Source organism: Mustela putorius, unplaced genomic scaffold, assembly GCF_011764305.1.
Source record: "Mustela putorius furo isolate JIRA1106 unplaced genomic scaffold, ASM1176430v1.1 tig00000129_pilon_pilon_pilon, whole genome shotgun sequence".
Classification (NCBI taxonomy): Eukaryota; Metazoa; Chordata; class Mammalia; order Carnivora; family Mustelidae; genus Mustela; species Mustela putorius.
In genome coordinates this window covers 24,105,764-24,386,864 of record NW_025421290.1, presented here as the reverse complement: position 1 = coordinate 24,386,864, position 281,101 = coordinate 24,105,764, and the positions used below count along the sequence as shown (strand labels likewise).

The 281,101-nt window shown below is 51.3% G+C and overlaps 3 protein-coding genes across 16 annotated transcripts; 1 reads left to right on the top strand and 2 right to left on the bottom strand.

Moving 5' to 3' along the window:
* Positions 1-41,240: 41,240 nt before the first annotated feature.
* On the top strand, positions 41,241-116,686 carry DGLUCY (D-glutamate cyclase). Of its 3 annotated transcripts, XM_004739058.3 has the most exons (14): positions 41,361-41,492; positions 44,113-44,209; positions 73,194-73,322; positions 76,993-77,146; positions 78,903-79,101; positions 82,199-82,346; positions 83,471-83,593; positions 87,391-87,594; positions 92,288-92,548; positions 96,868-96,967; positions 100,582-100,730; positions 103,413-103,532; positions 108,067-108,218; positions 112,990-116,686. In XM_004739058.3, the coding sequence occupies exons 3-14, from the start codon at positions 73,217-73,219 to the stop codon at positions 113,137-113,139; spliced, it is 1,866 nt and encodes a 621-aa protein (XP_004739115.1). In that variant the 5' UTR covers positions 41,361-41,492; positions 44,113-44,209; positions 73,194-73,216; the 3' UTR covers positions 113,140-116,686. The 3 variants fall into 3 exon arrangements, with proteins under 3 accessions (XP_044927184.1, XP_004739115.1, XP_004739116.1); XM_004739059.3 differs by lacking the exon at positions 44,113-44,209 and having other exon boundaries at positions 41,385-41,492; XM_045071249.1 differs by lacking the exons at positions 44,113-44,209; positions 76,993-77,146 and having other exon boundaries at positions 41,241-41,492.
* A 1,118-nt stretch (positions 116,687-117,804) lies between these two features.
* Positions 117,805-147,511, bottom strand: GPR68 (G protein-coupled receptor 68). 4 transcript variants are annotated; one of them, XM_013057602.2, is made up of 3 exons: positions 130,690-136,922; positions 128,614-128,895; positions 117,805-121,165 (listed from the first exon to the last, which is right to left on the bottom strand). In XM_013057602.2, exon 3 carries the CDS (start codon positions 121,034-121,036, stop codon positions 119,954-119,956), a length of 1,083 nt encoding a protein of 360 aa, XP_012913056.1. In that variant the 5' UTR covers positions 121,037-121,165; positions 128,614-128,895; positions 130,690-136,922; the 3' UTR covers positions 117,805-119,953. The 4 variants fall into 4 exon arrangements, with proteins under 4 accessions (XP_012913056.1, XP_004739113.1, XP_004739112.1 ...); XM_004739056.3 differs by lacking the exons at positions 128,614-128,895; positions 130,690-136,922 and adding an exon at positions 146,765-147,511; XM_004739055.3 differs by lacking the exons at positions 128,614-128,895; positions 130,690-136,922 and adding an exon at positions 137,280-137,487.
* A 3,614-nt stretch (positions 147,512-151,125) lies between these two features.
* On the bottom strand, positions 151,126-275,660 carry CCDC88C (coiled-coil domain containing 88C). 9 transcript variants are annotated; one of them, XR_006604137.1, is made up of 31 exons: positions 275,421-275,660; positions 274,564-274,664; positions 267,262-267,370; positions 224,833-224,902; positions 211,789-211,847; positions 211,072-211,155; positions 208,483-208,623; positions 208,027-208,211; positions 207,263-207,344; positions 206,742-206,900; positions 198,102-198,248; positions 197,316-197,460; positions 194,143-194,327; positions 190,334-190,471; positions 188,248-189,318; positions 185,883-186,010; positions 184,651-184,792; positions 183,654-183,842; positions 181,914-182,075; positions 180,225-180,502; positions 177,320-177,463; positions 174,895-175,081; positions 173,106-173,251; positions 171,548-171,637; positions 170,012-170,247; positions 165,031-165,219; positions 162,261-162,326; positions 158,997-159,125; positions 157,133-157,422; positions 156,540-156,687; positions 153,271-153,404 (listed from the first exon to the last, which is right to left on the bottom strand). XR_006604137.1 is itself a non-coding variant. In XM_045071213.1 (30 exons), the coding sequence occupies exons 1-30, from the start codon at positions 275,478-275,480 to the stop codon at positions 152,382-152,384; spliced, it is 6,135 nt and encodes a 2,044-aa protein (XP_044927148.1). In that variant the 5' UTR covers positions 275,481-275,660; the 3' UTR covers positions 151,126-152,381. The 9 variants fall into 9 exon arrangements, 8 of the variants coding, with proteins under 8 accessions (XP_044927148.1, XP_044927153.1, XP_044927157.1 ...); XM_045071213.1 differs by lacking the exon at positions 156,540-156,687 and having other exon boundaries at positions 151,126-153,404; XM_045071218.1 differs by lacking the exon at positions 156,540-156,687 and having other exon boundaries at positions 151,126-153,404; positions 158,997-159,065; positions 275,421-275,659.
* Positions 275,661-281,101: the final 5,441 nt, after the last annotated feature.

The following is a 281,101-nucleotide window of genomic DNA, read 5'->3' as shown; positions in this document are numbered from 1 at the left end:
AAGTTTATTCAGGAATTGCGGAGAATTACAACTTGGGATGCACAGGCTGGGCTAAAACCAGAGGCAAATCCAATAAACAAAGGAGAGAAATGATTTTTAATGGAGAAAGAGGAAGTTGGCAGGGGTTGTTTTGAAGGAAAGTTTGTTGGAGAAAAGCAAAAGTTCAGGGGAATGGTGGTTTCTCATTGGCTGAGTTGCATGGGTAGTCAGTTTCATATAGGAGAGGCAATGTACATCTTTCCCTGTTGGATCTGTAGCTAAGGATTCTTTCCTCTTGTCCGTTCACCTGCTGGAGTCTGTAATTGCCAATTTTCCCCCGTAATTGCTGTGGAATCGTAGCCCCCCCCCCTCCTAGCTCCTGACTCCACCTTGGTGAGGTTTCCTTTTTTTTATTTTTCCCAGAATTTATGGGGGCCCAATTTCTGGCAGTGGACTTGAGAATGGAAAAGGAGGAATATTAAAGATGGGCATTTGGATTTAATTCACATACAAGTGACTTTTTAAACAAAGCATGGATTAGGTCAAAGATCAGCAAACACTTTCTATAAAGAACCAAGCAATAAATTTTTTAGGCTTTGCAGGCCAAAAGGTCTCTTTCACAGCTACTCAACTCTACTGTTGCAGTGTAAAAGCAGCTGTAAATAATAAGTAAACTAATGGACATGGCTATGTTCCAATAAAGCTTTATTTATGGACGTTGCAATTAAATTTCACATAATTTTCATATGACAAAGTATATTCTTCTCCTTTTAATTCTTTTCAACCATTTAAAAATATAAAAGCCATTCTTAGCTCTTGGGCTATAGAAAAGCAGGCAGTAACCAGATTTGGCCTGCAGACCATAGTTTGCAGACTCCTAGATTAGACTGGATTAGACTGGAAGAGAAAGCAGAGAAGCCTTGACAGCCCCTCCAGGTTGCCTGAGCAACCTGGGCTTACCTGCCTGGAACATTTATCCCACTAAATCATGACTGCCTACTCATTTGCCTTTCTCCTGCACAAGGAGTGTGCTATCTGGAACCAGGGAAAGACTTCATGCAATTGTTCATTTGTTCACTCAACAACTTTTGCACCAGCTATATACCAAGTATTGTGAAAGACACAAGAAACACAGTGGAAGCAAAACAGATGTAATCCTTGCTCTCATAGAGCCTATGGTCTGGAATGGAAATAAATATTAAGTAATCACATACAGAAATGTAAACTTGCCATAGAAATTATGTTGTAAAGGAAAATAAAAGACTGTTACAATAAAGTATAATGGGGGGGCTGACTTAGTTTGGAGGAACTTGAAGGCCTTAATAAGGAAGTATTATTTAAGCTGATTCTTTAAAGATGAGTAGACTTTAACCAGGATGTGGCAAAAACTAGCCTAGTGCTCACCAATCTCATTTCCTCTTCCTGGACACACAGGAAAACAGTTTTTTCCCCCCCTTTGCAGTTAAGCAACGGTCATATGACTGTGATCTGGCCAATGGGGTATGGGCAGACATGATGTATGCCATTTCCAGGCCTGGCCAGAGAACCCTCTGCATAACCATTCATGCTTTCTTCTCTTCCCACAGCAACTACAAAGGTCATGTTTTGAATATGAGGGTACCACCTGAAGAAGAGCCACCCTGACCTACATCAGACTGTGATGTAAACCATAAATGAACCTGAGGCGTAAGCTACCAAGGTGTTGGGGTTGTTTGATACCAAAGCAAAGTATCACCTCCCCTGACTATCTCATAAGGGAATTGTTGGAAGGGGAAGGGGGAGAAAATTTTAGGATGAGGCAGATGCCAAGTCCTGAGGCAGGCAAAGAGTCTATGTGTTTTAGGGGTTGAGAGAAAGTCAGTGGGACCATAATGCAATGAGCAAGAGATGAAGTCAAGGAGGCAGAGACGCAATCATGAAGTATATGGAAGGCCTTATTAATATTTCTGGAGTTTTTACTGTGTGAAGTCCAAAGCAATGGAAAGAATATAAACAAGAGAATGATACAATGGAATATTATTTTCAAAAGGCCCCTGTGATTAGTGTTTGGAGACTAGGCTGGAAGAAGCAAGAGGGGATACAGGGAGACCAGTTGGGTGGTTATCACTGTAGTATGGGCAAAAGGGGACAGTGAATGCAGTAGATATGGTAAGGAATGGAATGTTTCTAGATATGTATTTTGGACATCATAAAGGACTGGATTTGCTGAGTGAGGAAAAAGGGGCGCCTAAAATGACACCGAGGATTTTTAGCATGAGCAACTAGGTGCTAGAGGAGGATGGAGGTATCATTTAATGAGAGGGGTGAGTTAAAGGAAGAGCACACTACCAGAGGGAAGATTTTTGAGACATCCAAGACAGTATTAAGTAGCTATGTGGCTATAAGAGTCTGGTATTTGAGGCCAGAGATAGGAATAAGATTGCCCGGGGCAAAAATGTACATAAGGAAGAAAGGAAAAGCCAAGGACTAAAGTCTAAGGAATTTCAGCACTGAGATATTGGAATGAGAAGGTAGGGCTGCAGGTACAGGAAGAAAACCCCGGAGTTTTGTGTCTCAGAAACTAAAGTGTCTCTAGAAGGAGGGAAGGGTCAGCTGAAGCCCATGCCCTGAGAGGTCACATAAGAGAAGGTCTGGAAAGATTCTGTGAATTTGCCAACTTGGGTGTCATTGGTGACAAGATCCAGAGTGGTTTTTGTGAAGCTAACAGGAGGTGAAGGGGTAGAAATAGTGTGTGTGGACATATTTTTCCAGGAATTTTCTCCCTGAAGAAATAGAGAAGGAAGGCCCTAGCTGGAGGGACCCAGGGAGGATTTTTGTGGTTTTTTTCTTTTTATTTTCAAAAGTTTTTTTAATTCCAGAAGAGTTGCGAAAGCCATACAGTTTCCCCATACCCTTCATTTAGCTCCCTCTAATATTAATATGTTACATACTATAGTTCAATCAATAACACTGAGAAATTAACATTTATAAAATATTACTAAATTATAGACTCCACCAATTTCACCAGTTTATCCATAAAAATGACTTAATCTTTTAATGGTTGAAAAAGAATTAGAAAGGGGTGCCTGGGTGGCTCAGTGGGTTAATCCTCTGCCTCCGGCTTGGGTCATGATCTCTGGGTCCTGGGATTGAGCCCCGCATCGGGCTCTCTGCTCGGCAGGGAGCCTGCTTCTGCCTCTCTCTCTGCCTGCCTCTCTGCCTACTTGTAATCTCTCTCTCTGTGTTAAATAAATAAAATCTTTAAAAAAAAAAAGAATTAGAAGGAGAATATTCTGTGACACATGAAAATTACATGAAATTTAAATTTCAGTGTCCATAAATAAAGTTTTATTAGAACACAGCCATGTCCTTTCTCTGTGCCTGTATCCAATTCAGGATCCTACATTACATGTAGTTGCCATGGCTATTTAGTTTCTCCAGTCCTTGGCAGTTCCTTAGTCTTTGCTTGTCTTTCATGACCTTAACCCTTCTGAAATGCAGCGGTCAAGTATTTTGAAGAATGCCCTTTCATTTGTGTTTGTCTGATGTTTTGTTATGATTAAATTTGAAGTAATGCATTTTTGGCAAGAGTAACAAAGGTGATGTGCTCGTAAATTCACCATATCGGGGGTAAAAGAAGTTTATATTCTTATTACTTGTGATCTTAACCTTGAAGATTTGGTTAAGGTTGCATTTGCCAGATTATTCTAAAGGTGTTATTTTTTCCATTGTAATTAATAAGTATTTGGGTAAGTGTGTGAGGTTACTTGTATACCATGCAAATACCTGGCTTCTGCTTAAACTTTCACCCACTAATTTTATCTTCCATTGGTGGATCTGGCCTATGGCAGTTGTATCACTGGGATAATCTACAGATGGTAATTTTCTATTTGACTCTCCTTTAAAACAAGAAATACTAGAACGTGTTTGAGTGGTTATGAGATAGGTGGATGGGGAGAGGTAGGAGAACCAAGGAAGAGAGTGTCTGAAAAAATGGATAGGGCTGGGGACCTGAGCTTACTGAGAAGTTTGCCTTTGAGCCTTTGATGGAAGGAGGTTCTTTACTGTGGCCAAAGAGAGGGAGGAGGGGCTGGAATTGGGCAGGGATTACTTTGTAGACATGGGGCTAACTTACTTGGTCATCTCATCTCAGTATCCCCAGCTTCTAGAATAGGGCCTGAACTTTGGGATGTTTATTAAGATTCCTCAAGTGATTGTTAGGTAGAACTCTAATGCAGAACCATCAGAGTAGAAGAAGATAAAAAAGAGCACACTGGAGTTTTGAAATAACAGCAACTCTTTATAGGTCGTGATGGTGCTCGATAGGGTAGGGAGAAAAATGACAGATCAGTGGTTGAACACACCCCTGAGGGAGGGACTTCGCTGAGAGCGATAGAGTGGATGGTTTGGCAACCAAGGAGGAAGAACTGTCGGAAGCACATGATGGTCGGGATGTAGCTGTTGGAATTAAGGAAACATCACTGTTCCCTGAGAGATGGACAAGTGGAGGGGGAAGACCTGTCCGTGAAGAGGCTGGGAAAGGGAAGGTGTCCAGGAGAGCATCAGATTCTGCTAAGGCCCAGAAGAGTAATAGAGGAAAAAGCTTGAAAATATGTTTTTTCCCCCCTTAGAAACTGCCTTTCACCAGGCTTGCTGGTTCCTGGTGCCAGAATGGGTGCCCCCAGTCCCCGCTCACCTCTTTATCTTGTGGACCTGTGACTACGGCACCATGCTATGACCTCCCTTGTCCTTAGCATGGGCGGAAGGGTCGAAGTAAAGTTGGGAAAGACCTTAATTAGTGTGCAGCATTAGGGCTTCATGATCTCATTATCCAAGCGGTGTGAGCAGGAAGCCCCTCACTTTTGGATTTAGAAGATTTTGGGAACACCAGAGGCTTACCCCATCTTGCCCGCCTCTAACTGACTCTATCAAAATACTTAGATATACACTCAGAGAAGAAAGGACTTCTTTCAGAGAAGTCAAATGTGACATGATCAACATCTTGAGTCTGTTTTTGACCTGGTCAGAATCTTTTCTGTGTGAGAGAGATCCAGTAAATGTAAGGGACTCACTGCAAGATACAGAGATGACAGGGGGTATAAGGTTCATACTCTCAGAAGACACCCCACCACCGCTGAAGTTGACATATGGCCACTTGTTCTCAGAAAGGATGTTGGGAAGGCGCACCCACACCTGGAGTCCGCAAACTGGAAGAAAAGTTCTGTGAGGGGGCAGTGGCATGAAGGCTGTTTCGCACTCTACCTTCTGGTATCCCAGATAGGAGCTTAGAGATCCTGGAATGTGGCAGACGCAGAGTGCTGGGCTGAGCTGGAAGATCTGGTCGGAACTCTGGCTGTGTGGACCTGTGCCAACTCGTGCAGGGAGAAACTTCAGAGGCATACACTCACAGATGTATCCAGTGAAAGATTGTAAAGATATTTTTACCCCCTACCTCCCCAGCAACTCCCCCACCCTCAAAACCTGCTAAAAGCCACAAAAAACAAAACAAAGCAAAAACACAGAAAAAGCCCCGTTTTTAATGAAACAAGGAAACTCTCAAAACCTCAAACCACAAACCATGAAGTTTGCCTGCCAAATGCTGTAAAATCGGTACTGAAATTGGTGAAATGCTGAGAGCCAACCTACACTGCCTCCAGCCTTGAGCAGGAAACACCTTTTCTTAGATGCTAGTGTCACAGTCCCAAGGGACTGAGTCACTGATCCTTGAATTAGAGTGGAGTTTCTCAAAGGCCAGGGGGCCTTGTATTTCAGGGGGAACAGGAAACAAACTTTAGGTGGTACACGGACATTTAATTACATCAGATAACATAATGAAAAAGTGATTCATTTAGAGTTTTCTTTCACTTGTGATTACATCAAGAAGAAAGTCTTGGTTTGGTGCCAAGAGTCTTTAACTTATTTCTAGTTTGTAGTAATTTCTCTTCTAACCAGGAATATGTGGCCCTCCAGCTCCACTTGCAGCAGACAACCGTATCTAGCTAAAACATACCATCATTGTTTTGTTTTTGTTGCATTTATAATTATCTCCTATTTATCACAAACGGTACTGGCTTTTCATTTCTGACAATGAGATGCCCTCTTTTTAAATAAGTAAAAATTAGGAAATGATTCAAAGAAGAACCTTGATTACAATAGAGATGATATACAGATGAAGCAAAATTGTAGAAGGGGTACTCAGATCACTGAAATTTAGATCTGTGTAATAAGATCCAAGGACCTCAGAGAAGAAACCGGGAGTGTTGTAGCAAGAACCAGGATAACAAGGAAGGTCAATGCCAAGGAGAAACCAGACGGATGCTCATTTTTTTCTATTGTCTGTGACATGGTCTCTATGCCAAAGGAGTCTTCTCGAGATGATAGGGTAAGGGATGGAGAAGTAATTGCTAGATTATAACCCAGAGAGTTTTAGACGGAGAGGGCTATGCTGGGAGCCTCAGTAATCTCTTTAGTGTCCAAACCTCAGAATCCAAGAGACATTCTCTCGTGGAGAAGAAATTAACAGATTTGGAAACACACCAAAGAAAGCTGCCAAGTGCCTCAACATTATTCTTCTACCCCTTTCATGAAATTCTTTGGTTTTTTGTTTGTTTGTTTGCTTGTTTACACCCCTTCCATGTGGTTCTTTAACAGAGAATGCTCTGAGGCACCTGGGTGGCCGTCAGATAAGCCTTCAACTCTTGGTTTCAGCTTAGGTCATGATCTCAGAGTCATGAGATAGAGCACCGTGTCAGGCTCTACATGCAGTGTGGAGTCTGCTTGAGATTCTCTCTCTCCATCTTCCTCTGTCTCATCCCCCTCTAAAGTAAATTTAAAAATCTTAAAAGAAGAAGAATGCCCCATCCCAGTGGGGAAACTACAAAATTACAGAAAAAAAAAATCTCAAAGAGGAGAGATTTCAGGGATACAAACAAAGAATTATGTAACAACAAAAGACGATGAAACTGAGTAGTAGAGCTCAAGAAAGTAAAGAGAAAAAAGCCCTTTGGAATCAACCAAATATGGGGGATCCTGGATGGTTTAGTCGGTTGAACCATCTGACTCTTGATTCTGGCTCAGGTCATGATCTCAGGGTCATGGAATCAAGCCTCATGTTGGGCTCTGTGCTCAGCTTGAAATCTGCTTGGGATTCTCTCTCTCCCTCTCCAGCTTGTGTACATTCTTTCTAATCAAGTAAATAAATAAATAAATAAACAAAATCTTAAAAAAAAAAAAACCAAAAATAGAATGAAGACTAGTAAAAGACATAATAAAACAATATTGAAAATAATAAGAAATATTATAAAATATACAAATGCAATAGTTATGGAAAATAAACAATGGAGACCCAAGACATGAGTAATTAACATGCTTGAAGAAGAACCTGGAACACAGGGAGCAGAAGGAACTTAAGTGAAATAAAGATTGAGTCAGCAGGTAGAAAGCATACACTGTGTCAAGGTAAAATTTGTTCAGAGTGATCAATAATAAAATACACCAGAAAAAAAATCAAAAGCCCCACCTAATATTAAATGACAATAAAGCAAGCTCTACGAACGTTAGGAGCATGGAGATTCTATGATTCATGAATTTTATATTCTGCCAAGTTGTCCATTAAGGACAAAAGCTATTGGCAGTCATTCTCAAACATGAAAGAACTCAGGGGTGCCACATTCTTGAAAAACGTCCTTTATACTGAAATCCAGTCAACCAAGGGATGAACCAAAAGAAATCAAAAGGAGAATTAGGGATTTTAAAAAAAATACTGAAGATGAGTTTTGAATCATTTTAAATATGGAATTAAGACTAAACAGCTGTGAAGTTTATCATTAAAGAACAAAATGTAAATACTGAAAAGGCTTACACTTTAAAAATAATTATATACCTAACAAAAATTGGGAAAAATTGGAGTGGAAGGAACTGGGAAGATGTACATTTACTCATCTTTAACGGCAGGGAAATAATCATTGCAGCTTTTTTTTTTTTAAGATTTTTATTTATTTGAGAGAGAGAGAGAGCATGCGTGAGCATGAAAGGGGCGAGGGGCAGAGGGAGAAGCTGGCTCCCTGATGAGCAGAGGGCTTGATGTGGGACTTGATCCTGGGACTCCAGGATCATGACCTGAGCCGAAGGCAGTTGCTTAACCAACTGAGCCACCCAGTTGCCCTCACTGCAGCTTTTTTAAGCAAACATGATTCCAACTTCTTCATGATTTTTTTTTTTTAAGATTTTATTTATCTATTTAACAGAGAGAGATCACAAGTAGGCACAGAGGCAGGCAGAGAGAGAGGAAGGGAAGCAGGCTCCCTGCTCCCAGAACCCTGGGATCATGACCTGAGCTGAAGGCAGAGGCTTTAACCCACTGAGCCGCCCAGGCGCACCTTCTTGATGATTTTTATACTAGCTTTTCTTATCTTCAAAGGGGATCTTGTAAGATTTTTTTGTGGTATAGAAACATTTAGCTCAAGTTCAGCAACTTCTATCTTACTTCTGTTTCTTTTTCTATAAGATTAATTTTAATCATATTACTTCAAAGCAATTTGCAGGGGCGCCTGTCTGACTTGGTCGAGTGTGTATGTGACTCTTGATCTCAGGCTGTGGGTTCGAGATTACCCACGTTGGGTGTAGAGATTACTTAAAAATAAAATCTGTTAAAAACAATAAAAGTTTTTGCAAAGTAAAATCCCACTGGTGTCTAGTGATCTTTTTGTTGGCATTGAATGCAGAAGGACCTGCGGAGATGATACTATTCTAAATGTTGATGCTGTTTCTGGTGTTTTTGGTGAGATTTGGGGCATGTTTTTTAAAACTTCCTCTATGTACTTTTCTATGTTATTTTTATCATAAAGCATAACAGTCACGGGGGCGCCTGGGTGGCTCAGTGGGTTAAAGCCTCTGCCTTCGGCTCAGGTCATGATCCCAGCGTCCTGGGATCGGGCCCCACATCGGGCTCTCTGCTCAGCAGGGAGCCTGCTTCCTCCTCTCTCTCTGCTTACTTGTAATCTCTGTCTGTCAAATAAATAAATAAAATCTTTAAAAAAAAAAAAACAGTCACGTTCTGTGTGGTAGAATAATAAAAATGGCCCTCGTGACCTTTGTCCTCGGGTGTTGCTCCTGTGATTACCTCATGTTCTACAGCAAAAGGACTTTACAGATATCATTAAGGTTACTAATTAGTTGACTTTGAGATTGGGATGATCTGGGGGGGCCCAAGCTAATCATACGAGCACTTGAAACGCTGAGAGTCTTCTCCAGCTGGCAGTCAAAGTCACCGAGATTACAAGTGTAAAAAGGCTTCCATTCAAGAGAGAGTTGCTGGTGTTGGCTTTAAAATGGAGAGGGCCCCATAGAAAGACCCTGAGAGCAGCCTCCTTTGTTAAAAACCAACAAGAACACAAGGCCCCCAGCCCTTCTACAAGGACCTAAATTCAGCCAACACCCTGAATGAACTAGGAAGTAGATGCTTTGCCACAGCCCCCAGACAGGAGTTCTGTCCGGCCTAGACCTCGGTTTCAACTTTGTGAAACCCTACACAGGGACCCCGTTTGATCTGACAGGTTCCAACCTACAAAACTGTGAAATACTAAATGGATGTTGTTTTAAGCTGCTTAAGTGTGCGCTCATTTGTTACACAGCAATAGAAAACTGAAAAAAAAAAAAAGTAGTAAACCTTTTTTTCTGCATGCTAGATACACAGAATCAAAATCATCATCGTCAACATCATCCTCCTGCCCCTGCCATCCTGACCCTGTTGCAAGTCGTTATTACTCTCCAGGCCGAGCTCAGAAACATCCCCAAATGTTCCCACATACCCTATGAGAAAATGGACAATTTTGCGTAACAGGTGGAAAACTCTAGTTTGGGATCAGATGTTCGTGGAGACTTGGAGTCAGATTATGCCTGTTGTACTACCTGACTTTTTAAACCAACCAACCAAACAAACAAACAAAGGTTCTAAGAGAGGACTAGAGAGAGAGAGAGGAAGGAGATGGGCTGGGCATGGGGGAGTCGTGAAGAGGACAGCAACATGGTGCGGAGCTGAATACACAAGCAGAATGAAAATACTCCTGCCCCACTTCCTCTTTTCCTCTTTCTCCCAGTCCTCGGAAATAATCATGTTGATCTCTTTTAGGTTTTTCTTTTTGGTGTGACCTCTATAGCTTTAAGTAATTTGCTTTTGTCACTGTTGATTGATTTGTTTTATATACCTTATCTAATGTCCTCCTTATGTGATAAATGTGGATTTCATGCATTTTCTCCAACACCCACTCTCCCCTTTATAAGGTTACATAACTTCGTTTTTCTATAGTTTTCCTGTGTTATGTTAATATACCTTGATTTCTTTTTCCATCATCTAAGGGCAGTTATCTCCCGACTGCTTACAAAAAAGATGAAGGTCACAGCAACCCTACACTCTCGTTTGTATCTGCATTTCAATCTCTGCCATATACAATTTTAAGGATAAAGAATATTTACATTCTCTTCTTGATAACTAACTCTCCCATAGACTGAGCACAAAAAAATGACAATCATTACCACATTTACATTGTTGTGGCTTTTTAAATATTGTGTTCTGAAGAGGCAAAAGGTTTGTCTTTTCATCCAATCAGGTATTCTGTGGAGTTTTTAAACCTTCTCCTCTGAGGCCCGCCATCCATCCCATAGCAGACATGATGGGATTTCCCTTGATGGTTTTCCTAGGTCAATTTCAGACTTCCTAAGATCCGTATCTTCCTACTTAGATTATGTCTCTGCTTTCCTATAGCACATTTTCAGGTATCTTCCTAAGAAATCGTGGGCGAGAAGTCAATTTTCTGAGCCCTGTTTGTCCCGAAAGATCTTTACTCTGCACTCATACTTGGATGATAGTTTGGCTGAGTATGACATTATAGATTGAAAATCCTTTTCCTATAGAATACAGAAGGGATTACACTTTGCCTTCTAGTATCTGGCATCGCCCTTAAGAAATCTGTTTTATTTTCATTCCTTTATAAAGGAACTTTTGTTTTTGGAAGTTTTCCAGTTGTTCTCTTTAACTTTGATGTTTCAAATCAGATTATGTGACTAAGTGGGTCTTTTTTCAAATTCTGTGTTTACCACTCAGTGGGCCCTTTCTGTCTAAAGATGTATGGGCTTCAGTCCTGGAATATTCCCCTGGTGTGTTTCTCTGCTACTGTCCTCTTCCTTTGTTTTCTCTGTTCTCTCTTTCTGAATCTACTATTAATTGGATATTGGGCCCCTTCAATTTATTTTATATATCTTCTTTCTTACCTTTTTATAATTTTAAAAAGATTTTATTTATTTATTTGATAGGGAAAGAGAGAGAGAGAAAGCACAAGTGGGAAGAAGGGTCCATGGAGAGGGAGAAGAAGACTTCCTGCTGAACAGGGAGCCTGAGGGGTACGGGGCTTGATCCCAGGACCCTGAGTTCATGACCTGAGCTCAATCCCAGGACCCTGAGTTCATGACCTGGGCCAAATCAGATGCTTACCCCACTAAGCCACACAGGCATCCCCCCCTTACCTTTTTAAAAATTTTCTGTCTTCCAGTTCTCCATTAAGAGAGAGTACTATAATTTAACATTCACACTTTTCTACTGATTCTTTACAACTTTAGTGGGTATATTTCCAGTTGAGAAGAACTCATCCTGTTTGTCCTTTGTCATCGCATTCTGTTCTTTTATGGATGAAATAGCTTTATGAGTCTTTCTGAATCTATTAATTGGAGCTTTTTAGTTCAATTTGCTTTAACTTGGGTTCTCTTCCTCAAATAATTGTTTCTTCCAAGATCTTTGTGTTTTCCCTGTTTACTTTTACTTCTGTTCATTTTATTGAGACATGACTGATTCACATCCCTGTATAAGTTTAAGGCATACAGTGTGATGATTTAGTTTACATATCCTGTCAAAAGATGACCATACTATTTTCAGCTAACATCCATTTTTTTCTGATCATTTTAGTTTCTCTCTTTTTATTATGGAGTCTTTTCCCGAAGTATCTGGAGTTCCTTCATTGTCCCTTCTTAATTAAGAGTGATGCTCCAGGGCAGCTGGGTGGTACATCAGTTGAGCATCTGACTCTTGGCTTCAGCTCAGGTAGTGATGTTGGGGTCTTGAAATCAGGCTCCATGTTGGGCTCCCCACTCAGCATGGAGCCTGCTTGAGGTTCTCTCTCCCTCTGCTTCATACTCTCTCTAAACAAACAAACAAAGTTAAAAGAAAGAAAAATTTAAAAAAGCAAAAAAAAAGAAAGAAAGAAAGCAATCCCAGGAGTGATTTGGTGCATGTCTAGCTTCTCTGCTCAGTGCTCAGACTCTGGTGACAAGGGGCAGTTTTTAGCCAGAGGCCTGCCTGGAAACTGGAAAATGGACCAGAAACCATTTAACATCATTGAGCCTGAGCTTCTGCCTCTATTAAACTGAGATCATAAAAATAGCTGTTTGTACTTCAGAGTATTGTTCCGAGAATCAAATGAGATAATGTGCAAAGTGGTGGTATTGTGATTGCAAACACACTCTCACCTCTGCTGGAGAAATTAAGCATGCATTTGGAGTATAGCAGGTGGGGGCAGGAAACAACCCTCAGAAATATCCCAAGGTTACGCTGTGATGAAATTTCCAGTCATTTCAGGGTTGATGTCATCCCATCTGATGCAATGGACTACGGTTTATTTTATTTAATTAAACTTCTTTAAATAATAAGACACCTGAAATAACAAGATACTTTGGAAAAGAAAGTGAGCCTATCATCGGAAGTCCTTGGAACACACTGACTTCCCACATCCAAATGACGACGTGCAAAGAGCATTTCTAGAACACATGCATTCTCTTAAGTTTTCAAGAGCTCTGTTTATGTGCTAGTCTCCTTCCTCCCAAAGAATCCCTTTTACAACTTTCAGTCTTTCCAGAAACGAACAGAGAATTGTGGTGTCATGGCCACACTGAGTTCTAAGTCAACCCAGCCATTAGGAGAGCAGGGACTTCTAAATTTCTTTTGGTTGGGAGATTATGTCCAAGACTCAAACGGTGTCTGCTCCATCATTCAGTTTCTTCTTTACTGTGTACAGTTCATACTGAAAGACACAAAGATTCAGGCACGAATATGTTCACTGAAGCAATTTTTATAAGTGCAAACCATTTGAAAATGACATATTTGCTTAACAACAGGAGAATGGTTAAATAAAACATTTTTATGATAAAGGATTAGGCAGCTATTCAAAGCATGTTACAATGGTTCCTGCCGGGGGGGTGGGGGGGGGTGGGAATGGTAGCAACACAGATGTAGCTCTGCTGGTTTGGTCCAAGGCAGGCTGGGAACATCCACTTCTGACCAGTACAATCTAGCTGAGACCACACGGAACCATGACTTTAAATAATGTAGCACAGCTGTGCAGTGCTGGCAAGTATCTGCAGCCTACAGACAGGTGAGGGCTGCACCTGTGAGAGGTGATGCTGTTCGCAGACACATCTGCAGCCTTCCAAGGGAAACGGATGCTACAGACCCTTCAATCTGTGTACACTTGCATCTGGGAAACACCCCAGAAGCCATTAGTAGTAGACATTTTCTGAGAAGGTTGCATGTGGGGACACTGCCGCCATCAGTGATGTCATCTGGAGTGAGAGGAGCCAGGTCACCAGGTCATGAGCTAAGAGGAGCTCGGCAGTGTCTATCAGCAGAAGCAGAGATCTGTATGCTTATTCTAAGCTGTTATTGAATCCAAAAGAAAGTTGCAATTAAGTCATTGCTGTTGTACTTGACCCTGGGATTTGTAATAGTTGGAGGGGAAGGGGTGTTACCTCAAGTCCAAGGGAATGGTTTGGATAAGCTCAACAAAAGACTGTTTTCAGAGGAGCTAGATAAGCCTTAGAGAGTGAGCATCCCAGGAGAAAAAGCAGCCCAGCCAGGCACAGAGAGATTTCCCTGATAAGAATGGCAGGGTCATTGGAGAAATAGGGTGGTTCTGATGTTAGTCTCTGGGCTGGGCCTTTGAGGCTTCCCCCGGCTCAGGCTCCAGTGATCTTTTCAAAGATTATTTATTTATTTATTTATTTGATAGAAAGAGACACAGCAAGAAAGGGAACACAAGCAGGAGGAGTGGGAGAGGGAGTTTCCCACTCCCCAAGCAGGGAGCCCAATGTGGGGTTCTATCCCAGGATGCTGGGATCATGACCTGAGCAGAAGCCAGACACTTAACAACTGAGCCACTCAGGTGCCCCTCCAGTGATCTTTTCTGTGCATTCTGCAGAGTGGGGGCTGGACATGGAAGAATTATTTTGCCAGAAACTCTTTAATATTGGGCCATAAGTAGGGGCGTTTGGGTGGCTCAGTGGGTTAAAGCCTCTGCCTTCAGCTCAGGTCATGGTCTCAGGGTCCTGGGATCGAGCCCCGCATTGGGCTCTCTGCTCAGCGGGGAGCCTGCTTCCCCCTGCTCTCTCTGCCTGCCTCTCTACTTGTGATCTCTCTCTGTCAAATAAATAAATAAAATCTTAAAAAAAATATTGGGCTATAAGTAGATAGCTCTTGTGCCCCTCAAACAGCGAACTATAGACAGGACAAGGCAACCTCCCTCCCAAGTCATCCCAGATCATCCACCATATTGCCCTGGCATCATGGTTGGAGTCTTGACCCAGGGCACCAGTAGAGTCCATGGTGACTTGGCTGGACCATGGTGGTGCCTAGAAGGTATGGGCTTGTAGGGGTGGGACCCCTAGAAGTCATGAGGGAGGCTTCAACAGGGACCAAGGGCCCTAAACAAGAAGGTGGGGATGAATACTAGGAAACCTGCTGACTCCATCTTTGCCCACAATATGTTGAGGCTTAAAAATCAGGTTACATACAGATGGGGAAACTGAGGCACTGAGAGGTTAAATCACCTCTTCAAAGGCTAAGAGCTGTCAAGTGACAGAACCCAGATTCAAACTCAAATCTTCTTGACTTCTGCTTGTTCTTCTGGACCACGAGGCCTTCCAGGAGAAACCAGAAATCATCGAAAGAACACCAGTAATCCAGTTGGATGGAAAAAGTCATCAGGGGAACAGCAGTGGTCAAAGCTGGAAAGATCCTTGGCACTGTCTTGTGGAAGAGCTTGCAGGAATTTGGGCAAAAGTGGCCCAAGGATGGGCCACATGTGGCCTGCGGACAGAATCTGCTCCTTGTTTGGGGGCCACGAGTTAAGAATGGTCTTTACAGGTGAACATTCACCATTGATCTGGTGAACTTTGAACCCCACTTAGGTGAAATATTACCCCATGGAAAATAATTCCATTCTTCTCATTGGTAGACCAATACGATAAAATATTCAATTATTATTATATTTTTGACTTTAATAAAAAGGTGTGGAAATTTGTTATCTGATTCTCTATATAATATCCTTGATTTTGCCTCTTGGCCTACGGCCTAAAATATTTACTATCTGGCCCTTTGCGGAAAAATATTGTCAACCTCTGGCATAACCAGTGATTGAAAAAAGTCGCAGAGTATAATTATGTGACTGCATACTCTATCACCAATAACAGGTTGGGGCGTGCGTATCCTATATGTGCATGTTATTTCATATTTATTGTGTACAACATTACTAATGTCTACCAACAGCACAGTCAGGGCTATAAATATAGTTAGACTAGCAAGTTAAATTGCCTGAGTTCAAATCCCAGACCTGACCCTAACTAGCTTTATGACATTAGAAAAAATTTCCTAGCCCTTGTGCTTCAGTTTCCTCTGAAAAATGGGGATTAAAATAGTATCTATTTTATTGGACTGTTGCAAAAATTAAATTAGGGAATACTTGTAAAGTGCTTAGAACATCCCTGAAACATAGTAAATGTTAAATAGGAATTATTAATAATGGAACAAACATCGTGTTATCATTTGTGCACAACAAATAAGAATTTAAGAGTCTGAAACTCTTCCAAGGGGAGACAGACATGGGAACGAGCATGTGCGATAGTGTCTTGGGGGTTCTTAAAAGAACCTAGGGGAGGTGAAAAGGGGTGAGAGGCTCAAGCCTACTGCGGAGGTGGGGAGGGAAAACCTCACAGGGATGGCCATGGTAGGGTTAAGTACTGAAAGCTGTGTGGGTGCGGGCTAGGGTTGGAGAAGGCATTCCAGGCAGGCAGCGCAATAAGACCAAAAACAAAAAGACACAACACAGCCCAGGAAGTCCTGGGGACTGCAAATGCCTGGAGTCATGAGGCTACACATGGGGAAGGGTAGGGGGGGGGGTCCCTTGCCAAGCCATGGGGCTATAGCAACTCCGAGGAGCTGGGAAATCACTGATGGTCAAGTAACAAATTTCTTTCGAACAACATCCTGCAAAACAGACCCTGTTTCCCCGGTCTTTCTGGTGCAGTACACATTGCCAGGCTTAAAAGAAAAGAGAAGCTATTTTGTTTTCGTTATTTTTAAAGGCAGTATCAACGTCAATAAAAGCTACTTTGGATGGTATGCTAGGGAGCAGTTAAATTGAATTTAATAACCTTGACCTTACATTTACTTTCAAGGGACTTGGCCGTCTGCTTTTATTCTGAAAACGGAAACTGGTGGTTTTAGAACCTAATTTTTCATGGTGAGGTTTCAGTGGGGGAGAACAAAGCAGTGCTCCCCCTTCCCACCCCAGCCGGTTTCCTCCTTAGAGTCCTTTTCTCTATCTTTTCTCCCATTTATTCACTGACTCGTCCATCTGCATTTCTGTGGACAAGCTTGTGCCTTTCTGTGAAAACGTTAGACCGACCTCAACAACTAGGATTAAGCAGTGGTTGTCAGAGAAGAAGACAGTCTTGTACCGGGAGGATGTGGCAGCCCCAAATGAGCAAGAACTAGACCACAAGGAAGATTTGGGATTGGGGACATTTTGGGGTTTTGGTTTGGGGTCTTTAAAATAATACATGTTTTCATGTATTATTTTCATGTACAGAAAACTGGAGAACACCGGGTAGTAATAAAGAAATGGGGGAAAGTAACTTTTCCCCAAACATGAGGAGCAACCTGTGCTACTGTTTGGGGAAACTTTCTCCTAATAATTTTATACTAAGCTTTTAAATTTTTTAAAAGATTTTATTTTTTTAGATGGTCTCTACACCCAACATGGGGCTCAACATCACAACCCGGAGATCAAAACTAACACGTTCCACTGACTAAAACAGACAGATGCCTAGGTTTTTTATTTTTTAACATACCTGGATATCATACGAATCATACAGTAGTAATCTCTGCCTTTTCTTTATCGTAACATTATATTACAATATGTTAGTTAAACTAACATGTCCAGGGTGCCTGGGTGGCTCAGTGGGTTAAGCCGCTGCCTTCGGCTCAGGTCATGATCTCAGGGTCCTGGGATCGAGTCCCACATCGGGCTCTCTGCTCAGCAGGGGGCCTGCTTCCCTTCCTCTCTCTCTCTGCCTGACTCTGCCTACTTGTGATCTCTGTCAAATAAATAAATAAAATCTTTAAAAAATAAAAAAATAAACTAACATGTCCATAAAATGTCACGTCAGGAAGATCTCTTTGTGAACATTTCTAATGGCTGTCTAATGGCTGAATTTCTAATGGCTGTCCATGATGTGGATATATATTAATAGCCTGAAAAATCACCAGCTAATAAACTTTGAAGTTTTGTAGAATATTTTATAACTCAAAAGAACGTTGTGGTGAAGAGGCTTCTGCAAAAAAAAAAGAAAAAAGAAAAAAATGCTCGCATTTCGTATTATTGCATTAGAATAGATTCAGAGAAGAGGTCTGAATGTTTTTTATGACTTTCAAAAGTTGTGGGAAAATATATAAAATGTTGTATGTATCATTATAACTGTTTGTAAGCCTGCTGTTCAATGGCTTAACTCCATTCACCATGCCGGGATAACATCACCACTATCTGTACCCAAAACATTTCATCATCTCCAATGTAAACTCCGTACTCATTATGCAATAACCCCAATTCCCCTTCCCCCACTGTTGGTAACCTCTACTCTACTTTTAGTCTTTATGAATTTTTCTCTTCTGGAGACTTTTTATAAGTAGAATTCCATGATAATCTCCCTTCTGTGACTGGCTTATTTCATTTTAGCATGGTGTTTTCAAGGACCATCCAACAAATTTTCATTCTGGGTTTTTGTTTTTGTTTTTTTTTGGCCAAGTGGTGTTCCATTTATGAATACACCACACATTTTGTTTATCCATTTATCTGTTGATATACATTTGGCTTGTTTCCCCCATGTACAATGCTTTTGTATACATTGGTGTACAGATGGTTTAGTACCAACCTTCAGTTCTTTTATATACCTGGAAATAGATGATTATATGTTTAATTTTTTAAGGAACCTCATACCATTTTATGGAGACCAAAACTGGAAATTACAAATAAGGTTTGTGTGTTATTTCAACAAAAGTGACTGGAAGAAACTCCTAGTAGCACAGACTCCAAGTCCTGGTTAGTCCATCAAAATTTGGTGAATGTTTACCCATTTATATGTTTTAAGTTAAAAGAAATGTTTAGAGAAGTTGTTGACATTTTTAATGGTTTCCCCCATTTTATCCAACCAGTCCCAAACTCATATGAAAAGCCTTCAACAATAAATATGAAACTGGTACAAAAGGGGGGGTCCTAGTGAAAATGTAGACATGTTTTAAGCTTTCAGAAAAGGATCCACAGATACATGAGTAGCTTTTTTGTACTTTGTGCAGTGTTCATTCTTCTGAAAAATATAAAAAAGTCCAAGGAAAAGATGGTTTATTTTTCATTCACTTATTCAAAAGCATTTGCTTAGAAAGTTCCAAGATGGATAAAGGCCTGCTCCCTGCTCTGCAAATGCCATGTCTACTAAGCCAAGGGAGATGTTCAAGAAGAAAACAGGAGGCATATCCCATAGTGATATAGTATTAACTTCCAAATGACTAAATAGAAATAAAGAGACATTCATAAACTAGAATAGTCCTAGAGGGCCTCAGGTCTGGGCCTACCTAACTTTTCCAAAGGTTGGAGGATTTTAGCTGATGTGTAACTTTCCTTTTGCTGTTGTAATACATTGCCACATATTATGTGGCTTAAAATGACACACGTTTATTATTTTATAGTTCCAGAAGTCAGAAGTCTGAGATAGGGCTTCTGGGCTCCAATCAAGATGTTGGCAAAGCTCTGTTCCTTCTGGATGCTCTCAGGTCACATCTGTTTCCTTGTCCTTTCCAGATGCCAAAGGCCATCTGCATTCTTGGCCCATGGTCCCTTCCTCTGGTCTTCAAAGACTATCTGTCCAAGCTTTATTCCTGTTGTTGCTTCTCCTCTCTTTTCTCTGACCCTCCTACCTCCTTCTTACAAGGACCTTGCGATTACATTGGGCCCACCCAGAAAATCAGGGATAAGCTCCCCATCTCAAGATTCGTAACTTAATCTCATCTTCAAAGTCCGCTTTAGACGAGGGAACGACGTGGTCACAGTTTACATCAATTAGATCGTGGACATCTTGGGGTTCCCTATTCAGCCTACCATAACTGGGTAGGATTTGGAAAAGCAGAGAAGAAGAAAACTGTGCTAGAAACAGCATGTCAAGGGCATCTGTCAGTTTGACTGCCAGCATGCAAGTATCCTTTCTTATTTGAGAGTAATTCCAAGAAGAAATGTGAGACAGGCAATCCTCTTCCCATAAAAGAGGTTCGTGACCCAGGTGTGGCCCTTGCGACGATCCCAGCCACGATTCTGACCAAACTGCTTTGCTTCTGAAAGATGCTCTTGGCCTTCCTTGCACTTTAGAGATCTTCTAAGAAACAGCCACATAGAACTTGTTACTGTGGTTACTTGAGAACCAAGTGTAACTCCTCACAACTTTCAGGAGGGGACATGTTTCCTTGGTCTCAGAATCAGCAAGACCCAACAATTCTTTTAAGCCTACATTTGACCTATTGAGGTTGTGATTCCTGTAATTCAACATTCTCTGGCCCTCAACGTGGAACGCTGGTATTCTGTGAGATTGAGGCCAGATCTTAAGGGTTTGACGGTGTCCATTAATCACCCATCTTCCCTCCTGTGTTGGAAACCAGTTTAAGGCAGACTTAAGGACTCCAGTGAAATTCATGTTAGACTCCATCATCCCCACAAAGTCTTTTGGTTAACTTTGTTGGAGATACAGGTGTGCATTTTTCATTCAGAAAGGTAGGCAGCCACTGTGTACCCTGCCCCTACTTTCAGCCCTAAGTCTGAACGTTGGGAACAACATAGGGGAGTCTCGTTTGTGGGCCTGCTCCCAGCACATTGACACCTCAGCCACACTGGGGGTTGTGGTCTGCCTCGTTCTTACAGAACAAAGAGAGAAAGACCCAGCGAAGATTGAGTCTCCGGATGTCCAGCCATGTTCGGGCAAGAACAGAAGGAGAAGGGGAATATGCTCCATGAAGTTCCTTTTGGGGAATGGAGATGTCTCCTTGCTTCCATGTTGACTTAAGAACAGGATACTAGCAATGTTCATTCTTCCAAAAAAATTGTTTTAATATATAAGAAATAGGTGTTCTAGCCCTGGAGCCCTTAATGTTCTGCTCCCAGATCTTCCCACAGCTCTCCGCTCAAGAATTGCCTTACCACCATCTCTCCACCTGCCGTGTTGTCTGCCCCGCATCGACCGCTGACCAGATGGTCTTGTCCATGTATTTACTTGCTTGTTTGCTGCCCATCTTCCTCCTTCTAGAATGCACATGCCGTGGAAATTGGGGGATTCCCTGTGCTGGACTTGGCCGAATGGCCAGTGTTGAGCACCATCTCAGGCACACAGTAGGATTCATAGGGCATGTGAGCCAGATGCTCTGAATCAAGACCCTGAGCTCCTGCTTGCCCCACATCTACTCAGTTCCATGCTTGAATGCTTCTCTCCTCCATCCCCCATCATGAGCCCCTCTCTTCCTCTCCATCCTCCCTAACACCAGCACAGATGTTCAGCCCTTAAGACAGCAGGAGGGGTTCTGTCTGCCCCCTCCTCCTCAGACTCTACCCCACCCTGCAACCAAGTGTTCCTTGGGCTTCCCCATTCACAAGCCCAACCTTCACCACCACTTCGTGCAAATCACTGTGCAAATCTGGTGACAGAGAGAGGCAACCCCGCCCCCCAGGTGGCTATGTGGGAATGGGAGGGGCGGAGTAAGGATGGGGATGTGAAGGCAAAGCTGTGCTTGCTTGCCCTCACTTTGCTTTTCTATACTTACAATATTTACTTTTTCTTTTTTAATCAAATGTTGTTAGGGGAGGGCCTGAGATTTTCGTGTTTATCAAGGAGGCCAGGGTGTGGTTTGTCCAGTTACGGGAGCTGTCGATCCGAGGTTATGAAACGTCAGCCCTCTGCCCTGCCTTCACCCACCGGCTGCTCCCTCCAAGATCTGTGCTGAGGAAACGCGTGCTTCTCTTCCTGGACCAGTTCAAAGGTCACGTCTGTGATGCCTGCCCACATGTTTTTCTTCTTCCTCAGCAGAACTAACTGCCCACTCCCTAAGCTCCACAGCACTGTGTCCACAGCTCTGAAGGGTAATTATTTTGTACGTGCTCTGTTTCCTCTCAGACCGGGCAGGACAGTGGGTGGCTTACTTAGCCAGCTCAGGCCGCCATTGCAAAACGCCATGGACCGAGGGGCTTTAACAACAGGATTTTATGTTCTCATAGTTCTGGGGGCTAGAAGTCTGAGATTCAGGGTGTTAGCGTGGTCAGGTTTAGGTAGGAACTCTCTTCCTGGCTTGTGGTGTCCACCTTCTTGCTGTGATCTTACACTGTAGAGAAAGAGAGAGTGCGCAAGCTGTGTGGGGTCTCTCCAAAGGGCACTAATCCCATCAGGCCAGGGTTCTACCCACATGAGCTCATCTAAACCTACTCCCAAAGCCCCATCTTCAATGGATGGGGTGGGGGTGGGAGGGCAGGGGAGTTTGTGCAAACATTCGGTCCATAACACTCAGTAAACATTTTTAAATAAAGAAAGAAGCTATGCTTCCTTAAATTCCCCTTGACTGAGGACCAGACTGACTCTAGCACGGACCCACCTTTCAAAGTCAGAGACCCAGAAGAAGTCTAGCAATTTGCTACAATGTTGATGTCAACTGATCTTGTCCCCTGGTTTCTTTGCCACAGATTGAGAAAGTCAGTCCCCGAAAAAGTTCCAGGGGACTCTATTCATGCCTTATTCATCTAGCCTGTGCCTAGAATCAAATATTGCTTACGAGATCATTTTGTCCATTCAGAAAAGATGTATTGGTCACCTACTGTGTGCCAGGAATTGTGTTGCCCTCCAGAAGCCCCCTGTCTGGTGGGGTTGACAGTAGGGCAGTATGGCGGCTGTGCTGTGAGACAGCCCGTCGGAGAAGCCACTAGCCCAGCCTGGGAATTGGAGGAGGTGTCTTAGAGAGGGGACATCTGAATGGGTTCTCTGAAGACAAGGAGGGGTTACGCAGGCAAAGGGCCAGGAGAAGATGTTCTAGGCAGAGAAAGCAAGCCGGAAGCCAGGCAGAACAGGGTCCCACTGGGAACTGCAAGTAATTACTGAAATTACTGAGAAGTTAGTATGTGCCAGCTAGTGCTGTTCCCAGCTCTGGGGTGTCAGCAAAGTAGAAAACTCTGCCCTCAAGGAATGTAAGGTAAAATATACTTGAAGGGGCACCAGTGCGGGGTCGGGGGGTGGGGAGGTAGTACCTTAAAAAAATAAGGTACGTGAAAAGTGAAATAAATAATTCATAGCATTGTGTTCAACCTCATCTTTTCAGGGGGTACAATTTTTTTTTTTAAGTAGGCTCTACACCCAATGTGGGGCTTGAATTCACAATCCCAAGATTAAGAATCACATGCTCTATTGACCGAACCAGCCGGGCGCCCCACCAGGGGGTACTTCATAAAATGACAGTTTATACTCTCTCTCTCTTTAAGTAAGCTCTATGCCCATGGGAGGCTTGAACTCCCAACCCTGAGATCAAGAGTCACAGGCTCTACCATCTGAGCCAGCCAGGTGTTCCAACAAAATAACAGTTTGAATGTGCTTTTGAGCCCCCATGCCAAAGTTTTGAGGATGCATTCCTCCCTTCTTTGGGGCACCTCTATAGTTCCCACAATCTCAGGGCTCTCAGTCCTAGTGACTCTGCCTCTTGGAGAGAAAATCAGAAAAGCTGAGGAGCCCTCAGGAGGGTTGTGTTTGACTCTGTTATTGCTGCTGCCGCCCACGGTGCCTCTGCTGACCTGTGGGAGTCTGGGGCGGAGCTCATCCGGGGCAGAAAGTGTCTCCAGGACGGAGATGTGGCCAGTAATCAGGCAGGGGGAAGGGAAAAGAGGTCTTCTTTCCATAGGGTCACCCTCAGCGGAGGATGCTATGGGCCACAGTGGACCTCAACCCCCAGTGCCTCCGGTCCTGTGAAGATGACAGACAGGCGTGCATGCACACACGCACACGCGCAAACACACACACAACTTCAGGGGCCAGGAACTCCCAACCTAAAGCCACATGCATTCTGGGATCCAGCATCTTTCCCTGGGAATCCCGCACTGGAGCAGGGAAGCCCCCCACCCCCTCCTGCTCTGGGACTTTCTGCAGGGACCATGAAGGAATAGGAGTCCTCTGTGGTATGTCAGTAACAGCCAAATAGCCAGAAAATTGCCACAGGGCTCATACAGTAAGTAAGTATTGGATGTTGACTGGCCGTATACGAAGAGGTTGTCCATTCTATACCCCTCTCCTTTCTCTGTGGTCTCTTGGTTCCCTGGAAAGCCCTGCAGCTCCCTGGCCCTCCTGACCACAGTGTGGCCTAAAGTCCCTTCTTTGGGACAGTTGTGCACTTGCAGCCGAGAAAGGCAGTGTATCTAGGATGACAGAAGCTGTCAAATGCACAATTCCAGAGCAGCTCTGTCTCGAAGACAGGACGAGGCTGCAGAGAGAAAAGGCACCAAAGCCTCAGAGTGGAGAAAAACAGAAAGGACGGACAGCGAGGGGTCACGTGGAGTGCAGGTCTCTGGTTCCCACTAGATCTGAACATCCTGTGGACCAGACCACAGAACCTCCCTCTGCCTAAGCTACTTTGTGTGCATTAGGTAAGTCTGTCCCTCCTAACTAGGATGACCAAGTAATGTGTTGTCCAAACCAGGACAGTTTGAGAATGAAAGAGGTCACTAGTAATGATTACTCGGGGTCAGTAGTTGTAACCTGAGCCAGTCCCGGGCAGACTCTCCCTATAACCGATGGATGCGGGGATGGGAGAGATCAATCTGTCCAGCATCGAGGTGCAGCGGGCGGGGCTGTGAACATGGAGGGGATGGCGGGGCCGTGAACATGGAGGGGATACCGGCCCGGGTAGGTATGGAGCTAGCAGCTGCCGAGCTGTGGCCAGCTAGCTTTTCCTCCCTCCCCTCTGCCCAGCCACACTGTCACTACAGCACACAGAAGAAAGCACCAGGTCCCAGCCTTGTTTCAAAACTGCATGGGTTCTTATGGGGATAACCCCACAGGTCGGGAACTGGACTGGTCCCCGTCCTAGCCGTGGAGCTCAGTAAAGATCACGTACTCTCCTCTGTGTACCCCAGTTTCCTCAACCCAGAAAAGGAGAGGGGAAGGAAATCTGTTGAATGGCAACAATGCTGTCCCCACGGGCTCTGCTCTCCTGTTGCAGACGTCACTGCCTTCTGAAATATCACCTGCCTGTGACTTTTCTCAGACCTCCCTCCCAGGTTACTTTAACCATGAGCAGCCCTCCGCATCTGAGCTGAGGAAGACAAGGAAGCAGTGTCTCCTCCTGCCTAGGCTCTGGGGAAAGTGAGTCCTACTTGGGAAACTAGGCACAAGCTTGTTGGTGGTAAGAAAGAGTCCACTGATGGCCATGGCGTACATGACCCAGCCCCTCCACCCCCGTCCCCCAAACTCCTCTGGTACAATTTGAGGAATCACACAGGTCAGCTCTCAGGACAAGCAGGAAAAAGGAGATATCCACAGCTTCTCTTAGAGCCAAGCTGTTTCCTCTATGCTGTCCTGGTCCGAATCCCAGGAAATGTACACCCCGAGGGTGGTGACAGCTCTGTCCCCCAAGGTCACTTAGGGGGAGCCGTCAGGGACTATCAAGTCTCAGCCCCAGAGGCTGCATTCCCCGAGGATAAATGAACCAGCACTCTGGCTTCTCGAAACGTCCCTCCCTCTTAGTCTTCTACCCTTTGCCCTCAGCAAGAGTGGGAGAAAGGTGTGGCCAGTGTGGACTTTGTCACGAGAAGGGCGGTTGCTTCTAGGAGTGTCTAGATGGGAAGATGTCTATGAAACCAGCATGGCAGACTTCCAGTCCAGTTGTCCATCCCCAGGGGCCTTTCCCTGAACCTTGAAAGAATGCAAAAAAGTTGTGGAAGCTAAGCAAAAGTCCACAGCCTGTCCGGGCAATTCAAATTTGCTGGTCTGGAGCAGAAGAGGGTTGCTACAGAGGCCAGACGACTCAGTTGCCACATAGGAGACCACTGCGAGTACAGACCCCTGTTTCATCCCTGGTGGAGGGTCTGTAACTATTGCAGCCTGGAAAAAAAAGGTCCCTGAGTTGCCCCAAACCCGGGCCTGGCTCCAGCCTCTCCTGCTCCAGCCAGGCTGAGTTGCCTGGGACACACCTTTCATTCAACCACTGACTGCACTAAAACTTTAGTCAGGGCTTTTGGCTACCCATCCGTCACCCTTGCCACTCTGGGGCTCTGACCTCTGTCCTCACTAGCATGGGGACTGACCATGTCTCCCAGATCAGTCTCCCTGGACTCCAGGTAAGCCCATACTCCTTACTCATTCTCCTCTCTTCCTGGCATAGAGCTCCCTGCCCTGTGCAAACTCTGCCTGTCCTTCAAACCAGACTCTTCCTTATAAGCCTTTCCTGAGCATTTTAGCCGCCACTAATCTCATTTACTATCCATGTGGCTAATGTAACCATTGGTTTTAATAGGGTTCAGGATAGGCGGCCCCAAGGTGTGCCTCTCTTGCATAATAATTATTTTGAATTAAAGTTACTTAGGAAACAGCCAGTGTAAAAAGGACACTCTGACCTTCCTCTGTCCCCCTAAAAGCCGTAAATAAATTTCCCAGGTGAAGTGTATTTCTCTGCCCTTGGAAGGCAGAAGGCATCCTTATTGCCAGAGATAGGGAATTCAGGGTCGAGAAGGTTGTACAAACACACTGGTTAACTTACTACACCAAACCCGAAGGTGTTGGTCTTGTCAACTCTTCACAAAATTATTGTTTGTCTAAAAGGTTTAGAAGCTGTCTGCTTGGGTCACTTTTTGGGGTCTCTTATCTTTGGGACCCCAGTACTGACAAATTACATTAAATTTGGTTGGTTGGGGTTTTTTCCTGTTAATTTCTCTCTCGTTGCAGGGAGTGTCTCAGCCAAGAACCTGGAAGGGTGAAGGGAAATGTCTTTTTTCCATCCCTGCAGTCTGGTGCAGACACATTTCCTAGTGCACTGGCCTGTGGATCTGGTCGTCTCAGTTTCAGAGCACGCAGGACAGAAGCTACCCTCGGCTCCTTCACATTCCTACTCCCCCACCATGGTGCTTAGGCGAGTACCAAACTTGTCGTTGGTGTTCGATCCGCTCCTGGGAATGGTTTACTCCCCAGACTGAGCAGAAACGCTTCCATTTCTTTTGGTGTCATCTAATCTTTTCAAAGTTGAAGATCCCCACCTGAGATGAGTGTTAATCTGAATGTTTGCTGGACTGAGGAAGCAGATGATGATGGAGGCTCTGGATGACTTAGCTTTTATTTATCTCAACAGCGATTACCCACGCGTGAGAGACAGTCACGCCTGTGTGCGCAGGAGACTAAGAGCAGCCACTGGGCACCGTAGAATGTTTGCTGCATGGTTCAGGAACTCTTTGCTATAAATGTGCAGCAGTGTACCTTCATGGTTCCCGGACTGGGAACCAGTGGGGGATGCATTCAACACGATGCCAGCAGGTATCGAACCCATGCATCTTCCTCTCTACTGCCAAACCCGATGGCATTTAAGCTATTTTGTAAAACAAGTGGACGGATACAACCCAAAGAGTGGTTAGGAGGAACTCATATACTCCTAATGATGGCATTAGTGATATTATTGAGTGCTGTTGGCTGGGTGATTTGGGTCACTTTGTTCTGTATGATTTAACCCTCGTAGGATGCTATGAGCCATCATTATTCCCAGGAGGAAACTGGGAGTGAGAGTCACCATAGAAATGGGGAAGGAGCCAAACTTTGTGTTCGGGTAGATAAGGTGCAGAATAGCAACAACAGATACGCAAAGTGTGGTCTATCCACACAATAGAATACTATTTAGCTGTTAAAAAAAGGAATGGAGGGCTGATTCATACTATGGTGTGGACAAACTTTTATTTTTTTTAAGATTTTATTTATTTATTTGACAGAGATCACAAGTAGGCAGAGAGGCAGGCAGAGAGAGAGGGAGAAAGCAGGCTCTCCGCCGAGCAGACAGCCCAATGCAGGACTTGATCCCAGGACCCTGAGATCATGACCTGAGCCGAAGGCAGAGGCTTAACCCACTGAGCCACCCAGACGCCCCCAGTGTGGACAAACTTCAAAGTAGCATGCTAAAGGAAGGAAGGCCAGACACAAAAGACCACATACCGTGTGACTCTATTTATATGAAATGTCCAGAATAGGTAAATCCAAAGGGAGACAAAGCAGATTAGCAGTTGCCGGGAGCTATGAGGAGGCGGGGGGGGGGGGGGGGGGGGGGGGGGGGGGGGGGGGGGGGGGGGGGGGGGGGGGGGGGGGGGGAGGGGGGTGACTGCTCAGTAGGTATGAGGCTTCCGTTTGGAGTGATGAAACATTCTGGAAGTAGCTAGAGCTAGTTAGTGCTTTCACAACACTGTGCATACTCTGAATGCCACGGAAGTGTACACTTTAAAAGTGGCAAATTTTATGTTATGTGCATTTTACCACAATTTACAACAGCAACAACAAAACATACCAAAATAGCAACAACCCATGTGGAAATGGGATCCCAGACACAGGACGACCTTTCAGAAAGAGCACTTGAGGAGCCTGTAGACACAAATGGGAGCGCTTTGGGGGTCACAAAATCAGTCAGTATCACTAAGAAATGAACCCACCCTTTTGCCCGAAGAGCCTTCAAGAGCCATGGCTGGGAGATGCTGTTTCCTGCTGAGCACAGGAGGCAGTGGGGCTGCTTCTCAGGATCCTCACAGGGCGCCCCCCTGCCTTCCAGCCTGATCTTGTTCTCACCACCCGCCACAACCAGGCAAGTGGCCCAGAAGAGTGTGCTCCTGCTACCTGTCTGCACGTGAAGGAAAGTAAACGTTCGATGCACTCCCTGTTCTTTCTTTTCCAAGGGAGTGATTTCCTCCTATTGGAGTCCAGCCTCTTAAAAAAAATATATATACACATAATTCAATTTCTTTTGTGGATTTCAAAAGAGTCTCTTTATTCAGTTCAGATATGTGGCAACAGCTGGAGAGCAGAGGCAAAGAACAAAGCCTTGCAATTATTTGTTGTATGGGATGGGAGGAAAAGAAGAAGACTGTGCGAAGAGCAGAAAGATGGCGGTGGAAGGAACGAGATGGAATGGAGAAACAGCCCAGATTTTTCCTCAAATTTGGGGACCCCTTCCTTCCTATATCTCTTCAGTGGTACTCTTCAATGGCCCACCCCACCCTTCTCAGTTCTCATCTAGTCCACCTTTTCCCCAAATACACCCTTTTTATAATCTAGAATGATTACTACTGGTCACCATCTCAATCCAAACCTCACATCTCCATTGCACGCAGGATCCAATCTCCTCTACCCAAAATAGCATCTTGCTGGCCTGAGCCACTTGACCCAAACCCATGTCACAAGAATCTTACATGTAGCCTCTGGGGGCCGTGGCGTAACTCAGAAGAATGTCAGGGACTTCAGGTACTACTGCTGGCTGGAGGTGGGCATTTATTTTGAGATAGTGAGGTCTTCATCATGGCCTCCAGTTATACTGCACAAGTGGCCACCTGAGCCAATGGAGTGAGGCACTCTTGAAAACTGGGGCGTGAGACCCTCTTTCCAATTCTCCTGGGGCCACCAAGTCAATGGTGGAGCCCAAACGCTTTGAGCTTCCTCAGAAATGTCTAAAGACTGACCACACCATGTTCTCCAGTGACACAGCTCTCCTTGGAAGTCTCTGAGTCTATAGTCACATCGGGCTGCTGCGGCAGTGCACAGCCCCCTAGCTTGCTTCTTCAAACCCCTCAACTGTCATGATTGCAACTCACATCTTCAGCGTGTGGCCAGCTCGAACAACAACTCAGCTCACCTCTATGAATTTTCCTCCTTGCTCCATCCCCAGGGAAGCCGGGTGGCCCACCGGGAGGTAGTCGGTCAGGCTCAATCAGGAGGCCATTTTGTCAAGCTTGCCCCGGGGATCCTGGGTAAATTACTGACTGGCAGAGGGCACGCAACCCATGACATACTCTCCAAGATGAACTCATACAATTTCTGGTTTCTGTGTCAGCTTTTTTTAAAAACTGCCTTAAATCTCTGAAGGCAGAAAGGAGATTAGTGGTTGCCTAAGACTGTGGGTGGGGAGGGGAGTTGGGGCTAAATGGGGAGTGTCTCCTAATAGGTACCAGGGTTTCTCGAGAGGGTGTTGAAAACGTTCTAAAGTTAATTGTGGTGACGGTTGCACAACTCTGAATGTACTGAAAAAACTGTGCACTTCGAACAGGTAACTTATATAAGCATATGAATTACAAATCTCAATAGAACTATTGTTGAAACAAATAGACTCATCTTTCCCTCCAAAGACAATTCAACATTGACAATCCCCTCTATGTAGACAGATTTACCCACCAATACCCTCACCCTATCTCTCTCTACTTAGCATTCAAGGACCAATTAGAGTCACCCCTTCCAAATTTTTTTTAAAGATTTTATTTATTTATTTGACAAACAGAGATCACAAGTAGGCAGAGAGACAGGCAGAGAAAGAGGGGGAAGCAGGGCTTCCCGCTGAGCACAGAGCCCAATGTGGGGCTCAAACCCCAGGACCCTGCGATGATGACCAGACCCGAAGGCAGAGACTTTAACCCACTGAGCCGCCCAGGTGCACCCCCTCCAAATAGTCTTATTATTCATTTGGTTCTTCTACCTTCTACTGTCACTGGTAGGCCCCAGTGTACTACAACATAGCTAACAACCAGCTCTGTAGGGGGCGGAAACTATCCCTCGGCCAATGTCAGGCTCTCTGTCTGATGGCTGAGGCAGACTTGGGAAGTGCCTAGCAGAGCGCCATTAGGAAACCCTTCTACCATATAGACATTAATAACTTCAGGATCATAGTAAAACATCAAAAGGTGGTTGAGAAGGCAGGACCTTTGAGTGCGTATCACCTTGGAGTGTTTCCATCATCTTTATGATGAGTTTTGAGTGTGTACCTTTAATTTACTTAGTTGTACATTTATATATCTTAATTTTAAATAATGGCTGCTTTTAACCATGGCTCACAAAATCCCTCAAAATTTAATAATTGGCTCCTACAAGCTTACATGAGCCAGCTCCAGCCTCTCATCTTTCCCATCCTGGTCGTGCTTGCCCTTTTGTGGAAAGACAACATTTCCTACAAGGCAGCCTGGACACTCCCAAGAACAGGGACAGTGCCTATCTTGTTGGTCATTGAATCATCTGTGGGGCTCGGTGGCTAGCAGCACGAGACAGGCTCAGGACATGCTTGTTGGCTGACAGCAAGGGGGCTGTCTTTGAACCACCGCAGCAATTAAAGCGTGCTCGCCAAATCAGAGGCTACTCAGCAGTGGAAAATAATGGAATAAGACAATAATTAATGCAAATGGGTCTTAAACCTATTCATTTTTTATAAGGTAAATCAAAGTGAAAGATGCACTGGACTCTCTGCATTTGGGGGTCTCTCTGCATTTGGGGGCTAATGTTAGAGGAAGATGAAGGAAGATGAGGAAGACCAGAGGAGTCTGTATGCAGGAAGCAGTTTGTTTTGTTTGTTTGTTTGTTTGTTTTAAAGATGTTATTTATTTGACAGAGATCATAAATAGGCAGAGAGAGAGGAAGGGAAGCAGGCTCCCCACTGAGCAGAGAGCCCAATGAGGGGCTCCATCCCAGGACCCTGAGATCATGACCCGAGCTGAAGGCAGAGGCTTTAATCCATTGAGCCACCCAGGAGCCCTGCAGGAAGTAGTTTTAAAAGAATTAAGGCAAAGAAACTGGCCTGCCTTCTGACCTACTAAAGAGAAGGAAAAAATTAAGCAGGGAGATGACTTGGCAGAGGACCAGTGTTTCCAAACTCTTTTTAACACGTGCCCTTCACTGATAGGCATCAAAATGCCCCCTTTTCCCCAGAGATTGTGATCTGTCCCCCTAGGAAATATAACCATTGCCTTTGGATGACAACCTCGCATACTCAGGACTCCTGGGTCTCCCCAGAAGCCCGGAGCGATTTGCAATTGTATTTAGGAAAGGGGAACATTTTTGGTGGCATTAGCTGTTTTTTCCAATGACCCCTCCCCATGCTCGCCACCACCCCTCCACCCCCCCACCCCACCCTGACTCCACCCCTACCCCCGCTCCTCCCAAGCCAGGAATCAGGACAGCCCAGGACTGGCAGACCCAACTGCTGGGTTCCCAGGCTGCGCCAGCCCTGGAAATTGCTGTCCCACCTTCACAGGTCCCCGCCCGGCCCCGCCCTGCCCCGCCCCGCTCCCTGGGCTCAGTTTCCCCACCGCCAGCTCTCCCATCTTTAACAAGAAAATTAGATGGTTCTAAAGTTTCTTCTCAGCTCTAACATTTCATGAGCCCAAGTTCAGTTTTCATCCTGACCTAGATTTTAAAGATAATGTACTTAAAATATTACAAAATGTGAAAGTGATCAGTTATCTCCTCCGCTTGGCAGTGTCATCGCTGGAAGTGCATTGGTGGGCGTGGGGGGGCTATTTTGGTGCCTGGATGCTCAGAAGAGGAGGAAGAGAGGGTGGAGAGATTACCAATTCAGTAACCTCCTCACGACTTCTGAGGCCAAGTCGATGCTTGTCTTGAATGCCTAATCCAAAGAGCTAGGAGTTGTGCAGGTGTGTTAGAAGAGTGATTAAAAATAGTTGCCGCTTTCCTTTAATGACTGCCTACTGAGGGCCGTGGACTTGACATGACTCTCTCTGATTTGCAAAACAAGCTCTCAAAGTGGGCAGTATGATCCCCGTTTTATATAAGTGAGCAGTGAAATAACTTGCCCAGGCTTCCCTCGTTGATGGAACCAGGATTCAAACTTGAGTGTGATGCCAGCCAACACCTGTCTTCTTCCACTCTGCTGGTGGCTATACAGTGCCGTCCCCAGAGCAGGGGCAGCAGCATCCCCTGGGAGCTTAGGTATGTAAATTCCCTAGGTCTGCTGAATCCAGAAGTCTGGGGCTGGGGCTGGGGCCCGGAAAGGCCTCCACGGGATTCTGATGGATGTAGGGTTTGAAAAGTCCTCTATGATGTTAAGCTGACCCTTGCCAGTAGCTTGGTTCAGCAGTCACACCGTGGAGATCCTCAGAAAGCCAACATTTCTGATGACCTTGCAGTGATGGGGGACATTTGAAAATCATCCATTACCTGGATAAGGGGTAACAGCCTAACACTTTAGGGATGTTCTAAAATGCCACAGAAATCCTAAAGTTGGTTTATTGAAGCATCATTGAGTCAAAGATAAACTGAGTCAAAGTCAGAATTAGCTGCCAGGGATCATTTTTCTAATTTGACTTCCTGGCTCAAAAAAAAGATGGGGTGGAGGGAAAGAACAGCGCTCCAGAATTCCGGGTGCTCTCTGAGAGAAAATGGATGGATTCCAGAAGGAGGTGATGGGATGAACTGAAATTACTCTCATTGGAATTAACTTTTGCCTCATGTCTAGAAGAGGACTTTCCTCTTTTTAAGACGAGTAGATCATAAGGTGTAGAATTTTGCATGTTGATTCCTACATGGAATGGTTGCTCAGACTCGCTGTTCCTCTCTCTGGAGCTGGGAACAGTAGGCTAAAGGAAGATGTCTTTGGAAGTGGGAGACAAACATGACTATGGAGGAGCAGGGGTGCCATTGGCAGAATAAGGAGGGTCAGTGGACTTTGGGTAAAGCTTGGTGGGCTCACAGGTGCACGCACAGAGGATAGAGTTGGAAGATGGTGGATGGGCTGGGAGATTTGTGCATCTACCCCCAGGGATGAGAGGGTGCTGCGGCCCCTGGTTCTTGATCTTGAAGGTGCACCTTTCCCTCCTGCTAAAGGAAGAACCACCAAATGTTGGGGCTTGGACGCCTGAGGGGAGCTGTGGCCAGTCACTCAAGTCTTCATGCACCTGCCCCACGCTGACGCCAGCCCAGATGAAGTTACTGGGAAAATCCTCACACCGCATCGGCTGGCTTCACTTCAGATTCCTGGTCTCAGACTGCAAATGGGCCATCAACACTACCTCTCCTCCTGTTGGCTTGCTTTGCTTCACTCTCATACAAGTATTGTGCCTTTTCCTCCCTCCTCCTGCCCACTCTCCATCCCAGCTTCTACTGCTGACCGAGGCCGCGTGTTTGGTCGGGAAAATAGAAACCAACAGATGGAAACTCCCTCCTTTTGCCACCATCAAGTGTACACATCTTCCTACATCTTCTTCAGCAACACCCTTCTCTTTCTTCTCTTACACTGGAGCAAGTGTTTCTACTCCTTCCAAAGGCAAATCCCTCAGCCCGTGGTCTGTGTCCTACTCCTTCTTGCTTATCCCAGAAAATCACATCTTCTCTCTCTCTCTCTCTCTCCTTCCTCAGCAAATTTTCACTCCACCTTGGATCATTGCCATCAATCTATAGATCTCTGCTGTGTCTCATATGTATATAGAGAGTTTTTAAACTTTCAAATATAAGAATAATAATATACATGTGTGAAGCCGAACTCACGTATGCACGTATGTATGTATGTGTACATATGCATATATATACATACACACAAAACTGCATATAACTTGTGAATATACACGACTCTTACAGACAACAAAGGTTATTCCCGTTGGCCCCGCCTCCCACCTCATTTCTGGCTCTTCCCCCTGTGTCCCCCATTCTCTCCTCTCGTCCCTCTAGCTTCTGTTCCTACCACTCCACAGAGCAGCATTTCTCAACCTGGTGCATTTTTGTCCCCCAGGAGAAATTTGGCAATGCCAGGAAATATTTTTGGTCGTCACGACTCAGGGGAGGGGTCTCCTGGCCCCTAGCAGGTGCAGTCTGGGGATGGGGCTTAACAAGCTACAGGGCACCAGACAGCCCCCCACCCCGGAGAATTATCTGGCCATGAACGTCAATAGTGCAGCCACTGAGAACCCCGCTTCAGAGACTGCTCTTGCCAAGGTTCCCAGGAGCTCCCATGATGCCAAGTCTAGCAACTATTTTCCACGCTCAACACACCAGGCCCCTCTCTCCTGGATTCTGTGACGCTTCTTTCTCTTGGTTTTCCACCTATGATTTGGGCCATACCATTGTACGTTCTTCTTCTGCCTGACACAGTCCTGGGCTTTCTTCTCATATTTCTCTTCCCCCCTGTTTTCCGAATTGGCCCATCCAGTGGCTTTCCATTATTCGCATGCGGGCTCTGGAGCCAGCCGGTCTGGCTCGGATGCCAGCTCTCAGCTTCCCAGCTGTGTGACCATAGTAACAATTTCTTCTCGGTTACTGGGCAGCCTTAGTCTCTTCTTCAGTAAAATGGGGATAATAATAGCACTTACTGCGCTGAGCTGTAATCACTGAAAGAGGAAAACCAAGTAAAACTCAAGAGTATAAATGCACATCAATTGTGATTGTTGGTATTTCTGACTCTGTGACATGAAAATCGCATGTCTTTTTTTCCTTTAGACCAGAGAGCTCAAAGACACTAAGGACTCACCAGATCAAATCAACACAGGGGTCAAGTTCAATCTGATTCCAAACAGAAGCACAGTTTGAGCATGAGATGTGTGCCAGGCACAGAACTCGGGCTAGGAATTCCTGCCCTGTAGGGCTGACTTGCACGGGGGACACAGGAAACACTCACAGAAAAGTACAACAAAGTGATAGCTAGGATAGGATGGGCGCCAATTACCGGAAGACCGCGGTTGTCAAACAGGATTCCGTGAAACCGATTGGTTGAAGGTAGGTCCTCAAACTCTTGAATTCCAATGTCTGTATTTTTTTCTATTGAGGTAGTGCTGACACATAACATTTTCATTGGAAATGCACAGTGCCATGATTCCATATTCAAATTCCTATTTCAACATATACGTTAAATTATTTTTTAAAACTGAGATGTTTTAGAGTTTTATTTATTTATTTATTTAATGTAATCTCTACACCCAACATGGGGCTTGAACTCATGACCCTGAGGTCAAGAGTCACATGCTCCACTGACTGCACCAGCCAGGCACCCCTCTTTCAAACCATTTTAAAATTGTAAAAAGAAGAACACACTCCTGGGCAAGTTGCGGGCTAAATTTCAAGATGGTAGAGAGCATCGACACATTGAGTTTTGTCTCAGGTTGACAGATTTTCGTCCCGACTGAGGAAGTGAGTGTTTCCTTCCATCTCTATTTCATAAAAGAAAATCTTCATCCATCTAGAGAAGAGTTGCAAGAGGAACTATTTTGCTTAACAGCTTTTTTGGCGTTATAGTTCATATACCATGCAATTCACGCATTTACAGTTTGAGGTTTTTTCTTTTAATAGTTATACTTTGCAACTGCTTACCTTGGCAAATCAGATTCTGCATAGACTGTACAAAGAAAATAGGGGCGCCTGGGTGAAACAGTCAGTTAGGCATCTGACTCTTGGTTTAGGCTCAGGCTGTGGTCTCAGGGTCATGATTTGGGAGCCCCACCTTGGGCTCGACACTGAGCGTGGGGTCCACTTAAGCTTCTTTCTCTCCCTCTCTCTCTGCCCCTCCCACTTATGCTCTCTCTCTCTCAAATAAATAAATAAATAATTAAAAAAAAAACACGCAATAACAAAGTAAAACGAGGGTGCTGTGGGGTGATGCCCACAAGTGTCCGTAATATCAATTTTCAGATTTTAATGTTCAAGTGAACCCAAAGATTTCTTTTTTTTTCAATATTTTTCAAGATTTTATTTATTTATTTGAGAAAGAGAGAGCATGAGAGCATGAGAAGGGGCAGGGTCAGAGGGAGAAGCAGACTTACCTGCCAAGCAGGGAGCCCGACGCGGGACTTGATCCCGGGACTCCAGGATCATGACCAGAGCCAAAGGCAGTTGCTTAACCAACTGAGCCACCCAGGCGCCCCTGAACCCAAATACTTCCAGCGGCTGCCTTTCTAAGTAATTACATAAAGCTGAATGTAGAACATGATTTCATACTAACTAAAAACCTTCGTGTATGTGCCTTATATGTTGAAGTTGCCCATAAGAGATAGACGAAGAGATTTAATTTAGCAAATATTAATCCAGTATGAGCCACAGACTGGGGCTCATTCCAGGTTTGGGGATTCAGCCATGAACAAACAGACACCAGGCCCTGCTCTCACGAAGCTTAGATTCTAGTGCAGTGACCGGAGAGAAATACATGACAGGATGCATCGGATGGTGAGACGTGCTAGGAAAAAACAAAGCAGGTCGTGAGGGGTCAGGAGCTGAGCAGGGGAGGGTGGGAGACGGGGAACAGGCCAGGGAGGGGTCATACTAGTGCAGGATCCGACCCCGTCTTCATGTGAAATTTTGGTATTTTGCTCATCATGAGTTTTCTTCCATTAATTTTCATTTTTCGTTTTGACTCAGGACTTTCCGTTACTGAGTTCTTCGGTGCCCTCTTAAATTTTACACCCTGGTTTCTACCCCAGAAGCAGGGTCTGTGTAAATATGATCACAGTCACGCAAGGAAGGCTAAGATGCCTGGCTAAGTCTTCAGACTTTACTCTGTGGTCTTTGGAAAGGGCACTGGAGGGTCTGGAACAAACAGACGACGTGACCAAAAATACCACCTGGGGGCTCTTGGTCTGCAAGTCGTGTGGAGAATGAGCGGAAATGACCAGCGTGCCGGGACCAGTTGGGGGAAATGTACTGTGAATTATCTGGGGATGCTGGAGCAGCAGGCAGTGGAAAGGAGGGCTGGTGGCCCCATGCCCTTCGTGTGTCTTTGCCTGCCCCTAAACCAGCCCCAGAAGTCAAGCAGCTGAGCAGACACAATGGATCCCGGCCTCTTGCCTCTTGCCTCTTGCCTCTTTCTGTTTTTCATATGGTTGATCTGTGCAAAACAGGAAATTCTGCCGTGACAATGGCTTTATTTGCGGCTGAGAAATGCAATTTCGAGAACTCTAAAAACCAGCGGCGCCTTGTGTAGCAGGTCAGCCATGGTTATGGAATCTCCTCCCTTTCCAACAGGGGTCGCGATCCCCCCCCCCGCCCCCGCTCTGCCAGCGAAATGAACTCAAGAGCTGCTCTGTCCCTAAGACAGGGGATGAGGTGACTTAGCCTTTCGGGAACTCCCAACTGCATGGGGCCCTGGCACCACAGAGGAGAGGGGCTGGGCTGAGGGCCAGGCAGGCCCTGTGAAGGCAGGGAGCTTTACAGGGAGAACGAGGCAGACAGGAATGTGCCGTGGGCCCCAAGGGTCCGGGCCTCCAGACCCTTCAGCAGCACCTTCTAGTCCCTGTTCAGTGGACTTGGAATTTCCGGCTCTGATTCCTCCTGGTGGACTCACTCCCTGGTCACTGTCTAAAATATACATGTGTGAGATTTGACATTCTTTTGCAGACTAGTCTTTTGGAATCAGAGTCCAGTTTGAAACCTGCCTGTGGCTTCCTAGCTGTGTGACCTTGTATAGGTTGCTTGGCTTCTCTGAGCCTCAGTTCCTTCATGGAGTTTACATGACAAAACCCAGCAAGAGTCAAATCCCTGCTTCTCTGCTTGGTGTCCCTAGGATGGTGGGCCAGACACTTCGCCCTTCAGAGCTTTGATGTTCTCGTCGCTGGTAGGGTGTCACTGTAGAGCTTATTGCACTTGTCCGGATCAAAGGAGATAAACCCCTAAATAAGATAAAACATGAACATGGCAAATAGTAGGAACTCAGTAAGCAGTTACCGTGATTACTGCTATGGTTGGAAGTAGTAGCTCTTATAAAGCTCTTATAATGTAACTCTGGAATAAGCTGCAGCAAACATGGGAGCAAGGTGAATTTCAGGGCCCCAGTGAGATCCTTTAGAACTCTCCTCTGGCTCCCCTTGACTGACCCAGCCAAGCGCTGACGGAGCACCTACTATGTGCCAGTCCCTGTGTTAGAACAGGGGACCCGGCAGCAAAACAGATATGCTTCCTGCTCTCGTGCAGCTTAATGTCTAGTGGGAAAATCAGAAAAGCAAATAATTTTATGAATTTAGAGTTCCCTAAAGTGATTTGAAGGAAGAATCTAGCAGTTAGGAGAAATTACAATAGAAGGTGCCAGCTTGGTCTAGGAGGCCAGGGACACTTTCAGAGGAAGTAAAAGTTGATATGAGATCTGCTGATGAGGGACGTGATGAAGCCAGCCCTGTGTTCCTCCCTGGTACTGCGGGGCTGTGACGCCTGGAGGTCTTCATACCTTGGCTCCCCTATACTCTGGGGGCCTCCTCTGCCAGGTGTTAGGTGCAGTCTGTAATACCCAGGGATCTCCCTCCCTGCTCTCCCTTCCAGGAGTCGAGCAGACGAGAGATCAGAGTAACAGGTGCGCTTTGCAGAAAGGGGAAGTTGTATGATGCCCGAGAAGGCAGAAAGGCCGCTGGAGACAAGAGCCGACAACCAGAATCCAGTCCTTCCTGGCTACCTCTGTGGACGCAGCAGACAGGGATTTGCATGTTCCCCGGGCTGATGTAAAATGAGTGAAATGAGGCCGAGGGTTGCTGGCTGCGGGCCGATGCCGTGTGGTTTCTCCTCAAGGTCTCCGTGGAGCCAGAGCAAGACATGGCCTTTGATCTCTCTTCAGCAGTTGGCAGAAACCTCAGGTTTACCGGAGGCCAGATCTACTTTTGAGGACTGATCCCTCAGCCCCACCACTATCAAGGGGCAGCCACTTCTGGAAGCTTCCTGTCAAATTCAGGCTGGGCAAGGCATCTCGAATTCCCATTTCTATCACCCTTCCATGGCCTACCCCTTCCTTAACTCTGGAATAGTGTCAGTCACCTGTCATACCATAATCACCTGGGTTTGTTTGTTTGTTTGAGGGGGACTCGCGTTAGCTAAGCAATTACCAACAATAGCTTGATTATACTCCTAAATTCTTTGGACACAAGCAACTGCTTCTTCCCCCAAGCACACTCTGATGCTATCGGAACATTGTACTGGTTGCCTCCCCTAGCAGTTTTGCCGGATCTCACCCCCCTGAAGAAACCAACTGTAAATATTTGACATTCCTGTACCTCTGGTAGTCCCCACAGCCTAACCTTCTGAGGCTTTCCATTTCAGCTTTATGCCTCAAGGGAAAAAACAGAAAGAAAAGGCCAGGGTGTGTTCCAGGCCCTGAAGATCTTTACAAAGATTCTTTATAAATAATCACCGCTTGTGGGGTGGGCGTTAGTTAAGGTGTCCCTGTGGTTTAGGATACTAATAAAGCCTTTTATATGTGTTTGGTCAAATATAGACATGCAGAATTTACCATTTGCAACATGTTTAAGTGCACAGTTCTGTGGCATCGAGGACCTTCACAGTGTCGGTGCATCCATTTCCAGAACTTTGTCATCGTCCCAAACACAAGCTCTGTACCCAGTAAACAGAAGCTCCCCATTCTCCCCTCCCCCAGCCCCTGGTAACCACTCATCTGACTACGAATCCGACTCTTCTAAGTACCTCATGTAAGTAGAATCAGGTAATATTTGTCCTTTGTTGTCTGACTTTTTTTCACCTAGCGGAATGTCTTCCAGGTTCATCCATGTTGTGGTGTGTACAGACTTCCATCCTTTTCTAGAGATCCCATTCTGTGTTTATAGGACACGTGATGTTTATCCATGCATCTGCTGGTGGGCACTTGGGTTATTTCCATCTTTGGGTTAGCGTCCAATAAAGTTTAACATGGGCTCTGGCTCCTCTGTGACTTAGGACCAATGTGATATCTACCTTTTACTTTTAGTTCATCTGCTAGAAACAGGACGTCCATCAGAGCAACTTCCCACTCTGGGGCTCTGCAGGCAAAGCTGGAGCTGGAGATGGTGAAGGAGGAGCATCTGTGGTCGCTGGGGACCTTGGCAAAGTGACACGGGAGGAGGGTCTGGCTGGTCAGAGGTAGCAGCCTGGTTGGGTGGAATCAGGAACATGGGGTTCCTGATTCTATAATATAAGAGAACTTCCATTCATTCATTCGAGTAATTCATCCATTCATTCTATCGTTCTCTCACTCATTCATTCCAATATTATTTAACACAGTCATGAGCTCAGGTTCCCGGAGCTTCCAACCATCAGAGGCAGAGAAACAAGCAAAGCCTAAGGGTTTGCGGCTTTGGGAGGAGAAGTACAGCTGGGAACCCAGAGGAGGCACCTGTCCTGTACTCGGGAGCCAGCAAATGCTGTCTGGAGGAAGCTCGCACCTGTGCCAAGGCATCAGGGAAGGGAAGAATTTAGCCAGGGGAGCAGAGGATGGAAAGGGGGAACCAGGTCTGGGAGGGGCACACAAGATCCCAGAGATGAAAGGGAGGACCAGCCATTGGCCTACATGCGTGTGACTCGTGTTTTGAGGTTGGGGGTGCGGAGACTCAGGAGAAGCAGAAGCGGAAGCCACGGATGTGAGCAGGGACCATTCGGTGAGGGAACTCAGGTGGTATTTAGGCTTGATCCTGGGGCAAAAGAGAAGTCAGGTGGCTTTGAAGCAGGAGAGGAAAGTAGATCCTGTTCTACCCTTGAGGGAGCCACCATCCCCTGAGCCCTTCTTCGGTGAACCCTCACAACAGCTGGCCTCGGTGAGGGAGGAGGTCCCGGACTCCCCATGGGGGTGGCAGGGTGCTGACACCACCATCCCCTGGGCGTGGTCTGTGAAGCTGGATGGAAATGCAGAACCTTGGCCGTCTACCTTCTGGATCGGAATCTGCCTTTGAAGGGGATCTGCTCATGGTCCCTGAGCACACTGAGGTCCGAGAAGTGCTGGGGTGATTCCCAAGACTCAGTGCATATTAGAATCTCCGGGACAGTGCTTCAGCCCTACTCCTGGATCACAGTTTCTGGGGCTGCCATTCAGGCATCAGGACTTTTCAAAGTTCCCCCAAGCCCCGTGAATTCCACGTCCTCTTTTCCAGGGAGGGCAGGCTGACTCCTGCAGGAAGCACCATTGGAGGCTCTGCCACTTTAAGAACCGGAGCTGGCTGCCCGCCCAGGAGGCCTCGGGAGGCCACCCCGCCAGGGCAGGGACCAAGTGAGCACGGGCTGCAGGCTGCCATGGTCAGCGCTGGGTCTGGCCTGGGCTCCCAGACCCGTGCCCCACGAACAGCCCCAGCGGCGCGGTGGCGCGGGCGAGCCGAAGAAAGGGGACCTTTATGCCTTTTGGGGGAAGCACACATTCTGCGAGGCGTGGAAACAAAGAGAGGAACTGTTTGTAGCCCTAGTCCCGACGACGTCCCAAACCAACAGTAAGTCAGGAGGGCACAGAACACGACACAGCCCCTCCCCCCAGGACAGCACACACATGCCCCCCGCCCCCCCAGCGCCGCCACCACCCAGGGGCTGTTCCCTGAAATTCTTTCCCCACGGGGGTGGTTGGGGGGGGAGCCTCTGAAGGTCAGGGCTCAGCTCCTGACAGGCAGCACCTGATGCCCTCAGGTGTGGGTGGTGTTTCTCATTCTGTCCCCTCTCCTGCTGGGGCCTAGAGGTCCAAGCCACTATGCCCTAGAAAACCAAGGTCCTGTGAAAGCAGAGAAAGTAAAACTGAAACCTGTCAGTATAACTCTCGGTCTTGGGACCTCAGGCTTGCCTGGGACACGGCAGTGAAGCTAATGGCCACAACGGGGATGGTCATGGGGGCTGTGGCCAGCATGGGGCCGTTGGCCTGAACCTAGGCAGGGCTCTTGAAGGAGGGGGAAAGGGGCGTGGAGGCAGGAGCCTGATCATCGACTGGGGGCTGAGCTCTGTGAGTCCCATTCCACGGCTTATCAGGCTTGTCTCTGTCTCCACTGGGGGCTGCAGTGACAGGCTTCGGACCTTGCGCCATGCGCCACCAAACGCTAAAGGCAAAGCCTTGTGACTTTGGAGTGTCTCTTCTCTCATGTTATCTGTGTCTCCCTGCCCCCCCTCCTTCATTGCGGACAATTGAGAGCTAACTATAATCCGCCTTGCTTCCTGAGACCGTGTGCAAAAATTATCATGCGTTGGGGGCGGGTAGCAGGTTGAGATTATGTTGGCAGAAAGGAGAAGGTTGGCATTGATTGGCACGCAGAGGAGGGAAGCTGCTTTGTGTCTTCAAGATCACTGGGTATGCTCTAGAAGGAAGGGAAGGGGAGGTCTGAGAGTAGGGAGCAAAGAGAAAGCTGGCTTTACCAGGGGGTGGAGTGGAGATGAGGAAGAAGGAAGAGGAAGGTGGCCTGGGGTGAAGGGCAGGGCAGGGTCAGGAGCCGACTGTGGCTTGTCCAAAATGATGATGAAGCATCTGAAAGAGTCAGATATGACATCTGGCAGCAGGGCTAAGTCCCAGAGATCAGTTGCTGGCCTCTGAGGTGTTTTATTTATTGATTAATAGGAGCTTCCTTGGAAAATGGGAGATTTCATGTTTGACTCTCAGAGGCCTGGACACCAGACTTACACAGCAGTCCCCACTCACATGCAAACACATTGCCTACCCTCCCTCCCCCGCCGCCACAGCAACTCCCCGACCTCTGTACCTGTCCAGTTCCCATGGGCATTGCAAATTGCTGCTACTCCTGGTCTTAATAATGATGATTCTTTTATATCGAGCCTTCTATTGAGTGTGTGTGCATGGGACTGTGTGTGTGTGTGTGTGTGTGTGTGTGTGTGTGTGTGACTGCATGCGTGCACACCAGGCACACAGGTGTGCTCTCTTTCAATGAATTTCAATTAATCTCTCCCCTTTTCCATTGAGGGTGACAGATGCACAAAACCAGACATACCCCTCTCCTTTGCAGATTCCACAGCCTTTCCAGGCGATCTGCCAAATTGCTAGATGACATTTGCTTTAAAAAAAATTTGAGTGCATTTTCTTTCCTTTTTTTTTCTTTTTAAGATTTTATTTATTTGACAGAGACACAGAGAGAGGGGGAACACAGCAGGGAGAGTGGGAGAGGGAGAAGCAGGCTTCCCGCGGTGCAGGGAGCCTGATGGGGGCTTGAACCCAGGACCCTGGGATCATGACCTGAGCCGAAGGAAGACGCTTAACAACCAAGCCACCCAGGCACACCATGAGTGCATTTTCTTATTTTGATTTTAAGTATTTCCCGGCCTTCATTAAGGTGCTATTTCACCTGTGCCACACTTGGTAGTTTTGAAAGCATTCCTTAAACATATGTGAGTTCATTTTCTCCTTCCAGCAGTTCTGTGAGATCGATAGTTTGGGTCCCTTTCCTGTGTTCTCTTGGAGAAAACTGACAGCACAGAAACCAAATGACTTGCCTTGGCTCTGCAATGATTTTGAAGAAAAGTTAGTAAAAGTAAGCTGTGTCCTTTACACTGCATGGAACTAAAGACATTCTGCTCCGAAAAGCATAGTGGCTAAGGGTAGGCTCTCCATCCAGATACTGGTCTGACTACTAGTTAGGCTACTCAGTAGCTAAGCATCTTCAGACAAAGAATTGTATCTCCCAGGGCCTCCTTCTGTCAAATGAGACCACAGCCCTTATCTAAGGAGCACTGGATGGATTAAATGAGATAACATATGCACGGTGTCTAGAATCGTGCCTGGTACACTATACATTTTTAATAAATATCCCACTGGGTACTCAAGCTGTTAGTATCTGTATCTCTGGGAAACGCTCTGTAGGACTTTGGGCACAGAGTAAGTTGTAACCAAAAGACCCCAAAATACATTGGCTCCAAAAGGATAGAAGTATATTTCCCTTTCACCTACTGGCCAGGAGGTAGAAGGTCAGTGCAGAACAGGAAACAACTCTGCTCCATAGGGTCATTCAGGAATCAAAGTTCCTTGACCTGTGTTTCTTCTCACCCCTTCAGGGCCTAGGGTATCCCCCTCTTCACCCTAGTTGTAGCTTCTCAACCATGTCCACCTTCTGTTCCTGCCTGCAGGCAAACAGCCCCCTTCTCGATGACGTCCCTCAGAAGCTGTTCAGGTCCTTCTGCTCGGATCGCTCTTTGACCAGAACTGGGGCACACTTAGCTGCCGGTGAGTCTGGAAAATGTAGTCTGTAGCTGGGCTAACTAAATGTGCCCAACGAACACGTAGGAGTTCTCTTACTAAAAGGAAGAAAGGGAGGGCAGAAATTGAGAGCAGGTCACGGTCATGGGGCCATAACATCCCAGAGGTGCGCTTTGGACTTGAATCTGGAGTGGCTAGTGCCTACTCAGGCTGCCAGATTCTCAGCCTACCTGAGCTCCACTTCTTAGGGATGCCTGATTTACTCTTGGATTTCTTCTTTAGTGAAATCCAGGGCAGCTCTTGGCTCTATGTTTCAGACAAACACCTCTGGTGGTATAGCGTGGTTATCTCCTGCTGGAACGTCAGACTGACTGTCCATTGGGTTGGGCAGCCTTGTGCCCTTACCACCCAAACCTCCTAGCAAGGGTAGCATTGGCATTGGCTGTTTATTTGTTTGCTTTCTTCTGGATCATTCAACAACTTCCCCAACCTGCAATGTCAATTTCATACTCCAGAGGTTGTCTCCAGAGAGTCACTATTCCTTGTGATCTTGAGTCCGGGATAACTGATGAAGGAAAGATCCCAGCTCCTTCCATTCTCCTGGAGTCCACCCTTGCATGTGTGGAAGAGGGAACCTTCTCCCCACATCATCAAAGATTACCCACGAGCCCACAGGACTGTAATGAAGTGAATAAGCCACATGTTTGGTGGGTGGTTGGGCAGCCATGTGGTCTGGCAGTTCTGTGGTCTTAGAGGTCAACTTCCGTGGTGCCTGCGTTTCTGAAAGCGCTGAGTTCAATAGCAACCTGGTTGAAGGAAAGGAAGTAAAGATCAACGTTCCATTCTTATCATTGCAAGTAACAGCTTGGATGGACCAAAAAAGGGAATACCAATAGTAATCCCTTCTCTAGGGACAGAGAAGGTAGTTTGAAGTATATTGCCTAACAGATGAAGGAGGAACTTTGCATGTGTTGAGGCCCTACCATGTGCCAAGCACCTGCTCAAGGCAGACCCAGAGCCCTGAGTAACAAAACAGGCACCCGATGGAGTCTACAGCCTAGCAGGCTTTCTCTGTGTTAACCGTCTCATTTAATCCTTGTACATTCTGCAAAGCATGTATTTTTCCTATTTTGTGGACCAAAAATGTGAGCTCAGTAAAGGAAATGGTAGGGACAGTTTTAATCCCATGTCTGCCTGACTCTAAAACTCCTGCTCTTTCCATTTTTATTCTGTCTGCCCCCAGACACTGTCTTTGTTGAAGAGGGACTCGAGCCTACACACAGATGTGACCTGGCCCCTGTGCTAAACACCTAGACCAGTGATTGCTATTAACTCAGGGTTTGGCTTCACTTGACTCTGGTGGTTGGGATTTCACTCTAATCTGCATCTTTCTCTCATCCCTCTTGCCCATTTATCCTTCTGTGTGTGTCTATCAAGCTAAATCACCCTGCTCCTTCCTGGGACTCTGACTGCTATAGGAGGAATTGTCCATCACATCATCTGGACCATTAGAGTCCTGGGCTCCCAAGGCTGCTGGGAAACCCTTCCAAGTGTCCCTAGACCCTTTCCTGTCCCTTTTGGTCCTTGGTGTCTCCTCCTGACTATTCCTTTTCCATCAAGCCCTGTTTGAACCTCCATTGCTTTGTCTGTCATTATCATATTAGAGGATCCAACCTGTCCACTGATAACACTGAACAAAACTGAGGGCCCAAGAAATTCTCAAGATCTTCCCTGGTCATTCCTGCCATACCAGGAAAGGGGTGCGCCCCTGCCAATGGATGACCTTCTCTGTGTGCCGCTGATGCCCATCTCCCTCAGAAACCCACCTCTGTGTTCTCTTGCTCATGTCATTACCCTCTTGTCTACCGATATTCTCATCAGTCTCTCCTGCCTGAACAGGACTCTGTTCTTGATCCCGTATTTCTCTCTGACTTCTCCCTTCAGTGTCCCTTTCTCTCTCCCCTCACAGTCAAGCTTCTTGAAAGAATTGTCTACACTAGCTGTCAACACTGTCCGCCTATACATTCAGACCTCCATCACCCATTGTGATCCAGTATATGTTCCCATGATCAAATGCCAAGATGGATGTCATGAAAGCCAGCCATTCTCCAGGTCCAGCTGGTGTTTTTCTTCCCGGAGGTGACTCCATCTGTCTAGAACATTGGTACTATTGCACACGCCCACATTTTGAGCCTCTCTCTCGAGGTGCCTCTGCTCTCTAGGTTTCCACTTTACTTTGCTGGACACTGTTTTCCATCTCCTTATGGTCTCTTTATGGAGGCCTCCTGTTCCACTCATTCCCTGAATGTCCCCTGCACCTCGGTTTCTGACTCACTCCTCTTCTTGCCTTCTCCCTTGGTGTCCTCCCTGCTCTCCGTCCTGCCATTGGGTCCTGAATGTCCAGTTTTTCATGGACTGCTGCTGTGGCTGTCCCCAGGCTCCTCCCACTTCACATTCTAAAGCCAGACTCCTCATCAGACTCTTCCAAGACTTACCCACCTTCTTATGTCCCTAATTTTCAGGAATGGTATCATTACGCCAGCTGCCTGTGCCAGAACAAGGAAATCTAGTCATTATCTTGGAATCCCACTTCTCATTGCATCTTTTGCTTTCAATCTGGTAACAATTCCAGTGAATCCAGCTCTTCCAACTCCTGTAATTCTCATACCATTCTCCTCCATTCTCATACCATTGGGGAAAGACTTTAGTGCTTCTCACCCAGATATGGCAAAGAAAAGGACTCTTGAGGGACTACCTCTAGTCCTGTCCTCTGTTGGAGTCCTGCCATAGTCATCCCTCTAATGCCTTTGGCTCAGGGCATCCTCCTGCTCCTCAGGGCTCCCAGAGACCTCCGATCAAGCTTACGTGCCTTCGGTTAATCACCTGACCCTTCCAAGTAATTTCTTGCCTACCTTCTGTCCCCACTCCATCTTGACGACAAGTGTGCCCACCACTCAAGGGGCTGTAGGTTCATGCCTCAGGACATGCCTTCACCAGCAGGGCCTTCTTCTACCTTCCTCCTGGGGCTAACTTCCAGTTGTCTGTCAAAGCTCAGCTCAGGCAGCATCTCGCAGACCACGACTGCTGGTTCTGCTCTCACGATCTCACTCACCAGTCTCCCCATCAGCAGCTCCGGGGCGGAAGAACGTTGCCAGCAGATAGAAGGTGCTCTACAGATGGTGAAGGAATGGACTATTTTTTCAGAAACTTCTAACTCTCACTCAGGAAGCCTGAGGCATCAGGTTAAGGTCCTTTGTAAAAAAAAAAAAAAAAAAAAAAAAAAAAAAAAAATTCTTCAGGGTTTATCCAATTTTTTTAATAGAAGCGCACTTTGGCCTTGACAATCAGACTTGTAGAAGCTGCACAGCCAGTAAGCTGAGGACAGAGCTAATCTGCCCTCCAGGAGCTAAGCAAAAGAAAGCAACACCACCATCCCTCCTCTGGGTTGTAAGAATACATGGGATTTTTGCATTTGCCCAGGGGTTCTTTATTCTCTGGGGTTTCTGAATTCCTTCAGTTATGGCATTTGGCCTGGGGGGTTGACGGTTCAGCAGGATTTAAGACTTCAGGTAGGAAACAGGTCTCAGCTGGTGAATTTGTGGTGGATTGGACTTTCTGTGAGCAGTGACTTTCCTCAGCAAGGAGCACAGAAGGCTAGAGAAAGCACTGGTGGAAGGCGATGCTGCCCGGGCCAGGGAACGCCTTGTGCTGCAGATCCGTTGTTGGCATCTCGCTCACATTCTGTGGTTCAGTAGAAGCAAATCTTCATGTTTTACAGAAACTTTCATTGTTTGTGATGATGCGATTTTACCTCCGTGCTTGAACTTTACTTGCTGCCAAATCTGTTCTTTGGAATGACTGGGATTCTGTCTGTGGTAATCACCTCAGCGTTTCAGATAAGGCACTGGCTGGCTGTCCAGCTGGGTGGACTGGACCTGGTCCAGTGGCCCAGACCATGAGCGCCAGAGATGCCAGGAGCCTCAACCCTGTCACCCGAGGAGACCTCTACTTATGCTGCTCCCCCAAGTCTGGGCTCCCCGTGGCTGAGGAGATCAGTTGGGCTTAGCTACCTCTCTGAATGTGCAGATCAGGACCCGGGGTTTGCAAGTGACAGTCCCAACTTACGACTTACGTAAGAAAGATGAATTTACTGGCCGAAAAGTCCCAGAGGGAAATCTGTATTTAGCTATGCTTGTTTGTAGGGTCAGGGATAGCCTCTCCCTTCCTACCCCTTGGCCCTGCTTCCTTCTCAGCTGGCTCTCTTCTCAGGGCAGCTCCTTCTATGGAGGGAGAGAAATTGTCCTTGTATCTGGCGATCTCAGGGCAAGAAACTCTTCTTTCCCAACAGCTATACAAATACAAAAGGTAACTCCGATGGCCTGCTCTGGGTTGTGTGACTGTCTGAGTCTGTTTGGGGTGCTAAAACAAAAATACCGCAAACAGGGGGTTTAAACAACACACATTTATTTCTCATGGTTCTGGAGGCTGGGACATTCAAGACCGAGATGTTGGCAGATTTGATGTCTGGATAGAGCCTGCTTCCTGGCTGGCAGATGGCCATCTTCTCATGAAGACCTCACAAGGCAGAGGGGAAAGGGAGCTCTGTGGGGTCTCCTCTACAAAAGCACTAATCCCATTCACGAGGGCTCTACCTTCATCACGTCATTACCTCCCAGAGGCCCATCTCCTGGGGTTTAGGATTCTCATATACGAATTTTGGGGACAGATGAATAGTCCATTGGAGTGACCATCCCCAAACCAACCAAGGTGATCTTGGGGACGGGGCATTTTGACAGGTCCCCTGGATCTGAGGGAGTGACTGACAGCCCCGCTGGGGGAGGGACAGTCAAATGTCTGGGCGTGAATGAGTTTCTCGGGGGTGCCACAATAAATTTCCAAAATTTGGTGGCTAAAAACAACAAAAATATATTATTTCGCCGTTCTGGAGGGCAGAAGTCTGATGGCAAGTTTTTGGCGGAGCCACATTCCCTGCAAAGACCCAAGGGGATTACCCTTCCCGGCCTCCTCCAGCTTCTCTGGCCCCCGGCAGTCTTCAGTCTTGGCTTACTGCCCTAACCTCCCAGTCTCCGCCTCTACTGGGCTGTGGCTGCTCATTCTGGGTTTCTCTCGTTCTGTGTCTCATCCTCCTGTAAAGACACGCATCACTGAATTCAAGATCCACTGGATTAATCTATAACGATCTCTTCTGGAGATCCCTCCCTTAATTACATCGGCAAAGACCCTTTTCCCAAATAAATTCATATTCAGAGGTGCTGGGAGTTAGGACTTAGACATACTTTTGTGGGGGGGGAGAACATAAGTAAACTAATTACAGGGCAGAAAGAAACTAATAGATAACCACTGCACTGTACCCCTTGACTGCCTAGCATACCATTTCAGAAATGCGCCACCCAGCCTGGTACGGGCTGCCCACATTGTGGCAGAGCTGGCGGCTGCACATTCGTCTTGGTCGGGTCTGGATGTTACTGTTAAGAATCTGTCAGCTGACAGCTAGCGATTAAGTTCAACACCCCGGCATCCTTTAATGGTGGCAGAAACAAAATAAGACCCTGGGAAGAAAAGCCACTTGGCATTGAACAAAGGGACTGGGGGGAAACAGCCTGTTGTGATCACTCCACCAACAGGCTGCAGAAGATGGCTGGCAAGAAGCCAGATCCTACCTACTGGAAGACAGGAGTTCCTCCACCATCCAAGGGTGCCTGGGGCTCTGCTCTCTGGAAGACTTTCCCTGGCTCACTGCTTTCCGTGAGTGGCATCAGAGAGGATGTGTCTTCTGGAGACTGTATCCTCCAGCAGGCCCTTTACGAGGCTCTCAGCCCAGAGGTCCAGGCTGGGCCCCAGCGGTTGAGCAATCTCATGCTGTGGTTTGCTAGAGGGGGTGTCTCTGGCAGTATGAGTCTCTAAACTCGAGACAGTTGCTGAGCAGTAAGTTTTCTTTTCTTTCTTTCTTTCTTTTTTTTTTTTTTTTTTAAGATTTTATTTATTTATTTGACAGAAAGAGATCACAAGTAGGCAGAGAGGCAGGCAGAGAGAGAGGAGGAAGCAGGCTCCCTGCAGAGCAGAGAACCCGATGTGGGGCTCGATCCCAGGACCCTGGGATCATGACCTGAACCGAAGGCAGAGGCTTTAACCCACTGAGCTACCCAGGTGCCCCAGCAGTAAGTTTTCTGATAAGTCTGTGAGCTGGCAACCGGCACTGGAGCCCAGTCAAGTCAGGCTCTGGAATCTGGATCCTGTCCTCACCCCTGTCTGTCTGCTAACATCATCTCTGGGCTCTGCTCTTCCCTAGCTCTCATTTAGGTTTACAGCTGTTTGGCCTCTGCCCTGGACACACTGGGTAGCGGGGCAGGGGAGGCTTTGGAGGGGGGCAGGGCTAATCAGCCTGCTTGCCCTCAGGCTCTTTCCCAATGGAATCAGTCCACACTGTGGGGAATAGTCACTTTGGCTAGACTGGGAGGGCCCAGCAAGAGCTGCTGGGAAGAAGCCCTCTCCAGCCTTCCTCTCTTATCTCCCACTGTGTTTTCCTTCTTCCAGACTGTGCAGGCACCAACCTTAGCCCCATGCAGGGATCTGACTTTTGCAATACCAGAAGACGGTGTTCTGGTTCCCAGCTCAGTTGAATTACTGGCCACAGGCACAAGGAGGATCTTGTGGCTCTGTTTTCCCATTTCCCTGCTTTCAGAAAGGTGAGCTGAGATTCAAGTGTATCTTTTTGTTAAGAGTACCTTTCTAAAGGCAGAAGAAGGGCACCTGGGTGGCTTAGTCAGTTGAGCGTCTGCCTTTGGCTCAGGTCATAACCCCAGGGTCCTGGGATTGAGTCCCACATCAGACTCCCTGCTCAGTGGGGAGTCTGTATCTCTGCCCTTCCCCTGACTTATGTGTGCTCTCTCTCTCTTAAATAAAGAAATAAATAAAATATTTTTAAAAGACTGAAGATGTAGCCATCGCACACCCATTACCTGGCTTTTTTTTTTTTTTTTTTTTTTTTTTAAAAACAAGGTCTTTGAATTTCCAAACTCACTGAGTGTTGTAGTCTGAATCCCCAGACTCAACAGGAGAGGGTTTAGCAGCTTTGCTCCACATATCAGACACTGCTCACTTCCTCGTCAGGGACGGGGAGCTCCACACTGCTCCGCTCCCTACCCCAATATGGCCCATGCCACATATTAGGGCTTGTCACTTGCAAACCCCTGCTCCTGATACAAAATTCTGTGCTACACAGCACGTTTTTTATCACAGCTGGATCCACAACTGTCTCCATGATGGGAATCAGGAATAGCTGGATCAAGGCACTCAAATGACAGGATGAGGACTTTGTCTGTCTCTTACCCTCTCTCTGCCCCTCTGTGACTCTCCAGTCCTCATTTCTGCTTTTCTCTCTGCTGGCTTCATTTTCAGGCTGATTTCATGGAGCTCTAGGCTCACCATGCATTACATATAGCAATGTTACCTCTTTCTTGATTTTCCAACAGAGAGACATGGACAGCTCTGACTGGGCTGGCTTGGGACCTCTGTTCATCCCTATATTAATCACAGAAGCCAGACGAGAGGAGGTACCCTAATTAACTGTCCTGAGTTGCGTGCCCACCAGACAGCCCCTCTGGGTTGCAGGGAAAGGCAGTTTCAGAAAGGGAAAAATGGGGGCACCTGGGTGGCTCAGTGGGTTAAGCCGCTGCCTTCGGCTCAGGTCATGATCTCAGGGTCCCTGGATCGAGTCCCGCATCGGGCTCTCTGCTCAGCGGAGAGCCTGCTTCCTCCTCTCTCTCTCTCTCTGCCTGCCTCTCTGCCTACTTGTGATTTCTCTCTGTCAAATAAATAAATAAAATCTTTAAAAAAAAAAAAAGAAAGGGAAAAATGCTTGAGAGGCCAAAATAGATGTTCAGAAATTAAGCCTTCTCGGTCTACATTTTCCTGTTGGTCCAGAGTATGACAGCCTGCCCTGCCTTTGCCTGCCCTTCAGAGGATTTGACTTTTCTCCTGCATCCTTAATCATCACGGAGAGGCTCTTTATCTTTTATGTTATTTTTTAAAATTGTGAAATGTATCATGCATACTTATAAGCCATATGTTCATCTTAAAGAATAGCAAAACAAACACCTGCATCCCCACCTCCCAAATTAAGAAATAGAACAGTGTGAGTTTCTTAGAAGCCTCAGAATGTCCCTCCCCAGTCAATACTCCTCTCTCTATCAGGGAGCACCTACACAGAATTCGTCTGCCATGCTTTCCTTTATAGTTTCACTCCCCCCACACACACACATACACACACACGCACACACACATGCATGCACACACTTAAATCTCTAGCAGTATATTATTTGGTCTTGCAGAGCGTGGATGCCTACTTTAATGCTATATTATAGAATACAATACATATTCTTCTGTAACTTCTTTCATCCAACATTACATTTTAGAGATTCCTTACTGTTGATGCAAGACACTGTAGTACTTTTTTTTTAATATTTTATTTATTTATTTGATACAGAGAGAGAGAGAACAGGAACACAAGCAGGGGGAGTGGAAGAGGGAGCATCAGGTTTCCCACGGAGCAGGGAACCTGACATGGGGCTCGATCCCAGGACCCTGAGATCACAACCTGAGCCCAAGGCAGATGCTTAATGACTGAGCCACCCAGGCGCCCCACTGTAGTTCATTTTTACTGCTACATACTAGTCCGCTGTGGGAGTATCCCATACTGCGTGGAGCTCTTCTGTTCTTTCGAGTGCATACCCATGCGTGGAATGGCCAATCTGAAGGGCACTTGCACCTTCAAGTCTCCTGGATGATGCTAATCCCCACCCCCCACCAGCTCCCCAAGAGATTGTAATAATCTACACTTCCAATGGTGGTCAGTGGTAGTGTTTTGGTTGATCTCATTCTTGTCAACTCTAATTTTTGTCAGTTGCATGGGCGTGGTCTATGGCTCCTTATGGTTGTAATTTTTATGTATCATCTGCTTTTCCTCTGCTGTGAAATGCCCTGTTTATGTCTTTTGCCTATTTTTGAATGGACTGTTGATATTTTTTAAATTGATTCCTAAGAGCTCTTTAAGGGTTTACAGGATTATAATCTGGTATCAGTTCTGTACGTTCAGGTATCTACCTGCAGCTTGGAATTGCCTTTGCATTTTATTTATGGTGACTTGAACAGAAGCTGTTCATTTTCATGTGAGATTTTTTCTTATCCAAGATACCTTTACCAAGCTGAGTCATAAAGGTATTTCCTGATACTGTCTTCTAAGAATTTCTTATTTTGTCTTTCATATTTTAGTGTTAAATCTTTCGTGTTTTAAGTATTTAATCTACCTGGATTTGATTTTTGTGCTTGCTATAAGATGCTTGCCTCCCAGTTTTACTTTCTTCCCCATTTATTTGCAATGTCCTCTCCATCAGAAATCAACTTTCCATGTGTGAGTGGTTGTTTTTTTTTTCCCTCTAAGCTCCCAAACTTTCTGTCTTGAAAGGGAGAGAGAGGATCTCAAGCAGACTCCATGCTGAGTGGAGCCAGATGTGGGGCTCTGTCCCATAACCCCAAGACTATGACCCAAGCCAAAACTAAGAGTCAGACGCCCAGCTGACTTGGTACCCAGGCACCCCTCACCCAATCTTTTAAAAAAATGTGGTAAACTATTCATAACTTCAAATTTACCATCTTAACCATTTTTAAGTACACATTTCAGTGGCATTAAGTACATTCACTTAATATACAACCATGAACACCCTCCATCTCCGGAACTTTGTCAGAATCCCAAACTGAACCTCTGTTCTCATCAAACAATAATTCCCCATTTCCCACTCTTCCTAGCCCTAGAAAGTGGAATAAGTGGAATCACATGGGATTTGTGTATGGCTTACTTCACAAGTGCAATGTCATCAAGGTTCATCCAGGTAGCACGTGTCAGAATGTCTTTCCTTTTGGGAATATTCCGTTATATGCATGTACCATATTTTGTTTATCCATTCATCCATCACTGGACCTATTATAGAATATTGCAAATAATAATATTGTGACTATTCCACCTACGGTGGCTGTTGAGTAATGCCGCTAAGAACATAGATGTGCAAATGTCTGAGTTCTTGCTTTCCATTCTTTTTGGATCCATACCCAGAAGTGGGGCTGTAGTTTGATGTTTAATGATTTTGAGTATCTGCTATACTGTTTTCACAAAGGCTACCTATACCATCTTACATTTCCATTTCTACCAGCAATATACAAATGTTCCAATTTCTCCACATCCTCATCAACACTTGATATTTTCAGTTTTTATGTATTGTTTTGTTTTTAATAACAGCCATCCTAATGGGTGGTGGAGCGAAATGGTATTTTTTAAAAGATGTATTTAGTTATTTTAAAGAGATACTGAGAGAGGGAGAGCAGGGGAGAGGGACAGAGAGTCTTAAGCAGACTCCTGGTCAAGTGTGGAGCCTGATGTGGGGCCTGATCCCATGACCCTGAGATCCTGACCTGAGCCAAAACCACAAGTCAGATGCTCAACCAACTGAGCCACCCAGGCACTCGTGAAACAGCATTTTATTTGGTTTTTCTTTGCATTTCTGTAACAGTTAGTGATTTGGGCATCTCTTCATGTGCCTATTAGCTCTTTATATAATTCTTTGGAGAAATGTCTTGTCAAGTCCTTTCTCATTATTTCATTGGGTTGAGGTTTTGTTTTTCTTGTATTATTTTTGCTTGTTTTCAGCTTGTTTGTTTTTGCTCTTGAGTTGTGGGAGTTCTTTCATTTATTCTTAATTGCTATGGTTTTCTAAGAAGTCTTGAGATCTGATCAAGGAAATGTCCTCTGCCGCCATACGTGTCTGTCCTTTAAAAAATAATCTGGCATTTCCTGGCCCTTTGCCCTTCCAAATAAACTTTGGCATCAGTTCGTTGAGTATCTTTTTAAAAATCTTGTTCATATTTTGATTGGAATTGCCTAGAATATGTATATCAGTTTGGGGATAACTGATATATTTATAAGATTGACTCTTTCTGTCACGAGCATACTGTCTCTCCACTTACTTGGGTCCTTTAAAGCCTTTCAGTAAAGTTTTACAATTTTCTCCATAACGGCTTTCTCATGTTCTGTTAGATTTACTCTGAAGGGTTGATATTTGCTCATGCTCTTATAGGTGGTATCTTTTTAAATTATATTTCCTAACAGTTACGGGTAAATAGAAATGCAACTGACTTCTACATATTGCTTTTGTATCCAGAAAACTTCCTGAGCTCTCATACCAATTTTAATAATTTATTTGTAGATCACGCTGGGTTTTCCATCCAGACAATCCTAAGAGCGGCAAGGGTATTTGTCCTTCCTTTCCAATCCTTCCACATTTCAATTTGCCTTTTCCCCCGTGTTCTACTACGCCGACCAGTATAATGTGCTGATAATGGGACTTCCTAGGCCTTGTTCCAGATCTTAAAGGGAGTGCTCTCAACATTTTCTCATTAAGTATGCTGTGGGGCTTTTTGTTCTTTTTTTCTTGTCTTGAGAAACAGAACCAATAGGAACTATATCTGTATTATCTACTGTATCTTATGTATAATATATAAGAAATTGCTCAAGGGATCGTGGAGGCTGAGAAGTCCCACAGTCTGTTATCTGCAAGCCAGAAACCCAAGGAAGCCAACGGTATACTTTCAGTCTAAGCGAGTCCAGAGGCTTGAGAACCTGGGGCACCAGGGGTGAGGTCCTAATTAGAAGGCAGGAGTAGACCAGTGTGTCAGCACAAACTGTCAGGCAAAAGGCAGATCTCCCTTCCTCTGCTTCTTACTCTATTCAGGCCCTCCAGGAACTGGATGATGTCCACCCATGAGGGCCAGTTTGCTTTACTCAGCCCACTGATTCAAATGCTAATCTCATCTGGAAACATCCTCACAGATACCCCAGAAATAATGTTTAATCTCTGGGCACCCCATGACCCAATCAAGTTGACAGAAAAAATGAACTCTCGCAATATTCTTGGTTTTGTTACTTGTCTATTTTATTATTTTTATTTTGTTCTTTGCTATTGATATTTTTCCCCTCCTCCTCTTTTTTTAACAATGCTTAAAAAATATAAAGACCATTCTTAGCTCACAGGCTGTGCAAAAGAATTTGCCAGTCCCTGGTTTAGATTACCACCTCATCTCAATGAAGTTTTCCTGTTTCCTACAATAGAGTGATGCCTGTGTGATTTCTTAAAGTAAATATCTTTGGAGGTGCTGAGTCAGAAACATAGTCACCACCCACCATGCTAATGTACACCACCCAGCTGTGAAATTCACACTACTGTGTCTCCACCCACCAGATCTGGTGTCTTTTCAAACTAGTACCAACCTGGACCACACCAAATGCCTCTAACATTCAGGCATGGTGACTGGAAAGGCTACAGTAAGACTCTGGCTCTCTCTTGCTGCCCTCTCCTGGCTGGCTCGTTGTTGAGAATTTGCTGTGAGTCCTGGTAGAGTTCCTGTGGATCATGATACCTCCCTGTCCGGTTGCTGGTCTGCAGACTTGTCAAAACCTGTACTGGTAGACTCTTAACACTGGTTGTGATGGCCAAGTTTATTTCTTGTACATAATAAGCTCCTGAGACTTTTTGTATGCAGTATTATATAAAAAGAGGAGTTAGCATGCAGTGAATGTTTACTAGACGGCAAGCATGGTTAAACAAGCATTATCTTGCTGCATCCTTGCAATAACCACAGAAGCACCATACCTCTTGAGTGTTCAGCATTCCCCTTGCGCAAGTGATGATCTTGAGACCCAGAGAGATTACATAACCTGGGCAGGGTCTATAGGTAGTAGGGAGTGGAGCTGAAGCTTGGGATTTAGTCCATACTGATCTGACTGTAAAACCCAAGCTCTTCATCTGCAACCCAAGGTTCTCCCATCTTTGGTTAGCATCTCAATCAGTGGGAATCCTATGGAGCCAGAAGTTTGCAATTTTATCAAGCACTGTGTCCTGGGGATCTATACTTTGAGAGTGCCGCCTCCCATAAACAGATAGAGAACTGCTTCCAGCAGAAACAAAGAACCATTTAACAGAAGTCTTTAACCAGAAGCCTCATCCTGGGGTGGAACAAAATGCTGGGCAGACCCGCCTTCACTGAATACAGGAGGAGATGAAAAGAAGTGATAACATGTAGGGCATTTTATCTCTTCCTGTCCCTCGGGCTTCCCTGCCCCACTCCCCGCCTTAGCCACAGAGAAGTGCCTCTCATTTACCAAAAGAGGTAGAACATTCCCCGTCAGTTGACAAAGAGCCCTGAGCAAGTGTGTGCTGGTTATACGAGAATGCTTAAAACCTCAGGGGGAGTCTGACTGTTCGGAGGAACAGTGTCACCTCTTAATTGAAAAAATACAGACTGAACCACCCAGCAAATCCCCTTTCCTTTCTTTAATAAGTTAGACCGAGGGCTCAGGCTGTCAGATCTGGAACTGTTCACGGCTTGCTGGGCAGAGACAAAAGGAGAAACACTTCGTTATAATCCAAACACAATGAACTTGCCGTGAAACAAAGCAGCTTGGGCCATAACCATTCCTCCTCGGCACGCTCTGGCTTTCCAGCTGCGAATCTATGTTTGGCAAGGAAGGGGATGGAAAGTTCTCCCTACCTGGTGGCCCATGTTTCCTTGAACTTTTCTATCTCTTTGGCTCCTGGGTAGGGCTGGCCAGCATCCATGGAGCAAGGGTGTGGGACACACACCTATGTGAGAACCGGCAGCTGGTTCATGCCCAGCAAAGAATAAATAGAACAGAACAGAGCCAAAAGAATGCCAGGCATTGCGCTGGGTGTTCGATACAATGGAATCTTCCCACAGCCCACGGAGGTGTTGGGATTAGATCATCATTTGACAAACGAGACAACCAAGGCACAAATACAGTAACTTGCCCAAGACCAGCCAGATAATAAGAAGTAGAGCCAGAAATCGAACCCAGAGTCCTGGCCCCTTCCGTGTGCCATAGTAAGGGACCCTGCCCTCTGTGTTTGTTCTTCGGGAGAGAGCTTATACTTTCAGTCCAAACAGTTCTGCTCACAGGCCTTGGCGAAAGGCCACTTGCCCTTGGGCCCAAGAATAATGTAAATACAGTGAGCCATTTATTAAAGATGAGAATACATATGTCGAGCTCTTTGCCCAGCACCTGGTACTTCTTAAAGAACTCGGCAGATCTCCGGGCATCGTTGAGCCCCTGGCCAGGGTGTTCCTGGCTGTAGGACGTTCCCTTGGCCACTGAGATACAAACACATCCCACGTGACTCCAATGGATGGTCCAAAGAGGAAGAAAAAATGGCTTTGGACTCAAGAAAGTTAGAATCCTAACTGGGGAATTAAATGAATGTCCTTTTTAGAAAAAGGAATAAAAGCTTACTCATAGCCTCCCTATCACACAGGGTCCTCATTTCTAGTCCCAATCTCACCAACGAATAAACGGGTAGCCATGGAGAAAACTTCACCGGGGCCTCATTGTTCTCCGTGGGGAAAATAGGGACAGTTTTATTGTGAAGCTTCCACGCATGGTTGAGTCCTAAATAAATAGCACACGGGATCCCAGGGGAAAGGAGGTAATGGGATTCGTTGGGCTTCTTCAAGAGCTAGCTTGGGAACTGAGGCCTGAAGGTTGATGGCTGCTTTGGAACCCCCAAGAGGAAATCATGTTCGTGGTGCATTTTTCCTCGTGTTATGGAAAACCCAACTCAAATTGCTTTACACCCAATGGGATTTATTGACCTACGGACCCAACAGAGTCAGAGGGGGAGCCCATCTGAGACGCAGTTCCGTCCAGGGTTCTAAAGCCATCATGGCGCCAGCACCGGGTCTGAGTGGGGCTTTGGCTGTCACCCTTCACGTGTCTGTTCTGCCCAGAAGCTGGTCTTGCTTAGGAAAGTTAGATGAGGTCCAGGCCTCACGTCTACAGCCCCTGTGGACCTTCTGTTTCCCATTCGCAAGACAGTCCCCAGGGACCTTCTGATTGGACCCACAGAGGCCCCATGAACCACTCCCTGGACGTGGGAGATGGAAATACGTGATCACCTTACCTCCGGCCACAGGCTCGGTCCCCAGCACCTTGGAGGGGGGTCCAGTTTCTTGGAAGCACATGAATCCTCAGGTGGAAAGTGCGTCCTCTTGGGGGGTGGGACTTGTGAGGGAGATAAGCATTGTAGGGAGATTACATCGGGGAAATTCCTTTTACAAAATAAAAGGGACAAGTAGGGGCGCCTGGGTGGCTCAGTCAGGGAAGCATCTGACTCTTGATTTTGACACAGGTCGTGATCTCAGGGTTCTGAGATCAAGTCCCGTGCAGGGAGTCGACTTGAAGATTCTCTCTCCCCCTCTGCCCCTCCCCCCTCCCCCAGTGAATAAATAAATCTTAAAAAAAAGAAAAAAGAAAAAAGGCACAAGTAAGACATGTGTGAGAGTGAGCCCACCATTTTGTTTGGCAGAGTGTTCTTGAGAGGCAGTGGTGAGGGTGGGCAGCCAGCAGAGGCCCCGGGGGCAGCCGTGCCAGCCCCAGAGGCCCCGGAGTCAGCCATGCCAACCCCAGGCCTGGCCTGGGTTGAGTTTGAGAGTTTCAGCATCTACCAGGACCTCAGCAAACTCAGGAAACACACCGGTTTCCTTCTATTATAAAGGCTAACCCTTAATTCCTTAAAGAGAGTATTTACTTCACCTTAAAACATTCAGTGGGGGAACAGAGAAGAGGGGAGCCCACCAGGTGCTGAGTCTGGGCTGGAGGCTCTTCCTGCCTCTTCTCCTTGAGTGCCCCAAGGAGAAGGAAGTGCCCCAATGAGACAGGAAGCGCGACCCCATTTCACGGATGGTGAAGGAAAGGGAAGGGAAGTTGAGTCACTCGGGCAACAGATAGGCAGAGGGGAGATTTGAGTCCCCAGGGGCTGCTTGACTCCAAAAGCCCACAAGCAGAGAACTGGGTTGGGATTTTCTCCGGTTCAGGCGGATTTCATTGTCCTGTGTGTCCCAGTAAATGCTAGGCTCTTGAGCCTTCTGCTGGCGACACCTGCTGTGAAAGGTGAGCTTGTCCTCAGCCACGTGTGTGCCCAAGGACACTGAGGAAGGTGGGGGTCTGGAGGCAGGGGGCAACTCAGGCCCAGGGGTCCTGCTCATACCAGCCCCACCAAGCCGGAGGCAGGAAATCAGGTTGGGGAGAAATAGGGCAAGCTGAACACCCTGTTCTGGCCTTTGTCACATTGTCGCCGCCCCCCTCCTCACAGCTTCCTCTCGAGCAGCTCTGCGTTCTCTGCTAGGTGCTCTACGCACAGTGTTTCCTCCTCCACACTTGCAAAGCTCTTAAGGCTGGCAATGCCCCCATTTCATAGCTGGGCAAACCGAGGAAGGACCGTGAAGGCTGAGGTCACAGGAAGTGGCTTGTCCCTGAGGGCTGTCTTCTGCTCCCCGTGTCATAGATGAGCACATGAACCCAGTGCTCAGAGGTGGCCCCACAGATGTCACAGGGCTGGCAGGTGCCCGAAGCAGGGTTCAGACTCATACTCTGCTGGGCTCCACAGCCTGGTGTGAGGCCTGGACTGGAAAGGATGGCCCTTAACTTCAGGAAAACCTTCTGGGAAGCTGTTTGGCCTCATGGATCCCCCCCTGAAGAGAGTGTCTCAGGTGCTCCCAGAGAAGCTCGTGGTCCACTTTGTTGGAAGAAGCGTGTGTCCTTTCTTGGGTCATCTGGGTACACGGATGTCACCACCCCTCTCCCCTGTACCCCACTTTCCCGCCTTCCCCAAACACCTCCCAGGAGGCCTCGAACAAACCCTGGGAGGAGCCATGTCAGAGAGGCTGCCTGGGCCTGGGAGTTTTACCCCCCGGGGCAAGTGGAGCGCAAACTCCCCGGAGCCTCGCGCCACATCACCCCCAAGATGAGGCGGATGCTGAGACCAAGGCTTTTATTTTTCAAAGCCACCTCCAACAAAATCGCGGAAACCGGGAAAGCGTGAGGTCTGCGTGAGCACACGAAAGGTCTGACACCAGCTGCGGGAGAAGGGCACTGACTGCGGAAGTGGATTGCCCCCCTTTCCTTCAGGTTCTGTTTTTAGCCTGTGTTTTTCAGAGCAAGTAGGTGCCATGGTGACAGGTACCATAGAAATAGATGGGGCACCCCGCCTAGTGTGGGGCTGCCAAGCTGTTCCCATGGAGATGCACCGAGAGCTGGGGAGCCCGGGCTTCGGCTGTGTGCTGGCTGCCCGCCCGCCAGGACCCCCCAGGGGCCTGGCACACCTGCCAGCCGCTCGGTCAGGGGAGAAGGCGCCTCAGGAGGCTGGCCCGCGGAGGCTCCGAACTCTCTCCCTGTGACTGTCCGAGGTCTCGGTTGGCATCCATCCAAGGGCACCAGTGGGGGCCTTTTCTCTGGGGGATCCCACTGGACCCCCTTCAGGGGCTTGGCCTTTGCCCAGCACGGGGAGCACCAAGGCCAACAGCGGCCTCTGAACTAACGCCTTGCCATCGGCAGCGCGCCGTCCCCTGCAGGGTCCCCATCCTGCCCATATGTGGGACCGGCGTGAAACTCGGTGTCTTGCGATGAGCAACAAGGAGCTTGCGTTGTGGGCTCTGTGTCAGGAATACTCATAAAAGGAAACCTCCGAGAATCTCAGCCACGACCGAGAACAGGGAAGGGCATCATCCCGTCTGAGAGCGTGGTTTTCAGTTTGTGAAAGCTCTGGCCATCAGGACCGAGGCCCGGCCTTGACTATTTCTGGACACGGCCTTAATGGGACGGAAAGGCCCTTTGAAACAGCGGGCCAGGCCATCCGGGGTGTTCACACAACCGTCTCCACACAGCCTTCGAGAGACATACGTAAATGAGACGGGTCCAAGCTTAGCTCATTTTTACTTGGGTTTACACCAATTACAGTGCCTTCTGAAATGTGACTTGTAGATACTTATGTCCTTTAAACCTGAATTGTACTGGGCCTGGCGTAAGAGGGTTAAGTCTAAAGGGCTTGTGTTATTCCAGCTGCCCCAAAATATCTGTTCTGGAACGGGGCTCTAGTCTTATAGTATTTGTTGCCGTACAAGTACGCTGTCAGGTGGCATGCTTCCTTGAGGGAAGGGCAAGTATAATTCTGGACTCATGTATGGTTCTCAGACCAATCATTCCAAGAACTGACCAACTAAAGTCAATTTTCCTCTCAAAGACACACACACACACACACACACACACGCCCCTAACGAAGGAATTAAAAAAAAAAAAACCTTTAATAATCAATACTTCCATCAACTCATAAATTATTGCCAAGTAGTTACAGATTATGAAAACCATAGAACTGGAAGGCACTAAAGAAGGGTCTATCCTGGAGATCCTGGGTGGCTCTGTCGGTCAGGTGTCTGCCTTCAGCTCAGGTCATGATTGCAGGGCCCATGGATGGAGCCCTGCATCAGGCTCCCTGCTCAACAGAGAGTCTCCTCCTCCCTTTCTCTCTTTCTCTGCCTCTCCCCCTGCTCGAGCTCGTGCATTCGTGCTCTCTCTCTCTCTCTCTCTAACAAATAATAAACAAAACCTTAAAAAAAAAAGTTTCTTCTGGCATATCTGGCATTTGACACAAAGGGACCATGGCCCCAAGTGTCAAAGGGCTTTTCTGTTTGGGTCACCGTATCTTCTTTTATACCGTGCCAGAGTATTACCACTAGGCAAGACCTTTCCCAGTGCTGGAAGTGCGTGGAGCCACCAGCTCCTCCAGCCAGCGAGTTGTGCCCACTGAGACTCTAAAGTAGGCTTGTAGGTCATGCCATTGGTTGAGCTGTGCAGTGAATAGCTAGCTAGACATTAAAGCAACTGTTAGGTTTATCCCTAGTATTCACCCATGGAGCTATGTGACAGCATTTACTGGTACTAACATCGTATACTTAACCTGCATCTGGGTGGCTGTGTCACACTTAATGGCTGTGGGAATTTGCTCCCACAGAGCATTCCAGTACCTCCGTATTAAATACGCAGACGCGCAAGTTCTAGTTTTATAGGGCCAAGCAAACTATGAAACAGAAGGGTTTGCCTTGTTTGCCCATAGCAATCTCATACCTTGGAGTTCTGCCACTAGGTTGGGTTGCTTTATTTAGCTAAGTAACCGAAAGCAGATTTACTTTGAAGAATGAGCTCTCAAATATTCTATAACTCTCTAAGAATGGACATTCACAATTTGGCAGAGAGTTTTTTCTAAATTTCTACAGAGTCTTAAAGTTACTGCTTGGCCATGTGAAGCATAGACATGAAAATTTTCCTTTTCCAAGATACGCTCTTTCTCATGGAGCTGGAACAGGAAGCCTGAGCTGGAGAATATTTGACACTGAATTCAAGACACATACCGACACCTGTGTCACTGTTCACAGCAACAGTCAGAAACTGAACATTTAATGTGAATGCACCTTAACAATCACAGTTTCCTTTGTTCAATTTACATTTCATGTTGTAGTAAAACTGATAGAACATAAAATTTACTCTCTTAACCAGTTTTACATGTACAGTTCAGTGACATTGAAGACATCCATGTAGTCCTACAACCATCACCACTCTCCATCTCCAGAACTTTTCATCATCCCAGACTTACAGTCTGTTCCCGATAGATACTAACTTCCCATTGCCCCCATTTCAGCCCCTGGCAACCACCCTTCTACTTTCTGTCTTTATGAATTTGACTATTCCAGGTTCCTCTTATAAGTGCCATCATACAGTATTTGTCCCTTGTGGTGGGCTTTTTTTACTTATCATAGTGCCTTTTTTCCCTTAAAGATTTACTTATTTACTTGACAGAGAGCACAAGTGGGAGGGGCAAGGGGAGAGTGAGCGAGAATCCCAAGCAGACTCTGCACGGAATGTGGAGCCTGATGCAGGGCTCAATTCCACGACCCTGAGATCAGGACCTGAGCCGAAACCAAGTCAGATGCTCGGTCGACTACCAAGTCAACTACACCGTTGAGGTGCCCTACTCATCCTAATGTCTTTAAGCTTCATCCTTATCGTAGCATCTGTTAGAATTTCCTCCCTTTTGACGGCTAAATACTATTCCATTGAAGGTATATGTCACATTTTGTTTAATTACAATTTAATTTTTCAATACTTGTTTATCATCATTTCTGATGATGAAACAATCACAAAGTGTCAGGAAAATTGCCAGGGTGGTACCAAAAAACAACAACAAAAAAAATCCTCTTTTTTTTTTCTTGAACTTCTCAGGAATAAGTTGTCCCAATAACTCCATCATCTTCTAATACTGTCCTATGTTTTTCCTACAAAGACACTTCTCCACCTAACCACAATACAACCAGTTTTTGCAGTCGTGTCTTTTACCACAAGAGGATCCAGTTCAAAATCCCTCTTGGATTTAGGCATGTCTGTTTAGTCTCCTTCTGTCTAGAAGCACAGCTTCTCGGTGTCTCCTTGACTTTCATGATTTTGACACTTTTAAAGATCACAGAACATCCCCCAGTTAAGATCAGATTTAAGTTATGCATTGTGGCGGGAATATCGTAACAGTGACTGCCTTCTCCTTGTATCCTACCAAGGGATCTGCCATTTTGGTTTGCTCCTATACTTTGACCACATGGATCAAGGTGGTGTCTCCCAGGTCTCTTCAAGATAAAACTAGTCTTTTCCTCTTCATAATGGATAGGTATTTTATGGGGAGGAACTTCGAAACTGTGTCACTATCTCCTTCCTCATCAACTTATATTATCTCCACATGAATGTATGGATTCCTATATTAGTTAGTGGGTTATATCCATTCCCATCATTATTTAATTTAAAGCTCACACTGTCCCCAATTTGACTGCTGATATCTCTCTCATTCTGTGTCCATTCTGTATGGCCCCATCATTCTTTGAGCATGTCCTCACTTTCTAGCACAACGAGATGTTATAGGCTCATCTTCTGACTTCCTGGTCCCAGTTGTGGAATCGACCATTTTTCCAAGGACTCCTCACTCATTTTAATGGAAGATGGTATTTTGAATCCAAGAGTGGGACACCAGATGGGCTCGTGCCTATTGAAATGTTGCTGCTCCCAGGCAGAGCTAAGGAATATATGTTTCCCTTCATGTAGGTGCACACACACACAGAGGTACATGCACACATGGGTACACTCCTTACCCTCTGATGCTACATACTAGGCCACCATTCTCTGACCCTAGGAAGCATCCCTCCTTGCCCTGAATCAGCCAGTGACACCACAGGCCAGGCCACCCTCCCTGAGGATGTCCTCCTCATCACTTGAGCTCCAATCCCCTGCTTTGGGCCACCATGGCTCCCTCCTTCTCTCCCCGACCCTGGACCCAATGACTTTAGGTAGGACTGAATTGTTTAGGAAGGAGGAAGTAAAAGGGACCACCATTGGCTTTGGTTGAGAAAACTGTTTTGTTAACAATCTTTTTGCTTATTGGGAGCATGTGTATCTGACCTCTTAGATAAACAATACTAAACATGACTGCCAGCATTTCCCCTGATCTTTTGTCTCTGTGATTATAATGAAACTAAATGTATGAATTATTTATTACAGTTAGGAAGCTTCTTTCATATGACGGCATCTATTTCCAAACATACCATTGTATTTGGGCTGTCATCATCCACTCTCCTGGCAAATGTTGAGTAACCCCCACCACAGAAAATTATGAGTGAGGAAAAGTTCTGTACACCTACTTGCTCTGCTCTTCCATTATCAAGTTGTAGGACTCTATGCAAGGGATCCAGGGACCTCAAAAGAAACCAGAAATGGAGTTTTGTATTACTGTGAATTGGCTTGTGCTTGTGAATAAGTGAGATACTCCTGGCAGGGCTGTGAACATCAAGGAAACGGACTGGGTCTCCTAATTTTTTCATACCCTTCAAAGTCAGGGGCTAAGCACAATCCTGCTTCTGTTGTGGGTGCTCCCCGTGCTTGTTAGCCAACAGAACCATGATGACTTCATCATGGCAGTGAGGGAGAAAGGGTGTGAGTTTCAAATGCTGGTGGATGTTTTCCTCCTTGACCTCCATGATCTCAAATTCCTGCTTGCAATACTTGCTTCCCTGGGTTTCTGAGCTGTATGGTTTCTCTCCTGCCTCCTGGGCTTTCTCATCATGGTTGCCTTTGTGCCTGTCACTCACTCTGCTTGTCTCCCCCAACAGTGGACTTTTATTGGGTGTTTTCCAAGATACAGCAAGGAATAAAGCAGATCAGAAGTCCTTCCCTGGCATTAAGGCACCCACTCTCCTTCAGGGTTCTTGTCTAGGAGGGAGACTTTCTGGACGCTCATGCTTTAGCAAGTCTCCCCTCTCCTCTGCCAGCCTCCTGCTTAGCTTGCCCTGCGGTCCAGTCCCCTACCTGTCCCCGGAACCTTCCTGGTAAAAGGCGAGTCTTACTGAGTCCCTTTACCACGAAACACCATGACTTCCCTTCGCTCTTGGATCACCCAGGAGCTGACTTCTGCTTGCCCTCCCAGACCCTGCTCCCCAACCTCCTCCTTCACCTCAAATATTCCAGCAGCACAGGAAGTCTATTCCTTTCACACGCCTTCCTGCTTTTGCTCATGCTATCTCCTGGCCTAGAGATCCCCTTCCCTACCCGTCTGCTAGTCTGACCCCCACTCTTGCTGGTAGACCCAGCCTCTTTCCCTCCTCCCCTCCCAGTCCACGTGGCCCAGGAACGCTTAGCACGTGGTGTTGCAGCTACAGAAGACAGATAGGGCAGTAATTATGTGCTGTCTCTGGGGATGGTAAACCCCCCATGAGCAGGGGCGGGGGCTGTCTTCTTCCCCGAAGTCCCTGCCGCAGGCTGGGTGCCGAGTGACAAACAGGTGGCCCTTCCAGGGTGCTAAGTGCGGATCCCTGGCTAAGAACTGTTCTAAGACTCTCACATGTGCCAGCTCCTCGGATCCTTCCCACCACTCAGTGCACAGATTGTTATTAACCCCAGTTTACGGAGGAAAAGGTGGGCATGGGGAGGTCAGTGATCCCCTGCCGAGTGTGGAGGCTGGTTTGGGATCCTCACAGCCTCCCTGTCATTGTGCTCTCTACCGCCATGCCTGCTGGATGACAGTTGGAAGATGGATTGTACCTGGACTCTAGACACCTAGCGGTCACCCAGGAAGTGACAGCTGTCATTGTTATCACCATGCTGTCCACTCTCCCAGGCGTACAGAACTTTTACATGGGGATAAGTTTTGCTTTACTCACCTCCGTGTACTCAGTGCAACCCACACAGTAGGAACTAAATAATATTTCCCAAATGAATGAAAAACTTATGACAAATGTATAAGGAATGACTTCAAATTTATTATTATTTTATTATTATTATTTGATTTAAGAGAGGGAGAGAGGGGTGGAGGAGTGAGGCAGAAGGAGAGAGAGTCTTAAGCAGACTTCGTGCTCACAAAAGAGCCCGATGGGGGACTCAGTTTCGCAACCCTTGAGATATAACCTGAGCTGAAATGAAGAGTCTGATGCAGGGGCACACGGGGGTCTTAGTTAAGCATCTGTCTTCGGCTCAGGTCATGATCTCAGGGTCCTGGGAAGGAGCCCTACATTGGACTCCCTGCCCAGTGGGGAGTCTGCTTCTCCCTCTGTCCTTCTCCCAATTCATTCTCTCTCTCTCTGTCTCAAATAAATAAATAAATATCTTAAAAAAGAAAAGAGTTAGATGCTTAACCGACTGAGCCCCCCAATGCTCCCAGGAATGACTTATTTGATCATAATATTTTATTTCTTTATAAAGAACCTAGTCCTGGGGTGCCCAGGCAGCTCAGTCGGTAGAGCATTCGACCACAGGTCTCAAGGTTGTGAGTTCAAGCCCCACACTGGGTATAGAGATGACTTTAAAAAGATCTGATTCTAACTTCCTTATATATGTTTAAATTAAATGTCATTTTTAAATCACATAATATGTCCATGTTGTCCCACTCAAAGGTGCAGGAAGGATAGATGCAAAAGATACCTCTTCCCTCAGGGTCACCCCATGGCACAACTCTAGAGGGCGCCATTCACATAAAATACAGTGTGGCAGCCACTGCTCCTGCTCAGGACCCCATCCACCTAATTTCCCTCTCTATAGGCAGCTCTTCTCCAACCTTCCAGAGATCGTCCAATACACTCAAACGCATCATGGGTGTTATTCAACATAGAATAACCTTGCCTTGTGTTATTCATTTTATCCATTTTCCATTGTTCATTTTATGTCTTTGGGAAATTATTTCACATGAAGTGTATAGATTAGCTTCATTCTTTATAATGGTTACATAATATCTCTTTGTATGGTAGGGATGTACCATAGCTTAGTTACTCTTCTATTTAACCAGTCCTCCATGTATCTGATCAATCTCTATTAGGTTGTTTCTAAATTGTTTCTATTACAAATAAGGCTGCCTTGTGCTCCTATCATTTGGCCCCACTGCTTGAGCACATCTGGAGCATGTCTTCCTACAATTGGATTACTTGGGTAAAGCAGAGAAATGAATTTCTAATGGTGGAATTTCAGTTATCTATGACAGGCATAGCTGAGATATTTTTACACTGAGCTTTGGGGCGTGTCAGATCCTTCTAAGGAACTGATGGGCTGTGGGCCCCTCTCTGGTATATTTGAGGTTAGAGAATGATATTTGTGGACCTGAAGTTTGTTATTCTAAAGAGAAGAGAATTCACAGTGTAAAGTAGCTTCTTAGGGTCCAACCAGTGCTCACTGATTAGTCCCTTACTTAGAGTAAGACCTTACTGGGCATTGGGGCACCTGGAACACTCAGGGCCACTCATTAGTGAGTGGAGGCCCTGATGGAATGCCTGAGAAACTTCACTTTGTGTGGTCTAATGGTTTGAACCCATTCTCTACCTTTGAGTTCAGTCCCCCCAAAACACATAGAGATCCAAGAGACTCTGGCTCTGGAAATGTGGGAAAAGGGGAAAGTCCCTGCTATTCCTACTAAGAATGTGATTCTTTTTTTTTCTTTTTCTTTTTTTTTTTTTTTTTTTTTTTTTGAGAGAGAGAGAGAGGACATGAGTGGGAGGGGCTGAGGGAGAGGGAGAGAGAATCTGAAGCAGACTGCTCTGAGCAGGTAGCCTGACATGGGGCTCGAACTCACAACCCTGAGATCATAACCTGAGCAGAAACCAAGAGTGGGATGCATAACAACTGTGCCACCCAAGCCCCAGGATGATATTCCTATTAATACAGAGGATGGGGCACCTGGGTGGCTCAGTGGGTTAAAGCCTCTGCCTTCAGCTCAGGTCATGATCCCAGGACCCTGGGATCAAGCCCCACATCGAGCTCTCTGCTCAGCGGGGAGCCTGCTTCCCTTCCTCTCTCTCTGCCTGCCTCTCTGCCTACTTGTGATTTCTGTCTGTCAAATAAATAAATAAAATCTTTAAAATAATACAGAGGATGGATGGTGGGATGGGTGGATATGCATATACATAGACATAGGAAAGTAGAATCAGTCAAATAAGCATGCACTTAGACTTTGTTCTTGGGGTTGAGCTCTACAATTTACTAGTTATGGGATTTCATGGAGTTTCTTTGGTCTCCCCAAGACCCATTCCTTGTCCATAATGGGGTTAACAATGTCTTCTTTGTGAGGCAGTGATGAGGAAGCAATGGTTGTAGACCAGTGAGAAGAAAGGGTCTGGCTCACAGTGGGTTTTCGTATATGGTGGGTTGGTGACTGCTATCATTTATTATATGATCAGGCATTCTCTGGTTGGTGTATTGAAGGCACTTCTCTGGCAGGAGCCAATGAGCACGCACTTCATGCCCTGTTTGACCCCTGCCTCCAGGGGATGGCTCTGTAAGGGAGGGGTTCTCAGTCTTCTTTCCCTCCTGACATACACAGTGGATGGTATTTGCGTGCCGGGCACCCTCCCAGTGTGCATTTCACAGGGCAGGATTTCAAGCTGCCCTCATTTATCTGCAGGCCAGGAAAGCAACCTTATTACAGAAATGACCTAGATCCACTTACATTTACATTAAAACAATAAATAAATAAAAGAGAAGAAAAAAAGAGAAGGTTTGGGTGTTTGGGCTATAATTTGTTGGCAAAACGGGACCCCGTTCCCACCGGCTATCTTCTTTTTTTTTTTTTTTTTTTTTAAGATTTTATTTATTTACTTGAGAGAGAGAGAGACAGTGAGAGAGAGCATGAATGAGGAGAAGGTCAGAGAGAGAAGCAGACTCCCCATGGAGCTGGGAGTCCGATGCGGGACTCGATCCCGGGACTCCAGGATCATGACCAGAGCCGAAGGCAGTCGTCCAACCAACTGAGCCACCCAGGCGTCCCGGCACCGGCTATCTTCTTGAGTGATAATAATGAGGGGAAAGGGCTCACAGGTTCCCCTGAGGTCTCTCATTTTGGTAGGTTTGGGGCAAAATCCATTCTCTTCAATAGATATGAGGTGAAGGCCATTATCAGTGTGGTCTGGCCACCGTCCCCACCCGATTATGGAATGGTTCTCTCTTTGACCTTTGCTGAGTGCCTGGGTGAGGTGCTAAGCCTTCTGCTGTGACCCTGGGGGAACCACAGACATCAGGCCTTCAGCTGGCCGAGAGGTCAGGCCTGCCGCATCCAGGAGGGCTCTCTCAGCCCAGCGGGCAAGCTCAGGCTTGACCTGTGGAAGCAGGTACACTCAGTATCTTCCCCTGGGGAATGGAATCCTACCTCACCTGACCCTCCAGGCACACAGCCCTCTCAGCCCTATGGGACCAACTGTTCTCTCCTCTGTGTCCCTAAAGCACTTTGTTCTGTAGCCATGAAAGCACTCACCATCGGTTTGAAATACATCTCTACCCTTTCCAGGGCAATGATTTCTTATGTTTTGTTTGTTATAGAGTTTTCATACAATCTCAAATTCTCCATTAAAATGGCTGTGGGGTTCTCATGGTTTTCTATCTATGAACTTGGAGTTGAAAACATACATTGGTGGTTTGGAATCTCCTTGGGTTCTTCTCTAGATGGAAAGGGTTGTGGAGGGGTGCCTGGGCCCCTCAGTCTGTTAAGCATCTGCCTTGGGCTCAGGTCATGATGCTGGAGTCCCAGAATTGGGATTGGGATTGAACCCCACATCAGGCTAGCTGCTCAGCAGGGGGTCTGCTTCTCCCTCTTCCTCTCCCCACTACCCCAGACTTGTGTTTTCTCTCTCTCACTCGTTCACTCTCTGTGTCTTTCTCAAATAAATAAACAAATTCTTTAGGAAAAAAAAAACACGGAAAGGGTTGTGGAACATCTTGCTTGTCCAGAACCTTCACTGTGGATACTGCCCTGGATTCCTGCTGTCATCCATTCTACAGTCAGCTAGTCATTCAACGAACACTGAACTCCCACTTTTGTGTCAGGCACGGGGCTAGGCAAATGGTATATTGAGAGGGAGAGGACTGGGCTGTGCCTTGGAGCCTGACCCGATGTGACTGTCTAACCCTAGATTGTTTTGTAATTGGAGTCTAGGTAACATACAATGTTGTATTAGTATCAGGTGTACAAATACTGATTCAATAATTGATATGCATTACTCAGTGCTCACCATAAGAGTGATAGTCACTGCCTGTCGACAACACAGGACTACAATGTTATCGACCGTATTCTCTATGCTGTATTTTTCACCTCGTTTTTTCCCTTTCTTCACCTACTTAGCCCTAGATTTTAAAAATAAAACTTCCAGCTATTTTACCAGCAAAAAGGGGCCTATTTGGATATAGCAGAGAATTGCAATTTAGGGCAAGCCAGCTGTGGCCAAACCACAGGCAAGTCCAGAGGCGAGTCCAGGGGGCAAAGGAGAGAGGTAGCTCTTTTCCAGAGAAAGGCTGTTACAGAAACAAAGAGTCATTGGAGTAAACTTGGGGTTGAGGCTCCTCATTGACTGGGCTGTTGTGGGAGAGGAGGAAACCTTTCTTCCTCCTACTGGGGTGGTGAAATAGCAGCTCAAATCGAACTTGGGAAGTGCAAGGTGGAGGGCTTCTGTTGGGTGGGCCAAGGGTAGGGTGCGAGAGCGCCTCCTGCTGGCTTCCTAGCTCCATTTTTAAACCAAACTATAAACAGAAGTAAACGGAAGGTTTCGTTTTAAGAATTTTCACAGGGAAGTCAACATACAGGATTCCTTTCTGGGTGTAATTTCCTAGAGCTTGGACACCATCTCCATATTTTAAAGTCTACAGTATTTTATCCATTCACCAAAAGTCTCTGTGAGGCACGGTACCTAGAGTCGCGGGGGCGGAGCAGGGAGTATAAAGCAGAAAACATGAAACCTCTTCCTTCTGGGCACCCAAATCTAAGTAAGAGGAGTCACACGTGGGCAGAACATCTGGCCTCTCGTTTCGTTTGTGCGTGCACGTGGTATGCCATTGTCTGTTCTCTGGCGCAGGAGTGCTTCAGCGGCGTAAGCCCCGGGAAAGGTCCAGGAGGTGGCCCTGCTCTCCAGACACATGGGAGTCTCCCTGGGAAAGAGAAAGGGGCGATTCAGAGTCAAGTGAAGCATCAGGCCCAAGTCAGTGGCTCAGAGAACACTCTGGGGGCACAGAGGCCCAGCAGTAGCGGGTGTGGGCCTTGGGGCCGCTGCCTAGACACGGAAGACGCCAGCCGGTTTTGAGGAATGGGAAAGCCTTCAGGAGGGAGGGATAGAGGGCTTTCCAGCGCAGGAAAAGGGCTTGAGCAAAACTCTTGAAGTTCTGGGCATTTCTCATTAAAAACTGAGACACGAGGGGCCCCTGGGTGGCTCATCTGGATCTAGGTTTCCGCTCAGGTCATGATCTTAAGGTCAAGAGATCGAGCCCCGTGTTGACTGCGCACTTGGGCTGGGCAGGGGAGTCCGTTTGAGATTCTCTCCCTCTCCCCCTCCTCTCTCTCTCAAAATGAATAAATAAAATCTGAAAAAATAAAGAGAAAGAGGAAAGGAAGTAACAGATATAAGATGGGAGTTTACTCCAAACAATGCCCACCCAGGGCAGGGCCAGGATAGGGCCAGCGGGGAGGTGGTAGGTACCCGAGGCCCAGTCTGCCATCTTCGGGAAAGCTGTGCCCCTCATTTTGTCCCCCTTCTTCCCTTCACCCAGACTCTGGCCCCTTCGAGGATGCCATGATATCCTTCACACGCCACCTGAAGTCCTGCCTTCCACCTGCTGTCAGGACCCTGATTCTACAAAAGAAACCGAACATCAGGAGTGTGTCCGGCATGGCTGGGGGTGAGTGGTGCCAGACGGTTTAAAAAAGAAAGAAAAACTCCCTAGAAATACGAGCTGTCCCGGGCCCAGGAAACCCTGAGATTTCTAGCTTCTGCTTGGGCAACAGGAAGTAAGGGCAGGAGGCTATTACTTCCCATCGCTACTTGATTTCTCAGAAGAAGATGTGGCACCTGGGCCAAGACTCAGGTGTGAAAACCTTATCAGATGGCTCAGCACCAGCAGTTCTGCCCGGTCACCTCCCCACCTCCACGGGGGGGCACCGCCCGTGGCCTTAGACCATGCAGTGGGTTTTCCCTCGGGGGAAAGTTGCCCCCACATCACACTGCATTTTAATCTGGCTTTGATTCAGACCAATTATCCCTGGTTTGGTCTCCTCTGGGTGCACCGTCTCCTGTGAGAGAAAACAGACATCCAAGTTGTTACTGACCCGAGTCCCAGCAAAATTTCATGACAAGGAAGACTTTTCTGGAAACAGAAATGGCCAGAGGGAGAGCCAGCGGCATGGTTTCAAGTGCTAGAGCAGGACAGTTTTCATTGCTGATTGACACATCTGGCTTTGTTGCTATTTCCAGGCCAGTAGAATTGTCTATTGTTGCATAACAAAGCGCCCCCAAATTAAGCAGCTTAAACCATATTCTGCCATGAGGCTGTGCAGATTGGGTTGTTCTTCTGCCTCACGGGCTGTCCTGTCTGCTGGGGCTGGACTGTCTATGAGAGCTCCTTCCCTCGTGTATGTCTGGAGTGTCCCCTGGGAGGATCTGGAGCAGCCAGGGCTGGCCTCGTGCTTCTGCCTTGCCAGGAAGCCTCCCTAGCAATGGCAGCCCAACTTCTTTACAAGGTAGCTCAGGATTCCAGGAGAATGGTCCATAATTAGCACATATTAAACACCTGCTTGAGCCACACTTCCTAGCATCCTGTTGTCAAAGCAAGGCATGTGGCCAAGGACAGAGTCAACTGGGAAGGGGCCACTCAGGGCTGTGAACATGGGGGAATGTGCCTTACTGAAAGCCACCAAGGTTATGATCTCCCACAGCCTTTTGTGCACATGACACACCAGAGAACACCAGCTGTACCCCCAGCTCCCTAGAACTTCCGGGAGCCAAGAGAACCACGTGTATCGGAGACACTGGGTGCGAGTCCCCGCACTGACCAAAGCTGTGGGTGAGCCGTGTGACCTCTCTAAGCTCACCTGGGAACTGGAAGTAACAATACAATCCTCCCTAAGGAGCTCGTGGCTAAGATGGTCCATCCAAGTTGGCCGCTGTCATAGAATGTGCCACAAGGAAAGACGCTCATTTTGCAGAACATCTGGAACACCCCAGTTCGGGACTGTCTTCCAGGGATTTACATCAAATTAGGAACATTAAAGGAGCTTTTCTCTCGCTCCCTCTCCCTCATCATTAAATTAAAAAGGAAAATATTGCATTGAGGTAAAAGGACTCAGAAGACTCACTTCATTTCTCTTCACAAAGAAAAAGCCATTAGGACCTTAGCTAGAGCTACCCAGGGGTTGCAGCAATCACTTCAGACCCTCCCCTCACGCGTCCATCACCCCCTCCAAAGAGCCACACGTCACAGAGCCCTCTCTTGGTGTCCTGCCACTAATGGGGGCAACTCAGGGGACTCTCTCCAATCAGCAGTGGAGGTGAACAAACCCCAAACACAGTGCCCTCTGAAGTGCATTTAATTAAAAAGGAAACAAAGAAGCTTTGTGCACATAATACCTCTGATTTGTGGTATTCAAAATCCAATTTGCTCTCCCAACAGGCTTTGGAGGTGAGAAAGAGCAGCTGAGGAAAGCCAGGCTTCTAGGCTGGCTGAATTCCCTTCTACCCCACTCTAGAATATTTTTGGAGATACACTGGGCTTGCTTGAGACATGCAGTCAGCTTCTTTGGGCTTGCAGGGGCTGGGAGTGTCCAGTCTGTCTGCATTTCGAAAGTCTGCAGTGTTGGCAGGCACTGAGGGTTTGAGGTCTTGAGTTCCAGGCTGTGCCACTCGCCAGCTATGTGATGTCACTCATCCCTTCGAGGCTTGTTCTCCTCTGTATAAAATACAAGTGACCACATCTATAAATGACTCTGCACGTAGTAAGCACTCCAAAAGTACCAGCTGACAGTTTCATGGTAAAAAACAGAGGGCTGCACGTTGATACAGCAAACTGAGCATTTAGAATTGTCACCAAGTTCATTTCTTCAAATCGGTGTAATTACGTTTTTCTTTGAGATGGTCTTTTTAAAGGAAATAATTTTTTTAAAAAACATAACTTTTCTTGTTTGTTTTTTCTCCAGTTACAGAAAGATACTTTTTATTACATAAATTTTAGAATATTGAGAAAAGCATAAAAGAGAACATAAAAAAGCACCCAGTCTTGTCACTGGAGATCACCAGATTAATGTGCAGATGTATTTCCTTCTAGTTCTTTCTCTCATCAATTTTATTAAAAGGAGAATATGCCAAAAATACTGTTTTGTTATCTGGTATTGTTTCTTTTTAACCCTATGCTACCAACATCTTTTCATATCATTAATTATTCCTTCTGTGCCATAATTTTAAATGTCTACACCGCATTCCACTGAATGAATGTAACTCCAACTCCTGCTTCCTGTACATCTGTCTGTTGGGTAACTGACGCACAGCAACGAACTCACATGGTTCCCTTTGAAGTGGGTGTCATTATGACCATCATGTCCATGGGAGTACCACGGCAGAGGGTCACACTGCTGCTTGGAGGCAGAATCAGGATTCAAACACAGTTTCGTTTACCCCAGAGGAAGTCATGGCATGCAAGGTGAGGGGATCCTCCTACGTGGCTGCAGCAAGCCCGTCTGCTTGGAGGGAGAGTCAAGGATCCTGGGAGCCTGCTCAGCCAAGAATCTGCCCAGACAGAAGACACAAGCAGTCTCTGTCCCATAAAGGATACCCAAATGGCTAATAAAATGTGCGGGAGGGCTCCCAGCTGTTTCCGGCCTCAGGGCAATACGACCCCAGAGTGCACCTGCCAAGGGGCTAGAATGTAAAGACGGGAAACACCAAGCATTGGGGAAGAGAAGGAGCCAGAAAGAACCCACATAACCATTTTGGAAACTGCTTTGCTGAACTCCTAAAGCTGGACATGCACCCACCCTACCACCCCAGGTCTATGCCAAACAGAAATGCACGCAGGCAAGCCCCAAACTCCATCTATTAATATGCTCGTGAGAGCACCATAGATAAGAACCCCAAACCGGAAGACACTCGAATGTCCATCTGCAACAGAGCTGGGTAAGTACGTCGTGGTAGAGACGGTATCACCCAGCAACGAGGTTGAATAAGCTACTGTCAAACGCGGCAGAAAGGATGGCTCTCCCGAACTCATGGCTGGGTGACAGAAGCCAGACCCAGAAGGCTCACGCTGTAGGATTCCATCAGAGGAAGAACAGGCAAAAGTAACCCGTGGTGTTAGAAGTGGGGGTGATGATCGTGAGGGGCCTGGAGAGATACTGGGACATTGATAATGTTCCATGTCTTGACCTAGGTGCTGGTGACCTGGGTAGGTTCATTTCCTGAAAATTCACCAAGCTGTATACCGAAGGGCATTTTTCTGTGCTGGGCTACAAGAAAGAGTTCAAATGAAGTTTCCACCAAGAAGCGACTGACGAGGCATGTGTCTTTTCTCGCCCCAAACCTAGGGCTCCGACCCGCCAGCGTGGTGGTCCTGCACCGGTCCCTGGCTCCACCTTTTGAAAAGTTCTGCCAAGCCAACAATGGCCCTCTGCCCCTGCTGGGCCTCTGCAAGCCAGACACGTGGTCCCTGCCTGCCCTGAACGCAGTCCCAGACCCCAGGTAAAATGCTTGGGAGTGTCAACAGGGACCTCTGTGTCCGGCCACAGGGACCCTCCACGCCTGGCACAGAGCCTTGCTCATGACTCTCTCAGAAACGAGCTGTCCTCCCCTCCATTCCCATCCCTACCCTGTTCCCGTCCTCTGCCCCTGCTCCGGGAAGAATCTTGGGGACCACCTAGAAAGTCCCGCACTGGCTGCAGAATTGCTGATATAGTCACCCACCCCCTTCATCACCCAGGCCAGAAACCGTCGGCACAGCCTGCGGAAGGAGACAGAAACACTCGTAGGCGCCATCCCTGGAGACAGCCATTGCTGACCCTGTGCAGTGTGTCCCCCCAGACTCAGGAATAGAACATACAGCTTCACGGCCCCGCAGACGGCTTCCACAGTAGCATTGCAGGGAGCCCCCCATGCTCCCACCGCCCCGGCTCAGGCTCCCATCTTCTCTGGCTTCTACTGGCCCACCAGAGCGACTTTTCCCAATGCGACATCTGGTCGCCTGACTCTCCCACTTCAAATCTTCAGTGCCTTCCCGTGCCTTGCATCTTAGCCTGATGGCAAGACCTGTGTGGGGCGGCTGGGGGAGGGGACTCAGTCGGTTGAGCGTCTGACTCTTGATTTCAGCTCAAGTCATGATCTCAGGGTTGTGAGACTGAGCCCGCGTCGGGCTCTGCGATCTGCAGGGAGTCTGTTTTTCTCCCTCTCTCCCTCTCCCTGCTCTCACACATGTGCGCTCGCTCACTCTCACTCTCTCTCTCTCTAACAAAATCTTTAAAAGGCCTGTAGTGACTTGGCCCCGGCTCTGTGTTCTTCCCCACCCCTGACACTCCGGCCATCCCCAGTCCTCTCCCCAGAGAGAAAGCTTCTCAAAAACATTCTGCTTTTATCATTTTGTGGATGGTGGGGTGGGAGGGTCCCTCAGAGACCCACCCTGGACCCAAGGTCAGCTCCTTATGTTTTTCCCTCGCACCCCTTCTGCTGTCATCTCAGGGACTCCTAGAGCAGACCATCCCCTGGTGGGTCACATGTGTGAGGCCTCCTGCTCTTCCCATACCGCTCGCTCTGCCTAGGACGTGCTTTCCTCCTTGTCCGACTGGCGAACTCCTATTCGTCCTTCAGGACCCAGCTCCGTCACCACCACCTTTGTGGGAGAGAATGGATTTCTCCCTTCTCTGAGTCACTTCTCTACCTGGACTGTTACCACTCGCTGCTCTGTGTTGCAAGTGTTCTCTGCTGACAATGTAGGATAGCAAGCTTCTTAGGGGCTGGGCCGATGTCCTCTCCATCCCTATGGTCCCATCACCTGGCTTGTGCCTGGCATGAAGGAATGGCTCAGCAAATGATTTTGGAGTGAATGAAAAATAGGCTTTTAACAACTCTACGGAAGTTTCTTTAAGGGAAGAGAAAGGCCTCACCCACTGCTAGCCCTGGAAACTTCTTGAGACACGTGTCCTCTGTCCCTTTGGTCAGCTGGCCCCACCTCAGTGGCAGAGAGGCCGGCCGCCATCTTTTCTTCCTTGCTGGTATGGTTGGTCCTGGGCAGAGGTTATAGGAAATATAATGGGGTGGGAGCAGGAGTACATTATACGCACGCTGATTTAATAGTTTCCAGTCTGGCATGATTTGAAGGATGCCAGCAAGGTGCCCAAAATTTCAGTTCCAGACATCCTCTTCATTCTCCCTCATCCGTTTAAGCAATGCACGGTCGGGGGCCATCTTGAGTCTGGGGACTGTGAGCCTTTCCTTGTGTCCCCAGGACGGGCCATCCCCAGTTCCGGAAGTACGAGTTCGGTGCCTGCACGGGCAGCCTGACCTCGCTGGAGGAACACAGGGAGCTCCTGAAGGACATGGTGGCCTTCTGCTTGGACTGCAGCTTCTCCCCGGAAGCAGCCCTGGAGAAGGTGGGGCTCCCCAGAAGAGACTCCCCAGGCCACGGCCTCTCGGGGGCCTACAAGGTAAGGGTGCAATCGACAAGGGGCAGGATGACCTGAACAGGTGGGTCCCCTTGTGTTTTTTCGTGGCGGGGAGAGAACGCTGACACGGGAGAGAAGGGACCGACGTGGGCCCAGCTCAGCCACTTCCTAGGTGTGCAGCCTCTCCGAGCTCATGCCCTCAGCTGGGGAATGGGATGTCCAGCCTCTCCCCTGCCGCCGTGGGATCACTGTAAGTGCCCCGTGTGGCCTTGGGCCCAGGAGTCGAGCCCTTACAGACAGGTCATTGCTGCCCTGTACGCCGAACCGGTTTGGAGTTTTGTCTGTCTCCTTTAACTCAGAGCATGTCAGTAACTTTTTGAAAAATCCTCCTTGGCTCCAAAATCCTTGCTGGGATCAGGGAGAGCGTGCCTGGCCCATGAAAGGCCTGAGGATTTGTGGCAGAGCCTGGGCCGGCCTGTTGGCAGCTGGGCTGGGTTTCTCAGCCCATGGTGGCCCCTGGTGGCCCCCGGTGGTCGCCTCTCGAGACCTTCATGCTGTTGCTGTTGGGGGTCACCCCCCTGCTGTGTGTTCTGAGCTTCTCTCCCGGCCCCTGGTTCTCAAGGAGAGAAAACCAGATTCCCTCAGGCCACTGACCCCTCCCAGAACATCTGTGTGAAGCCCGAGAGGCCACCGTGCTGGAGGGACAGTCGGCTGCGGGTGTCTCTGTGGAGACCACGGGCTACAGATGTTGTCCTGGGCTCCCGGGCGCCGACTAAAATTGGCCCGGTGGGGGCTCCTGCCAGGGAGGCCTGAGCTACGTCTGAGGAGAAGCAATTTTATTCTCTCTTTTTTATAAAAAAAAAGATTTTATTTACTGGCTTATTTGAGAGCGAGAGAGAAAGAGTGAGCAGGAAGGAGAGGGAGAGAGAATGTGAAGTAGACGCCACACGGAGTGCAGCGCCCGATGCGGGGCTCGATCCCGTGACCGCAGGATCACAACCTAAGCTGAAACCAAGAGTTGGATGTTTAACCAACTGAGCCACCCAGGTGCCCTGAGAAGCAATGTTCATGTGTGAAGTATGTGCCTCAGTGGTTTTCACAGGCAGGGGAGGGCGGGGGGCAGAAGTGCAGCTACGGGAGTGGGGGCAGGGGTCCTGGGCACAGTCTGTCCTCCCCCGCAAACACATGGCCATGTGTAGCAGACACCCACGCTCAGCCTTTCATTTAGATGAGGAGCTGAAAGCCTGGAGTGGGACAAGGACTTGCCTGCCTCCCCAAACCAGCCTGGAACCCAGGACCCCAGCTCTTATCTGTAAATGTCACCAGCGGGCGTGTAACACGAGGAAGGGATGCTTGGCACCGAGTGCTCGTCACTGCCCCTAGTCTGTGCTCAGCAGAGTCATCCTTTTCCCATGACCTTGCACCTAGCCATGGGCTTCGGTTCAGCACAGTCGCGTCTGGCCCAGGGCTCTATCCACAAAGGCCCGCCAGCCCTTCTGGATTCAGTGTTGGCCCTGAGGGGAACTCGGCCTGTCCCCTGTGAAAGTCCCTGACCTGCGTCCCTTCCCAAGTGCTGTGATTCACACACCAACCGGGCAGACACAGCCAGCGTGCTGCAGGGGAGGGAAAGCGGCCCCTTCTTCCCTTCGAGGTCCTTCGCCTGGTCTGCTACTTAAAGTGACCTAACATGGATCAACAGGAGAAGAACAAGTTTAGTGTCAGACCTGCAGGAGCCCCAAAGGGGTGAGGCTCCAAGAAGTGACCAAAGCAGGTGGCTTTTGTGCCGTTCAGACAAAGAGTGGGTTTGGGAAGGATTGATAAGACGGAGAAGTTTGGGCTTGGGGTAGTAAATCAGCCAGGAAGTCCCAAGGTTGTTGAGAGAGCTCTTGCGGCTTGGATGTCCCACCGCTGGAGACAAGGATGCCTTCTACCCTCCTGGTGCAGGGCGGGCGCCTTCATGTGGGACATTTATTTCTTGCTTTTCGGTGGGCAGGGTGTCAGCATGTTCTTCTTGCACTGGCATTTTCCCAGGTAGCTTGAATTCAGAATAGTTGTATGCTGAAGTGGTGTGTTTGCCGGTGGCCTATTTCCCCCCTCAGCACCAACAGCAAGCCCTTCGGGCAGCAGCCAAGACTGTGCCAGCAGTCATCATCCTGGCCATGTCCTAAATCTTCTGTAAACCCCACTGCAGCGACCAGAAACCACTCAAGGGAGAAAATACCACCACCAGAGAAAGGCCGGCAGGTCATCCCAAGGCAGGAGGAGGGAGGAAGGGCTCCATGGGGTCTGGGCACAGACCTGCAGTCCCCTGTGTGGACTCAGGAGGAAAAGCAGACCCCAGCGCCTCCTGAGAGATCCTTGTCCCTTGGGTTGCTCTGCCTCTGCCTCTCCTGGAGGTCTTCACCTGTGGTCCACGGGCCTCCTGAAGTCCATGGAGAAAATTCAGAGGCCCATGGAAATTAGATGCAAAAAATTACATTTTGCTATTCCTAGCCTCACACGGAGACTGAGCATTTCCTTCCATTCCAAACGCGGGCAACAAGCCGCTGTTGCATCAGCAGATCCTGTGACCCTGGCTTCCCAAAGGACCCCTTATGCTCAGATGCCCAGATACTTTCGTGTCCCACAGCAGTTCTTCCTGAGAGCTCAGAAATATCCTATATGCTAGCCACTGCTTCATATTCATATCGGTACATCTGCCAGCTTGTTCCTTAAGCTGTTAATGAAGCATGCGTATCTCTCTATCACACTTTTTCATAATTTGTTAAGCACATTTGCAATATAACTGGTTTCCTTTGTAAACCTATGCATTTCCTCTTATGCAATCAAAACCTTTACTCGGAGTGGGGGTCCCTAGCTGCACCACGCTACCAGAAGGGTCCACAGCACAGACAAAGTGAAGGTTCTCTGTTTCAAACCAATCCCTACCAGCAGCCTTTCTCATTTCTATGTCACATGAAAGCACAAGCTGCATTTTTATTCTAACTACTTGGACCCCCTCCTTCATTCAGTGGCCCTGAACTCGGTGCTCAGGGTCTCCATCTGGGTCAGCTCTGTTTTCCAACATCTTTTCCTTGATTATTGTGTTGTGTGAGTCCCCATTTGAGCCAAGTTGCCCTTTTCCTCGATTTCTTTTCAGACAACCGTGCCTTGTGCCTCCATGGCTGGCTTTTGCTGCCCCCTGGTGGTCACAATGAGGCCCATCCCCGAGGACAAGCTGGAAAGGCTGGTGCAGGCCAGCTGCTCCATGGGAACTAAGGGACAACCCATTCATATCGGCGACCCAGGTGAGTGTCCACTGTCCTTCATGATTCTGACGGCCACCCATGAACTTCAGCCTGAGAAGACGGGAACTTGCTGTGTTCCTGAACTCCTCTGGCTTGTCCTCCTCCTCCCCAGAGTTCCTGGGGGTCCTGGACAAGGCGGAACTCCCGCCACAGCAGGAGGGCTGGGTTTACAGGGGCCCCTCAGGTCTGAAAGTGCCACCCTGGCCAGAAGAGCCAGCCTCACCCACTGTCTCCTGTGAACTTCAGGTGAACCTGGGGTGGGAGGAGCCGGTGGCAGAGGACGGCAGCTGAGCTATTGGTCCTGGAACTTGAGCTCTGAGCCACCTCCAATTTGGGCTGTTGTTCAGTATCATATTTGGGCAGAGGAGGGCTTTGTTCCAATTGTTAACTTGAACTGATCCCCCATGTATTAACTCGGTCTGAGAGCAAGAGAGAAAATCCCAGCTTGGCGGCGTCTAGGTCTCTTTGTGGTTCTCAGAGAGCCTGATGAAAACTTGGGATTGGGTCTCGGGTGACAGAGCTTGGTGTACCTGGACTTCAGAATCACACAAAGCCTGCGTTCTGCAACGATACAGTCAGCCCTGGCCACCTCCCTCATAGAAAGAGCTCAGGACCAGCCAAAGCAAAGTGTATTGCTGAATCCTTGACTTGTTTTCTCATTAGTGGAGCTGGGTTGGGTCCAACACATCCATCTTTGCTGTCCTCGTCAACCTTCTGATGCCGGGCCACGGGTAGGGACGCTGTTGTTGGTAGTCAAGCGATAGAGCTTATGTCTGTGTTATGTGACCGGTAGCCTGTGCCAAGATAAATGTCAGCTCACAAATACTGGTTTGGCTTAGCAATCTGCACGGAGTGTCGGGCTGAGTGTACCCCGGGCTCCTCCAGCAATCACAGCAGGTGTCTGAGATCCGTGTTCTGAAACTGTACTACTCAGAATGCACTAGAACTTAGCCAGTGTCCTGGGTCCTTAAGGTCCCGAATTCTTTTCTCTGGTACCATCGACGGCAATCCGATGATTAGAGTTTCTCTGGGAGAAAGAAACATAAACTATTCAATGTGTTCAATCTGGATATGAACTGCGAGGGCAGGACCTGCAGGAATTCATTTTCTTTTTCCATTTGCAGAATGGTTGGGAATCAAAGATCTTTCCAAACCTGACTACGGGGATCCTGTGATATGTCAGCCAGGGGACGTCCCGGTGTTCTGGCCTTCTCCGATGACCAGTCTTGAAGCCGTCAGCAGCTGCAGTATGTCGGGGCTTGAAGGGGGCTGTGACTATGACCCAGGGTGGAAACGGCTGGGTCTCCAGCTCTTGGGAGAGCAGGGTTGCTGTGCAGTGGCTTAGGAAACTGGGTCACAAAACAAAACATAAAACATACAGCTCTCCCAGGGCTGGGTCTCATCAGCAGCTTGTATGTTTTGATGAGATATATTTCCACCTGCAGAAAGATCAATGTTTAGCTTGACTTTCTGAGACATTCTGAAGGTTTGTAGGGCTTTGAAAATAAGAGCGAAGGCAACCAGCAACACTAAACATCCTATTTCACGTAGTATTTGCAGGGTGCAAGGTCCCCCCTTCCCATTTCCTGAGGTTCCATTTCCTGAGGTTTGTTACCTGCAATCAGCTGCAGTCAAGAAGCAGATGACCATCCTTCTGATGAATCAGAGGGTCATAGTGGCCTCAGGTTATGACGCATGCCTACTGCACTCCCCTCTCTTCCTCGAGTCGTGTCGTTATGTTTTTATCTCACGTTGTCACAAGAAGAAGGGTGAGGACAGTACAGTAAGGTATTTTTAGAAATGGAGGCCACATTCACAACACTTTTATTATAGTATATTTTCTAATTGTTCTATTTATTATTAGTTATTGCTGTTAATCTCTTACTGGGCCTAATGTACAAATTAAAATTCATCCTAGGGATGTACAGATAGGAATAAAACATAATCTATACAGGGTTCAGTGCTATGCACTGTTTCTTGTCGACCAGGGGTCTTGGAACGTATCTTTATAAGGTGAGGTAGGGGACTTCTGCCTTTTAAAGCAATACTGTCCATTGGTTTTTTTCAGACATAGGGTGATATTACAACAAAGAGACACACGAGGGCGCCCTAACTAGCTCGCCCTAAGGTAGGGAAGTGCTAGAAACGTTAAGCATAACTATGGCAGCCCATTTCGTAGACACCAGAAAATTCTAGCCAGGTCAGCCACACTTGCATGACAAATCACAGAATTTAATGTTACTTAATAATAATAATTATTATTATTATTTTTAAAGCATTCATATAAGTTTAGCTATCAGAATGGCCTCACGATAAAGGAAGATTACTTCTAATATGGCAATGAGGCATAAATGCAAGACGCATGGAATTCTATTCGTTTGTTTATTTTTTTAAAGGACTTTATTTATTTGACACAGAGAGAGAGAAAGAGCGCGCACAAGCAGAGGGAGGGGCAGAGGGAGAGAGAGAAGCAGACTGCCCACTGAGCAGGGAGCCTGAGGCAGGACTCGATCCAACGACCCTGGGATCATGACCTGAGCTGAAGGCAGACACTTAACCGACTGAGCCACCCAGGTCCCCCTATTCCTTTGTTTATTTAACATTAAAAGTATTGGACACCTGCTATGTGTCAGGCAGGGACCCAGATCTTGGAAACACAGTGTTACACCAAACAAGATGCCATTATCAGGGAGTTTGTGGTCATTTTGAGTGTGCTTGTGCTCATGTGTGTTCACACACCCACACATGGGTGGTAAATATGGTCCAGCACGATGGCGTCACACATCTTCTGCACCAGCCATGGGGGATGGGCTGCAGAAGAGCGCTCACTGCCTCGGGCATCCCGGCAAACTGCAGGCATTAGCTCTGGCTTGAAATAGCACAACTGCTTTGTAACTGAGGCCAAATGACATCATTGGCTTAGGTACAACCCTGAATAGTTTTATAAAAATCATGCTGGGGCACCTGGGTGGCTCAGTCGGTTGGGCATCCAACTCTTGATTTCTGCTCAGGTCATAATCTCAAGGTTGTGAGATCGGGCTCTGAGCTCAGCAGGTAGTCTGCTTCTCTCTCTCTCTCACCCTCTCCCTCTGCTTCCCCCCCCCCCACTAGTGCTCTCTCTCTCTAAAAATAAATAAATCTTTAAAAAAAATCTTGTTCAAACCTCTACATAATATTTAAACTTCTATTATTTTTTTCTAGGATTTTTATTTATTTATTTGACCGACAGAGATCACAAGTAGGCAGAGAGGCAGGCAGAGAGAGAGAGAGAGAGGAGGAAGCAGGCTCCCTGCTGAGCTTAGAGCCCGAGTTGGGGCTCGATCCCAGGATCCTGGGATCATGACCTGAGCTGAAGGCAGAGGCTTTAACCCACTGAGCCACCCAGGCGCCCCTAAACTTCTATTATTTAAACTAATATTAGTGGGGGGCCAGGCTATCTCAGTTGGTGAAGCGTCTGCCTTCGGCTCAGGTCATGATCTCAGCATCCTGGGATCAGGCTCCCAGCTCAGCAGAGAGTCTGCTTCTGTTTCTCCCTCTTCCTCTCCCCCTGCTCATGCTCTCTGTCTCTGTCTCTCTCTCTCTCAAATAAATAAATAAAATCTTTTTAAAAATAAGAAATAAAGGGGCGCCTGGGTGGCTCAGTGGTTTAGGCCTCTGCCTTCGGCTCAGGTCATGATCTCAGGGTCCTGGGATTGAGCCTTACATTGGGCTCTCTGCTCAGCGGAGAGCCTGCTTCCCCCTCTCTCTCTCTGCCTGCCTTCTGCCTGCTTGTGATCTCTCTCTGTCTATCAAATAAATAAATAAATATCTTTAAAATAAGAAATAAAGAAAATAAACTTCTCTTGGTGATAGATCAGTTGCTACATTACAGACCTCACAGCTGATGGGGCAAAAGCCTGTGTCACACTTGAAGCTGACTAACCTGGTGTGTACCTGGCATTAGAATGACCAGTTCCAGGTGCTGTCCAAAACACAGAAAAACAGTGATCGCATTCATCAAAATCCTTAATTCTTGCCTCTCTAAAAATGAAGTTAGAATGTTTTGTGTAGTTATCAGTAGATTTTCCTTCTGAAGTGTTCACTTGGCTTTCTGTTGAATTTGGAAAAAAAAATGTTACTGTTTTCGGTGACATTCATGGCATTGTTACTTATTCAATTCACACCAATTCACATGGAGCCCCTTTTCTGTGCAAGGTACTACGTGGTGTTCTGAGATCAGTAAACAGCGGTCCTCGTCTTTGGGAGCACACAGCTGAGTGGGGTTAACGTACCCAAGGATAATAATGACACTGAAGAAAGCAGATGGTGTAAATTAAGTATTGTAAATATGAAGCCCCTAACGGGCCAGGCAAAAGGACACGGAGACACAGTCACACAAACCTTCATTTACCGAGGGCTGACTCTGAACCACGTTGTGAAAAACGCTTCTATGTGCGTTTTCCAGTTTAGCTCTGACAACAGACACCTGAAGCATTATCATTATTTTATAGTTGAGGAAACAGGCTTAGAGAGGATCAAGTCTCATCTCTCTGTTTGGTACACGAAAACCACGTTCTTAATAACGACACTCGAGTGTTTCACATTGCCCAGAATTTAGTATGGGAGAGTTTTTTAAAGAATGAAATTAGCAAACAAGGCAAAAGTGCTGTGGGAAAAACAGATGCTACGTTCAGAGAGAGCTATTTATTAGCAAAGTCCAGAAAGGTGTCCTCATGCATCTGAAAGCGTTCAGTAAGTACTTTCTGATACCCCTGGGTTTCAACTGATGGAAATTCCTAGAGCCCTATCTAGAGCTGTGGTGGTACCTCCTTCTTTTCCCACACTCAGCTCATCTTCACTTTCCTAAACACTGGAAGCACCTGTTTAAGTGGGGCTTGATTTAGTCATCAGCTGTTTTTTCTGATTTGGTGCAACAAACCGTGTGAGGAACGTCGTTGGCAGCATTGATGCCCGGCACCATCTTACCCATCAACCGTGGGCTAGATGAGAATGGACTGAATTTGATGACGTGAGCAGGCTCAGTCCCTCCTGTTGTGTGTTTTAGAGACCCCGCTGGCTTTCACCAGTGCACCGGGCTGCACCGTCATGACCAACCTGAAGGATACAGAAGCTCCAGCCCGTTGTCTTACCCCTGAGGGAATTCCAGAGGTCCATCGCATTTCCCAAGATCCCTTGCACTACAGCATGGCATCGGCTTCAGCTGTTCAGAAGATTAGAGAGCTAGAGGCTATAATTGCTATAGACCCAGGTAAGAAACAAAGCGTCCTCACCTTAATGACCTGGAGAAATTCATCACTGGCGTAAGGGTCAGTGAAAAAGGCCACATGCAAACCCCCTGCTGAATTTCTTTTTAAAGAGAAGAATATATTCCTCTTTATTTAGCTAACACTATCAAAGAGAAGAGATTGATATTTTATCAAGAAAGCAGGCATAGCCTTAATGTCATGCAACGACTATAACATTTTTCATTAAATTATGAAGATTGAGACTTCATCCAATGAGAGTTGTTTCCACCTGTAAGGTCATTCTAAAGCACGAACCTCAAAAACCAATGTTATAACAAGGCTTCAAGGTATTTAGAATCCAAACTCTTTAAAAAGTTCCTTGGGAATGATTAAGGTATTTTCTTGAGTCCTCTTTCCCCTCTGCCTCCACCTTCATTTACAAGGGTCAGCTGCCTAAACTCTCTTTGCCTCTATTGTGCATTCCCATGGTGTGATTTTTCTAAATGCTTAGAGCGCATATGAATCCCCAAAAGAAGTAGATGGACCAAAATCCGGACGTTGATGATCTCTAGGTAGTTCAATTGTGAATAATTTTGGGGTTTTTATTTATGTTTTCCCCCCAGTTTTTCAACACTAAACATAAGAGGGAGTTTGGAAGGCGAGGTTATTAGCTGGGCACATCGCCATCGCAATTACATTGGGACTGGAATGGTAAGAAAAAAGGGCATAGTATAGTTCTTAAGTCACCAACTGCCACCGTTTAAGTGAAGTCATCCTTGTGTCCCCAAGCTCCTTTTGCACCACTGCCCTGGAGTTGGATGTGGAATACATTTTTTTATGCTGGGCAGCAGAGGTTGGGGCAGGGAGCTGGATCCCCGCTCTCCTGGGGATGCTGGTGAGGCAGGACCCTGCAGGGAACAGCTTCACAAGACTTTGCAATCCATATTGTGCATTGCGTCTCAGACAAAGGACAGCCCTTCTGTGACTTGCCAGAAGCCCTTCTGTGCCGGCTTCTAGAGATGGAATCCACTAGGGGTCTTCTGGTTCCAGTTAGGAGGAAGTTGGCCACCAGCAAGTTGACCACTCCATGGTCGTGAAAGAGCTGCATGTCTTATCCAAGCCGGCCAGCAGAAGGCGCTGGTGGGCACGGAAACGATCCATTTGCCGGCAAAGGCTCCAGAGAGAATGAAGGTGCAGCCTTCCCGGCCCCTCTCTGCCTCAGTTTCTCATCAGAGGAGAAATAACACCTAGACCTCCCTTTTGGGGGGTGTGATAGGAAATAAGAATGACAGCTATCATCTACTGAGTTTTACCATGGGCCAGGCATGTGCTAAAAGCTTTAGGAAGTTTCATCTTCAATTCTTCCGCGGACCCTATGAGGCCACTATGACTAACTGCCTTTAACAGACAAGGAGACGGAGGCGTACAAGGTCAAGAAACTTGCCCAAGTCCACAGACCTGGTACATGGTGAGAGCAGACGTTGAATCCACACCCACTGACTCCAAGGTCCACGACCAATAAGTACTAGAGAAATTGGAATCTGGGTTTGCATGGTATTACCACCGGGCCAATCCCTGTGGGAAGCAGAGTGGGGAGGTCAGCCCGGAGAGCTCGAGCCTCCTGGTCAGAGTCCCATCACCCAGACAGAGCTGATGACAGTGACACTGGGACAGAGAACCGCACCTGGGCAGAGCCACAGTGCCACCAAGCTGGGTGTATTTTTGTGTGAACGAAGATCACGGCCAGAACTGAACAATGCAGAACTGCCTTAAAAATGTCTGCTCTCTCCCTTCGGCTTGGGACCAAAGGTCTGCAGTAGCAAAACCTCCTTCAGAACTACAAAGCCTAGTTTTGGGATGTTTTGTCTGTTAGGTTGTCCACTCATTCTTTCTTTTGGCAGAGAGTCTGGTTTCTTTTGCATGTAAACCCCCAGTAAATTCGGGATCTATGCCTACCCCCGCCGATTCCTCTTTTGGGACACATGCACCCATAGAGATGGAAGCTCATGGCTGGGTGTACAGAGCCTCTTACATAGCTGAGCTCCTGGGTGGGTATATTTTTCTAAATTTTTGCAATCCTTTCTCCCTCACGAACATTCTTACCCAGGCTGACAGCCCTTCCATCCAGCACAAAGGTTGTGGGGGAAGAAGAATTATTAACTCTGCCATTAGCTCAGATGAAAAAGTAAGTGGGAAGTAAATTTACGACAGACCCGGGGCATCCCAGCTGAATTAAAATGACCTGGGAGGTCATCCACAGAACCCCCCCTGGGGGCTTATGCAGATGGGGTCTAGGTTTGTAGCATGAGTAAAGGGAAGGGCAGATTTACGATGGCCCAGAAACACCAATACTGTAGATTACGGAGCATCGTTGAGCCTCAAGAACAAGAGATGCTTTGAGTCCTGCTATATTAAATAAGCACAAACTAAGATTAATGGCATTATACTGAGCATTGCTCACTGGGCTTAATAAGAGAGCTGCTCAGTTATTTTTGAGAGGATGTTGGCTTGCATTTGAGGTGCCTGAGAACAAGAAGGAACACAGAGTTCATAGTGATGATGTCGGCCCTCATGCTACAACCATCACAAGTGATGAAATCATTGACTGCCCTAAATTTGACCAAGTTCTCTCTCTCCAACTCCTCCTCTCTCTTTTGAGGCTTACCCCATCCTATGAAAGAGGTTACATTCTGATTTTTTTTCTTGTACAGTGTTATACTTCTCCCCTTCCACTGACAGCCATTCACGTTGGTTGTAGAAATATCAGAAAATATATGAACGTAAAGAGGCTGTGAAAATAAGCAGAAGCCCCTCACAATTCACCCATAGTTCAATATTTGCCCCTAAAGTCTTTTTCTTCAGTCCTAAGTCTGTAAGGCTGAGAAAAGAATATATATTTCCTTTTTTAATATATTGTGAACATCCTTCAATGTCATTAATCTTCTACAACATCCTTTTTAAGGTCTGCATAGAATTCCATTTTGCAAACATCCCACCATTTTTATTAACATCCATCATTTGACACCATAGTCAAGGCTGCAATGACCACGTGTGTGGACCTCCCCGCAATCACTTTATCAGGTCAAATTCCTAGATGTGAACGGCTGGAAAGTACAACTCTGAGTGGAACGTACAAATCAGAGTACTGATGACCCTCCAGACAGGGGCTCCTGTCTCCACTCCCACTGAAGGCATGCAGAGAGCCCTTTCCGGCAGCTTTCCTGCACCTGGAACCCCCACCCCCACCCCACCCATGCTCCATGTAAGAACACGGAGACCCAGAGCAATCCAGGGATGAGGTCAAGGTCACACAGCTGCTCTGGGCTTGAATGTTAAGTTTCTAGATTCCGAGTCTGGAACTGTCTCTTTATAACAGGAACCCCAACTCTGTGTCCTTTTGTGTTCTCCCGGCACCTCAAGGGGAAGCTGACACCCTCTGGCCACATCCTTTGGTCTACCTGTCAACTCAGCCACAGCCAGGGGGAAATTCTGAGTCACATCCTGCCTTTACCGGGCACAGATATGCTCTGAGGTGACCGGAGTATGGACAGGGCCACAGTGATACGTGATGGGCCCTGGGGGGCTGTGCTGCCCAGCTGGGACCAGGTTGGCAGCCGCTGGAGGACGTTAGAGCAGATGCTGCTGGCGGCCTGCCTGTCTCCCCCACACCCAGCGGGGGACGGGAACAGGTGCATCAATGCTCGGTCCCCCGTCCTCTGGCCGAAGAGCCCTGAGGTGTGAACCCCACAGTTTCCTAGAGCAGCTCCATCGGGACCAAAGCCCCAGTTGCCTTTCCGGTTGAGTTGTCACTCATACATTCATTCTGCAGGACCTCTTCTCCCCATCTTCATACTTCCTCCATCTTCTGACTTCCTGGGCTCACTTTCCATAAAAATACCTGCACCCAAGTCCTTGTCGGAGGCCTTCTGCCCTACTAGGGCAGTCCCATTGCCTCTCCTTCGACAGTCCTGTGTTAGTTAGAGTCTGCTAGACCGCGATAACAAATTAACCCCTAGATGCTTTCCTCAAATACGGTACGAGTGTGTCCCTCTCATGCAACCGTCCAGGGCAGGCTTTCTGTGGTAAGTATTAGGGTTCAGCAGGAAGGGGGACCTGCTGCAGCCAGAATCTTTGCCCTGATGCTCTGTGACCCTCAGGAGGTGCTGGTTGTCAACACCCCAGCAGTCTGGAAAAGAAGAAGGCAGGGAGTAGGGGAGGCAGGCCCAGAGAGGCACCCATGACTTCCACTCCTGGTCCCTTTGACTGCTCTCCGGATGCAGCAGAGAGAACCTAGGCTGGTGGAAGACTGGAACCCCTAACTGCAAGAGCTCCTGGGCGGCCAAGGACGGGCTCCCCTTCGTGACTGGGAGGGGTGGAAAAGCCATTCTGGGGAACAGCTAGCTGTCTCTGCCACCTCCCCTCAAATCCTCTCCAGAAACAAGAGTAAATAAAAAACCAAACTGCTCCTGACGTGTAAGTTTCCACGTAAAACACACGACGTTATTGTACGACTTTTAAAAAGAAAATAACGGAGCTTCTGGGTGGCTCAGTCAGCTGGGTCACCGACTCTTGGTTTCAGCTCAGGTCGTGATCTCAGGGTCGTGAGATCGAGCCCCGCGCTGGGCTCCCCGCTTAGTGTGGAGTCTGCTTCTCTCTCTCTTCCTCTGCCCTCCCCCTTTCTCTAAAGTGAATAAATCGATCTTTAACAAATTTTAGGCCAGCGGGGCATCCGACACCTGCTCGGGAGAGATGAGCTGCTGCGAGCCTCCCTGTCACTGTCCCACGCCCGCTCCGTGCTCGTCACCACTGGCTTCCCCACACACTTCAACCACCAGCCCCCGGAAGAGACGGACGGGCCACCGGGAGCCGTGGCCCTCGCCGCCTTCCTGCAGGCCTTGGGGAAGGGGGTCTCCATGATCGTTGACCTGAGAGCCTTGAGTTTGTTCGAGAAGCTTATGGAAGAGGCTGTTGAGCAAGGTAAGGAGTGAAATAAGGACAGTCAGTTTCTTCCAAATGGGCCTTCGGGGGCAGAGGGTGCGGGAGGGAGGGGGGACCACTGTGTGTGCAGTTCCTGCCAGGCTCCCCGCTCAGGGCCATGCACCGGACAGAGGGCGTTTTCCTTCCTGTTTGAAACCTCTCTGGTATCAGCAGCATTAGCCCCATTTTACAGATGAAGACACTGAGTCTCTGAGAAGGGCAGGCGAGTTCCCCGGGTGGGAGCTCGAGTTCGAACCAGGGTCCCACGGTGCACCTGCTCCCTCCCCTGTGTGACCTGCAGGGAACTCAGCAACCCAGGCCAGCCCGGGCCCCCCCCCCCAGGTAGGAGGAGTCAAGAGCAGAGATGGCAGTACCCCCCTCCGCGCCCCTGCTGGGCCAGCTGAGCAGCTGCCCAGGCTCTTGGAGCACACATGAGCGCAGGGGTACGCTGACGTGAGGCCGTGATGCTCCGGTCCCGGGTCAGGATCGGTCTGGGGGGCCCTGTGAGAGGATGCTCTTCGGCTCTCCTCTTTCTACAAGGGTTGTCGGGGCATCTGGAGAGCCTGCTGCTCTAACCTACTTCCCCCTGCCTGTCTCAGTGTCCAGAAAATGCGTTCTTTAAAAACACATCTCTCCATCTTAGCCTCTCAATGGGCTTTCAACCCCAGTAAGGCATGCCCTCTAGCACCGTGACTTTGGAAGCTTCCCAAAGGCTGTATCTGAGCACACAGAAGCCATGTCACACAACAAATGTGTACGGAACACCTACTCTGTGCCAGGCACTGTCGTAGGATGTTGAGAGCCATCGATGGTTAAGCCTGACACCGTCCTGCCCTCATGGGCAAGCGCATCCCAGGGGAGTGTGGCGGGCAGCAAACCACATGGGGACAAAGGGAAGTGTGTGGTCCATAAGCAGGTGTAATGCTGGGGGTGGGGGAGCAGGCCAGGATAAGGGGATAGGGGTGGCAGCCCAGGTGGTAGGCTGCGGTTCTAAACAGGATGGTCAGGGAAGGCCTCGTGGACAGGGTGACAGCGGAGCCAAGACTGTGAAGTTGCTGAAGGAAGAGGCCCCAGTCTGTGACCATGGCCAAAGCAGAAGCCGGGCAGTCTGGGAGTCCTGGTAGGTTTAAGAAAGGGCTACCGGCCAGCTGAGTGGCCTGGTACACATGAGGACAAGAGAAGCCAGAAGGGAGAACAGAAGGATCATGGGGGCAGCCTGGAAGGGCCTCCAGGGACATGGGAGCAACTGGGCTTTTATTCCAGCTGGGAGGGGGGCCCTAGAAGGGCACCGAGCAGAGGAGGGCCACATTCTGGCTTCAGCTTTAAAGAGTCACCATCACCCAGGTAACTGTAGGGACAAGGGTCGAAACTGGACAGGTCCCTGCAAGGAGATGAGGTGGCTTGGGGTGCCATCTCTCTTTGGTCCCCAGTGACTTCAGCCACCGCTGGAATGACCACCTGGGGCACCACACAGACCTGACCAGGCCCCATGGCAAGCTGGTGTTTTCAGGTTTTCTTCAACGCTGTGCAAACCCACTCAGTCCACTAGTAAGGGGACTGATGCTTCTGGGAGCCCCTCAACCTCTCAGAGACAGGCAGGTCTCCGCGGAACTGGGACCCCATTGCCTAGAGCAGTGACCTCGAATGTGCCCATTCCCTCCTGTTGGGCTTTCCTCCTTCCCGCCCTCACTTTCTGCCCATCACCTGCCTCCTGGGATCATCTTCCAAATAAACCGCCTGCACCCAAGTCTTTGGGTCAGACTCTGGTTTCAGAGAACCCCAAACAGACAAATGGTGTGGGTGGAGGTTTCGAGAAGTAGACAGCCCTGTCTCTATTTTGAACGTAGGGTCATGATTCTGGGTGGATTGGATGCAGGGGTGAGATGGGAGAAGAGGAGGCCTCCGCAGGTCAGGGAGGGTGATGGAGAGGGTGCGGCGGCAGGGGACCCACATCAGTGGAGACGTCAAGTAGACAGATCTACAAGTCAAGTTCAGGAGAGCCGTCTGGGCTGGAAAGATAAATTGGAGACCAGTTGGCATGTTGATGGCATATTGATGGCCTTTTAAGTCCAGACACAGAGTGAGATCACCTAGAGAAAAAGAGACAGAGAGAAGGTCCCAGGATTATACCCTGGAACGCTCCACACTGAAAGGTCAAGGAGGGGAGAGGGAGCCAGCCAGCGAGGCTGGGAAGGAACCGCACAGAGGACCAGGGGAAACTGAAGGATGGTATGGTGAACAAAGGAGGAGGCGCGGGCCACAGCGCTGCGGCCAGCCGCTGCCGGCAGGCTCAGCAGCCTCCCCCATCTGACAAGCGGCTTGGATATTTTTAGCTGTCCACTTTCCCAGAAGCAGGTCTGCCCTCGCAGCTCACCGGCTGGCCTGGCTCAGGGGCTCCCGCTGCCCGCGAGCTCAGAACTGGGGCTCACCCATGGGGTGGTTTCGAAGGCGGCCATCTGCTTTATTCAATTTTGCAGAACCTTTGTGACATGTGGACGAAGAAAGGGAAAGAGATGTGGCCTTTTAATGAAAATTAGTTCAGTTCCTCTTATAACCAGAGGTTGCACATGTTTAAAGGAGAAAAAGCTTAGTCATTTCTTCCCTATCTTGGGCCTCAATGGACCAAATGGATAAATGGATTCTTTGCAGCTCAGGTGCGGGTTCCCATCTTGCCAACATTCCTTTGCCGAGGCTCTTTTTGTGTGTGCCCCCTGAGGGGTATGTTATGTTCCCTGCCCTGTTTGGCTCCCCGGTGCCCCTTCTTACCAGTATCCTGTATCCATGATCCGATGTCAGGAAGGAAGAACGCACCAGCCTTAACTTAGCACCTACTACATGCCAGACCCCCAGCTCACACCATCGCATCCACAGCAATCCTGGGTCGGGGGACACATGACTAACCCCATTTTGCAGAGGAGGAAACCCCAGCTAAGGGAGTCTCTGTGGCTTGTCCAAGGTCACACAGCTGGGAAGGTTGTTTGGAGGTGGTCAGTCCCCTTGCCAGGTCACCAGGCTGCCCCTCCCAGCACAGAAAGGGGCTGGGTCTTTCATATTGTGACCACGCCCCCAGCCCAGCCCCAATCCCCCGCTTGTCCCTTGTAGAATATGCTCGGTGAGTATCCCTTGATGGACTGACTGTTCTCCCCTTGACTTTCCCCCTGAGACAATGGGTGGTTGGAGGGAGTCACATGGGGGGCCCCTTAGGGTCTCTGATAATGATTCTGTCTCCACCCACTGGGGAGGCGGTGGCAGCTCCCAAAGGGCTTGGGGCAGCCCTCTTGTGAAGCCGGGGTGAGAAGCAGCATTTATAACACAAGCCCATGGTTTTAACGTAGACGGGGTGCTTGTTGGGCTGTGGGCCACAGAGCGGGGCAGCAGGGGTGGGAGGGTCCTGTAGAACCAGGGGAACTGTAAGTGCTGGGTCTGTCCCTGTCACAGGCCCACTGTTAACCATCTGCGTGGAGACCTCATGCTGGGCCCGGGAATGCGGGAATGCACAAGCCTTCTACCCCCAACTGCTAGGAAGTGGACGCCTTCATAAAAACCAAGTCACTCTTACTTTAATCTGGGGTCTGTGTGTGCTTCCCACGTATTCTATGTTAATAGGTATTGTTAGTGCAATTAGGGCAGGTGCTGCTTTTGAGAGTCAAATTCACTCTGGCAGTCACTGCAATACCAGTAGCCAGTTCCACACCCAGCCTCTGGGACCTCTCCACTGTTGTTCCGGAACTTCCTTGAAGGTATGCAGGGAGGAGAGCAGATGAGAACTTGGAGTGTTCTGGGGTTGGGACCCTGACCTCCGGTCTTGCTTCACCCAACTTATGTAGCACCTCTGAGCCTCTGTTTTCCTCTTCTGTAAAATGGGCTTAATAATGGTTCTTATCACAGAGAATTGTTGTGACAATTAAGTGAGACCATGCATGCCCCGTGCTTAGCGGAGGGCCAGCTCCCTGTCACCATGGGCACCACGTGTCCCTGGCACTCACGATGGCAGTGAGCCAGAATAGGCCTCCGTTCACGGGGTCTCGTGGACTATCTACAGGCAGCATATTTGCTTGCCCCCGAGAGTGGTGAAATAGCCCAATTCCACACCCCTCAGGGTCACACAATCTGCTAACCCTAGAGTTTACTCAGGACTAAAAGTAAGCAAATATTCTTGGACTGAGGTCTCTCTCAGGTTTCCTAACAAAGTATTCGACAGGTAGGTGCAGCTCCGTAATGATAGTGATATTTTCCAAAGAAGCTTTTGAAAAGCCACCATGAATGCCCAAAATGCAACACCAGGGCTGACGTATCCGTCCTTCGCCTTTATTTTCAAGGTGTTCTGAAGACAGCAGTCCCCTTGCTAACTTTCCAAGGTGAATCAGCGGGAGCTGCTCAAGCATTTCTCTGCAAAGATGGGGACCCCAAGTCACCGAGGTACGTGTGTCCCATCCCCATGTAAGCTGGCGATGGATGAATTTCATGACTCCAGGAAGAACAGAGCCATGAGCCCAGGGGGTCTAATGGGGCAGGCTTCTGAGTTTCAGGGTGTCCTGGGGGCTTCTCACGGCATCTCTGGGCATAGCAGCTCCCTGAGAGATGGCATGTCCATAGAGGGAGAAGAGAGCAAAGTTACAAGAACCAAAACCTAGCATGGGTCAAACAGGGTCATGACCCCTTAGAGAACAGGGAGTCATTTTGGTGGGGTCACCGGCACGTTCGCAAGAAGAATGAGAAGTAGACATACCATCGTCCGTCCTGTGTGGTGACGGTAAGTACGCTGTCGTGACATTTTGTGCAAGTGGGTGTGTTTTTTACTGTGTGTTGTGATCAGATATTTTGGAAAATACATCTTTATTGTATGTAGGGTGTGTTTCAGATCTTATCTTTTTAATAGTGTTTTTTAAACTTTTTTTGACAACAGTAATACCTTTTGCGCTGTAAACTGGTATGCACACGTGTGTACACACACACGCATACTCATATGCACAACTAAAACAAAGGTTCAGAAAACAGCCTTTACCCTTGCTATGTGCAATTTATTCTGACGCTTTCTACCCCAGTCTGTTCTAGTCTATTCTACAGTGTTCTGTTTTACTTTTCTGGAAATGTCAACCTAGCCTAATCAATTTATTTCTCAACCCACTAATAAGTGTCCATTTAGAGCTTAAAAACACTGTTTCCATAGGCCTGGCGTGTGTGCTGTTCTGCAGCTCACAGCAGAATTGATGATCATAACGAGGACCACAAGTCACCAAAACAAAGTTCAATTGTGGGTCCCATATGCTATTTAAAACTGCAAAAACATGTGTGGTTCCTATTAGAGATGTTTCTATTCTCCAGATGGTTGACATGTAAACAGAGCTCTGGATCTTCAGGGAGAAGCTAGAAAATTCTCTTGGGTGGGATCCCCGATGCCTGTTAACGCAGGTGCTGCTCTGTTCGCTGAGTGGAGGGGGGGCCAGACAGATCAGATTATTGTGGCGAGAGAGGCGTGTGCTGCCTTTCGAGAAGATGTGTTAACTCTTCTCAGGCAGCCGGCTTCCCAGGAGTGCATTCCTTCCCACTGTAGCTAAATGGTTCCTGCTGGCCTGAAAAAAAAAAAAATCAATCCACCCATAAGGTATATAACTGACATTCTCCTGGAGGGAAGGTCCAGAAGTGGTGTTCTCCCTGACGGACAGAGAACATACTGATCTTAGTTGGAGGTCCTGTTCCAAACAGGCTTTTCATCACCATGGATATAGGTCTAGGGGAAATTCAAGGTCAAGTCTCCTTCCTCCTGTTGACTCTGCTTCTCAGTGGCTGCTTTTTTTCAGCCCCAGGCATGTAGTCTCAGGATGATGTTCTAAAATCTTCTCAGTGTGGGCGCCTGGGTGGCTCAGTGGGTTAAGCCGCTGCCTTCAGCTCAGGTCATGATCTCAGGGTCCTGGGATCGAGGCCCGCATCGGGCTCTCTGCTCAGCAGGGAGCCTGCTTCCCTCTCTCTCTCTGCCTGCCTCTCCATAAAAAAAAAAAAAAATTAAAAAAATAAAAAAAATAAAACCTTCTCAGTGGCCTGATCCCAAACATCTATGATGTCACCACATTCTACACAGCGGGGGGCATAGCCAGGCACTCAGAGTTTAGATTTTTTTTTATTAAGGTAAAATATACATAACATAAATGTTACCATTTTAAGCACGCAGTTCAGTGACATCAAGGTCGACTTGCACCGGTGTGCAGCCATTCCCACTGTCCATCTCCAGAACGTTTTCATCTTCCCAAATGGGAATGCTGTACCCGTTAAACAGCGACTGTCCATTCCCCCGGGACCCCAGCCCCTACCTTCTGTCTCTGTGAATCGACTGCTGTCGTCCTTCATAAGAGTGAGACCATCCGGTATTTGTCCTTCAGTGATGGGCTTATTTCAGTTTGCGAATTATCCTCAAGATTCCTCCACGTTGCGGTATCTGTTAGAATTTCCTTTCTTTGTAAGGCTGGATAATATTCCCTTGTATGTGCGTGCCACAGTCTGCCTCTCTGTCCCTCTGTTTGTCCCTGTCGTCTAGTGTGAATAATGCTACTGTGAACAAGGGAGTCCCAGCATCTCTTTGAGACCCTGCTTTCAGTACTTTGTGGTGCGCACCCAGACGTGCAATCCCTGGACCCTGTGGTGATTCTATTTCACATTTTTTGAGGAACAGCCACACGGTTTTCCACAGCAAAGATTTTAAAGAACTCCATCATGGGGCACCTGGGTGGCTCAGTCAGTTAAGCACCTGACTCTTCATTTCAGCTCAGGTCACAATCTCAAGGTCATGAGATCAAGCCCAGCTTCAGACTCCATGCTCAGCAGGGATCCCTGCTTGAAATCTCTCTCTCTTTCTCTCCCTCGCCCTCTGACGGACAGAGAACATACTGATCTTAGTTGATCTCTCGCTCTCTGTAATTAGTTAATCAATCTTACAAAAAATAAAGAATTCCATTGTGGGGGATTTAGAGAGCCATAAAGGTGCAATTTTCATAAGTTGGTTTATCAAGACAAGATTCCTCCTGATAATGATAACAGCCACCAAGACCACCATTTACCATGCACTGAGTAGGTACGGGCCTGTCTGCAAAGTACCTCTCGTGTGTTTTCTCCATTATATTGTTGAAGCCTCTTTGAAACCCTGTGAAGTCGATAATTCAGTGTCCCACAGTGAGGCCCAGGGAGGTTCCTTTCACCACTGTATGAGACCAGCCCTATGGTCAGGTCATCGGATGTAGCAAATGTGGGTCAGAGAGGCTAAGCACTTGGCCAAGGCCAGGAGCGTGAGAGTCTGGACAGGAGCCTACACCATCTGATTCCGTACCCCACAAGCCTGCTGTCACTGTCTATGCCACCTATCTAATCTCGGTCTTGCATTAGATTCATTTGTCTTCCATTTCAACTCTTTAAGTCTTTCTGTGTACGTAAACGGAACAAGATCCTGGGAGAAGGCAGTGGTGCGCCAAGAGCGGGCAATGCTTAGACCTCCGGGTGCTGGCGCCCACCGGCTGGTGGAGATTGGGCCAGGACACCGGCAGCGTCCAGTACGTGACCCTGACCATCAGCCTTCCTAGATCCACAGCCTCTGACTCTAATGAACTGTTAAAGATTCTGATGATATTTTCATTTTTTAAAAGATTTTATTTGTATATTTGAGAGAGAGCGCGCGTGCACGTGTGCACATGTGCGGTGGGGAGGGGCGGAGGTAGAGAGAGAGAATCTCAAACAGACTGAGCAGAGCCTGGAGCCCAACGCGGGGCTCGAGCTCACAACCCTGAGATCAGACCTCAGTCACAATCAAGAGTCGGATGCTCAACAAACCGAGTCACCCGGGTGCCCCAAGATTCTGGTGATATTTTTCTAAATAATCTGATAGACAAGCCCCCAGTACAAGCCCTAGCAGTTAGACCTAAAGGCTAAGCCAAATTCTGTAGGAGTGAAGGAAACAGAGAAAAAATGCAAGGGTCCTTCACACAAACACATGACCCAGCCAGGCAGCCACCCTCCCATAAGGCCCCCATGTCCTTGCTTCCTGGCAGATTCGACCATCTGGTGGCAATCGAGCGTGCAGGAAGGGCTGCCGATGGCAATTACTACAACGCCAGGAAGATGAACATCAAGCACTTGGTTGACCCCATTGATGACCTTTTCCTGGCATCATGGAAGATTCCTGGAATCTCATCAACCGGTAAGCGGGGAGCACTGAGAATTCAGCAAGAATGTGTCAGCGCTAACTGCCTTTTTACTGACTATAGAACACTATAGAATGACAGGAAGGAGTTCTATGGGGACTGTAGCTTTCTGCCCCAGCATTGTTTATTATGGCCAGTTTAGATGATAAAGACACCATCACTTAGAATTCCAACATTCCCACAAGCAAGAAAGGGAAATGATGCTTAATCGAGCACGTCGACTGGCCCAGCTCTAAAATATTAAAACTAATAATCAAATAATAACAATAATAAAATTGACACAAGGTATATACTATCAGTCATACAGGACACAGTTACCACATATACTGTTTCATCTTCTCAGTGCACTCATTTCTAATATGACTTAAACAGGTGATTAGTACAATATTTTGACTGCTAATGATACAGTAATGTGACCACTTGTGTTTGTACAGAACTATATGGTCTTCAAAAAGGTTTCACATCCATATGCTGTCGAAGCTTCTTTAAAACCCTGGAAGGTAGATAAGACAGGCAGAGTGTTCAAAAATGAGGCCCAGGGAGGTTCCTCGAGGTCACCTAGCCCATTAATGATGCGGGTAGAATTTAGGAGTCCAGACTCCCAGAATCCCTTCCGACATGTTTTTCATGGAATCCTGTTGCCTTAATGAATTTCTGAAAGGCTTGACCCAACTCCCAGAGCAGCGTTCCTCCCCTGGGGGTGGGTATAGACCCTCGGGTAATGAAGGCAAGTTTCTCATTCTGTGTTTAATTGTTCTCTTTGTTCAGACACTTCAGAGTGGTTCCCGGACTCATTAGTCACCTTTGGCTTTTGAGGTTTTTGATGAGACAATGAAAGTCTTCCTGGTTGAGTAGAAAATTTCTGCAAAGGCCTGGTCTTTCCCAGAAGAGGCCTTGGGTGTGGTACCCACAGCACACTTGGCTTCAGCTTCCTGCCTCTCTGGGCTGGACAGGCCAAGGACTTGAGGGCTGGGGGAAGGAATGCCCAGAGTGGGGAAGGAAGGGGTCCCCAAGTCAAAGGGGAGATCAGGATCCGAAGGTGCTGTTCTTCCCCAGCCAAATGGACCCCCAATCTTTGCTGATCCCCCCAAGGCTGCCCCCAAGACTGCAGAGGAAGCAAGTCGAGCTGGCTGTGCCTTCAAACTGCTCCCTCTGTGGACCTCTGGAGCCTCCTTTTATCCTCAGGAGCCCAGGCTTCTCCTGGGGTCCCCACGGTCCCCTGCCCTGTAGGACCATCCCTGTCTTTCCTCTCCTCTGTTCCATCGACACCCCGTTCCTCAGCTTCCGCAGGCTGCTGGCTTGTCACGGACATAATACTGACCTGCCGCTTCGCACCCAGCTCCCGCCCCTCTCAGAGACCACGGGAGTGCCCTCAGGTGAAGAAAACAAGGCCCGGGCAGGACTGACCTGGGGAGCAAACAAGACAAAATTCATGAAGTACGAAAGACCAGAGACAGACGTAGACAAACACCAATGCTAGCTTTGTCATGGTTTCCCTTCATTCGGTCGCTGCCGTGGGCCTAGAAAAGGATGTGTGTCAGTCTGTCTTAGTCTGATGAAGAGAGAAGTCCTCAGGGTGTGGACCTGAGGCACCAGGCCATTGAGACCGTCTGATTCTTTCGGCTGTGTCCAGGTCTCCGGTGCTCGAGGTGGGGAGCTCTCGTCCCCGTCCACCACCTCACGATGAATGTGGCCTCAGCTGGATTTTTTGCACGCGTTCTAGGCCTCTGTAGAAATCCACACAGAAACAGCCATGCAACCATGCCTCAGTCCACTACCTGGGGGAGCTGTTACCTTGAGGCAGCGACAACTGTCTCCCTGCTGACCTCTGACCCACAGAATCCTCCAGAAACAGCACGACACAGGACCAAGGGCGGTCCTCTAGCACCACCCGAGACTGCAGCAGGTTGCGGGGTTGGTTACATTATTTTCACCGTGTGCCTGTGAGGTGGGAACCCTGGTTTCTATTTTTAGCCAATCCCCTATCTTCAACACCATTCACCAAGGAGTTAAATAATTTCGAACACTGATTTATTGTAGCATGTTTGTTCTAGCATTTATTACACGAATTAACAAACCCTTGGATGCCTCTTCCGCCTTTAGATGGGGTTTCTTTCACCAGCCAACCAACTGCCCCTGTGGTACATAGTCCTGATTCAGCTACTTCCCAGGGCACCGGGCACCCCTCTAGCATAGACGAAGATGAACTGACACACCTGTATTTCATCCTCTTTCACCAGAAACCTTTAAAACAAATGGCAGAATTGAGCTTAACCATCTCTACCTGTTCGCCACCGCACAGATGGGGCTCATGACCTTGTAGCCCATCCCTGAACAGGAGCCACTCAAAAGTTGAGGAAAGCCACACCTGCTTCTCCCATGGACCTGGTAGCACCAGCATAGGGGTCCCTATCTGTGACTAGGGAGTGAGACTCAGTAGGGGACATGGCCGCACGCTGGTGAATTCCAAACTTCAACTCACTTTTACCTGAAGAAGCCTCTAGAAGACCTGAAGGAGAAGTACATCTCCTGGTTGTCTGAAAATAGACCCCGAGCCCATCCTTTTCCCCTTCCTGAGGCAACACAACACATGCGAAGGGGCTCTCCTGCTCCCAAACCATCCTCCCCAATTCTGTCGGATCCTATACATGGACTGACTTGGTTCTTCTTCCCTTTAGGGATCGGTGATGGGGGCAATGAGCTTGGGATGGGCAAAGTCAAGGAGGCTGTGAAGAGACACATACGAAATGGGGATGTGATCGCCTGTGACGTGGAGGCTGACTTTGCCATCATCACTGGTGAGTGCTCAGATGGTGGGCCAGTCAGGCCTGGCTCCCCAGGAGGAGGGACCTGGAGGCCTGGAGCCTGTCCAGCCAGAAGCTCCCCTCCCCCGAGAGTGGAGTCTCCAGGGTGCCAGGTCAAGATGAGGACCTGGTTCTCAGCCTTAGGCCTCTCATTCAGTCATCCAACAAACACTGGTCCTGGAGTTAGTGTGGCAAGGGTCATGCTCCACAGGGCTCTTGCTCTAGTGGGGGCAGATGGACAAGGAGCCCTAAGAAAGAAATACACTAGCTCGTGCTAAGTAGTACGAGATGCTACAGGGAGATGAAAGACAGGGCCGGCAGGCCACTTTAGATCGGTGGTCAGGGAAGACCTCTCTGAAGAGGAGTCAACCATGCTTTCCTCTGTGCCTCCTGCATGGTGGAAGGGAGGTGAACAATCTGGTAAATGTTCGGAGGGGGCAAAATTCTTCCCACCTCTCTTCAGACTTACCTCTGCCCCAGGCTGCCCTGTCCTTCCCTTTCCCATCAGGACCGACCTTGCCCATCAGGTCCTAAAGGTCCTAAAGGAACCCATCTCTCCTCCCTTGACTGCACCACAAGTTTCAGGACTTTTGACAGATACCCAAGAAAGGCTCTCCCATTTCATCCTCAAAACAGAGCCTGGAGAGGAGTAGAAATCTCTGAGGGAATTAGTACCAGGGTAGGAAAACCTGCAACTGATGGATGGCTGGAGATTCAGTGTGGACAGTTCTAAGAGTTCAAAACTCCACGGGGCCCTGGTCACAAGGGGTCCCCACTTTTGTGACTTTTGCCCCATTAGTTCGACCTGGTCCACACCATGGATATCAGAGAAAAATCCCCTTGTGCTTTTGGAGGTAGAGGGAAGAAGCCATTTTGAAATATATCAGAGATCTCCATTTTTTTTTTAAAGATTTTATTTTTTTATTTGAGAGAGAGAGAGAGCGAGTGAACGGGTGTGCAGAACAGGGGAGAAGGACGAGGGAGAAGCAGACTCTCCACTGAGCAGGGAGCCCCACACAGGGCTTGATCGCAGGACCCTGAGATCATGAGTTGAGCCAAAGGCAGACATTCAACCCACTGAGCCACCCAGGCGCCCCCAGAGCACTCCATTCATAACCAGGCCCACCCTCAGGAGAAACGGTTTTACCTGAGCCTAGCGGGCTCGGGTTTTATCAGATCCCAACCTACCTGGGGGGAAAGGAAACACCCAAAAGTAGTCAACATGAAACAACAGATGGTCATATAAGCAGAGACATGGAAATTCTGAGAAAAAATGAAAAAGAAATGCCAGAAATCAAAAACACTGCAACAGAAATGATGAATGCTCTGGCTGGGCCCACTAGCAGGCTGGACACAGCTGAGAAAAATCACCTGTGACCTTGAACATACGACAATAGGAACTTCTAAAACTGGAAAGCCAAGAGAAAAAGACTGGATGAGACAGAATAGAATATCCAAGCATTGTGGAACAATGACAAACATCCATGTAATAGGAATATCAGAAGGAGAAGAAAAACAGAAAGGAAGAGAAGCAATATTTTGAGCCTCTGCCTTCAGCTCAGATCATGATCTCAGGGTCCTGGGATCGAGCCCTCTCTGCCTGCCTCTCTGTCTACTTGTGATTTCTCTCCCTGTCAAGTAAATAAATAAAATCTTTTAAAAAAAAAATAAATAAATAGGGGTGCCTGGGTGGCTCAGTCGGTTGAGCCACTGCCTTCGGCTCAGGTCATGATCCCAGGGTCCTGGGATCGAGCCCTGCATTGGGCTCTCTGCTCAGTGGGGAACCTGCTTCCCCCTTTCTCTCTGCCTGCCTCTCTGCCTGCTTGTGATCTCTGTCAAATAAATAAATAAATAAAATCTATAAATAGATAAATAAATAAGACAATAATGACTGAGATCCCCCCCCCCAGATTAATGTCAGACACTAAACCATAGATCCAGGAAGCTCAGAGATCACCAGCAGGGTAAATGAGGAGCTCAGGTAGGAATTACATCCAGCTTCTCCTCAGAAACCACACAGGCCATAGAGTAGCATGACATATTGCAAGTGTTGGCAGAAAAAAACCCACTGACCTAGAATTCCGTGCCCTGTGAAATTATCCTTCAAAAGTGAAAGAGAAAGAAAGAATTTCTCAAACAGGGCATCATTTCTAGTAGATCTGCCTTGCAAGAAACGTTAAAAGAAATTTTCAGGGAGAAGGAAAACTGCATAGGTCAGAAACTCAGATCTACACCAAGAAGAGCATTGGAGGATGCATAAGTGAAGGCAAAATAACTTTAATTTTTCTTGTTCTGAAATTGGTCTAGCAGATAACATCTTATTCAAAACAATAATAGGAATGAGTCATTCAATTACGTTCCTGTGTGTAAGTGAAGTGATTGACAGCAATCATTCAAGCAATGAGAAGGAAGAATGAGGAGTGTTTGCCCTAACTGTGAAATGGTTGTTTGAAAGTGAGCTTGGATTTGTTATAAAGGTATATTGCAAACTCTAGGGCAATCATTAAAAATAATTTTTAAAAAAAAGAGGTATTATGGATATGCTAAGAAAGGAGAGAAAATAGAATCCTATAACATCTTCACTTAAAACCACAACAGGCAGAAAAGGGGTGGAAGACAAAAACAGGGGTTAAAAAAAAAGAGCTAAAACAACAAACAAAAAATAGTAACCAATGTGGAAGATATTAATCCAGCCGTATCACTGATCACCTTACATGTCAGTGGTCTAACTACCCCCAGTTAAAAGGCAGAGATTGTCAGAGCAGATCAGAAAATAAGACTCAACTATAGTTGTAAGAAACCCACTTTAAATATAAAAACACACATAGATTAAAAGTGGATGGAGGGAGGAAAATCTACCGGGTGAACAATAATCAAAACAAAGCATTAGTCGCTATATTAATCTCAGGCAGAGCAGACTTCAAGCAGGGAAAGTTATCAGGATCAAAGTGGAGCAGTCCATGATGTAAAGGGGTCATACTCCAAGAAAATATAACAATTTTTTTGTTTGTTTGTTTTGGTTTTGGACATAACAATTCTTTTTTTCAAGTTTTATTTAAGTAATCTTTACACCCAGTGTTGGGATTTGAGCTCACAACCCCAAGGTCAAGAGTCACAGGCTTTTCTGATGGAGCCATTCAGGTGCCCCAAAGACACAACAATTTTTTTAAGTTTTTATTTATTCATTTATTATTAGAGAGAGTGTGTGTGTGAGTGTGAGCCAGGGGAGGGGCAGAAGGGGAAGGAGAGAATCCCAAGCAGACTCCTCAGGGTTCAATCCCATGACCCTGAGACCACCACCCGAGTGGAAACCAAGAGTTGGACACCAGACCCGCTGAGCCACCCAGGCGCCCCAAGACATAAAATTCTTCATACCTATGCTCCTAACACAGAGTGTCAAATATGTGAGGCAAAAGCTAATAAAGACACCAAGAGAAATGGATGATTCTACTCTAAAATCTACAGAGACTTTATTAGCCTTCTGTCAGAAAGGGACAGATCCAGCAGACAGAAAATGAGTAAGGGCATCGTTGAAATCGACAACATCATCTAACTAGCTGGAAATAATTGAGGGCCGCTTGGGTGGCTCAGTGGGTTAAACATCTGACTCTTGATTTCGGCTCAGGTCATGATCTCAGGGTCATGAGATCAGGCCCCATGTCGGGCTCCACACTAAGCGTGAAGCCTGCTTGAGATTGTTTCCCTCTCCTGCTGCCCCTCCCCTCAGCAGCCCCTTCCCTGCCTCGTTCTGATGTATGTCTTCTATTTATGTTCCACACTCTTTTGTACTCACTGCATATTGGGACTTTTTCCTACCTCCAGGGCCCCCACTCTCCACCCTTCCTCTGATAAATCCTGCCCAGCCTACAAGCCCTGTATGAAATGACAGGGTCCGGAGCTCCTCTTTCTTTCTTAGCTCTGACTCCCAGAGTCTAGCAGGTCCTTCATCAATCCTTCTTCAGTTGAAGGGAGAACTCTGGCAGGTGTCAGAGAAGAGCCGGGGAGGTCATCCTCGCGCTGGGGGCTGTGAGCTGCCTTGGGGTTGGCTCACAGAAAAGGAAGGCAGGTAGAAGCTAACCTAGGAACCCTCTTCGAGTACAGTCAGCCAGCCGCTCAGAGGACCGGCTTCTGCACAGCATCATGGACACAGGTCCGCCATGCAGGAGAGTTTCTTAATGTCAGAAGATCTGCAGCAGCTTCCTAGGGGGAGAGCCTGAAGCTTCTCGGCTGGTCGGTGGGTAATTGTAGGTAACCCAGGTGGTTTGGAGCAATGCCTCTCGATCTTTAACTTGAATCAGCATCCCCTGGAGAACTGATTACTACTCTGTGTGCTCCCTGTCTTTCCTGCGGAGTTCCTCTGACGTAGGTCTGCACTGGGACCCACAGATCCGTTTCTCACAAGTTCTCTGGTGCCACGCGTGGCCCTGACCTTGGGGCCATTCTCTGAGGTGAGTTCTAGCTGCTGAGTGGCAGGGTGATGGACCCCATTACCTTTCCACTTCTATGATAGAATCTTTTTTTGTTCTAGGTGTTTCTAACTGGGGAGGCTATGCCTTGGCCTGTGCGCTGTACATCCTAAACTCATGTGAGGTCCACCGACATTACGTCAGGAAGGCAGTTGGGCCCTCCAGATCACCTGGGGAGCAGAATTGGACTCAAGCCCTTCCATCTGTTGCCAAGGTAACATACCAGATGGCCACATCCTGGCGTGATGAGCAGGCCTGTTCCCGGCTATAAGCTGAGGGTTCCAGGCTATAAGCTGAGGGTCCCAGGCTATAAACCAAGAGTTCCAGGCTATGAACAGAGGGTTCCAGGTTACAAGTCGAGGGTTCTGGCTTATAAACTGATGGCCAGCACCACTGCTGGAAGCACCACAGCACCACCACAGCTAGAAGCAGAATTTCCTCTATAGGGAAGCAGAATTTGCCACCCCACAATGTGGCTCTTTGACATGTGGATTATTTTAGGCTGATTATTTTTAAAAAACAGAAGAACTCCATGACTCCTCCATTCCCTCCTTGGGCCTCAGTTCCTGTGGCCGCATCTGCTGACTCTAATTCCAGGCTCAGACCCACCTCTTCATGCCCTGCTCCTCCCAGAGCCTGGAGCACCTTCTGCGGGAATTTTCCAGAGTAATTTGGATCTTGGGAAATTGGCACCAAAGCCCTGAGTTTATGTCAAAATTCCAGGCCTGAGGTGACTTCCCCTGAGAGCTGTAGCTTCTGCCTGAGCTTCCCCTTCACCTGACAGCAGGCAGCAGGCTGACAAGGCTGCAGAGCCTGAATCAGTGGAGGGAGCTGGGGTGTGTGGCCTGGAAGGGGCAAGACTGGGGGGGCCTGAGGCCTCACACCTGAATGGTGTCCTGGGGAGGGAGACAGACTGTGCCCTCGGCCACTTGAGAGAGACAAAAGCTGGCCAAGGGGCAGAGGTCGCAAGAGCGGACTATGGTTCACAGAAAGGAAGAGCTTGCCTTCTGCAGAGCTTCCCAGCCCTGTGAGGAGGAAGGCCCTGACAGGGGCCCAGTCAGGGTTGAGGGAAGGGTTCTTGTGCTAGGTCGCTTTCCCAGTCTGGTCCCCCAGAGGTCTAGACTGCTAAAGGCAAGACCAGGAACTGAGTTTCTTGTGTCTGCTTTCCCAGCAACCAGCAGAGGGAAACAGGGTGCTTGGTAAATTCTAGAGAATGAATGAATAAATGAACAAATGAACGTATGGATGGATGGATGGATGGACGGACGGACAGATGCAGTGCCCTGTTAGGACAAGCAGTTCCCTAACCTCAAAGGCATCTGAATGAGCTCAGGGTCATCTTAAACCCCAGAGTGCAAAACCCACCCCAGGCTTCCTGACTCAGTTGGCCTGAAGTAGGCCAGACAAGCAGCCTATCTGACACATTCTGGGTGACCACACTGGGACACCCTGGATTCGACGGTTGGTCTGGGGAGACGGGAATGCAGTCTAAGGGCAGGAGGGTTCCCGAGCGTTGAGCCTGGACATAACAGCTCAGGTGGGGAGAGCAATAGTGATGAGTGCCCAGGCGGCCCGTGGCTGAGGCCCAGAGCCCCTCACTGCTGAGAAACATGAGCTTCCAGAACCTGGTGTCTCCCTCTGTTTCTCTCTTTCTGCCACCTGCCTGCCCATTTCTCCCTAAAACCTCTCTGGATTGATATTGTGCCCACTTTACAGATGAGGGAGCTGGGATTCCCACAGGGGAGGTGGCTTGCCCCCCACACACAGCCGAGATGGGGAGCTGGGACCTGAGTCTGGGTCTCTCTGACTCCATTCTCTGGGCTCATTCCAAGGCTCAGAAGTTTCCCGGTTCCTGGTAATGCCACGGTGCCACATGGTGGGGGTGGGGGGGGATAGAGCTGCTGAAGGATATTTTCAAGGGAAATGGCCTGCCCCAGTGGTACCCAGAGGGCCTTGGGTACTTTCTTTGCATTTCCTGGATCTGAACTGGAAAAAAAGCCTCAGGGGCCTGCCTCACCCGTGATTCCTGATTCACACAGACACAAAAGAATGAACCCAGCCAGGAAAATTCATACAACCCAAACACTTGCCCTCCAGGGATGGAAAATACTCCCTTTGGGTTTCTACACCGTTCTTCATAAATACATTAATAATGTATCACCCTTAGGAGGAAAATAAAAGGGAAGATTTTCAAAACAAAAGTACAAACACATGTGTGTTGAGCCCCTCCTCTGGGCCAGGCCAGCTTTGCTCTGGGAGAAAATGGAGGGTTAGACCCAGCCCCAGGGTAGGGAACTCGGGATCCACTGCGGGTGGATGGAGGGTAGAAGGAGAGAAGTGTGCAGGGCTGTGGGGACAGAGCACAGGCCCTTAGCTCATTCAGAGAGCTCAAGAAAGGCTGCCTGGAGGAGGTGGCACTGAGCTGGGTCTTGGAGAGTGAGTAGGCTCTAAGTAACCAGGTAGGAGAGGGTGGGAAGGGCCTTCCAGGCAGCAAGACCCACAAAACAAAGGTGCCAGGGGCATGAAGCAATGCCGTGTACAGGAGAAAGAACTGGAATCATCACAGCGGAGCTCTGTAGGTCGCTCCCTGCGCATCCCTGAGTCATCAAGGAGTGCTGGACAGAGCTGGGGCCTGAGCAGGCGGTGCAGCTGGATTGGCTAGGGCATGAGGGATGTCCTTCATCTTGGCAGTGTGAGTCGCTTGTCGGCGGGGCCTTCTGTATCAGGGGTCTGATCTGATCGTGACCGTGTCGGGTGTGGGCACCATGCGGAGGAGCCCAGGGAAGGTGGCCACCACCATCTAGGGCACACCCTGCCCGCTCTGGCCTTTCGCTGTGCCCGGGAGGTTTATCTGAGGGCATGTCTCAGACCTTATCAGGAGCTACAAGATGACTGATGACAACTTACAGGAGGGACTACAGATGGATGGACGGATGGACGGATGGATAACGCAGATAATGGAGAAGATAGGAATGTGGCTTCATCCTGGGCTCCTGTTCTCTTCCAGCACTCCCAACCCACTCCATTTCTCTTGCTAGCTTTGAAACACTGAGTTACATGGAATAGAGAAGTGCTTCAACCATAAGTAGACAGCAGGTGGATTTTTCCGTATGTATACATCCACGCAGCCATTGCCAATGTCATGGCACAGAACAGTTCTAACTTTCTGAGGTGGTTCAGTGATGCCTGGAAATTTGCTGGCTGTCCCTGCTGGTCCAGCTGTTCCTGTGGCTCTTCCTAGAGGCTGAGTGCCAGCCCGTTCCTAAGCTGATGATGGCTCACATGCACCCTGACGCCCCCAAGGACCCTCCCTGGGGCCCAGAAGGATGGGAATGGTGCCAACAGGCAGTGTGTGGGAGGAAATGCACCCCCCCCACTCCCAGATCCTAGAAGCACTCCCCCATAAAGAGAGGATATGACCCAATGGGGAGAGAAATGGAAGAATAAAACCCAAACAAAGGGCAGGAAATGGCATTCTGGGCCAGGCAGCCTCTGGGAAGGGGCTGGAGGACAAAGAGATGCCAGGAAATGCCCTTGGGTGTCCCTCCCAGGGCAGAATGGAAATGCAGGCTCTCAGGCCAGCGGAGAGGAGAGCCATTCCCAGGCGACCTTTGCCAGCTCATTCTCCATTGTTTGGACAAGTTTGCAGTGAGTGCTCCTCAAGCACCCCTGGCTTGGCTCATTCCTGCTCTTTTATCACCTGTGGTCCTAGATGCCCCCCCCCCTGAAAGCCTTTCCTGAACCAGTCTGATAATGGGGGTTGGATGCCCCTGCCCTGTGCCGTGATCTCCACGGACCATTCCTGCCTGATCAGTCATCTGGACTGTGCACCCCCCAGAGCAGGGACCGTGTCCCATTCACCTCTGTATCCCCCGGTTCAAGGCGTGGCAGGTAGCAGGCAAGATAGCTTTGACTTTGATGGGGGTGGGATCACTGAGCAAGTGCCTGAGAAGAGCCCTTCTCAGAGACTCTCTGCTGGAGAGTCTTGGTCCCCTCCACCCGTCCCCCTCCTCTGCTGGGGGAGGAGGAGGGAGAGGATGGGCTGGACTTCTGCCCCTCGGGTACCATCCTCCTTGTGTCTTCACTTTAGACCCACCTTTCTCAGGGTGACCAGAACCTTCTAACCAGAGGGAGACGCATGGAGGGCAAGTAGGCAAGTAGTTGTTTGGGACCTTACTTTCGGAGGAAGTGAGGAGGAGAATTGAATCACTTTAAAAAAAAAAATATTCAGCAAGTACGGCAAAGGAAAAAAAGCTCTGGGTTAAAGGCCAGGGGACCCAACCATGCCAATAATAATTTACCTGATTTCATGAGCACCTACTGTGTGCCAAGAACCACACTAGGTGCTTTACTTGCATTAGCTCATTTAATCCTTACAACAACCCACTCAGGAGACATTATTACTATTATTATCATTAACATCCCCATTATACAGATGAGGACACTGAGGCACGGAGAGGCCAGGGAAGACCCAAGTCAGACCTGTCTGATCCCAAACCCTGCCTGCCGGGCCCAGGATCAGGCTGCATTTCCTGCAGGGCCCCGCTCTCTCCAGCTGCTCCCCCATCCGCACTGGAGAATGCTGAGGGAGATGGGACGTGGCCCACACCAGCAGATGATCAGAGCCAAGCAGGGGCTGGTTTGCAGGAAGTAGCCCACACTGTACCCACAGAAGTGAATCTTCCGTGTTTTTAACAAACGCTAAATGCAATTTTCCATAATAACCACATTTAGTTACATGACTGTAACTCCCAGAAGAACACCCCAGATTCCTCCAAGTGGCTGCTTCTGAGGAGGGGCTTGGGGCAGTTGGGGTGTGAGGTAGGACACCTAATCTTCACGATGAGTCTCTCAGTGGCATCCGTATGGTTAAGTGAAATTTTAGTTTTCAAAAAAAGACCACACCAAGTCAAAAGCTCTCCCTTCCCTTGTAAATGTATCCCCCTCGCTCCACCACTTCTGTCTCTGCCCTCATTTTTTTCCAGGAAGAGAAGATGTTGGGCATCCTGGTGCGGCACAAGGTCCGGAGTGGAGTATCGGGGGTCGTGGGCATGGAGGTGGACGGGCTGCCCTTCCACGGCACCCACGCCCAGATGATCCAGAAGCTGGTGGATGTCACCACAGTGTGTATGTGACTGTGCCTGTGGCCCACGTACCGGATGGTCATGCCTGGACATGAAAATGTGTTACCCAAGGTTCCCAGCTTCTTTCCACGACAGCCTTGCACATGAACCCTGGCTCTGGGTGAGCCCTGCCCAGGATCCTACATGACCACTGCCTGGGACAGGGTGGTGCGGATGATACGGACCCAAGGAGAACCGTTCTTTGGGGTTTCCGGTTTTTTTCTTTTCTTCCTGAGTGCGTGGAGGCATTGATTTCAACCCTCCTCCCCCTGGGCACCCACGTGGTCTGCTCTGAGAGTCTTCTGATCAGTCACGTATAGGGACACCAGCAAAAATATTCCTTGCCAGGCAGACACAAGAGTAGGCATGACCAGGACCGTGAATAATACCACAGGCAAATTAAGAAATTTACAAATAATTTACAAATACGTAGTGCCTATTTACAAAGCTCTGGGACTTTATCACCAGTACCAAAATATTTATACCTTTGAAATGCTTTCTTATTCAAACAATGTTTTGTTTATGTGGTCCTTCAAACCTGACGTTTCTCGATTCTCGACATCACCTCCTGTATGCCCCCCGCCTCTCTTTACCCCCACAGGTCCTGGCATCCCCCACCCACCCTCCCCGCAGAGCCTGACTCTTCTCCTACTCCTTCCCCATATGCTCAGCCCCAGCCAGGAGCCAGAGGCTTTGGCCTTCCCACAGAGGAGGGCAGGCACCCTCCTGAGCTGGGGGCTGCGTTGGGATGATGTTGGGCTCAGGTGCCTCATGGGATCCTTCCGGACAACTGTAGTCAGCTCGCCTACATCTCATTCACCATCTTGCACTGCATATTTCCCAAGAAAATTAGAAGTAGAGTCACTGACCACATCCCACTGCAGTCCCGTATTGATCGGGGACAGTACCTCGTGCTGGCTCACGGCTGAGTGATGGCTGACTCATCCAGATGGCGGAGTCTGGCTTCCTGGCCATAGCCCCAGATGCTTACTGGGGCCGCTTCATTTTATTTCCTTAAACGTGTCTACTGCAGTTTTTTAAGGGACCTTAGCTGTAAAGCGCGGAACACATGCTACCCCAAATTGTCTACCCAGCTGTAGAAGTTAAAGCCTGGGTTTACAGTAAGCAATCTGGGATTCACTTCCAGCGTGCCCTACACCAGGGCATGGCCAAGAGCCCATGGCTGGAAGCAGGTGGGTTGGGGACCATCTAGACCTCCCCTTGTCCTTTTGGCCAAGTGTCCCCACCTACAGGTCTGTGCTTCTGCTGGTGTGAGCTCAGGGCAGATGTGCTCATTTAATGAGCTCATGCTTCCTCCACCTACAGTTTCTTACAGCTCGCCGAGTCCCTCCCAGACCCAGGCTTCATGGGCCGGGGGTCCTCCAGGGACAGTTTTGGTCCTGATTTGTGATGGCAGAGCTCCATGTCAGGCAGGCCTCTGAGAGCATACCCTGGCATTTTTGAAGTCTCGATGGCTAGGAGAGAGAAAACCCCCACTTCAGTAAAGCTGCCATCACTCTTCTGATTCATATTTTGGAGAAAGACACTAATGGGCCTTTGGTTTTACAATAGTAATAAGAGAGTTCTGTTCTGACGTGGAGCGGTTTAAGGCAGGACCGTGTAATAGATTAACTGCACTGTGGCCAGAAGTTTATGGGGAGATGATGAACTTGTTTGGGAAAGAGGCTGAGACCCAGGTGGAGCCCAGAGAAGGCTGAGAGTGGGGGGGTCCTTGCTCTGGAGTGAGGCACCGAGAGGCCCCCCTGCAGGGACAATGGGGCTCAGGTGCAAGAGAGAGCCAGGAGTATACCCCTTAGCTGGGCCCAGCCCAGGGACCACCAGAGTTCTGAGCTCCAGGATTCTGTTTTCATATGTTTCTGTCCCACAGTAGAGATTCCTGGTCAGGCCTTTAGTAAAGTTTTGCTCAAATATGTCTCATCTTGGCCATGTTTTGATAAAGAGCCTGTGTCTATGTCTGGGGTAGCATGATGAGCATGGCTCTGACCTTGGGGAAGCAAGTTACAGCAGGACAAGAGTGACCCACAGGAAGTGGTGGGGCAGCTCAGGGGAAGAGATGGGTTAGAACATCCAGTAGATTGGATTTGTGGGGCAGGTGAACATCTCTGGTCATTTCCAGGAATTTAGGGGTCTCCTGGCAAGCAGGGTCTAGGGTGCTCTTTGTGTGTTCAAGGGCAGGCTGGAGATGTTGGGCATATGAAGGAGCACATACCCTGTAGACCCGGCAGGAGGTGAGACTCAAAGGCAAGCAAGCCAGCTAATGGGGTCAGGGTTCCTTAGCCCCCTGCTGTCCTCTGGTCCAATGTTGTCCCATTGCTCATCTGGGCAAGACGTTCCTCTGAATTCATTTCCTGCCCCTCTTTGCCCAGACCCTGCTGATGGCCAGCGCCCCCTCAGTCCAGCCCTCTACATTGTGCTACTTCCTACCCGTTCCATGTAGGTTCCTCCGCCCCTCAATGAAGTCTGTCTCAGAAGATCCTTGCTCCAGGCAGGATGGAGAAGATGTGGCTTAACAGCAGTTCCCATAAACTCAACATATGTCAGTCATGATGATCTGTTTGCCAGAAAAATTAATGTGTCAACAGAAGCACAGGGAGGTAAATGGTCCCTTTCTCCTCAGTGCACATCAGACAGGCTTAATTTCACTTCAGATCCAAGCATCACATTTGAAGGTGTGAGTTTTGTTCAGGTGAGGTATATGAAGGTGAGAGCTTAAAACCTGTTGAGTGGAGGGAGGTGGCTTAAAGAGCTGTCTGTCTGAGACTGGGCTGGATGCTCACCGCTTCTGCTTCCCCTTCCTGCATACATAGGAAAACTACCTTTCCCAGCCTTCCTTGTACTTGGGTTGGGCCATGTGACTGGATTCTGGCCAATGGACTGTGAGTAGTAGATATCAACCACTTCCAGACTTGGCCACAAATGCCCAGAGAGATTTTGTTGCTTCCCTACCCTGTGTGGATGGAAGAAGACACCAAGATGTTGCAACCTCTTGACAAAAGGATCCTGAATCACACTCATCACTTGGATAAAGACTTGCCAGAATTGGCAGCCTCTCATTGGACTTTGCGTGAACAGGAGACCAACTTTTCTTGTTTTAAGGCACTGTGATTTGGGGGGCTATATTTGTTACTATAGTATAATGCAGCTTTGTCTAATTCAAATGTAGAGAGTTTAATACTGAGAAGTGGGGTAAGAAAACTGTCTTTAGATGCTAGTACCTGAAGGACCATGTGCCCCAGAGGCACAGTTCATGTGCTCTAAGGCCAGTGGGGAAAGTGATCTACCTTGGCTCCTTCGGAGTTAAGATTTTCTCCCCAACCTTGGAATGACTTATCTTGGTTAGTAGCAAATTGGTATCATTAGTGGTATTTGTTCAGAAACTGGACCATCATTTGGGGGGAGGGGATATGTCTGGGAAAATTCAGTGGAGAGGAAATTGGATATCATGACCTCTATGGTACATTCCAGCACTGCTATCTAATGTCTAATCTAGCAGTGTCCCGATAGTTGTTGAATTAAAGCAAACGGAATTGAAATCCTACCATTTCTCCTTATCATTGGGTACCATTGTGACCTGAGGGTGATTGCCATCAAAGGCCATTGTTTTGCTAGGTGAGTTCCAGGCATGGAGGCTATAGGATCACCAGCTTCAAGAAGCAAGTTTTTGAGAAAAGCACTGAACCAAGCAGACCACCTTCTGGCTCTCTTGGTTATACCCGTCAGAGGAAAGCAGCAGATGGGGATGTATTCCGTGCTGAAGATTTCTCCCACTCTTGTCTGGCCAACCCACAGACCAGTGTATATAAACAGGAAGATGAGCCTTCATCTTGCTAAGCAACACTGGTGAATGAGAAAGGAATCTATAATCACTCTGTCACCTTCTGTCCAAACCAGATGAGCCTTTTCCTCCATCCATTCTCTCAGGAGAGAAAGGAGTCTTAATCCCCAATGATGTCCTCACTTAATCTGTTTGGAAGAGGAATCAATTCTTGCAGAATCCTCCAGGACTCCAGGAATCTGACCCAGGAAAGGATTAAGTAACCAAAACCAAATTTATGTTTTAATATGATGCAGCTGATCTTGAGCAATAAACATGTAGCCTGTCACTGTTGAGAAAAAGCTAAAACCTAAAAGGGCTGGTCAACAAATGTGAGCCTCGCCAAACAAAGCTTAAGTGGTGAGGACACCCCCTAGAGATGACTCAACAGGTCTTTCTACTTTGGCTGTCTTTCATTAATGAAGAGGGTGGTCTGTCTGATCAAGCCTGTCCTCACTGTGGGGAAAAGCCACCTAGAGGGCAGAAGGGGTCATGTGTCCAAGGACAGAGTGATAGTCTCCAAATCACAGGATCAGACTCTGTCCTCAAAGGGGAGGGGGCCAAATTAAGTCCCAGAGTGGATTTACAACAATGTGCTAAAGAGTTGAAGACACTTTGTGACTCTCAAGAAGAGGGAGAGTAGACCTAACTTCACTTGAAGGTTCCATCTTTGTGGGTCACTGCTGGATAACCAAGGGCAAATACCCTAATTTCTCTGAGTTTTCTCTAAGAAATCCGATCCCTGGAACTTCCTGACTCTGCTGGATATTTCAAGAGCCGTCTAGGTTCCCCCTGGTATCAAAACACCCTTTTCCCCCCTAAGGACTGCAGCACACTCCAGCTGTGGCTGGTTACTTTGCTTTATTTGCAGACTCAAGTTTGCTACATAAATCCAGTGCACAGTCCAACACGCACATACTTGGCATAAAAGAGAGGACAATACAAAAATACAACTCTTGATAGTAAAAAGAACCACCGTCAGCTCACCCCAGTCCATCCAGTGGGAATGCCCATGTTTAAGGTCAAAATAGGAGGAAATTTGGGATGAGGGGGCATGGAGGCCTCAACCAGTGCCACTGACCCAGTAAGATTCTGGGGTGAGACTAGGTAGACTTTTCTTGGCAGGATGGTCACTTCTGCCACCTTCACATCTGGTCATTTCTTCCTTCAGGAAGGGAAGAGAAGCTCCCCAGGTTATGGGAGGCCCTCCCTAAGGAGCTACAGTAGGGCTACCTAGTCAAAGCCAATGTCACGTCCAGCACGGGGCCTCTGCCTCTGGGTAGCCCTGATTGGAGGGTAAGAGGATCAGGAAAAATGTACTTTTTAGAGAAGGATGGGAGGAAAGGGGAAGAGAGATTGGAGATATTCTCCTTGGCCTTCCTTTCAGCAGATTCCAGAAATGTTCTGTGGATGCCAGCTTGAATCTCCCCATCCATGGTCCCGTTCTAGGCTTGAGTCCACCCAGTCCACCCAACCCCATGGATGTGGGGAGCTTAGCTTGAATCCCAGAACTCTGAGGGAAGTCAGAGCTGGCCCCAGCCCACAGGCAGGAAACCTGAAGGGCTAGCATTTGTGCAAAGGTGGCCAGATCCTTGGAGCAGCGAGAAGTTCTTCTGGTCCTTGCCATGTGCACCAGGGTGGAGGCTCAACGTGGCTGGGCACAAAGGTGTAGGAGAGATGAGACTTGTACCGAGCCTTTGGGGACAGAACGAGAGAGAGCAATCAGTACCCTGGGCTATACGCGGCCCCTGGGACCTGCTGTCACCTTCCAGGGAGTGAGGTGGGCCACCTGGCAGAGGAGCCGTGCTGGGGAACGAGGGTGGCAGGAGGAGCCCGGGGCCCCCTCCTCTCCTTGTCCCAGGGGCTATTTAAACCATCATGGAGCTTAACCATAGGCCTTTGGGCTGAGAGATGCTAGAGAATGTGTCTCTATTTTACTTTGTTTTAGTTGAGGACGGTGAGAGGATATCACGAGACTGCTGCACACTCCACAGGGTGTGTGGTGGGGGACAAAGTGGGAACTGGGGGGCAGGGGGAGGCAACACCACCAGCAGTCACATAACCCCAGCCTCAGTGTCTTGGCACACAGCTGTCATGGAGATCGGCATTTGAACCATGAACACGTGCATGTGTGTGCACACAGACACACACACACACACACACACACACACATCCCCAGCTTCTGCGTCTGGTGCTTCTGGGCAGATGGAAACAGAAAACTAATGAGCAGGACTCTGCGTGCTGGGAACTCTGTCCTGACACAGAGCTTTTGGTACCGGCTGTTTGAAAGGACCACAGACATGGCCCCAGGGAGCTCTGGGGAGCCCTGGGCTTTGTCTCCTATCAGTCCCGGGGCTTGGGAAGTCCACTCAGCTCTCCCTCTGAACGGGAGATGAGCCTGGAGCTGGGGCCTCTCCTCTGCTGTCATTCCCCTCGCTGTCCCCCACCACACACTTCCAGCGCCCAAACACCTCCCTGCCTCCCTTCTCCCCGTCCGACCTCCCAGCCGGTCCTCTTCCCACAAAGGGGTGAGGCCCAATTGTCAGGGATGACAACACAGCTTCACATGTCGTGACTCCAGGAAGCACCAGGGCCTCTGGACAGGTGTCATCTGTGGCGATGGCACTGGAAGGCCCTCACACATGTGCACCCAGGAACCCGCCCTCACGCCCCAGCCCCATCCTCCATGCTCTCACACTCTGCACCCATCCCTTCCCATCAGCTTCTCTTCAAGAACCTCATGGAAGTGACAGTTCGCCCTCTTGTCCTCCCCAGGAGCCCAGCCAGCAGCAGATGGCACCCATCAACTCCCAGGGCTCATCCCCACTGGGTTCAGCAAGCTGGAGCGGGCTCCCCGGGCCAGAGAGTCTCTCACTCCAGCACAAAGAGGCACCTGTCCTTGGCCAAGGGCAGTGGCCAGCGGTCGCCAGCAAGCTCAGCCCTCACCAGCCCCCCTGCAGACGGTGAGACTCTCCCCCCACCCCGCCGGAACTAGGCCAAGCCGCCTGCAGGGGACCCCCCGGCTCCGGGTGAGTTCGGGGTCTGGAAGGTTGAGTGGAGCCTGGTCAGCAGCTCGGGCTCGTCGCTTTTCCCGGAGGCATCTGCGGCGCCCAGTGGGTAGGCCTCCCGGGCGCGACCACCCCCAGCGCAGGCGAGGAAAGCCAGGCAGGCCCCGCGGAGGCGGCCCAGGTCCCTGTGCGTGGACTCGCTGACAAAGCAGTAGAGCACGGGGTCGGCCACGCAGTTGAAGCTGGTGAGCAGCAGGGAGAAGTGGTAGGCGTTGAAGATGGCCCTGGCGAACTGGCAGCTGGCCTCCCAGAGGCTGCGCACGAGCAGCAGCGCGTGGTAGGGCAGGAAGCAGGCCAGGAAGATGACCACGGTGCTGAGCACCAGCCGCTGGATCTGGTCCTTGCGGCTCTTCTGGGTGCCGTGGCTCCGGCGCACGGCCCGCAGGATGCCCCGGTAGGAGGCCAGCAGCAGGCAGAGCGGGAAGAGGAAGCCCACCAGGAAGCGGTAGTGGTTGATGCCCCGCTGCCGCGGCTCCAGGGGATAGTGCTCGAAGCAGACGCGGTGCCTGTCCCCGTCCTCCACCACCTCCTTGTGCAGGAAAAAGTAGACGCTGGTCAGCAGCTCCTTGACCCAGATGAGCACGCTGACGGCCACGGCCGCCTTGAGCGTGCGGAACTGGTGGAAGCGGAAGGGGTGGGCCACGGCCAGGTAGCGGTCGATGGAGATGCAGCAGAGGAAGCCCACGCTGATGTAGATGTTCTCGTACAGCAGGATACCGCACACCTTGCAGGACAGGTCCCCGTGCGACCAGTTGTCGTGCTGTAGCACGTACTGCAGCCAGAAGGGCAGCGAGCAGATGTAGAAGAGGTCGGCCACCGTCAGGTTGCACAGGTACACGCCCAGCTCGTTGCGGGCCTTGATCTGCAGGTAGCCGAAGTAGAGGGACAGGCAGTTGGCCGGGAAGCCCACCACCAGCACCGCCACGTAGACCACCGGGGCCAGGGTCTGGTGGATGGTGTGGTCAATGCTGCACAGCGAGGTGTTCTCCGCGGTAGCGTTCCCCATCGCTGGGCCCCAGAGCACCTCACCCCTCACGGGCGCAGGGAACAGGCAGGTCTCTCCGTGGCCATCTTGCTAGTCCGATACGGCTCGAGCTATATGGAAAGCTGGGCCTCCTCGATGGTGGGTAAACCCCTGAAAGGTAAAGGTGGGAAAGCCTTCGGATAACAGCAGCTGACATTAAGGTAGAGCCTACTGTGTGTCAGGTACTGTTCTAAGGGCCTTCCTTAATGGAGAAGATGGACCAACCTCAACCTTGACTATCTAGTTGACTCTCTTGGTCACATGCCAAGACACTAAATGGTGGTTTATGCCTCCCTGTCTCCCCTTCCCTGGCTTCCTGTTCCTTATTTATTTTCCTGGTCACTCAGGGCAGCGAGCAAGGGGAGGAGCTCTTATGAGCACACATTCACCCTGAGCCCCACTCTCCAAGGGATGCCCAAGGTGAAGATCGATTCCAACCCACACACAACAGTGAGGGCTCCAGCTGCTCTCCCCCGTGACAGCACTAGGCATCAGTCACATTTTCCTACTTGCTCCCAGGAAGGTACCAGGTCAGTCAGCCCTGAGGCCACAGCCACTTCTGGGAGCCTCTCCAGAGAGCCCGGAAGTGGCCCCACCTTGCCACATCCTAGTGGGCTCTGGCAAGAAATGAAGACCACACTTCCCACAGGGCATGGTCTGGACCCCCGGGTGCTCATGGGGAGGTGCTACTTCACCTCCTCTCTGTGGAATTGAGGACACAGTGCAGGGAACAGCACAAGGAAGCAACAGAAATGAGCACCAGGCTGGGGTCAGCTGCTTACAGGCTGGGCGAGTGATTTCCCCTCTCTGAGCATCTGTGTCCTCATCTGTAACCCGGCTGTAGAAACACCTGTCCTCAGGTCAGTATCAGGGCCACGTAAAATGATGGATGATGGATGGATGGATGATGGATGCCAAAATCCACAGCATTGTTTTGCCAGAGGCAAAGGGGCAGAGTAAGAGATGGGAAGTCTTACATTGGTGAAAAGCCCATATTGTTGAGAATTTAACGAAGAAAACGCTATTGCTATGTGTACAGATACATTTGAAGAAGAGAGAACAAAGACTTCTGTTGTAAGTCCACTTTATAAATTAATATATCGAAACGAAAGGCCTGAGCTACTCTGTTGATTGAGCTCTTCTGGCAGAAAAATCTCACTGCCTCTAAATCAGGACTTCTCAATTTTTTGTTGGTTTAAGAATCATCCTCCCAGAAAGCCTCATTAGACAGTTTTTTCCCCCGACTGCCCCCTTTCCATGAAATTTTAATATCCCCAATATATTGTACATCTGTTTGTGCACTGGGGCCCTTTGAAGGGTGACAAATCATTGTAATAGCTCCGGGGTTTTCTTCGCTCCACCCAAGAACCAATTCCAGCCCTGCCTTGAGCATGTACGGCCCACAGGATTGCAAATTCTGAGAGAGTGAGGTTTGAACGAAGCTGCTTTGAAGTATCAGGAGATCCCCTCTGCCCTTTGCATTGTCCTGCCACCACAGTCAAGCTGAGCTCGAGGACCCAGAAGGGAGACCCCTCAGAGTCTGCTGGGCGGCCACCTCACCACCTGCTGACCGCGGCCCCTCTGCCCACCGCCTTCCCCCTGCAGCTCTGTTGTGGCCCCTGCCTGGCCCTGGGGCCCCTGGAACCAGGGCTCAGCCTGCAAGGGGGTGCAGCGTGCTGGGAAGGGACTCAGAGACACCCAGCCCAGCAGTTCCAGTCCTGGGGTGCACGGAGGGAAAACTCGAGGGATTCCCCTACAACCCCTGCTCAATCTTATCAACATGTAAGATCAACATGCTCAATCTTATCAACATGTAAGTATGGGCATTGTCCCTGGGAAAAGTTCCCTGCAGCTTTCATAAAGGTCTCTCCTCAACAGGCAAGAGATGGTCCTACCACAGCTACCCTCCTCGCCTGGCTCCCTGTGGCTCCCTCCAGCACCGCCCCTCCCTCACCGCAGCTTTCCCGTCCATGTCCCCGCACCTGACCCACATGGAAGCCACAGCCCTCTTTTTCTAAAACAACCAGGCCTCTTCTTCCTTGCTTAAAAGCCACTGAGATGGCTTCTTATCACACCTGCACTAAAACCCAAACTCCTCATAGGACCTACAAGGCTCCGCGTCGCCCACCACCACCACCACACGCCGTGCACTAGCCACAAAGGCCTGCTGTCCGTGGCTCAGGCCTCGGCTGCATAAGCGGTGGCCTCTCGGGGGTGCTGTCTCCTGCCTCCCCCCCACCTCCACCTCTACCTCAGGCCTGGCTCCCTTTATGCAAGACCTCCGCTGACCGCCTCACATAAGCAGCCCCCACCCTGCCACCCTCACGCCTGCTGTTTGACCGCTCCTCAGAGCCCCCAGGGGCACGCAAGATTGCCCTTGCCGGTTTGCTTGTCTGTGGCTCCTGGTCTCTCCCCTCCGCGGGACTGCGAATCCCAAGAGGCCAGAGGCCAGGGGGCGCCTCGAACGCAGCCTGGCACCTCACACGTACTCACGAACACTTCTGGAAGGAATAAGTGAAGACCACCTCCTCGTTTCACAGGTGAGGACACCAAGGTTGCCAGATGCCGGACTGAGGGGCTCTCCCCGCAGCAGGTCCCACCTCCCGGCCCCCACCCGAGACTCACTCCCAACCCCTCAGTCTCTAGAAGACGAGGATTCCCACTCCGGCTCAGCTCTCCGTCCTCTCCAGGACACAAGCCTAGAGTCTCAGTGATGGTGGTGGAGGGGAGTGCTTCTTGGTGTTTTTGATGGTGGTGAGATATATATATATATATATATATATATATATATATATATATATATATATCAGACCATTTACCTCGTGGAGCATTTTTAAGCGTACAGGTGATCACTTGCACTCTCACGCACCCAGCACCACTGTCTGTCTTCAGAACTTTCTCATTTTCCCAAACTGGAGCTCTGTTCCCATGAAACGCTAACTCCCCATCCCCCTCTGGCCCCCAGTCCCTGGCACCCGCCGTTCTGCTCTCTGTTCCTGTGAATGTGACGATTCGAGGGCCCCCCGTCTAAGGAAATCGTTCAAGGTTTGTCTTTTGGTGACTGGCTTATTTCACTCAGCGAATGCCCCCAAGATTCACACCTGCTGTGGCATTTGCAGAATGTCCTTCCTTTTTAAGGCTGAATAATATTCTGTTGTATGTATTTACTGTATTTGGTTTTTCCATTCATCTGTCAGTGAACTTGAGTTGTCTCTGCCCTCCCTGTTGGCTGGGGTTGCTCTGAACATGGATGTTCGGTTATCTATTTGCGTCCTTGCTCTCAGTTCTTTTGGGTAGATACCCAGACGTGGAATTACTAGATCATATGGTAGTTCTATTTTTAATTTTTTGAGGAACTGCCATTCTGTTTTCCAGAGCGGCTGCACCATTTCACATTCCCACCAATGGCGCCCAAGGGCATCTTCTTGTTTTTTGCTTTTTGTGTGTTTTGGTTTTGCTTCTACGTTTTGACGGTGAGAGGAAGGGGAAAGGGGCAGCTGAGGCCTGTGACCCCCAAAACTCAGCTCAGTGTGTCGAACCAGGTCTCCAGTCACCTTCCTCTTGCCAGACCTCTTATCCCCGAATCCCAAGCCCACACCTGTGGGGCCGAACGGTCTGGCTGGCTTCCACATGAGAAGTGGACCGCAGCACAGGGCCCCAAACAGTTCCCCAGAGCACTCATTCAGGACGAACAAAACCAGAGCGAAAAACATATCCTGTCAGGTTTTAGGAATTCACTGGGAGTCACTAGGCTGAAGCCTATTGTTTACTAGCAGTGAGTGTACACGTGTGCGGGGGGGGGGGGGACGGGGGGGTTGGGAGCGGGACGGCTCTGGGGCACCAGCTTGTCCCTTCCTCCCTCCTAGGCCAACAGTAATGGAATTCTGGCGACCAGAGTCAAAAATATTCAAGCCTGCAGGGCGTAGAAGAAACATTTACTATGTTTAGATTCAAGTACCTCCTACGTTCACTTGTAGCCAAAACAGGATTTGGGTGTTCGAAGAGCAGCGGCTTTCGAATTTAGGTAACATCCGAATGCCCTGGAAGATTTGTTGAAAACAGATTATTGAGCCTCCCCTTCAAGGTTTCTAAGTCAGTGGGTCTGAGGTGGGGCTTGAGAATTTCCAGCATGTTCCTAAGCTGATGCTGGTGTGGCTAGCCCATAGAGCACACTCTGCGTTCAGAAAGGTCTGGGTTTTGGCTCCTGGCAAGTGGCAGGATAGGCACCCAGACAACACAAGTTCCCAACCTGGGGAGCAGAGGTGGCTGGAGGGGAAACTGAAGCCCCAGCAGGACCTTGCGGGCGGAGCCAGGAGATGGCCCATGCGAGATCAACAGCCTGATTCAGTCTCTCGAGAAGCAGTGACTGGATCTGTCAGGATACTTAGCCATCATATTTGCAAAATCTTTTGCAGAGCATTTCACACCTGTCCCCACCCCTGTCTTCTCAACGGCCCTGTTATTTCCCCCATTTGAGGAACGAGGCAACTGAGGCCCAGAGAGATGGAGTGGCCTGCCCAAGGGTCCAGTTCTTCTGTGTTTCTCCCGCCCTCAGGAGGCCTCCAATCCCACAAGACAGGAGCAGCACATGCACAAATTACTGCCACCCGACGACAGGGCAGGGTATGGCGGTGCCTGCCGTAAGCATCCTTCTCGCTCACACTTAATGTTGGTTTGTTCTTTTCACTCCACACACACCGTCTGGGGGACAGCATCCTTCTGTCCTGCCAGCTGGATGGCAGACATCACAGGCATCCTCCTGCCTCACGGGCCAGGCTCAGTGGGACCTACCCCACTTCCATCATTTCTGCACGAATCTGCTCTTGGAAGGGGGCATCCCTACCTGTCCAGTTGAAGGGCCCTCAGCTTCTTTCCTTATCTTCATCCAAGGCCTCCAGTTAACAACCCTGTTCTACCATTTTCAACTCCTAAATATTTCCCACATCAATCTCTTCCTCTTCAGTTTCCTCACCAGTGTCCTAGACTGGCTGGGTCAAGACGTCATCCCCAGAATCAGCTCAGTGGCCTCCTATTGGATTTCTTGGCTCCATCTTACCCCCTGTAAAGCCATCCACTAAAATACAAATCTAACATAACCGTTCCTACTTCAGATCCTTCAATGGTTCTCCAATCTTCCTTCCTTCCATCCATTCACCCATCTGTTCACTTATCCGTTCACGCAACAGAAACCTACTGAGCAGCTGTTATATGGAAGCCACCGCATCAGACACTGTCACTCAGTGTAACTCAAGCTTCATTTAGTCTCATGGGACAGTGAAGAAGACAAGCGAAACCAGCTCCTAAGGAGAGCACAGGATTTTAAGGGAGTTCGTAGGAGGTAGCCCAGCCCACCCCAAAAAGCTTTCCTGAGCCGCAAGTCAGGCTAAGACAGAACAAGGGGGGAAGGGCTGCCCCAGCAGAGGGAAGTTTCTGTCTGTGGAAACAATGTGTGCAACAGGCCAAATCTGAGAGATAATGGGCACTTCTGGGGAACTGAGAGTAGCCTGGCATGATGGGGTCTAGGTATGAGGAAGTGTGGCCAGAGAGGAGAAAAGAAGAAGCCGTAGCCACTGACTAGGGAGGTGGATAAATCAGAGCCAGGGGCAAATCTGAGATGTTCCCCAGTGCTTGGTCCTTATAAGGTCTCAGAAATTATTTGGTAGATGGATGGAGAGGTACAGAGGTACACGGGTGGGTGGGTTGAGTGGGTGGGTAGATGGAGGGGCAGGTGGATGAGGACATGGATGTATGAGGGTAGATGGACAGATGGGCAAGTGAATGGGTAGAGAGATGGAGGAGTGGGTGGGTGGATGGGTAGATGGATGTGTAAACACCGAGGTGGGTACCAGGTAGATGGTTAGATGGGTGGGTTAATGGGTAGAGAGGTGGATGAATGGCTGAGTGGATGGGTAGATGGGTTTGAGGTTGGGTGCTGGGACAGTAGGGATGTCATCCATAGAAAGGGAAAAGGAAGAAGGAAGATTTACTGTGGCCTTCACTCCAGCAGCCGGGAATCTACCCAAGGCTCCAGAGCTGATCCAAGGCTGCAGCTTTCTCACCCAGGTCTAACCCCAGCCAGCCACCCCTTCTACTGGTTCCTGATGACACGTACCCTCAGACGGCAACTACGCCTTGCCTGGAGTGTCCTTTCTCTACCTGGTCTCCATAGGAAACTCGCTCCTCAAAAATCAAGGGACACAGTGGGTGCAAAAGTAATCTGTAAATGGAAGAACGCAGACAGAGAGAGCGGCAGAACCAAGCCACGTCAGCGAAGAGCCCTCTACCCGCCAGGAACATTCCCGTACACTCGTTCTCCTTCAACACCACTCTTACCAGTGCTCACTTTACAGACCAAAAAACTGAGGCGCAGAGAGAGGAACCAACCTGCTCCAGATTCCACAGTCACAATGTGGCAGGCAGGTTTTGAACTCAGATCGGCCCACACTTTCTCTGCGTCATGTTCTTTTTCTCTCCATCACGATTATCACTGAGCAGTCACCCCCCTCACCTCCAGGCCTCTCTGAGCCCCAGTCCTCAGATGCCACCAGGAAGGCCCCCAGGCTTAGTCCTGGGCTAGCTCCCTGCACCTGGCAGGTGCTCTACCAGGTCAACTGTTTCCTCAGCAGCCCCTGAGGAAAGCCCACGGTGTGCCCAGTCCGTGGTTGCCAAAGGGGTGGAGGTCGGGGCGAAGAACCAACACAAGGAGCCCCAGTGTCTACCTCAAATGCTGCATCATGCAACTAAGAAAATGAGAGACTCCACACAAAACAACCCAACACCTCGAGGCAAATCTTTACACAAACGCCCATCAGCACAGAGGTCTCCGAGGACTTTAACATCCATGAGAAATGAGCCCTGAAAGGAAGGAAGCACTTCTTTGAGGCAAACTCAGAGTCTCCTGCACATTCCCAGCCAGAAGGCGGAGGGGCTTGACGCTGGCCTCGATCTGATGCATAAACAGTGATCTAATCTTCACGTCTCTTCCGTGAGCTGCACACAGGCACGCATGCAGTTACTCACGGAGCCCCGAGCCCATGGAGTGGGGAGTTTCCAGCAAGCCCAGCTTCCCTTCCCTTCAGCGGTCAAACCTCTACATGCTTTCAGAGGCTGACATTTCCCTCCAGGACAGAAGTAGAAAATCAGCCCGCAGTCTTCCTTGGTCCCATCTGGCTCCCAACAATCCTCACTCCAGCACCACCAACGAGGAGACAATTTTGTTTCTAAAGCCCTTGCAACTGTTTTGAAGTTTGGTCCCATCGGGGCTCCAGCAGTCCCTCTAAGGCATCGGGGCTCCAGCAGTCCCTCTAAGGCGGCTGGGGCTGGTACCACTATCCCTTTCCCAGAACCTGAAGCCCAGAGAGCCTAACCTAGTGGCCCAAGTTCAGACAGTACGTCAGGTGGATCTGAATCCAGAACCCAGCATCACGGCATGAATTTGCTGCCTTTTAAGCTCTTTCGACCACAAGCCACAGCAAGAAGACACTTGACATTGTAACCAAACCCGCACAGACATTATACACACGCATACTGAGAAACAAACTTCCCAAAGCAATACTTACCCTACTACTTGTCACGCACTCTGATCATTTCATTAGCTACTAAATTGATTTCTTGACCCACTCATGAGTCACCATCTTCAGTCTAGAAACAGCTGGGCTGATCCCCCGCCTTGCTCGGCCTCCAGACTCCAGGAAGGTGATGCCAATCTCTGCCGCCAGGTGAGGAGCAGGCAGGGAGCAGCGGCGAAGGGGGAACCTGGCTCTTCTCTGACTGTCCAGCCAGGCTGAGCTCTGCCCTCACACCTCAAACAGCCGGGCTCCCACTAGCTGCTCCGGAGAAGCCTGGAGGAGGAGACCAGACCCACTTTGCTGGGCCCGGTAGACGCCGCAAGCCAGCTACCCTGCAGCCAGGACCCGAGCTTCCCCTCCGGAGATTTTCCACAGACCACACCTCCCCAGCTCGGTCTAGAAAATCCCAGCTGGAGGCTGCCCATTCCTGAGCTGAGGCAGAATCATGTGAACTCCGATCTGGTATCAGGCTGGGCGGTTGCCGAGGAACACTCCCCAGCCAAGGATGAGAGCGGGGGACTGCCTCCTTGCGTCCTCCTCGGAATGCTTGTCACACACCCCAAGGGGGTCAGGGAGAAACCTTGCCGGGGCTGTTCAAGCTGCAGTTAGGGGCAGGGGGCCTGGGGAGTGGGAGGCAGGGGATGCCGGGAGGAGCCCAGGGCACTAATTCTACCCATCAAACCACCTTGAGCACCTTCAATACCAGGAATGGGGGGGCAGGAGGTTGGACCCCTGCCCCAGAGGTCCTTGCTTGAGCCATTCAGACAAGCCAGGGCTCTGGCAACTAGAATGTACTGTGGACATGGGCAAGGACAATGGGATAACGGCCAAGGACGGGAGAGCACGGCTATTTCCGCTCCCATTCCCTGCCTGTCACCCTTCCGCCGCTCACAAGGAGCATCTGGGTCAGGGGGTCACACCTCACCTAAGAAAATACCTGGGGAGCTGATAAAAATGAATGCCTGCCCCCATGCCCTACCTTGGATGGATGAAGTCATCCTTCCTGGAAGGGAGGAGTGAGCACTACTATTTTTCAAAACGTCTCTGGACAACCCCAGCGGGCAGCCAGGTGCAGCTGTGCTGATGGGGTGGAAGCGAGTTGGGTCCTGTTTTGTGGACCAACAGAGCCAGGGCAGCACAGGAAGGCTCTGGGTGCTGAAGAAGGCAACCAGCAGTGTTGTAAAGAGGCCTGGCCCCGAGCAGGGGGCCAGCCCAGGGCTCTGGCTTCACGGGGGCCTTGCGTCTCTCAGGAGCATTTACTAAACTTCCTCAGTGCAGCGGGATTGAAAGAACCCCTGGAGGTGACCCAGGTCAGGCCCCTCATTTTACAAACGGGGAAACTCGGGCACACAGGGACCAAGGCTTTAGACCAGGGCCTTACGCTAAACGAGAGAGCTGCTGGCTTCAGGCGCTGTGCTGGGTCGGGAGAGCCTCCTTCCCCTTGACATGATCTCCTTAGAACCTGCTGGTCGGATACATGGCTGGAGCCAGAAAGCCAACATCCACCATGCCTTGGGGCCATTGAGAAAGTGCCTTCTCTCTGTCCCATTGGGTGATCTGTGGGACTCATCCTCTCCAGAGGAAGATTCGCTGTGACAGTCTCTTGAGGGGTGGGGGCGCTATATTAGTAGGAGTGTCAAAAAAAAAAAAAAAAAATCCCCTCCTGTGGGGCTTGGGCCCTCCAAGCAAATGCTTCTGTGCCAGCTGCTGCTAAAGGCTGCATCTCGTGAGAGAGGGGTGGAGCAGGTTAGACCCAGAGGTTTTTCCCGAGCCATGGAAGTGTGGCTGGCTTTCCCCCATGTCACAGGAAGAGCGGGTGGGCGAGGGGAGCATGGTGACCTTAGTGGTGAATGCCGGGGCCCCCCCCCCGGCAGACACACAGGCCAGGGAGAACGCCTCTGCCTCTCTCTACAGGCCGGCCCCCCTAACCAGACAAACACAGACAGACTGTCTGTACCTGCGGGAGCCACAGATGCCGCGGCCTCCCTTCCCCCGCCCCAGGACCCCCAGAAGAGCTGCCTCCAGGCTGCCCAGCCCCCTCTGCAAGCCATAGACACCATATTTTACCTGGATTGGGGAGCCTTCCTCTCTCGAGGGCCAGAGATCCCCTCTTCCTCCCCAGTGGGCCCTCAGGACTGTAGGTGCAGGGGGTGATGCTTACTTTAGTTTAACTCAAATCAGCTGAGCCCACATCCTCTGAGACACCCACTCAGGAAGAGAAAAAGGAGCCCGTGCTGTGTTCTACTTTGGTGCCACGATTTCGTCTTTAACCTAAAACGGGAAAGAAGGACTACAAAGTGTGATGACGCCACGTCTTGAGCAGTGGCCTGAGGGGTCCTAGGGACCCCATCACTTCAACTCCCCTAAACCTCACTCAGTAAACTTACAACTAAGTGCAAAGTAATGTGTTTGTAATAAAAACAGCCTCCAGAGAAGCCCTTGGCCTGCCTGCCCCCATTCATACTTCTGTCCTTAAACCCAAAGTGACAGTATCTTAAAGTGGCCGTTGAGCAGAGGGGGGAGTTTAGTGAAAGGCAAGGGCACCTGAGCTCCACTGGGTACGGTGAAGTCCCAGGGGTTGCCACGGTCCACCTCTGTGGCTCCCTCCATCCTGGAAAGACCTAGGGCCTAAACCGCGCCAGGCCTGCCACCTATAATCACAGTCTCCTGCTCTCAGCCCTCGGTGACAGCAGTCAGGAAGCATTGTAGGTACCCACGAGAACAGCAGCCCCAGAAGGTCAGACTGAGCCCTGGGCATCCCCGTCTGCCCCCAGCATAAACATCTCCTCCAAGAACCTTGACTCTGGAGGGCTGGTGGACTTTTCCGAGCCACTCTGGAGCCTATGATTTTGAGGGCAATAGCACCGTAGGCTGTAAGGCTCTTCGGCACCCACTGGCCCCTAGAAGTCCAGGCAATTTGAGAATCACTGGCCATGGAGTCTGCCCTGAGCTGGTAGCACATGGCAGCAAGCCCAGGGGCAAGAGATGCAGGTTAAGAGCAGAGGCCCTGGGACAGACCGTGCAGGCTCAATCCCCGTGCCACTGTCTAGCTTTGACAGTGACCTTGAGAAACCTCAGACCTTGCAGACCGATGGTGTTCTATGAGAACCAAAGAAGATGAGGTCCAGCAAACACCTGGCACCTAGAAGATCCTTAGATGTTAGTCAGGATGCAGTGATGATGGGCCTGGTGATGAGGGTGGAAACAAGGACAGGAGGTCCTGCCCCATGATCTGATTTACCCTGGGGGGAGTGAAGGGTGCGCAGGCCAGCTTGGTGAGGTGTTTGTTACAGGGCACTACCTTGGTTCCCTTGGATACTCTACCAATTTGGGGCTAGTTAGGGGAAAGGCCTTCGAAGGTCCCTGAGGGCTCAGACAAGTACAAGTGTCTTATCGTGAGCTATCTGCTATTTGACTGCAGGGATCTTTGTTGACTTGGGTCTTGAAGGCTCGCCTTGGCCTTCCCCAGGCCTTCTTCTTTCCCACATGCTTATCTCAGAAGAGCCAATGCAAGGTGCAGTATTGTTGCATTTAAAGGTGGCCAGGTATGAGGTTAAGATGGCTTCAAGGACCAAAAAAAGAAGCAGCAGGGGACCTCCCAGAGTGCCTGGTACCATAGCCCTGTTAGGGTCAGGGAAGAGGTGGGAGCAACTTAGGATCAAGGACCACGGTCATTGCCAGTTGGGGGGCATGTGCTTAGTACCTGGCCCGAGCACCTCTCAGATGCTTCCTGTTGTAACTTTTATATCAGTCCTGTGTGGCCGCTTTATCCCTGTCTTCTAGCTAGGGCAATGGAGACTCAAGAGTGCCAGCAGCTGGCCCGGGGCCCCATCACTAGGGAAGAGCAGAGCTGTCTGACCCCAAAGACTCTGGATCACTGCATGAGTTTCTTGTTGCTGCTGGAACAAATCCCCACCCACTTAGTGGCTAAGACAACACAAATTTCTTATCTTACAGTCTAGTGGTCAGAAGTCTGACATAGCTTCTCTGGGATGAAATCAAAGTATTGGCAGCCCTGCATTCCTTCTGGAAGCTCTAGGGGAAAATCCCTTCCCTTGTTTTTTCCAGCTTCTGGAGGCTTCTGGCACTCCTTGGCTTTCAGCCCCCTTTCAGCTTCCAAGACAGCAGGGATGGGTTGAGCCTGTCTCTCACCATTTACTCTGGCCTCTGCTCCCAGCCTCATACCTCCTTCTTGACTCTGACTCTGCTTCCCCCCTCCTCCCCTTCTAACAATCTTTGTGATGGTTCTGGGCCTGCCCGGGTAATCCAGGACACGTCTCCTTCTTTAAGGGTCAGCTAATTAGCAAGCTTGATTCTACCTGCTCCCTTAATTTCCCTTTGCCACGTAAGGTAACATATTCACGGGCTGCAGGAGCTACAAACTGGACATCATTTGGAGGGGGGTCATTATTCTGCCGACCATGCCTCTACATTGCCCTTATTAAAAGCCCTACAGAGCAATGCTTCACAAATGTTGGTGTGAATCTCCCAGGAATCTCATTTACATGCCAAATCTGGTTTGGTAGGTCTGGGGTAAGGCCTGAGCACATCTAACAAGCTCCCAGGCCCCTGAGTCAGGCCTGCCTTTCTCTCTTTTGTAGCCCCACAGTGCCTGGTACCATGCTGCCCAAGGGGCTGGCGTTAATAAATGCTTGATAACTAAAGGAGGGGGCGCAGCTGGGGCTCGGGGCTCGGGGGTGGAGGAGGTAAGGAAGGAAACAAAGACCTGGGCATTTTCCCCCATGTCCATCCTGAACTCAGGACCAAGAAGGGAGCATGATGGAACCAAAGCCAGGTACCCAATCCGTAGAGCCACCTGGAGAGGCGTGGGGAGTTAGGATACAGCCTCTGGGTGGGGGTGGGCTTGGAGTTGTGCCCCCGCAGTGGAGGGCGGGCAAGATGGGCAGAAGGTGGTTAAAGTGTGAAGGAAATAAGGAGGCCCCATCGGCCCTTGTTCTGAGGCCCAGCCCATGGCCAACCACTTCCTGATCTCTTCTTCCGACTCTTCAAGGTCAAATCCCTGCTCTGGTCTTCAAGGCTTTAGGAAGCCCACCTCAGTATTCCTGGGCCTGCCCTGGATTCCCTCAAAAAGAATCACTTCAGGATGAGGTCCAAGAGTCTGGCCTTGGAGCAATTCCTTCAGGATTTTCTGACACAGGCCAAAATCTGACCACCAGAGCTTGTTCAAGGCCCAGTTCAAATGCCACTTCCTCCACACAGCCCTCCTTGGATTCTTTTTGTTTTGCCTTGGCCAACTTGAGACTTCTGAAAGGTGAGGTCCGGGTGTTCCACTGCCTTGACTGCCAGGGAGCTGGGACCAGGGCTCCTCCTACAGAGAGAAGGGGCTGGCAAGTTCCGAACGACAAACAGGCAGTGGACAAGGGGACGCCGGGGGTTGGGGGACGATTCGTTCATATTTGGAGTTACCACTATATGCAAGACGCCGCGCATCCCAGAGCGTGCCTTGGTGATGCCTCACAGCAGCCCTGTAAGGTAAATATTATTATCCTGGCCTTACCACCAAAGGGACCAAGGTCACAGAGCTGGCTCACGGCAGGGCTGGGGTTCAAGTCAAGTCTAAATTAATTATATTTCAAAGATTAACAAGGCAATGCGTGGGAATTTGTATGAATATTTGCTCATGCCCCTCTCCCCTTCTAGACAGTAAGCCCCAGGAGGAAGGAGGAGCAGGGTCTGTTTTGTTCTCTCCCAGGGAGAAGGTGGGTCAGCCCCAAATAAACGCATGACACAGAAGTGTCCAATGTGTGAATGAATACATGAATCTCAAGTCCACTTCTTCCTGCAGCCCAGTGTGGCTGAAACTGAAGTCAGGAGATGAAGGACTGGGCTAGACAGTCAGGCTCTGGGATGAGGCAACAGGAAAGAGGGTTGGTTTTGACTCTGAGGACATGGGTGGGTGGCCGTGCGAAAATACATTACAGTGGAAACCTCTCTCTTTGGAGCGTCTGTGGTCTTTCTGAGAAGGTCTCAGCTGTCTTGGGCATCCTTCCTGCTTGGAGCCAAAGCACAAACCACAGTCCTGGAGGTTGCCATAGCTACTCCCGGGGCCTGCTGCCCTCTCCAGCCTCCTGCTTCCCCACCCACTGTGCTCCAACCCATCAGTTAATAACCTAATAATGTAGGACAACAGTCACTCCGAACACCCAGGCAGCAACCCTCTCGGAAAACAAACAGATTTTTCCAGGGAACTGAGAGATACGTCGGTGCTTGTTACACTCAGCCTGAGCCACTTGCGAAAATCCACTTTTCTGAATCCAAATTACCTACCCTCTTCTGGCTTCTCCCTTTTGTTTTAAAGACAAGGGGTTGGCAGAGCTGGGGACTGAAGCCTCCGAGGGTCCAAGGACACAGACACTAGAGAAGCCACTATTTAAGAGGCCTGCTTCATCAGCCTGGAATCAGGCCCAGAGAGTGATCCTGACCAAAACAGGGTTTGTGATAAGGCCCTCGTTAGGGATATCTGGATCTCTACTGGTCTCCTTTGCAAAGTTGAGTGAATTTGTTACCATGGCACCCAGCAGGAGGAAAAAAAAAGCCAATGCACAGGGAAGGCTTTCAAGTGGGGTAGATTCAAGATAGTCAGAATTATGTGATGCTTTTCTCATTGAGAAACAACCTTGAAGTCCCTTCCCCTTGAATCGCAATGGGCTCCGTTACTACTGTGGCCAACTCTGAAGAGACTGGAAGCTCCCATCTCATATCACGTAGAATAGTTGCCCTTAAAACCTGGCCGCCATGCTGGGAGGAGGCTCAAGCAGCCTCTTGGAGTGGCCCACATTGACAGGAACACAAAGCCTGAAAGAAGGTCCCAGATGAAGGCCAGGATCACCTGGCTTGTTGCACGAGCACGTGATCTTGGAAGAAGATGCTTCCGCCCCAGCTGGCCATATCAGCGGATGCTGCAAGGAGCAGAGATACACCATCCCCCCCTCCCCCGACAACCCTGCCCAATCACAGATTCCTGTGCTAAAAAGATGAATGCTCTTATTTTAAGCTGCTGTCTTTAAAGTGGTTTGTTTTACAGGAGGCGATAACTAGAATACGAGTTCTAGGTTTTTTGTTTTTTGTTTTTTTTCAAAATCAGATGAAGGTTTATCATGGGCTAGATTCATTCATACAGTTATTTTCATTTTTTAAACAACTTTGTGAGGTGGATACAATAACAATAATTTTCCCCATGAGCTACCAAGTCTCAGGGAAGGCATCTTGTTTGAAACCAGTCAACTAGGAAGAACAAAACCCATTTCCCCACTGTTTGTTGTTGGATGAGGCTCCTCTCTTTACAGTATTCCTGTACCCGAAGGGTGCGACATATTGGCAATAACAATATTCATATGTAATGTTTAGGGGGCACTGCAAGGCTTTCAAGGCAAGGTCTGCAGCTGTGTGATCTCAGGACCACCCTAGGAAGCAGGCTGTACCATCGTGCCCATTTGACAGAAAGTAACACTGAGGCTTAAAAACAGTCGTGGATTGGCCTAAGGTAATAGGGCTAATAAAAGGAAGCGCTGAGATGTGGACTGGAGTAATCTAGCTCTGGAATGGAGCTCTCAGCAGCAGATGCCCTAGTCTATAGCTTCCACACTGCTCCAGCCCCTACTTCTCTGGTAAACCTTCTTTTCTTCGGAAGCTTACCTGTGCCGGCAGGCAGGGGGAGCAAGACAATCACATCATCTGACACTTGGACCATTCTCAGATCTCTTTTGTCCTCACCACCTGCCTTGCCCATGTGGTGGCCCGGGCTAGTAGTTATTTCTGATTCACAGAGGCCCGGCGCCAGAAAGTGACAGTCTCTGGCTCCAAGTCAGCGCTCCCTCCTCCTAAATCCCCAAAGTGTCTTCCTCTGCCATTTGGCCACCAGGTCACTGTTCTCCACCTTGAGGACAACCTGAGCCCACCGACTGCCCTGCCTGGCAGAAGCCCTCGCCAACCCCACCCAGAGTTCCTTCGGCCAATCGCAGGCAAGCTTGCCCGGAGGCCGACACCTGCCCTTCATCCCCCCTCGGTGTGCGGAGAAGGAAAGGAAAACCTGGCGAATCTTTGTGTCACTGGGCTGCTTGCCGAGCTCTGGGAAATGAAGGGTGTGTGTGTGTGTGTGTGTGTGCGCGCGCGCGTGTGTGTGTAATTACCAGGTGGTCACAGAGCAGGCCGAGGGGGTGGCTGCCAAAGTAGGCAGCAACTGCGGACAGAGACATTCCACCCTAGAGAGGGACCCGGACACGCCGGCGGCGCTGGGGGGCAGACACCTGGCTGGCCGCAGCCGCAACCGCGTCTGCCCGCTTCCGCTAGGCGCCCCTGGCGCTCATCCCGGGTGCGCCCGCACTTGGCCGCCTCCGCCCGGCCCCGAGCGCACGCGCACACGCCGCCGCTCCCGCGCTGGCCCGCCCCGCCCCGCGCACCCACGCGCGCACGCGGTGGCTCCCGCACTTGGTCGCTGCGCCCCGCGCACTTACACTTGGCCCCCAAGGGTACGCAGTTTCAGCGCGCACTCGCGGCGCCGGGCACCGGGAAGGCACAGAACTGGCTGCCGGTGCCAGGGACCGGAGCGCTCTCCGCAAGCGGTTTCCTGGGGGCGCCAAGGACCCTGCGACCGACAGTGGCGAGGGGAAGAGGTCTGGCTCTGGGGGAACACATACCTGCGCGATGAAGGGCTCGGGGTGCCGGTCGGAGTTACCCCGCGCGCCTTGTCCGCGCCCCCTCCTAGGGCCAGCGCGCAGCACGCAGGGTGGGCGCTGCGTCCTCTGGTTGCAGGCAGAGGCGGTCTGGGAACGCCGGCGGGTCCATTTCCTGGCCGGGCCCTCCTCCTCCTGGTGTCCCGATTTCTCCCATCCTCTCTCCTCTTCCCCTCCTTGCCCCCCCCCCCCGTCGGGCACACCCAGCCCTTGCAGGTCCTTGCCCTGCCCTTCGTGACCACAGGCCCCAGGCTAGGCGCCTGCCAGAAAAAACCACAGTCGCTCAGACCTGTCCTAGAGGTACAGCCCTCCCCATCCCCGCTACCATTGTGTTCCCATCACAGGTTTTGGAGCGCCTGAGTGTGGGTTCAGACGGGCCTTGCTTGCAAAAGGACAAGGGTCCTTCTCAGCCACATCCCTAGGTCAGCTGAGAGAAGAGTCCGGGAAGCACCTTTCTGTACTTTTCAAGTCCTTATCCACAGCGCTGGCACCTGGTAGCCACTCAGTAAATGCAGTCTGTAGCGGCTGCACTGAGCCTCTAGCTCAGCCCCAGTGGCCCAGCCTGGGAGTCTGCCCTTAGGTTTTCTGCCTCCTGGATCCTTGCCCTGGTGCTTCCTGGCCCGAGTGTGCCTGAGTCATGGGTGGCCAGGCACAACACAGAGGACCTCCTGCTGGTTTTGTTGAGAATTCAAGGAGGTGTTATAGCTGGTCTGCCTGCCCTCTGCCCCACAATCTCCCAGAGAACAGCAGTAACCATAGCCAGGGCTTGTGCTGTGGAGCATGTAGTGTGTGCCAGGCACTTAGAGGTAGGGAACACAACTGATCCTCGCCCCTCTTAGGTACATGCTGTTATCATCACCATTTTGCACATAGGGGGATGAGGCACAGAGAGGTCAAGTAATGAGCCCAAGGCTACGCAGGTGGTGAGTGGAGGCACTGAGATTCAAACCCAGGCAGGTGATTCCAGAGCCAGTATCCTACCCAGTCTAGCTACCCTCAGCTGTTCCTCCAGCATCTCTTCTCTTTCACACTTGCAGATCTTAACTCTGTGTCTCCTGTCCTCATCTCTGGAACTCCAGCCCCAGTGTTTAGACCCACAAGTCCCTTTCCCTATCAAGCCTTCTTGGCTGTCCCAGGCAATTTGTGCTATGCTCCCTTGGCTCCCTTTCCAGCATCTTTTGCACTGTCCACTGGGGTCACTGTGGGCACCCAGTGGTCTCTGTGCAGGACACTCACTCCCGGCCTAGCCCCTGGCTCCGAGGAGAGCACCCTATTCCTGTTTGCAGAACGAGTGTCTTGGAGTGTCACCACGGGAGTCTGCAGAATCTCATGCCATCATGGTCATTAGGACTGATGATCAGGTGGCAGGATTGAGGGCAACCAGAGAGCAGACAGAGAGGTAAAGAGAGAAGTCGACATCTCACCTTCAGCTAAGCCCTCTGGGTGGCTCAGAGCTGCCCGCTTTGTGACTGGGCCCCTCGGTGAGTCTCTGGAGGGAAATGGACAGTGACAAGAGGGGAGAAGCTACCCTGGCTAGGGAGGCAGGGGAAGCAGAGGGAACCCAGAACCTCCCAGCAAGCTCTTCTCAGAGGCTGCATGAAACCATTGGCTGGTCCTCATCTTGAAATTCCTCCTCGCAAAATCTTCACAAATGGAGTTTTCTGGATTAACTATTCTTGCCATAAAAATGCACATCTGCTTTTGAAAAATCACCAAGCTGAGAATAGTTGCTAAGAATTTGCCCTCGGTGGGCACCTGGGTGGCTCAGTGGGTTGAAACCTCTGCCTTCGGTTCAGGTCATGATCCCAGGGTCCTGGGATCGAGCCCTGCGTCCGGCTCTCTGCTTGGTGGGGAGCCTGCTTCCCTTCCTCTCTGCCTGCTCTCTGCTTGCTTGTGATCTCTGTCTATCAAATGAATAAATAAAATCTTAAAAAAAAAAAAAGAGTTTGCCCTCAAAAGCCAGAGTGTCTAGAGTTTGAGCCCTAGCTCTACTACCTACTAGTAGGGCAACCTTGGATAAATCCCTCAACCTCTCTATGCCTAGTTCCTTATGTGGGAAATGGGGACACTTGTTCAAAAGGGAGTTGAGAGGACTCTGCAATTAATTCAGGAAAAGCTCTTAGCTCAACACCCAGCAGATATTAGGGTTCCATAGATGTTCGCTGTTACTGTCCCCCCTACATACCCTTTTATATATGGCTCTTACCTTTTGAATGCTTACTGTGTCCCTGGTGTTATGAATGGTCTCCTCAGGAAACTGAGCTTCAGTGAATTACCCAAGGGCACTCAGCTCTGAATGTCTGAACCAGGACTTGAACAGAGCCCTAACTAAAGCTGCTTCTTGTAGCAGTTAGGATCTGCCTCATCCTATCCACCCAGGAGGCAAGTGGGGTGTTTTAAAGCCCATGGTCAGTTGCCAGATCCAGGATTCTGGCTCCCAAGGGTATAGTACATGCTGTGTAGGAAGTTTGTTACAAAGTGAATCCCATGTGGGCTGCCAGGTGCACAGTTCAGGGTGGGGGGGTGCAGGGGCCCCCCCACCCTGAATTGTAACTACATACACATTGTAACTTACAAGATGGTGGCCCCTTCTTTCCCCGCCTACTACTATGGATATCCAAACCCAGAACCTTTTACAAGTGTCAATACTCTTCAATGAAAACAAGCTCCGTTTCGATTCATGTTTCACTTTTTAAAGACAGAACAGCATAGCCCCTGCTAGTTACTTAAAGATCTGAAATTGGCCAGTGGAAAAGGGTTGTCATCTCTGGCCCTGCTCTCTCTAAGAAGATGTTAGATTTAGAGAAGCAGAGATTCATCATGCTGCTTACAATGTCGCCTTTTGGCTAGACTTTGCTCTGTTTCTTGGTGTTAAGATGTCCAGTCCTTGGCAGGGGCAGCAAAATTTGTTCTTTTGTAAGTAAAACCTGGCCTTGTAAAGAACAAACAACAGCTCACTAAGTTAAAATGATGCATGCATTGTTTTCCAGAATCTTCCTGGTTCTAGGGGATGGCAAATTATGGCCTATGCTCCTGGAATGCTGATTTGAGACACTGTACTAATGACCATCTTCCTTGCCCACAGCAATCATCTCCCACAACGGGCTGGCCTCCAGAGACGCGGGCAGAATTTCTCCATACCCGGCATAAGTGACGTTTACGTCCATTGCTTCTTTAAGAGCCGCTCCTGAGTTTTTGGTCTCCGCGTTTGCATTTTCCCAGTGTCTGGTTAGGGAAGCCCTTGCAGGTGGTCAGAAATGGCAGCAGAGGGGATGGATGAAAGACGGTCGCACCAGGGCCAGAAGTGTGCCGAGGACTTCTTATCAGCCCATCCAGATCCCCTATCTCTACCTGTCTCCTTCCTACCTCCATGGATTGGATCGCAGGTGCCTCCCTTGCCCTCTGGCTTCTGTTGGGTTTGGCCAAGGATCCGAGGATGGCAGGAGAGTGGGGAGGAGGGAGTGTTTCTCCCCCTGCCAGGCTGGCTGCCTGCCTTGAGCTAGTGCTGCAGTCCTTGTCCGGCACTACACTTCCCTCTCCTTCCAGCCTGGGGGAGTGACAACTGCCCCAAGATGCTTGGCTCAGGCTCGTGCACCATCCTGCTGTGGTTCCCTTAACCACACCCAACCACACCTCGGAAAAACCGTGCGTGGGTTAACCTCTCCCCGGTCACCCTGCCCGACAGTGCCTCTACTTCCTGCCAAGACCCTGACTGATACACACACGTGGAGACCAGATGTCTCTTCCCTGCAAACTTGCACGAATGGAAGAACATGCACACAGTTTAGAATGTGCACAGATTATCTACTTTTAAAAATTACTGTTTCTTCCAGTTCGTTCTTCCAGTGAGCACAGCTGGCCAGCCTCAGAGGAAATCTGTCTTTATCCCCGGAATAGCAGAATGAGGTCCCTGCTTCCTCACTCGGCTCCAGCCCCAGCTTGTCGTCGGTCGTTGTCCATGCTTAGCTGCGGGGCTCTGCCTCTCGCGGACTCCCCTGCCCTGTGCTTCCTGTCGCTGTGAGCCTCCTAGCTACTCCTTTTGGTGTGTCTGAGTTTCCTTTTGAGAAATGCTTGTCACCGTAGAGTCAGGCTCGTCCTTGGACAGTTTCAAGCAGCAAGAAGCTGGCTTTTTTGAGAATTCTCTTTCCTGGCGCCAGCCATACTCCAGCAGGTTTGGGCCTGAACTGATTAATCAGACTGACCTGATTGACACAAGGTTGTTTCCGCTCCCACTCAGATAATCCTTGGGCCCTCAGACAGTGTGACTAATGGGGCCACCCGAAGGCAGGAAACTCTGAGGCTGGTGGAGAGGGAGTGCAAGTCCAGAAGAAGTGTGAGTGCACACATCTGGCACGCTGGGGAAACCCTGTTGCGTGCCTGGCTGGACTGCAGAATTCTGGCGGAGGCCTTCAAGCTAGGCTCGCTCAGTCTCAGGCAGTTGGGAGAGGGAAGGGTTCAAATCTGAATGTCTGGGTTCAAATCCCAAACCTGTTGCTTTGTGGTTGGGGGGGCTCTGGCAAGTTTTCAGGCTCCCTGCAGCCTGCTTTTCCTCCTGTAAAAATGGAGGCAATAATGAAGGTCGGTGTGAGCATGAAACATAAAAGTGCTCTCGAGAAATCTGTTGACGCAGAAACCAGGAGCCCAGCCCAGCAAGTGCTAAGAGAGCAGGTTATGGTAGGAAGGCACAAAGGGGGCTTGGCCCACTGTCATCGGGTGGGTCAGACTGGGACCGCTCAGCCAGCTTTGACCAGCCTCTGCCTTGGTTCTCCTGCTTATGGAGAATGGATGCAATCCTGGATCTTCATACTGGCTATGGGACCTCGGAAAGTTACCGGACTGCTCTCTGCCTCCATTGCCTTATCTGTAAAATGGGGATAATAACAGGACCTCACAGCGTTGTTGTAGTCAATGAATTAGTAAGTATAAAACTCTTAGAAATATGCCTGCCCCTCCTGGGTGCTCAGGGGATGTTAGGGCACCCCTCTCCATCCAGTGGCTGTGGAAGGCTGATGTGTTCCACTCTGGCTTAAGTATGCAGGCTTCTCCGTATGGCGAGCTAGGGAAGTGTGGTTTAGTGTCTTTGGTTTGTTTCCTGTGAGGCTCATAGGATTGGGGTGTGGCTGTGGGGGCAGGGCAGATGTGAATTTGACTGGCAGGTGGCATCCAGGAGCTCTTCCAGACTCACCTGCCTCGACCCCCCCCCAAAGAGAACCTTTGAAAGCTCCCTGGGATAGGCTTGGATGCCTCTAATGGGGAGGAAGGGCTGACATGGGAGGGGACTGGCAGAGAATCTGTGACCCAGATGGGGTCTCCCCCAGAAATCTCCGTGACAATTCTCCCTCTGTGTTGGGCTTCAGACCTCGCCTGGTCTCTCCCAGGCTCTGGACTGGAATCCTGGAGGTGAGAGTGGTGACAGACTGGCAGTTAGGAGGTGAGGAGGTAAGGAGTACACACATGGTGGAGCCAGACTGCCTGGGTTCAAATCCCGGCTCTGCCACTTGCCAAGGTATTTAATCTCTCGGTGCTCCTCCTGTACAGTGAGGGTGATAATGGTGGCACCCACCTCAGGGTGTTGGGGAACGTGCTCGGAACGGTCAATGTTCAGCAAATGGCAGTTATTATTAATACACCACCGGCCACAGTGCCCTGTGACGAACCGGGACAGCTATTACGCAGCCTGCATTATGTTCGTCCTCAGAGACGTCCATGTCCCAATCCCCAGGACCTGTGACTGCGTTGCCTTTCATGGCAAAAGGGACTTTGCAGGGGCTGGGTAGCTCAGCTCGGGTCAAGGTCTCACGGGTCATGGGATGGAGATCCTTGTCTGGATCCACGTTCAGCGGCGGGAGGGGGTAGGGGAGCGGGTCTGCTTGAGATGGTCTCCTTCTGTCCCTTCCCCCACTCTCATGTGCGCGCTCTCTCAACTAATTAATTAATTAATTTAAAAGAGAGAGAGATGCGGCATCTAGGTGTCTCAGTGAGTTGGGCGTCTGACTCTTGGTTTTGGCGCAGGTCATGATCTTGAGGTCCTGGAATTAAGCCCCGTATCTGCTCAGTGCTCAGGGGAAGCCCGCTTGTCTCTCCCCCTGCTCTCTTTCTCTCTCTCTAATGAATAAATGGATCTCTCTCTCTTTTTTTAAGGAGACTTTGCAGGTGTGATTCATTTAAGGATCTTGCGACGAGAGTATCCTGGATTTTCCACGGGTGGGAAAGACACAATCAGCAATAGTCAGCTTTGAAGATAGGAGCTGGCCACCAGCCAAGAAACGCAGGCAGCTTCTAGAAGCTGAAAAAGGAAACGAGATGGATTCTCTCCTAGAGCCTCCATAAAGGAAATCCACTGTGCTGACAGCTTGAGACCCACTTCTGACCTCCAGAATTGTAAGATTAAATTTGCGTTTTAAGCCACTAAACATATAGTGATTGTCACAGCAATCAACAGGGAACCCATACAGTGTCCCGGAGCCAACACAGCCGTGTCCTTGAAGGGGGAACCACGCTGAGCCACTCCACATTAGATCACCCATACTGCTTGTCCCGTGCAGGTGTGGGGAACCCACTGGACCATGGAACCGAATGTCCCCTGGGCATAGGCAGCGCCAGGGATCGAAGATTCAAGGGCAGGGGTGCTCGGGGTGGGTCAGTGGGTTGAAAAAGGCCTCCTGGAAAAACTGAGCTCTCAAGCAGGGCCTTGAAGGATGGAAGGTGTGGGGTTTGGGCAGGGAGGTTTGGGCAGGGAAGGGGTTTGGACAGGGAGGAGGAAGTGGAAGAGGAAGGAAAAGCATTGCTGGAGGTGGGAGGGGCAGCAAGACCAAAGTCAAGAAGGTCAACCCAGCTACACATTCATTATTCATTCACCTGTTCAACCCCTGTGCTCCAGGCCCCGTGGGGACAGACACCTGGATAGTGAAGTGAGTGAGACGGACCTGGTGGTGGTTCTTATGAACTTCTGCTTGGGAGTAAAAGCCAATACCCCATTACAGTGAATCACAATGACCCTTAAAACAGGAGAAGTACAGCTGGCTAAGGAGGCCCATCTGGGTGGGCTTCCTGGAGGAAGTGACCCTTCTGGGATGGATACACTGAAGGCTTGTTCTGCATCACTTCCGGCGTAGTGTGGTGCTCTGAACTCAGTAGAGGCTGACTGATAGAAGCTGGCTGATGTATTTTGTTTTTCCCTATCCATTTCTCTCTTAACCTGTTCTGCACTAGAGAGAAAGTCTCAGCTGGGTGTCAGTATGTCTTTAGTTCTTAATTCTTGTTAATCTCCCTTTGTAAGCTAGAGAACTAGCTTCAGGTGTGTTCTGCAGACCACAGGCGTTAATCTAAGTTTAAAACCAACACTGCTTGGTTTTCCTTGTTTTTATTCGTTCAATTACCTTGCTTTTGTGGTAGAGGATACTGATTTCCCACTTCTGTGAGTGGAACCCAATTTCCTTTTAAAAATAAGGGTATTTAAGTGCCCCAGAACCATGAGTGTGTTTGTGGGGGAAGGTTCTCCCTTCTGTTCTGGAATTAACCACTGGGGTCCAGTTGAAGACCAAGAGGAGCACCCAGGGTGTCCCTCAGCAGTGGGCCTGACCGCTTTGGGGCTTCCAGTCCTAATCTGGGTCCCTGGTCCACATCTGCAGGGCTGGGGAGGGTGAGCAGGAACTGGGAGCAGAGGGTGAGCCCTGAGAGGCTGAGATTCTCCAAGTGAACTCTCGTGGAGTGGGGTTGGGTCTGCTCCAGAGAGAGGAACCCAGTGGTCTGTCTGCTTAAGCAGGTGATGCTAATCAGCTCGGTGTGCCTTTTTGGTTGGGAAGAAAAGAAGCCTGGAGAAAGGCAGGAGCTGGCCAGGGGAGACTGAGCCCCCTGCATGTCCTCTACTTGTCCTGCGGGCTGGTGTGGCTTAGTGGATATGGAGGGCAGGAGCTGAGCTCCCATAGGGCTGTCTGGTGGGGTGGGAGCCAAGGCACCATGTCAGGGATCCGGACAGCACGGAGACCCTGGAGGTTTTTTGCATGGTGTCCCCAAGGACTACCCAGGGGCCATCAGGGCCAGTATCGATGTCGAGAGGACATCGATAGGGGAAGGCTGCATAATGGGACACGTCCGGTCCCCCCTACCCGCAACACAAGAAGGGAGTCAGGCCCTAAAGGAGTGAGAAGGAGGGGGCCCTGGTCCCTGTCCTCTCTTCAGAATATAGGTTCTCTTTGTCCTCTGTCAGGTGCCCCAGGGGTCATTCTGGGGTATCAGGGCTTGTCCCCAAGGTACCAAAAAACTGATGGACTCTGCATCAGAAGTTGTGAAGCAGCCTAGGAGAGATCTGAAAATAATGGCAGTGAGAGATTAAGTTTTAAGCTTCTGTTTCCTGAATAGAGGTTCTGCCATAATACATTTCCAAAGTAAAATATTCAAGAAAAATATTATGTGTATAATAAAATGGAACTTGAATGGCCAAGTTTTTGTAAATGACTTAGCAGGGAAAACTAGGATTGACACAGCAATGACGATACTCTGATTACGGCTATGAGTAGAGGATGATGGGCAGGGAGGGCCAGGGTGCCTGATCAAGAGGAGGGCAGTCAGGGTAGCCTTCCTGGAATAGGTGACTTTTAAACTGAAACACACAAGGGGATGAGGAGGCATCCTGGGAATCCTCCCAGTGACTGGTGTGTGGGTGCTGTGGAAGGGATCCTGTGAGTATTGATGGTGGGGGCTTAAGAATTTCTCATCAGTGCAGGGATAATACTGCCTTAGATTCTGATCGGCTACGGCAGGAAAGAGCAGCACAGCGGACCTTCTACCAGTTACAGTGTGAGTTGTATGGGTAGGGACCAGCTCCCCCCATCTCGTGTTTCCGCCTGGCAGAGGGCCCGTCTGCTGAATGAGTGATAGGGAATGGAGGGGCACAGCTGAGGCCGGTGGGAATGCTGACGGAGAGGTACTGCCACTACATGAGCAGGTTCTCCGTAGATGTCAGTTTGCTCTCTCCCCCTCTGCATCAGGAAAGTCTCCAGCTTGGGACCTGGTCTTTCGACTCCGCCCGCAGTGCTCCTTCCCAGGGCCTTAGCTGCAGTTATGCAGGGTCAGGGCATGTCCCCAGAGGACCCGAATGGTGTTGGACTTTTGGGATCTGCCCCCACCGCAGGGACCCTGGGCGGGGCAGCCCCCTCTGGCCTCCTGCTCCCTCCCCCAAATGCCAGCGTTGTGACACACCCTCCGGGTGGTAGGTCCTTGAACCCCCAAAGCGCTATGGATGTGTATCTTGGAATGACAGGACCTGCCTCCCAGCCCTTCTCCTCCTCCACTCCCCACAAAGGCCTTTATCCAGAGTCTGGATTTTGAATTTTCCGCCGCAGGAGATGGCAGGGAGCCGGTCTTGCCGAAGGGCCAGCGGTCCCCTGGGCCGCCGTCATCCTGCCCCGCTGTCCGGGCCCAAACCCCAGCCGCCCGGGCGCACTCACCTCTCTCGGGTTCCCGGCGCAGGAAGCCTGGCGGCGGCTGAGCACGAACCGCGGCGGGCGGGCGGCAGCGGAGGGACGTGCGGCGGCGACGGCGGTGCGGGGACCGGGTGAGGACGGCGGGGGCGGCGAGGGCGGCGGGGACTGGCGGGGGGCGTGGTGCGGGCGGCCCTGCGCAGCGCTCGGCTCCGGCTCACCCGCCGCCTCGGGAGAGGGTGAGGGGGCGGGGGCTCCTCCAGGGGCCCCGGGAGGGAGCGGCTTCCAGAACCATTGCTCCAGAACCGCCGCGCTGCCGGTGCCGAGGGGCCCGGGGGTTTCCTGCCCGCTGTTTATTAGGGGTCTCCTGGGAGAGGGGATGGTGGGGGGGCGCAGGTGGCTGGCCTTGCTCGGCCAGATCTCAGACTGACAAGGACTGCCCGGGCCATGTGATCGCTCACAAACTTAACCTCAGTGGGCTGGACTGCAAAGCCAGAACTTGGGAAGGGGAGGACTGGTCTGAGTGCGGCCACGACCCTTTCCCTGTCCCCAGGAAGTGCCAGGCCTGCCAGGAGACCCCGGCTCCTGCCTGACCTTGTGTGGTTCACCGCCCTCCTGGACAGAGGCAGAGGGGATGGGCATTCCTCAGGCTCACTCTCCCCCTCCGCCGCTTGCAGAAGGGCAAGGGTGGGGATGCAGGGGAGGGAGCCGCCAGGGGCAGAGTTTCCAGCCTCCCGCTGTTGGCCCCGAGAGCCCTGTGTAACATGGAGTCCGTGGTCAGCCGTTCACGGGTTCCTCCTCCTTTGGTCACTTCTCAGTTGTTCTGTGTCTGCTTTTTCAGCCCATCCCTAAAGGATTCTGCAAAGCCGTTTGTGAAACAGTGATCATTAAAAGCTGACTTATGTAGACCTCTGATTAAATACTGTGCATTAAAAGCGAAGGTAGGGGCGCCTGGGTGGCTCAGTGGGTTAAGCCACTGCCTTCGGCTCAGGTCATGATCTCAGGGTCCTGGGATCGAGTCCCACATTGGGCTCTCTGCTCAGCAGGGAGCCTGCTTCCCTCCCTCTCTTTCTCTGCCTGCCTCTCTGCCTACTTGTGATCTCTGTCTGTCAAATAAATAAAATCTTAAAAAAAAAACATAAAACTGGGTCTGGGGTGCATACTAATGGCAGGTGTGCTGTGTTTGTAGCCAATACAATGAGAACAGTGGGGAAACTGAGGAAACTCACTGGTCCTGCCTTCAGAATCATTGCATGACCCAGCAGCCATGCCGTCCTCCACCCCGGGGTGGGGTGGGGTGGGGTGGGGTGGGTGGGTGAAGTTCTGACATGCATCTTTGGCTTGTTTCACTTTCATCTTCCTGGTTGACATAAACGAAAATACGAACCAGCCTTCCTGCAGGAACGACACGCATCCGTGAGTGGCACGCATCCATTGACTATAAATACACGTCTGGCAAAAATCAGTGAGAGCTTTCTAAGAGAAGCAATGAGAGGTGTGGATTTTGCAACAAAATGTATTGCACATTTTATTATTTGTAAGTTTTGTTACATATCTTTATATCAGCAAAACTATTCACACACACACATATTCTTTCCTCTTCCCCCACTTGGTTGATAAACATTTGGCTGGATATTAAAAGCTGGCTGGATGCCTCCCAAGGTTTGTTCTATCCCTCTCTCATTTTCTCACTTTGGTGTCCTACCCAGGGTGAGCCCCTCCTGTCCCAGAGATGATCCCACTTCTCTTTCCAGGCAGACCACACCCCAGAGCAAAGGACATCAATACCAGCTATTAGTTGGCTTCTTCCCAGACACCAGGTCACACAGCTACCAGGCCATTGCAGAGGGTGGGGGCCTGGAGCTCAGGAGACGCATGATCTGGGGTGTCCCGCTCCGCAGCAGGACCCTGGGGTGCCGCTCGGGGTGGGGGGGAAGCTTGCCAGGGTTGGGCTGCCAATGTGAACGAGGTGTCAGAGTTGGAACCCGCTGATGAAGTCATGGATAGGACATGGGGAAGAGGGAAGGGAATATTGGATATTGTCTAGATGTAAGGGGACAGATAGGACAAGATGGAGAACAGAAGAGAAGCTTTGGTGGGGGAGGATGGTGACTTCCATGTTGAGCGTTCTGAGTTGGCGGTATCTTCGGGACATCCAAGCTGGAAACACAGGTCAGGTCTGGAGGTTCCAAGGAGAGGCTGGGGCTGGAGATGTCTGGAGCCTTCTGGGAACAGATTGTAATTAAAATTGTGGATGTGTATGAGCTTGTCTGGGGTGAGAGGAGGGAGTGATAAGAGGGCTGGGTGCACCTCAAAGTGAGCCATGCAGAGGACCCAGGCCACAAAGGGATGGGTGTGGTTAGTGTGGAGGTAGGCAGAGGGGGGATGGTTCAAAAGGTCACCTGGGGTGAATTCCATGAGGACTAAGTCGTCCAAGGCAGGCAGCTTCGGCCAACACCCAAGGCCAGGTGTGTGTGCGACCTGGGATGAGAACAGCTGGCTAAGATAAAGGCGGGGGTACAGATTCCAGACCCATCCTCAGGCCAGGATGTGGCCTAGAATATGTGGGGTGCGGAGACAAGGGCCAAGCCTGCGTCCTGGGCTTCGGGTTTTTGTGACTGCAGGACAGTTTGCCCCTGGATGAGCTAGAGGAGCCAGAGGGGTGGGGGCAGGGGTGGCCAAGCCGAGGAGTTGAGGCCTGCAGGCCCAGCAGGCTGGAATCAGACAGCAGGTGTGACCTCAGGCCTCAAGGTCAGGACTGGTCAACACTTGGCTAGCTAGCCCTGGGGGTGCGTGGAAGGGGAAGCCTCTAGGACCTAGCACTTGAGCTTTTTTTGTTGTTTTTAGTTTTATTTACATTCAATTAATTAACATAGTGTATTAGTTCCAGAGGTGGAGTTCCGGGGTTCGTCAGCTGCACATAACCCCTAGTGCTCATTCCGTCACGTGCCCTCCTTAATGCCCAGTTACCCAGTTACTCAGTTACCCCATCCCCCCACCCCCTTCCCTCCAGCAACCCTGTTTGTTTGCGATGGTTAGGAGTCTCTTACGGTTTGTCTCCCTCTGATTTCGTTGTTTTATTGTTCCCTCCCTTCCTCTCTGCTCCTATTCTGTTTCTTAAATCCCACATGAGTGAAATCATATACTTGTCCTTCTCGGACTTATTTTGCTTAGCATAATACCCTCTAGTTCCATCCATGTCGTTGCAAATGGCAAGTTTTTTGTTTGTTTTTAGATTTTATTTGTCAGAGAGAGCAAGCACAAGCAGGGGGTAGGACACACTGAGGGAGAAGCAGGCTCTCTGCCGAACAAGGAGCCTGATAAGGAACTCCATCCCAGGACCCTGAGTCGAAGGCAGATGCTTCACTGAGTCACCGAGACGCCCCAAGATTTCATTTTTTTTTTTTTTTAAAAGATTTTATTTATTTATTTATTTATTTGACAGAGAGATTACAAGTAGGCAGAGAGGCAGGCAGAGAGAGAGAGGAGGAAGCAGGCTCCCTGCCGAGCAGAGAGCCGGATGCGGGACTCGATCCCAGGACCCTGAGATCATGACCTGAGCCGAAGGCAGCGGCTTAACCCACTGAGCCACCCAGGCGCCCCCAAGATTTCATTTTTTGATGGCTAATGTTCTACTCCTTAGCTTTCTGTGAGTCTGTGGAGAGAGAGTGAATGAATGAGGGGCTGGCAAGTGAGCACTGAAGAGACGTTCCGGAGGGCAGAGATTCACAGGCTAAGTTCAAGGAGGAACAGGCCACGCGTCAAATCCCACCGAGGCCCTACAGGAGGAGGCCGCTGCCCAGTTGGGCCCAAGCTTGCAGGCGGCAGCTCTCCCTAAGTGGTCTCGGGCCACAGAGTGCAGAGCTCCAGAAGGGACAGGCAGAAGGGGAGGGAAGAGGGGACTTTCACAGTCCAGGGACAGAGGAAGGAGACACTGAAGAAGCCGCTAGACAGAACAATTTGAAAGATCTTATGTGTGGGCAGGTCTCTGCCAGTCTCCATCTCTCCATCTGACTTCAGCATCCAAACTGAGGCCCTGGAGATCTAAATTCCAGATCCGACCCTTCCGAGTTGAGTAGCCTCAGGAAAACCCAAAGGACCGGCTGAAGCTGAACTTCTGTCACAAGATGAATCCCACACCAAAATGGGATCCAGCTCTTCCCAGCTGAAAATAAATGCGAGTCTGGGAAAAAGCCGTTGCAGAGTGAGCCCGAAAACCTTGCTCTTTTGTGTTCTGTGACCTGGAGGCAAAGGGAGCTGTGGGTTCCGGCAGCCGGGAAGGTTCTCTGGGGTGAAGACGGGCGCCCGGAGACCCCCTGAGATCCCCCTGGCCACCATGGCCCATCCAATGCCACCAGCCCCCCCAGTGAGAAAAACCAGGACTCGAGTCTCTGCCGTTCCGTTTTATTATCAACCTGTCCTCATGTTCCAGAATGAATGGCTATTTAGTACACAACCCAAAGCACTTCTACAACTGGTCTTGTTAACAGTCCCATTTCTTTCTCAGTATATTAAATCAAAAGAAAGAAAATACCTTAAAAATAAAATCACCAGGTTTAGTACATCCCAGAAAGAGCACCTTTACTAAACAGAAAACGTTTGTCAGGAATCTGACCAAATACACAAAGCAGCAGGTAAGATTCCTGAGAGAAGAGACAGACTCCCAATGGAACATAAATAGACCCCCCTCGAAGAATATATATTTCACAGGAGTGTGTACATATATATTAAAAGAAATTTGGTTTCTACCACAAGAAATTATTCAGAAATAATAAATCAGTCTCTCATCTGAGACGGGAAGGAGAGAGGCGGCAGCCACATTACCAAGCAGGCCTACGACCCACTCCTGCACATGCTTCCCCTCCGTACACGACGCCCGCTTGCTGGGAGGGGGCCGAGACTGACGCTCCTCTCTGCCGCGGTCCCTAGCCCCAGAAGATCCAGTGTTTCAAGAGAGAGCCAGGGAAGGCAGGTCTCCGCGGGGCCCCCAGAGCCCACCGTACGGAGCCCAGGAGCCCACTGCGGGTTGGTGGGCCAAGCCCGAGGCCACCTGCCCTGGGGTAAGATGGAACTGCTTGGGACCCCAGGAAATGGTGTGGCCGCACTCCTGGGTTTCAGCAGCAAGCTCTTTGTAGTTTGGCCTGTCTGGACTTCTCCTAGGATCAAATGGCTTTTAGGAAGAGGACATGGAGTTTCCAGAACCACTAGGGCTTGGCCATGGGAATGTGTGTTTGCACACACACAAACACAAGTGCCTTAAGAGAGGTCGACAAGTTGTAAATGAGTGTTCTGCCAGGACGCGCTCAAGTAGTGTCTACTCTGGGGTTAGTTGTGTCACTGTATTCTGACTGTCCCCATGCTGAAGTGGATTTGTTCAAAAGACAGCGGTTGCTGGAGGCTACACATACAGAAGACACACACACACACACACACACACACACGCACGCATATGGGAGTGGGAGTGTAATCCTCTCAGGGCTTGGCACAGTGTTTTCATTAACAGAACAAGAGGGAGAGATGCCCAGGAACCCCGGTCCGCATTCTAAACCCCTTCCCAGCACCACAGGCAGACAGAAGAAAAGGCCATCATAATTAGAAGGTGAGTCAGTCACTGGAAGGTTCAGAAGCCGCTGGCCCAGATGAGTCACACGCAGCCATACTCATACCACACCGTCTGCGGGTCCCCACCAGGCTCGGGGGACGCTGGCGTGCTCTTCAAGCTGCTCCCACGGCTGAAGTCCTCGGAGGCCCGGCTGGGGTGGGGAGCCAGGTCAGGAGACCTCCCCGGGCTCTTGGTGGGGAGCCCCTCACTGTGGCCTTGCCTTGGGACCCCATCACCCTCGGAGAAGCTTAGTGGCCCCCGGACAGGGGCGACAGTGGCCACCTCTGCCGCGTGGGGGGGCGTCTGGGATTTGGTCCTGGTGGCTTGGGCTGCGGCGGTGGGGAAGTGCTGGGTCTGGGAGCTGCTGCTGCCACTGCAGGAACCTCCGGCTCCAGCAGCGATGGCCGGGGCTGTGGCGGACTGCTGCAGGGGGGCCAGCCTCTCCTCCTTTGGGGGAGCCAGTGAGAAACGCCTCACATCCGGGGGCCGGCTGCGGGGGCCTGGGCCCTGACCAGAGCCGCCAGTCTTTCCTACAAGTGGGGTCCGCTCCCGGGCCAGGCTGTGGGAGCTGGAGGGTGTGGGGCTTTGTAGGACATGGCTGCCCGTTTCTCTGCCCCCTGAGCTGTCAGGACCCCCCAGCTTCTGAGGGGTTTCCTGTTTGCAAGCCTCTGGCCCGCTGGCCCTGAGAAGGTCGGCAGAGGCGAGGCTGAAAGCCCGGCTCAGAGATGCACTCCGGCTGGCAGGCGTGTGGGATGTCGGGGGCATGGCGGCCTGCCGGGGTCTGCCCAGAGACAGGCTCTGGGGAGGCTGGACCTGCCTTGGGGGGCCACTGGGCAGGGCCTCAGCCTCAGCAGCTCTGAAGCTTGGTTTCACATACTGCCCGGGCTTCGGGAGCTTCCCCTCAGAGGTGCTGATGGCCATCTTGATGGTGGGGGCCACAAAGTTGGTGGGCATCTTGGCCCCTTCTTTCCTGGTAGGTGGTCCTGGCTGGCCTCCAGTGGCTGGGAGGTCGCTGGCCTTCCTGAAGTAGTCACTCAGCAGGTCATCCCGGCAACTGGGAGCGTCCTACAGGGAGGAAAGGAAGAAATGAGGGGTGGCCACAAGGGCCAGGCCGGTGCTGGGATGGCCCTCCCCCCAGCCTCCACCCCAGGATGTCCGCTGGGCAGTGCAGGTGGCCAGGGCGAAGGTTTTTTGGCTCCTGCTTGGCCTCTTCGAGGTCTAATGTTGCCACACCACCCCTGGTCAGGCTTTGGGGGCTATACATGGCTCACCAGGGCGAGAACCGCGGACATCACTGGGGCAGCCCCCTAACTTCACAAACAAGCACACACATCAGACAGGAGCAGACTTCCTGCGAAGCTCATCCACGCTATGGAAAGGTCGGGACTGAAAGCCCGACCACAGCCAACCGTCCCCATCCGTTCTTGCTGTCCTACCAGGCAGGGCAGGGGTAGCAAGCTGACCTGTAGTGCTGTAGTCAGCCCACCACACTCAGACACACTCAAAGGGCTTTGTCTGGGGCCACTGAGGAAAGGGAGCAAGCACGGCTCTTGAAAAGCCAGAACCTCATTGCCGCTCAGACCACTGCCCCGTGAAGAGGCAGGCACGGCGGGGGTGAGTGGGAGCCACAAACGCAGACTGCCCAGGACCTTGGGGCTGCCTGGGGGGAACCGAGGGCAGGGGATGGCGCAGCCCACCAGCCTGCTCCCCTCAAGGGCTGGGCTTCCCCTGGCTGGTGAACTGGTGTCCTCTCCACCACCCTGCAGGTACACAGAGTCACCAGAGGCCAGGGTCTAGGACACCACTCGGTAACTTCAGCCTCCTGTCAGGACTTCAGAGCCTGGAGGAGCCAAGCAGAGGTTCCTCCTTAGGCTGACGGATTCCCAAAAACCCAGGAAAGGAAGTACATTCTCTTGGCAGGTGGGGGTGGGGAGAGCCAAGCTCAGAAGCCATCCACACCCGCCAACAGCTCCTGGCCCCTAGAAACATCTGGATGCTCAACTTGACCGAGGCACACTCTGCTATCTGAGACTCGGCAAGGCCACAGATTTTGGTGGAGTGTGTGTTAAGACCTTCTATTGTTAACACTGATGGGAACCCTTTCTCGAGTGCCAGGCTCTGTGCTAAGAACTATGGGTGTAATCACCAAGAAACCAAACCCTCCCTTCATTGTCAAAGCAACCTTGCAAGGTTGTTTAAGTTGGACTAAAACAATCTTTAGCAGGTGAGGAAGCTGAAGCCTCAGCGTTGCCACAGGACCCACATCTAGAGAGCAGACCAGGGATGAACGCCTCCCGCTGCATCGTGACGTCTGACTGCAGCGGCTGACGGCGCCACCTGGGTCCCATATGCACCCTCAGGAGGCCACCCCCTCTGGCCACCCAGGAGCCCATTTTGAGACACCCGCCTCTTGGCATCATCAATATCCAGGGAGTGGAGGCCCGGGTGGGGCAGGCTGTGACTTCCTTGGGCGGGTAGGGGGCGGGGAGAGGGGTCAGGTGCATGGGGTTGGCAGGGGGTCTGCATCCTGGGCAGGCAGAGAGGTAAGTGTGACTCTCCAGGGCCATATGGCAGCTCCCAACATGAGCTGCCACCATGCAAGGTTACTTCGGGCTTGTTTAGGCTGTAAAGAGACAGGTGACAAGATGGAGTGTGAGTGAGGAGCAGTGCTAGGGACAGGTCCGTGCTGAACAGGCTGGGCCCTGTCACTTTGCACAGAACTGTCCCTCTCCCCGAAAATCTGCAAAGGGAAAGCAAACTCACTGTGACAGACACAAAGTCAGAAATGAGTGGAGAAGGAAAGTCTCCCAAGTGCAGGTAGCCCTGCTTTCTGGACTGTTTTCACTTATTCCACCAGATCGGGGCTCCTCGGTGTGAGATGCCTGGATACACGCCGAGAGCCAGAGCCTCATCCAGGAAGCCACGACAGCTGCAGATTCTCTGGGAGCTCCAGCTCAGACCCACGGAGCCCGAAGCTCCGGGGGCAGCCTGTGTCCTGGCAAGGCCACCAGGTGAATATGGGAACCACTGAGCAGACCCTAAACTTCCTGAAAGAAGCAGGGCTTTTGTCTGGTTTCTCCAACTCCCAGCGCATAGATAAGTGGTTGCCAGATGGAAATATCAAGGGAGGGAGCGCACGGACCACGTTTTCCATGTCCTTTCAGGGCTAACCACAAGACTGCACTAGCAAGTGTGCCACTTGTCATTCTCTGGCTTGCTCTGGCTTTCGAAAGCAGGCACTAGGCACACTGCGTCACATACGGTAGGTGTTCAGCAAACAGCTACTGAACGAGGGACGCCTGGGTGGCTCAGTTGGTTAAGCAGCTGCCTTCGGCTCAGGTCATGATCCCAGCATCCTGGGATCGAGTCCCACATCGGACTCCTTGCTCGGCAGGGAGCCTGCTTCTCCCTCTGCCTCTGCCTGCCATTCTGCCTGCCATTCTGTCTGCCTGTGCTTGCTCTCTCCCCCCATCTCTCTCTGATAAATAAATAAAATCTTTAAAAAAAAAAAAAAGCTACTGAACGAGAGTGTGTTCCCCCACGGCCTGCTGACGGGGCTCACAGAGCTTACCGTGCAGCTAAGGAAAGTTCAGTGGTCGAAGGAGAATGAGACGGAATCCGGGAAGCATTAAAAATCCTTAAAAGTGCTCAACTGCAAGACAGCATGTTCATGTGTCCAGTTACGCAGCTGCTCCCATGACTGAAGTCAGGCAGAGTGCAAAACACGTGCCTGTCACTTCAGAAAAGATGAACTGAGGCTCTGAAGAGGGGACAGAAGATGGGGACCCTCATGCACAGGATATCCGGGGGTCAGAGCCATAGAACACAAGCCAGGAGACTCCAGCTGTGTGGCTCAATGTGTTTGCCACAAGTCCTTCATGGCCCATGAGCTAAGAAGAGCTTTTATGTTTTTAAATGATGGAAAATTTTTTTTTAAAAAGGACAGCCATGGGGTGCCTGGGTGGCTCAGTCCTTCAGTATCTGCCCTTGGCTCAGGTCATGACTACAGGGTCCTGGGATCGAACCCTGAGTTGGGCTCCCTGCTTGGCAGGAAACCCTCTCCCACTCCCCCTGCTGGAGTTTCCTCTCTCACTGTCTCCCTCTCTCTGTCAAAAAAAAAAAAAAAAATCTTCCCCACCCCCGCCAAAAAAACCCCCCAAAACCCCCAACCCCCACCCCACACAAAACACCCAGCCTTACATGACCCATGAAAAGGACACAAAATCCAAATGTCAACGTCTGTGAGTAAAGTTTTGTGGGCCCACAGCCATGCCGGTTCGCTGAGAGATGGGCTCCGTCTGTGTTCTCACGGCAACAGCAGAGCTGAGCGGTTGTAGAGATTGTTCGCCTGGGAATGCCCAAGACATTTACTCTCCAGACCCTTTCCAGAAACAGCCTGCTGACCTCTGATGGTGAAGGCTTAGGGCGAGTGGGTAATTCAGAGCTTCACCACAAAATTTACTGTGAGATCCTCCCCCTGCCAAGTCGGGGGCTGGCCTTATCTTGAAAGAAGCTCCTGGTTTGGGGGGGGCACACCCCATCCCTGCCCTCCGTGCTGACAAAGAACTCCTGCCGCCTCACTCCACAGATGGGGCCAACGGCCCCTGGGGTCCGGGGCTGGGAGCCAGTGCGTGTGGCCTGCCGGCTGCTGGGTATCCTTCTCCACCCGCGCCAGCTCTGCACCCAGGCCACGGCACCCCTGCCCCGGCCCCTTCTATGCCTCTGCCCCGGGTCCCGACTCGGAGAGGGCAGGGGAAGAGAGGCAAGCCGTGTCCCAGCCCTGGGCCACTCACAGGGGTCGGGGAGCTCCGGTTGCTCTCCTCCAGAAACTCCTCCAGCGTGACCATCTCACTGCTCGGCGAGGGAGAGCAGGGCCGTCCCCCCGCGTGGGGCTGTGTAGTGCCTCTCTTCTGGACGCCGTCCTGGGGGAGAGGCCCGTTCCAGGGCAGGGGGTACTCATGGCGGCCGAGGGCGGTGCGTCCTGGAGTGCTGGCATCCCGTGGCAAAGCAGCCGTGTCCCTGCTGGGGATCAGGTCTTCGCTGCTGAAGCTCTCAGACCTCCCGTGGAGCTGGTCGGAGGAACCTGGGTGGTGGTGGGGCGGTAGAGAGGCACACACCTGAGTCTCCCTCCCAAAACAGAGAGAATCCTGGCGGAGAAGCCAGACTCACTTCTCCCAGGCTGGGGTTTCCAGAGTAAGAACATTTAGGAGGGGGGCGCCTGGGTGGCTGGATGGGTTAAGTGTCTGACTCTTGATCTCAACCTCAGCTCAGGTCGTGGTCTCAGGGCTGTGAGTTCAAGGCTCATATTAAGCCCACTTAAAAAAAAAATTTTTTTTTTTTTGAGAGTTTCAGAATTTCAGTCTGGCATTTGTTATTTTTATTTAAATTCAATTAACATATAGTATGTTATTCGTTTCAGAGATAGAGGTCTGTGATTCATAGTTGTATGTCACACCCAGTGTTCATTCCATCACGTGCCCTCCTTAATGCCCATCACCCAGTTACCCCATCCCCCCAACCCCTCCCCTCCAGCAACCCTCAGTTTGTTTCCTATGGTTAACAGTCTCCTATGGTTTGTCTCCCTCTCTGAGTTTATCTTGTTTTATTTTTCCCTCCCTTCCCCTATGTTCTTGTTTTTTTTCTTAAATTCCACATATTGAGTAAAATCATATAATTATCTTTCTCTGATTGACTTATTTTACTTAGCATAATACCCTCTAGTTCTAGCCACGTCATTGTTAATGGCAAAACTATTTGTTTTGATGACTGAGTAATATTCCCTTGTCTATCTCCACCACATCATCTGTTGATGGACATCTGGGCTCTTCCCATAGTGTGGTTATTGTAGACATCGCTGCTATGAACGTTAGGGTGCAGGTGCCCCTTCGGATCATGACCTTTATATGTTTGAGGTAAATCCCTAGTAATGCAACTCCTGGGTCATAGGGTAGCTCTATTTTTAACTTTCTGAGGAACCCCTATACTATTTTCCAGGGTGGCTGCACCAGCTTGCCTTCCCACCAACAGCATAGGAGGTTTCGCATGTCTCGGTCTGGCATTTAAAAATAAAGTTACTTGAGATAAAAGTGGAGAGCTCCTGGTGAAGTATAAGTGACTATCTAACATTCATCACTATGAGGCCCCACGCTCGTCATGTGTCATCCGTTCACTGAAGGGTTATTTAGGCCTGCTACATGCTAGTGTCTTCCACGGGTCAGGTGCATGCTAAGAGAAAAAAAATCTTTGAAAAGCTTCTAGTCTTGGACAACATACACGTCCTTTTCAAATGCACAGAAGTGTTCGTTAAGACAGACAATACTGTGCACTATAGCGGTTAAAACATGGAAAGAATCAAAATGCTGCAGCGGTGCTCTCTGGTCACCAGACTCCTGTCCTAATGGCAGCCCCACTCTACAGATGAAGTAGCTTGGATTCAGAGCAGGGGTGCTGGGCCCGGGCGCCCTGGGGCTGGGCGGGGGTAAAGGGATTCACTCAGACACCCAGGTCTGGGCCTCAACCCGCATGATGTGGACCATACGTGCAAACGCGTGAGGCAGCAGAGAAGCCTGTGTGTTTGCTTGAAGTATAAAAATAGATGAGCCCAGAACCAAAGACCCAAATACAACGAGAAGTGCACGGAAGCCAAGGCTGACCTACCTTTCAGGTTAAGAGGCGAGCTCTCGCTGGATGTGTTCCGACTGCTCTCCAAGCTGTCTGGCCGGGACACTGGAAGGAAGGGACACTCAGCCTGAATGGCCAGGGGCAGGTGGGCCCACGCCGAACCATCTAATCCGAGAAAAGCTGCGTAACAAAGCCGCTGTAACACTGAAGTTAAGGCAATGTCCTCGGGAAGGATGGACTCTGGGGTTCTCTGTGTTCTCCCTTCAGGGGATCCAGCTTCACCAACGTGGGTGTGAGGCATAGATCGCCTGGATCCCACAGGCAATCCAGAAACGACCACTAGCTTTGTTTTTATTAGCTCTAGCGCTAGGGACTCTGGCACCGCAAACCGCACTCTGGTACTGCAAGACTCTGGCACTGCAAGACTGGAGAGAAGGGATGGTCGGGGTGAGCCAAGAGCTGAGGTGGGAGGACTCACTCCCAAGACGGCACAGAGCTTTCTGGAACCGGTGAGACCCGGGGAGAGTGGGAGCCAGGCATCCGTGGGCCGCACACATGCACATGTGCACAAGAGGGTGTGTGTCTGCACATGGGCACCTTCACTCCGGTGAGCTGCAGGGGCCGGTGCGGGGAACTGGGGTGGGGGAGAGCTGGCTTTCCCTGGTCGTTCGTGGTCCCTCAGCTCCTTGCTTCCCCATCTCAAATGCACATCTACCTGCGAGGGGAAGATCGACCTGTACAGGGACAAGGGCCAGAGAAACCAGCCCTTGTGGCTGCTGCCAGCGTGTGCCCCATGCGGCGTGTGGCAGCTCTCAGGTCATAGGCTGAGCCAGCAGGAGGTGGGGGGTGCTCTACCCCTGCAAAGGGCAGCTGCCCCTTCAAGGCCAGCAGACCTGCTTCTCCTGGTCTGCTCTTCCAGGAGCCTTGCACCAGCATCTGTCCTGCGGGACCAGGAAGCCCTGGGGGACAGGGACTGCACTTTCGTATTCCCTGCATCCCCTCAGCACACAGCAGGTGTTGGGTCGAACTACACAGAGACCTGGACACAGGCCAACATGGGAGATGCTCTGCTCCCCATGCCCCGGGGACACTCTCCTGACTGGGTCTACAGGGCGCCGGGTTCCCAAGTGCCGATGCACTCTGCGAAGAGCAGGCATCTGGAAAACTCCTATTAGCAAATGGGGTTTGGGGAGGCGCCAAAAAAATACTTAAGTTTTCATGAAAAGCGTAAAAGCAGAGTAAGTCTCCTCTCTGGGAGGGGAAACAAAGACATAAAAAATGCACATCTCTCTTTTAAATTTTTTTTTTTTTTTTTTTTTTTTTTAAGATTTTATTTATTTATTTGACAGAGAGAGATCACAAGTAGGCAGGGAGGCAGGCAGAGATAGAGAGGAGGAAGCAGGCTCCCTGCTGAGCAGAGAGCCCGATGCGGGGCTCGATCCCAGGACCCTGAGATCATGACCTGAGCCGAAGGCAGCGGCTTAACCCACTGAGCCACCCAGGCGCCCCACATCTCTCTTTTAAAAAGAATGAAGTTTCATTAAGAGAAAAGGGTGATACAAATCAATAGGACCCAAAGCACTTTTTTTTTTTCTCTTTTTAAAGATTTGAGAGAGGAGTGCGAAGAGCATGGTGGGAGGGAAGCCACGGGAGAAGCAGGCTCCCTGCTCAGCCCAATGCAGGACTCGATCCTCAGACCCTGAGGTCATGACCTGACCCTTAACCAAAGGCAGACCCTTAACCGACTGGGCTACCAGGAGTCCCCTAACTCCCAAAGCACTTTTGCTTTTCCTTCTTTTTCCTGCTAAGAAAAGCTCAAGGAATCAGAGTACCTAGGAAGAAAACCCCTCAGGGGTCAGCTTTTGGAGTACCAATCTGGCTCATCAGGGTGCCTTAACAGATCACGGGGAACAGAACCCCCGGGTGTGCTCCCCGCCCCTCGGTGTGCAGACACAGGGCCCGTGCATTAAACTGTTCTGCCACAGAGCCTGTATTTTCTCACGCCAAGTGTGGTGTCTGTATCTATCCAACACCAGCATCACAGAAGGTTTAAGATAATGACTAGGGTAGGAGGGAGGCCTGCGTGGCTCACTGGGTTAAGCCTCTGCCTTTGGCTCAGTTCATGATCTCAGGGTCCTTGGATAGAGCCCTGCATCACTCTCTCTGCTCAGTGGGGAGCCCGCTTCCCCTTCTCTCTCTGCCTGTCTCTCTGCCTACTTGTGCTCCCTGTCAAATAAATAAAATCTTTAAAAAAACAAAACAAGGGCGCCTGGGTGGCTCAGTGGGTTAAGCCGCTGCCTTCGGCTCAGGTCATGATCTCAGGGTCCTGGGATCGAGTCCCGCATCGGGCTCTCTGCTCAGTGGGGAGCCTGCTTCCCTCTCTCTCTCTCTCTGCCTGCCTCTCCATCTACTTGTGATTTCTCTCTGTCAAATAAATAAATAAAATCTTTAAAAAAAAAAAAAAAAACAAAACAAAACAAAACAAAACAAAAACAGAACTCACTGTGAGTTCTGAGGGTTTGTTTTTTTTAAAAGAATTATTTTCCCACCCTACTACGATTTTTGTTTTTCAAAAATCATTAAAACATAAAGCAGCTTTTTTTTTTTTTTAAGATTTTATTTATTTATTTGACAGACAGAGATCACAAGTAGGCAGAGAGGCAGGCTGAAAGAGAGAGGAAGAAGCAGGCCCCCTGCCGAGCAGAGAGCCCGATGTGGGACTCGATCCCAGGACCCTGGGATCATGACCCGAGCCGAAGGCAGCAGCCTAACCCACTGAGCCACCCAGGCGCCCCGTAAAGCAGCTTTTAATTTGTGAGAAGGCTGGTATATAATTCACTGTTTCCCTTCTGCAGAAACTTACAACATAGCTAAGTCAAATGGCCGAATGCTTCTAACAATTTCTAAGACCACACACATCTCAGAGCTATTCTAGACAAAATCCAAGTGAGAATAATGAGAGGCCTCCCTGTTGCCAGTGCTCCCAGTGGGGTCAGCAGAAAGTCCTAGCAAATCTCAGGGGCATTTTCAAGCAAGGGGAGTTGGAACCTGTGGAAGTGGGCTACTCTTAAGGTGGTGAGTTCCCTGTCATGGGAGGTATGGAAGCAGAACTCACATGCCCAGGCCCCTGGGGAGGGTGGAAAGGAGCCTGGAGAAACTGTGGCCCTCTGCATTCCCATTCAACGCAACAACATCACGTCTACCTGTTTTCCACATGGGACTGAGCTCAAAAGTAAAGCGCTGCTGATGAAACCCAGTCTGAGACGCCGGGCCCAAGGGCGCGAGGCACTGAGCACTCACCGTACGGCCTGTGGTTGAACTCCAGCTCCAGGGATGGGTCACAGAGGCTGTCATCTGAATTATAGCCTATGGTGGAAGTAAGATCACTGGTTAAGATAGGGTTTTCTGGAACACTCTGAACAACTACAGACTCTTATTTAGGAAAAGTACATTTTTATTTGTCCTTTGACGGGACAATCCTGCTTCTAGAAATCAACTCTGGGGGTGGCGTGGTTGAAAGGATCGAGATGTGGGCATTTTCATTAGTATGGAGCTAGAAAAAGACTAAGGAAGATCTCCATGATATATGCCTGGGGGAAAAAAAATGAAGGTGTGTAGATTTTGTTTATTTATTTATCATGGTTTTGCTTTTGAGTAGCCTCCACACCCAATGTGGAACCCAACGTGGGGCTCGAACTCATGACTCTGAGATCAAGACCTGAGCTGAGATTAAGAGTCAGATGCTTAACCTACTGAGTCACCCAGGTGCCCCTATTTTGGTTTATTTTTACAGAAAGAAATACCGGGAGTATAAACAAGGGACTAAGAAAAAAGCTTATCCAGAGGGTGTTTTTGGGAATGGAGTTGTGGGGACCAAGGGGGAGGGGGGCACCGAGTATACCTTTTCATGTAATTCAGGTTTTCGAATATTTTTGGTTTGGTTATTTTACACATTAAAACACACAGGGTTTAATTTACAGAGAAAAAAGTCTAAAACTAAAAACAGGAACAAAGCTTATTGTGTCAAGCTGTTAATGTTATCAGAGAGAAACACTGATCTGCAGTGAATTTTTAATGTAAAACTCTGTGAGAGCATCCTTAGTGAGATACAATCCAAGGACTAAAAAGAACTACAAAGAAAACATTGCTTGCTGAATTTATGGTGACGAGTAGCACTGGTAGGATTACTTTTTAAACCATTATTGCAGGGATGCCTGGGTGGCTCAGTGGGTTAAAGTCTCTGCCTTTGGCTCAGGTCATGATCTCAGCGTCCTGGGATCGAGCCCTGCATCGGACTCTCTGCTCAGCAGGGAGCCTGCTTCCCCTCTCTCTCTGCCTGCCTCTCTGCCTACTTGTGATCTCTGTCTGTCAAATGAATAAATAAAATCTTAAAAAAAAAAATAAACCATTATTGCACATTTTCAGGGGAAAAAATGTTTCAGGAGACAGGCATTCTGTAAAGCAAAGGACATGCAAATGTGAAATCCTGGAATGTTAAATCTGTATTGGAAACTGACACAAACCAGTAATATATATCTCTCTTCCTTTAAGGAAAGGGCCTAGAAACAAAGGCAACTCCACAGGGCCCAGATCCTGTTAAATTCTGCTCTCAAAGAAACCAGAATGACTTAAAAAACAGCTGATTCTAAGGGGGTTTCCTTCCACTGAAGCTGGCTATGTGCCCACTGGACGTGAACGTGGGAGTGTGAGAATGGGCTGCTGGGAAATCGCGTGGCCACGGCAGGGTCTGCAGCGGTGACTGACTTTCCCATGAGCTCTGTAGGTGTAGGAACAGCCAGAGGTGTTTCTAGGCTCAGACTCTGGGTTAGGAACAGGACCTAGGCTGACACAGTCCGTGGGTTAGTCTGAAGGGCTGGTCCTTGAGCCACATGGGCCGCTAAAGTCCAGGGGGAGATGGGAGTCCCCAGCCCCCACCCGGAGACCAGACAGAGCTTCTGTACCCCAAGCCCAGAGAGAAGGGGGAGGGGAAATGCCGACTGTCCGTCCCAGCTGCTACATGGCCCCATTCCCCTGACCCCCAGCAGCGAGCGACTTGCTGCTTCCAGGGTCAAGCTGGGAGCAGAGTAGGCCTGCGTGTGGCCGCCCTGTGCTTGTTCCTCTTCTCTTCCCAGGGGCACCCCAAGGGCGGAGACCCTGTGCACTCTACCTGTCAAAACAAGACTCTGCGCAGCCGGGTTTCAGGAGTCGAGTTGGGGGGTGCGATGATGAAATGCAATCGCCCTTCCCAGTTCTGACTCCCGACACCCGAGAGGCACCCCTCTCGGCTCCACCAGCTGTGGCTTCGGATACGCTCATGTCACTAGTTACACGAGGGATGTCTTTTTTAGTCTGAGGCTTGATCTTCCTTTCTGTTCGCATATTTTAGATTTCCAAGTGCCCTTCCCTTCACTGCTCTCCCTTATGCCAACAACAGACACTGCATAGTGGCCATTTCTGTGCTGCATGTCGGGTGACTCTGTGGTCCCACACTCGTTTGGGTCACTGCTGTTGGATGTCCGGGGAGTCCCTGAACTTTCAGAGGCTTCACTTGACAAGATCTGACTGAGCTGTTCTGTGGGGAATTCCTCAGGCTTATCAGATCGATTGAAGAACACTTGAACCTCATGTCTGAAGGTGCGACCAGGCACGGCTGCTGGCCCCTGGGAGAGGCTGGCTGTGTAAACCCTTCCCCGGATCCCCTTGTTCTCAGCGAAGGAGCCCTGCTTCCCGCTCCCGCAAGCCACCTCCAGGTTCAGAGACACGTCATGTCTCCTCCACAGAGAATAAGCCTCCAAACTCCTACCAACATGGGTTAGGGCGTTGCCTGCTTTTAGCCCAAACTGTGGTTCACGTCCCTTCTGGAGCTACCTGGTGCCACCAATTCCCGAACGGGGGTGGTGAGAGCGGCTTAGGATTGGGCCGCTAGTGGGTGAGGTTGTCCGCCCCAAGCCACATGGCTGATGGGCCGAAGCTGGGTCTATGGGATGGCAAAGCAGGTCTACAGCCTCAGCGGCCTGCTGACCACCTGTCTCTGCAAGCCTGGGGTCTTCGGGAAGGACCTGTGACTCACCTTTGGTGCGGCCTGGGTGCCGGGAGAGGGAGGTGGAGCTGGAAGGGGTTGTAGTGATGGCTGAGGTTGAATAGGTCCGGGAGCTCAGCTCCGAGGGCCAGAGCTTCACGGCTGGGTCAGCGGAGGCATCCGTGCGGTCAAGGCTGCCTCTGTGCGGGGACCCTTGCTTTGGTTTTAGGTCCCCAGGGCCTGGGGCAGAGAAGGACATTGAGAAACAGAGTGGCACAATCCTGTGTAAGGCTGGGCTGCCACACAGAGGCCCAGAAGCAGGGGCACCGGGTGTGCACGGACCACAAGAACAGACGCTGGGCTGCAGTGCTGACAGGAGGTCCCTGGCAATGGGCCTGTGGTGGGGGGGTGGGAGCAGAGAGGCTGGCCCCGGCTCCACGCATGGGTCAGACTGGGGACCCTGAAAGGATGGGACAGGAGGACTCAGGAGGAGGAACCAGCTGTTGCCAGAAGGCCACCACATGAGCTGTGGGCACGTGTGTAACTCGGATGCCCGATTATAAAGGATCCTGATGAAGTCTGCTCAGGGTTTCGCCAGGCCTGCAGCCAACGTCCTGGAGGTCCAGGATGGACGGACAGACGTGCATCCTGCCAACTGGTTTCATTTAGGATTTGAGAAAGCAGCTTACCCTTTCAGCAGCTTACCCACTTAAGAAGTCTGAACCTCTGTATGATGACTTTTTCCATTGCTTGTTCTCGTCTGCAATCACTACATTATCTACCCTGAACACATACTCCCATTAAAACAATTTTTTTTTCTGTAAAAACATTAAAAAAAGAAAACAAAAACCTCTCCCACTGCCTAGTAGTAGGAATGGGGCCAGGCTCTCTCAATGGAAGGTACGTGTGCGGCCGGAGCCTAAAGCATGAGGTCAGCACTCTTTCACACAAAGTCCCCCTCCAGGCACCCCAAGGCTGGGACCCGGCACCATGACCTCTTACGGGGCTGATCCTGCCGGCCCTTCAGCCACTCGGGGGTCTGCACTCCCTGGGACGTTTTCAACGCCCAAATCGTACAACTTGAAACCAAGGCAAAATTTGGATTCTGGAAGATACCCTTGATGAGAAGCAAGATTCAAGTCTGGAGGAATGAGTCGGGACAAGCATCCAACAGGTGCAGTTAAAATGAGGAGTGGAGGGGAGCGGAGGGGGGCAGACAGCACGGATGGCAGAGAAACAGGACGAGGCCGACAGCATGCTGGCGAGACAGGGCCCCTGAGGACTGGGGCCATGGGGCCCAGAGTCCCCGAGGCAAAGCGTGTGACAGGAAGCCAATGCCACATCAACCGTCTTCAACGGCTTAATAGGTATGTATCTGTCCGTACAGTTACTTTGTTTTTGTGGTGACACTGGTTTCTCACTGTCAGCACTGCTAACAATCTCTCCCTTGAATTTAAAATAAATTTTAAGTGATAACAGTGAGTCAATTCAAGCCAAAACATGTACGTGAACCACACAGGTGGACACAAAGATGTGGCAAAACTCAGAAGACGGCATGAGAACGACAGCAGACAGCAGACAGCGCAGTAGCTAAAGGCCTCTATCGACCAGCGTTACCCCTGCTCGGGGCGTGAGCGGCGTGTGGATGGGCTTTCTGTCCGAGACCGTCTAACATCCTGGTCCAAGAGGTCGTAAAACTTCATTCTGGGCTGACCTCTGGCTTGGCAACATCGATCCAATTATACAAACTGCTGGAACACAGCCATAAATCCTTTGGGACCCAGAGCACGTCTACAAAGGGCCTTGACAGCAAAAGCCACAACTCAGTGCTCTGATGGAGGAAGAGGAAAGGACAGCAGCTTTAAATTCAGCTGCTGAGAAGCAAGTCTTCAAAAAAATTAAAAAATACAAAAATCTCACTTGACAGAGGCCGTCTATTTTAGGAAGCAAAGCAACAACTGACCAGTTCTGCTTCACACACGGGCGCGACATAGGGCTGCGGGTGCGAGCGTGGGGGGGCGGCACACGGCCGCCGGACTTACTCAGCACGGACATCCTGGCCCACGGACCTGTGCGTGGATGTCCCGAGGCTCCCTACAACTGTGCTGCGCTGCAGAAATGGTCCAGAGGGTGTGACAACTCATCTTCTCTTTTGAAATCAGAATCCACGCTGGCTACTTTAAACTTGGCTTGGAATTGGGATCAGGAGGAGGAGTCCACTGGGGTCGTCAGGCCTTTAGGTACTTTTTTTTTTTTTTTTTTTTTGGTTTGTTTGGAGTTCAGAAATGAAGGAGGATGATGCATGATGAAAACACATGATAAAGGAAAAGGATTAGAAATCCCCAATTTCTGAAAAAGGGACAGGCTCGTTAGGAGAGGATGGGATGTCAGAGGAAGACCAGAACCGCAGGCGTTTAGAGAGAGTCGGATGGGCCGTTGGAGACTTGTCTTTGTCTTTGCTTTTGCTTCTCAAAAAGGGACTCTTTTTGCGCTGAGTTGCTAAATGGTTATTCCCCGGATAACCCAAGAGAGGAAGGGAAAAAAAAAAACAACAATAAATGAATGAAATGAATAATACAGCAAACGGCTCTAAATTAGCTCAACGCAGGCAGGAGGTCAGAATCCTGTCCGACCCAGGAAACACGGGAACAATACCCAGGACAAGCCCAGAATCAGGACGCGGTGAATCGTTTATGCTCTGACTCAACGTGACCAATGCAGGGGCGTCTTAGCGCCAATGCTTCTCTCTGCACGGGAGGAGAACTGTGTATCGCTCAAGGAGCCGAGGGCTGAGACTTTTTTCAATTTCGATGTGTTAAATGATTAAAGGAGGATGTTTATTAATTTAGGACCCGGCTTCTCTTACTCATCCATTTTAATGACAGGCCCCCTGACGCTCTGGGGCACGCTCCACTCCCGTTCCTGTTCAAGGGCCCGGGGAACACCTCACGGTGTGTTTCTGGCTGATGGCACGAGAGGGCAGTCTACTGAAGCACTCACCAATAATTCTGTGCATCTCAACCTCTTCTGACGGGACAAGTTTCAAAATAATGAAAATACCTCTTTTTGCATCCCCCAACCCCACACCACCAAGAATCGTTTCCTTTAAAACCTCCTGCACACCCTCTACTCCAGTCCTGTACTTCATGGATGGTCAGAGCCCTCAGCCGTACTTTCTAAACACGACGCATATGGACACAGCAGGGCCAAGGGATTTCTGATTTAGGATCGGGGAGGAGGCCACCGCCTTGCTTATTTCTGCCGCCACAGCGCCACCTGGTGGTCGGTGCTTGCGCCACAGAACAAGGGGCCCCAGGCTCTGGGCCTCATTCGAAAGGGCTTTACCTGCACATGCTGGTGAAGAGCTCCAGCCCCGCCGCCCCGCGTGGGCATCCCAGTTCTGCCAGTGATTACACTGGCAAGTGTTTAACATCTCGTCAAGACTCCCTTCGCAGGGATGATTAATCGTGCCCACCTCAGCGAGGAGTTGGAACTCCGGGAGCCAGGTAAAGCGTGTCAGTCAGCTAAAAGGAGCCCGGAAGGGATGCCCAGTATGTGCATAGGTGCTGCTGCTGTGAAGGGTTTTCCCTGACTTGCTCATCCGTGGGCTGGCACAACAGCCTGGACCAGTCGAGTACTTTTCTTCCTCCCCAAGGTTTCCTAGCTCATTAGGCCGATGGTAGTAAATCAAGTCAGTTTAGAGAATAACACACGTTGAGGGGATAAAGGCCAACAACTCTAAAGAGCTGACGGGAAAACCCAAGGCAAGAGCGCCCAGCTAGACAGAAACCAGGGTCAGCCTCATCATCGCTCAGTGGCTCTGGAGCCCTTTCCCTAAATTGGTCTCAGGCATTCGTCCCCACGTGTGCGCACAGGCACGCTTTTTCCTCTGCATTCGAAAGTGACACAACAGGACCCACTGAATGGTGCCCCCAAAAGGCTTGTGCTCACGTCACACTCACGGGGCAGGCTGTTACTACCTGCCCTGAGCACTGTCACATCAGCCTGCAGGGGCACAGGGCTCTCAGGCCTAGGCCTGGTCTTCAGAAAGTTCCAGCATCCTTCATAAAAATTTAAATTGCTCAGGGTGCACGCTCGGCAGGTTTAGGGGCAAAGGATCCATAAACTAATATTTAAAAAGTAAAGTTGAAAACTTAACAATGTTTCTGGCAATTTCTGTGTTTAGTTGTTTCTGAGGTACACATTTTCCCCCATTCCTTCCCATCTCCGCAATCCGGACACAGCTCTGATGGGTCTGATGGTCACCGCTGGCCAGGTGGGGCCTCTGACGGAGCGGTCGCAGGTGCACCCCAGGTACTGTGCTCCTGCATTCTCCGTGTGTCTGTGCACAACAATCTGAGTCTGTAGAAGAGCCCTCTAACCAGAGTGTAACACAACCATGAACTCCTCAGGCTGCCTGTGTTTCTCCCGGAGGTATAGATAGCAATTACACAGTGTACCGCTGACAGCCTCTCAGATTAGAGGAAATACACCACATAGGACTAGGAATCCATGTCAGAACTTCTGGCAAACTCCAGAACACAGCCATAAGTACAAAGGTAGGCAGGGCTCCATGGCTGGGAGGACTCAGGAATTCCTGAAGATCCCGTGTATGCACAGAAGAGGTTAAATGCACCTGGGAACAGGTGCAGAAACAGGTCCAGAAACAGCTGCCTCTGACCCTTTGACACACACAGCCCCGAAACACACAGCCCTGAGCCTGTCTCCGCTGCACCTGCGTCACCATTGGCCCGGGACGCTACCACAGCTTACGTGACGTGGGACGCTCCTCATTCTAAAATAACAAAACCGTCACAGGACGAAGCTGCCGATGTGAATTTGTATTCTCTACTGGGCTGCAAACCTAGGCAAGGAGGCAGATCTGTGTGCAAGCAACACGCCCTCTTCATGCTCCTACAGGCACGCGTGCGACACCCACACTCTGTCTCTCCTCCTGCCCCATCCAGGCAGAGCCCTTCCGAGCACCCATCCCCCTCCTTCGCCCAACGGCAGCCTGGTCAGCCGCTCCTACCTTTCCCCACGGGCCCGTTGAGGGTGTCCCGCTCTTCTGTACCACTGGAGCCAGACGGGGTGGCCTCGGGGTTCTCTGGCTGCAATCTGAGGGCCTGAGGAGATGGCGAGGCCGGGTCTGGGGACTCCACCTGCCAAGGAGGGCTCTCTGGGGTGGACTTCAGTCGTTCTCTGGAACCTTCTTTCTTTGGTTTGATGAGTTTGACTAAGGCTTTGGCGCCAATCCAGTGGTTCTTCCTAGTGAGAAGCAGACTGTTAGGAGGACACAACCAACCCTCGATGCCACTCCAGCAGGTCACGGGGTGCCCTGACGTGAGCTGGGCTTTCCATCATAAGCTGTTAATTTGGGGTTCAGAATGATGGCGCTCCTTGCCATCACCACGGTCACTGGATTTGGGGAGCAGGGATGGTAGAAGTGCACACCGTGGCGGAAATCCACACTAGCCTCTTGGGGAAACAGAACTTCAAACATGGTGTCAACTTCCAACTCTTGATTATCTGTGCGAAACAAAGCCCCACCCGTGGGCGATTTTTTGGTCAAAATGCCATTTTGGGACTGTGTCACAGACCTCCTTGTTTTCTGCTGAAGTTAATAGTAAGTGGGATAAACTGACATTCTTCAACCAGTCCCAGGCACGAAGGAGCCTGGGAGATGAGGGGAGGGGAGGAAAGAGTGGGCTGTTTAAATGAAAACCAGCGAATTTCAAGAGTAAGCGACAGAGCTGTAGCTGCTGGGAAATGGGGGCATTCTGATATCACCAAAAAAAGTTATCTCTGAAACTAGATAGTACTGTGTTTGCACAAAGCTCTGGGTCTCATCTGGGCCTCCATTTCTGCCAGACAGAGGGAAGAGAACCAAGGTTCAGAAAATCTGTGGTTCACCAGAGAACCTTACAGATTCACGGTGATCCTGACTTTGAGGCTGGGCTGGGTTGGGACTCGGAATAAGACTGGCTCCTGGGGAGGGCCTCCCGTAAGAGGCTGGCACTCCGCAGAGACTGGGCCGGCCCCACCGCCAAGGGGCTGCTGCTCTCTGGAGAAAGGACTGAGTTTGTGAACCCACCCTGGGGTTCAGGGAGTCCAGAGGCATCTGTGTGAGGCCCAGAGGTTCCCGTGTTTAAAGGGTATGGGTACACCAGCTTCCGTCCCCCAAGCAGGAACGTGATTTCCAATGTCTTGTTAAATCGTGAGACAGAATCTCAGATGGCCACGGTTCTGTCCCACTTTAATGGCTCCCAAACCACAGACTCTCTGCTCCCCCTTGCCAAGGGCTGTGTCTAAATTAAGCCCTTGTCTCGTCAGGGTCAGCTGGCATCCGCTGACCCTCCCAGGACAAGCTGGAGGACAGAGGGTGAGACTGAAAATCTTAACTCCTTCAGTCCCAGGGGAGGCCTGCAACAGCAAGGGCCTCCACAGAGCAGGAGGCACGGTCCCTCCAGGCCGGGCGCCGCTCTAGGTGGGAGCGCGTTCCACTCCACTCGTGCACGAGGAAGGGCTCTGCTCTGGGTTTACGTCCCTGACACATGAATCCACTCACTTCTTTGGAGCAGGATCGTAGAACTTGTACTGATCCATGATCTTTTCTTCCAGTTTCTCTTTATGCCTCCGCAAGGCATTTAATTTGTCTCTGTGAAGAGAGAGGGAAGGGGGTTCTCAATCCCATTTTAAATAAAATAGCATGAATTCATCCGCCCAGCCCAGGACCTTTTCTGGGATTTGGACGTCATCGTGTTCATGACCATCATGACCATGAAGTCGGGGATGTGTGCACGGAAACGTCTGGCATGGGTCCGGGAACCCGGGTACCCTGCAGAGTTGTGCTAGAACACTCAGGGACGGGGTGCAAGTCAACTCAAGCAAAACCCTCACCATCTAAAACTGAAGTACTTCTAGAAGCCCCAAGGACTTGCCAGCCAGGTCGTTCACAACACTGGGCATGTGGGGTCGGACACAGGGCTTGTGTACTAACAACAGCTGTGGTGAGGGGGAGAGGTGTGCCCTCAGGGCGCTGGGTGGGCATCAAGGTCAAGAGAGTCAGCTCTGCAAAGGCAGACCTCTGACCCAGACCTGCTCTGACCCTGGGTTTCTGATGACCTTCCCATGGGGGCAAACTTGAAAGCTTTGGTGGGCCAGACCGAGGAGATAAGGAGCAAAGCAGGCCTGGAAGGAGCAGGGGGTGGGCTGGGGACAGTAGCCCCAGCAGCTGGCTGCCAGGCAGGCATGCGCGAGGCCTATAGGGCAGAACTTCCAGTTTTTTCAGAGAAGCCAGGACACCGCGGTTACTGAGCCAAATTTGTAAATGTTGGGAACCAGTTCACATTTTCAGAAACATGGAAAGGATCAAGACACTTCTGGACCCCAGGCCTTGCAGTGCTTCTGCATTATCTCAGGGAGTCATGGGGGTTAGAGCCCTCAATCCACCTTGCCCACAGGCCGCCAGGAAAAGGAGGACTCTGAACCAGAGGCGAGGGCTTGGGCCCCTCTGCTGTGAGGCTGGCGGGGTTCCACCCGAACTGAGTGCTGAACCTGCAGTACACAAATGCCTCCACGAAGAGTGACAGCTTCGTGAACCTCCCGTGTGAGTTCTTTCCCTGAGATCCTGCTTGTTGGCACCGTCCTATTTTGTTTTGTTTTTAAAGATTTATTTATTTGACAGAGATCACAGCAGGCAGAGAGAGGAAGGGAAGCAGGCTCCCCACTGAGCAGAGAGCCCCCTGCAGGGCTCGATCCCAGGACTCTGGGATCATGACCTGAGCTGAAGGCAGAGGCTTTAACCCACCGAGCCACCCAGGCACCCTGGCACAGTCCTGTTTTTACAAGGGAGCTTATATTCCAAAAGCAGATTCTGAAGCTTCTGGCAGTAGGCACTGCCTCTGAACAGCAAACTAGAGCCAACCTCCACAGGTGCACAAACCCAGACCCATTCCAGAGACGACAAGAGAAGGATGTACTGGTGAGATGGACTGTCCCTTTGCCCTCGGGACACCAACGGGCCCGAGAGCCATTCCTTGCCCAGAATGTAACAGGTCCTGGCATGGGCACGGGGAAGCCAGAGCCCCTCGGTCTACAGGCATCACTCGCACACACATCCTTACATGTACTGCTTCTGCTCCTCATGGTACTGCTCCTTACTCTCCAAGTTCTGCTCCAGGAGCAGCTGGTTCTGCTGGCTCAGCAGCTGGATCTGGCTCAGCAGGTGATGATTCTCTTCCTCCAGGTTCCCCTTGAGACGGGACAGCAGCTAAAACACACATCAGCGTGTCAAACAGTGTGCGACCCCAGGGTTCCACCACTGGGCACCCGGCTTCCAGGGCAAGGTCATGTGCACAGAGACGTGCTTCTCTCCTCGGCCTGTGAGAACCTGAAAGGACCGAGTGTGCCACCGGCCCAGGGACAGCCGAATCCCCACCTGCCCCGCCCCAGCTGGCGGCCATCAGCCACGTGAGGCCACGGAGCACTGCCAATGTAGCTGGTCTGAGCGGCGACATGCCGAAATAAATAAGGATTCCGAAGACTTCATAGTAATAAAGAAGGGAACGTAAAATATCTCAGTAAGGGTTTTGGGGGGGGGGGGTCACACGTCAAAATGGTATTTTAGATATGTTGGCTAGACAGAGTAGATGATTAAAATGATTCCTCCCCCCCACTCTTCACTTTTTTAACGTGGTTACTAGAAAACATTAACTCGGGTTTGTGGCCATATTTCTATGGGGCAGCTCTGCTCTGGGCGAGGGCTGGCACACCTCTTCTGTGAAGGGCCCAGAACTAAGTATTTCAGGCTTCCCGGCTGGGTGGGGGTGTCTGTGGCAGTGTTCCCACTCGGAAGCTCAGTGTTCCCACCACCACTGGAAACAGCCACGGATGGCACACAGAGACCGGTGCGGCTACGTCCCCATCCCAGACACTTAAATTTCCGATCATTTCCACTTGCCACAAGCTATCGTTTGGGAGAATCTCCCCACCACTAAAACTGTACACAACAATCTTAGGTCACAGCTGTCTGAGAACAGGCAGCGGGCTAGATGCGCCCCTCGGCTGATTTGCCAGCTCCTGCCCCAGAGTACCGTCATGGAGATGCAGCAGGAACATCCCAAGCCTGGGCCTCAGACAGTCTCGGGGGTCCGGCCCCCAACCTCTTCCATGAACCCTGTGCCCCAGCCTCAGCAAAGGGGGGACCGGAGGCAGCTGTGTACCCTGGGCCTCGGTTTCCTCAGCTGTGATGTCCCACTTGCTACCAGGAGCTCGAAGGACAAGGCCTCCGAGAGGGTCTCTGGACAAACGAGAGCCAAGAGGAGCTGTGTCCCAGGGACGCTGCTGTCCTTGGGGCCTCTTGAAGGGGGATGGGACCACGCTGCTCTTGCCGGCTCGACCCTCTTTGCCTTTCTTATCTGTCCTGGGATCTGCTCATGATCTCATCTGAGATGGTTCTGCTGCTTAAGAAGACAAATTTCCCACCTAGCGCAACACATGGGACTGCTCTGCCTCTCTGGAAACCGGGGCACCCCCGAGTGAGCGCCATCTGAGCTGCCCCGGGAGCCGGAGTCAGAGTCAGCCACCCACGCCACTTCTCTAGAACAGTGTGGACACAGAATTGCAAAGGTGAAAGAGTGGCAGGGCTGGATTTGCCAGCTTGGAGCAGCGGGACTGGATAGGAGACTGCCCCGCTGCTCCCACGCACTTCCCCGAACTTGCGAGAAGCAAAGGGCAGCTGGACAGGTGCTTTCTGACACATCCCTGCCCACCAGGGTGGCTGTCTCCCTCTCCAATGCCTCCGTTCCATCCTGGCCCCTGGGCCACCCCCCACACGGTCTTCGAGCGCCAGCGCCAGCAAGGACCCACCAGCACCCCAGGCCCGGGGCTCTCGGCCGTGTCCCAAGGCCTCACCTCGCAGTGGTTGTCCAGCTTGGTCAGCGAGATGTCCATGCTCTGGTGCTGCCCCTTCAGCTCGTCAAACCGCGCCTGCCAGCGGCTCAGCTCCAGCTGGGAGTTGTTCAGGGAGGTCTTCAGCTCCTTGGCGTGGGCGTGCAGCTCCTCGTACTCCCCTCTCAGCTGCTGGTGCAGGAAATTGACCCTGGGGGTGGAGAGCCACAGGCCAAGGACTGCAGGGCACGGCAGGCTCCGTCCCCGCTGGGTACCCTGACCCACGACGACAGCCTCTCTGGGCCTCAGTTTTTTCCATGTGTAAAATGAGGGAGCTGAACAGAATGAGCAGTTTTCAAACTGTGCTCCTTGGGGGTTCTCTGAGGGTCCCCCTAGTGCCTCACGCTGGGCTGGGGGAGACAGAGTGGGCAGGCTCAGACAGGTGCCCCAACACAGCCTCACCGTGATGCTCTCTTTTACAGTTCACGCTTTGGCCTATCTGCATGCGTACTTGGAAAAAAGAGTTCGGCTGTTAACTTTTTTTTTTTAAAGAAACACTGAACCAGAATATTTTTGCCTTAAAATCATGTGTCTACTTCTGGCTCTCCTTCCCAATTTCAAACTCTTTTCTAATTTCACCTCCTGAGATGAATAAAGTAGGAGATGCCAGGGTATTAGGGAAATCCACTAAAATTATCCTCATTGTCACTATCATCCAATCAGGGCTTCTTAGGGGAAGATTTGCATCCAAACCTGAGACTACTGGAGGCCCACAGACGACATCTGGACACAGATGTGCCTGGTTCGGCCTAAACGCTTCTTTGAAATGGGTCAGCATGCCAGCACTTAAAAACCTAAAGGTCTCACATCCATGCTCAAGTGTCCTATTTCTCTTAAGAAAAAAAGTGTGAGACAAAAAAATAACCTGGAAAGCTCTAGGCCGGCTCTCCCTCCCCCATGGGCCCAGCCTCCCCAGGTCACTGGAGGCCCCCGTGTGTGAGGCCCCAGAGAACACTCGCACAAGGACTTGGAGAGGAAGCAGCTTCATACAGTCATGCCTTTGTGATGAGACAAGGCCTGATTCACGTCCTGATTCTGCCATTCACTAGAGGCACTAACTCTGAACAGGTAAGTTCATCCCTGAGCCTGTTTACTTAACTGTTATTAAAAAAAAGTTGCGGGGGGTGCCTGGGTGGCTCTGTGGGTTAAAGCCTCTACCTTCAGCTCGGGTCATGATCCCAGGGTCCTGGGATGGAGCCCTGCATCAGGCTCTGTGCTCAGCAGGGAGCCTGCTTCTTCCTCTCTCTCTGCCTGCTTCTCTGCCTACTTGTGATCTCTGTCAAATAAATAAATAAAATCTTAAAGAAAAAAAAAAGGTGGGGGGGTTGGGATACTGGTTGTACAGCAGAGACTTGTTAATCAAGGGAGTGATGCTCTAGGAAGACCATGCAATCACTGGACTGGTGGGAACTGAACCATGGCCTCTTGGGGAAACATAGGACAGGGTATATGTTCCTGCAAGCTCTGGTCACATTTTAGTCAAAGGATCAAGACATCGCTTATTTAATTGGGGATTCTGTTTGAAGACCCCCTCAGGTAACATACGGCTACAGCGCCATAGCTCATGCCTGAACGGAGTTTCTCGAACATGTACTTTTCCCAGACGGGAGCATAGTCTTGCACTAGGAGCCCTACACCACACTTCAGCCCTCCTCTTGGGAGCTATTTTAAATGATTGTGCTGGCGCCTGGGTGGCTCAGTTGGTTAAGCATCTGCCTTTGGCTCAGGTCACGATGCCAGGGTCCTGGGATCGAGCCCAGCATTGAGCTCACTGCTCAGCAGGGAGCCTGCTTCCTCCCTCTCACACTTGCCCTGCTCATGCTCTCTCTTGCACAAATAAATAAAATCTTAAAAAAAAAAAATAGCAAAACTGCCACCAGAAAGCGCAAAATTATAAAAACAGCATGGCACCGAAGAGACTTCAAAAAGGATGCCTATTCATGGTATGAGAACTACAGTAAGAAGGCTGAGCACCCTTGTTTGTCCTCAGCCGGAGACGTGCGCTCCGGGTCGTCCTGGGCACATTGAGTGAAAGCACCTTCTCAGTATCAATCTGGGGGCGATTTTAGCAAGGAGGTGAGTTCACAAAGAGGGAATGTGTGAGGAATGAGCATCTACAGCGTGTCCTTCCTGAGATCGCCACATGGCCTACATTAGAGGAGGGTCCCTGCTGGATACAAAGGCGCCATCCCCAGGTGTCACTTGGTCCCTTGGGTCCTTCCATCCCAGCCAGCAGCTAGAGTCCCCTATCAGCTTGTGCCCCCCAAGCTGTGAACATGCAGGCCAGGGGGCCCTGCGGATCTCTTGCAGTGGGGCCAGGCAGGTCTAATGTGAAATCTGGGAGGGCAGCCGTCGTGCACAGGGGCCCGGCGGGGTCCCGGGGGCTCACCTGTCCAGCTCTCCCCGCAGTCGCTGGTTCTCACCCACGGCCATGGCGCCCGTCCTCTGCTCCTGCTGCAGAGCCTCCCTCTCAGTGTTCAAAACCTTCTCCCGCTCGTCCAGCTCCGCCTTATGCTTCAGCATGTCCTCGTGCCTGTTGGAGGGGAACGCACCTGTTGGGAGCTCGACTGGGGCCTTCCTTTCCTCTGGGGAACGAAGTCCCTGGAAGACTGGGAAACCTCCCACAGAAAACGGGGTTCCTCTGGCCGCCGCTCTCTGCAAAGTGGAGGGGGACAGGGCAGGGAACAGGCAGGGCCTCTTCTTGCCACCCGACAAGTCCGCACAGTCCCCTGGACTTCCTGCTGAAGCAGGAGCCCCTCCCTTGGCCACCTGGGCACACCGAGATACTCTTTTCTGCATTTGGACCGCTTTGCTTCGGGCATTATAAATACTTATGAGGTGGCTCACCAAGCACAAACAGATCTAAAAGGAACCACAAAATAAACAGCTCCATTCCAGCAGGTAATCCCTCTTGACCAGGGGCTGGGTAAGCCTCCGCCCTCCTCCCCTTGGGAACCGAGTCTCCTTGTTCTTGGTCTGTCTCAGCTGCAGCGATAGAGGCTTGCCCGGCAGGGGCCCAGCAGCTGCCAGAGGCCAGGTCTTCACGTGCACACACGTGTGTGAGCGCACACACATGCGCACACTCCCCCCCTTTCTCATGGGCCCTAACCACAGTCCTTTCCCTCCCTGATCTGCTCCGTTCCTTTTCCCCCTTCCTGCAGCCCCTGTCTCCGTGGTTCTGGCACAGCGGGCTCTGGAGGGCAGCAGAGCGCAGATGATGAGCCCAGGCTGTCCCTCCTCCTGCGCGGCATACATGCCCAGAGAGGACTCAGGATCCCCTTCTAGTCCAAGGCAGTGACTGATGCACCGCCTTTCAGCCGTCTGCTTTCAGGGAAACCCCTCTTTCCAGACCCCCTCCCTTGTCTAAGCTATTCACAATCGCAGACGGTCGGACCACGGTGTCCAATCAGTCTTCAGACCTCTACCCCTGGGCCCCCAGCCCCCATGGCAGCCGTGCTCGAACCATCCTACTGCTGCTGGGAATCATCAGGGAGTGAAACTCAGAAACATGCTCAGGTGGCTGTTTGAGGACAAACTTTCGCCTGGCCTTCAGCCCCAGGGTGGAGGCTAACCCACTGCGGACAGGTGTACGACTCGAAGTGGATGCCCGGTCTAGCTCTTTAGGTGATGATAAGTCATCCAGGTTTGACAAATCAGGGCCATAGGCAGATGATTAGGGTTCCCCAAATCCTGCTTCCCTACTGTAATGGCTTAGAAAAGGGCCAGTGACCAGGGATAACTGTAACCATAAGTAACCACCGAAGGGCAGGACAGACGCTGGGCGTCTTACTCGCTAGTGAATCCCGGGTATGAGGCCGGGCACTCAGTACATCTTTCTAAGAGAATTAAGAAATGAGCATCTAATTTCAGAGCCACCACCCCCGTGTTCCAGGTACCTACATTCTCAAACTCCCAGCCCTGCTGCAGACCGACCAAAGGTGCCTCCAGCCACCTGCCCAGCCTGGGAAAACTCGAGTACTACAATGGTTCCGCCTGCTGTATTGACAAGGAACCAGACAGTAACCCACAGTCTCTCCTCCCTCAAGGCTGGTCCAAATTCCGCCTGCAAAAACCTTCCCCCTCTAATCAGACACTAAGAATACCATGAGGGGCTATCATAACATGTAGGTGCCTGGTGAGCGGTGGGCATGGAGCTCATTCCAGAGCTCAGGGAATGCTGTGGGCTCTACTTCCCAAGCCAACCGGGAGCAACCCTCCACGCCCAGACAGAGCACATGCACAGAGTACATGCTAAGTGTCGCATGAAGCCTGGGTGGGCTCCAGGGGGAGTGAGGGCGGAGATGCCTGGAAACAGAAGATGCTGATTTTGGCTTATTAGGGGCAGGTGCCCCAGCAGCCCCTGAAGGAAGGCAATCTGGGTGGGTAAAGCAGGTAGAGGAGCCCAGAGAGAGGCAAAAAGGAAGGAGCAGGTGAGTGAATAAATGAACGCCACCAGCTCTGTGCCCTCGGCGTCATCCCGTGCCCTCACGAGGCTCCGCTGGCCCAGCAATGAAGGTGAGTCAAGGGAAAGAAATGCCAGCCTCTCTGCAGAGACACAGCTTCCTCCTGTGTCCCAGCCAGGTGCACCCCACCCCGCCCTCCCGCCAGACCCCAGGTCCCACCATAGCGGCCTGGGTGCCGGGGCTATCAGGGGCCCACCCGGGGCAGGAGCTCAGGCCACACAAGCTGACCCAACAGACCCAACACCCAGGAGCCTGGGTTGTCAAGGGCGCCAAGTGAAGGTCTGTCCAATTCAGTGCAGACAAATTTTAGATCAAGTAAGTAAAGGAGAGCAGACAGGTATCGAGAGAGAGGGATGGCTAAAACGGACATGGTTTCACTCTACTGTTCTCTTCGCTTTCCACATATTCCAAAGCCGCCAAAGTTGAAGGCTGGAAAGCAAGGGTCCCACACCCAGACAGGGAAACGAAGCAAGTCACTGTGGGCTGGCAGCGGTGGGGAATGTCCTCTTTATGCCGGGTCTGGAGTGGAGTGGGGAGGCGGTGGGAGTCCTCATGGCAGCAGGGACCCCAAAGCTGGGTTTCCTTGAGCTGGGATTCGCCATGGTACCGCCTTCTCCACGTGGGGGGACCCTCCTGTCACTCAGGCTCCAGCTGCACACGCTCCCAATATTGGCTGAGAGTGACTCTGGATTTTACCCACTCTTCTGGAAAGTTCAGGGGTCCTGGGCAATGTGAAGCAGCGGGGCCAAGAGGGAAGGCAGGGGAGGGTCCCAGGCAGGGAGGTGACCCCCGGTGGCTGTGACCCCCGGCGGCCCCGACGCCCGCACGCACCTCTCTCGGAGCTCCCTGTGCTCCAGCTCCAGGTTGCGATGCAGTGTCTTGAGGCAGCTGTGCTGTCGGATGAGGGCCTCGTACTCCGAGGACTGGCGCTCGTGCAGCGCGGCCAGATGCTCATGGTCCTGCATCAGGGCCTCGTGGGCCGCCGCCAGCCGCTCCTGCTGCCGCAGCAGGTTCTCGTTCTCGCTCTCCTTGGCCGTCTGCTGGTTCTGCAGCTGGGTGTACTGCGCAGTGAGCGCGGCGTTCTGGGAGCTCAGGGTGGAGTTCTCCACCTGCCGAGGGGGAGAAGGGGCGGACTCACAGAACCCGTGTCCCCACGCATGGCCACTGCGCCAACTCAGGAGGCAGACATCAAACCACGGGGACCCTCTAGGCAGGCAGCACCTGCCACCGGGACTGTCGTCTCTGAACTTTGGAACCCCTCTGGGGGATGGGGGCACAGCAGACCATCCCAGGTGGCTCCGTCTTGTGCCCCTCCCCACAGGTGACCTACCGGGGCAAGGTGCATCCTTTCTCTGGATAAGCTCCTTGGGCGCCCTCTTTGACCACTTTTAAAGGCCTACTTTTCTAGGACCCGTAGAAAATCAGGAACGAGAGAGAACACCTGGATACCACCAGCAGCCACTCTTACCGAACGGATGTTTACAGAACGACCGCCCAACAACATCCAGACCCTCAGAAAACCGAGCAAGAGTGCTACCTAACTCACTCTGGGACCGGAGAGACTGACTGCAAAACCAGACAGAGCCCTCCCCACCACCACCACCAAAACCATGAACCGATACCCTATTTCATTATTTTTGTTTTGTTTTAAGATTCATTTATTTATTTATTTGACAGACAGAGATCACAAGTAGGCAGAGAGGCAGGCAGAGAGAAAGAGGGGAAGCAGGCTCCCTGCTGAGCAGAGAGCCCAATGTAGGACTCGATCCTAGGACCCTGTGACCATGACCTGAGTCGAAGGTAGAAGCTTAACCCCCTGAGCCACCCAGGCGCCCCCTATTTCGTTATTTTAAAAGAATAAATCCCAGCCCCTTTGCCAAATAGTTTCCTGCACACCATCCCGATCCAGGCTGCACATTTTCCAACGCTTTTCTCACAAACGGCATTAATGAAGGATTAATTCATTTCCCAACAATCTGTCAACCATAAATAAAAACCAACATTCTCAACGAGGTGGCACGGGATGGGAGTTTTGCTAGAAGCTCTCAACAGCCTTGCAGCCACCTCACCCCCTGCTTCCCTCATGGGGACTCAAAATTCCCATCAGCGTAAAAAAGGCTCTGCCAGCATTTATAGTAAACAAACCTGGTTAACTCTGTTGCGCTCAACGAATCTGAGCCTAGGATCTCTTTCCAAGTCACTCCTAGTAAAATCTCAAGGAACACACTTGGGAAAACAGGCAACCCTACAGGGCAGAGCACAGAAACCGAGTCGCCAGCCCTGCCGTCAGACACACGGCAGTGGAGATGGCTGCGCACTGTACCACCTTCCAGCACCCTGAGACCTGGCACCCCCTGCTCACAAAGAGTCTGTGAAACACAAAACAGAATGGCACAGCCTCCCACGCGTGGCCTGGCTTCCTGAGGAGGAGCTGGCGTGCACGCTAGGGCCGGTCTCGGGGAGACACAGAGATACCCTCCCCACCGGCCCACTCCCTGGGGCCCACAGCACGGGGCTTACCTGCAGCTTGGCCGTCTGGGTCTGCAGTGTGGTGTTGTGCTCCTGTAGGAAAGCACTCTGCTTCTGCAGCGTCAGGATCTGAGAGCTGAAGGCCACATTCTGCGTCTCCACGTGCTGTAGCTGTTCCTTGAGCAGCTGCTTCTCGGCCTGCAGAGCTGCATTCTAGGGGAGATGAAAGCAGGAGGCCCATCAGACATCAGCTCGGTCAGTGTTCACCAGCCCCGGGCACACGGGCTGTAAGGAACCGCCAAGAGCTGACACTTTGGGGACTAAAACCAGAGTCTACCAGTTAAGAGAAGTAGCATGTTTCCCTCCTGGAAAAGGCAGACGATCAACAGAATTGCAAGGGAAGGGGGAGAGCACTCCTTTTCTTGGTACGGGCTTTCTAGACAGAAATGCACGCACATCATGGGGACACTGCTTCCAACCTGAGCATCTGAGCGCAAGGCCAAGGTGAGCTGGGGTTAAAGCCAAGGGATCTCTTCTCTCATTAATGCTTCTGCGAAATACCCCATCAATGTAATTCTCTGAGCTTGTCCCACTGGACAGAGAGTAAAAGCCTGTGACCACACCTCACCCTGCTCAGGAGTGACAACAGATAGAGTAAATAAGTTGTTCCATAAGACTGATAAAGACTGTGTAAAATATGCCACCAAGAGGGCCAGGGACCAGGACAGGTGGGCTGTAGCCTGGTGCTGTCCCTCGCTAACACGGGATGTAGCGTTGAGTCTTTCTTGTTTTTTTATTCATTTGAGAGAGAGAGCACAAGCAGGGGGAGAGGCAGAGGGAGGAGCAGACTCCCCACTGAGCTGGGAGCCCGACGTGGGACTCAGTCTCAGGACCCGGAGATCATGGCTTGAGCTGAAGGCAGACACCTAATAATCTGAGCCACCCAGATGCCCCATAGGGTCAAGTCTCTTAAACTCTATCTCCACTTTCTCATCTGCCAATGGTGACAATCCTCACTACCTGCTTCACAAGGTTGCTGGCAGAGTCAAACAGCATCAGGGGATTAGACGTGCACCGGCAAACTTCTTCTGTAAAGGGACAGATTGAATTTTAGGGTTTGCCAGGCATGTGGTGGCCATTCCAACCAGTTACCTCTGCCACCACTATGGTGGGAAGACGAACCCACAACAGTATGTAAATAAAGGGCATGTCTCTGGTCCAATAAAACTTTATTGACAAAAACAGGTGGTGGGCCATGCTTTGGTAACCCCTGGGAAAGCACGGTGGAGATGGAGAACTGGTGTACAAGCTACATGCCAAGTCTGATGGGCAGGCAGTTGGATTCGCTGTGGGAACATGTGGTCCACACCTTTCCAGTAGAAAGGGCAAAGGCATCTCAAACGAAAAGGAGATTATAGGACTTGCCAGGACAGCTTAAGAAGTATTCAACTACAGAAGGGGCACCTGGGTGGCTGTCAAGCACTGTTAAGCATCTGCCTTCAGCTCAGGTCATGATCCCAGGGTCCTGGGATCGAGTTCTGCATCGGGCTCCCAGCTCAGTGGAGAGTCTGCTTCTCCCCCGCCTCTCCCCCTTCTTGTGCATCTGTCAAATAAATAAAATCTTTAAAAAAAAAGAAGAAAAAAAAAAGAAAAGGTGTTCAACTAGATCTGGATAAATCTCAGTAGATTCTGACCTCCAGGGTCCTTCCCACGAATGGCGGCCTATCAGTGGGACAATCACTAGAGCACAGCGGCTTGCACTCTCTCTCTGAACCCGGGCAGCCCACTCACATTCCGCTCCAGCTCGATGGCCCGGTCCTTCACTCGGAGCAGCTCCATGGTGGCCTCCTTGTGGCTGGGCCCCCAGGTCTCCTTCCCCTGGTGGCCAGTGACCAAAGTCTCCACAGGGTGTTTGAAAGAGTTCTGTAAGTGCTTGCCTTCCTCCTGGTTCTGCCTGAGGATCTCACACTCTGTCTTCAGCTGTAGGGTGTGGGAACAGGAAAGCAGACTTGGGGCAGGAAGAGGCCGGCTCAGTTCTCTGAGTTTACTGCTAGAAGACAGTCCCACAGCGAACCCAATTCCTCAGCGTCCCCGACCCCTCGCCTTATTAGGGATAAGCCTGACACCTGGCTCTTGCTCTGTGGGGAATGCCCACAGCCCAGCCCATCCTCCCCCTTTCTCCTTCCAGAAACCTGCCTCAGTCCCAACTCCAGTCTTCTCCCTTCCCTAAGCCTCAGCAGCCCATGCCACGAAATGGAGATGAGTCTGGGGAATATGGACCAGGGGAGGTTATATAGTCCCTTCCAGCCCGAGAACGGCTTTTCTCTAGATTCCTTATTCAATCACACAGCCAAGAACTGCACCAAGGCTTCAAGAAGGAAAGCTGGAAATCACATATGTGCCAGGAGTGGACATCCTGACCGAGCCCTGGTGCACCCACACCTGTCCCATTTCAGGGTACCCCTGGGACTCTAGGTCTTTCTTGGTCCTGATGCTCATAGTCTCCTGCCAATTCTCACCAGTGTCCCAGATCCTGCCTAACAGATTCAAAGCTGCTCTGGACTTGGCCTCCTCGGCCCCCAGGCCTCTGGTTCACTCTGGTTCCATCTGGCCCCAATGCATACGATTCTGATGGCAGCCCCGCTCAGAACCCCGTGGGTCAGCACATCTGCTCCAGGAGATGGGCATTCAGCCACGCCTCTGCTACCCAGGTGAGGGGCTGGAGAAGGTGAGGCAGAGGCCTCATGGCTGGGACTCACAGTTGGCCCGGAAAGGGGTCACATCTTACCACCTGAAGTTCATTCTGTAACTGGCGGTTCAGGCTGGCTTTCTCTTCCACCTGGGCTTCCAAGAACACAATCTTTTCTTCTTTCATGGCTAACGTTGATTTTAGTGCTGACTCATTTCTGCCCTCCAATATACTGCATTTTCTGAAAAATACAAATATGCAGTAGTTTTTATCTGACTCTTCTGCTCACAGGCTCCCAATCTCCCAGCTGCCAACACCTGTCTCCCCCACTGAGCAGGTTTCCTTTGTAATTCTGCAGCATTTGGCCCAGAAGCACCATAAGAGCCATAAGCCATCATCCAGAGCCCTCCCCAGGAGTCTCCACAGAGACACACCCATGACAGCTTCAAATGAAATGTCACTGCTGCAGTTCTACAAGCAGAGTCTTAGGGAGGAATTATCTTGGCCATTTAACAGATGGGGAAACTGAGTCTCAGAATGGTTCAGCAATTTGCCCAAGATCACAGTGTGAGCTAGGTAAGTGGTAAGTCTGCGTGGCCCTTTTGCCACACCAACAGGATGCCACGTCACCCATCATGTGGAGCTGGGACTCTAGGTCTCTGCAAAAGTCCAGCAGAAGTCCACGATACCAGATTCCCTTGGAAAATGAGATCATTTTGGAAAAGAATTGCAGGCAAATTTCACACTAGTTCATTTTTTTTTTTTACAATTCAAGGGCTGGGGTCGGGAAGAGAGAAACAAATAGGTAGGCAGAGCACAGAGGACATGTGGGACTATGAAATGAGTCTGTAGGATCCTGTAAGTAGACCCCGGCAGCACACCCGTGTCAACACCCATGGACGTGCAGCATCAGGAGTGAACCCTACGGTTCACTGCGGGCACTGGGGGAAGAAGGGTCGATGGGGACACAGCGAGTATGACAGGTGCACCACTTTCGTGGGGGCTTATGGACACTGGGGAGGTTATTCCTGGGCGGGGCAGAGAGCATTCAGGAACTCTCTGTATCTTCCCCTTAATTTTGCTTTGAACTTAAAACTGACTCTTAAAAAATCTGTTTTAAAACAATTAAGAAGTCTTCCCACTGAACAAGAGAGTCTCCTTGCACTCCTCCCCGGGACTCTCCAGGAAGAAGTCCTGTCCCATAAGGGACGCCAGCCTCTTCCAGAGACCACATGCAAGCCCCAGGCTGTGCAGAGTGAACTGAGCTCTGGAGCTGGGGGTGTGCAGCGCGCGCTGAGAGGGCCCACAGGCCACAGCAAGGGGGTGCTCACGTGTTGCCGTGGCCGCTCTCGTCCTGCAACAGCAGGTCCTTGTGGAGGCCGACCTTCTCCAGCCCCTGGCTCAGCTTGTCCAGCTCGCTGCTCAGCTGCTGGCTCTTCAGCTTCTCCAGCACTAGGTCCTGCCAGGACAGGGAGAGGACGGGGACGCGGGTGGGATGGAAGCCCAGCGGGGAGGGCCTGGCATGGGCCCCTTCTCCAGGCTGAGCAGCTGCCTTCCAGAGTCACAGCTGACTCAGGCGTCCTGAGGGCTGAGCTGACAGTTCAGCGGGGACAGGTGAACCCCAGGGACGTCTTCCAAAGGGCAGGGGAGAGACACACGTTCCCAGCCTCCTCACGCTGAAGGTGGGCCAGACCAACACGGCAATGTGTCCAGGACGTACGTAGGTCTGCAATACCATTTCCGTTGACCTTGGAGGAGGAGGCTGGATTCTGACTTGCCTGCCTTTTTCTGTGGAGTCATGGAAGGAAATACTTTTTCCTATTGCAAATTCTCTGCAAGAAGTACCAGGAGGAGAAAGATTTTACTTTAAATCCTGGATTTGGGGCACATGTGTGGCTCAGTCATTAAGTGTCTGCCTTTGGCTTGGGTCATGATCCCAGAGTTCAGGAATCATGCCCCACATCTGGCTCCCAGTTCAGCGAGAAGCCTACTTCTCCCTCTCCCACTTTCCCTGCCTGTGTTTCCTCTTTTGCTATATCTCTGTCAAATAAATAAATAAAATATTAAAAAAACAAACAAACAAAAACCTGGTTTTGGTTCGCTTTGCCAAAGCGGGGCTCTCTTTTAGGCAGGTCCCTTCCTGGAGGTCCAGCTTCCTTCCACGTGTCTCAGGAGCTCTACAGGCAGGTACTGCTCTCTGCCTGGTGCCACAGCTACTGGCATGTGAGCCGCCACCCGCTCCCCAACAGCAAATCCTCAGGCCTGCGATGGCAGTAACGGAGCGGGACTCGCCAATCATTCCATCTGCTCCCCCAAATTTCCCAGCCACCCAGCAGCTGGCGGGTAGTTCTGGCCAGCAAGTTGCAGGTGGACATGCCCTGGGTCACCGCAGGCCACGGCACAGAGCCTCTCTCCTGCCGCGGTGACTGCCTAGGCCCTGTGCTGGGGGAGGAGGGGTGGAGCCATTCGTCCAAGCAGCCTGGACTGTGGAGTCACAGCACAGACGGCAGGGTCCCGGGGTGGGGGTGGGGGCGGAGAGGTGGGTGGCGCACCCAGACGTTCATGAGTGAGAAGTCCGCCAGGGGTGAGGAGCTGCTATGATTCCGGGCTTGTCTGTGACCTCAGTGTAACTGATGTGAAGCTCACGGAGACAGGGATGAGGGGTTGTACTCATGCTGTGTGTCTCCCCCCACAGCACACAGACCTGCCTGCATCATCATCTATACTCCTTTTAGGACAGGGAGACGACTGTGTGGTCCCCAAACCCACTCCCTTTTCTCCCCTGGCACACAGCTAATGCACATCTCCTCGCCTGACCAGCAGCCAGACATGGCTGGGTGACCGAGTTCTGGGCAGCACAGTGTGGTCCCTCTCCCTCATCCACCTGAGGACACAGTCCGGCCACGCCACCGGGTGGCAACACCGAGCTGCCAGACTCACTGCATTTAAGACTGCCCGTGAACAGCCACGCTGGGTTCCTACAGGCACGAGACCCGACTTCTGTGCCGCACGCTGTGGATGTTTGAGTCATTCCCAAAAGCAGTTTATTCCCCTGCCCAAATCCTGAAGGAATAGCCAGATGACCTGGGGGATAAATACTGGGGAAAAAGGAGGACACAGACATAGTGGGATACTTTAAAATGCCCGGACCCTTAGATGCCATAGTTTCACTTCTAGGAACACAGGCTGAAAAGAGAGATGTGTGTGTAAATATGTACGGGGTTATTTAAAATAATGAAAAAAATTGGAAAACCACCTAAATGTCCAAAAAGTAATTGCAGTCAATCTACAGGATCTACAGAATTAATATCTCGCAGCCATTAGAAACCCATGGCTTAAAGCTTACTCGCTGCGCTGAGAAAAGTCACAGGAAGTGAAAGGCAAGAGATTAGGATGCAGGAAAGAACGGTGTCAAGCAGGTACATTTGCAAACGCCCACGGGAGGTGATGGGGCCGAGTGAGCCAGACTCGGAGTGGCGGTCAGCTCTGGGCAGGGAGACTGGAACAGGTGACGTCCCCCTTCATTCTCGTCCCCACAGACACCATCCCGGGTAGCACCAGGGACAAGACACACAGTCCCACTTCTGTTTGGGAGGCGCACCCCACGGCGTGCCCCTGCGCCCTGGGACCGAGGCGCCAACCCCGCCCCCTCACCCTCCCCTGTGACCGCCGGCCCACCCCCCCACAGCAGCTCACCTCGCGCAGGGTCGTCAGCGTCCGCGTGTGCACGGTGACTTGCTTGGTGAGGTCCCTGTTGTCCCTCTCCAGCTCCTTCAGCTTGCTGGCCGCGTCCCTGCAGCGGGCCAGCTCCTTGTCCAGGGCGCGGCTCTCCTTCTCGGCGGCGGACAGCTTGGCGGTGCTGTCGTCCAAGACCGCGTCCTTGAGCTCCACCTGCTGCCACAGCCGCTTGGTCTCCTTCTCCAGCAGCTTCTTGTCCTTCTCCAGCTGGGCCACCTCCTGCTCCAGGGCCTTCCGGTCCTTCTCTGACCTCTCCAGCTGCTTGTTGGCGAGCCGGAGGGCCTCCAGGTCGCGCTGCAGGGCCTGGTTTTCGGCCTCCAGATCCCTGAGCTCCTGCTCCAGGGCCTGGGCCTTCTGGCCGCTGCTCTCCAGCGTCTGCTGCAGCCGCAGGTTCTCGGCGCTCACGCCCTGGTAGCTGAGCTCCAGGCGCTCGGACTTCTTGCTCAGGGCCTTGAGCAGCTCCACGTTTTTGCGCAGCTCCTCCTTCTCCTGCTCCAGCTCCTGGTTCTCGCGCTCGATCTGCGCCATCTTGGCGCCCGTGAAGCGCAGGGTCTCCACCATGCGGCGCAGCTCCAGGTTCTCCTCGTCCAGCTGCTTGTTGTCCCGCTCCAGACCCTCGAGCTGCACCGACACGTTCTGCAGGGTGTCCAGCGACTTCCTCAGCTGCCGGTTCTCGAGCGCCAGGCCCCGACTCTCGCGCTCCAGGGCGTCCGCCTTCTCGGTGGCCGTCTTCAGGGAGGCCACCTTCTTGGCCAGCTTCTCGTTCTCCTTCTCCAGCCGGTGCAGCTCCCTCTCCAGCTCCTCCGCCCGCTCCACCTTCTCCTTCACCTGCTCAAAGTCCTTGTGCAGCTGCTGCTTCTCGAACTCCAGCTTGCTGAGTCGGCTGCTCGTCTCGGTTACCGTCTGGTGGAGGGCTTTGTTCTCCTTTTCGATGTCCTTCGTGCGGGCCTCACTGCTGACCTGCGACCTCTCCCGCAGCGACCACACCGCCTGGTTGAGACGATCCTTCTCTTGCTCGAGGACCTTGATCTGCGGAGAAACAGAATGGGCATGAGTGACACAGTGGCTGCACGGATGTCGTTCAGTGATCCGGGTTCAAACCGGGAGACTCAAGTTCAGGCCCCCAAGACAGCACCCAGAGCCGTCCTGCTGCTTCCCAGGGGACTGGTGTGGATAGCAGGTAAAGGGCACTCATGACTTCGTTCAAGCCAAAACACACCCACAGCAGCCCGAGTGATTCAGAAACGCAAGCCACAGCTCTCCCTCTGATTCAAAAGAATGGACGAGATTTCCCTGGTACCTTTCACCCTGGCCGGTGGGGCCCCCACGACCTGGCCCTGTCCGCCTGCGGCCTCCCCTTCCACCACTCTCCCCCAGAAGACGCCACAGGTGATCTCTCTCTGCCTCGAACATTCACCATCCTCAACGCCCCCACCCAACACCAACCTTTAGCACCTCTGGCTCCCCCTCATCCTGCAGGGCTCAGGGTGACCGTCAGCTCTGTGACTCTAACTCGCCCGGCACCCTACAGGACGCATACCTTGGACATCGTGACCTCCTTCCTGCCCAGAGCTCAGGGGTGGCAGAGTGAGAAGAGAGAGGCCTGGCCTCTGGCTGCCATCCCTGAGCCACTGCACCAGCCCTGGACTGCCTACCCTGGGACTTTTTGTGGCGTGAGCCAAATAAAGCCTGGAGGCCGGCCGGGACTGTCTGCTAGGATGCTGTGGACGCCTGCAGCTGGGTCAGCTCCTTGCCCCGTGCATTGCAGGACATCTGGTAGCCGTTCTGACCTCCACCCACATGCCATCAGCCCCTTCCCGCCCCTCCTCCCAATCACGACAATCAAAACCAGGACAACCAGTGTGCCCTGGGAGGCAAACTCTGACAACCTGCTCCTCCACAGTCAGTTCAAGAATCGCTGGTTTGGGGAGCAGCTCGGCTGGGCAAGCGGTGACCCGTGTGTCGCTCATCCACTACCAGGAAATGGCTAGAATCCTGGACGTGCCCTGTTGCGGGCGGGAGCATCTGTCTCGGAGACACCTACCTGCCTAGCTCTGTCAGCCTTCAGGCTCTCCATGTCACTCTGCAGCTGCTCCTTCTCTCTGATCAGCTCCTCACTGAGGGTCTCCAAATCCTGGTTGCTCTGCTTCTCCCTCTCCAGCTGTGTCTGTAACTTCTCAATCTGTGAAGCCCAAATACCCAGCCATGCACGAGTTAGCCTTGCAAAGTGACCTCTGCTTCAGGACAAACCCAAACCCATCAGCTTCGCAGAATACTCTACTAGGTCTCTTCTCGAGGAAAAAAAACCATCCGGAAAGTGTTCCATAGCGACCTCAGTCCTGAGCCCACACCTTGCACTTTTGGCTTGGGGAGGAGGGGAAGGTCCTGGGCGCCAAGTCCTCCTCAGCCTCCTCCAGGTCCCTCGTCTCCGTCTCAGGCCTTGTCCACCCATGCGAGGGTCGGACTCCATGCTCCAGGAGCCACCAGCCACTACCACCTGATGCCCTGCCAGGACCTCTAGCTCACCCTCGTCCCTCCCCCTCCCCCACGACTGCTGCCTGGGTCGGTGACACTCCTGTTCACCCAGCTGCTTGGAGCCGTCTTCTGATTCATCTTTCCTTCCTCCTGCACCCTCCAGGTAAGTCTGTCCCCGAGTCGTGTCCTGTCTGCCCATGCTGCTCCCCGTTCCACACGCCCATCACCTGCCCCAGGCCAGACCACGTTTCATCTTGCCCAGTTGACCACCCAAGCCCCTCCTGGGTACCAAGGTCTCCTGCTGGGCCCCACCAGTGCCCGGACTTCCTAAACATGAGCCATCTAGCTCCAGCTTGTCACAGTTGTGCCCCATGCCCAGGGAGCGTGGCAGAGGCAGAAGCTGACTCAGCGGGCTGAGGCAACACCCATGGTGCCGTTGGCAGCATGAGGGTTTCAAGGAGGCTGCCGGCCCTTCCTGCCGACACCAAACTCCTTATCGCTGTGGACAGGAGTTGGGAAAAGGGCAGGGACTGGCGTCAGAGGAACAAGGGTTCAGGATCTGGTCCCTTGCTCCTAGCGACAGGACCAGTGGCAAGTCTCTCTAACGGACACGGGGCCAGCAGCGTCCACCTTCATGAGCTTCTACCAGCACGGAGCGCTCAGCACACACCGGGCCCGTGGCAGGTGCGTTGACATCAGCTGACCTCCCTGAGAGCGTGCGGGCAGTTACGACCAATCATCACATGGAGGGCGACTCTGGGCCGGAGATGCTCAGTGACTGACCCAAGGCCTTACAGTGAACACAAATCAGAGCTAGGACGCACACCAGTGGGCGACCCCAGCCCTGGTCTCGTGCATAGTCCGGGGGCCTGTGGTGTGTGCTCCCTGCCTTCCTAGCACACCCCGAGCTCACCGTTAATCTACCTCACTGTCCCTTCTGTCCCAGAGAGAGGCTTCTCGTCTGAAGACATGATTTCCCCACATTCCCCCGCATCCCTATGGGATGCTCACTGTCCTCTTTCTCCCTTTCTGGTTCTTTCTGCCAAGAAACCGAAGCCATGATTCTTAGTCATCCCTGAGGAACCACAACGACCCTGGGGGAGCTCGCAGCCATCCTCTAGCCCAGAGAGGGCTTTCTGTCCTTCCTTAAGACCCCACTCAAGCTGTGGGCTCCCAGGATATGTGGGTGCCAGGGACCTTCCTCTGAGCCATGGGGCTCTGTGCTCCCCCAAAGGGCTGACCCCTTCCTCTGAACATAAGGATTCTTTACTTCTCGGCTCAAGGCACAAACTCTCATGAGATCGATATAAAGTTACAGTCACGAGAGGAAGGCAGTTTCTTTAAGGTCCGTAGACGTTCTGTGACTTTGGGGAACGACGTTTCCCACAGACATTGCAAACCTAAGCAAGCTTACAGCCTGGGCTACACTTGGGATGGTGGGGACAGCCAGGCTGGCACCAGGGGTCTGGGCCTCCAGGTCACTGTGTCCCCGCTGGCCCGTGTCCGTCCTATGCTACGCTTCTGGACTACCTCCAGGAAAGTCAGTGTCAGAGCCGCGTCCCTTGTGGGGCTCTGCTAGGTCGGTGGTTCACCTATGGGCCAAGAAATGCCAGCTGGTGGCTGAAACACAGCCCACAGAGACAAGGCCACAGGGTGAGGTGACCAAGGCTGGGGAAAGGAAAGAACACAACCATCCGCACCAGGTCAGAACCAGCCCTGGGCAGGCTGAGCAGAACAGGGAGGAGAGGTGCTCTGGGGGGCAGGAGGACCTTCTCCCAGGGCTCCCGGCACCAGACGCAGAGGACTCCAGTCTGGGAAGAGGGGCACCTCCTTTGCACCGGGAATGCTGTGCCAAGACATGTTTCCCATGGGCTGTGGCAGGGGAGGGGCTGTCCTCTGGGGAACTGATGCAAGAGGAAGTGGGGAGGGGCGAGAGACGGGGGCTCAGGAGTAAGCCGGGCAGGCAGCCCCCACCGCCAGTCCTGTCTGCAGCGGGGGGGCTGGGGCGGACCCCAAGGGCAGAGGAAAGTGTGAGTGGTGGCCTCGGAGGCCATCTGGGAGCTGGGCCAGCGAGATTACCCTGCCGCTTTTCTATGGCTGACCACGAGGACCTGCGGAGTCAAAAGTTCTCATCTTTCTAAAGGTCAATTTTTTTGACCTGGCTGAGGTCAGATTGCCATTTATAAAGATATTTCCTGTGCTAGGCCCCCGTGAACGTAAAACCCCAAACCGTCTCAGTGCCTTCCACTTGTACGAGGAGCCAGGGCTTGAGAGGGGGAGCTTCCCATTGTCCTCTGGGAGACCACGAAGTATCCAGCACCCAGCAGGCTGCAGAGCACACAAGCCTTCAAGGGGGCGAGGCGGGTGAGTGCTGGAGCTGGGAGGTCCCCGGAGGGGACCGGAGAGACTGTTCCAGCCGCGCCTCACCCAGCGAGGAAGTGCCGGGATAGCCAGGACCAGGGTGCCTGGTCTCCGGCCTGCAGCCCCCATCCCCTGCCAATGCAGCCTCCATACATGAGGCTGGCGGGACCTGTATGCAGGACGGACCCCTGCACCCCTGAAGCAGCCGTCCTGCACAGTGGTTGGCAAGCGAGAGCTCCCCGACTCTCTCCCCCCAGGTAGGATCCGGCAGCGGGTGTGCTCAGAGCCCACATAGCATCTGTGCTGCACCATGTGGGTGAGGAGTCCGGAAGCCCTGGGACCAACACGCGGGGGTAACCCCTAGCTCTCAAGGGCCCCTCACACACCCTGGCATGAACTGGGGTCCTCGTCACCACAGAGCAGAGACAGTTGGCAAGCTGTGTCTGTCCTCCCAGAGGTCTGGGCTCTACTGTGCTAAATCGAAGACCTAGCTGTTGTCCTGCAAGGCAAATACAATTCAGCCTCTCTTCTTCCTCATCCCATAATCCAAGAGAAACTGAGCTCTGACCTTGTTTTACCACCAGCAATGCCCTAAAACCGTCCACCCGTGTCACACACACACACACACACACACGTGACTTCCATCGCTGCTTCCTCTCCCATGTCCCATCCTATGCTTTTTAATAGTACACTTAGTCTGTGCCAGACCCCTGACCTACAGTAAGTCCTATCATCCTTACAATCCCCGTTAACCCCATTTCACAGATGAAGACAACAAGGCACACAGAGTTCAAGTCACATGTGGGCCACACCCTCAAAGAAGTGATGCAGGGACTAGCCCTGCTGCCTCTCAACTCTTGTTGATGACCTTCCTGTCCCTCTATTACAACTGACTGTGGCTGCACTGCAGTCGCATCTCTGCTGGGCTGTGCGTGCTCGCTACTCCTTTGTGCTCTGCCTGCTGTATACTACAGACAAGGGCTGGGGAGGAGGTCACCCACCCCTGGCTGGGGTTACCTTCTTGCTGAGCTGGTGGTTCTCCTTCTCCAGCTCCCCGCACTTCAGGCTGTTCTCCTCCAATGCCAGGGACGCGTCCCGCAGCCCCTGAATAGTGCTCTGGAGGCTCTGGTTCTCTTTCTCTAGCTTCAGGATGCGGCTGGAGGCACATTCGTTCAGCTCAAACACAAATGACTTCCTAGAGGCTAAAGCACAAAGTCGGGTAAGAGACCAACAGAGATGGCCAGTCGGTGACATTTCTGTGCCAGCCCTGGGACGCTCAGCAGGAAGGGCATGGTAATCGGCTAGTTATGTCTGCCACGAGCAGTAAGGTGGCTGAGTGGGTATGTATGCCTGGGAGCTGCCATCCTTTAGACAGATTTTGTAATTTCATGACTGTATCGGAAAAAAACGAGATAATACATGTAAATTTGTTTAAAATTCTAAGTGAGATGAAAATGTGAGTTGAGGACAGAAAAAGGCAGATTATCTATTCTGCCCCGAAACAGCTCAAATACAAATGAAGAAGGGGGCACAGACCCAAGAGTCATGAACTAAACTTCTTGGCCCCCTCCTGCCACAAGCCGGGAAGGTAACTCAGGGGGGCTTTTTTGGAAAAGGAAGAAGGGAATGTACATGAAAGCCCACGAAAGAAGGGACTGTGGGGGGTTGGCAGTGGTGTCTGGGTGGCTCCGTCATTAAGCGTCTGACTTTCCACTCAGGTCATGATCCCAGGGTCCTGGGATCAAGCCCCTGGCTCCCTGCTCACCAGGGAGTCTGCTTCTCCCTCTCTCTGTGCCCCCCCCCCCCGCTTATGCTTTCTTTCTTAAATAAGATCTTAAAAAAAAAAGAGAGAAGAAAAGAAAAGACGGGATCAGGGCTGTCCTGTCCCAACCTGTCCCGTCAGTAGTTCCACACGCTCTGTTCTGGGAGCCTTACCACACTTGCTAACACAGCCTCCCCACCGGCTTCTTATTCATCAGGCCAGGGGCTGGAGGCACACAGAGGGGACAGCTTTCATAGCAAGCACATCAAGCTGGAAATAAAACGTGTGCATTCACACCCTCTGTCTGATCGTAAGAACTGGAGGCATCAGCATCCATCTTGAAGCATTCCTCACCCACCGAGGATGGCAGAACAGCCCCAACAAGCCGGAGTATCCTACAGACCCCAGGCAACAGCAGGCACGCCACGGTGGCAGAAGCATTCGCCCTGCCGACCCTCCTAGGCCGGCGCACACGTCAGCGCATGTATTCTCAAGGGACACACATGCATGGAGGGCTCAGTTATCACCATGCTACAAATGCAACCTAAGCCCGACTTAAGACCCCAAGGACTCAGGACTCTGGATCACTTGGACCATACTTCTGCAGCAACCAAGAGGAAAAATAACATTTTAAAATTGTGGTGTAATACGCAGAACATAAAAATAACCATTTTAATCATCTTCCGCATCCAGCTCTGTGGCGTTCGGTACAGTCTCACTATCCTGACTGACACTGGCCCTGCCGTCTACCTCCAGACTTTGTGGTCATTCCCGACTGCAGCTCTGTGCTCACGGCATCAAAGTGAAGGTTCCACAAGTTAAACAATGGAACTGATTACAAGCCTCATTTCCTCTTCAGTGAAAGGCAGGGCCTCAGAGACCACGATGAGGACACAACAGTTTATCACAAAGAAAACCAACAGCTTCGCCGAGTGCTGGGCTCATCAGCATCCCCAGCAATCGGGTGTGCGTGTGCACATGCCTGTGTGTGTAGGTGCATGTGGGGGGATGGGTTTTGATGCGACCAAGAGGAAAGGTGCTCAGCACGGATCGCCCACTCATGGGCCAGGCACGGTGTAACGCTTCACGCCTCCTGTCACTGGATAGTCACAGCAATCCTGCAAAGTGGCTTTGTTACCCCCATTTTGCAGGATAAGAAACCGAGGTTTAAAGGAGGTCATCTAGCCAGCTGCTCTGGAGAAGCCACCACAGCACACACGCACCAGGATGTTCAGGCTCTACTCCCCCTATGCCGCCATTCAAACCAACACCCACCAGCTTCCAGATAAGCACTAGGAGCTGGACCACCAAGAAGAAATCATCATCACTGACCTGGAAGGGCTCACAAACATACTTTAGTCTGAATTGGTGAGGCTTACCGACCCCATCAGCTGCCCTTCGCGGTTGGTCTGAGCCTGTCCTAGGCAGCCCGCACTACCTCTCTGATCCACCAGGCGGCAGCAGTCCTCCCCAGTTGACTCAACTTGCAGAGCAGGGGATCCCTGTGACCCCCCAGCCCTGCGGGCCGACCCCCGCAACAGCACTGGGGCACCAAAGCTCGGACAGAACTAACTTCTCACATAGATTAACAATTTACTCAACTGATTTTAGGTTCGGAGCTCAAAGATAAGAAATAACCAGCTGCTCTCGGCGACCTTTTCATTATGCTTAGGGATTGTACTAGAATTGAAAAAGCCACCCCCAAACCAGCCAATGCCCTACCAACGCTGGGTAAAGTTCTAAGTAAACATTAACTTGGCGCTATCAGGTGCAGGAGTACTATTTTTGAACAAAGGAACTGGCTTTTGTTTGCCGGGCAGGCAGAGCTTCCTGCTACTGGGCTGACTCCTGCCCCACCCACCTTCCGCCAGGCCAACACCTCGTCTGGGGTGCTGGGCAGCCGCCGCCTGGCAAGCACAGGGAGAGAGAAAGAGGTCCCGGTCCGGCAAGCAGCAGCCACTTAGCAATCGCAACCCGGAGAGACAGAAAACAGACTGCATCCATCTTGCCCAATTATGCAAATGAACAGAGGAAATAACACTGGTGGTACAGCTAGAGTGGAGATTCATGGCCCCTGGGGATGTCACCTGCCATCCAGAGCTTTCAACCATCCACAGAGAAGCCTAAGATGTCCTCTGGGGGTCAGCATGCTGTAATCTGGAAGCTCCTAGGATGGTCCATATGGGAAATGAGAAAGCGGGCAACACTTAATTTGCATTTCACGTCCCAACAAGGAGGCTGCCAGACCCCTCATGTTCTCCTGGGGGAGAACCGCAAGGAAACTGTTCCAAATGGCACTTGAAAGAAATCCTTTTTACTTGAGGGTGAATGGACAGACTGACATGGAAGATTCTGAGCCAAGTGTTCAGCTCCCCGGCCGAGGGAGAAGGGGCAGCAGGGTCGGCTGGAGACACCAGGTGCTACCCACCGTCAGACAGGTCCGCGTTCTTGGACAGCTGCTCCAGCTCCCAGCCGAGGTGGGCGGACTCGTTCATGCTCTGCTTCTGGGCTATCTCAAGGACCATGTTTTCCTCCAGCAGCTCCTCGATTCTCTTCTTATCTGTGTCCCGGTCCTGGTGCAGAAAGAGGGAAGGAGTAAGACCTTGGTCCCCCCGGCACCTGCTCTCATTTCCCCCAGGATGAAGGGACTCCATGCACCTGCTCACTGCAAAAAAAACCAAAAAAACCAACAAACAAAAACAAAAAAGCCCAGCTGCAAGGAAATGTCTCCAACCCCACAGCCAGCTGTGAGAGTTACAGCTGCTAAAAGACACCCTGTCCCAGTGACCTGGGTGATGAACGGAGCCCCAAGGCCTCTAATGAATGCTGTCTGGACAGAGTGACATACCACATGGAGCCTTAGAGAAAGTACCGTGAGGCCGGGCAGCTCTGTGGCCTTCAAGCAGGCCCAACGGGCCTTGAAGACGCTCCCGAATCACAGTTCAGCTCACACCATGGAGGCCAGCAGAGACCTTCTTGCAACAGACACACATGGACATCCATCCTTACAGGAAAGCATGAGCAGTCGAGTCCCATCTTGTAGGCATCAAATGCTGCCCCCTCCACAGCCCCCGGGACCACCACGGCGGCAGCAGCAGCCCCGTGAGCCCAGGCCGAAAGCCCAGAGAAGGGCAGAGCGTAAACCTGAACCTGCCCCAGTCCGTGGGGGGATGTAGTGACGACGGGGGGTTGGGGGCGGGAGTGGTGGCAATACCAGTTCCAGGTCGTGAAGCTTGGACTTGAGCTGCAGGTTCTCTTTCTCCAGCTCGTGAACTTTGTCGCCCCGGGCCCGGGCCGCGGTCAGCTGCTCCTCCAGCATGGCCTTGGTCTCGATTAAAATGATGTTGTCTTCTCTCAGCTCCTGCTCCGCAAAGACACACATGAGAACCGTCAGAGGAAGGCACCCGGGTCACAGGGGCTCGAGGCCCAGACACACGCTGCAGGGGTGGGGTGGGGCTGCAGTGCTGGGGGGAGAGGCTGCGGGTGTGGGCGGGGCTCCACCTCTCAGCACCTTCACCGTCCCGCTGCACCAGGCCACACAGGAGTCGTTACTGGAAGAGAAAGTCCACCATCAGGCAGCTGCCTGAACTCCGGCCCTCATTCAGCGCACTCGTCCTGGGTGCCTACTTCGTGCTGCCGTGGTAGGAAGGCGCTTGGCACCTACAACCTCTTCTGGGCGGACAAGTGGACGCTGCCGACCGACATGGGAGCCCCATTTCCTTAAGCAGGAAGAGGTGGGGCTGAGAAACAGTCCCGGGCTCGAAGGCTGAGTCCAGTCCTCGGGACTCAACATGTATTTCGTGACCAGGTCCTGGGAGAAAGGAGCGATTGACACGAGCTTTCGTTCCAGATCCAGATCCTACCCGAACATCCTACATACATGCTCTTGGACAAACAATGGTTCTAGAAATGGGGACTCTCTAAGACTTAAGTCACAATCAGAGGGGAACCCCAACAAATTAGCACCCCACTCCTTGTGTGTTAAGCACGTGCCAGGTGTGGAACATGATGGCCATTTCCTCGAGGAGCCCCTTCACGTAGGAGGGGCCGCTGGACTCTTAATCCTGCACCAGGCAGTGCCATTTCTCCTCCCCTTCCTACCCCACTTATGGGGCCTCTTCATTTCTCCTCTCCCCAGAGCCCTTCCAGCACCACTCAGTATGTTGGAGGCACTGAGTTTCCCCAAACGCCTTCGCAGTGTGCAAACACCCAGATGTGGGGACGTGTCTGCTTTTCTCGGTGGCGGTTTTCAAAGGCTTGTCCCGCTGACAGCTGGGCAGCTCCTGCTTGCCCACTGCGTGTTCATTTTCCCTGCATCAGAGATTCTCAGGAAAGGGGAAACCACGTGCCTTCTGGTCAGCGGTCACAGTTCTGATCAAAGGCTGGCTGCTGAGAAGGCTCTAAGCCTCAGGATTACCTAAGTGCCCTCTTTCTGTTAAGAGAACGTGTCCACCACGAGGCTGGTCCTGCACTGGGTGCTCTCCACCCTTTCCTCCCTCACTTGGCCCCACAGCCCCAAGAAGGAGGGAGGGACTGTCCCCTCCTACAGAGGGAGACTCTTACTTGGGAAAATTAAAAAATAAACCCAAAGCCACGAAGCTCAAGAGGAGCTGGGATTTGAATTCCGGCCCGAGAGCTCCAGACTTGTGTTCTCTCCACTGCCCTCAACTGCCTGCAAACCATCCTCAAGGGGCTCATGGGGGAAAGAGGCCCCAGCCAGCAACGATGACATGACCTAGAGCACACAGAGGGGTTTCGAGCAGGAAGAAGGCCTGGCCTTCCCTCTCCGGCCCCCATAGTTCACACTGTGAGCTCCAGCAGACCCAGCCAGCCACACTCCCCATATCACCTCTCGGCTGGGCCCTCAGCTCCCACCGCACAGGCTGTCCCTTCAGCCTCATAACCAACTCCTAATCAGCATGCAAAACCCAGCCTGGGTTGCCCCCTCTGAGAAATGCTTGCAAATTCTTTCTGTCCTGCCTGCGGAGCCAGGTACTTGGGCTCCCAGAGTGCTCGGGACACACCGTGAGGCACCATGGCCTTTGCTCCTCCCTGAGACCGTCAGCTTCCCAGGGTAGGGCTGTTCCACGTCTGTTCTTGTGGGCCTCAGAGATATGTTCAATAATACTTGTTGGCTGAATCACACCATGGGAGGGCGGGGGCCAGTCAGAGGGCATGTGACATGGGCTCTGAAGGACTCAGCGACCTCCAAAAGGCAGGGATGGAGAAAAGTGTACAGGAGTGAAACAGAGCATGGAACACGACGGTTTTTAATTACTTCCCAGATACGTCTCCATCATCGCTTCTTGGCCTTTTGGCTAAGATCAAGTGCAAATACATCTCCCATCTTCTGGCCTCCACCTCGACCTCCACCGTATTCCAGCCAACAGAAATACCTCAGCTTGCCTCATACACCCTACTCCCTCAGAAGCAAGAAACCGGATCTGTGCGAAGTTGTGCCTGAGCTGCTACAGCAAGCTGAGGGCTCGGCCTGGAGGACCAAGAGGCCTTGTTCCTCATGCCGGGGCGCTAGCCCAAAGCCAGCCCGCCCCCCCGCAGACCTGACCTCGACTGAACCAGGAGGCTATTTCAAGGCCTGACCCAGCCCTGCGAACAGCTGAGGGGCCACATTTAGGCAGCCACAGGCCAGGCCTGATGGCTGGTCCCCAAGGGCTCGAGAGCTGCCACCGCTAATCTGGCACGGTGACTGGGAGCAGGGACCGGGGACATAGACCGACAGGCTCTGGCTCCCAGGCCTGCCAATGCACCATTAGCCATGGGACGTGAGGCAAGAGCTTGTCCCTCCATCAGGAATCCCTCCCTCTCTAACACTGACAGGGCGGACCCGGGATCAGGTTCAGTAATGCCCGGGATGTACTCCAGACACGGCGTCTGAGGTCCGGGGAGCAAGGGGCTGTCACCATCTCCTCACACCCCTGGAAGACACCAGTCAGCCCGGCAGCCTCCGAGCCTCCATCCACCAAGCAGCAGGCAGAGACTCATTTCCATGGGGCCTCCTTGACCCCAGTGAGCATCAAACAGCAGAGGCGGCAGTGGGGTGGGTGTAGGGGGTGGGGGCAGAATCAAAGACACAACCAGCTCCTTCCCACTGGGCTCAGACCGCAGTACCCAGCCCAGAGGTGTCCTCGGGAGGGAGACAGGGCCCTCCACTCTGGCAGGCGGACCTCTTGCTCACTCCATAGAGATCACCTCCTGGCGAAACACCATCTGCTCGGCCCTTTGCACGGTGGTCTGCTAAGCTCCATGGAAGGTTCCAGAAGCGTGGTAGACTGAAGTGTAAGCCCAGCAACGGATCTAGCCTGCTTTAACTTCACACTGTACCAAATTTTATCAGAACTCCTTAGAACACAGAGAAACGCAAAGTCGCCGGTAGAAACGGACGATCAAGGCTCCAAGGTTCTTGCTCTGTTCCCTGAGTCTGAACCTTCCCCGCTTACCGCATGCTGTCCGAATTCCCACATGGGCTGCTGGAGGCCAGGCGCCCCCTGCCCTTCCGCCATCAACCCCTCCTCAAGGCCCCCCATCTCACCTCTCCCCAACACCCTCTTCGTCTCTACAAGCCCCCCTCCCTTATTTCCTTCCTCAGCAAGGCCGCAGCCCTGCAAACAGACACACGTGTTTCAACATCAGGTGCGCCTCCTTACTGGCAGGGCCAGCTGCACGAGAGGTGGAGGAACCCTCAGCTTTCCCGTCTGGAGAAAGTGAGAGGAAGCCACAGTGGCCGTGACACTTGGTGGGCCACCCCGAGGTTCACGTGTGATGATGTGGCTGGAGCGTAGGCACTCCTGGCAGGCAGAAAAAGCTCCAAAAACCCAGTTCTTACTGCTCATCTAAAAACCTCGCTGTGCACCTACCATGGGGCAGACCAGAGCTGCGTACCTCTGGTTTTTCAGGCCATCAATTTCTGTCACAACACCTCAACTCTGCAGGGGTACCAAAAGCTGCCACAGAAGACACTGCATGGAAGGATGTAGTGACGTTCCAATAAAACTTTATACTTAAAACGGACGGGAGGGGGGGGTGGGATTTCAGCCTTGATGGACTATAGTTTGGATATCTCCAAGCTACACAACACGCTTGAGGACTCAAGCTCTAGGTCAGTGAGGCACAAGTCGGCGGGGACAGAGGAACACTCACCATCACAGCCCCCCGGGGCGTGAACACTCACCATCACGCCCTCCTTCTGGGGGCGTGCAGGGGGCCTACAGGAAATGAGCAGCTTTGGAAGGACCTGCAGAGCTTGACCTTACCCTCTCCTCTTCTGGCCCTGCTGGGGGAGACAGACTGGGCCCAGGAGGCCTCAGTTGGGCCGTGGGGAGACCTGAAGTGGGTGAGTGCCGGACAAGGCAGAGTGTGGATTTTAACCCCAGAGCAATGCACAGATGCCGGAGGAACTCTTAGAAGGGTCACCATGGTGGCAGGAGAGAAGGGGATGAACGAGGACCGATGGAGGCTGAGCGGCCGCTTCAGATGCTTGTGGAGGGCATCCTGGGGGCAGGCCCTGGGGTTAATGACCAACGACAGAGAAGGTGGGCAGAGGCCCTCACTCTTCAGCCTGCCTTCGGGCAGCGGCAAGAGCCTGCTGGCCGGGGGCGGGGGGGCGGGGGAAACGGGCTCTGGAGGATGGGGAGCCCCTGGGGCCAGGCAGGGCTGGAGTGGACTGCTCATGCATCCAGCTGCTAACTGCCCTGCCAACAGCACCCCCCCCCCAACCACCCTTGGTGCAGGATCGGTCAGTTCCCGTGTCTCGCTAGGATAAGTGCACTGGAAACATGATGCCAGGGCACCCCCTTTTACAGATGGGGGCAAGCCTCCCTCAACAACCCCGCAGGGTGTGTGGCAGCTAGGACTGCGCCCTGCTCGGTCTCCACCTCTCAGACTGTGTTGACTTTGGAGCCAGCACTGCCCAGAAAGCCATAAATCTCAGAGGAGTGAGGACAAGGCCCGTCTTACCTTTATTCTGCTTAAGACGCAGACAGTAGCGAGGCACCTGCCCTTTCAGCCAAAAGCAAACTGTGGGACAAGACGAACCTCCGGGAAGCAGCTCTGCCTCTGTCCCCCTCCCACATGCCCTGCTGGCAGGAGCGAGGCCGGTCACCTGCTTGCAAAGGGGAGTCAGGGACCACCGGTGCACCCACCCAAGGCTTCCCTCCACACCGGTATCCTGCTGTGTGAGCCCTTGTACAAACCAGACTATGAGCCACAGAGGAGCTGCCAGAAGTGTAATGACAAAACGTGGAAACTCATGGTCCATATTTTTCAAACCAAAATTAACCCTGCCCTCGCCCTGAACTCCAAGGCCTTTGATCGAAAGTTTCCTCCCATGGGGCACTAACACATGCTGCCCACCATGACATGGGTTACCGTGTTTTTCCTCAGTGGGACTGGCTGGGATCTCTGGGAAGGCACCTGGGCCACCTGCCACGCCCTGTGTATAGAAATGGATCCCCTAATGGGGTAGGTATCCACAGCATGAGGGGGCACGAACACAACAATCATGCTTGTCTTGCTGTCCTCCAGCCAGTTCACACCTAACACTGCTCCCTCCTGGAGGGGACAAGAACTCTTGATCCTTCCTGTCCTTCTCCCCAGGCTAAGTCTCCATTGCTGAGCAACGGGGCTCTGCCCGACTTGTGGGGTGATTATGAAACGCCCAGTGAGTGCCAGGCCCCAGGGCATGCAGTCCGGTTAAGACCCAGTCCCCGCCCTCAGGGCTCCAGGGGCACACAGAAGGCCTCCTGCCAAGGTCCACCCACAGACCTGCCGTCCACACTGCCCACCCCATCTCTGGCCCAGAAAAGCCAGCAGGAAGGAGAAAGCACCTGTCCATCAGCAACTGGAGGCCTCGTGCCTGGCAGAGGAGCCATCTAGGAGCGAGCCTGCAGAATGCACATTCCTGGGGTCCACTCTCAGGACCAAAGGTGGTACCCAGGAATCTGCATTTTGAACAGGCATCCTGAACAGAGGCGGACACGGTGGCAGGTGGATACAGACCACATCTTGAGAAACAGATGATCTAACACTCACGTGGAGTAGTTTCACAGCTTGAAACTGATTGATATTTTACATTATCTCATTAGTAAGTTGATGTTAATCCCGAATCAGCTTATTCAAAACAGTTAATGCCCACTGCTATCTTTTTACTTCCCACCCTCCCCGTATAGCGCAACCCTGTTTACTGAAACACAAACACGGGCCCATCCAACACACCTGTGCATCAAGGCAGTGTTGCCTCTGACACAAAGCACTCAGGGGGACCAAGTGGCCCAGGCCCAGGCCCCCACCCTTGGGGCCAGATGGCCCACCTCCATCCCTGGGGGCCCCCAATACTGCTGGCTCTCCTCCTAAAGCAGCCTGCTTTGAGGTCTCTGAGCTGCATTCCAGGTTCCCTCCCAGCCAGCACAGAGCCAAGTGCTCTGGTGGGCAGCCAGCTGGGGTGGGGGGTCTAGGCAGGGGTCTGGGAGGGGGATACTCCACGTGGCCCAGCGGCAGCCAGCCCTGCAGACACTGCCCCAGGAAAACCCCAGACAGCATTCTTTCAGCAAGTGTCTGTCCACTGGTCTAGATGCTGAGCATGGAGCCACAATCACAGCAAACACACTCCCCACCTCAGGGCCTTTGCCAGTGGGAGTGAGGGAAGCTGCAGCAGAAAAGGAACCTGGAACATGAGGCAGACCCGGGTCCTCACGGGATGCCATCGACCCTGCGCGGTCCATGCAACGGCCCAGAGCTCAGCGCATCCCCGGGGCTGCTGTGAGAAATGAACGAAAGCACACAGCTGTTGCTCTACTCCTGCTCAGCCCCTCCTGGCTTTGTGGCAGGGAGCAGGCAGGAGGAGGTGGGCCCATCCGGGCGGGTGATACCCGGCTGGTAGACTTCTCACAGCCTGTGGCTTCCTGACACCCCGTGATCCGTTCCCTACCCAGCAACCCCAAAGTACTTTCTGAAACAGAAACCACACTGTTCCCCACACTGACACGCTTCCTGAGGATGGTGTACCTTCCACGCGGAGGCCTAGGACTCCCCTCCAGACAGTGAGCAAGGCTCATGTAACTACTTCAGATCTAAGGAGGATGTGCCCACGTACTGCCGTCCGCTGACCCCTCTTATCACGGGCATCACAGCACAGCAGGACTCATTCTCTCTGCAGCAGTCTGAACTCTGCGGACCAGTCCCAGGGCATTAGCCAGCCTGGACGGCAAAGCATCTGCACACCTGCCACCTGCCCCCAAGTAAACATCTCACAGAGATGCATGCTATTTCTTTCGTGGCTAAAAAAACTAAAGCAAAATTTCAGGCACTACCAGTTTTACAGTAGCTCTTCACTAGGACATGCATCAAGGTGAAAAATGTCGTGGTTGCCACAGAGAGCCATGAAACATGAGATGAGAACAGGAGAAATCAGACTGGGGGTCCCAGGAGAACCCCTGAAAGTCTGGGAGCTCCATGAAGCAGGGGCATGTGTCATCCTGCCTCTAGATCCCCTCGCTGCTGCTCCAGCCTCGCACGCCGCAGACGCTCCTCGGGCTGTGTCTGGAGGACTGCACAAGGCGGCTTGGACAGGGCCAGGCCTGAACACAGAGATTAGAGGCCGGATCCTGACACCCACCACCCCATGGGGCAGAGCTGGGGGAAGAGGTGGGAATCACACTCTGCCCCTGATCCCACCTGGGGGCTGCATCGGGTAGCCCCCCCGCTCCCCAGCCCAGGCACCAGTGTGCAGGAGGCGCGGCGAGGGCAGTGGTCTGGGCAAACATGAAGGACTATCTCTCCTCCCAACTATGGCATTTCGAGTAAGTGAGGAGAGGCCCTGCTGTGTGCCCACGTCCCAGAACCTGTCTGTCCCAGGATTTATGCTTTTCAAATTCAGCACAGCCAGCCAGCCAGCCAGCCATTTCCAGAACAAAGACAGAGCTGGCGTCCCACCGCACCCCAGGCTCAGGCCAAGGTGGCAGCACCAAAGGCGCCTTCTCCGCAGGAGGTGGGGTGTCACATTCCTCAGGGAACAGATATTCCTTGGGCAACAAACAGGCCCTGCCCCTACGGCCTCCCACACTCCTCCCACGGCCCTGGGGCGGGGCCCGCCTGCTGCAGGAGAGCCTGTCTTGTCTTCAGCCACACAGTCTTCCCCAAGCATGCCTGCCAGCAGCACGGCTGGGAGAGGACCACGGTGCTCCCCAGACCTGTGCTCAGTCCCCTCAAAACCTCCTGGGTAGCAACTGGGATTATTTCTTACCAAACAAGCCCACTTGGTATGTGCGGATATCCTGATTCTACCGGCCCAGAACAACTACTTCCAGAGTCCCTGGGGTTAGTGATGGGGGCAAAACCCCCAAAGCCTTGGAAAGGAGGGTCCCTAGAACCTGCAGCTGACATGAGGCAGTCGGGGTGAACGACTGAGGCATCAGGGACCCCACCTGGGTCTTGGTCTCCAGTCCCGTCAGCCCCGATGCCCTCCCCAGCACCATCCACCCAGAACCTCAGGATCTGAGTGGGTTCCACGACTGAGGGCTTACTATGGGACCAGTCCAAGTGCCAGGAATTTTGCCCCTTTCATCTGAAAAAATAAAACAACTCATGAAGTGGTAGGACTTCATGAAGTGGTAGGAAGAAACGGAGTTCCGTTTCTTCCTACCAGCAAGAAGAAGAAAAAGAAAAACCCTATAAGAAATCAGAGGACTTCACTACAGGAGCTCTCCCTCCTCCCCCTGCCCTCCCACCTCCAACCAGGCAGGGAGCACAGAGGGGGACCTTCCAGGGAAGCGTCGCCGTGGAGATCCCACGGCTCCCTTTCCCCACACCTGGCAGGTGCGTCTGGGAGGCGTGGGCTCACCTCCATGCGGGCCTTGTAGAAGTCCACGTCATGCAGCTTCTCCTTGCAGCGCACGAGCTCCATCTCCAGCCTCTCCACGCGGTTCGCCTTCTCCCTCAGGGAGTCTAGCTCGTCTCGGTAGGCGCGAGCAGAGCGGGCATCAGCTGCCAGCTGGATGTTCTGGAAGGCGGGAAAAGGCAGGGGCACCCAGCTCAGGGCATCCCTCTGCAGAGGGAGGAGGGGTCGATCCCCAGGGGTGTAACATTCCCAGGATGCCCCAGGAGAAGCCAGTTTCTGGTGGCCGGGCAGGTCCATGTTGGGAGGGGTTCCCCCCACACAGGGTCACTCCCCCACCAAAGCAGTTCTTAGGACAACTGGCTCTCAGGCCATGCTGCTTTGGGCCAGACAGAAACAGAGGCCTTTGCTGGAAGCTTCTGAGGCTGCATTCCCAAACCTCCAGGCCACAGTTCTGGGGGAGCCCCCCAGACACAGGGTGCACAGCCCCCCACCCCCCAGACATGCGCAAAGCCCCTCCCACTTACCTCCTGCTTGACCTTCTGCAGCTCTAGCACCAGCTGGTCCACCTCGTGCCTGGTGTCCCCAAGCTGCTCCGTCTTCTCCTCCCTGGGGGTGACGTGGAGGCACCACGGTGAGCCCTACTCAGTTAGCCCCCCACCAGCCCCCGCACCTCACGAGACTATAGGAGGGAGAGGGAAGGGGACACTTCCGGGAGCCAGGAGGGCAGTCTGCAGAGAGCCCGCCAAAATGTTCCTACTCAAATTCTTCTCCCATTTCTAACCTTTAAAAACCTGCTCTCAAACACCCCCACCAGACACCGGATTTCCTTCTGAGGGTGCAGGCAGGTAAGAAGGCTCTAACTACAGGTGCATCCCCCACAGCCAGGCAGGCAGCCAGGGGGAGGCGGGCAGCTCCCAGGGTGGGGTGCAGTGAATGTCACTTCACCTGCTGCAGGAAAGAGGGGACAACAGGTTCACCTGATGGGGGGAGCCACGTCTTCCCTCCAGGCAAGAAAACCTCCCCGGGTGTGATCATTCCTGTCCCTGACCAGACGGGTGTGGACAGACGATTTGTAACCTGGACTCGCAGGAGCCTAGACAGGGAGGCGACCGGGCCATGTTCAAACTGCAACCAAGCGCGGGGCAGAGCCTAGCCCCGCTGACACTGGGGCCCACACCAGCGGGCTCCGGTCGGCCACACTACACCAAGGGAGATGACCCAACAGACACTGTGCTGGCGAGCCCCCACACGACAGCAGAATGGCAGCCTGGGATCACTGGAGACTCACAGTTCCTGCCTGACACGGCGCAGCCTGGCCTTGGTGTCGGCCAGCTCCACGGCCAGGTGCTGCTTGTCCTCGCTGGAGAGGCTGCTGGTGGGGCTGGGGGTGGACTCGGTGCTGGACGACTTGAGCGGGCTGGGCGGCTGCTGCGCCTGCAGGTAGTCCCGCTCCTGGGTCAGGTCCACGATCAACTGCGGTGGGGGGGGGGGCAGTCTCACCAGTATAGCCCACACGGCGTCCATGCCCCCCGCCCCGCAACGTGGCCACACACGTCAGAAGACAAGGAGTAAAACCCCTGCTGGGAGCCAGACACCCCGAGAGAGGGAGGCAGGAGAAAGAGGGTAGGAGTTTCAAGAGAAAAAATATTCAGTGGGACGACCAGGAGCATATGAATGGAGGAGCCCCACCCTCGACCAGCTTGACATTTCTAGAACCTTCTCCCGCTGATTTCAGGGGACGCACCTCTGTGCATTCGTCTCGTTCATCGATGAGCCTCCTGAGATGAAACACCATGTTCCTTGAGAGGGCCTCCAGCTCCTCTGGGGCCACGTCCGGGAGCTCCAGCCACTGCAGGTCAAACACGTTCTCCTGGTTGTGGGTCACCTGTGGGCACAGCGGGAGGCACTGCGGAGGCCGGCCAGCATCCATGACTGATGTGCCCCACCGACACCAGCAGCCCTTCACGGACCAGCCCTCTGCTGTGGGAAGGGGGCTGCGTAAGGAGGTGCCAGCTTCCCTTGGCAAGTCACTCCCGCTTTCAACACAGCCTGAAATGAGGACCTGGGGGTTGGCTTTAATGCCAAAAAGCACTCCTCCAGTACGGTATTTCCCTAAAGAGTCCTCTGACGCTGTTCCCGGAGCACTGCCAGCTTCCAACACAAGGCAGGGAAGCCTCAGGGGCTCCGAGGGGGAGGAGAGGGACCGTGTGTTACTACTTCCAACCCAATGGGAATACACCAAATGTTAAATCAAACTCTTCTGACAGAATGTTGGGCACACGACAATTTTAATGGGGGGGGTGGCGCGAGGGAATAGGTCTGAATCAATCTAAAGCAATCTTCAGGTAAGACTGTTATCTCATCCCCAAAGGTCACATGAGCTCTTCCCCTTTCCGACAGGTGTGAGCGGAGGCCCACTGCTACGTCGTCTGTACTGGGCTGCCTCTCCGTGGCTTCTGCCGGCCTGACTTCTCACCTCCTCCCCTTCCAGACCTGCCAAGGGTGCACAAGCCCCCTGTTTTGAGTACCTCGTGTTTCAGTTTGGGAAGAGAAGTAATCTCGGACTCAGGTCTCAACAGGAAAATAAAAAATCAGGGCTATCCACTCAGTGAGGCACACCAAAAACATTCTTAAATTTTTCAGAGCCGTGCAGAGAGACAGAAAATAGTTAAACAAAAATGAAAGGCAGAGGGGGTGCCTAGATGGCTCAGTCGGTTTAGTGTCTGCCTTTGGCTCAGGTCATGATCCCAGGGTTCTGGGATCAAGTCCTACGTTGGGCTCCCTGCTAAGCTTCTCCATCTCCTGCTCCCCTGCTCCCCTGCTCATGCTTTCTCTCTCTCAGATAAATAAAATCTTAAAAAAAAAAAAAAAAGAAAGGAACATAGGGTCCTTTAGTTTCTCAAAAGGCACCCCCTTTCTTACCTCTCCTCACCTTACAAAGGAAAAACAGATTCAGCTGATCATGAAGGATCAGGAGAAATCTCAGCCCGTGGTCCAGGGCAGGCTCAGGATGAAGAGTAGAGGCTGAGTGCTAGACCTGCCCCAAGCCGAGGCTGGGGAAAGGCCTCTGAGGAAGGAGCACAGGGGCTCAACCCCAGGAATACGTCAGTCGCCCAAGGAACTTTTAAAGGCTGGTGCCCATCCTCCCCCAGTTCTGCACACCTGGACGTCTAAGCAGCACCCAGCCAACCGTGAAGGCCAGGCCCCTTCACCAGCCTGAGAGAGATACAGGACTCCTTTCTGGCTACATCCCTTCTATCTCTCTAATAACCCACTGTCTGAGCAGGAAAGGCAGCAAGTGGAAAGAACCAGCGAGTCTCAAGGACCCAGGTCCCGGAATAAACACTATTTTCCAAATACACAGACGTGCAAGGAAAATTAAAGAGCAGAATCATTCTGAGGCTCTCCGTCGCTCAGCCCGATACGGGGGCTGAGAATATCTGCTACATTACTGACTTTCCCTGACGGACCCCTCCCTGTGACGAGCTGCCTCCATCTCCTGCTTCCAATCCTGGCTCAGAGCTCACCAGCCCCACGCACCACGCCCTGCGCCCAGGAGCTGCGGTCCCTTGTGCTGGCATGGGGAGCTCTGCCCCCAGCTGCCCCTGCCAGTTATCCACCTGCTCCTATGAGCTCCCGCTTGTGTCTTTTTTGTGTCTTCACTGCAGGCTGAACTGTATCTCCGGATGTGATTAAAGCATACAGTGCTCCTTCTGGAGACAGGGTAGGGTGGTGGTTGAGGGAGAAAATCAGGTGGGCTCTTGCCTCTCCAGGCTCACTTTCCAGCGAAACCACGTCCACCTAAGGACAATGGTGAAGGGGCTGCTCTTGGTGCAGAGCCCTCCTGACCCAGGAGGCCTGGTCTCCTCACAGCCCCCGGGACTTGCTGGGTTTTACCTCCCCAAGTGGGGGCAGCTTGTTTCTCTGCCGTGTCACCAACAGAGGCGGAGAATGTCTCTCTATAAAGATCCACCATTCGAAGGAGGGTGACATTTGCCAGAAGACATCCTCAGGGTCTGTAAATCAAATCTGAGCCTAAACGACTTGACAGCTCTTAAAAATAGTCTGAGTCCATATTAGGCAAGAAGAAGAGGCAAAAGAAGACTTGATTGAGGGTTAAAAAAAATTTTTTTTTCTTATTTTTATCCCGTTTTAGCTTGCCGATGGTTACCTTTCCAAATAGAATCAATGTGTCTGCAGCGTCTGCATCTTATTAGTGGCAAGATCATTAACAGGTGATCTACTCGGTAAGCTTTTCGCCGGTGGAGGGTGCTCCAGTCCGGGTGGCCACAGGAGCAGTCTACAGCCACGTCCCCCAGAGCCACACACCTACCTCCTGTATATGGGCCACGATCCCAGCTTGGGTCTCAATGTCCAGCTGTTTGATTCTTTCGATAAATTCCTCTTTCTTCTCACACTGTGGAGGGTGACAGGCATTAAAGGAAGCATCGTGTGAGGGTGACCTAGGGCCACTCCACTGCCTAAGTATGGTTTCAGACCAAACTGGCCAGCTACCCAAGCCTTCTCCTGGCTTTCTCCCTCACAACCAAGCAAGCTCCTGTCCACCCACCAGCCCTTCCATGGAGGTTTCTCTAGAAGTTGTCAGAGGATCCCGCATCAGACCTACAGTAGAATCACCTAGGGGGGTGATTTTGAAAAAGTTCATCCCAGACTGACAACACCAGGTCGGGTGGGGGGTGGGGATGCTGAAATCAGCTCTCCAGGGGATTCTTAAACAAGGAAAGAACAAGAACACTGGGTCTAGACCAGAAGCTGGCCAACTTCATCTGTAAAGCGCCAGATGTTTTTTAAAAAAAAAAAAGGTGGCCACAAGCCAACGTGGCCAAAGGCCCTAGTTTACTGATGCTCCTATAGATCTCTAGATGCTTCGATACTGGGAACAGTGTGCTAACAGCATCCTGGCCCACGGGTCCCCACCTGCTGTCTGACCCATGGTGCCTTGTGCCAGACATAGTGGCCACCACGCTCTCAGGAATCCCAGCCCAAGACAGCTGAGAGAAGGACCTCCCCATCCCCGCCCAGTCCTTACCTGGACGGCACAGCCCAGCACCAGCAGCAGCAGCTTCTTGATTTCTTCCATGCTCTTCCCTAAACCAAAAGAACAACATATCTAGTTAAGCTCAACTGTTCGTGAAGTTTCACCGGGGATCTCTGCCTGCTGCAGGGGGAAGGGAGGGGAAACCCGGCTAGAAAAACGGTCGTCTTTCTGCCCAGCGATATTCATCTGTTTTCTTCATATGGGGGATTTTTTTTTTTTTTTAACAAATGAAAATTCCGTCCGTAGCTATCTGTGGCCCTTTTCCATTCCGATAACATAAACACCCTCTCATGATAATGAATGAACTGCAGAACCAGCAGCTCTTTTTTGTGTGTGGGAAGCAAAGCACAGGGGAGAGAGTATTCCCCATGGGAAATACCGAGTCCTCCAAAATAAGGCTGCATGTAACTCCACCTTTCCATCATACAGAACGTGGAACAGACAAGGGAGTGCAGCTGCAAACCCCCTCCCCACCTCACAGAATCAACATTTACCCATCGGTTCCACGCCCCTCCCCCACGTCCTCTGTATCAGTGTTTGGCTGAAGTATTCTAGAGCAAATCCCAAATATATACGTGTCAATTTTTTTTTTTGGTTTTTGCGAGAGAGAGAGAGAGAGAGAGAGAGAGAGGGAGGAAGAGAGTGAGTGAGCACAAGTGGGGAGAGGGGCAGAGGGAAAGGGATAAGCAGGCTCCCAGCTGAGCAGACAGCCTTCAGGGGTTCAAGTCTTCGCTATTTTGAATGTGAACACTGCTACAGAGAACACTTCGTGGCTGGTATGCACGTCCCTCCTTCCTTAATAAATTGCCCCACAGAAAGGCTTTACGATTCTACTTTCTCACAACCCCAAAACAGCCCGTCCCAATACCCCGTGCTCCCTTGCCTCTGCCCTTCCGGTCCGTCTCCATTTTGCCAAAACACGACTATTTTGCCGTTTGGCACTGTATCTCTCCTATTATGGTTGAGGCCGCACACACCCTCCCCGGCAGGCCTAATTGGTTTTGATCACATAAATAAACAGAGTCAGATACTGGGCTCCGTGGCTCCGACCCGCAGAACTCTTGTCTTGCAGGCTTGGTCTCCGTTTCTACGAAACCATCTCTCTACTTTCTGATGCCATGAGCTGGGTGATGTGCAAGGGTGCTGCCAGGTGAAAAATTCCACGGGGCTCTCCCTTTCTTATCACGTCTTGTTCTACTGGGGGGAGGGGTGACAAGCCACCAATAGCTCGGTTTTCTTGACAGACTTACCGGCACCCACTCACTCTGGGCAAAAATGGCCCAACGTATCCCTAGCAACCACTGGGAGGAGCAAACCCAGCCGGAGCCCCAGGAATTAGTGTCGTGGTTCATTTCCAGTCCCTGGGTGTAACCTGTGTGCGGAGTGATGTGTGATCTTGTCTTAATATTTCTCCCGAGAAGCAGCTCAACATGGCTTTTCCCAAGATCGCGGCTGAGTCTCAGGTATGGGGGCTGGGCATTCTCTCAACCAATGCTGCACAGCCCCCCCCCCCCACCGCTATCACCTTCCAGCCTGAAGGTGGGCAGGACGGGTTGGGGGACTGGGCCTCGGGGACCCCTGAGAGCACTCAGATCCACAGTCCTAAGAATATGCTTAAGGTTTGGCACTGGTCAAGCCCTTCTCTTTGCTGATAAAGTACAGAACTTCATCAATGTCTAAAATGGAAAAAATTTCACATTAAAGCCTTTTGTTACCTGGAAACCTTTTCCTTGTCTCCAGAGGTCCTAAACCACAGACATAAATAAATGCAAGACCACAATGACTAAGTTCTGCCTTAAACCTGAGCTGATGATCAATCACAGTTTTAGTCTGGATGACAAGGAAATGCCCACGGGAATATTCAGAGACTACAGTCAGTCTCACCAAAATCTTTCCCTGGCCACAGTGCTATATCCAGCCCACATGCATGCTCTCACCTCTGGCCCCTCAGTCAGTCCCCAGACACCTGACAAGTGCCCCTCATAAGCCTTTGGTGGACCTAACAGGTGCAGGAACCCCCCTCAAACCTCGCCAAGCTGTCGCCAGTGATGATCACCTTGCACAGGCCATGAGCCCGGTGTATAACCAGCAGGGAGCGGACACGCAGGAAGAAAGCATTTGGAAGGTCTCAGATCGTCCCAGACGGAAGTCAGAGTTCACAAGGCAAATCTCTACCTGCTCTGTTCACAGGAAAGGCCCCAAAGGTCCTAATTATATCATACTCTAGAATAATTTAAGCAACTCCAATGATCCACATTCCCAGCTCGCAACACATAAAAACAGCAAACTGACCGCGGGAACAAGCCCTGGGCAGGCCCACTGCCAGCAGCAGAGGCACCGGCTGCAGGGAAGAGCCCAGAAACCCCGTGTACGTGTACACAAAGGGCTCAGCCCACATTCTGCTGCTTGGTGGGAGAACAAAGGGTTCTGTTCCCTCAGCACCCAGCAGCCACACACAATGACAGCTGTGAGTCACTCACTCACTCATACCCATTAGAAAAGTACGGAATTCCTGTTCACTATGTTTTAGAACAGAGTCGGGGCAGAGGTTTTAAAGGGAGAGAAAGAATCTTTGAAAAAATTTTCATGGAAAAAAATTATTTAAAATGAACTTTCTGGCCATGAACAGGGTCCTAGGGAATTAACCCCTGCCCTCACTCATTTTTAAAAAGATTTTATTTATTTGAGAAAGAAAGAGAGAGAGACCATGTGTACAGAGGGAGAGGGAGAAGCAGACTCCCCGCTGAGCAGGGAGCCTCGGGCAGGGCTCGATCCCAGGACCCTGGGATCACGACCCAAGCCAGAAGCAGATGCTTAACTGACCAGACCACCCGGGCGCCCTTACAACAAATGCACCCTGTGATTTTCACCCCATACATAGATTCCTATGCAATTTGAAAAATAAATATATTTTAAAAAGCACAAGATTCCTCGTTTCTCCTGGGAAGCTGCTGCCCAATTTCTTAAGATTTCAACAGTAAGGCGAACTACTGCTATTTTCATAAATCCGCCCGATCTGGGATTTGAATAGTTTCAAAACATACCAGAAGACCCTGTACTGGGTCCCTACCAGCGAGACTGGCTCAGGGACAGAGTTACGCAGGCAAAGAAGAAATAGACCTACCGACAACACCCTCCCAAGCACCTACTACGTGCCAGGGGCTCGCTGAGCTCAGGAGTGCAGACTGAGACCGCCAGCAACTCTAAAAAGCCAACAAGCGCTACGGAAACCCAGAGGAAGGACATCTAGCTTGCAGTGAGGCTCAAGCAAGGCTTCCTCAAGGAAGTGACCTCTGAGCTGCGACCCAAGGATGAGAAGCAATGTGGGAGGCAGAGCTTTTCAGGCACGGGACCAGCACATGCAAGGCCTGGAGGAAAGGGAACAGAGCATGTGTCAAATTATAAATGCTTCCTGGTTAAGCTCACTAGAGTGGTTTTTCGGAGTGAGAAATGGGAGCAGGGCACGAAGCAATGTGGACTTCTGTACTGAGTGAGTCATAAGCAACCAAGGAGTGGGGGGAGGGCTGAAAACCTCCGACAGCCTCTGCATCTACTCAAAACCCCAGGGGGAATCCCATGATGGCCTGAGCTGATGGCTGAGTCTAAGAAAAACCTTAGTTACTTTCCTACCTGCTTCCTGAAGCCTTGACACAGAGAAACTCACAGCGGCCTTTCTTCGCAGAGCTGGAATGCATCTGCTGATCGAAGATACGTATAAAGCTACAGATATGTGTGGTAGTCAGCTTCCAAAACAGAAGAGAAGCTATCTGACATTGCACGTGGGGTGAGGGTGGGCCTGGGAATAGGAGGATGGTTGGACAATTAAAGTACATGAACATGGGGCGCCTGGGTGGCTCAGTGGGTTAAGCCTCTGCCTTCAGCTCAGGTCATGATCTCAGGGTCCTGGGATCAAGCCCGGTATCGGGCTCTCTGCTGAGCAGAGAGCCCACTTCCCTCTCTCTCTCTGCCTGCCCCTCTGCCTACTTGTGATTTCTCTGTGTGTCAAATAAATAAAATCTTAAAAAAAAAAAAAAGTACATGAACTTCTGAAACATGGCAGCTGGGTTAGATCTGGGTTGGAAAATCCTTTCATCTTGAGTCCGTGGTACACATCATCTCACCGGCTTCTTACGGAACCTGAAATGAGGCCTCAGAATCCTCCTGAACAGAGCACGTGACAGCCACTGTTGATCAATGGAAGCTGACACATGAAACAAAACCCGTCCCCCGTGCCCAGTACACGATCTCAAGAGTCCTTTTTGGCTGTATTCGGATTCGCTAAGAGGCAGCCACCTCCTAGTCTCTGGATACAGGAAATAATGCTTATCGTCTATAAATGATCACTGAGCTATGAAGGTGGGGATTTGGGCAAGGGGACACCAAGACCCCTCTTAGATGGAGCTCCTCCAATCCCCAGCTGCACACCTTCTGCCTGGCGGCAGTTGGAAGACAGCGATTACCTTTAAGACCAGAGAAAGGTACCGACACGGAGTCCCCTCCGTCACGCTAACTCCACTCCCTACAACCACAGAAGCCCAAGATCTGCAAATGGCCAGCAAGGCTGAAGGTTTAACCCTCACAGGCTAGAAAATGGACCCATTCAAGTTAATTTGGTCTCCCCACATGCCTACAGACCATGTCTGCCCGTGCACAGAATACATGATCATTGGACTGAACCCCCAGAGCACAGTATTCTCTCCATCTTACAAACAAGAACAGGTTTAGATAAGCGGGGTCCCGAACTCAGATCTGGTTCCAGATTGGCCACTGCTTGCTTTGCCCCAACTCTCTACCATCCCTGTCATTACCGATGGTCCCAGTTCCTTCCAGAGCAAGGCTCTATCTGGTTGAGCATCTGATCCCAGTGTGCTAGTGGGCAGGTAGTTAACCCGCGCCTGCGGACTAGACCAGTCACCTGAGCAGCTCACATCGAACCCCCAGCAGAAGGACCCAGAGAACAGGCTTGCCTTCCTTCCCAGCCACGATGGAGGCCTCACACACGCACGGACATACTTTTCCTTAATACTTCCTCACGCTGCTCTCCTCTGCCTTACGGGCTTGAGTCAATCACCAACTATGCTCTTCCCAGTTTCTTGTTTTAAAAACAGCCGTTTCCTGAGGATGATGGTGGGCCTGTTTCGTTGATTTAAAACTAGCCCTGCACTGAGCATGACTGTGTACCTGTCTCCTCAGTGGAGACACCCCGGGACTCACCGACACGGGCACAGCTCTGCAGGTCCTCCTGGGGGTTCCACTTATATCAAGAACAGCTGTTTATTACTATTTAAACAGTCAGGGTTGCCTTCCCCGGGGAATTGCTGGGGAACAGTATGAAAGGCGAGGTGGTGGTAGGTGGTAGGTGGGCCCATGGGGATCCTCCATGTACCTGTCCAGGTCCATGCGGGCTGAGGCAGGCACCCCCCCCCACACCTGCTACCTCCCTGTCTGGAAGTGTGAACCCTGTGAAACCTTTACCTAGCTTTCTCATACGCAGAATGTGGCCCCAACCAGGCATTACCATAACCCCTTTAATTATTAAATAAATGGTCATCGCAGGTGGGCTCTGGCAGGCAGAGTCACATGTCTGTGCGAAATGGGGCAGAGGCCTCCCAAGCGCATCATCCCAGTGTCTGTCCACCACCCACAGCAAGCCTGCCCCCACCCCTTAGCCCCCCCCCCCCGCACCACCACGTGGGCAATAGGAGGCCTTTGACGGGAGGCAGCTGCTCCCAGATGACAAAGAACACCCAAAACAGTCCCACTGTGCCCCTCGGACAGCATCACCACCAACAAAAAGGGCCCCCACCCCCGACTGCCGCCGCACCCAGCCTTCCCCGGGCCCAGCAGGTGAGAGCTACTTCTCCTGAGCAGCCAGTAACAGAGACCAGAAAAAGCAGAATCGACCACCAGAATTCAGCTGGAGACCCAGCGTCTGCGTGGGCAGGAGAGGACAGGAGGCAGGATCCCCCCCGACCACCAGGCAAAAGACTCAAAGCCCAAATCCTCTCGGGGACCATAAAGACCTTTCACAAATAACATCTCGTCCCTCCTCGGCGGATGGCCACGGCCACAGGGCACAGTCCTGCTGGAAGCCATGGTGTGGTGATCGCAGCCAGGGGAGCCGTCTCTGTGTACAGCCCATCGCTAAGAAGTTTGCTAAACAAAGGCTGGTCTCCAGGCCGATCCCACGGGCTGTTCCGAAGGCCAGCCTTTGGCCGCATTGGAACACTTGCCTGGGCCTGGTGTTAGCCAAGCTCCTCACGTTCCTGGAGGAGCCAAGGGCTAGCTTGCCAATGAAGTGCCAGCAACCCCCCGCATTCTAGATGGGACTGAAAAACTCATTTCTAAACCCAGCCAGCAGCACAGAAGCCAAGAGGCATGATGTGGCCTCGCTATGCGAAATAGGGTTTGGGAGATTTTCTGAGCCTGTTCCCTCAAGGAGGGGACAGGGAGCATAAACAGAATCAGAAGCCTGCAAGGTTGGTTTTCCTTTTTGTTCGCTTACATCTTCCCTCTTCATTTCAAGGATCTGAGGTTTTTATAATAAAACCAGAAATAAAACTATATGCATACAAGACAAGATCAGACTTAGGGGGAAATTGAAAAAAAAAAAAAAAGGTATGGAGAAAGAACTCAAGAATGTCTCATTAACCTCCAACGGTGGATGCTTGCCACCATGTCCCTTGCCAAGCAGGACAGGGGGGAGGGTAGGACTGCAGGAAGATGGCAGGGGAGGGAAGCCAGCCCTTGTAGTCGTTAAGACAGTACTTCGCGGGAACAAGAAGATTGTTCCTAATAATCCAGACTCTGGGCCCTCCTTCCTGGCTGCCATGGGCACACCAGCCCCGCACAATCTCCCTGTTCACCACTGAAACACGGAGCAGCACAGTGTGGACCACGAGGGAAGGCTTCCATGGGATCTGAAAAGTACTTCCAAAATGCCCTTGATAGGAGAGCAAGCAAACACTGTTAAATTCCGGGAGTCTCAGGGAGCCCCGTCTCCCTCTGGCCTTTGAATGTGTGTCAGCTGTGTCCTGAGTATGGTGCCCTTCATGGGAGTCCAACACAATTCTCCCCCCTCAAGCTCTTCCATCCCAGGACACCTTCCTTTCTGATGCTCTGCCAAACACCTCCTCCAGGAAGTCTTCCCGGCCCACCTAGGCAGAGCTTATTACCTGCTCTGCACTCTTTGGAAAGTACACTTGCATCGCTTCTTGCCCTGGAACAGATCTAGTAGTTACCAATGCTGTCCTCCTCCTGTCCTTTCTCTCACAAAGACTGGAAGCTTCTTGAGCACAGATAGCCTGCTTGGTTCCAGGGCCCCTGAACCCCCCAGGAGAGGGTGGGCATTGACACAAAAGCTGGAGGAGAGGGATAGGCTGAGCTTCTCTGTGGGGGCTCTGGCTGAAGGGTAGGTAGCCTTCTCAGAAAAGGAAAGGTATAGGGTCATTCTCATCTAGTATGTGGGAGGTGAGGGCGGGGCAGATTGGAACGTCGCTCTCTGGTTTCCTCAGCCAGAGCAGCGATCAGAATGGAGGCCTGCATGGGCTGGGACGGAGGACATTCACAGGATCCGTGGGCTCAGAACACTCTTACGCCTCATGGTGCTTTCTGTGTCTCTAGGACCCCCAGTACATGGAGAAAACCAAAGACCAAGGGCAAGCACACTGAATAGGGATAAAGGGAAGACCCCAGGCTCTCCCCCAAAGCTCCGGCCGTGTTCGCAGGCAGCACTCTGTAGGCTCTGGGATCGGCCCTCCCAGGGCCCGGGGATCTCGCCGGGCGTCTGCACCAGGCAGAATGAGGAGGGCGGCCGGCACTTCTGCCTGCCCATGTATGCATCCCCCTGCAGAACTCACAGTGACAGATACGTCTCTCTTCCAGGGGATCCTAACGCTGTGTGCCTCTGAATGCCTTCCCTCTCCTCTCTCGCTGGGTTTCTGCACCTCAGGGGCTCCCTCCCTCCCGTTCTGCACGTCTGACGTGGGATCAGCCATGTACAAGTCAGAATACCACCACTGCACTTGGATCCAAACCTGGCAAGAAAAGCCATGCTCTCTCCCAGCACGACTGTTGAATGACTCAGCAGAGAAATTAATTTGCTAACACCACCCTGGCTTCCCATCAGGCGAATCTAGTTTTTTGTGTGTGGCACGGTGACAGGTCTGGCTGCTGAGAAAACAGAGCTTGAAGGGACGGGGAAGCTGGTCTAGGTCTGGCCCAAAACCTTTCCTTGCTTTACGGACAAAGCGGACATCCAGAACAGACTCTGGTAAATCACGCCAGTGTACTTAATGGACGCGCAGCTGGCAAGACTGAGGCGAGGGCAGTTTCTAGGGCCTCCCCTCGGGCCTCGCAGAGCCGCACACACGGGCTTGGGCAGAGAGCAGCTCTCACGAGACCCTGACCACGGACATCTGACCTTCCCATCTGGGATAGCTTGTCTTTGACTCTCCTCAGGAGCGCTCGTTTGAAGGGAACAGGAAAGTGGGGACAGGAGAGAGGATGAAGGTGGGTCTCCAGCAGTCGTCATTTACTGAGCACCTACTATGTGCCAGGCACTGCTCTAGACATCTAGAACATAGTGGCAACAATAGAAAAATAAAAAACCCAAAGATCCTGCCCTCATGAGAGATTACATTGTGTGTGTATGTGTACGCACACGTGCATATATGTGTGTGGGGGGGGGTTGATAAACAATGCAACAGTCATGAAAAATAAATGATCAAGTATACCAGAGAGTGATAAACACTGTGAGAAAGGGAGGGCAGAGCAGGATGAGGGGATGGGGTCCCAGAGGCCAGGGGGCTGCAGTCACAGGTGGCCCCTGAGCCAAGACCCATGCGTGCCTGGGAAAAGGGAGCCAGGTGGTGGAACCGGCCAGCGTGCACGGGTCCTAGCACCAGGAGGGAGGGGGCAGTAAAGTAACACAATCTGACTCACTTGCTAAGGAGACCAGGGCAGGGGACAGACGGCAGGAAGCAAGGACAGGGACAGCAGGTGGGCAGAAGGCTACTCTGGTGTGTAGCCAGGTGAAAGTCAGGGGTGTCTGGAACCGGGGCGGCAGTGAGGCAGGAAGAGGGAAGAAGAGCTCAGGTGTTTGGAAGGTAGAGCCGAGGCATCAGCCTGACAAGCGAGTGTGGGTGAGAGAGGAGGGCAGGATTTGGCCAGCCAGAAGCTCAACACACGACACCCTACGAGACCCGGCCCTGAGAGCCCCAGCACAAGGCTTTCCCACCAACAGCTGTCATATAAAGGTGAGCAAGGGGCTCAGAGCAGGGTCCTATGAGACCCCCAGGCCAGGCTCTAAGATGTGGGGTCCACAGTGATGAGGCACTAGGCAGACGCCTCCCAAGGGACTGATACCCAGTTGAGAGACCGCTGCAAAACCAAATACTGATAGAGAGAACACCCAGAGAGGCCATCAAGGTACAAAAGAGACAAGAGAGAAAGGGGATTTGGGGTCAGGCGGGGACAGACACTGAGGAGAGATTTTTTTTTTTTTTTTAAGATTTTATTTATTTATTTGACAGAGAGAGATCATAAGTAGGCAGAGAGGCAGGCAGAGAGAGAGAGAAGGAAGCAGGCTCCCTGCCGAGCAGAGAGCCTGAGGGGCAGAGAGCCCAAGCCAGAGAGAGTCTTGATCCCGGGACCCTAAGATCATGACCTGAGCCGAAGGCAGTGGCTTAGCCCACTGAGCCACCCAGGCGCCCCTGAGGAGAGATTTGAAAAGCACTTTAAAGTATATGAGGTTCTTCCTCACATTCATGGAGCTGTCGCTGAATCCCACCCAAGGCAGAAAAAAAAAAAAGAGAGAACATCCTTTTGTTCAATGGGTGTGGCAGGTTCTATACACAGAAAAAAATCTCTTAATAGTAGGAATTCTGACATCTTCCTTCCCTAGGTCAGAGGTTGGGGGCAAATGCTTGGTGTCTCGGGATGGATGTCACTGTGTGTGTGTGGGTGTCTGACTAGGCACTTTGCTGGGCTCCACTGAGGTGCATTTGCCAAAAGAAAAAAAAGACAAAGAAAAAGCCCCCACCCACCAAACAAAACCATGAACTGGGAAACGTTGTAAGTAACAGTACGGTTCCCTCACCAGCCAGCAAGAGCACAAGCCTGCCCCTAAGATATGTGTGGCAGCATTAGTGAAAAGGCAGCGCCCCTCCCAACTCCCAAACCCACTTCTAGGCAACCACACAAAAAAGAAACCAAAAGGCTTTGTTCTTTATTTAAAAAGAAACCCAAAATGCTTCTTCACTCATCTATGTTTTAAAATTTAAGACAGAACACACTATTCCATAAACATGCTTCTGTGTCTTCTCGCTGGCGGGCCTCCCTTGTCAACCTCCCCTGTTCTCAGAGGCCCTGGGACCCCTGTCAGAACTACCCAAGCGTGCACCCAGTTCACAGTTCCCTGCGGTGACGCGGGGTGAGGCGGCCCCAGCCCCCCGGGCGGAGCTTGCTGAAGCCACGGGGAGTCAGGCCGGCCTGGAGGCCCCCCGAGCTTGCTGCCAGGCCAACGTGCACGCTCTCTTCCCGGCCTGTCCGTCAGAGCTGGTGACACTACCTTTTCGACGGATGGGTACTGACTCTATACGGTGCTAGGGACACTCCGTTCACCAGTCACAGCCTCAAAAGCAGCGGCCCCACAATGTTCTAAGCCTGAATGATGGTGAAGTCTGCCCAATTCTATACACTCACGACAAAAAATCACTACGTTGTATCCTGAGGGGGAGCAAATGTGATGGCACAAAACTATAGCTCAATAAAGCAATTTCAAAAACAAGTCACAGTGTCCATACCCGTGTAGATTCTTTTGCTCTGCACCAGACCTGACATGGGGACCTGGGTCCTCTGCGTAAAGACAGCCCCCTCTGGGCCCATGTGGTTCAGAGGCTGGAAGAGAGACTCTGCTAGGGGAGAGGCTGGAGCCAGGGTACCAGGGTGTGGAGGTGGCTGGTGAGGGGGCCTCTGGAGGACAGGCTTCCAGGTGGCAGCAGGAAAGGGTGGGGGGGGGGCACAGACAGGGAAGAGGAGGGGCCCCACCAAAGGCAAGGTGGGCAAGTTACACAGCACGATGGGGTGACAGGATGGCGGGATGTTGGTGGGTGGGGTGGGGGGGGATGTGTTTAATGTCAGGCTGAACCATATGCCAGAGCCACATCTGTAGGTCAAAAGGGTCAAATCCTGGCCCAACCTGGCCTGTCTGTGTGTGACACAGGTGGGAAGCCCAGGACCCAGGGTCTGCTAACAGGCCATGTAACCGCAGGCTCGTCACTTAGACCCCACAGGCCTCTGTCGTCTCATCGTAAGTGGGATGGCACAGCTGCACCCCAGAAGCACAATCCCATTCCCATGTTTTCACACACCCACGATGCCCAGCACGTGGTGGGCTCACCGGGGGCTCGAGGAGGGAGCGTCCTTCTTTCCTGCTGCTTCACCTGCCTCTTCACCTTACACCCCTGGCTGCCCCCAGAGCGGACAGAATAGAGGAGCTAAGTTTGAACTACCCACCTCCCACGAGCATCTCTCCCCGCCCCTATTAAGACCAGCCGCCGAATAAATCAGGACAGGAAGCACAATTCTGCACAGCAAAGCAGACCCCCCACCTTCCTGATGTTACCACGGAAACACGGGAGTGCCAACTGCCCCTGGGGCCCGGGACTATGGCTAGAATGGGCTGCATCTGGCATCCTCAACCTGGGGGAACCCTGAAACAAAGCCAGACGGCCCGAAGGCAGAGCCAGGGCCAAGGCGAACCAAGGGCTCCCTGTTACCGACGCACAGAGCGGGGAAGGGTGTTCGCTGCCAGATGCCAGCAGGTGGGCCAGCAGGTGGGCCAGGGCGGCCTCTGCAAAGCCGTCACTGTGCAAGGCCGTGAACGTTCACGGCCCACAGCGCTAGTGATCAAGGGGAGGTCCAAGAAACCTCTTCCTTTTGGCTCACGCCGAGATAAGGCCACACGCCAGCTCACGGGGCCCCTAAGGACACCTGCCACGAGGAAAGTGATTTGATGCTCCGTGGTCCTGACTTGGTGCCTCCAGATAGGACGGCAGCTCCTGGGGCCACGGCACTCAGACACGGCTTCTCTGTGGGGACTGTCCTGGGCCGGTCAGTCAGAGTTCTGTTCCTTCAGTCCTGAGGTAACACCAGCTACTCTCATAAGAAAAGGGCAAGAGGGGCCAGACACCAGTGGGAACAGGGTGAGGAGATGCCACGGAGGAAAGCTTGTCTTTTCTGTAAAAGCCACTTTTGTGGGGGGGCCTTTCCTGCACTCCTGGACCCTCACCTATTCTAGGAGGCCAGAGACCGACGCCGGCCAGGTCCCCACCGGAACAAGTCCCAGCCAGTGAGTACACTGTCCCTGGGCCTGCACGCTGACGTCCACGAGCCATAGGTGCGGGTCAAGGCACACGATCGTGCCAAGGAAAAAAATATCCATCACCCTCTTCAACTCACTCAGTGAGTTAGCTGGCAGGTATGACCTAAGCTCTGCTTTCCTGGAAGGTGTCCAGGAGGACATTTCCTTCAGTCCTTCAAAGTCACACCGAGGGTCCAAGCCCAGGACTTAGAAACCTTGCCCAACGCTGGTCTCCAGAGACCAGCAGAAGGCATGAAAGCTGAAACAAGACAGGACATGCTAGAGAGATCCAGCTCGGGGTCAATGAAAGCATGTCAGGATCCCCGAGGAAGGGATGTTTGTTCCTGCAAAATACTCTGACCTTCTTGCCAACAGGTAAAATGGTGTGGATTCTGTGCTTACTACAGAGAGACCCCTCTGGCAACTCCAGAGACAGCAGTGGGCTCTCCTGCCTCTGCACTTGCAAAAGAGGGGTCCAGCGGTTGGGAGGACTCATTCGTAAGGGAAAAAATGCGCTCTTGGCTTCACGCCTCTGGGGAGTAAGCCACCCCTTCCAGAAGCTCACCCAAACGATGCCGTGTTTTCACCGAGCTGGCTCAGAGCTGTGTGTCCAGCAGCTGCTCAGAGCCCACGGCGCTGCCCGGGCACCCCAGGGGGCAGCTGCCACTCACCAGACAGTGGATCTTTGCCAATCATCAAGACATTGGGCAAATTCATTACGATCAGCTGCTGGAGAACTTCCTACAGAAACAAAGGGGAAAAGATATCATTAAGAACAGGAAACAAAATTAAAGAATGACTAAGAAAATTACAGTCTGTCCCTGGATAAGCATGTGGCCAGTAAGTGCTAAGTCTGAGGATCCTCTAAAATAGGAAGGAATATTTAGGACATAAATAAACGAGGAAAGCCCAAGTTAAGTACATTTCCGCCTTGATCACTAACACATAAAAATCACGCCTGCCAATGCAGAGAGGCCTACTGCAGGCCAAGGATAGAGGATTAGGTCTAAGTTTCTTTTTAAGAGAGGTCTTTATTTTTATTGTATGGTTTGCTGGTGCAGTTAAAAAAAAAAGTACAGAGCAAAGATGAGAGAGAGACTACGGAGTCTTTATAACCTAGTGATTCAGGTTCCTAGCATTCGGCAGGTCTTTGGACCAAGCTATAAATGAGACTTCCCTCATTTACAGCAGCGGCGCCCCCGGGGGAGGGGATAAATCACAGCTAATCTGCCCCTGTTAAAGGAGGCTCGAGGAAATGAGCCGCCTTCTGGCCCTCACACCAAGGGGCTTTGAAAGAAGGGCCCAGGCACCAAGCTATCAGTCATGCCCCCGTGTCTGGGGTCTTTTTAACAAGCTCCCCCAGTGGAGCGTGCGGCTCTGACAGGTCGAGCTCCCGCACCCATTTCCCAGAGCACTTCTCAGGACAGGTCGTCTTCTCTGCCCAGATGTGCCTTTTCACCAATCGGAAGATTAAAGTCTCATTTTTACAGAAGACAAGGAAGGGGGTAGGTTTCTCTAAGTATTCTCGTCTGAAAAGATTACAAAAGGGGTCACTACAGAAATTTTTCACTGAAGTTCCTCCTGTGCCTTTTTTTTTTTTTTAAAGATTATTTCTTTACTTATTTATTTGAGAGAGAGAGAGAGAGACAGCACGAGCAGGGCTGAGGGACAACCACACTTCCCGCTGAACGAGCCCAGTTCAGGGCTAGACTTCAGGACCTGGGGATCATGACCTGGGCCGAAGGCAAGTGCGTAACTGACTGAGCCAGCCAGGTGCTCCGCTCTGATGCCTTTTGGAAAAATGTTTCCAGCAAGACAGCTTCTTTCCAGCATCACTCTATTGCACCAGGTGAACTCGAGCATCTCTGTAATCTGTATAATGTCAACTAGCCCTGAGGAAGAAAACAGGGACAATCACACAGTCCTCTAACACCACGGGGCCCAGCTGAATAGCCCAGAACGATGTCCAAATCAGAGTGGTAGCCATGGCAAGCATGCCCGGAGAGGCCAATACCTTCAAAATATACATAAAGTGATTTGCTCCTCCCCCCTCAGTGTCTTTCCATGGCTCCTGTCCACACCAGACTAGGGGCAGGGGGAGAGGGGCGGATGCAGACCCAAACACACCGGGCCCCTTTCCACTCAATGTCGGCGAGCGTTTTTATTATCTGGGGTTGCAGGTCACCACGTGAGAGGCTAACGGTCTCTCAAACACATCTTCATTGGCGAGTACCCGTGCCGGACAGAAGCAGAAGTTGTAGAGCAGCCTCAGCCCTCCTCCGGGGCCGAGAGAAGTCAACACACTTACAAAACAGTCTCTCAACTGAATGCTCGCGCCAAAAGATTCCGCAGTCTCTCCCTGGGGCAAAACACACACGGAGAGTAAAATCAGCAAAATCCACTTTCTAACTCACTCATCCAGCAAAAAGAAGGACTCCAGGCCAGATTAAGCCCATTCCGTCACGGAGTTGCTACTCTGCCTCCACGCTGAACTCAAGAGCTCAGCCCCGCTTCTGGAAGATTTACTTGCTGTCACCGTCCAACCAGCTACAGTCCCTTCGGAAGCCCGGGCTGGTTTCCCTCTCCCACCGTCCAAGCGTCTGGGGGCACCAGAGCTATGACTGGGTGCTCACGCTTACAAAGGAGACATAGAATGTGAAATCGTCTCAAAGAATTCTCCAGTAATAACAAGGTGGTATTTTTAGGCTAATGACTATCTCAGCAAAAGATCATTGGAAACACTGCTAGAAATTATTGCTAGAAACGTATCTTCTCCCCAAACAGAGTATTTCACATCAGTGTTTTTAATTTGCCCACAAGAAATGTGTCCCTTGGTGCAATCCAGAAGTATTACTTTATGAATTGATGATTTTTTAAATTTGTTCCTTTCAAACAACACTGTGGGTCTCCTAAGATCTAATCCTGTGGCCCAAAGCACTCCTGAGACACTAACCTTCTTCTGTGGCCCAAAGCACTCCTGAGACACTAACCTTCTCCTGTGGCCCAAAGCACTCCTGAGACACTAACCTTCTCCTGTGGCCCAAAGCACTCCTGAGACACTAACCTTCTCCCTATAGGCCTGCCAAGCACATGTTCAGCAAAAGCAGGCTCCAAGGTGTGAGGGCACGGACAGAGCTGTCCAGTAGAAATACAATATGAGGCACACATTAATTTTGAATGTTCTAGTAGCTACCCTAAAAAGGATAAGGAAAAAAAGGTGTGTTTGCACGTATGAAAATATGTTAAGTCAGCATATCCAAAATATTATCATTTTGCCATACAACCAACATAAAATCATGAACGAGGTATTTTACATTCTCTTCTGGTACCAAGGTCTCTAGAATCCACTAAGATTATACCCACAATCCTTGTCAACTCAGATGCTAAATTTTCACTGGAAACACTTGATCTGAAAAAAGCAGTTTCCCAACACACTTGTAAGTCTTCCAACAACCGAATCAAGTGTCAGTTTTCAAACGTCAGGAAAATTTCACTTCCTCAGTCACACCAGCCACACACGGAGGCCCCAAGAGCCACATGTGACTAGCAGCTGTCACGCCCAGGACATATCAGTCACTCCCCAACACCAGTGACAAGAGGACTCGGTGGCAGTCAGTCCCCGAGGAAAGCTGAGAAAATACATCTATCGTCCCCTCGGGGTGGCAGGGCCTCCAAGGCGACAGGCCAGGCCCTCCATCTAGTGGGGACGTGAGGTGGTTGCTGACAAGGAGACCCTCCCTCCTGGGAATCAGAACAGAAAGCCACTGTGCAGGCCGCAGCTGACTCTGGCCAGCTCGGCGGGCACCTGGTCACACCCGGCCGACAGCGTGGGGTGGGAAAGAGCCAGGATGGAGAACACAAGCCCAGGGGTGTGCTCTGAGCAGCTCTCTAGCTGGCCAGCAAGCCCTCCTGGTGCCAACCCAGACCTCTGCAAAGAGCAGAAGCAAAGGCCAGTCACTGGCAGAAGCAAAGAGGAGGGAAAGGGGCACACACGTATCTCCACACAGTTTCGTCTTGTCACCACATCCCTGTGGCCTGACGGGCAGGAGGGAAGAGTCGGACTCAGGGTGCGGCTTTCCCAGAGACACGCCCCCCACCCCCCTTCTGCGGAGACGGGGGCGGACGAAATGTTAACTCCGGAGATCCAGGAGGGATTCTGTACCTCTCTGCGCCTCCCCGGGTCCCCTCCTCTAAGTGTGTTCTCAGATCCTAACATAAGATGCTGGGGGAAGCCCCAGATGTTTCTTTTCATACACGAAGCCGTACTAATTGCCTCCTGGAAAGATCCCATTGGTAACTGCTGTAAACAAACCCAGAGTCCCGAGAATGGGTGAGAGGAGGGTGGGCATAGCGGATGCTCAGTGGCGGAGGGCTGGGAAGTGCCCTGTGATGTAAGAAGGGGAGAGAGCCCCCGGGACACCAGCCGGGCTACAAATCCAGAAGCTGGATCTTACCAGAATTCTTAAGTTCCTCCAGGGGCTGGCAGCCCTACCTGCTGGGGGAGCAATGGGGTTGGCCAGGACACTCTGCAGGGAGCGTCTGTCGCCCCAGTTGGCGGTGCCGAGGGCTGTGCATCTGTGTGTGCACGTGATGTCAACAAGCCTGGAGGCTCCCCCTGACGACATCCCAGCCCCGGTCCGATTCCCAGCTTCCTGATTTCAGCAGCAACCCAAGGGGGAGAACACAGGGCCCGTGGCATGGCTCTTCAGGTCATGGCTGGGGAGAAGTTCTGAGAACAGAACCAGGGAGTGGAGTGGGAGGAAAACGCTCCCTTCCTATTAGAATTCTCTCCCCGCAAGTACAAATATATTCGATGGGGGGAAAACACAGGAAACCGGAGGAGGAGCCCCATTCTGGGCCTCACAGGTCCTGGAGCACAGGAAGGATGACAGAAGATGCTAATGAGCAGATTCCAGAGGTGGCCAGGGACGCACACACCTCACACTTGATTACAACTAAGCGGGTGGCCCTGGTGGACCCAGGAGCATGGCCTCACCACCAGTGACACCAAATGCTTGTCCTGCTGGTCTTTGAAGCCACCGTGGGGCCCGGGACCACAAGGTCAGGCTACACCCTCGGCACCCTTCTGTCCCCAGCCCTCCTCCTCAAACCCCCTCCCACCTCACTCCTCTCGGGGACGTTCAAGGTTTCCCAAACGCCTGCACTAGGCGAGTACCAGTAAAGTCTCAGGATGAAAAGACCTGGAAGGCTCTGTCACTGCCCTGTGGACAGGGCTGCCTGGCTAGAGGTAGGAGGACACAGTGAGGGGGAGTCAGAGGCCTGAGGCGGCACAGCAGGGGCTGAGAGGGACCCAGGATGAACCCCAGCAGGGGCCTGATGGGACCCCCTCGCTCCCCAGGGCTTGTAGATGAAGCTCAATTGCTGCATTCTGTCCAGCCACTCCATTAGTGAGGTCCCAGTGGAAGCTGGGCCCCCAATTCCATTCTGGCCAGTCCCCATTCAGGACTTACAGAGAGCGCACCTGTCACCCATGGCAGTCGAACATTGGGAAGACCCAGAATGAGCCTGTGCTTTCTCCCAGGACCTCTTCTCTTGGTTTAGGAATGGGGGACACAGCTCAGGCCCCTTAAAACCCCTCCACTGACGCCTGGGCATCAGGGCATGTACCCCAAACTCTTTGTAAACAGTCTGCCTCACAATACCACTGTCAACAGCAACATAGTAAATGGAGGGCCGAAAACAGCCCCCGCGACGCCTCAAAATACAATTGAAAGGATGGCGAACCAAGTGATCGAGGAGGGGCACCTCCACACGGTGGCTACGAGTGGATCCCGGGGGCTGGTTAGGTCTGGGGAGATCCAGCACTCATCCTGGTTCCTGAGACCACGACCAATGCCTGAGCCAGAGAGACACGACTGCACGGGCAGTCCTGAAGGCACGTCAGTAAAGAAAGAGAAACCCACAGAGAAGCTACCAAAATGACAGCACATTCTTTCCTACAGCCACCATGACAAGGGCACTGCCCAACATTTTCTAACGATCCTGGGGCTCGTACCCCCTTAAATGACACTATGTTAACCCCACGACCTGGCTTCTCAGATTGTTTTTGCCAGCGACTGAGCTGTGCAATGACAGGCTCCCAGAAATCATCTTTTCCTTTGAGACAACTCACCACGTATCCAAGAGGAAAATGACAGGATTTCACTTCCATTTTTTTTTTAGAACACCAGCCCCTGCTCTCTCATCGAAGTGCACTCTGGCATCTCCCACCAGGAAACGCAAAGCCTCCCTCAGCTGGGAAGAGCAGGTGCCAGCTGGTAGGACCCCGGTGACCCTGGACTGGGGGGCGGGGGGGGGGCCCTCACGTACTGTCCCCGCTGCACTCTGGGGATGGAGGCTGGAGGCCCTGGGGGGAGGGGTGGGCTCTGGAGCACCAGGCCCTTGATGATTGGGGCTCAAGGGGTCCCAGAAAAGTTCCATCCGCTACCTGGGGCAGTGTAAGGGCCTCCCTGAAGAGTCTCACAATCCCGCCAGGGCCCATCTGGACCTCTGCGCCTGCCCAAGCAGAAAGGTCATCTTCTCTTGTGGTGGAAGAGATGCAAGGTCCTGGAGAAGTTTCAGGGTGGAAACGCTTGTGTGCGTGTACGTGTGCGTACACATGGGGACTGCAGGATCGAGGACACGGATGTCACGAAGACACTGAAAGAATTCTTTTTCTCCCCTCCAAATGAAACTCAGTTTTATGGCTTGATATTATGCCAGAAAGACAAAATAAGTGCTGTCAAAGTTCAGGTTCTCAGAATCACGAGTGATTTGACCAGGAGCTGATGTTGAGTAAATGAGGGGGAATCCCAGAAAAGTGCAGATAATCACCCAGCAGAGGCATCCAGAAGGTTACCAAGGAGGTCGGGATGGTCTGAACAGCAAAAATGTGCCTTCCACACAGCCAAAGAGACAAAGAGCCTTCTATGGACCTGGCCATGTTCTCAGAGTCAATACTGAAAATCAGAAACACACGTGGCATTGGCTTTGATCATGCACCCAGCCGCCTCTAGGTCTCCGTTCAGATCCTCAGAAGTCACACACTGAGCGCTGTGCTGTGAGGTGAGCACTCTCAGCCTGAATGGAAAGGCAGGGAGGTAGAAAATCATAGTCCAGAAGGCAGGGGTCAGAGCAACATAGCACAAGGAATACCACCAAACCCTACCCAGGTAAGTCCGGGAAGGCTTCCTGAAGGTGGCTTTTGAGCTGGGCTATGAAGAATGCTTAGGAGTCCCATAGGAGGAGGAGAAAGTCCAGAAATGGCTGAACTGCTGAATGTGGCCAGCAAGTCAAGCCTTGGGTTACACTGTACCACACACTCTGCAGGTTCCAGTGGGGCATGTTTTCTTCCCCCCACATCCCTAGCCTGCACTCCTCCTAGTCAGAATCCTATTCATCCTCTAAATCTCACAGAAAGTATTACCTCCTCCTTCCAGCTACCTTTGATGCCATGAAGCACATGCAACTTTCTTTCCTCTGAATTCCAAATGCTTCATTTGCCCATGTCTGTGGTCCTTTCGCATTTTGCCTTGTCAACACCCCCCCCCCATCGCACTCAGAGGCAGCGAAAAGCTGCTAACAATGCCAGCTGACAAAATTAGACTGATCAGAAAAGATTTCTCAAAATTTACATCAAAAAAAAATTTTTTTTCTTTTAAATGGGGGCACCTGGCTGACTCAGTACTGTAAGTGTCTGACTCCTGACTTCAGCTCAGGTCTCTATCTCAGGGTCCTGAGTTTAAGTCTCACATCAGGCTCTACACCCAGCATGGAACCTACTCAAAATAAATAAATAAATAAAAATAAAATTCTCCTTTTTAAAGGGAAGAGGCATCTTCCATGTCTCTTTCTCACTAATGGGGGGATCAGGTCCTGAAAACCATCTGCTTTGCTCCACCACCATGATTGAAGTAACTCAACTGTCTTTGTCTGGAAACCTGGTAAAACCTGTGGCCATAGGCCTTAAGATTCACCAGCCTACAGGTGTTAACGAAAGTTAAAACATCTCAGAGTGAGTTTGTAGCGCTCCTTTGAATGTGCCATGCTTTCCCATTGTTAATTCCCAAATATGATTGTTCAAGGAGCAAAGTTTCATTTATTTTTTTTTTCAAAGTTTCATTTAAATGAAAACAAGTTTCATTTAAAATTCCTACACTAGGAAGCGAGTCCAAGAAAGGTATCGCCCCGAATTCCAATGCTCCCAGGGTCTGCTACAGTGCCCCATACGAGAAGACATGTCTAACCCCCACAGCAAGAACCCTGCCGGGGGGTGCACAGCACCAGTGAGGGTTCATGCTGAGGATGTACATCTGGGACTCCACAAGGCTCCGATGCTCAGGGAGCACCCCAGACAGACCCACAGAGCTGGGACAGTGTCTGGGCCCTCCGCACACATGTCCTCCTCACTGTTCATGCTCAGGTCACCAATGAGCTATCCTCCCAGCGACGCATTTCAACACCTCGTACCCGGATCTGGCCCAGAGGGGTTCCATAACACCCTTTGATACTCCTCAGTCAAAACAAAAACTGCCCGAAAGCCTGGCCTTGCCAGACACACGTCCAACCACAGAAAGGGTCCCATCTCTTTCCTGCTCCCTATAGTCCCATGGGGCGGTCAGGAAAAGAATCAGAATTTCCAATCTGAGGGAACCAGGGCAAGGTGCTGGCAATGAGGCTTCATGGTAGGGTCAGAGCGGGGGCCAGGAACGACACTCTGGGTAGTGAGCTCTCCCCGGGACCATGCCACCTGCCCCATGGCCCAAACCAGAGCACTCCGTAATTGGTGATGCTGGCCTGTACCTTCCGTGGGGATTCACGGCACCCACAGCCTGCTGCCCCCAACCCCCGGCAACTCCCGCTTCCCACAGTTTTGCCCCATCTGAGGTCAATAAGGAAAGCCCCAGCCCGCTTTCTGGGGTATCACCGCCAAGAGCATGAGTTTCTAATTGAACTGCTGGGAGGAGGTGCAAGCCTGATGATTTATCCTCGGCCAGCCGTTCAAAGCCTGGGCCCATGGGGCCACAGGCTTGTAATCCCATCTGGACAAGGAGCTCTGGCTCCTAGCACATTCCCTGTGACTGGGGCAGGGAGCCCCGGCAAAACGAGTGGTAATGAAGTACTTTATGTTAAGAGGTTGTCACGTAAAGCTGCTGATAGATTCAATCCATCTGTTCTAACCCCTTTCAATTACTCCGGGGTCCCTAGGGCCTGACACCAGCACAGAGCCGCACGAGCCTGACAGCGCGGGCTCTCCTAACTAGGCCACACCACATCGCAGCAGCCGGTGATTTAAAGCTACCCGCTGGGGCCACCCGTGCTTACCGCAGCAGGAGAAAACCGCCCGCCCCCGGGTTCGTGTTCGTAGCGGCCTCTCCCCGTGGCTCTGTTCACAAAAACAAACTAAGACCGCGCTTTGTTCACAGAAAGGGAAACAAGTGTTTCCTCCAAGCGAATCCAGGAGCAGACCTGGGGGAAGGAGTCCCTGGAAACGCAATCACCACTGTATGCGGGCAGAGCTAATTGCTGTGTGACCTCAGGCAGGCCACAGTTCCTCTCTGAGCCTCACCTTCCTGTTCCAGGACAGGGACCATCTCTAAGGGATGTCTGGCTCCTTCCGAAGTTGGGGGAGGGGAACTGGGAGAGGAGACGCGGTGCTGACAGAGGAACACAGCACACTTTTATGCAGTTATTAACTTACGGTGGCCAACTCCGAACATGGGCAAGTGCCCACATGGCCCGGAAGAACCCAGGAGAAACCCAACAGCGATGGGGCTGGAGGACGCTCAAGTGTCCCCACAAATGCCTGTCCCCTTCCCTCTAGGGGTGGTGTGATGCCTGGGGAGCTCTCTGTGGGAGGACCCATCTTATCTGATGCTGGGAAGTGCCTCTTCTGAGCTCCTGGCCCAAAAAAGGTGGTGGGGGAGCCCCGGAAGCATGGGGAGGGCACTGCATTCGGCTCCTCTGAGAACAATTTCTGCCCATAAATGGTGTTGCAGGAACCACTTCACACGGTAAATACAAGCCTGTCACCAGCACCCGAATTGGGGCTCTAGGGAACAACGGCAACCACAGGTGCAGGGGGCAGGGGCGCGGGGCCCTAGACGGCCCAGCAGAGGGACACACACGGCCTTGCTGATAGACCCCAGCCAGCAGCAGGGGGCCAGTGAGACCAGCTCTTGAAATAGAAAGAGCCTTCCAGATGACCTACAGAGCAGGGAAACTGAGGCCCAGAGAGGAAAGTCACAGAGGTGCTGCATCACCTTTGGGTCTAGAAACCCAGGCCTCCTCTGACTCTGCCCTGGAGCTCTTCCTGCTCCAGCAAGGAGCTCACTGCCCTCCATCAGCGTCTACGGAGGGCCTCCCACACCCAGGGCCGTGCTCCAGGAGGGGCTGCAGGGGAGACGGGGGTGGTCCTGTCCTCATACTCCCTGCCCGGAGTGGCTCAGAGCTGCCCTGTGCTGTCTCCCCAGCACGAACATCAGCATTGGCGCTTAGCTTTGACATGGGGAGCCCCCCTTCATGGCAGCGAGGGATCGTACAGCTGTGCGCCAGCACCTGGAGAATCTTTCTTCAAGCTTCTTGGCAGAGTTGACATATGTGTTGACCGGTAGGTGAGGGAGGGTGTGGGGCTCATACTGGCACCATCTGTTGACCAGAGTGCCACGGGCGTGTGCACATAAAGGGAAGGCTTTGGAGGAGCCACCAACGCCACCTGGCCCAGGGAACCCAACTGCTCCCATGCACCCCAAGTAAGTCGGAGTCCCAGACTGACTTCCTGGGCACCTTCCGCCCTGGGCCAGCCCACAGAGCATTGGGGGGGGGGGGGGGGCGTGGCTCTCCCCTGCCCCAGCAAGCTGCTGGGCTGTAGGCACACGGCATCTACGTGTCTGCCGGGTCCCACTCTCTTCCACGCCCTCCCCAGCAGCCAGGGCAGGGCCAGAGCCAGTGCCACACCCTGGAAGCCATCCCCCCCTGCCTGCGGGTGCTGCGGAGGCTCCCACACTCCCAGGATACAAGTCAGAGCAGGAGGGGCACAGAGTACCCGGGAGCCTCCGGCTGCACGTGGCAGCCTGCTGGGACCTGTGAGGGCAGGGAAAGGCAGGCAGGGAAGCCAGGCCATCACACCACCCCACAGGTGAGCATCGATGCTCCCAAGTCAGCCAGGCCTCCAGACATCCATCCCCCCAGGGCAGAACAGAAGGGCAGCTGATCCCTCTCTCTCTGGCACCACTGTGTTTCTGGGCACCTAACGGCTGTCAGGTGGTGTGCTGGTGTGTGTGTGGCGGGGGGTGGGGGATAGGGGGTTACAAGAGAAGATCTCTGTCCTCAAACCTATGATATGCAGACAGACAAGTTCAGGAAACCTGCAAAAAGCAGTGAGCGTGTCCCAGGTGCATGTGCAAGAGCCTGGGAGAAAGACCCAGGGGACAGACTTGCCAGCCAGAGGGGATGTGAGACATCTGAACTGAGGCACAACAGGAGAGGCCAATCCAGGAAGGCTTTCGGGAAGAGGTGGCACTGAGCTACAGAGGGACAAAGAAGAGCAGATGCCATCCCGGCATGTGAGTATGGACAGGGGTCATGCTGGTGGCTGAGAAAGCATTCCCGTCACACAGATCACCCACCTGGGAAGGACAATAACAACAAACACACAGTATAAGCAAACAAATTTTGTAAGAACCAGTCACTTCTCATCGTTACGGGAGTTTACAACTGATGGCCAGACTTCATCTAGAGAGCAAGAAACTCTGGAAGGTTTTTTTCTGCTTTTTTGTTTTTTTGTTTTTTCTATCACCAAAATTGCATTCTATAGCAGGAAACTGGGGGAGGGCAGCTCAGGACACAGTTGAAAAACTGGGGAGGAGGAAGGTTAAGAAATGACAAGTCTGTAATGGGTAATGTTTTAGCAGGAAGTGAAAATCTCAACAGATGGTATGGACTTCAAGGCAGCTGGACCAGGGGTTGGCGGTAGCTCGACCCCCTTGCCCCTAGCACTGGAGGCAACCCTCCCCACGCTACAGCACTCACGTCCAATGCCACCCTGTACCCAGATTCCTTGGCTGGAAATAACAACTCTCTCCTCTGCCCCCTCCCCCAAGCTCCTGCACTGTGTAGCCAAGCCCCACAGTCAGTTCAAGGTGACTGGGAGCCTCAGGGTCTTGGGGCGCTGTAAGGTGCTCCTCTCCGAGTCCCCCCTCCCCACCCCAGGCCTCCTGCACCTGCTGTCCACAGATGCTCACCAACCGCTGGCTAAACCAAAGCCACTGACCACAGGGAAGGAAGGTCTGGTGAGAACAGAGGCCCCAGGACCTCTGCCCACTGAACCCAGCCTCACCCTTCGTCCAGAGGTCAACAGACCCTTGCTTACAAACAACAGTCAGAAGGCCTAAGGAGCTAGCCTTCTGGATCCCCAGGTCCTGGCGGGCTGGCTATTTGCCAGGGCAAGATCTGTTTGATTGATGATGACTTCGGCTGGTGGGGATAAGGCAGTAAATGAGAACAATGAAGAGGTCAGTGAGTGTATCGCACGTATGTGCCAGGAAATACTAAGTGGTTAAGAAAACTAAGCAGACAAGACAAGAGTGAAGGAGAAAGAAATTACAGACGGGTAGCCAAAGAAGCCCCACCCCACCCCACCCCACCGACGAAGTGATGGTGGGACAAACGTGAGTGGAGAGGGTGGGAGACAGGGGGACAGGACGAATGGGAGAATTCCAGCCACAGGGACCAGCAAGGGGGAAAGCCTTGCGGCAAGAATGTGCCGTCAGTCCTACTGAGCACGACGCACGTGGAGAGTGGGGCCATTTCCAGGGTCAGACAGCCCCTGCTGACGCCTGAAGAAGCCCAGGAGCTCTCACACAGGGAACTCACCAGGACACGGGGCTTACAAAGACTCTGAGCCTGGAGTCTCAGAGTCCAGGCACAGGGGGACGGGTCGTACTGACCTGGAGTGCCATGGAGAGGACCCGGAGGCCGGGGCTCAGAGTCAGAGAGTGCCCCCACCGATGAGTGATGTCTGCTCGAGCTATGCCGCGGGGACACTCCCTGCTGTAACCGCTTGTGGCATACATCTCGTGGGGACGAGAGGAAAGGGACCGGCAATTCTTAGTCCCTCGTTATGAGGCTACGGACTGGGCTTCCTCTGCCAAACCAGCTTCACTTCTGAAGCCTTCTTACCAGGCTGTGGATTGGCCATCTCCCTCCCCACGGCCCCCCTCAACCAGGGGCATGGCACCAGGAGGGGCTCGCTTCATGTCTGTCAGAGGAGCTAGGCTGGCACGGGGGCTCATTGTGTGAACAGCCTGAGCGAGGATCCCTACAGGACAGGCACAGAGAAACCGCGTCCTGCCTTTCTGCACTGAGGGTGTGAAGACCGGTTGGAGACGTGGGGGCGGGGATGCTTTCCTTCAGCTGTGGGTAAGGTGGGTGTGACGACCACCAAAATCAAAGAACGTTTGGGAGGAGGTGGGAAAACGAAGGCATGCAGACCCTCCCCAGCACCTGGTCACAAGGCCGGCCAGCTGCTCCGGCTCCCTGCGGGGCTAGCTGAGCGCCTACAGTTCTAGACAAAGGCATCCTCACCAGCTGTTCCTGAACTCAAGTCAAGCAGGATGACGGTCTGTGCCTGACCCGCCACGCAGCAGGTGGCCTCTCGCAGCCCAAGCCCATAAAGATGAGACTCATCCATGCACACTGACCAGCACCCACTGCCGGTGCCCACATTGTGCAGGGTGTGTGAAGAAGAGCTCACTCTGGTCCAGCGGGGACATAGCATCATCTCCTGGTCGCTGGGGCCAGTGCCCATTTTACATCCGCTGTCTCACTCATACGCTCATCAGGGAACTCACTAAACACGTATTCACCAAGCCTGGGTCTATTCCAGGCGGCGTGCTGGGAGTCGGGGACGTGACAGTGAGTGAACCTGGACCCATGGCTGAGCCGGCCGTGCACCCACCTGCCTTGAGAGTGAGCTCAGAGTCCGGAGCGGAGCTCTGGTTGGGCCCAGTGGCGGGGGCTCCGGGTAAATGTTTCCTGAAAGAACGCAGCTGAGAAAAGGCAGGCTGGAAGGCCAGCAGGTGTAAACCCCACCATCATAAACCCCACCTCCCACCCAGGAGCAGAGAGGAAAGACGCAGAAAGGTGGGACCTGCTGGGTCCTCCCAGCCAGGGCCACGGGCCCGAGGGAAGACCGTGGCCGTGGGGTAAGCTGCATCACTGGGCTCGGCTCACTGCACACTCCCTGGGGCGGGGGCGGGGGCGGGGGGGGGGGGCGGGGGCGGGGGCGGGGGGCGGCACACCAGGGCTGTGGAGGCTCCAGGAAAGCCGTTTCTCCCACAGTCACGCTGCTGCTCCCCTGGCTGTGGAGACGCGGGAAACCGAGGCTGCATGTTGGCTCCAGATGGGCAGGCTGGCTGTCCCCCGGGGGCTCCTGTGGCCGCCGCCCCATGTGCACACAAGCCCCCCCTCCGCCGCACCCCTTAGGCCAGCATCGCCACCTGCCCCCCTGCAGAGGGCCTCTCACCCTACGTCTGACACATCAGTCTCTGCTAAAGACAGGAAGGTAAGGAGAAACCGAGGCACCCCCACCCCCGAAAAAGCAAGCTCATTTCATCTCACACCGTCCACCCGAGCCTTCTCTAGACACTCGGGGGGTTGCTGTGACCTCCGAGTCACGGTGGGGGAGGGGGGTCGGGGCAGGCCTGAATCCATTCTGAGGGAGCGGCACCGCTGCTGAGGGCTGGCCGAGCTGTGACTTTACTCCTCCACAGTGGTACTCCGGAGCTCATGGGGCTGCTGAGGAAGTGACAGCACCCAGGACACTGGGTGCACCACAGCTGGCTGACCATCCATGCTGATTAACTTGGGTGCCCGCAGGCACCGTCCTAACTCCCTGAACTAGCTGGGTCCAGAGGGGTTAAGTGACACTCAGGCCACCAGCGGGTAAGTGGAGCGTGGGACCCAATTCCAGCTCCCAGGAGTCCGCATGCCAGTTGAAGGCCCCACTGACCTAACCCACAGGCCTCACTGTGCGGTCACGACACGCCTTGCAGAGCTAGAAATCATGGAGATGGGGGCGGGTTCCATGAAAACAGCCCGGACAATGACCATAATCTGTGAGTATGGATGACCTGACAACAGAGACGACCCAAGAGTCAAGACATGAGAAGCCAGACCAACCCCGAGAACCACCTTCCAAGCAGGGCTCCAGGTGTCAGGGAGCTGGGCACCGAGAACATTCCCGGCAACAGCAAGAGGCAGCCGCTCAGAAAGGCAGGCTGCTGCCTCCCAGGCGGGCTTCCCACAAAGGGCTCTCCACACTGCCCACTGAGAGGACACGAGCCCCAGGGCCCGCCTGGCTGGCAGCGACTGTCTGGAACCTTGTGGGGGAAGCAGCAGCGCTGGGAACGCTGGAGCTGCTTTTAGTGAGGCGGAGAAGGGGCGAGTGGCTGGGAGCTGGGGAGGAATCTGCCCTGTAAGGTAGGAGATAAAACACGACCTCTGGCCTCGTGCAAGTTACCACCTCGTTAGAAAGACTCACATGTGGAAATGATTGGTGGGTGAGGCCATCTCTAGCCAGGCCCTTCGACACACAGGAAACAGGTGGTTAAGGAAGAACAGAACCACAACCACAGAGGTTGCAACAGCCGGCAGGCCTTGTGGAGGAGGGGGGCCTGAGCCAGACAGGGGGAGGACGGGGGGGCATGGGGGAGGTGAGACAGCAGCGGGGGAGGGCGGTTCTGGAAAAGGGGACCCCCTACCTCCACATGAACACTAGGTCATCACAGCCTTTGCTCCAACTAACTTGGCAGTGGCAGGTGAGGGTTGGGGGGGCGGTGTATGCTGGACCCCCCCAGGCACAGAACTGGGTTAATTATTAATCACAATCCTTGGCTCAGGACGCTCCTCTGTGGTCACACATGGCTCACTTTCATTTAGTTACTTTTTCACAATGTAAGAACCACCTGCACACCCACCACCCCAAACACGGGCCCAGACCTTGATAATCTGTCTAACCAGATGGCGCCCCCATCCCCCCCTGACTCCTCCCATCCAGGACGCCTCCATCCGGAATCACAAGTACACATTCCCTTGCCCTTTTTTTTTTAACAGCATTATTTCATCCATGAATATTCCTGAAAAGCACATTTTTATCGCTTTTCACGTTGTAAGAAAAGGAATGGTGCTGTATGTAATCTTCTGGAATACATGCTCTTTTTACCTGGCATTTATAATGGCTGAAATTCATCTACATCACTGCACATCGCCGCAGGTAATCCATTTCAACAGCTGTCTAATATTCCACTGTGTAGCCACATCTCAGCGTATTCCTGCACTGATGGGCATCTGGGCTGTTTACAGGTCTCTGCCGCTGGGAATAGAATTGCTATGAACGTTCTTGTACAAGTCTCCCAGAGTCCACATGCCTGACACTCCTTTGGGTATACACTTAGGTGTAAAATGAGTGGGACGCCAGGGTACACGGATGCAGAACTTTTGGCATTCATGCCAGACTGTTTTTTCCAAAGTCACTGCACCAATCTGCACTCTCTAGCAGTGTTTGAGAAATAGAAAATCAAGCAGAACAGCAACACCCCAAGCATTAACCAAGAGTTTTAACCCTTCCCAATAGCCTCAAGTCAGCCTGGGAGCAAACACTGACCCAGCACCACGACCCCCGGATGCATGCAAGAACCGGGTCTTGACCCCTTGCCAGCCTGACTCTAAAACCCTGTGTTCCCAGCCACAAAGGCCTCCCACAGGACAGGCCAACTCCTGCCAGACAGAGAAGGCTGGAAGGGCTAGGATGAGGCTGCAGGCAGAGCATGACATCAAAGACACCTCCAAAAGATCGAGGTCAATGTCAAGGGCTGAAACAGAGATACCCCAGGCCAGTCTGTACAGGATCCTGCCCTTGTCACCCAGGACTAGGGATGAGCTGTTGTGAGGTCTGGTCTAACTGGTCTTCCGTGGCCAGAATTTTTCTCACTCTGCCGTCCGCTGCCCCGGGCTCTCGAGCCTCCTCCAGGTGCGCCAGTGTGAGGAGGCTGCTGGGACCACACAAACGTTGGCCCCTCGGGCTTGCCTCTGACTCCATTCCAGCACCTGCTCTCATCCTGGGCTCCAGGAACAGGTGACAGCGATGGCCTTCCATGGTACTCACACTGATGCTTGGACCTCCCATTGGAGTGCCTTGTTCCCACTTGCAGCAGGTCTGCTGGAGACCCACACATAAAAAACTGAACATTCCCTGCCCTTCGGTAGTTTAATGACTGGCAAAAGGGTCTACCCTGAAAACAGAAAGGAAAGGCAGGGGCTCTGAGCGGACTGTAAGTATTACAGCACATCGGGCCAGGGTGAGACGACTGGGGACTGAACAACGCACCTCCACACTATGCCATGGGGCCCCATGATGCTCCCTCTTCCCAGGGCCTCACCTTCCAGCTTCACGTGTCATCTCGACACTAGCAGGGCCCTTCCCCCACGTCACTTCCGCACAGCTGTCTGGTCTTCACACACGTAGATGCTCAATAAACACTTGCCCAATAAAAACAACATTCACATCACTATTTATACAAGAACACCCCAAAACCTTTGTAAAATGCTACGGATAGAATTCTGGTCATCCTGGGGGTGGCTGAACGTTCCACCAACTCTTCAGAAAACTACATGAAGAAGCACATCTGTTTCAACAAGCAGCAAGAGAAGCAAGGACACAAGAGCCAAGGGTCAGTCTGAGAGTCAGACATGTACCTCGAAGCAGGTAGAGAAGCTTAATCGAAGACCATCGAAAATTACACACAAGCCGAAAAGGTTCCGGAAGAATCCTATACTCTTTTACAAGGTTGTTGTGGAAATTTTCCAAATGGAAATAAAAGGAGACAACAGTGCAATCAGCAAGCCCCATGCACGTATCACTCCAACAATGTGCAAGACCTAGTTCATCCATCATGTCTCCCTTTGCTCCAAAAAATATTGTAATGAGAACTCCAACGTCATTTCGCCTCATCAGAATGTTTCTCTAATGAACAATGGCGTTTTCTTACATAACCACAAGTACACACTTTTTTTTTTTCCCTACATGCTTCTTAAAATGAAGCACTCTGTACATTTTCGGAGGCCAGCCGGAAGTGGAAGAGAAGGGGTGGGGTCAGGAGGGGTGGGGAGTGTGTGGATACAGAGTTCACGTTAGGGAGCCTGCAGAAGCTCCAGGGCGGGTTTCCTATACGCACGCCCATGAAGACTTGTTCCTTCTGTGACTCTAACCACTGGCCAAGGAGCCTGTGAAATGGAGGGGTGGGGCAGGCAGGGACTGACAACATGCAAGGGTGTGGTAACATATGGAGAAACTGAAGGTGCAGGGGCTTCTCTGGGGGGAGTCAGAGTCTCCCATCCCTGGCCTATCCTAGGAAGGGGGTTGTGACCCACCAGACCCGTCACACATCACCAGATGGGTCACTTCCGGGTGGGGGTGGGGGGTGCGGAAGAAAACCTCAGGTCTCAGAAACACCAGTGCACAGATGCAGGGGACAGAGTAGGTGTGACAAGCCAGCTGGCCAACTATGGAAACCATCTTTTGGGTTTAGGCTTTTATCTTAAGACTCTGCATTCCCCTATGTCCACAAAGTTACACATTCCTTCTGCTACTGAAGGTCGGTGCTTCCAAGCCTGACTCGTCAAGAGAAGCCTGAAGGCAGCAGCTTCTGCACGTTCTGCCCTGGGTGGCCAAGCCTGCCTAGTGGTGGGGGGTTGGGGGGGAACAGCACAACTGCCTTCTGTCCCAATGGGCCCTCTCCTGCAAAACCCGGCTCACTCCCCTCTCCAGCCGAAGCCCATCTCCCAGTCAACTTTCTGATTCCTTCTTAGGTATATTCTCTGACCAGCCCATTTGACCCGGGCCAGTCTATTTTCCCCTCCCTGCTTCACCCTTGCATGTCTGGCCTCTCTAGCTAGGATGGCTTCTTCAGTGTCCAGGCAGCAGAAAGAGCCCTGGGCTGAGAATGAGCAGCCTTAGGTTCTGGTCCCAGACTCACTGTTAAACACAGAGCGAGTCCCAATTTCTCCAGGTCTCTGTTTCTTCATCTGTGAAATGAGAGGGAACACCCACCATCCTCCTCCACCCACCTCCGTGGCAGACATCGCTACCACAGATCCAGGTCACAGCCTCTCAGCCCTTCTCGACACAGGACTCGGGGCTGCCACAACTGTTCTCTCTGTGCCCAGGCATAAACCCATCTGGCACCTCCCCCCAGCGAGATGGTTTCTAAGGACACTGTAAATAAGGAGGGGGCACAACACAGCACCCAGGCCCCTGATGTAGGGGTGACATCTCCCAGCTCTCCATCCTTCCTCAGGGCCCAGCCCCAACCATCCTACACCCTAAGGCACCCAGCAGTTGAGCGAGAGGGCAGAGGAGGAGGAAAGAGACAACCACCAAGGTTGAGGGACAACAGCTCCCCAGACTTCAGCCTGAGAAGGGAATGGGGCACAAGGGAAGTCTCTTCGGGGTCCCACAGACTGTCTGGTCTACAGAAAATCCAAGGGGAGACCACAGCCCTCCTGGACACAAGGCACAGACTCGCCCACACCAGGATTAAATCCTGACTTATCCCATTCAGGACACACCGCCTGATCTGACTGCGCCTCTTTAAACACCTGGGCCAGGGCGCCTGGGTGGCTCAGTCATTAAGCGTCTGCCTTCGGCTCAGGTCGTGACCCCACGGTCCTGGGATGGAGCCCCGCATAGAGCTCCTGCTCCTTGGGGAGCCTGCTTCTCCCTCTCCCCCTCCTCCTGCTTGTGTTCCCTCTCTCTGTGTCTGTCAAATAAATAAAATTAAAAATTAAAACTTAAATTTAAAAAAATTAAATTAAAAAAAATGTGCCATAGGAGGGAGAGGAGACTGCCACCCCTGCTGGGGGGGCCGTTCCTTAGCCTCAAGCCCCCGGGGAGAGAACAAGGCCCTCGTTCCTGAAATGCCTGCCCTCCACCCTCCCAGCTGTGGCTGCCCTCCCTCATCCGAGCTTCTTGTGCTGCAGCCTCTAAGGTCAGGCTGAGAACTGCTGAAGGACCCCAGGGTCTGGCGCCCATACCTCACTGCACCTCCTCTCAGCCCCCGATGTGCTCCAGAGCTCCAGGGCCTTCCTGCCAAACCCTGCCGAGAAACTTTAAAAAGCCCACAGCGGACTGCAGGAGCCCCCTTCTCACCAGCTCGGAAGAGTCAGGGGGATGGAAAGGCTCATCCCCCCAAGGGAACTGTTTTAAGCCCAGGAGTCCCCCCCACCCAGTGAAGGGCCCCAGGCAAAACTGGCCATGACGATCAAGCCCTTCCCCCCACAAGGCCGAGGAAAGGCCAGGCCCTCCCTCATTCTGTGTGTGCACTGGAGTGTTAAGGACCCAGAGCAAAAGCGGGTGGGGGAAAAGGCCAGGAGCCAGGGTCATCTGGCCTCCTCAAAGGTCCGCCAGTAACTTATTAAGCTGCTCCATGCTTATTCGGAAGAATCCCCGCGGAAGTATCAGTTTACTTTGCAAAACTAGTTTCTGCCCCTTGAAGACCGGGCTGGGTGAGTGGCACTGGGAAACCGGACACCCCTGGGAACAGCGCCGTTCTGGCCGAGAAAGGAAGCGCTGGGAAAAGACACAAGTGCTCCCGCGGGTCATCAACCACTTTATTGTCAGCTGAGTGCTAGGACAGGGAGCTGGGGCCACCCGCGGAGAGGACGGACCCCCGAAACGTGATCACCTCAAACTACAGGAGCTCCGTTTTTCTCCCAGGGAGACAGAAACAAATTTATCCGTGTGTATCAACTCTTTCAGTAACAGGTGACACCGTGAAGCCTGCAGAAAGCCGGCATCCTCCATTTCCATTGGGCGGGGGGTGCTTCTGGACAGCCACGGCTGCAGACCCCGGAGCAAGGGGGATCCCGGGGAGATACGCAGAGAGCCACACCTGGGGACCATGGTGCTCTCGTGCCCCGGGTAAGCCCAAGGGGAGACAATCAACACATCAAAATCCAAGCCACCGGGATCCTCCAGATACTCGCAGGAGGAAAGGCCGTGATTCCCATTACCAGGCTGTGCGCCGCGTGCCAGCACAGGGGAGAGAGGGCCGCTCACCGTTCCTCCAGCAGCCCCCAGGGCCCCGTCGGCCACACGCTCCTACACTTCCAGCGGCTCCACTGGCCAGCCGGCAAATCAGGCTCCTCACGATGGGCTCTGCAATCCTCACTTCCCTTCCTCCCTGGTCACAGCCCACGTGGATCCAGGCCCACTGTGCCCTCAGCCCCCGGAGAACCCCGAGAGAGGACACATGGCTGAATCTGGTGAGGCCTTCAGACCCATAGCATGGAGCGGCTCTTAGGTGACCATCCACCCAGCATCAAAGGACAGTACGGTCCCTACTCTCTGAAGATCAACTTTCCCATCGCTTGCCTTCAAAGTAACTTCTCCCCGGGGATGCCTGGGTGGCTCAGTCGGTGAAGCGTCTCAGGTCACCATCCCAGGGTCCGAGGATGGAGCCCCAAGTCAAGCTCCCTGCTCAGTGTGGAGTCTGCTTTGCCCTCTCCCTCCCCCACCGCTGTGCTAATAAAATCTTTAAAAAACACCAAAAAACCTAAGTAACTCCTCCCCATGAAGCACGGCAGTATGATTGCTTAGGTCCCCAAGAGCCCTTCCTAATCAACCACATGGTTGAGACCAGCACACACAAATTCTCCCTTTCTGACAGAAAAGGTCCATCAGGAACACGGGCCCCAAGATGGTACTTGGGGCTTCAGTTTCAGTTCAAGGGTATCCAAGACTCCAAAGCATTGGAACTACAGGTGAAACATGGTTTGTTGGCCAGGATTTATCTACAGGATTCCGGATACTTTTTTTTTAATGGATTTTTAAAATTTTTTATAAACATGTAATGTATTATTAGCCCCAGGGGTACAGGTCTATGAATCACCAGGTTTACACACTTGACAGCACTCCCATAGCACATACCCTTCCCAATGTCTATAACCCCACCACCCTCTCCCTACCTGCAATTCTGGATACTTCTAACAAGCTGGGAAAACAAGGAGCCTACCAATAAACTCATCCAACTGGAGTCCCAACAATATTTTTACCCATCTCTGTGGTAGGGAAGCATTCTCTCGTCCTGCTGAAACGGGGAATTTTAATACCAGCTATGCCCCCGTGGCTGCCCTCCCCATCAGGCCGATGGCCCAGACGTTCTCTGGTTGGAGTTCCGACAGCAGCCTCTAGGCACGTATCATGAAGCTGGGAGCCACCTGCCGCCTCAACGAGAAAGGAGCTAATGGGCAGGAACTCGCAAGGTGCAGGGTGTTTTGCATCTCTGTTGGCCCTCCGCCATGGGGGGGTTTCCATCACAGCAAACCTGTGCTTGGACAGAGCCTTTAGGTTCACCAGCTGCTGGATGACTTCAAAGCCAGAAGCTGGTGTCCTTTCTGGGAAGTGCAGGGTATGCCCACGGATCTGGATATCGGGGGGGCGGGGGTGGTGGTGGTGGTGGTGGTGGTGTTTTTTTGTTTTAAATTTTATTTAGGGGTGGGGGGAAAGTGTGTGTGTATGTGTGTGTGTGCGCACGAACTGGGGAGGGGCAGAGTGACGAAAAGAGAGAGAACATGAAGCAGACTCCACAGTTGAGTGTGGGGCCCCACTCTGGGCTCAAGCTCACGACGCTGAGAGCATGACCTGAGCCAGAATCAAGAGGCAAAGGCTTCACCGACTAAACCACCCCAGAAGCCCCTATTTCAGGCATTAAAAGTCTATTTTTGTCACCAGGTACAAGGCTTGCTGTTTGTGGCACATCTCCGTCCACATTTCTCGTCACCCAGAAAACCCCGCGTGCGTATTGATTTGTGAGGTCCCCCAGCACAGAGGAAAGCACTGCATTGGGACCAGAAAGGCCCAGTTTCCAATTTCAGGTCTGACACCCACGAGCTGCTTGTGCCCCTGAGTCAGCCACTTTGCAATGGAAATGAAGCCAAGGCCTCATCTCCTCATCTGTGAAATGGGGCTGATAATCCCTGAGCCATTCACCATATACTTTTTATGGATCTCCTGACGACTGGGCATTCTCTCTCTCTCTCTCCTATGATGAACCTACAATTAACATAAATGCAGCCAGCAGACTCAGGCCGGGACCAACGGGATTTATGTGTATTTGCACATGTGTGCACACACACATCCTCACGGTGGTCACATCCTGGTTCCTCCCTGCTCTGGTGGCTGACAGTCTCCGTTGTAGAGGCCCATCTGTTTTCTGCCCGTGGAGCCTGCCTCCTGTGAAGCCACCATCACGGTGTGGGACACAACTGCGCAGACTGGGGGAGATCCTCACCAATTCCTTAGGTGACACCCTTCCTCCTCATACCCCATGCTGGGATGACCCAAGGGACCCAGAGGGACCACCTAGCCCCCTAGACCACCTCAGGGGCCTGAGAACTACCTGTAGCACCTGCCCAAGAAGGCGGCCAGAACCCGATGCCACGGGCTGGTCTGGGCCCCCTCTCCTGTCAGACGCAGTGAGGACGGTGCTTGCCGACAGTTACCTACTAAGGGCCAGGCCCTCCTCAATATACTGGCTGCTTTATCCTCTGTCCAACCTTGTTATGATTCCCATTTTACAAACGAGGGAAACTGAGGCACAAAGGAGTGAAGTCACAAGCCCGAGGTGACATTAGCATTCGGTGCCACTGTTCACGTCAACATGGGTGGAGGCCTCTAGCACGGGGACGCCTTTTGGGAAAGAAAATGAACCACAGGGCTGGAAACACAAAATGTTTCCGCGAGGATCACTGAACTTGTTTGTGAGGTCTGTCCACAGAAAGTTTTGGGCTCCAAACCTGGTGAAGGCGTTGCCTCGGCCTGGTTATGGTGCCGAACCACTGGGCCGCTCCATTCCCACATCGCAGAGCCTCTCCGGGCGCCAGGGAAAGCTGTGCGCACACAGCAGGCTCAGCCCAGAGGCTCCCAGCCTGCAGCAGGGCAGTGACTGAGGTTTTCTGAGGAAGGCTTTCAGCGGAGCAGCCGCGAAATGCGAAAAGAGCATCTGACACTCCGGAAAAACGCCTCCGGATGGTTAGAGCTTGAAACAAGATAATGACACAACAGGACGACCTCCAAGGTCTCTGCCAACAGCCTGTGTTTTCCAGCCTTATCTTGAGGGCCCCAAGGACAAGTCAACTCTGGTTCAAAGGGCCCGAGTTGATAAGGTGAGCCCCTGGAGGCGAGGCTCCTGCTCGGATAGCTCTGGGGCTGTCCTGAGCGCTGTGCCGGGGCAGACCGGGGAGAGAAGCCAGTCCGCAGCCCTGGGAGGCCTGGACAGCAGGCTCCCCTGTGTCCTCTCCCAGAAGCCCGCTGAGGCCATGCCACTCGAGCGGCAGGCATCGTTAGGAAACACACTCCAGACAAAACCACCCTGCGACCGCGCGGACAGCTGCCGCACGCATCTGCGCACTCACTTTCTGTCTCCCCCGATGTCGCAAAGCCAGAAGCAACTGAAAGCCGGGAGCCACCTTGCCCTGTCCGGTCAGGCTGGGAAAAGGCACCGAGAAGCAAAGGCAGGTGTTCCCCGGTCAATCTGCCTCCGAGAAGCTCACAATAAGGGGGAGACAGGAGCGGAGGCCTCGGGTCCTGGGCTCAGCTGCCGGCTGGCTGCCTCCAAATCACCGGAGGGACAAAAGAAAACCACCCCGTGACCCGGGGCTTCTACCCCCCTGCCCCCACCTCCCGGTCTGCTCAATGAGCAGCAGGCTAGACAGGATCAGAGGCTCTCGGACTAGCAGCTCATCGCAGTCATCCGATTAGAAGCTTCGAAGAGAGCTTTGAAACAGTATTGATACCCAAGCCCAGCAGGACCAGCTAAAAGCCAAATCTCTCACTTTGGGGCGGAAGGGTCCACACGCTGCCTCTGAGGAGCTCCGGGTATTCCAGAGTAAGAACGCTGCACTGAGCCGCTCCGCACTTCCTCCCAGCTTTCACACTGCCGGCCAAGCCCTATTGTTTGGAACCACCGCCCCCCCACCCCCGCCGCCCCAGCCCCATTACATTCTTCTGAGCCTGACCACCACCACGTATCGGGACCCAGGCATGTCCCACCTGCAGCTCTGGCAGGCAAGAGAGAGGGTGGGAGTCGTAAGTGAGTCCCAGTCAACGTACACAGATTTTGGTCATGTCACAGGAAGTCTGACTTGCAGCTCCACTCACCGTGTGGCTGCAGCCAAGCCCTTCTCCCACTCCCCTTGCCTCCCCACCCCGACCCCCCTTCCCGGGTAATAAACCTCAGCACAGCCTTCCAGAGCTTTGAGGCTGCCCCTAAACCCTTGGGGTCCTCAAACACTGAGATCCGGGCTCAAGGTACCAGGGGGCACCCGCGCCAGGCACACCCCAGACTGAGGTGTCTGTCACACTCCACCACCATGACTCTAGATCCTGGCCGAGAACCTCAGCCGTTCTGGCGAGACATGAGCTCCAGGCACCGCTCAGAGCAGACCATGTGTGTTTCTGCACCCAGGCCCTCAGTCAGGAGCTCACAGTAAGCTCTCAAAGCCATCTGTAAATAAGAAATACACACAGCAAGCTGTCAGCCACTGGGGCAGCACAGAAAATGACCAAAAAAGGCTCGAAAACACTCTAACACATGACGTTTCAACCAAATAAAGACCAAGATCTGTTCTCACAGTGGGTTGTGCCCCAGAAGCAAGCTTGGGGGCAGAGAGGTTCACTCCTCCCCCTCTGGGGCCTATGTGAAGGACTTCCTTGGGTATTAATAACCCCCAGCTGTCCCAGAGAAAGCCAGAGATTCCCTTCCCAGGGCAGAGCCACAGGCTGGGAGGGACAGTGAACTCCGAACCACTTTAATGTGCTGAGCTGGCAGGATGGCAGGGAGACATCTGCCTTCTCTCTTTTTATGTGACGACTTATTCTGAGTGCCATCCTGTTCTGTGGTAACAATAGAAGGCAGCAAAGAGAGCATCCAGATACCTGGCTCTGGAGAGTAGGCCAAGGTCTCCTTCACGGGGCGGGAGGCGGGGTGGTGGGGGCGGGGGGGGGGGCAGTGGGTGTTGCGGAAAAAGCTCATTTCCAGATGGAAAAGGACCTTTCCCCCGGCAATTGTTCCCCAGCCCAAGGCAGGATATCAGGCTGGATGTCAGGCCACCACAGATCCAGGACCGACCGAGGAACACAGGGAGCATGCCTGCCTTTCACCTGGAGGAGGGTCCAATTAGTTCATAGTAAGGCCGCGGCAGCAACTGCCAAGGGCAGTGGGGTCATAGGTCAGGTAGGGTGAGGTAAGGGGTCGTGGGGCTGGGAGAAAAAGGGCTCCAACCACTCTCCAAGTCCAGACACTAAAATGGGAATAGGAGGGGCTACAGGCCGGCACCCCCCCACCAGCTCCCTCCTCACCCTCCAGGTGACGAAGGTGGTACAGGGGAGGGAGTCACAGGCCACTCTTCTAGACAGACAGTGATCCCAAATTCAAAGTGGAGGTCATTGACCCAGACCCAAAAGACTTCAAGGGGAAAGGGACACTTCTCTGTCTGACAATTTATTCCTGGTTTGATTTAAGCAAGAGCTTCTAAAAAGTCCTCATCTCCCAGGACTATCCGTCATCCCCAGGAATAGCCTGGCTGCCCAAATTTAAGATTAATTGCTTTGAGGTGGAAAGACCCCTATGCTGAGTCCAGGTGAAAAGGTTATTCTTTTAAACAAGAGGGGAAACAAAGGAAAAAAAAAGAAAGAAAGAAAACAAGGAAAGATGGAGGATAAAGGGAAGGGAAATAAAAGAAATGCTGACTGACCCTGCTCAACTAGCCACACAGGGTCCACCAGCCACCGGAGTGGGACAGACACGCGCCACTCTTAAGTTGGGGCCGGGGTTTCGAGCCCTTGGTGACCAACATCACGTACTTTCTTACTAGATGCTCTCTTCATTCCTGTGGAAAATCTTTGAGACCAGTGTCTGGCACAGAGCCACAAGTTCCACAGAAACCTTCTATCCTCCTCTTCGTTTATGCTTTTAGCATCTCCAGCTCATTACGGTATGGAGGGGGGAGCATCTAACTCAGTGCCACACCCACACGCATGCCTCGAGCTCTGTGCTAAATGCAGGAACACCAAAGGCTGCATGTCCCAGGTACCAGTGCTAAATAAAGCGCCCCCACTGCGGAAATCCTTGGGGCTGTGAGGCACACGTCTCCCGGGAGCACGGACCGGCCCAACCTCTTGATTCTCTAACTGGCTGTGTCTAGTCCACACGGCCAAACCCGAGAACTAAAGCCCACAACTACCTCCCGCCCCCAGTATCCTGAAGCCACCGAAGCCACCTTCCTGGTACCATATGCAGAAAGCCAACAGTTGGTCTCATTCTCCTATGAAGATTCCCAGAGCCCAAAGGAGTTAGACACAAAGAAATCCAAAACAACACAGACTCTCCCAAAACAGAGAAAGGAGTGGAAACTTCCTACTTCCTGTCCCTGGGTCACAGGTCACCTATCTGAACCAGAAAATGGAGGGACCAGGGGCTTCCACAAGGAAAGGGTATGGGTTCAGTCCTTTATTCATTCATTCATTCATTCATTCATTCATTCATTCATTCATTTATTTATGTTTGGAAAGACTATGTAGAACACACAACATAAAAACCACAGAAAATACACATTCACACTTACCAGCTTAACCGATCTCAAGTGTACAGTGTAGTAGTGTTAAGTACGTTCACAACTACACCAACCTCCAGAATCCTCTTCAACCTGCGAAGTCAAACTCTATCCCACCGGACAGTGTAACTCCCCTTTTCCTCTCCCCTGTTCCCCAGTCCCCGGCGACCACCATTCTGCTTTCCATCTCTACAGATCTGACTGCTCCAGGTCCCTTACAGAAGTGGGATCACGCAGTCTGCCTGTCTCCGTGACTGGCTTACTTCACAAGCACCCTGTCACCTGGGTTCATCATGCTGTGTGTGGCAGGCGTCAGAAATTCCCTTTATAAGGTGAATATCCCATTGTATGTATGCATTTTGTAATCCATCCACCCAGAGATGGGACACTTGGGTCACTTTACCTCCCGATTTTTACGAATAAATCTTCTACGAGCATGGGTGTTCTTCCTCGCTTTTTTTTTTTTTTTTTTAAAGATTTTATTTATTTATTTGAGAGAGATCACAAGTAGGCAGAGGCATACACACACAGAGAGGAAGGGAAGCAGGCTCCCTGAAGAGCAGAGAGCCCGATGCGGGGCTCGATCCCAGGACCCCAGGATCATGACCTGAGCTGAAGGCAGAGGCTTTAACCCACTGAGCCCCCCAGGAGCCCCTCTTCCTCGCTTTTTAAGTCAAAGATGATTTCTAAAATCAGATAGCCTACTCAAAGACTAAAAGGTCAATTTCCCTCAACATACCATGTTTTTTTCTCTTCTTTGTTTCGGTTGTGATCTCTTACACGTTCTAAACTCCTCCCACCCAAATCTGAACACACACTTCAATTTCAAAGTCATATCATGAATTCCCTTCCCAACTCCTGCCAGCTGCTCCCAGCCCTGTGGGACTTTCAGGGTGGCAGCCACCACCAGGACCACCATAAAAGCCATTCCCAGTTGCCCATGTTCCTGCCAACCTGGCCATCCATGGTGGCTCAAGCTCCCCCTTCCACAGACTGTACCTAGGAGTTCCAACGCACTGGGCACAGAAATGACCTGTGACTTTGGCACTGGGTCACCTCCTCTACCATATGGCTGCTGCCCTCCAGCTCCCAAAAGAACCCACCCTTTGGAGGTGGAGGGTGGTTATGAACATGGAACCCTCACGCCCTGACCTTGACCTGCCAAGAGCAGGGAGGGGAAACCTCAGTCAGAACCAGAGGAGGAAACTTTCACAGGGAAAAGAGGAAGGTTCTGCTGGTGACAATTCTGATTACTTTCTGTCTAAAAAAGGCTGCTAAAGGGCTTATCAAAGTGACTTTGCCTTTGGAAACCAATGTATCCCACCTTTTGAGCCCCAGAGTCAATATTAAGACCCAGAATCTCAGTGCAGGGAATGCACTCTAGCACAAACACTGGACTCCAGCCTGTCACAGACAGCTTGCCCTGGGCAGTTCTCAGCCTGGCCCCGTGCCTCTTCTTTCAGACACAGCTCTTGGGATCACACCAAGTGACAGGGTGGCCCATCAGCCAGCATTTATTAACCCCCCAGTCCCTGGGAGGGCACAGGCTGCCAGTTCCTGCCCTGAGAAAAGCCTGCAACCTGGTGTAGGACCCAGAGAAGGCAAGGTAGGCTCTGAAATGATGGGGATCAGGAAAAATCATTAAAAAAATCATTAAACCCAGGTTTAAAGAGGTAGGCAAGGGAATGTGCTCCATTGGAAGAAAGTGCCAAGCCAAGATGTAGAGGTGTATGGAGAGGGGGAGTGGGCATGGAAGGAGCAAAGACAGTACGACAGCCCGATAACAGGTCCCATCTACCCGCGCCAGCCTCCAGCTCCGCAGTGAGTGCCAGGCTGACTGCCAGGTGCTGCCTGCCACACCCCCTCTGACCCAGGGAGTCAAGGGCAGCTGTCCGCCTTGGACGAAGGAGGAAATGGCGCCGAGGGTCAGATTGCTTCCGCGGGGGAGGAAAGACCACAGTGTCTGCTATCTGTACAACAGTGGGGGGGGTCACTATCCAGAGGCCTCCTCAGGACACTAGCCAGGGGCAGACAAGTTAAAGGTGGCCTCAGAGTTTACCTCCCAAAGGAAGAAACCGGAGTAGTGACAGGTGACGACAGGTGAAGCAGGTCAGATCTAAGCACCTCTACCTCCCCGGTGACCTACACCACTGTCCCCATCTGCCGTTCAGGATTAACTGCCCCGGGCAGCCAAAGAAAAGAAGGGCCTGGACTCATCAGAAACCACCAGCTCTTCTTCCTTTTGGCATCTCAACCTTGGGACATCCACAGCTGTAACATAGTTTCCATCTGAAAAGTCCAATTTTATAAACTGTAGTCTATGAAATTCCAACATCACAAATTCTCACTGTAAAGGGGCAGGGCGGGGGAAGCATCTAGAAGACCAGCTTTGTACCAGAAGTGCCAAAATGCCTTCAGAGTTTCTGATAACTTCAGCAGCCACCGTTCCACACTATAAAGGGAAGTAAGCAGGAGGAGGAGCCTGTTTGGTGGTTGTGGTTTGGAAAGGAGGCATTCATTTTCAAGTTTTGAAGTCATTAAGCCTAAACTACAAAGCTCCGGGGAGCCAAGCTGGCTAGACGAAGTTGAAAACAACCAATGTAATTTCCACCCCCCAGGGACTCTGCCTTCCCAATACCTGACATATGGCATCTCCATCAACAAAGCCAACACCACTTGAAAAGCCTACAGGTTGGTGTGAAAGCAGCAGGGGACCCCTGGAAGACTGGGATTCAAAGGCTCCAGCCACCCCACCCCAGCCATCCCACTGCATCTCTGACCTCCGCAAAGGTCAGGTCCTAAATCCCCAGTCAGGTCCTAAATCCCCGGGATGTGTCAGGCACTCAAGCGACACAGAACAAATAAAGCAATGCCCTGTCCTCCAATTACTCAGTCTACAAAGGAGCCACAGGGCGGAGAGCTTTCTAGGGCCACTCTAGCCTAGAGACAGGATCTTGGGTCCAGGCCCAGTACCATAACAAGTGTCCTGAATGCCAGGACTGACTGATTTTCTGAATTGCTTACTCCAGACTCATGGGTCCTATTGTGTTGCATCTTGTCTCTAACACATGCTACTGGTAGACCTGTTTCCACGCTGGTGGGCTGGGACACAAAATGCAGTGCCTGCTTTTAAGAGAGTTCACTGCTGGCAGCAGATAAAACCATGAGCTAACAGGTCTAGACACTCAGGGCACTGTAGGCACACAGGAAGCTCAAAAAGATCACAGAGGAGGGAAATGCACAGGGTGAGTCAAGCACGTATGGACGTGGTTATTAGACTGATCCAAACATATCACAGTGGACCCCGGGGGAGGGCCTTCCTCAGTCCCCTAACTCATGTCAGTGAAGCACGTCCAGTGAGGCAGATCGACTCACAACTCTGCCTAACCAGCGGGCGTCTTACCCTCGAAGTACGGGCACCAGGCCCTCATTCAACCCCCATCACGGTCCTTAAGGCAGACACTATCGATATCCCGTTGCAGGTAAGAAAGACTCTTGGGAGATGAAGGCTCTCCAAGGTCACAGTGCGAGTGGTGAGCTCCAGGGAACCCCACCTCTACCTCTTGCCTCTGCAGATAGGCCCCCCGCCACTCTCCCTGCCAGCTCTCTGGGCTCGGCCCTTAAGGATACAGACCGACTGCCCTCAAGGCCTCCAGAAACTTGGCATCACTCCAGGTGAAGCACAGAGACAACTGCAATAAGGTATCACCCGAATTTTACAGGTGAAGTTACATGACGTGCCCTAAGTCACAAGGGTAGTAGTAACAATGATACACGCGTCTCTAGACCCCTGCAAGAATTAAATGACCCGACCTGACAAAGCAGTGAGTTGCCTTTACTTCCGCCCCCCACCCACAATCTTCCATCTCGTTCTCCCCACTCTTGCTTCACCTTCCTGCCCCACTTACCCCCTCACCCACTGGGGAGCAGTGGCCAACCTGCTCCCCTCAGCTGGGAAAGCAAACCTGACTCCACCTCCTCCAGAACCAACACCAGGACACCCCCCCACCCGAGGGGACGGCCCGTGGAAGTGTGGAACAAGACATCCCATTTTCCAGCTCCATCTTCCTTTCCAAGGGATGAACTCTTGACGTGGGCTCAAGTGGCAAGAGTTTAACAGGCAATTGCTCACAACATTTCAACAGAACAACGTGTAGTCGTATCGCAGGAGGACAGGAAGGCTAATACAAACATACCCGGGGCATCAATAAAATAATCAATGAGAAGCAACCCAGCCAGTCAGCCCCCAATGAGCCGTTGGGTTTTTTTCCCCCTCTTCTCTTCCCTAGGTACATCATGTAATTCACCCTTCTTTCTCATATAAAAAACAAAAACAAAAACAAACAAACAAACAAAACCCTTGCTTTTCCAACACCGGTGGAGACCTTTCTGGTTACTCTGGGATCTGTGCTCCCTGAATTGCGGTTCTGAGGCCCCAAGTGAAGAAGGCCTTGTTGTTCTTCAGTTCTGCCTCTTTTCTGGGTGGACAGAAGCAATGGGAGGCATCCCCCCCCTACCCCAGCCACAACGCCCAGTTTCCTCCCTCACAGCATGGTCCTGTATTTAGAACACCTCCTCTCCCCTCTTAACCTGTGGAGAAACCTAATCCCAAGTCAATGGAACCCTCGCAGGGCGTACTGGCAGCCCTTCTGAAACCCTCCCCTCCCTTCAAAATATCACCCACACACTCCAAGCTGGGGCCTCTTCAAGGCCTCTCTCATCCTTGGTGAACCCACCGATTTCGGACATGCACTTCCTCATCCTCCTCAGGCTTCCTCTTCAACACCAGAAAAATGACTCAAATTCGATCATAAAGGGAAAGGACCAAGGCCCTGAATGCTTCGGCGCTGTTGCAGGAAAACGCTGCCTTTCCAAAAAGAACAGTTGAACAACAAAAACTGTTATTAGCCTTGGAGGTGAGCCATGCAGGAGGCCCGACAGAGGGGCGAAGCCTGCCCGGGCAAGTTCTTCGGAGACTCCTTTTGACAAAGCAGTTGTAACATCCAACATGCGGAGCTTGGCACGGAACACCAAAACCCAAGGCAAGGGAGAGACTCTTTTTTTTTTCCTACTCAAAATAAGAAATCCATTTCCCTCCTTCTCATCACAAAAGGAATGGGTACCTCTTAGCACTTCCTCCACCTCTCTGATGACCCGGCAGTGCTGGACTCCCATGGCCCTGACCACTCGCAGCCCGGTTCTGAATGTGACCAACAGGAGCTAACTGAAAAGGAGGCCTGTTCACTCCCCCTTAAGAGCAGCGCAGCCTTCCCTCGGCATCTGAGCCCTTCGCAGTCGTGGCTTGGCTAATATTTTGCTGCAAGCACACATTCAGACCACCTGCCCAATGAGGGTGGGTGACCACCCTCCCCCGGCCCCAACTTCCACCCCCAGGTCTCTTCCATGCCAGGCTGGAAAAAGACAATTCTTACAGGTGTGGCCACAGACCATGAGAAACCTTGAACAAAAAGGTATGGAGAAGTAAATCCATGGTGAGAAAACATGCAGCAGAAACAGGATTCTGGAAAGAAGTGCCATTCAGAGTTAGTAGAGGAGCCAGGACAAGGCTCAGATCTGCAGATTCAAAGGTCTGAGTGGGCCATCCCTGTATGGGGTACGTGGGCTCAGTGCTGTGCCCCAGTGGCCCGAGCCAGGAGGCAGCCCACGGGGCCTTGGAGGAAAGGAGAGTGTGGCCGCTTAGGGGCAGGAGGGAAAGCCCCAGGGATTCAAGGTCTGGACTCAAGGTCAAGAGGGGGAGCCCAGAGAGACCAGATAAAGGGTGTCTACAGATTCTCCCCGCCTGTCTCTGTACCTCCCTCTCTCTCTCTCCCATCGCCTTCAGCCTCCACCGTCTGGCCAAGTTCCAGGTCCACTAATTACATCAGACCCACCTTTCACCCCTCCCCACCCTCCGCAATTAGCCTTGATTCTCTGCTTCCTGCTGCTCTGGGGGTGCAGCCTGAGGCCAGCTGCTCCCCGCATCCCACCCCTGGCCCAACCCCGGAAGTGCTGGCTTCAGAAGGGGCCTGAAGCGATCCGGTCCCTTCCTCTGCGGCTCCAGGCTGGTGTGAAGTCTAGTTCTCAACAAGGGGGAGGCCAAGCAGGAGACCCCCCCCGGGAGGCAGCACTCTCAGCCTGGCCCGCCAAACGAGTCTCCTGGCTCAGGAAACCCCCTCGCACGGGTGTCCGTGCAGATCCAGAGGGGCCCTGCCCACCTTCACAGCACAGTGCCTCGGCCTGCCCCAAGCTACCTCCTGGCACGATACATGCAGAAAGCCCGATTTTCAAAAAGACATTTCACCAAGCAGCCGATGACCAAGAAAACCTGCAGCTCTCTGGGACTGTTTCTAGATCTTAGTCGATGAGCCTCACTTTACTAATCTGTAAAATGGAAATAGCAATTTCTTCCCTGCGGGGCCAAGGCCTGGCCCACAAGAGGCACTATTACCTTCCCTCAAGCTTCTGACTGGGCCAAGAAGCTGAATCTCAAAGTTCTGGCTTGCTATTCAATATGTCTGGACAGCATTTTTTTCTAGAAACAGGAAGGAGAAAAGACAAGTCAAGTCCATCCAATGCGTGGTCTCCTGTTTAGCAGGAACAAAACCTGTGTCTGGAAAGGTCTGGGATGGTGCAGCACGTGACCAGGTATTCTCAGCCCTGGTTGCTCCATCCCTGGTCAGCAGGACAAGGAGAGTCACAGGTCAAGAGCAAATGCCTCTGTTTAGTGTACAAAAGGGGAATTCCAGCAACCCTGAGAGCTGCCCCCTCCTGCAGTGGCTTCCCATCCAGCTGACCCTGAGCTACAGCCACTGAGTCCCACGGGGCAGGACCTGAACCCCGAGGCCCTGGTGGGAGCAGGGAGATCTGCTGCAGACCTCAGAGGTCCGAGGCCTGGGAAAGCACCTACCTTCCCCTCAGATGCTCACTCCAGCTGGGACACGGAGCAAGCTGCCATCCACGGCCCCACATGGGCAATACCCCACGGGATCTCTCAGAGCTCGTCTCCTCTGCCCCTGCTTTGGTCCAGGCCCCCACAATCTGCACCAACTCCCCACTCCCTCCTGACACTAATCCACTCTTTTTTTTTTTTTTAAGATTTTATTCATTTGAGAGAGTAAGGGAAAGAGAGCATGAGAGGGCAAAAGGAGAGGCAGAGGGAGAAGCAGGCTCCCCACCAAGCAGGGAGCCCAATGTGGGGCTCAATGTCGATCACCGGAGCCTGGGATCATGACCCGAGCTGAAGGCAGATGCCCAACCAACTGAGCCACCCAGGTGCCCCAACACCAACCCATTTTTAATATGGGGACCAGCATTTCCTTTTTTCAACTTTCCCTTTTAAAAATTCTCCTGGGGGTGCCTGGCACAGATGGTCAGCCATCTGCCTTTGGCTCAGGTCATGATCTTGGGGCCCTGAGATCTAGCCCCGCATCAGGCTCCCTGCTCAACGGGAACCTGCTTCTCCCTCTACTGTTCCCCCTGACTGTGCTCTCTCGCTCCGTCAAATAAATAAATAAAATCTTAAAAAAAAAATTAAAAATAAAAATGCTCCCAAAGACTCTCGAGTACCCCAGGATAAAGTCTGAATTCATCAGCATGGCATCTGCTCCCCCCACCCCCACCCCATCCTGACACCTCAATGTCTTCCTGCCTCACCCATCACCACCAGGAAAGACACCCAACCTCTAACCACCTTGAAGAGATTCAATCATCCCTCAGGCTATTTTATGTCTCTACAGCTTTGCAGATGCTGTTCCTCTCCGAAGACACCCCCATGGACTTCATTTTCTGCCAGTCTAGTTCACTGCCAAGCTTCCAAGACTCGGGACAAGTGTCACCCACCACTAGAGAAAGCTCCGTATGAACGTCACCCCTTCCCAGGCTGTGATCACCCAAGTGTTTCAGCGGCTGGTTTACTGGCCTCTCTCCCACGCCACTAGATGTGGGTACCTCAGGCATGGAGAATGGCCTTCAGAACAAGAAAGGAAAGAACCAGGCAGCCCCTGGCAAGGGACACCCGTCTCTCCGGGTTTCCAGAGCTTCCCCATCCCCTATTCCATCACTACCCTAGAGACAATGAGGGCCAGGAAGTGAGGTGAAGGAAAGAGGAAAGGAGGGGTCCATGCAGACCACCGCCCCTCTAGGGCTCACTTCCCAACAGAGTCTGGAAGGTCCCCTCTTGAACTGCACACAGACAGCTACCAGTTCCAGGGAAGCAGGAAAGCTCCCGGGTCAAGTCCACAGCAGAAAAAGAGCTCCCACTGCTGACCTGGGGACAGGACGCTGGGACCTCTCTGTTGAAGACCATCCAGCCTCACCCCTGTGCCATCACCGCGCCACCATCGCTGGGAGGCTATCCCATTGGAGACCCCAAACCAGACCCCGACAGCACTCCCCACGCAAGGAAACCCGCCTGGGTGTACAGTAAAAACCTCAGCCCTTCATCTGCATGGCAGAGACCCAGAAATAGTCGTCACGCACTCAACAGCATGGAACACGGCGGGTCTTAATACTACACGAGGGGCATGAACAGGCAAGTCAGCAAGAAACACAGAAGACCTCAAATTATTCATGCTCCATGACCCGGGAATTCCATACCGGGCCTGTAGTGCAAGGAAATGAAAACATTTGGTGAAAGGGTTAAGTACCAGGTATGTTCACAGTGGTGGTGTTTGGAATTCCGAGACACGAGTAACTCAGTATCAGCTGCAATGGCAGCCACATGATGGGAGGGCCGTGTAGACACGAGTAACTCAGTATCCGCTGTAATGGCAGCCAAATGATGGAAGGGCTATGTAGACGCTAAAATTCCTACTATGAATAAACATTTAATGACGTGGGAAAACGCTCCTTGCACAGTAAATGAAAAGAAAGATGACACCTGGTCTAGATAAGGTAATGCACACTCTGAAACCCAGGTGCCCACGGACGCAGAGAGGGAAAGCATCAATACCAAACGTTAACGATGGCATCTCTTAGAGGTGAGATAACTGGTGAACATCATTTTCCTTATTTCTCCCAATCAGCAATCAGAACATGTCTTTTTAATACAAGAGACTACTTTCTACACCCTCAGACTCTAAGTCCAAGTTACAAAATCAAGAATATCCACTCTCCTCCTGTGGAGCCTCACGGTCCTGCTCTATAACACTGAAAGCAGAAGGGCACCCAGATGGCTCAGTGGGTTAAGTGTCAGACTCTTGAGCTCAGCTCAGGTCATGACCTCAGGGTCATGAGATGGAGCCCTGCATCCAGAATTCAGCATGCGGCCCCGCACTGGGCTGGGAGTCTGAGTTTCTCTCTCTTCTCTCTCCCCTCCCCACACCCCTCCCCCTCTGCTCGTGCTTTCATTCTAAATAAATCTTCAAAAACAAACAAACATTGGCAAAACCTCTCCCCTGCAAATGTGATACACTGTACTTGTCATAAAGCAAATTCCACTGGTATTATAGAAATGGCCCATGTGGACTGTTGTATGTTCCCCCGAACACCGTCCCCATCCATGACAGCAGGTCACACCCACCTACGCAGGCTTCACTTTAACTGAACGCTACCCCCCCTACCCCCCCCCACCCCGCCCAGAATGGGACAGAGCTACTCGAGCTTGCCAGGTTCCCACCGACAATATCAAATGTACGTTTCCTTCAATTCTTACTTGTGACAAGTCTTTCATTTCTCCAACTGAGCGCTCATATTTCTAGAGATAATTCTAATTTTAACTAGTGAGCCCATGCTTATCTAAAACAACCACCACTGAAAATGGACAGATCTCAAAAACAGGACGAGTAGGGAAAAGGCAGGGCCAAGTGTATGGAAGTTTTATCTAAAGGCACCACACAAAACATATATATATACACACATAAACACACACACCCCCATATATACAGAGAATTAGAGTATAAAATCGTGAACCAGATACCCACGAAATTAACAATGGGGATTATCCCTAGGGCTGGAGGGAAGGATAAATGGACAAAGGTAATCCACACACTGGAAATGTCCTGGGGACTTTGATAAGAGGAATTTTATTTAAGGGGGAAAAAAGCCTCAAACAACTATGAACTATATTCATGTGTTCATATTTAACAGATACACAAGTGTTTATTTGAAACATCTGTACTTCTTTAATTTTCCAAAGCAATAAAGAAAAAAAAATGACATAAGATAAAGCAACCCCAGACTCTTCATTGTGCCATTTCTTCTGAGGTAAAGAAAAATATTCAGGACAGCTGGGTGGCTCAGTCAGTGAAGCTTCTGCCTTCAGCTCAGGTCACGATCCCAGGGTCCTGAGATCGAGCCCCACGTTGGACTCCCTGCTCAGCAGGGACCCTGCTTCTCCCTCTCTTTCTACCTCTCCCCACTGTTCATGTGCGGACTTGCTCTCAAATAAATAACTTTTTTTTTTTAAAGATTTTATTTATTTATTTGACAGACAGAGATCACAAGTAGGCAGAGAAACAGGCAGAAGGAGAGGAGGAAGCAGGCTCCCTGCTGAGCAGAGAACCCGATGCGGGGCTCGATTCCAGGACCCTGGGATCATGACCTGAGCCGAAGGCAGAGGCTTTAACCCACTGAGCCACCCAGGCGCCCCGTCAAATAAATAACTTTTTAAAAAGACTTTTTATTTGACAGAGAGACACAGCAAGAGAGGGAACACAAGCAGGGTGAGAAGAAGAAGCAGGCTTCCCGCTGAGCAGAGAGTCCAAAGCGGGGCTCGATCCCAGGACCCTGGGATTGTGACCTGAGCCGAAGGCAGATGCCGAACGACTAAGCCGCCCAAGTGCCTCTAAATAAGTAAAATCTTAAAGTACATCATTCTGGGTCGGTCCTGGCTTCCTGACCATGGTGAGAGACCAGAGCTCACAAGGGCCAAATTCAAGGACCTCCTAAAACAAAGCTTCCTGGAAACGACCTGTAATTCTTGGTTGTCTCTGGCCATTGTGTGACTGTGGAATCTGAGGCCCGTGAGGGCCCATCTTCTTCTGGACAGACAAGAACTCAGGCCCAGAGAAGGAAAGCAGACGGTTCTGGCACATGACCTATAAGGGGAACAGCTCCAAGAAACTCTGCTGATTTCTCATTTCAGGGTAAGTTCTGCAGGTGGGTCCCTACATCCATCTGAGGGTCCCGATTTCCAGACAGAGATCTACGTAGACCTGACAACAAAGACCAACACACACCCGAATTTATCCAGGTTGCTGTTCAAACTGCTTCCCACCGGCATAAGGTCAAAGAAGCCTCTGTAATTCACGTGAAAGCAGGCCCCAACTGTTGGGAGGAGGAGCAGGATGGCAGGTGTCCAGGGCAGGGCAGTGGGACACAGTGCATAGCCCCCAAGGAATAAACACACACCAGCCCCTGCTGCACCCAGGACTTCTGCTTCTACTAGATGCACTTTCCCACTGGCTTGACTGTCAAATGAACGTGCATTTAATGCAAATCCTCAAGAATCTGAATATAAAATAATCATTCAATCAAAATAATGTTAAATCCAAAATTTAACATTAAAAAAGCAAAAACAAAAACAAAAAACCAGCCTCATATGATGGCAGGGCACAGAGCTGGCCTGCGGGGGGCTTGAGGCAGCACGCAGGCCTGGTCTAAGCTTGCCTTTCCTCCAGGCCTCTCAGCAGATGTTCCTCCACCTGTGCAGGCTCGTCCTGGAGCGGGAACCTCCACCTCGGGCTGTCAGCCTTTTCTTCTGCAAAAGGCAATGACAAAACCAAGCACTCTCTCCCCGCTTCCCTGTTCCTGGACACACGAGATGTTCGCCCATCGTACATGATGGAGAGGAGTCACCTGGGGGGACCTGGCTGAAGGTGCCTCTTCTGGACATCACTAGAAACACTCTAACCCTTAGTTCCCATGAGATTGCACAGCAGAATAGCCTGGAGGGCTTGTGAAGACAGATTGCTGGACAGCCACCGCTGGTCTGGAGGATGGGGGGTACTGACAATCTGCATTTCTAACAGGTTCCGGGTGATGTTGATGCTGCAGGTCTGGGGACCACACTTTGAGAAGCCCACTGATTCGCCAGCTTGCTGGAAGGATGGTGAGAGCAACAGCTGGGGAACTTCTGAAAATGCCATTTCTAGGCCCCAGCCCTGGAGAAGTCCAAGCAGCAGGTCAGGAGGCAGCCTGGGACCCTGGCTGACACACCAGTGGTCAGACTGAGGCCGGCCATGCTGGTTTCCACGCACCATCTACTGTCTGCCCCAGACAAAGGTCAAGGGTCATCACCTCCACAGGTTTTCAGAGGCAAAACTTGAGCTTCCTTGCACGATAAGCCCATGCTACTCAAGAGAGGCCCCCATCCTTTCTAATGGTCCCTGCCTTATGGTGCCTCAGAAAAGGGGACAGCCAGTGGGAAGAACCGCTGCTTGGCAAACAAGACCCAAGGCAGGATTCTGTGACCTCAAGGAGTCTACCAACAAAAAACCATGGACAAGCAGTAGTCTCACCAGTCGGGGGGCAATCTCTCGCCCTTCCAGACTACCCTTACCCAGTAAGAAGCAGAATCTGCTTTGCCCCATCCCGAGCCCTCCCAAGCTGGAGGGCCACTTTCACAGGGGGACTTGGGCCATATTCCTCTTGGGAAACTTTCTTTCACCTCTTATAATAACAACCAAGTATGTGTACACTTGAACGTCAGGTGGCAGGGAAAAAGGCAGGATATGCAATTGTATATATGGGACGACCACGACCGTATAAAACAAAAACTATTCATGCAAAAACTGGAAGGAAGTTCTTTTTCTTCTTGCTACTTGTTCTCCAAGCTGTTTATAAAGAGCAGCGACCTCTTGCAGGACCAGGACTTAACTTTATTTTACAATAAATCAGAAAGAAAAAATATACAGAGCTGCCCACACACCTAACCTGTGCCAGCCCCGAGAGGAAGTGGCCGGCTAGCCCCCCAGGGAGCAGGACTGACTGAGGAGGGGGGAGACGGCTCGCAGCAAATGCTTGCCAGGGGCTGGGGCTGCCAACCCACCCCAGCCCTGAAGAGTTAACAGCATAGGAGCAGAACAAGGACGCAGGGGCCCCCTTTCCACCTGTGAGTCTTTCTGGGCCCTGAGAACGAACTGGACATCTTTTCCTCCCCCTGACCATGTCTCGTCTCCTGGAACTCTACACGGAGCAGCTACCCGACTCCAAACTGACACAGTCTCTACTGGGTATCATGCTCTGTCCAGCCAGCCGAGATCCGGACGGTTGGGAGCCACGGTTCAGCACCAGCGTGGACTCCTGTGGCCAGCAAGAGCCGAGGACAGCCCCCGGGTGGCCGACAGCTTGCAGCAAGGGGCTGATGCGGCACACTGCTCACGGACAGCTCTCAGCCCCCGGGGAGAGGTTACTATCCCTCAGCAGCACCTTTGGCCTAAGACACACCTGTGGAGCTACCGCCACCGGCTCTGGCCAGTCCTGCAAACCTGCTGTTCTGAGTTTCTGTCTCTCTCGTGTTCACATCCTCCCGAGTTTAAATTCATGTGAAATTGGGTAAAGCAGGCCTTTATCTGAGCAACTGTGCAAAACTTGGACCTTGACAGATCAAGGACAGGCCGGTCTTATGCCTCCATGTCTTCCTCTACCTCTATACGCTTTCCCATTCTCTCTTTCCCATGACCCTCCAAACATGGAAACTCAAGTCACCTGCCAAGACTCCACTCAAGTGCCGCCTCCTCCAAGAAGCCTTTCCCTCCCTCTCTGTAGCATGAGTTAAGGGCCTTAAGCTACCTGCACTCCACGGCCCCTGGCACTTAGCACACAGCATCAAAAGCCCCTGCTCACCAGGAATGGTGCCTACAGATTGGGATCAAGCCCTGAGGACATGCTGAACCACCAGCCCTGCCACCAGACAGCACCCCCCATGCCCAGACCCGAGTTCACGGGCAGCCCCACTGTCTTTGCTCAGCTTCCTCTGCCCATGGCCATCCCCAGGAAAACACTCGCGGAATATTTCCCACCTGTCTACAGCATGCCTGGGCCTGAGTGTGGCGCCTCTCAGAGGAAAACAAACCCATTCAGCCCCATAGATCCCGCTCGCCCAGGACCCCCATCCCATCACAGCTGCCATCTATCTGGAACTAAAAGGATGGGGCTGGATCTAAGCCTCACAGAGGCTGCTCAAGAAGTCCACAGCACCGGGCCACCAATGGTCCATGCAGTGAGCCCAGGTGGCTTGCAGATCTGGCCATACAGGGAAAGAGTCCCAGCACAGTAACCCTCTCTCACGCACCCCAACCACGGTGGGAGGGATGACAGATACAATCATCTCGGAAAACCCAGGACAAGGTCCACTCCCTCCCTCTCCCATCCATCTTCAAATTCGTACTGAGTCCTCAGAAGGGATGCTCCCGCGGCAACTGCAGCCCCCTGCAGGAGACGGCCCAGCACGTGGTGTGATGCCTCAGCTGACCTCAGAACCAGCAAGGACTGCATGAGGACAGAGAGTGAAACACGGTGGCCTGAGGATTCCCTCATATCGACAGGGACCTCACCACCCTGCAGATGCCCCTAAACCCCAGCACAGAGACTGGGTTACAGTCCAGGAACCTGATGCTAAGAAGAGGTCCCAGAGGCAGAGTCTGCTCAAGGAATCGGCAAAGCCCCAGCATGAATTCTGGAAAAGGTATCTTCCTGAGCAGCCGTTCTCAAACCGTGTTCCCTAAGGTCCTGGCAACCAACAGAGATGCCCCAGTGGGAAAGGAGGGTGCCAAGCAGAGAAAACCAGAGCCCCCGACCCTGAAGTCAATCACAGTCACAAGGGCTTCACCTGGGGTTGCAAGAAAAATGCACAGCGGGGAGTAGTTTCACGGCTAAGAAGTTTAAAAGCCAGGGCTCTGAGAGACACAGTTTAAATCCATTTCCCATCAACATCAACAATTCTCACCTGACCTTCCGAAGGCGAAAAGCCCTTCCCCTCAGGGCCCCCTGCCCAACCCATCACCTATCTGCTGCTGAGACACAGGGAGCACCTGCCACTTGGCACCCTGAACCCCAGTGCTCCCGTCTGCATGCTGGGGGCACAGACATAACCCTTCCACAGTCTCTTCTTTCCCTCAACCTTGTCAGTTACTCCTGAACAAAGACTCACTCGTTGTGGGTGACACCCTCTCAGGGTCCCCATTCAAGAGCATGCTTGGGGCTGCAGCTGTGAATCACGGCCCGTCCCTGGGGTCCTGCCATACCAAGCACGATGCTCTGCACACAGCTCAAAGGATATTCACTGGACAACTTTGTTGTCCAGCATCTGACACGCTTCCCACAATGCAAAAAAAAAAAAAAAAAAAGGATGCAAGTGAAAACACACCAAGCGTGAGCAAGCAAATGCCTAACCATGAACACCATTTCCTCTTGGCTTCCTGCGGGGAAACCTTTCAGTGACGATACCACCAGAGGCACAGTCAAACTCCAGGGGAACTCCCAGCCCTTACCTGGTAATACGTCTTAATGTTTCTCACCAAGATGGTCAAGTTCTGAATGCGAAGGTTCACGTCATTGTTGACGTGCTTGTTGATGCGCTGATTTGTTGGCCTGGGGTCTCTGGAGAAGGAAGAGAACGGAGGAAACTGCTTATCCCAGCATTTGCCACACACCCCATTTCCAGCCGAGAGCCAGCTCCAGGCCCCCCCAGCCTCACTAACTACGCGGTTATGACAACATGGCTCAAGTCAAATCCTTACTCCGTTACTGCCAAGCCATGGACCTTGCGGGGGCGGCGACCCATCACCACCCTGATCACCCAACCCATCACAGGCCCTGAGTCAACATTATTTCCGCTCCTACTGCTAGCAGCACCCATAAACCACCACCAAAGGTCAATGCAGACCCCAAAAGTGATACTGTCTGAAAACCAATAACCTCTCCCAAGATAGATTTCAAGAAGAGCAAACCAAAATACAGGATATGCCAAGAAAGGGGGACAGGGAGTACATTTTCTGAGTTAGTAAATCAAAATCATTCATGTTCCATCTCACCGGGGTCCTCCACCTCTGTCACCAGATTGGTCTAGGGCCGGTGGTGCCTGTGATTTACATTTCAGGCACACAAATCTACCCTGAAAAACCAACAGCAGGAGTCTGTGATGTGACCTGGTGCACCACATACCCTACGAGAAATGCTAAGCACAGAGATATAAATAATTCATGTGGGAAACCCCCACGGTGTCATTTATTTTCCGATCTCGGGCAAAAGTCAGGTCTGGTTGGGATGAAACTAGAAATCAATCAAGTGATTTGTATTTCCACTCATCCACGTCCAGGACGTTTCTCAAAATGTTTCTTCTTATGTGACGAGAACAGACTGGGTAGACTGTAGACCGGATTTAGCTTCTACCTTCCCATTTACCACACAATGCATCTAACAAAGCCCTCCGTCCCATGTCACTGTCTCATTCAAATGAGGGCTGTTTTCAGGGTTTCATCTGTCATCCCGGCCCTGGGAGACGGCAGCCCCTCTTCCTCAGTAATCACCCCCACAAAGGGACAGGAGCCCAAACGGGAGTTGGGCAGTTAGGGAGATCACCCTCCATGCCACGCGGCTCATTCCAAAGCCAGTAATTAACAAAAAACTGATAAACAGTAAAAAAAAAAAAAATCCACGAGGTGAAATCATTTCAGTCCTCACTGTAAGGACAACCTTTTTTTTTTTTTTTACTTTAATAATATGAGCTGTTTAGAATTCGACCATTAAATATTTGACATATATACCAGGAGTCCCCACTGTGCATGGTGTGTTCGCAAACCCCTTTACCTGTGACACCCGGTCATAGCCACAGATTTTATTCAGTAAGCCTGGATCCCCCCAAAATAATCACATGGGCACTTGGGGCAACCAGGGAATCTCTTTTCAACTGTCATGTGACAACGTTTCTTATTGTCCCCACACAGTAATGGAGTCAGGCCAAGCCATTTGCACCGTTACATTTCTCTTGGAGCCATTCATTACTGAGAAAACAAAGGTTAACAGTTCAGTGGAAATTAATTTAGGAATAGAGGCCGCATTCAGAATTTATACCACAAAGGCATTTTTAGCTACAGAAGTATACTTGACATTATAAACAATTTATCTTAAAGGCTCACTTCTCCTCTCTTTAGATACCTCAAGAGAGGAGAAGCAATTTCATTAAGTGACTAAAGTACTTCTTAAAACAGAACTCAGAGAGCACGCAGAGCTTTCTCCTCGGTCTCTGTAGTCCCAGCTTTAAGTCAGGGGGCTTCACACACGTGTTGGAAAACAAGGTGCACAGTTCCTGCGTGTGCAAAGGCACATCGCACACCCAGAGTGGGGACCTGTGGATCCCCCAGATAATAACAGAGGAGCCCCTGCCCAGCTCTGCTTTTGTTCTCCCAGGTCAGCTAACTGAAACTACACTCCAAAAGAGCCTCCACATTCACTGTAGAAATAATTAGACTAATTATCACGATCATTAGTGCTCCATCCTTCAGCGAAGGCTCTCAGGGTCAAGAGGTTATGAAGAAATAACTGGAAGCAAAAGTCAACTACGGTTAAGAAAGGCTCATCCTCACTCTCCCAGCACGGAGTAACCCCCACCTTTCTGTGCTGCAAAAAGGGGACAGGAAACACAGATGCCAGTCCACGACCAAGGTTCTCTGGGCCCCAGGGCATTCATCAGCAAAATGACTACAGGATTCTTCCAGCCCTAGGTGGTCACTCAAGAAGGTCAGCTCTGCACAGGCAAACGTGGACCCATACATGGTCCTATATCCCAGGAAGAGGACATCCCATAACCACTGCACAACTGTATGTCCCCAAAAGCCATCATTACTAACAAGGATCTTTTTTTCATGATATCCCTAGAATGCAAAGGCCCAAGAGCCCCATATCAAGAGGTCAGAGGATAGGAGGGAGGCACTGGGTGCAAGCATCTGGTAGCTTGTCCGAATTCAGGAACATCTGGAGTCCCAAGTGTGGGGCCCTCAGCACTTACTTATAAAAACTCCTAACTAGGGGTACCTGGGTGGCTCAGTCAGGTGAGTGTCTGCATTTTGATTTTGGCTCAGGTCATTGACTTGGTTCCTCATTCAGCGGGGAGTCTGCTTGAGAGTCTCTCTCCCCCTCTGCCCTCCCACTCCTGGGCACACGTGCGTTCTCTAATAAATCAATCTTTTAAAAACTAAAACTAGAAAAATGCAAATCAACTTGACCTAGAATTTTAAAGACAGAGGATTTACATTTATGGCAACCTTGCCCCCTCCCTTGGGAAAGCCAGCCTGCAAATTTTAGTTCTATTCCAAAGGCTTCCGAAATTTAAAAATGAATCAAGAAATGATCTATTAAGACATCTGAGTGGCTCGGTGGGTTAAGCCTCTGCCTTTGGCTCAGGTCATGATCCCAGGGTCCTGGGATCGAGCCCCACATAGGGCTCTCTGCTCACCAGGGAGCCTTCTTCCTTCTCTCTCTCTGCCTGCCTCTCTGCCTACTTGTGATCTCTGTCAAATAAATAAATAAATAAATAAATAAATAAATGTTTTTTTAAAAAAATGATCTATTGACATAGAGATGTCTATGTCCACAATGTATCATGGGTTGAAAAACAGGGATGGTGAAAGACAACAGCATGAGCCCATGTCCTTAGACCTTAAGGATCATATATCTACATACTATAGACATCTGAAGACACCAGAATAAAAGCATTGCTACCTCTACATGGTAAAATCATGGGCGATTTTATTTGGCTCATCTTTCTCTTCTATTCTCCTATAACCAATGTAAATTTTTGATATAATTTTTAAGGACTCAAAGCCCCCCCTCCCTGAAGAGTCTCATACTCTATAGCCAAAAAAGGAAATCACTTAAGTTCACAAAAATCTTTTTTATTCTGACACTTTTCCGACAACACAAACTCATTCAACTGACAAGTACTTGCCCTCAGCTTTTATATATGCAGAATGGGACTAGAGCTCCTCTTGCAACACATTAGGGGGGAAATTATTCTACAAATGCCTTTTAGAAACATAGGAAACTCAGGGTGCCTGGCTGGGTTGGTTGGTGGAGTGTGCAACTCTTGATCTTGGGGTTGTGAATTCGAGTCCCACGTTGGGTGTAGAGATCACTTAAAAAGGTGGGGGGCGTCTGGGTGCCTCAGTGGGTTAAAGCCTCTGCCTTTGGCTTGTGTCACAATTCCAGAGTCCTGGGATCAAGAGCCCTAATCGGGCTCTCTGCTCAGCAGGGAGCCTACTTCCCCCTCTCTGCCTGCCTCTCTGCCTACTTGTAATCTGTCAAATAAATAAAATCTTTAAAAAAAAGTCTTTAAAATAAAAAAAGAAGTTCCGGCAACTGTTTGACTTGAGGATGTTTCCAACCCCTGAATAATATATTATCCTGATTTTTACAGTAAGCACCGAGGGAAAATCTGAACAAAGCAAATAATGCTGGACTTACTACAAGCCTTGCAAAGGCACAAGCTGACCTCAGGCCCAATCCCAAGTTCCCAACTGCACTCAGCAGCCATTGCCCTAAATCAGGTGTCCCTTCTCAAAAGTACAGATGCATACTAGCCATTATTATGGCTCAGGCACGTGGGGGGGGGGGACACCCCCCCCGGGGGGCCCTTGGCCTCGTTCCGAACAAAGCTGAACGTTTGTTGGGCATTTTCTAGATGCATAATCTTATTTAATCCTCCCAAGTGTATAAAATACAATCCCCTTATTACAGATCAGGAAGTTGAGGCTTACAAATTTTAAGTAATTTGCCCAAGGAAGCAGAAGAAGTGGTAGAGAGGGGAATGTAAAATTGTCCATCCCGTGCTTTCAGAGCCCAAGGGCTTAAATATCTTTCTACAAGACAGTGAGAAATGCGTCCAAAGTGAATGAACAATCTGGTTTTCCCTTGGGTACCAGCAGATTACCCCGAAAGACTGCATTGACAGAGGAACGATTCAGCACGTTCTCCCATGAATCGTGGTCCATGCCATTCAATGCCTTTCACTGGGAATTCTCCTCCACCTGGGCCTCCCCTGAAAGCTGAGCCCACAGGGCTTTCCTGCTTCCAGGCACTGATGTCACTGGGAGGCCAGGGCCAAGAGACTACGACCACAGCCTTCTTCAGTTGCCGGAGACAATGCTCAGGTGTAGCCACGTGACCCCCGCCGGCCTCCATATGGCTCTGAAGTGTTAGGTAACACGCCTCTTATCTGAGCTCCATACCCACTTAGCATACTGCTCTCTTAATCTTCTGGTCCTACCAACTTGGGGAGAATTTATCAAAATAGGCAAATAACACCCGTTGGAGCTACTAGCTGAGGAGATAAGGCAGAATATAGTCTTATCACTGACCTGCCCGTTAGCTTGACATTTCTGCATTTGGCAGAAGTGAACACAGAGGCTTTTGTACAGCATTACATGGAGGGCTTGGACGCCGGTCCAGGAGTCCAGTTTTGCTTTAGTTCTCCTTAAGAGAGGGCCCAGGCTAAGAATGATGCAGTAATCTAGGAGATTAAGAATGTGGGAGAAAGGAAGACTAGAAAAATTCTTAGAGGGCACCTTCAATCCTTTCTGGATTAAGATGGAGTATTTGTAATTGACACTAGTACCTATTAAGTGATAAGGACTGTGCTAATTGCTAACATGTCATCCCATTTAATCCTCACAACCTTCTCTTTAGTTCCCATTGTACAGATGAGGAAAACAAAATCCTCGAGTGGTATGCCGAGCATCACTTGTTCAGTAGGAGACAGACCTCGAGTTCCCTAAGCTGTCAACACCAGGTCTGAAATACACTTTTCTTTTGGCATACTTTTTAATTGAGATCATCTTTACATAGAGTGAAATATATAAATCTTAAGTTACAGCTTGATGAGTTCTGAAAAATAAGATGTACTCCCACGAACACACAGAACATTATCACCATTCCCACACCCCGCAGAAATTCACCTGTGTCTCCTTTACAGACAATCCCAACCACCCCCAGGAGCAACCAGTGTTCTGATTTCTATCCTATCATCTGGAACAGGTTTATTCTGATCATACAATCAGTAAACTGTGTGCTGCTGGTACCCCTCACTCCTTGATTTCCTCAGCTGGAATGCCACCCACACAGCTTCCCACTATCCCTTCCTCTGCTCCTGACCCTGGCCAGAAGGCACCAGAAGCCCAGCCTGAGGCTGTAAGAGCTGCGAACTTTCGTTCTGCTCCTAGAATGATTATCTCCGCATATCACAAAGGAGAGAACAGGTAAAAACTGCAAAGGGAAGTGGAGACACCGCCCTTAAACTGAATTTAGCCACGGGCCAAGGGTGAACCCGCACTTCTCAAAGGAATGGTCCAACAGGCTTTCCCGATTTACAAGCAAGCAGTAAACGCTTCAGGAATTCCAAAGGTCAGGGAAGAAAGAGAAACAGTCCCAGGGCTTTTGTTCTCCCCTCTGCCTGGGTGTAAAAACTGAATGAGAAGGCCGGGAATACTGCTGTTTTTAATTAAACAGTCTTGGGTTTGGGTAAGGACACAGTGGTCACTGCACCAATGGAATCCAGTCATTTTCGGGGTCCACCAAAATGGGAGCAGTTGCCAGAAATTAAACATGCCACTAGACAACCCCAGGAAAACTCCTTTTCATCAATGTTCTCAGACAAGTGCTGCCAAAGCTGGTAACACATATGTCATTTTAGGATCTAATCAAACACAAGATTAGTAAGATGAGTTGGGCCTTTAAAAAAAAAAAACCCAAAACTAAGGTGTCTCTCCCACAGCATGACACCAAGTGATTTATTAAAAGCAGTGTTCCCAGAAATTTTTCAAAGCAGACCTTATTTTAGGTAGATCTATTTAAACCACTTTCTGAATATGCCAAAGGTAATTGTTACCCCTCAGGGGCCACAAAGCTGATTCTCATTAGCTAATGGGTTCATGCTAGAGTAGGACAACTTGCTTAGCTGCAGGTGAGTAAGTGAGCCTAAGTGGCTGATCTGCAGAGAACATGAGGACGTTTTATTTTGCTTCCAGGGCCTCTGAATCATACCAACAGTCACTTCCAATATGTTCCCTGCACTTGGAGTTAAAAACAGAACACAGCCTCAGGAGCCAACACCTACTTGTGGCAGGCTGTCAATCAGACAGGCTCTGCAGAATTCAGCTGCAGGAAAGGATGTGGTCAAACACACAAGCTAGTAAGTTTAACTTCCATCAAGACCCTGTTTAAGCTCTAGGGCTTTAAGACAAACAGTACGCTAGCATTCAGACTCCCAGGACTCTCTTAACACAGTAACTTTAAATCCAAGTCGTGAGAAAGGCCTTAACCGATAGCACTTGCTAGGGGGCACCTGAAAAGGTACAATCACGTGAAGAGAGCTCAGAAACACAGGCATCCCACCCTACAGTGAAACGTTAGAGTCACACGGATGCTCAGGGTCCGCCCTAGACATTTCCTGTAACCAGACTCTGTTACAGTTCCTTGCCCCCCAAAAAGGGTGCTGGTTTTTTTTTTTTTAACGTCCTTGCTCAAACCACAGTCAACTAACTGAGTCTGAAGTCCGTTGTGCTATTTACACCACGTGGATGACAGTCATTCAATACCAAATTGCCTTTACCAAACAAGCTGCCAAACCGCCGACCCAGAATTCTTCATATCCACAGGAACGGAAAGAAGTCCCCTTAAAACCGAGACACACCAGGGGCCCCACGGAAAAAGAACCCTCCTGTTCAAACTCCATGCTCCGTTGCCACAACCTTAAACTTTCTGAAGCACCCTTCTTTCCTTCTTCCCTGGAGGCAACTTACATTTGCAACATGATTTGGTTCAAAAAGATGCCGTCGGCTAGATCCATGTACATGGTCAGGTTGTCCTGGTTGCCGCTTCCGAAGGAGCCAAAAGTTTTCACCTGCCGGGTAGGGGGCGCGGAGAGAAAGGCAGGAAAAGTCACCCCGGAGCGCCCTGTCCAAGCTCTCCAGGGCAAAGGCAGGCAGAGCCTCTGCGGGAAGAGTGGGTCACCCACGCCCGCCCACCCTTCCGCAGGCGAGAAGCCCACCCCTCTCCAGGCCCTCTACCCCCACCCCGCGCCAGGAAACAGACAAAACTTCCTCCCTGCTGTGCTCCGGTGTCCCAGGGCGAAAAACAACAACAAAAACAACAAAACCAAAAGGGACTTTTTAATAAATTTCTCACGTCTCAAACCTACTGGAAATGACTGCTCCGAACCCAGCCTGTACGCATTCTCACTGGGAGACCCAATCCCCGCCGCCACCCACCTGCTGGTCTCAGAGGTTCAGAAACTACACGAGGATATTTTCGGGGAATGGGTCCTTTTCTCGAGTGGTCAAGCCATGACGGGGCCCAGGTGACTCCTCGGATCCTGTCCGCTACGGGGACGTAGCCCAAGGCCCGGTCGGAAACAGGTGTACCAGCTCAACCCCTGGCCGGGCCGAGAGCGCCGCGAGGTCCCGCACCCGGTGCGCGGGCTCCCGAGTTGGAAATGCCTCCGGACCCCAGGGCTCAGACCACGACCTCCGCCGGGAGCACTTGCTGAGTCCCCCGCGTCCCGGAGGCTACCCGGGACCCCGGGAAGGGAGATTGACGGCAGGCAGCGGGGGAAGAAGCCGGTGCACCAACAATGGGGCAGGGAGCTGGGCGCACTCACCCAGGTCACCAGCGGGCTCTGCAAGAAGAGCTCCATGAGCTCCGAGACCGTCACGTCCATGCTGAGGCTGCGCCCGCCGGCTCCACGCCCGGGTCCCCCGCGCCGCGGTACAAAGCGGCTCTGGCAGCGAGCGGCGGGCGCGGGGCTGCGGCGGCTCGCACCCGGGAGACAAAGGCGGGGCGCGAGCCCACGTTCCGCGGCTTCGGCGGCCCCGCGCCCCGCCCGGGGCTGGGGGAAGGGGAGGGCCCGCCACTCGGGGAGGAACAATGCGGGCGGCAGCCCCGCCCCTCGGCGGCCCTAGGCAGCGGGTGCGCCGCCTCGCGGTGCCGGGGACTGGAGCCGGGACGCGGGCGCGGCTGCGCTGGGCGCGGGGAGGGGGCGCGGCCCGCACGTGTATGGGAGGGAGGGGTCTCCGTGCGGCGTCCCCGGCAACCTGCACGTGGGGCCGCAGCCACGCGCCCACGCTGAGCGAAGCCTCAGCGCTCTGGGCCCCAGCACGTGGCGCCTCGCGGCGCGCGCGCGCTTGCGGCGGGCCGGGACGCCAAGTGCGGGCGGGAGCCCGCGGGCGCTGGCGCCCCTCTGCCTCCCCGGGGGGCGCGCGGGAGGCTCGCGCACTGCCGCCAGCCGGAGTGGTCTCCGGCCCACCGCACGCTAGGACGCGGCAGAGCTCGATCCCGAGACTGCAGGCCCCGGGCAGGTGCAGCCCCTCGGCCGCGCGGAGCTCCAGCCCCCCAGGTGCCGCCAGAGGACCCTCCCCGGCCGGTGGCAGAAGAGCGGAGCCCGCGCTCTTCACGTGGAGGTGTCGTCCTCGCTGGCAGGTGGGACGCGAGCCCGGGGGTCAAAGGACGAAACATAGCGTTCAGTTTAGATCGTAAGAGCGCGTCCTCTTGCGTCCCACCGCGCCACCTGCCTTTTAGAAGTTCCTGCAGGAAGCCGGTGATGTGGCAGAACAGCCCTGGGGCCGGCCCACCTGTGACCCCGACCCCCCAAACTACCGTCACTTTGCAGTAGAGGAGCCAAATCCCGGATTCCAAGTTGGAGACGTAACAGCAGCTTAGTGGAGGGTGACAGAAGGACAGTGGAAGGAACTGGAAGGAAAGCAAGCCCTGTGCCCAGACCAACTTGCTGAGACAGCTGCGGTGGACCTAAGTTCCCGTCCGTCTCTGCCACCTCATCTCAGGCTGGTAATAATTTCACACTACAGTTCAGTTCATTGTTCAAAGCACTTCATGCGATTTAAGTAATCTAGACCTCATGAGTTGTCCAGATGAGCCAGCCGGTGCGGGGTTGACCGGCAGTGCCTAGTGTAATGCTCTTCAAGTATACAGTAGGCAAGGGGCCTGGGTGGCTCAGTCGGTTGGGCATCTGACTCTCGATCTCAGCTCAAGTCTTGATGTCAAGGTCATGAGTTCAAGCCACCCGTTGAAATCCACGCTAGGCGCGGAGGCTACTTTAAAAAAAAAAAAAGGCATACAGTAGGCACTAAATGGCTGCAGGTTGTATTGTTAGTAATTTGAAAGTTGGCTGTCAAGTGTTGAGGCTGCGGCATCTGCCGGTGAGGTGTGGTATTGCAGCCGAATTCCGTCGCTGGTCACCTGGTGAGGAAGTGACATTGTGGCCCTCCAGGAGCCAAGAGGGGAGATCAGGAGACCCTAAAGAGAAATGTGGAAGTCAAGGTTACTGGGGAAAGAAGGGGGACAGTGCGGAGGAACTAAAATTTCTACTATAGTGGTTTTCTTACACACCAGAAATGCAATAATTCGCTGATTGCCGTGATTGTAAAATCACTTGGAAAACAGGTGTAAGCGGTACCCACATCCATCTTTGCTTAGAAGGTCCTTGCCCTGTAAAGTAGGGAATGCCTGTGATACCAGAGTGTTTTTCACATTGACCCCAGCTCTTTTGGAGAGACTAAAGTTATTTGATAAGCATATTATTTCACACTGAGATGCGCTTTGGACCAATGAACGCTTTCTGATAGTTGGGTTGAGACATGGTGGTGAGAGAATGTGTCCCTGGGGATATTGGCCGTCCCTGGGCCACAGCCAGGTCAGGAATTTCTGATTTGGGGGTCACTTAGCTGCTGTGATGGTTCATGATCATTAATGTATCTGTCATTCTTTGATTCAGCCTTGCATCACCCAGAGAGAACTGGCTCAGCATCCTTGTTCTGTGGGAGGCAGGGGGTCAGGTAAACTAGAAGTTGCCCAGCTTACAGAGTTGAAGAGCTTTGAAGGGCTGGACCACCTAGACAAAGTACTTCCTAGAAGTCTCTCAATCCCTAAAATTGGAATGAGGCTATTTTCCCCTATATGACTTTATAATTTGGGGGAGTCAATGTGGTACATGTAAAACAATTTATAAATATATTAATGACTATCTCTCTGATATTTTGCTGGGTCCTATCACTATTTTAATAAGAATTGTTTTCCCTAAGCCACCTTTGGGTTGGGGGATGAGCTTCAGGGAACATACACACGAACCACCTGCTAACCACCAAGCAGAGTCCTTCCAACCGTGCCTGAATGCCCCGTGGCATTCACTCTGAGACCTCACCATTTAAAAATCTTTTTCTTGCTCATTTCCGCATAAAAGTAATATCTCCGCTTTATACATTGCTTCCTGTACAGAACTATTTTAATTATGTTCTTCATTCGGAAAAGGAATTTTCCTTCCCTTTCTGGAAAATGCTGGCTCAGCACTGTAAGCTAATGGTATGTCTAGGTTACCTGATAGGAACTGAAATTATTTGTACAACTTGGGGGCTAGGGGAGGAATAGCTATTTGTTAACGTGTCTCTGCATTTGATTTTTTATTATAACAAGTGTAAATTACTTTCATGATTTAAAAATATTTTTTATATTTTTGTCAAAATAGAACTAACCTAAAACCATCTTAACCATTGAATGTACAACTTTAGTAAAATTAAATACATTCGAATTGTTAGGCAGCCACCGCGGTTTACTGCCATCACTCTTCCTTTTGCACATCTGAAACTCTATACCTATTAAACCATCACTCAGTTCTTCCTCCCCACCCCCTCCCCCCAGCCCCTGGCAACCTTCATGCTACTTTCTGTCTTTAGGATTTGACTATTCAAAGTACCTCCTGCAATTGGAATCAGACACTATTTGTCTTTTTGCGACTGGCTTATTTCCCTGAACATAATGTCCACATTCATCCATGGTATGCCAATATATGCAGAATTTCCCTCCTTTTTAGAGTTGAATATTTTCCCATTGTATATGTCTATCACATTTTGTTTACCCGTTTACTGATCAATAAACACTTGTATTGCTTTTGTGCTTTAGCTATTATGAAGAATGCTGCTGTAAACACAAGTGTGCAACTACCTCTTTGAGACCTCGCTTTCAGTTCTTTGGAGTTTATACCCGGAAGTGGGATTGCTGGATCCTATGGTGATGCTATTTTTAGTTTCGGGGGAAACCTCCTTCCTATTTTCACAGTGGCAGTACCATCTGTTTCCCACCAGCAGAGCACAAGGGCTCTGATTTCTTCACACCCTCTGCAATATTAGTTTCCTGGTGTTTTGATAGTAACCATCCCAATGGGTGTGAATGGTATCTCAATGTAGTTTTGATTTGGACTTCCACGAAGATTCGTGACATTGATCATCTTTTCCTGTACTTACTGGCCATTTGTACGTATCTCCCGTTTGGAGAAAGGTCTGATTTTGAATGTCTTTGGTGGTGGTTACATTTGAGGTGTCCTCTATATATTCTGAACATGAATCCCTTATCAGATAAGTGATTTGCGGATATCTTCTATCGTTCCGTGGGATGCCTTTTTACTCTCTAGATAATGTCCCTTGACATACATATTTTTTAAAATTTTCACGAAGTTCATCTTGTCTGTTTTTTTCTTTCATTGCCTATGGCATCATATTCAAGAACTCATCACCAAATCCAAAATCATGAAGTTTTGTCTTACGTTTTCTTCTAAGTTTTATTGTTTTCGGTACTTAATTCATTTTGAATTAGTTTGTATGTGGCCTTAGTTAAGGGTTCAGTTTCACCTTTCTGCCTGTGTTTTCCCATGCAGTTTTCCCTGCATCATTTTTGGGGAAGACCGTCCTTTCCCCATGAATGGTCACGGCACCATTTTGTCATTATGTCAAAAATCATTTGACTTCTATGGAAAGGTTTATCTCTGGACTCTCCATTCCACTGGTCTAGATGAATGTCTTTATGCTAATACCGCAGTGTTTTGATTACCATCACTTTATAGTAGACTTTGAACATTTTTTTTTTTTTACAGTTTGAAGGAAAATTGAACTACAGCAATGTTAAAGGCTGCAATGATTTAACTTATATGCTGTGAAATAATTACCATAAGTAGTTAACACCTGTCATTTCATATACAGCATTAACTAGAATCACCATGTTGTACATTACATTACCTAGTACTTACTTATCTTATAACTGGAAGTTTGTACCTTTTGACCACCTCAACCAATCTCCCCTCCCCTGCAGCCCCTGCTTCGGGGGACCAAATTTCTAGAAGTTTGCGTGGAGTTTTTTTGTTTGTGTTTTGTTTTTGATTCCGTGTAAAAGTAAAATTACATGGTATTTGTCTTTCTCTGACTTAGTTCACTTAGCATGATCCCCTGAGGATCCATCCATGTTACTGCAAATGACGACATTTCAGTCTTTTTGGTGGGCAAACTGTGTTCCACTGTTATGTGTACCACAAATTATTTATCCATTCATCCATCACTGGAGGGACACATAGGTTGCTTCCATGGCTAGGCTATTGTAAGTTATGTTGCTATGAACATGGGCATGCAGGTATCTTTTTGAGTTCGTGTTTTTGGGTTTTTTGGATAAATACCCAGAAGTGGAGTTGCTGGTAGTTTCTATTTTATCTATCATACGGTAGTTCTATTTTTAATTTCTTGGGGAACCTCCATACTGTTTTCTGCTATGGCTGTATCAATTTACATTCCCACCAACAGTGCACACGCGTTCCCTTTTCTCCACACCCCGGCCAGCATTTGTCATCTCTTGTCTTTTTTGTCATTCCTGACAGGTTGTGAGGTAACTTGTCATTGCGGTTTTGATTTGCATTTCCCTAATGATTAGCAATATTGAGAAGCCATTCACATACCGATTGGCCATTCTTATGTCTTCTTTTTGTTTAAGATTTTATTTATTTATTGGAATAGAAAGAGGGCACGCAGGAGGTGGGGTGAGGGGTGGAGAAGGGAGGGGCAGAGGGAGAAGCAGACCCCTGCTGAGCAGGGATCCAGCCTCAGGGCTCGGATCCTATGATCCTGAGATCATGACCTGAGCCTAAGGCAGACTCTTAATGGACTGAGCCACCCAAGTGCCCCCATTCTTACATCTTCTTGGAAAAATGTCTATTCATGTCCTATGCCCATTTTTAATTAGATTTTTCTTTTGCTTTTGAGTTATATGGGTTCATTATTATATTTTGAGGGTGAATCCCTTGGCAGGTATATGGTTTGCAAATATATTTTCCCATTCTGTAGATTGTCTTTTCATTTTGTTGTTAATTTTTTTCACTGTGCAGAAACTTTAAGTTTGATGTAGTCCCTCTTGTTTATCTCTGATTTTGTCGCTTGTGTTTTAGGTGTCCTATCTAAAAAAATCATTGCCCAGACCTATGTCAAGGATCTTTTTTTCCTATATTTTCTTTTA

Excerpts from the sequence above, each read along its gene's own strand:
- DGLUCY (XM_045071249.1), top strand. The coding sequence starts at position 41,302 with ATGGTCAGCGCTGGGTCTGGCCTGGGCTCCCAGACCCGTGCCCCACGA. Across the intron at positions 87,595-92,287 it reads TATAATTGCTATAGACCCAG|GCCAGCGGGGCATCCGACAC; the intron begins GTAAGAAACAAA and ends AACAAATTTTAG. Across the intron at positions 96,968-100,581 it reads GGGGACCCCAAGTCACCGAG|ATTCGACCATCTGGTGGCAA; the intron begins GTACGTGTGTCC and ends GCTTCCTGGCAG.
- GPR68 (XM_004739056.3), bottom strand. The coding sequence starts at position 121,036 with ATGGGGAACGCTACCGCGGAGAACACCTCGCTGTGCAGCATTGACCAC.
- CCDC88C (XM_045071213.1), bottom strand. The coding sequence starts at position 275,480 with ATGGACGTGACGGTCTCGGAGCTCATGGAGCTCTTCTTGCAGAGCCCG. Across the intron at positions 197,461-198,101 it reads AGCTTCACGACCTGGAACTG|GACCGGGACACAGATAAGAA; the intron begins GTATTGCCACCA and ends TTTCTGCACCAG. Across the intron at positions 153,405-157,132 it reads ACCGGAGCTCCCCGACCCCT|GACGCTCCCAGTTGCCGGGA; the intron begins GTGAGTGGCCCA and ends TCCTCCCTGTAG.